The 230,138-nt window shown below is 38.6% G+C and overlaps 1 protein-coding gene across 2 annotated transcripts; it reads right to left on the bottom strand.

The window, feature by feature from the left end:
• Nucleotides 1–30,006: 30,006 nt before the first annotated feature.
• On the bottom strand, nucleotides 30,007–158,790 carry LOC145986408 (trehalose transporter 1-like protein). Of its 2 annotated transcripts, none has more exons than XM_083120390.1 (4): nucleotides 158,538–158,790; nucleotides 87,731–87,872; nucleotides 76,553–76,688; nucleotides 30,007–32,023 (listed from the first exon to the last, which is right to left on the bottom strand). In XM_083120390.1, exons 1-4 carry the CDS (start codon nucleotides 158,558–158,560, stop codon nucleotides 30,774–30,776), a joined length of 1,551 nt encoding a protein of 516 aa, XP_082976516.1. In that variant the 5' UTR covers nucleotides 158,561–158,790; the 3' UTR covers nucleotides 30,007–30,773. The 2 variants fall into 2 exon arrangements, with proteins under 2 accessions (XP_082976516.1, XP_082976515.1); XM_083120389.1 differs by lacking the exon at nucleotides 30,007–32,023 and adding an exon at nucleotides 39,398–42,452.
• Between the last annotated feature and the right edge of the window lie 71,348 nt (nucleotides 158,791–230,138).

The raw sequence follows: 230,138 nt of genomic DNA, 5'->3' as shown, positions 1-230,138 counted from the left end.
GATTTTTCGACAGAAAGAAGGGTTAGCGATGGGCAACCCGATATCGGGTTTTGCGGCAAACATTTTCTTGCATTACTTAGAAAAAGCGGTTATGGAAAGGGTGGGAGTAGACATAAAATATTACTGTAGGTATGTGGACGATATCCTTGTAGTTGGAAAAGAAAAAGATCTTAACACTGTTTTTGTGGAGTTAGGAAAACAAGAGGACAGAATAGGCTTCACTAGGGAGAATTCGGTGGAAGGTAAAATCAAATACCTGGACCTAAGTATTACCAAAACTGAAAAGGCTTTTGTACTTGATACAGAGTCTGAAGAAGACCTTGCTAGAAGGTTGAAACGTTACGTTTAGTTTATGTTTTTAATAAAATAAATTACTGCCTTGGTCAGCATATTTAGTTTTTCATTGCAGCACTATAATAGTTACAGTATCAGAAAGAGGTGAAGTTATAATCTATGATTTTATAGATGTTTGTCTTATTGTGATTCACATCTTAGTACAACAATAAAATAAATAATGTTTGAAAGATAACGGTAGTAGAATTTTACACTCTGAACATTAACTTGACTTACTTAAGGTACTCACGTTTTCCGTGAAGCTGTTTTACATTATTTTCTATTAATTTCGGTAGCCACTGCCACCATCCTCGGAAGTCGTCGTTTTGTTGCTTGGCACATTTGTTGTTTTTTCCTAAACCAACATATACGCAGACATACAGGCGACAGCAGCACACCTAGCGGTGGTTTAGAAAAAAACGACAAACGTGTCAAGCAACAACACAACGAATTCCAACGAGGATGGTGGCAGTGGCTACTGAAAATAATTTAAAACTGCTTTGCAGAAAACATGAGCACCTTAATTATCTATTACCGCATGTCTCATTCCCATACTAGAGGAAATTTTTGCATGTTTATGAAGATTGTGCATCATATGAACGTCTGTCGTAGTTTTTACATCACAGAGATGTGTTACAACTGAGAAATAAATTAGTGATTTTATGCAGTATCAGTGACGTCATTATTCAAATATGCACGTGTTTTGGGCACGTAGAACGAATTTATTTTTTAAAAACTGGTGCGAAATAAAAGGAATTAAATGTACGCTGGTCACACATTGTTGCTAATTAGTGTTGGGTTGCATGCTGATAGTAATCTGACATATTGTTAGGTTAGGAATGTTGGTTTGATGTTGATAGTAATTTTATGCTATTCAGATTTTTACGTATTTTTTGCATGTAGAATAAAATTATGCTGAAAAGTAGTGAAAATGGGCCCAAGTTCCTTTTGTTTTATTGCGATTTCATCATGCTACAAATGCAACTTTTACATGGTTCCAATTTACTTCTACATTCATTCCCACTTGTCTACGATACTTACTGTCACTTCTCAACGGAGAATACCTTGTAAGGTAATTTTTAAGCTTTTTTTGAACAAATAACTTTTATAGAATCCAAACAGTGCTCATTACTTTAAGGAAGGTTCAAATATCGTATGACAATGATTTCCAAAGTTCTACGATAATTAGTTTTCCTGATAGGAAAAAAAATCATAAAACAATCTGAACCGTTACCAAAAATGGGTTGGGATGCAGGAGTTTGGAGAAACGGTTCCCCCACTGTACCCCCTTGATAATTATGTTGATTTTTTTTAATCAACAGATTTCAATGTTTTACATAATATAAAATTGATTCCAGCACATGGAAATAATGGAGATATTTGATCCCAAAATATGACCCACGTATATAATTTTTTAGGGTGTATGGTCAGTTACCGGCCCCATTGAAGTTCTGAATTTCCGAAATATGTATTATTTTCAATAAATTAAAAAAACATATTCTCTTCCATTTCTCAGTTTCCTTCAAAATGGGAAAATGAACATTATTTAATCCAAAATGGTTGACAGACAAGGACATATCATGTTGGGCTGAAGAAATTGAGTGATAAATTTTCAGTGTATTGTCGTGTGTGCAACAAGACAGTTTCGTTAAGTAATAATGGTAAGCAGGCTCTCACAAGTCACATGAAAGGGACAAAGCACAGATCTGCTATGAAAAACAAAATGTGATCACTTGGTATTGTGATTTATTTGAAGAATTTTGAAGAACATGGTACTGGAGTTGAGAAGGAAGAAGGTGAAGTGCAACAGAAAGGAAGAAGAACAAACAATTTAGAGCAGCAACATGTTACAGCTCGTACCACTTCCCATGAGCTGGGTTGATCAACAACCTTTCATCATGAAGAATCCACTTCGAAAAACCAAATATTGAAGGGATGGAAAAATTACTAGTGAAGGATAATGTTACACGGGCAGAAATTGTGTGTTGCTTAAATGCAGTTTGGACACACGTCATTAAGTGTTGTGGGAAATAGTGCATTGCTAATTTAAAATAATGTTTTGTGATAGTGCCATTGCAAAAGAAGAAAGCTTATGTTATGATTTGGGTCCATATTTTCAAAGGGAGGTGGAGAAGGAAGTTTTAGAAAGTGAATGCCATACAATTGCTTTTGATGAATCTCTTAACAAGACTTCCCATGAAGAGCAAATGGATTGTGTGGTACGATATTGGAGTACATCTAAAATGGAAGTTGTATGTCAATATTTTGGATCAGCATTCTTGAAACATACCACATCAACATATATCTTGGGCACTTTCAAGCAAGATTTAAGCTTCCTATTGCACAAACTATTGATTCAAACATCTATGGATGAACCAAATGTGAACGTGAAGTTTTTACAAGATTTTAAAGAGTGTGTTGAAATTGATGAAAGTAGCCCTGTTTTAATTGACGTAGGACGTTGTGGTCTTCACACACACACAGCAATGCATTGAAAGGAGGAAGAACAGCAACTAAGGGGTGGTTTGTAGAATTTCTAAGAGCATTGTACAACTTATTCAAATATGTTTCAGCACACAGAGCTGATTGATTACATTTACTACTATGGATCATCAATATTTCAAAAAAAAAAAAAAAAAAATGTTCAGTAAGGTTGGAAAATTTGAACGTTGTACAGCATGCATTAGAAGTCCTTCCAAATTTGAAAAAGGACATCCATGGTGTTAAACAGCGAAGAAGGAACCCAGCTCTCATAGTTACAGGATTGTTGTAGCAGCCTTTCTTGAAGGAATTTCAATCTGATCAACCAATGGCACCTTTTCCGTACACTGAACTTATTTTCATGCTAACAATAGTTATGAATAAATTTGTGAAGAAAGCAGTAATTGACAGTACAGTTTTAACAAAAATAAATTTGTATGATGAACATAATACTGATAAAGTGTACTTGGGTTACTCAGTACGAGCATTACTTTGTAATGTTGATTTTACAGCAGCCGAAATTCTCCAGTTCAGACAAGAATGTTTATACTGTTTGAGGACACTTTGATCTAAAATCATGGAAAAATTCCTTTATGATATAAACTTTTAAAAGGAATCTCTTTTTGCGACCTATTTGTCATATCAAAGTCACAAGCAACAAGTTTTTCACGTTTCAAGGTAACTGAAATATTGGTTTAAAAGCGACAACTAACTGGAAATTCTGCTGATAAAAGTGAACAACATTTCAGACGTATATGCTGTAAGCCAGCTTTTATTCAACTCTTGAATAGTTCAGAACCGAAAAACCAAGTGTCTTGATAAATTTTGGTATGATCTTATAACAACCCACAATATAAGCTCGTGTGAAGTGATGAAGTTTTTACCAATGATTTTTATCTTATTTCATGGAAATGCATGTATAGAGAGAGGGTTTTCTGTGAATAAGGAATGCGTAGTTGAAAATCAACACAATAGGTCACTGGTTGCTCAAAGACATGTTTGGTATAAAGTCCATGCATCTGGAGGCATTGAAAATCTCATTGTAGATAAAGGTATGGTTCATGCTGCAAGAAATGCACGTTCCAATACATGGAAGGATTGGAACAGAAGAAGAAAAGTTGAGGAAACCGTGAAAGCAAAGGAGAATAAAAAAAAGGGTTGCAGATGCCATCAAGGAGTTGAGTGAAAGAAAAAGAAAACTTCTTCAAGAAACAAAGAATGAAATTGAGATGCTGGATGAGGAAATCCTTGCAATATCTAGGAAAAATTAATTTCATGTTGTAGTAATATGTAATGTGTTTTGTGCCAGTGTTATTTATGAAAGGTAAGATTTCAATTTTTATAATCATTAAACTTATTGCATATTTTCTAAAGGTACATGACCTAATTTTCTGTTGTTTCTCATTTGTATTGATATAATTGAGGTTGTGTACAGGTTACATTGTAAAGCTTTGATGTATGCCACAGTTTTTGATTGATTTATTTGCGCCACCTTAATTGTAATGGCTCAGTGAAAGTGGGGAAGTACAATAATTCTTTTTTCATTGAATAGCAATTACTTCGTAAATTTTCAGCTAATAACTGTGTATATTCATAATAATTAACATACCTGCATATTTAATTGAAAAACATGAGGTTCAAAAGCAAAAATCATGATGACAAACATGTCGGGAAAAATTTCATTTCTGGACTGGAAAACCTGGAAATGTCAGGGAATTTCATAATCAAAAAATTGTAAGCCCTGCGACAGGTTAAGTTTGCAGCAGGTTTTATGTATCAATCCACTCTAGAGCGGCACTCAGCATCCCCGTGCCAATCTTACCTTAACCGCTGAGCTGTTCATATCACAGACAGTGAGAAAATTCGCAGTATTGCAGCGGAACTATTTTCTCCGCGCACATTTGGGTCTATATATGCGAAAAGTTGCTGCAAGGTTAACCTGTCGCGGGGCTTAGTTACCCTGTCACGTCTTGCTGTCCTGTGAGCTTGTTTCAGCTGCAGCTTCTTACATGTTTTTTCCTTCGTAATACCCACTTCTCGCAATCGAGACACTACACTGACTGAGATCAATTCCAAGGTCCGTTTGCAGAACAGATGCAATTTGGTGGGAACTCTGTCCTCGATTCGTCAATGTTGTTGTTTTATTTTGTGATCTGCCCTAGGTGATGTTTTCTTCCTTCTGCCACAACATTGTTGGAGAGACGATTTGTGATGTTCATTCTGTTTTTTAATAACTCTGCCTGCCGTTGCAGCAGTATTGCAACAATCTGTCTCACGAATTTGCCTTCACTATGCAAAGCTGCAAAGCAAGGATTTGCCCTAGCTTAGAGGTGAAGTGTCACATTTCTTACACATTTTGGCTCATTCACACTTTCCAGACAGCAACAATACTATCACATGACACAGTTGAAACAATACGCAGTCACTGCACAAACAATAAAAAGTCACCACATGGTCAGTTAACGCCGATAAAAAAATCTCCTCGCACACTTCTTACGTTTTCACAGCAACTTCTATATTGGTTGTACGATTTCAGCACCACCTGGAGGGTGCGTTAACAATACAGAAACAAGTGACTAGCGCCGCTCATGGGCCAGCATTGCATACAACCCGTTGCCAGCGAAGGTGGAAGTCGTCGTATTTCTGTAGCAGAGTCTGTTCTGTTGATGGTTTGAATGGAGCGGTCTATTGCCTGAAGAATCTCTGGAACATTTCGAAAGCTTCATCTTAGGGATCAAATGAAAGTCACAGGGGCTGGTAGAGCATCTGCCAGCCCCATCGAGTTAACAAATCAGCCACAGGTTGCACTACATGCCCCTGAACATTGTCCTGTAAAATGATGGGAGGATTCAGCAGAAAGTGTATCCCCTTCTTTTGCAACGCAGGTAACAGGTTATGTTCCAAAAATGAACAATAATACTGGACATTGACGGTCTGTCCTGGAGGTATGGCATTTTGAACTACTATTACTAAGATATGTATACACAGTTGAACCCTGATTTTACTTTCCCAGATTGTGTATTTTCCCACATCATTCAATCTTGTTGTTCTCATGTGCAAAATGTTATAGGTTTTTTACCTAGGTTCCCTGAAAAAATGTGAGTTTGAGATTCCACTATAAAGAGTTAATATCTTGGAACTTGCAAGCAGAAATTGCTTTTATTAGCGATAGTTGTAAAATTTTAACAAGTATAACAGAAAAGTGCTATTTTTAGTGACAGTAAAGATTTTCTGTACTTTCTCTGCGTTCAAAACTTAATTCAGAAATTGTGAATTTAATAATTACTAGAGGCACATAATTTTGGTAAATAAAACAATATTTTGTTACAAAAAGAGTCTATTTCAGGTTCAAAAGGGGTAAATAAAATAAAATTTCGGTGTTATAGCAGTGAGAATTCGTATCGAAAGTGGTATAAAAAAAGACATTTGATTTTAGAATTGTGAACATAATCCTAAATTTGATTTAAGAACTACACTTGTTACACAAAATTAACATTTTACTTCTAATACCACATTTATGTAGTTATCATAGTATTAAGTTTATTTCTGTGTAAAGGAGTCCATTTTTTCTTCTCCAATATTTACAGCAGAATTAATCAATTTTCCGTGAATTGTATAACTCATATGATAATTCAGGCCTCGGAAGATGTCACGCAGGTAAATAAACCCTAAATTTCGTGTTTAAGAGTTTATTTTGCAGTTCATTTCACATTATTTCATGACAAAACATCATAGCGAAATGCATCTCTCACCTTTCAAAAACATGTTTTTTGATATTTCGATTTTTCATCAAAAACTAAATATGTATGCCCCTAATAATTACATTGGAACCCTGACTTTACATTCCCCAGTTTTACATTTTCTACATTATACATTCAATCTTGATGGTCCCAACATAGCAAAATGATGTAAAATTTTCCTAGATTTTACATTTTCCCACATTTTAAGTTTTTTCGCCCGGATCCCCTGAAATAACATAAAATCAAGGTTCCACTGTGTACCAATTCCCTAAATAAATCAAATTATAGTGCAGCATATGTGGAAAAACCAAATACATTTACATGTTGCAAGATATTTGTAGTGTTTCTATAATAATGAACCTTTTGAATTTTTAAATGTCAGAAAATAAGTTTTTCCTGAAATGAATTTACAGTTGTGCAAAGGACTCAAGCTCAAATTGGGAGTGACATCCATGAGAAGTGAACTAATTGAGGTGGTTTTTAAAAATTAGTTGCATGTATAGCAAATTGCGCATTGCTTTTTAAAAAATAATAGTTTAATCAGTGTAAGATAGCACTACAAGTATATTTTCTGAGTAGCATTTTCCCTGTTTTGTTCTACAGCTATATGCCATGTGCACCATAAGTAATATATCTGAAGGGAAGTGTGACCTTTGAGAAAAGGTTCAGGTAGGAATAAAGGATCAGAGTCCTTTCCTGATGGACAAAGAAGGTATTTATTATGTGTATTTGTAATAATGCCAAAAAAATCAAGTAACTCAGTAGTGTACAATGAGGTGAATTATTCATTGTAGTGTGTGTTTTACATTGGATGGAATGGCATGGGCTTGCACAGAAAGTACAATGTCGAAGATGCAATTAGAAGAAAAAAATGGGTAATTGACTCAACCATTTTCAAAAAGTTTGTGTGACTCCAACATTAAACTAAAGTGAATAGAAAAAAAATCAAAATGTAATACTGTTGTGGACCTAATATGCTAAGAATAGTTGAAAATTAACCCGTAATTTGTTAATTTCCCTACCATGTTTGAGTAAATACAGTGGAAGCACGATTTTATGTTCCCAGATTTTACATTTCCTGCATTTTAATTTTTTTAAGCTTGGTTGCCTGAAAAACTAAAAAAAAAACATTTCCCCCAAAATAACAATAGTTTAGTTGCAGTTTATTTTACAGGTTCAACTTTTTAAATGACAGTTAAGTAAATTCCTCAGCGGCAAACACATTGTCAATCTGTGGACAGAATCAACCAAAGGTGTTTGCTGCTGGGGTGGACCACTTTACTGATGTCATATTCAAAAAGTTAAACGTATAAGCTAAACTGCAAATACAGTTCTATCATGGTACTATTTTTCTTTTTACCTGCAAACTACTTTCTCACTAACATGGTTTGAAAACCATCACAGTACTCCTTTTTTTAAAAGAAAATCACCCAACCTCGTTTGATGCCTTTTTAGTAAAAAAAAAAAAAAAAATTGGACACACACAGCTACATAATGAAACAATGTTTATTGTACTTACTGCTCTTGCTTTTTTTGGTATTGCATAATGCCGTGAATTATTTTGTGACGAACTATTGAGAAATTACTAACACTACTTTGCACATTTGTAAGATCCTAACAGTTCTACAATTTTAGAATTTTTTTTTTTACTTCCGTCTATTGCAGGGCTCTCTGGGGCTAAGCTAAGAATGCCTGTATGACAGTGACACACTGTTGCCGCATTTACTATGTGGTCAAACAGACAGTTAGGCCTATTGCTGCTCTCCCTGTTGTTTGGGCAACAAGTGACAACCTTAGAATCTGTCCTCCCTGAAACAGCCTGCAGGAAAATAGGATTTTGTTAAAATAAGCATTGTGCGCTGTGAATGGGGGACGAGAAATAACATGGCCAGGGTATAAATTGGATTTTTGTGTAAAATTTAAATCATCATAGAAATGTGTTTTCATGGGAATGGGATACCAACCTTTCCCTTTACACAACAGTCTTGATTTTTTTTTAAAGGAAGGGGGGGGGGAATGTACAATAACTTCAAATATTTTGTGTGAATGGGTTTCCTTTGATATTATTTGTGCAGCACTGTACATTTGGGAACAGACAGGAAAGGGTATACGGAAGTACTTGGAGCAGATGGATGGGGACAGAGGAATGAGAAGGGAAGGAGGCTACTGGATTTTTGTAAGAAACTGACTGTAAGTAAGCAGTGGTGGATTACCAAATAGGCCCACTAGGCACGTGCCTGGGGGCGGCAAATCTTTTTTCCAGAATATCAAGAATAATAAAAAGTGTCTTACGTATACAGTGACAATTTAGACCTATGAAACCAATGTTTCAAATCAACGGTTTGCAACACTTTGGCTTCATACGAAAGAAACCTTGATGAAATCAAGAAATGTTTTGTCTGCTCTGCCTCCTTCAGGCGCCAATCAATTTGTTTTTAACCCTTGCTGTGGCTTTTATCGCTTACAATGACAATGCAAGCCGCCCAGCCTTGTTGGTTTGTTTTTGTAAATAAGTACGTACATACCCCTCGATCTTCCACTAAGCGTTTGTTAATGGCCAGGCAGGAAAGAAGACTGATTGTTTGAAACTCGCATCTGTAACAATGCCAATCTTAAAAAAAAATAAACACATAAACACTGCTGATAAGTGAGTGAGTGAGTGCAGCTTTCGCGTGGACCGCAACTAGTTTTTGTCTTACTGTATTCTCTGGCTGGTGCATTCAGTTTTATTTGTCGCTAGTGCGTTTGCGATTTGGTGTTTTTTTTGTTTTTTTTTTATGCAGCAGGCAGCATGAAGCAAACAAAGTTAAGTGGGGCGGCTTATCGTAAACTTGCAAACGAAAAGTGTGAAAGAGAAGCAACCTTACAGAGAAAGCTTGGTACAGTGGACACGTTTTTTAGGAGAAAGGAACAAGTGATTTCCGAAAGCAGTTAAAAAATTGAAGTGGAAGCGGCTACATCGAGTGAACTCTGGGAAATGCAAAATGTCGAAAATATTGTGCGTTTAGTAGAGGAAGAAAGTGCACCTGAGGCAGTGTCCCCTCAGTTCGTAGGAGTTCCTGATTGTGACAGTGAGAGTTCAAATTTCGTTAGTGACGATCCTGCCGAGTGATGTCTGAATGAGTCTACAATTGACATTTTTCTAAGACGTGGAATTAATCAGAATGCTGAAAACAATTTTTCTAAATCGCAAAGACTCATATCAGGTAAGACAAGATTTTTAAGTAATAGTGTTTTTTGTGTACTGCTGTAGCAAACTGTTCAGCTGAACGTTCGTTTTCTGCCCTAAAAAGACTGAAGACTTATCTCCGTTCAACCATGTGTAATAAAAGACTGAACGAGTTATCTATTCTCCACATCGAAGCAGACACCTTGACTGATGGACACATTAACTTTGAAGAACTTATACACGAGTTTGCAGCAACCAAAGTGAGGCGGAAGCGGCTTCATTTATGACTGGTGAATTTAATTTCTCAATACATTACATAATTTTAGGTATAGCACATACAGAAAATGAATAGCTTGTTATTGATTTTTATCCTTTGTTTTTTATTTCAGTATGTTCACTAATTTTTATATTAGCCTGTAAAATTACTGCAAATAAGTTACTACTTTTCTTTTGAGAAGGGCGCATATTAAGTTTGTGCCTAGGGGCGGAGAGGAAGCTTAATCCGCCACTGTAAGTAGGTAATAGCTGGTTTAAGAACAAATATGACAGCCATAAGGTTACAAGGTACATTTGGAATAATGAACAAAAGTCTGTAATCTATATTGGGTATATATATACGAGTATATAAAAATGGATGTATGTGTGTGTGTGTATGTATGTTTGTTCCCGCACGACTCTTGAACACCTGGAGCGATATCAACTAAACTTGGTACATATTAGGGATGGCCAGATCCGGATCCTAAAATTTTTCGGATCCGGATCCAGAACTTTCGGATCCGGATCCATTTTGCCATCCCACATGCGCTTTTTTGGAAAGTAAGAATGTGTTTATAACATATTGTTACCTGCTAATACACATATACAGGGTGATTGGTAATTCGACCTATTCCTGGAAAGGGGTAATACTAGAACACATTTGCAACAAATTTGACCCTATGCACCGAGGGTCGGAAATCAATGGGTTTCCAGTTATTGCAGTTTGTAGATTTTCGTGACATATTCCGACTTGCAACCAAAAAACTACTAATTCTGAAAAAAACTACTACACCCTGAGCATATAATCGACATGTTGCTAACAGCTGACGAATGAGTGACTACTGAGGAAAAAATTCATGCCCAAAATTCCCATACCCACAGAAAGAAACAGTCATTGGTGCACACGTTATGAAGAAATTTGGAAATTATCGTTTAAATCGAAGAGGATTACTCAAAAAAATGGTAACACACTTGGCGTAAAAATTACGGAAAAAAGTTCCTCGTTTCATAAGCTCTCCAAGAAGATAAAAATGTTCTCAACTGACACACGGGTTGGGGGAAAAATCTCAATAAAAAGCGGAGAAGGCACGTTGTAGACCTCTTTGTAAAGTGAAAAGAAGTTGTCGGCTGTGAGAAATAAAGGAACGAAAATGAGTGAAATAATAATATTATTTACCATTCACTTGATTCCAGGTTGTCAGAATTAACTGTTACAAAAACTACAAATCCTGCGGCGTACTTCAGACACAATCACTCGCGTTGACACACTGTCTCTTATGTTTCAATTCTCTCTCTCAACTCTTCTTGGGAATCCACTGGTGTACTGTAGACTAACTATTTCATGTCACAACAAATGTAAAAGTCGCATGCTATTGAGGAGGGAGATCCTGTCAGAAGGATGGATTTTTGTCGATTTTTACTACATACCGACACTGAAGACCCCCATCACCTGACAAGAATTCTGTGAACGGACGAATCCAAATTCGACCGCGATGGTATTACGAATTTTCATAATGCGCCTTTTTGGGCCCCTAAGGGTCTAAGAAAATCTAAAGAAAATGCTCACCAGAGAAAATTCTCACTAAATGTGTGGATGGGAATCATCCACAATCATGTGATCAGGTCATTTTTTCTGCCACAAAACCTAAACGGCATTACCTATGAAAACTTCCTAACGGAAGAATTGACGACGCTGCTGGAGGATGTGTCGCTCGCCACAAGAAGGGGTACCTATTATTAACCAACATGATGGCTGCCCAGCCCACTCTTTATGGGGTATGCGGCAGTGGCTGGACGACAATTATCCCATGCGATGGATTGGTCGGCGAGGGGTCCGGATTTGACACCATGCGACTTTTGCATTTGGGGTCACATGAAAGAGTTAGTCTACAGTACACCAGTGGATTCCCAAGAAGAGTTGAGAGAGAGAATTGAGACATAAGAGACAGAGTGTCAACGCGAGTAATTGTGTCTGAAGTACGCCGCAGGATTTGTAGTTTTTGTAACAGTTAATTCTGACAACCTGGAATCATGTGAATGGTAAATAACATTATTATTTCACTCATTTTCGTTCCTTTATTTCTCACAGCCGACAACTTCTTTTCACTTTACAAAGAGGTCTACAACGCGCCTTCTGCGCTTTTTATTCAGATTTTTCCCCCAACCCGTGTGTCAGTTGACAACATTTTTATCTTTTTGGGGAGCTTATGAAACGAGGAAGTTTTTTCTGTAATTTTTACGCCAAGTGTGTTACCAATTTTTTGAGTAATCCTCTTCGATTTAAACGATAATTTCCAAATTTCTTCACGACGTTTGCACCAATGACTGTTTCTTTCTGTGGGTATGGGAATTTTGGGCATGAATTTTTTCCCCAGTAGTCACTCATTCGTCAGCTGTTATAGTGCAGGAGGCCTTAGAAAGATCGCTTCGCGGGCTTGCAGCAGACGACAATATGGGGGTGTGTCTGCGAGAACCAATCAGGTCCGCGAATGAGCGAGCCCTGTTGCCACAGCTAGCTCGCTGCACCCTTCTGGAGGGGTGAATGACCTCTGCCTCTTGCTACCTCGGCCTGTTTGTTCAGCTGAGGAGCAGACAACACGAGAGTATCGGCAATAGTGTGCGAGCGACGTCTGCTGTTAGACCGCGAAACGCTCTTTCTAAGGCCTCCTGCACTATAGCAACATGTCGATTATATGCTCAGGGTGTAGTAGTTTTTTCAGAATTAGTAGTTTTTTGGTCGCAAGTCGGAATATGTCCCGAAAATCTACAAACTGCAGTAACTCGAAACCCATTGATTTCCGACTCCCCGGTGCATAGGGTCAAATTTGTTGCAAATGTGTTCTAGTATTACCCCTTTCCAGGAATAGGTCGAATTACCAATCACCCTGTATATATAATATACATATATACACACATATATATAGTGTGTGCGTGCGCGATTTGTAATTAATTAATACACTTACAAGAGAGGTCTAAGTCTCCCCCTCCGATTTCCATGAAACTTGGCAGGTGTATGAAGGGGCCCAAAGGAAGACATATGTGTTTTTGTGTTTCAGCTAAAAAAAAAAATGTTTTAGAGGGACCCCCCCCCCAAATGTCAAGATGAGGAGAAATTGAAGTGGGGATCCGACCCCGAAACCACGTAAATATGGCATAGGAAGAAGCATGGAAATCGGAGGGGAACACAGGGGTCAGATCCCCACGTCAATTTGTCCTCATATTGACATTTGAGGTGGGTTTTGCCTCCTAAAACATTTTTTTAGCCGAAACAAAAAAAACATGTATTTCTTCCTTTGGGCCCCTCTATACACCTGCGAAGTTTAATGAAAATCGGAGGGGGACACAGGAGCCAGATCCTTACTTCAATTTCTCCTCATCTTGACATTTGAGGGAATTTTGCCCCCTAAAACAGCTTTTAGCTGAAACAGAAAAACACGTATTTCTTCCTTTGGGCCCCTCTATACACCTGCCAAGTTTCATGGAAATCGGAGGGGGACACAGGGGTGAAATGCCCACTTAAATTTGTCCTCATATTGACATTTGAGGGGTGTTGCCCCCTAAAACAGTTTTTTAGCCGAAACAAAAAAAAAAAACACGTATTTCTTCCTTTGGGCCCGTTTATACACACACCTGTCAAGTTTCATGGAAATCGGAGGGGGACACTTAGATAACCTCACTTGTTAGTCTTACACTTTGTAATTATATAACACTGCATATATTATAATGTTTTATTTTAATTTGTAAAACTGTAACTGTAGAAAAATTGTATAATTTTTGTATAACATTTCTATCTTGTTATATGTGTTAAAGGTTTCATCCTGGAATGGAATGTCTCACATTTATGTGCGTTTTCATTTCCAATACATTCGAATGACTACATATTTGTGTCAATGGCATTTACAAAATCACCTCTGACATTTTATGTTAAACAAGTAAGATTATTTTTGTGCACGAGTGTGTTAGCCGATGCGTAGCAAAGTATTTTAGAAACAACACTTGAAAAAAAATTATTGTAGGACTAACTAATGAAAAATGTCTTTGTAATCGAAGATCATAATACCTTTTAAAGTGTGGTAATATTATAATGGGATTGAGATACAAAACTCTCGGATCCGGATATTCAGTTCCGGAACTTACGGTTCCGGATCCAGATCCGATACTTTCGAACCCGGATCCGGATCCAGAATTTTCGGATCCGGAACTTTCGAATCCGGATCCAGATCTGGAATTTTCGGATCCGGATCCAGTTCCGAAACTTTCAGATCCGGATCCAGATCCGTAACTTTTGGATCCGGATTTTTCGGATCCAGATCCGTTTGGCCATCCCTAGTACACATATCACTTGCAATCTCGAAAGAAATACTGTGGGGGTAAGACACCCCTGGGACCCCGAGGGGTGGGGTGGGAAGGGTTAACTTGTAAAAATAATCTAAAACTACCAATATTAAATTCCGCACAAACAGACATCCGTGATTCTAAATAATCCCGCACAATGATGATGTTTCTCGAGTTGTCTAACATTCAGGCTGATATGAGTTTGTCTTGTGAAAAGGACCGATATTAGGGTGGAATCCATAGTTTACAGGGTCGCTAAGATGAATAGTGACACTCTCAATAACGTTCAACTCCAAGACACCCCTGGAACCCCTAGGAGTGGGGGTGGGAAGGGGGTGACATGCCCAATGCTGTTCAACTCCAAGTTCATCACCTATCAGCATGGGGGGTGAGAATGACCTACATTAATTTTGAATCCATAGTTTCCGAAGCCGCTAAGCTAATTGGTGACATTCAGGATGAAATAAAATTACTTACATTTTACACTATAGTTAGAATTCATTATTTTTCTGTCTAATAGAAGATTGGGATAAATAAATACCCAGGCAATGCCGGGTAATCAGCTAGTAGATTATATATTGGTAAACAAGGAAGTAAAGAAGATAATGAACAACATTAAAGTAATACCCAGTGAGAACTTAGTGATCACAGGCTACTAGTAGGAGATGTGAGGAGATGGAAAATAAAAGATAGAAGGGACAAACAAGAGAGAATGATAAGAGTGGAAATTGAAGGGTAAGATGATAAAAGAGAAATATTACGAACAAAAGTGCCAAGAGATGAACCCAAAGGAGTAGAAACAGAATGGATAAGATTTAAAACAGGATTAGTAGAGGCAGCTGAAAAGGTATGTGGAAGGACAACACACCATGGTGGAATGAAAGAACTAGAGAGGCAGTAAAAAATAAAAATGATGCATTTAGAAAATGGTTCAAAGTTAAATCTTAAAAAGAACGAAAAGAGTATGTGGAAAAAAAGAAAGAGGCAAAAACAGTAGTAAAGGAGGAAAGAAGAAAGTGAATGGAAGAATGGACCAATGTGCTAGAAGAAGATGTAGATGGGAAGAAGAAAGTATTGAATGGATTAGTGACAGAAAGAGGAGATAGCCGTAAGCTAAGGGATGAAAGGGGAAAGGAAACATTGTAGAAGAGGATGAAGAAATAAGGAGAACGTGGGGACATCATTTCGAGAAGTTGCTGAACATGAAAAAAGGAAATGAACATCAAAAAGTGAAGGAAAAATAAAACAAGAAAGAAAAAGTGAATCACGCATGGAAAGAAGTGGAGGAAGCTCTGAAGAGAATGAAGAGAGATAGAGCACCTGGAGTAGGAAGTGCCAGTGGAAATGATACTAGGAGCAGGAGTCATTGGTGTGCAGTGGCTGTACAGTGGACTGAGAACAGTGTGGCAAAAGAGAGAAGTGCCAAGAGATTGAACAAAGGGACTAATAGTTCCCATATTCAAGAAGGGTGACAGAAAGGAATGTAAAAACTACAGAGGAATAACACATATGTACCACTCAGCAAAGGTGTATGAAACAACATTCGAGAAAAGAATAAGAGAAGTAACAGAGCTGAACATGAGAGAGGAGCAGTATGGATTTAGAAGAGAGAGATCAACAGTAGATCTGATATTCACCATAAGGCAAATGCAGGAAAGGCACTATGAGTATGGAAATGATTTGATTATGGCATTCCTAGATGTAGAAAAAGCATATGATAGCATGGAGAGAACAAAGATTTGGAAGGTTCTAAGAGAGAAAGGAGTCGAGGAAGAGATAGTATGTAGAGTGCAGAGCACATACAAGGCCAACCTGAGCTGTGTGAAGATGCCAGTGGGAAGAACGGAGTGGTTCAGTATAAGTAACGGACTAAAACAGGGAAGTGCTCTTTCCCCACTGGTCTTCATAATTACAATGGATGCAATTAACGAAGAGGTGAGGAAGAAGATAGGAGAGGAAGAGATGAAGGCCCTGTTGTTTGCTGATGACTTAGTAATATGGGGGAACAGGGAAGAAGAAGAGTACAGAGACAGCTTAATAGTTGAAATGAGAAAATCAGAAGAGCAGGAATGAAATTCAGTGCAGAAAAGAGCGAGACAAGAAGAGGCAGATACAGAAATAAACCAAGAATAAAGATGGATACGGATGTGTTGAGGGTAGTGGAGAGTCTCAAATATCTAGGAAGCATAATTGAGAGAAGTGGATGAAGAGGTAAACAGAAGAGGACAAATGGGTGGTGGACTATATCAAAGTTTTCTAAGATAAATATGGAACAGGGATGTACCTATGAAATGCAAGAAGATAATATATAACGCATACTATGTGCATGTAATTATGTATGGAGCAGAGACTTGGACAATGACAGAGAGAGACAAAAGAAAGATACAGGCAGTGGAGATGAAATGTTTAAGGAGTATATTGGGGAAGACTAGAAGGGATAGAATAAGGAATGAGGAGATCGGACAGACAGTGGGTGTGTTGAAGCTTCAGGGCAGGATGGATCAGGCACAGATGAGGTGGTTCGGAAACATGAAGAGGATGGTTGTAGAAATACTACCAGTAAGAGCTTACAATGCACAAGGAGTGGGAATAAGGCCAAGGGAGAGACCACAATGTCGATGGAAAGAGCCGATAGTGGAGAGTGTTAGGAGAAGAGGACAAGATTGGATCACCGTGAAAGAGAGGAGTGGTGGAACACAAAACAAATAAAAAATGGAGAGGCTTGACTTCTATGCCGACCCAGCCAGAGGCAGGATACGGCCAAAGGATGATGTACATTTGAAAAGTGTGTGCTTGAAACTTCCCATCCTGAGAGGCTTACGGGTGAGAGAGTACTTTCAAGGCTGTGTATCCTTTTGTATCGTGAATACATGTAAGTTTCTTTTCAACACTTGAAGGCCTGCATTTTCTGTTATTACCCACAGCAGCTATAAATTTTCTGATAAGTATTTTGATATTGTCTTTCAAATGAAGGTTGCATAACAGCATATACTCATTCTTCATAAAATATAGTACACAATTTCTATTGCACTATAAAATGCTAATAATAAAATAAAAATCAGTGGTTGTAACGGTCGGATTGACCATTACTGGTTTTGGTAATATGTTTATTAATTGCTTGCCAGCTACAAGGTGTAGGGTTAAGTAATATGTTTCCATGAGTGTACTTTTATGTTATTATTGCATGTAAGTGTATATGCTTATTGGATTGTGCTTTGCTGGATATTAGATTCCCCTGTTTTTTATCTCCCCGGTTGGGGGAGCTAGCTCTCTTACAAAAGACCATTGGCAGTGGAATTTTCCAACTCTACGGGGTCCACGTCCACGGACGTTTACCCCGACTATAAAAAAGGCCAGTGGGCTTTAGCAAACAAACAGTGTTTCCCCATTGATCGATGAAAGAGGAACGTCTCCTCAAGTTTAGTCCACTTATGGTGGCTAAACTGGATATAATAATGTAGCATCTGGTTATGCCTGCCCCTGTTGCTGTCCCAAGTCCCCTTTTAGAAAAAGCTTTGATTATGTGGATATTTCCGTATTGATTAATTGATGCCCAAAAGAAGGAGTGAAGGCATAAGGAAACACATTTGTAATGAACAGAATATGATTTAAGCTGAGGATATGCCCACAGAGATAGTTATGCTAACTCTGTGGTAAAGGAAGTGCCGATGGTTATGCCATAGGTGCGTAATTATATTGATTTAGAGATCTGTTAATTTGGTCTATGCAAGACACACATGGAAACACTATGTAAAATATGTATAAATATAACTACGTATAATAAACCAATATATCCTACTAGAATGTTATGATTTAAAGAACTACGGTACTGTTCATTTAACAAGTTGTATATTCACTTTCTGTACATGTGTAAACGAACCAGGGACATAAAAATATTAATAGTTATGTGAAACCCCCCTTTCGTAATTCCGGCGCAAATATAATCTGCTCGCTTGGCACCCAGGGTGAGGTGAAAGGAGAGATTAAGGGATTAAGGCAGGAAGCAATCCTGAGGGCCGGATAGAAACGAGGGATAGGGGGGCCGAATTTTCACATATGGGGCTCTATTGTCCAGGATATATCTTGTTGCATAATTTGTCGTCAGGTCTATAGGTTTGAAAGATAGACGGACTGACGGACAGATAGATTTTTAATTTTTACAACGAAGATCGTACAGAAGTGAATGTTATTACGAAGTGAAAAAAGTAAAGTAGAAAAAATGGCAGAAAATTCTCGATAAGTCAAATTTACCGATTCCAGTCTTCACAGACAAGATTTCGCCGCATGATTATTTGCAGGAGTTGTGGAATTATAAAGATGTCATGGATATTTCGGAGAAGTCATTGTTTGGGAAGATTCTTCCGTTTTCGCTAAGGAGGGCTGCAGGGGATTGGTTTAGATTTTCACGCCCGTTTGAAGATTTCAAGAGCTTTGAAAATGCTTTTTTAGAAGAATATTATTCTGTAGATTATAAGAATGAGATTGAGAGATTGATTCCGAATCTATTCCAGATTATTAATGAACCTTTAGTATTGTTTATTCGTCGAATGAGAAAACTGTTTTCTATGAAGCAAAAAGAGACAGATGAAGGTGCACACCCTAGTTTCTGAAGGCATTTGTATGGAATGCAATTTCATACTTTGAAGGAATTGGAATCTGAAGCAGCCATTGTTCAGAGGAGGTTGTATTCAGAAAGGCTTTATTTTTCACCGCTCGCTGGTGAGACGGAATTATCATTTTCTAATGTTTGCAACACTGAAGAGGACACCTCACGAAGAACAGGAGTAAAACATTTGACATTGTCCACGAGGACAAGCGAAAGTAGAACTGAGAGTGACCAGCTACCATTAACTTCCCTGAATCCAGGTTTACTAAGAAGGGGCATTGGCGGTGATGCGACTGTAGGGCAAAAGAGACCCTCTTTTGATGCAACTTTTGGACAAGCGGGGGCCAATAAAAATTCTACAAAGTTAATTTATTGGGGCTGCCGTTGTGAGGCCCATAAACTTCAGGAATGTAAACAGACCAATAAAAGGAACCAACCCCCTGGAAAGGGAGGTCAGCAGCGTCCCCAAATAAACCTTCTGTCACCCGTCGGGAGAAAATGCAGAAACAAAGGCCGTTTTTTGAATGGAGAAGGCTGTCTTCAGAAAGACCTCGAACCTCGCATTCAATGTAAGATTAACAACAAACGCTTTGTATTATTTGCAGATACGGGAGCTTCAGCCTCTACGCTAAGTTTGGAAACAGCCAAGTTGTTAGAGAGGGATGGAAATAAATTCATGAAGACAAGAAAATGGAACATTTCGTTAGCTGTGGGCAGCGTTACATCAGTTGGTGAGATGTATGCTACTGTTTGTATTAATAACATGAAATTTAAGCATAAATTGATCATCCTTGAGAATTGTATTCTTGACATAATAGTTGGAAGGGACTTTTTAAAGCAGAGTGGGATAATTTTTCACATTGAGGAGAAAGGATGGTCATTCAAAGATAACGACGTGATTTACACGTTCTCGAAGTGTGCATGTAAACGAGAATTCACTGTTACAGTTATGCAGAGAAATAACGTGGTACAGGAAAGGAATAACTCGTCAGATCACTCGCGCCTGGATGGATGCAACACACATGCACAAGAGAATAGCGTGAAGTCTACGAATGAGGATAGTCGATTCCCAAGGACTGGAGGTTCAGAAGACTGCAAACGCTGGTGCATTATGCTCTCTGAAAATCTCGAGAGAGGTGAAGAGAAAACGGAGGAAGGGAATTAAAAGGGAATGTAAATTTCCTCGAAAAAATTCCATTTCTACGGACGAGAAGAACCATTCTTTATCATTGTTGCATTTGCTTTAGAGGACAATGAAAAGGATGAATTACTGGTTTCTGAGGGGCTACAAAAAACTTCAACGCTTGTTTCAGAGCAAATGAGAGAGAGTCTGTTATCTCATATAATGAAGCAACTGAAGGGAAAGCATTTCTCTGGGAGTAGGAAGTATAAGGAGAAAGTTGCTAAGTTGGCCAATCAGTCGTTTTTGGATGAGGAGGGAGTTTTGTGCAGGAGGAGAGACTGCAAGCAAGATTCTAAGGGAACAGCCAAGATATGGGTCCCATTGAGTTTGAAATCTCAAATATTGACGTCACATCACGATTCTGAATTTGCAGGACACAATGGACAGCGGAAAACTTTGTCGAAAATCAAGGAGAAATATTCGTGGCTTGGAATGACACGAGATATCGCTCGCTACGTCAGAAGTTGCGTTCCCTGTACTGTTTCCAGCAAAAGGAAGACAGAAGAAGTGAGACTGAAATACAAGAAAATGAGCCCAGCCTTACATAAGGTGTTCCTGGATGAAGAGAATGAGATCAAACGTAAGCCATGTAAATTTCGCATTTCAGACAAGGTGTGGCTGAAAGAACACACTGTATCTGGCAGATTGCATGGCATTTATGGTGGACTTGCACCGAAATATTCAGATCCTTATTTAGCGTCTGAAAGGTTTGGGAAAAGTACCTTCAGAGCAAAGAATGGGAAGGATTGTCTGATTGTGGATTGTAAACCAGGCAGTTGTCCAGCCATAAACCACCAGCTTTTGCTGTGAGGTGGAGGGACAGCAAACGGTTGAGGGGAACCATGCAACAAGCTCCTAATGAGGGTTCGGGAGACTATGTCTAGCCAGCGATCCCAGCTGTCATAATAGGCGCTAACTGCCAATCTTCTTTTATTTGTTATTTTATTTTATTTTAGTTTTCATTTGTATATAACTTACCCCATTTTCTTCATTTTCACAACACTGTTTATTTATTTGCGTGTCTCCAAGTTGTAAACAGAAAGACAATTTTAGGATTTACATTCGAGAGTCGAACCAAGGACTCGGCCAGGAGTCAAACCAGGACTCGGATGAGAGTCGAACCAAGGACTCGATCAGGAGTCTAAGCCAAGGACTCGGTGAAGAGTCAAACCAGGGACTCAGATGGGAGTCAAACCAAGGACTCGATCGGGAGTTGAACCAGGGACTCGGTGGAGAGTCCAACCAGGAACCAGAGAAAACCAACTTCAGTGGCGGACTTCACAACAAAGAGGAAGCTTGGTGAATCTGTGAACATTGTGGACAATGTGATTTAGTGAATGAACTAGTGACTATTTCACTTTTCAGATACTCTGAGAATAGTTGAATATATTTAGTGTGTGTTGTGTAATTGTGTTGGATGATTTTGTAAATATGGTGATCTTGTTTTTGAGTGTATTGTTTTTTCTTGTTCCTCTTGAAGGTGGTGGTGGGGGGGAACTATGTAACGGTCGGATTGACCATTACTAGTTTTGGTAATATGTTTATTAATTGCTTGCCAGCTACGAGGTGTAGGGTTAAGTAATATGTTTCCATGAGTGTACTTTTATGTTATTATTGCATGTAAGTGTATATGCTTATTGGATTGTGCTTTGCTGGATATTAGATTCCCCTGTTTTTATCTCCCCGGTTGGGGGAGCTAGCTGTCTTACAAAAGACCATTGGCAGTGGAATTTTCCAACTCTACGGGGTCCACGTCTACGGACGTTTACCCCGACTATAAAAAAGGCCAGTGGGCTTTAGCAAACAAACAGTGTTTCCCCATTGATCGACGAAAGAGGAATGTCTCCTCAAGTTTAGTCCACTTATGGTGGCTAAACTGGATATAATAATGTAGCATCTGGTTATGCCTGCCCCTGTTGCTGTCCCAAGTCCCCTTTTAGAAAAAGCTTTGATTATGTGGATATTTCCGTATTGATTAATTGATGCCCAAAAGAAGGAGTGAAGGCATAAGGAAACACATTTGTAATGAACAGAATATGATTTAAGCTGAGGATATGCCCACAGAGATAGTTATGCTAACTCTGTGGTAAAGGAAGTGCCGATGGGTATGCCATAGGTGCGTAATTATATTGATTTAGAGATCTGTTAATTTGGTCTATGCAAGACACACATGGAAACACTATGTAAAATATGTATAAATATAACTACGTATAATAAACCAATATATCCTACTAGAATGTTATGATTTAAAGAACTACGGTACTGTTCATTTAACAAGTTGTATATTCACTTTCTGTACATGTGTCAACGAACCAGGGACATACAAATATTAATAGTTATGTGAAACCCCCCTTTCGTAATTCCGGCGCATATATAATCTGCTCGCTTGGCACCCAGGGTGAGGTGAAAGGAGAGATTAGAAGGATTAAAAAAGGAGGTAATCCAGAGGGCCGGATAGAAGCGAGGGATAGGGGGGGTCGAACCTTTCACATGGTTTAGAATGACTTAACACACTCCAGCCTCCTGACCTCGTACGATGCTTTATTACAGATGGTGATGTGTCAACTTATGAAGTATTAACTCACTTTTGCCAGCAAAGTTCTCTTGTCTTAGATTTCTCAACCTTTCTGCACCCTAATTCACACATCTTTTGGATGCTAGTATGCATCTAGTATGGTAGTTCTACTTACTGCAGGGTTCCCTCACACCTGGAAAAACCTATAAAACCTGGAATTCTCAGGGAATTTGAAGAAAAGTCAAAACTCAGGGAAAGTTATCTAATTATCATTGAGTCCCAATGAAGGACTAAAATATGCTGGTTCTTGTACTAATAATTCCAACTTCACTAACTTCCTTTACATAAACTATTTTGAAGATGTAGGCTTTAAATGTGTTTATTTTGCATCACAGATTAATTGATTAATAACAGGGTGTCTGTCTACCAGTCAAGAATGGCAAGAAATCAACAGATAGGTCATGAACTTTTGCTACTTTTTACAGTATAGTGACTTACATTGTTATATACCTGTACTGTGATATGAATATTTAGAAATCTAAAATTGTATTGAGTTGGGGTTAAGATTTGTTCACTTTATTTCTTAAGAATAATTTTTACATGCATTAAATTATAGCAAGTCTAAATCTCTTCTTAAAGTACAGCTCTTTCATTGTAACTGGCCTTGGGGGCAGGAGTTTTTTATTGAATGAAAATATATATTTTCTTCATTTCCAACTATACCTAAGTAGGGGACGATTAAATAAATGTTAAGAATAAAGAAAAGAAGGTCAAGAAAAGTCATGAAAAAGTCAAGAATTTTTGGATTTGTTATTTTGGTAGACACCCTGTAATCTTCTGTTTGCCAAAAGTCTTCAACATATACACACCCAGTCTTACCATATAAATATTTTAAAGCCCTGAATGAAATAACAGAAGATACTTTTAAGAAATTATATCTTATGCATTTGTGTTATGTGGATATGTTGTGCACCCAAAGCACAAAATGACCGCCTTTGACCTGAACATAGGACCTAAGTCTCTTGTGGCCACTCATCAATTGCATTTCGCCTATATCGAGGGGGAAATCTTCCACTGCCTTCACAAGATACTGGTTCAAAGTGGCAATACTTCTTGCAAATCATGTCTTGAAGTAATTGTCTTGAACATATAACTAAAATATCATGATTATCAATTTCCCTGATTACTATTTCTTTTTAATCCCTAACTCACCTCTAACCAATATAGCGTCATCTCACATCGAGTACCCTTATCGACCAACCTGTACGTATCTACCTTGAGTACACGGAGATCTGGCAACATGGCCCTTGGTTGCCATGGCATCGATCACCCCCCCCCCCACCTTCTCTGCCGCCATGTGCAACCTTTCTGCAGCAGAGATAGTCGGGACAGAGTATAAAATCTTCGACCAAAGGTAGAAAGTACTGTCATACAAAATGAAGTGTACAGTCAATGCAGCATTTGCTTCAAATGAATTCACACAATGTTTTCAATTATTTCAATTACTGTCCTCACTTGGCCCATTTCGTGTTTGAATTAACTACACTTATTATTGTATTTTTTCCTCTGCGTTCTAAATATTACAATAAATATTTAATATAAAATAACAGATTTCATATTAATTTTTCGACTATTACTACCTTCCACTAATGATATATTGCTTATTTCTAGTCCAGAGAGCTGAGGCCTGCACTGCCAGATGATCCATCTGAAGCGGAAGTGCAGTTGAGCACATTTGTCTCAAGCCACTGCTGGGTTGTTTGAGCTTTATGAGCTGGTGCACAAAAATATCATGTAAGTGTTTTAGATAAGGGGATCTTTCCCCATATAACCTGAAAATGGTCATGTGCCAATGAACCCATTAATTTTCATTCATTAATTTATTTAAAATGTATCAATTTTACAGAGATTTCATACAGCTTTAAGTAATTGTTACAATCTGAGAATTATACCCGAGCTGTGTTAATATGTTTTGCTTTAAGGAACAAGAAGAGTTGTTTCTGATATAATTAATTTATATGGATAATATTGTACATTATAAGCCATTTTAACAGCCTGCTTCACATAAACAACTTACAAAATATATAATGCTCACAACAATAATACTGCATAAGAATACACAATACAGACACTTCAATCTGGTATCACAGACTATATTTCATTAAGCAGTAAGTGCTACTATTTTCACAAACCTTACCTATGCAGACAGCAAAAAAATGGACAGGCTGTACACTGTATGACAAATTAGAATATTTATAATCCCTTGCTTTATGTACCAGTCAGGATCCATCTCTAATTACTTCCAAAAACATTGAATTTCAAAACATATTTAGTACATGCTTAAATATTCCGTTATTCAGGGTAAAAATTTGTTATCTACCTTTTGTGTGGTTTGTCCCTATTTTAGCTTCAAACTGTAATGCAGGGTGCGAAATCCTGGGGGGGGGGATGGGGAATTTCCCCCCACCAACAATCTTGGCCTCAAAAATCTCCACACTAAAAATTTCTGGGGGGGGGAGATTTTTTGTAAAAACAAACAAAGGATATACTTCACTAAGAATAATAACGAAAACACACACAAATTAGTGTGGTTGGGAGTGTTGAATGATCTTTCTCTCTCAAGAGATCATTAACAAATCTACATCAATATGCACAATAAAAGTAAAACAAGACTGCAAGACAATAATAACTATCAAATCTAACTGATTTATATTAACATAGAGCAAAAACTAAATAAAAACTTATTCATAATAGAAACACTTCAACTATTTCATAATTAATTTATTAACATCTTTAACTAACTAGTAAAGGAATTAGTTTGCTACTTTATAATATCTGATATATATAAAAGTAACACATTAATTTCTTTATGTGTAATTAATAATAATATATTTTAAATTTAGTGAATTATTTTTACTTTTATTAACATTATAAATATGTATATCTCATAATTTATATATATATGTTTGAAGGTGGAGGGAGGAGTTATAGATTAAGATCCTTCTCTCCCCCACCAGTCTTCAATGATTTCGCACCCTGCTGTAATGTAAATACTTCCGTAACACCCCTTCCGTAATCATTTCACTGATGAGTGCATCAAGTGATTTCTCACCATCTTGACTGTACATGGAAGTTACTAGGGTCCCTTAATCAGACTTATCTAATCATCATTCATCATCATCTTTAAGAGGCAGAAACACAACAAGAAAAGAAAATTAAAATATATAGTGTCTGTTCTTAGATTTGAACCTTGATGTAATCCAATCACAGCATCATATTAACCTTATAACCTTATCAAAATATTAGAAAGACTGAGTAAAATCAGTGTAGATACTCTCACTTTAGGACACTGAAATATAAATATAAACTTTACATTCTGGGTAAATATTCCTCCGACAACGGATATTAGGCATTATTCAATTATGATTTTTAACAATAAAAAAACTTACACTTATCTTAAAATATACTAATGACTTTGACTTTTCCAATTTTAGAGTTGTGATGAAATATACATAGGAGTTGCACTCTTCTTGCTATAAACTTCTCTCACATTCTGTGATAAAAAAATATGAATCCTTCTCTTACATTCTAAAATGGTAAAAGAGCACTTCTGTGAGTATATACATCTTGTAAGAAAAACGTATGAACCATTTTGTACTTTCAGTTTGATGATAAAATAATTTACAAGACTTTGTAATAATATGTACACTTATCCAAATGTTACTTGACCGCCCTGAAAGATTTCTAAGTCCAGAAATCGTTAATATGGCAACATAGCTCTGGAGAACCATCAGAGAGTAGCCAACTCTACTGCAGATCCCTCTACTAGGCGATAAACCCCGTGGTGAATGATGTACAGTCTTGTTTGTAACAAGAAGTCAGAAACTATATTCGCCCAACATATTAATAGAGAACAAAATGGAAAACTCAAGTATGAGGAATAATTTAAGAGAATACTTGTGATTCGGCATGTTAAAATTGGGATCAGAGAAACTGTTGTGAGGTTGGAAACACTGCACTCGCTTGTGGTCTACCTGGATGAAATCGCTGTCAAATTTGAACACAAAAGGTCATAATTACGAATAATTTATGCAAATAAAATATATCAACACCTTTGCAAATACTGTGCAATGAGCGAAAAGTAACAATTCTCGCAATTTCCAGTGAAAATGTGTTTGTCGGATAGAAAAGTGGTAGTTTGAACAGTCATCAACATGTTTCAAGGCATTTGCTACAAGCGAAGTTGTAGAGTATTGGTAAAGTACTCGCGTCTCAGATATCTTTCTTCATAGAAATTAAGGGTTCAAATCCAGAACCCTTCATATTTTTTCGAAACTTTTTTTTTGTAAGTATGGTGTTCAGATACATTGAGTATTTAGTTTAGTAATTAAGTTGAATAATTTAGTTTCAGAATGTTCACAAAATGTAATTCGGTATGGAATTTGACGAATGTTTCCAGCAGTTCATTGTATTTTTTTTTTTTTTTTTTGCAGTAAGGTATACAATTCAGAGAAGAGATTTATTTCAAAGCACTAAATTCCCACTCAATGTAGGCATGCTGCATGTGAAAAGCCTGAAATTACAAGGAAACTAATTTACACAACATATCATTGATTATTATTACCATTCATTCTAAGAAATTATTTTATTTTATTATTTGAAAAATAATAGGAACATTCACCAATTTGGATCGAAAAATACCTAAATTGTTGTCGTATTCCAACAGAAAGTATCTGGCAAAACAATGAATGTGCTGACTAGGGCTCGGAAGTTGGTGAAGAACATGACTATTATTTTCAAGTGAAATATTTGGCAATGCTTGAAATAATTAATTGTGGTAAATTTATTTTTCCTGCAACAAACTTAAAATGCTTTGTGTGAAGCCTACTTTAAGATTCCCTTGCTAGCTAGCCTCTGTTATTGTTTTAATCTGTGCTTTAAAATAAAATTAGGCACAATATTAAAAAATATATAATGTTATGTTCGCCAAACACAAATTTATTTTCAGTTGCTGGCTGTCTACTGTATTGTGGAAGATCCATTTTCAAAGGAGGTGAATGATTTATACAAAAAAGTTGCAGTGTATGTTATGTAACCTTGAAGTTAATATAAAGAAAACTAAATTAGCACTTGTCCTCCTCTGTGGCCATCCGGTCTAAGACGTTGTGCTTTGGGTTCCAACTGCAGGATGGCATAGGTTCGAGTCTGCCTGGGTTCAGTCTCTGGGTTCTCGGCTTGTGTATAGGGCAGGGTGGCAACCCACCACCGTGAGGAAATTGGAGAGCTACCAGTGAGTAATGTAACCCGGTCTCGGAAATCTTTTAAAACGGCTGGAGGTTCAACGTTTTAACCCCACATCACCCCATTGAAGAACTCAACACCTCTAGGTAGGATTGTGGGAGGGAGACTTGCAGCCGGGAGATAGGCCCAGGCTCTTTTGAGGGCTGTCGAGCCATGAGTTACTAGCACTTAACTGCTTTTATCCCTTTGCTTCAGTAGTTAGTAGTTTAAACCTCCAATCAGTGGGTTTTATCAAATTATTCAACGAATCTCTTTTAATTTATTAAAATAATCAAGCTTTCATTTTCAGTGCGAAAAATGTTTTAGGCAATTTTTTTAATCAATTTTAAGGTTATTCTACAATCATCAACTTCTGAACCCTAGCGATGACTAAGCTATCTTTTCTATCTGGGTTCTTCACCTGTCATGTGGTATCAGATTGTCTGCTTCAATGTAGATAGCTGTTTGGAATTAAAGGTTTCCAAGTCTTGGAATATATATTTCATCAAATGCTTCTCACCTTCTGAAAAATTATCTACTGTGGTTGGTTTGGTTTGAATTTGGTTTGAATTGCTGTTTTAAGTCCACTTTATGCACAGTAAGGCTAATCGGGACTGGACCTACATTTTAAAGTGGGATCCGAACCACTTGTGCCTCCAACGGGTATCGAACCCAGGACCCCTTGATTACAAGGCAATGACGCAACCACTGCACCATGGGTGAGGCCCTGCTGTGGTTGGGGATCAATCTTAAGACCCCTGTTACACACGTGGAGCACGATATCCACTACACTACAGGTGCCACTTTCTTCTTGTGCCACTAGTACTAAACATGTAGTTTAAGAAACGACAGTCCATTATTTAGGTCCTTTAATTTAACATCTCGTATCCTTATTTTTCAAATCTCACAAAATGAAATTGTAAATACTCAGCTGGGATAGTAAGGTGTCTTTCTCCCTCTTCCTCTCTCTCTCTCTCTCTCTCTCTCTCTCTCTCTCTCTCTCTCTCTCTCTCTCTCTCTCTCTCTCTCTCTCTCTCTCTCTCTCTCTCTCTCTCTCTCTCTCTCTCTCTCAATCAATATATGGACATAATTTCACTTTTGCCACTTGTGAGATAGAAAAGGCTTGTGCTTGGTAGTTCTTCTTTCTCCAACATTTATCAGTACTTCGAACTTCTGAACACACGAACGCAGTATTTGCACATGTATGAGTAACTCCCCGCACGTTTCACATAACTAATAGTGAATACAAATACAAAATTTTGTTAAACTAAATGACCTAAATAGTGGACTGTCACTTTTTAAACTGCATGTTTAGTACTAGTGGCACCTGTGGTTTAGCTGTATTGTGCTCAACGTGTGTGATGGGTCGTAAGACTTTTCACATGTTGCAGATATTACATATGTAGAATGCCTAGATTGAGTGGAAAGTTAGTGCTTTGAAATAAATTTCTTCTCTGAATTGGATACCTTACTAAAAAGGAAAAAAAAAAATACATTGAGCTCCTGGAAACATTCGTCAAATTCTAAACCGAATTACATTTTGTGAACATTCTGAAACTAAATTATTCAACTTAATTACTAAACTAAATACTCAATGTTTCTGAATGCCATACTTAAACAAAAAAAAAGTATTAAAAAAGTATGGAGGGTCCTGGATTTGAACCTGCGACCCTTAATTTATTGGAAAAAAGATAACTGAGACTTGAGTACTGTAGTAAATGCCTTGAAACGTGTTGACTGCGCAAACGATCACTTTGCTATCTGACAAACACATTTTCACTGGAAATTGCGAGAATTGTTACTTTTCGCTCATTGCACAGTATTTGCAAAGGTGGTGTTATATTTTATTTGCATAAACTATTCGTAATTATGACCTTTTGTGTTCAAATTTGACAGCGATTTCGTCCAGGTGGACCACGAGCGAGTGCAGTGTTTCCAACCTCACAACAGTTTCTCTGATCCCAATTTTAACATGCCGAATCACAAGTATTCTCTTAAATTATTCCTCATACTTGAGTTTTCCATTTTGTTCTGTATTAATATGTTGGGCGAATATAGTTTCTGACTTCTTGTTATAAACAAGACTGTAAATCATTCACCAGGGGGTTTCTCGCCTAGTAGAGAGATCTGCAGTAGAGTTGGCTACTCTCTACTGGTTCTCCAGAGCTATGTTGCCAAATTAACGATTTCTGGACTTAGAATCTTTCAGGGCGGTCAAGTAACATTTGGAGAAGTGTACATTCAGCTTTTAAGCTGCCAGGAAAGCTAGGAAATTTATTTACATTTGTTTTTAGTGTACGTTTTTCTGAAATATCAAATGACATTAACATTTAAAGTGACAGAATACAACTCACTTTTTAACAGCAAGTTTTGTTCTCAAGATTACAATTATATCACTGAAACATTAAAATGTTCAAGAACAAATATCGAATGTTCAATGTAGAACTTTCTTGAATATTTTCCTACTAGATACTATAAAAATATTTTTGTGGATAAAGTATTCTTAAAACTACAGAATTTATGCAAACTTAAGCTAAAAGTGGGAAAATATTCATGTTTAGCATTTCAATTTAAAAATTTGTTCCAAATCTGGACAAATTTTCAAGTTTGATATATCACAAAAATGATAACCATAATGTTTACATCATATCCCTTTGGAGCTAATACTCACTGGATGTTCCTTCATAGTATAACATCAAGGATACGACTAGAATACAATTCTTTCTGTACTTTACAGTCGTTAATTATAAGAAACAGAGAGAAATGTTCTTGTAAAAACACTAAATAACTTAAATTTACTTTCTTCCTGTATCTCATCTTCCGCTCTAGGAACTATATCCAATATTGTATATTGTCAAATATTAGCACTGTGCTACTTACATATCTTGTTCAGGTTTCTTTTTTCTGCTGATCCACATCACATTATCCTCGGCAAAGTAGTCCTCAATTTCTGCAAGTGTTTTTCCTTTAGTCTCTGGGACAAATAGGTAAATAAATATGGTTCCCACAATTGAAGCTACTCCAAAGAACCAAAACATACCATGACCATGAAGAGCTTCTACAAACTGAGGATACACTTTAGTCGTTATAAATAGGGCAATGTTTATGGCTGTGAAGGTCAGGCCACCAAGAACTCCTCTAGCTCTTGCTGGTAGCATTTCACTCAGCATGATCCCAGGAAGCACAAAGAAACCAAAAGTGTTTGTAAATATGTAGAAAAGAATGGCTATGATTGGCAGCCAAGCATCGATGGTTTCGTCACCATCTGGGCGGTAATACAGAAAAGTTCCCAAAATTAATGTTGAAATGGCAGTGAAGAACCCTGAAGTTAGTGCCAATGGCCTCCTTCCAACCCAGAATAGAAGGAAGCAGGTGAGAATTGTAGAAGCTGTTCTCGTGATAGCTGTCAAAACTGCAGCTAAAAAGTGATTCATGCCACTGCCTGCATGTGCCATGATGTTAACACCATATAATATCACCGTGAAAGTCCCAGAGATTATCTGTAGAAGAGAGAATGCGTTCACAATTAAGAATGGCTTCATTATTTGGGGATGGAAGTATTGTTTCCATGAGGTTTCTTTCTGTTTTACTGCATCTTCCTTTTCTTTTTCGAGTCGTGTTACCAGTTGGTGCAGTTCCTTCTTTGCGACACCTGGCCTGTATCCTCTCAGCCAGTCCAGCGTGATTTCAGCATCTCTGATGCGCCCCTTCCTAACCAGCCACACCGGGCTCTCTGGAAGAAACATGAATGCAATGAAAGATAGGACAGGTAGCGCGATTGCTAGTCCGGCCACTAGCTGCCAATGCAAGATAGAACCAAGACAGTACACTATGAGGATTCCAGTCGAGTAACTGACGAAGGGCGTGCCAATGAATATCCCTCGCAGTCGTGGCTCTGAGGATTCTCCAAGAATGACCTGTGAGGGTGCTGCTGCCAGGCCTACAGCAACACCTGCCCCAACTCTTCCAGCAAATATCATTAAATGACTGTTTGCACATGCCATTAGTATCCATCCAATCACAAATGGCAGAACAGCAGCTTGCAAGGTGAACTTTCTTCCCCAGTGGTCCATTATGGTTCCGCTGAGAAGAGATCCAATAATTGTGGCTGCTGAATGTATGCTAGCTGAAAAGATATTAAAATTATGAGTATACATGTAGAAATTTATATTAACGGTTGAGTTAGTAAGAGTTTCAGTCTGCATAATTATATATTATATATTTAGAGAACACAAAACAGAATGGTAATTTCTGTTGCATGATTGGAATGGTGAAATGGTCTTTCTGTTAGAAAGAATAACTTAATTAGCATAGGGGGAAGGGGCTCTGAAGATGGACCAACACATAGAACTTAATGGCTTTGTTTCTTCTTTCAATTTTCAATCTCACAACTTTTGCAACTATTTTATAACTGTTTCTTATTTTGTTCCAATTAATATTTCTCATTTGATTGATTATAAAATACTTGATAACTTTAATGAAGAGTATGTAACTCATTTCACAATATTAATGAATGTTACAGATACGAAAGTCAGTTCTATAGATTTATCTAGGTACATACAATTTTTTTCACTTTGAATTAACTTGCCGATTGTGTTTCAATGTATTATTTCTTCAATTTCCTTCAGCTACATACTAATAATTCATACCCTTGTCATGATTGGTCTAGAAAGTTAGAAGTAGGACCAGAGTGGACCGAAATGGATTGGAGTGAACTGAATCAGCGTTCCAGTTCTTGAATTCGTCAGGAAGCTTCCCTCCTGAGCCATCTTGTCAATGTCGTAATTGGACAAGAAACAACAACAAACAAACAAAAAAAAAACAACAGCATGTTAACAAAAGTAAAGCGTTCCCATTTCAAGCCCTGTAGAAGCCGTTCTTCAGAAGTGATTGATTGATTTGCTTTATTTTACTTCGCTTTTGTGCCACATTTGGCTAATTTGCAAAGATGGGAAAGACACTCACAAACATCCACGTCGGGATTCAAACCCGGACACCCACCTTCGTGGGGCGATGTGCTAACCACTCTGATACAGTAGTGAAACATTTGTTTGGGTTTGTTTGCGATTTGTTACAAGTAGAAGATACATTTAGGAAGGAGTTTAATGTTTTTTGCTTTAACTTCATTCTAGAATTAACTTATGAATTAAAAAGTAGGAAGGTTGTAACTTCAGTATTGCTGGCAGAGTGCATGTAATCGGTGTTACCGCAGGTAACAGCAAAATGTAAAGAATTAAAAAGTTGTTTAAATAAAATGACAACATTGTTAAATACGTTAATGAGCAGCATTGTCATCGAGTAGATATTGCATAAGACATTTTTTCTGCAGCCAGCAGAAGCGCAGAGAGAGGCTGTTCCACTACCCTGAAGAGGTAACAATGGGAGAGGGTGCCAATGCAAGGGAAGAGTGGGGAAGAGTTGGGGCAAAGTGTGCTAGAGGGTTATTCATATGCCTATTAAGGGGCCCAGTTACTGGCCAGGCCTGTCGGATCAGGCCAGTGTTGTCACATTTAATTGGTAGAACAGAGCTAAATCCCACCTAAAATGGGAGTACCATTTCTGTGAAGCAACTAGAGGTAGACTGCAAAGCCAAGGCTGTATTTAACTACAACTGAGACCAGTTAGGCAATAGACGAAAATATAGTTCCTTGGTGCGATTCGTGATTTGGACAAACCTTGCTCCAAAATACTAAGTTGGCAACAGTAGTATGTACAGCTGGGCTTCCCTTCCACAAAGGAGCGGAGTTCGGTCATCTGCTCACCACAGAAACGTCAAACTGACCCGAGAAAAGTGTGGTTCTTCTTCCCCTTTGCATCTCATTGCAAAGAAACAGACAGATGAAGAATTGGCAAGGGTCAACCACTGTTCATTGTATTTATACTGTAAATGTCTCATGAGTGGTAGTTCTTTGTAGGAATGTTTGTGGCTAAATCACTGTGCGGATTGCAAAAAAAGAACAAAATGAACAAAAATCTAGATATAAGATATATTTTTTTTCCGGGAGGGGGTGATAACGTCTAGCAGGCATAATTGTCATACTGATGACCGGCAACACTTTTGAATAAGTCACGCCATGCCACAGATTTTGCTGGATAAAGTAAATGGCCAGTTTTCGGGTAATGGTGAACAGTCATCAACCTTGTGTTTGTCATTATCCCACGCTGTTCAATGAAAGTTCTTCCACAATTGACTGACAATAATAATGATTTAAATATATTTAAATGTACAAAATGTGTTTGAATTACTTGAACTGTTAGTTTTATGTTTCATTGCCAGACAAAGTATATGTTTTGCCTTTTACTATAGTCCATATCATCTTCAAGGTTACAAAACTTGTTTTGAAATGGTATATAAATTTTCTTGGTCTTTAACTAAGTTAAATCAACCTCTTAGGAAGTAACCAAACTTCATACATAACATAATTTTGTGTGATATCAAATGTGTTCACATTACCCCACAACACTGGGCAATGGTGAACATTGCCACATTTCTTATATGTAATATTCCTAAACTAGAATTCAACGTAACACTGTCTGCGAGTGATGAAATTATTCATCACAAAATACTAAATAAGTGAACCATAATTCGAAACAATTTAGTTGTAACAAATAACCCAATCAGTTGTTGAACTACAAGCCTGGCAAAAATATATGTACAACTAATAATTAGGGATGTGATAAATTCACACACAAAAAAATGAAAGGTTGAGCACAAGTCTAAAAAAAAATCGCTAATAAATTTCGACATTAAAATTGTGCTTAAATCAAATAAACATTTTGTATAATAATTTTACATTGAAACTATTTGCATTATATTGGGTCTGGACTATGGTCCCAGAACATTGTTTGCTTGCAAAATGAGTGATTCAGTCCTGGAGGGAGTCCCATGACAAAAAGTTTAAGTCCACTTTATGCTCAGACAGGATAATTTGGATTGGATCTACAGTTTAACCTCGGAGAAGATAATTTCTTCTCTGTGGTTTAACGTTGGAGTGAACCACTGTACCTCCACTGGGAATTAAACCTAGGATCCCTTGATTACAAGGTGACAGCATTAGGCACTATGATATTAGGGAAGCTGAGGCAGAGATCCATCATTGGGAAAATTTGGGAAGCCTCCTTGAAAAGTATTTCAGATGTTGACCACAGAGTCCAGTAATTTAACAAAACAGAATTTTCATTCTTTTAATAATTTTTAATGACTACCCAAGTCAAATTAATGTTTTTTCCTTCCTACATTAATATTCTTTCTAAATTAGGGTATAATTTGGCGACCATGTTTAATGCATTAAAAGCCAAATTAATGCCTGAATGTCAAGGACAACTTTAAACACTGATGCGTCGAAGTTTGCTCGTTGAAGTTTGCTTGTGTAAATATAGTTCATACACATAATGCACAAAAAATACAATTTAATTTTCATATTTGAATGTATTGTGTAGAAAAGTATGTTTTAGCTTAGAAGATCAATATTTTCACATTGATATACCAAGTTACTTTTGGAAAGAAAATTCATTATAATGATTTACTCTTTTCATTGACTTGATCAACTGATCATACTTTTTGGAGCCGAAAGCTCATATCAAGCAGCAAAAGTATATGAGGTCACCAACTTCCCTAATCTAAAAAAAAATGTTGCATAATTATACTTCTTCCGGCAACTTAGAATTCAAATTCATGTACTTTTGTAACTGCAAACATTACATCTTATTCATTTCCAAATGATTTTTCATTCTCCTGTGCACCATGGAAAAAATCAGGGGTGCCCACAGGGAGAATTGTGGTGCAGATTGCGCCATCAAAATTTTTGGGTGGATTTTTTCTTTAATGTATTAGTGTAAAATTCAACACTTATATATTATTTCCAAAATAAATGTAAAGACCTTTTCACATTAGGTACACCATATTTAATCCATTAGATGAAGAAAATGAAGTATTTAGAGGTAGCGATGATGCCCACAGGTGGGTTTGTGAACTCACGTTATGTTCAAGCAACTTATTTTTTGTGGGGGGGGGGACGATTCTTTGTGATGGAAATTTGATGTGAAACAGTACAGCATTTGGCACAAGTTGAATTACATTATTAACTATCCATTGCTGTTACATAAATAGCAAATTCTAGACTGCCAAGGAAATTGTAACGGTTAATATTATTATTAAGGAAGTGGGGATATCCAACTCTTACACATTGGGTCTTAAATCGACACGTGGATTCTGGTGGGAGATTGAAGATTAAACGTTGGGGGAGGGGAGGATCATATATCCGACTATTGAATATCATTGTTAAATCTTAGCTTATCGTGAGAATTTTAGTTAAGGGGGGCTGATCATTAAATAACACTTGTGTATTAATATTACGTCTGAGATTGTAGCAGAAAATATGGTTTGGAGGTTTTTTCTTTTGGAGGGAGTAATATCTAGGTTGAAGGATTGAATATTACATTTGAGGTGAGGAGATATGGAGCTCTTAATAAAGTGTAAAATCTTAGATTGTCAATGGATTTCTTTAGGGTTCGAACATTATATTTGGGGACTATATTTAGCAATATGGTATGTGCAAGTTTCAGTGCCGAACATGGGAAAAGAGAAGGTGGAAAAGAGTAAATATCAAGGGATCCTATGAAAGTATTAAAGTCCCATTAAATTAATATTCTTGCAAGCCTGCAAAGAAATGGAAATTTTTCTTGCATTACAAAAATGTATGTCTAGCATTTTCATGAGACGATTGTGAAGAATTATACTGTAGCTGCATTACAAGACAAACAATATTCTTGATATTTATTAATAATATAATTTATTAAAATAGATTTAGCATCGGTATACTGCTTAATTTAAAGCAGTTGAGTCAGTTTGATGATATGGTTCTATTAGCAATATTATTCCATTATTGATTCCCTGTAGGCTATGCTGCAATAGTTGTACTAACTGTGTACTTCAGAGTAACACCTTGCACATTACTCGATAAAACAGGAAAATAAATAGTGTCAAATTCACATTTGTAACTTATTGTTGCAGGGTAATTTTGCTTTAGGAAGGAAATCTGCACTTAAGATGAAATCCATGTAATTATTACTATGGATTACTAAAAAAAAATGTAATTCTTTGAAGGGGGTACCTTATTATATTATATTCTCGTTCCGGCCTTAGGAATTTTTAGCTAGGTTCTGTAATTTTCGATCTTAAGTTGTATAAGACTTTGTGTTAAATAGCGAAATTGTGGGTTATTGAAATCTTGTTCTCCAAACACAGTTTAAATACATATTTATATAATTATGACACTTGAGATTGCTAACTTTCCGTTATTTCGAAAATTTGAACCATTAACAAATATGGACAGTTTAACAGGCTATTGCATAAAAAAGATTGAAATATTACGTATTCACCAAAATACGTGGGTGACACTAAAAGTTTTTAGATGTGGCAACACTGATTGCAGCAATACATTGTCTCTAGGATATGTTGAAGTTAGTAGTCTGTGAAGTGTGATAATGCTGCAGAATTTATAGTTGTTAATTGTTGTGTGCCAGAAATTAGTCAATTATTGTCGTGTGTGTACAGTAAAATGGATTTAACACGGGAGCACTTCAGAGCAATGATTTTTTACGATTTTCGAGCAGGTTTAACGCAGCAGCAATGTTATGAAAGGCTCCAAAATGCATTTCAGGAGGAAGCCCCATGCCGTGCGACTGTGTTTAATTGTTTTTTTAGAATTTCGACGTGGACGTCAGAAACTCAGTGATGAATTACGTGATGGTCGTCCTGTGACAGCAACTTCTCAAGAAAACGTCGACAGAGTGCGTCGCATGATAGAGGAGGATAACCGGGTGACATATGCAGTTATTAGTGCAACACTGGGTATTGGTATGAGTCAGGTTCAAACGATCCTGCATGACCGCCTTGGTGTCAGGAAGCTCTGTGCCAGATGGATCCCACACCATCTTAATCAGGAGCAAAAGCAGGCACGGGTCACATGGTGCATGAAAATGATGGACAAATTTAACCAAGGACAATCAAATGCAGTGTATGACATCGTAACAGGTGACGAAACTTGGGTGTACTGTTATGAACCCGAGAGCAAACGACAGTCGACGCAGTGGATCTTCCCGGATGAAGACCCACCAACAAAAGTCAGGAAGGGACGAAGTGTTGGCAAACATATGGTTGCCACTTTCTTCAGTCGGACGGGCAATATTGCAACAGTGCCGCTACAGGGACGTCGGACCGTTAATGCTGAATGATACACTACGGTTTGTTTACCGGAGATCGTACGGAAAGTTCGTGAAAAACGCCCACGAAGTCGCATTATTGTGCATCAAGACAATGCGCGCAGCCATACAGCAGTACGAACAATTGAATTCTTCAAAGCCTCCAACATCGAAGAAATGACTCATCCTCCTTACAGTCCCGACCTCGCCCATTGTGATTTCTTCCTGTTCCCTAAAATCAAGGATACATTACGAGGTTCTTCATTTCCTACTCCCGAAGACGCAGTCACCGCCTTCGTTCAGTGCATTCAAGAGGTGCCTGCAGATGTGTGGTCCCAGTGCTTTCACACTTGGTTTGAGCGGATGAACAAGTGTATCAACTGTCATGGAGAATACTTTGAAAAATTATAGCATTCATACTTTTGGTCTCCAGTGTTTTACTTGCGCGTGTCTAAAAACTTTTAGTGTGACCTATCGTATTTTGAGGTGTAATGCATCCACGGTCTAGCTGGGGGATGGAAACCTCTGTTTAAGGAAGACGAGGAGATCAAGTATCATGTTCAATGAAGCTTAAAAAAACGTTACTTTCAGTAGACACGCTATCGTAATTAAATACTTCATGTGGATTACCACATGATTTGGGGGGGACGCATGATGAGATTTGGGGGCATTGTGCCATTGGCCTTGGGGGGGGGGGGATGGGCACCCCTGGAAAAAAATAGAAATTATACTGAAGTCAGCCTTAGTATAACTGTTAAAATATGCTATGTAGGATGCAAGAAACTCTTGTTGCCAAAGTTTCTTGTTAAAGAAACCTGGCAACAGTGCATCACGACCAGAAAGGTAGGTACTTTGCTGAAGAAAGAGTAGCCTGTCTGTAATGTTATTAGCTTTTTGAAAAGCACTGCCCTTTTACACTGTATCTGAAGAAGTTTTAGTGTCTCCTTAATTACCTTTAAAACATTTTGTGTATGTCTTGTGCACACCCTTTTACAACCTTTTACTTTCAGCATTTTCAAGAGGCTTTTTACATCCTTTTTATAAATTTCAGGTAAGGGTTTTTAGTATGGGGATCTTTCCCCATATAGTCTGAAGCATGCAAAATGGCCATATGTGGGGATGCACCAATAAATTTTCATTCATTCATTTATTGAAATTTATCAATTGAACAGAGATTTCCATGCAGCGCTTTAAGTAATTGTTACAGCCTGAGAATTGTTAACCTGCGCTGTGTTAATATTTTTTGTTTGTATGTTATGTAGGTAATTTTAAGGAACACGAATAGTTGTTTGTGATATAATTAATTTATATATATAATATTGTACATTATAAGCCATTTTAAAAGCCTGCTTCACATAAACAACTTACAAAATATATAATGCTCACAAGAATAATACTGCATAAGAATACACAATATAGACACTTCAATCTGGTATCACAGACTATATTTCATTAAGCATTAAGTGCTACTATTTTCACAAACCTTAGCTATGCAGACAGCAAAACAATGGACAGGCTGTACACTGCATATTTATAATCCTTTGCTTTATGTGTCAGTCAAGATCCATCTCTAATTCCAAAAACATTGCATTTCAAAACCTATTTAGAACATGCCTAAATATTCCGTTATTCAGGGCAAAAATTTGTTATCTACCTTTTGTGTGGTTTTTACCTATTTTAGTTTCAAACTGTAATGTAAATACTTTAACAACACCCCTTCCGTAATTCTTTGACTGATGAGTGCACCAAGTGATTTCTCACCATTTTTCAACTGAAGGTTCTGCACAGTTGTGAACTGTGCATGAAAGTTACTAGTGTCCCTTAATCAGACTTATCTAATCATCATTCATCCTCATCTTAAAGAGGCAGAAACGCAACATAAAAAAAGAAAATTAAAATATATAGTGTTTGTTCTTAGATTTGAACCTTGATGTAATCCAATCACAGCATCATATTAACCTTATAACCTTATCAAAATATTAGAAAGACTGAGTAAAATCAGTGTAGATACTCTCACTTTAGGACACTGAAATATAAATATAAACTTTACATTCTGGGTAAATATCCCTCCGACAAGGGATATTAGGCATTATTCGATTATGATTTTTAACAATAAAAAAAAACTTACACTTATCTTAAAATATATTAATGACTTTGAGTTTTCTAATTTTAGAGTTGTAATGAAATTAACATGGAGTTGCAGTCTTCCTTCTATAAATATTTTAAATGATTGATAAAAAATATGAATCCTTGTCTCACATTCTGTGATAAAAAAAAAGGAATCCTTCTCTCACATTCTGTGATAACTAAATATGAATCTTTCTCCCACATTCTAAAATGGTGAAAGGGCACTTCTGTGAGTATGTACATCATGTAAGAAAAACTTATGAACCATTTTGTACTTTCAGTTTGATGATAAAATAATTTTCAAAATTTTTTAATGATATGTACATTCAGCTTTAAAGCTGCCAGGAAAGCTAGGAAATTTATTTACATTTGTTTTTAGTATATGTTTCTGTGAAATACCAAATATCACTAACATTTAAAGTGATAGAACATAACTTGCTTTTTAACAGCAACTTTTGTTGTCAAGATTACAATTATTTCGCTGAAACATTAAAATGTTCAAGAACAAATATCGAATGTTCAATGTAGAACTTTATCTGAACCTTTGCCTACTAGATACTATAAACATATTCTTTGTGGATAAAGTATTGTTAAAACTACAGTTTTTGCAAACTTATGCTCAAGGTGTGAAAATATTTATGTTAAGCATTTCAATTTGAAAATTTGATCCAAATCTGGACAAATTTTTAAGTTAGTTTAATATATCACAAAAATGACAACTTTAGTGTTCACAACATATTCCTTTGGAGCAAATACTCACTGGAACTTCCTTCATATTATAAGTTCAAAGACACGACTGGAATACAGTTCTTTCTGTACTTTATAGTCATTAGTTATTATAAAACAAAGAGAAATGTTCTTGTAAAAACACTACATAACTGAAATTTACTTTCTTCCTGTATCTCAACTTCTGTTCGTAGGAACTACATCCAGTGCATACACATATACTATTGTCAAATGTTAGCATTTTGCTAGTTTTATATCTTGTTCAGGTTTCTTTTCTCTGCTGATCCACATCACATTATCATCAGCAAAGTAGTCCTCAATTTCTGCAAGTGTTTTTCCTTTAGTCTCTGGGACAAATAGGTAAATAAATATGGTTCCCACAATTGAAGCTACTCCAAAGAACCAAAACATACCATGACCATGAAGAGCTTCTACAAACTGAGGATACACTTTAGCTGTTATGAATAGAGCAATGTTTATGACTGTGAAGGTAAGGCCACCAAGAACTCCTCTAGCTCTTGCTGGTAGCATTTCACTCAGCATGATCCCAGGAAGCACAAAGAAACCAAAAGTGTTTGTAAATATGTAGAAGAGAATGGCTATGATTGGCAGCCAAGCATCGATGGTTTCATCACCATCTGGGCGGTAATACAGAAAAGTTCCCAAAATTAATGTTGAAATGGCAGTGAAGAACCCTGAAGTTAGTGCCAATGGCCTCCTTCCAACCCAGAATAGAAGGAAGCAGGTGAGAATTGTAGAAGCTGTTCTTGTGATAGCTGTCAAAACTGCAGCTAAAAAGTGATTCATGCCACTGCCTGCATGTGCCATGATGTTAACACCGTAAAATATCACCGTGTAAGTTCCAGAGATTATCTGTAGAAGAGAGAATGCGTTCACAATTAAGAATGGCTTCATTATTTGGGGATGGAAGTATTGTTTCCATGAGGTTTCTTTCTGTTTTACTGCATCTTCCTTTTCTTTTTCGAGTCGTGTTACCAGTTGGTGCAGTTCCTTCTTTGCGACACCTGGCCTGTATCCTCTCAGCCAGTCCAGCGTGATTTCAGCATCTCTGATGCGCCCCTTCCTAACCAGCCACACCGGGCTCTCTGGAAGAAACATGAATGCAATGAAAGATAGGACAGGTAGCGCGATTGCCAGTCCAGCCACTAGCTGCCAATGCAAGATAGAACCAAGACAGTACACTATGAGGATTCCAGTCGAGTAACTGATGAAGGGCGTGCCAATGAATATCCCTCGCAGTCGTGGTTCTGACGATTCTCCAAGAATGACTTGCGAGGGTGCTGCTGCCAGGCCTACAGCAAGACCTGCCCCAACTCTTCCAGCAAATATCATAAAGTGACTGTTTGCACATGCCATTAGTATCCACCCAATCACAAATGGCAGAACAGCAGCTTGCAGAGTAAACTTTCTTCCCCAGTGGTCCATTAGGGTTCCGCTGAGAAGAGATCCAACCGGTGTGGCTGCTGAATGTATGCTAGCTGAAAAGAAATTAAAATTATCAGTATCCATGTATAATCCATGTACAAAATTTGAATTAAGGGCTAACTTAATAAGGGTTCCTGATTGTGGTTTCAGTCTGCATAATTACACATTTTTAGAAAACACAAAACAGGATGGTAAATTCTGTTGCATGGTTGGAATGGTGCAATTAGGGTGACCGCCAATCTGCTTGTTCTATATCTCAGGCCCAGTATGCTTAATCCTAGTTTTCTTCAACATGCTTTTTTGGAACTTCTAATGCATAATTCCAAATTGTAGTGAAAAGAATAAAAAATGTTGAGCAAGTTCAAGGCATGGTAGAAATCTGTCATTGAGAGAAAAGGGGTCCAATTTTGCCAAAATTAGTTTTGTCCATTTTCTGTTCATGTAGTTATGCAGCTATTTAACTGCATAACTGGCAAGTAGGAAGTATGTTGAATCTCACTGTAGTAGACTTCTCTGTGGCCATTGGCAGAAAAGGGGGCAAAATAAAATCAATTGGTAAAGAGGGTATAAATCCAGTTACATCCACTTTCTCAGAATAAAAAAAAACAACAATAATAATTAGTTGGGTAAAAGGGGACAAGTCCAAAATACTTTGGACTTATGTTGTTATGAGCATACTAACTTAGACAATTAACCCTTTCTCAATAACCCATTAACATCATCACAGGTCTGTCAACAGTACTTCAGACTGAAGCTTGTTGCAAGTTTCCAGTGCATGGTTAGCAACAAAGGCAGTATTGCAGTGGCGGCTCGTGGTTCAGAATGTTGGTGGCTGCAGTGAATATATATAGCATATTCCTTCATCAATATATAATATATTTATATAACTTTCATTTGCATATATTTATAATGTAATTATATGTATTTATAATGTTATGACACCTGACACTTTCAAGGAGTACAATTAATAACCATCATACAAGATTTGAAGTTTCTATTTATTCGACAGCAATATTATGCAGAATTGTGTTTTTTGTGATTATGTAAGAAGTACTTTAATGTTCTGATTCAATTGTTCAATATTTTGACGGAAACTCTGATGAATCGATGCTTGTAATTGGACTGGAATACTCATCCAATAATATTAATCAGTATATTGAACAGTTTTTAATTGTTACAAATGGAGGCACATGGCACAGTGGTTCGGATCCCACTTTAAACTGTAGGTCCAGTCCTAATTAGTCCTTCTGTGCATAAAGTGGATTTAAAAAAAAAACAAATAAAATCAAATTGTTACAAGTTTCAAGCATTGGTATTGGTATCACACATAATTTAAATTAGGTTAAGATTCTCCACAAAATAAAATATTTATCTTTGCCTAACGTGGACATTTTGTCTGTTTCTCAACGACACAGGACATTGAGAATTGAATCCCAGCATTTGCTGCTGGTCTGTCCTCTTCTTCCCTCACACGCCGAGGGATTCGAAACGGTGTGACCTTGGTGTTTTGTAAATCCATTGCAACGGCCAAGCCGACTGATGCAGGGGATAGGAAGAACAGCGCTCTAGACTTCTAGAGATCAGGCTGTTGCTCCGGCTTTGCAACGTGTACCTGTGCATCTACTCATGCACTGTGAAATCTCGTAGGTTGCCTCCTTTTTTTAATGGATCGTAATGGAATTTTCTTTATGAAGCAATGAAGGACAAAATTGTTTGTTTATGTTCAATATATTTAATAGGAAAACGAATGAAAAATATACTAACAAAAAGTATGAAATTTCATTGTAAAATATTCGGTCATTGTGCAACACTGCAACAATATCAGTAACCGCCCCTGCAGTATTGTATTGGGTCGAGTGAGAGTCTCATCCAGCTGCTAACATGTTGCAAAAATGGGCTGATAACAGCCCTAAACCTGGTTCTTAATCTAACAATGAATTGTAATTGTGAAAATAATACATGCAAGTTGGTTAGGAGCAAAAAGTTTGGTGCTATCAGCATGTTTGGAGAACCTGATTCTCACAAAGTGATAGGAGATGAACGTGCCCAGCACCAAATCAATATTGTATTTGAATTAATTAACAATGGGCCACATTCCCACTTCCTTTGTATGCAACTCAATTCGAGAGAACAGTTATTATCGAATTAATCTTAATTCGCAGATAAAGTGGGTTTGATTTGAAACATGACCATTAAACTGACACAGTCCAAGGCCCAAGAGGACCAGTGTAGGTGTGTTACTAAGTTACTCTGATCGGATTTCTCAGTGAGCTATTAGGGTAAACAAATTGCATGCCCTGACTGGTTACTGGTGTCGGATTTATACCTTTCTTAAGTTAGAAATGAAAGGTTATGGAACTTTCTTCCAATAAAGTCTGTTTTATTATCATTTATGCACAGTATACAATAATACTTATCCACTGGCAATCTTGGATTCAAGTTAACTGATGCAAATTTGAGTACAAATCTGTAACGGGTAACCCTTCCAAGATTATTCACAGTTGCATAGTATCGCAAGAACCCAGAGCATGAGCAGCAGGTTTATGAGAAACTAACTGAAGCAAAATGCAGTGTCCGACAAGGGACCGGTCAGTTCTTCCTATGAGGTAGACTTGTGATACCAGCAATCCCATAAGAAAGCCAAAATATACAGAATTGTGGTTCTCTTTTATACTAAAAGGTTGTTTACAAAATACCAAGGAAACTTAGCCGATATTTACACCTATCCATGGATTTCCATAATTACATCATGCAATTATTTACATAAAATAATCAAAGGTGTAAATAATATACCTTTCTAAAATATTATTCCAATGCCTAAAACATTTACATAATAAGTAATTTTGTCATCTTTAAGAAATGCAGATTAATTCCTGAACATTTTAATCTCGTGCAAGTCACAGATAATTTATGCAGGCGCAGATGTTGAGCACCTGCTCTATAAATGGAAACATGATCAGATTCGACAGGGGCGACATAAAACTTCTCAGAAGTGTGTCATGTAAAGTGTGATTTCATTATTGGAATTGGAAACTCGACTCGAATTCGTAGGACTGTACTCAGGTCTATGCAAAAGAAGTTTAGACATCAGTGTGTGCTTCAATGTCCACAGGAGCATGTGTTTAATTGTACAAACACTTTGACATCCTCTGTCATGGACATGACATGACAGTGAGCAATATTGCAAGTAGTCATCCTGTGTGTTGCATGTGGCACAAGGGTATCAGGATAAGAGGTTCGAAACAAATTGCCTCATGCCTGTTCATATTTCATTTGGATTTCCCCAATTCTGTTTCACACATTGTAGTGTATTCAGATACATGACTGGAGAGGGAGGACAAAAACTTCCATGACTTTGACTAAAATGGTGCATGCATTGATCATTTGGAGTGTGACAGCCACCAATAACTCATTGAAATAGGAAAGAAGAATCACCTTCACAAAAAGGAGACTAATCCTGCCAGGTGTGCCCATCTCCCCAAACCCCAAGGCATATGATGCACTCCCCCAAAAAGGCAGAACATATCCCCCCTTTTATGCCGAATTATTTAGTCAAAATATTTTGGTCAGACAAAATTTATGGAACAATGTAACACAGATATATTTATGCATATTTTGCTGTATGTTTTACTTTAGATATTGTTTAGAATGCAGACAATTACATGTATTGTATATTACTTTGCCATTGATTAAAATAACATTTTACAGAAATGATAACTTCTGACCTTGCAAATTTGTTGCAGCAAACTTATTGATAATTTCTTCCATTGGCTCCACTTTTAAAATATTGGACTCAGAGGTTGGAATTAAGTTAGACATTAATCACTCATCAGCCATACACAAACGCAGTCTGTTTTAAATGGTTCTAATGACACTCATTGTGCATTCTGCAGAGCAACTTGTTACTGGTATGGAGATCAGAATTGTATAAAATACCTGCAAATTTGGAAAGGTCGAAAAGTGGACAACATCACTGCATGGTTTAAGAAATCCATTCTTAACCTATTTCTGCTTATCCATAACTTATTCAGAACCCGTCATGTCACCTGTACCTGAGAATCTCCTAACTTTCTTTCTCAATCCCATCTTCTCCAACACGATTAAACACAAAGTAGAAAAGCGATGTTAAATAACTCAAGGTGAATAATGTTTTCCATTTCAAAGCTTCAGAAACACTTTACAATCAAATCATGTGAACAGGAAGGATAGCATAAAAAAGTTCTAAAATAATTACCTGTCATATGTTTCTCGTGGCTCATCTCATTAGGCTGATTTTGTTAACCTGGTCCTTGAACCTGAACTTGAAGCACTTTCATCATTGGTGTGATTTTGACAAGGCCCACTTCCAAATTTAACTTCCACAGTTTTAAACTTTATGGGAAGATTATTTTAAGTTTTATATACATGTTTAAGTTCAGTGTTCTTTCCACTTATCCTGGAGATGAATGGTATTACATGTACTCCATTCGCATGTATTTGAACTGGCTTGGAAGACTGCTTGGAATGAATGTTCCCCTTTCAACTTACATAGTCAACGAAAGTAAACTTTAGACAATGAAAAACCACATAGAAAACACCAGACATTGTTACCACTGGCTGAAATGCCAACAATCGAAAGGCACATAACATTCGAAACATTTCATTGCAGTTGAAATTAAAAGACTAAAGAAAGGAAAAGCACGCTCACTTTCATGTTTCCTTACATAAAACGTACAAAGCTGCCTAGGCTCACTGCCATTGTTAGTGTACTGAACCTTACTTTTAACATTTTGTCTGCATGACTAACCTTGTATACAGTGGCAATTGGGTTCCAAAACTAGGGAGGCAAGGTGCCAAAACTAGGGGGGCAAGGACAGTTTACTTTCCCTTGGTAGATAAAGTTTAATATAGGCTACTGGGCGAACAAAAGTTGCAAAAACTGAAAGGGGGGGGGGGGGGGGCAACTGTCCCTCGCCTGCCTAATCGTCGCCACTGCTTGCGAAAAGCACGTCTCCCGCTTTCCAAACCGATTCTAAAGGCATAAGCGGTGGTGTTTCATTTCAACCCCATCGTAGCGATCACCCAAAGGCAGGTAAAAAAAAAACAACAAAAAAACCTACACAATAACCATATCTAAAAATCAATGACAAGTCAAAATCTTGGAACACTAAGGACGCCTTGAAACTAGAAAGTTTGGGAACTCCTGCACTAAGCCATTGGGGAGGCCCTCCAGTAGATCTGATTTTTTCAGTTTGGAAATGGGAACTACTTGCTGAACTTGATGAACTGTGTTTCATAATGCAAATTTGTCTTCTACAGAAATGATCCCCCTTCAGATGTGTAATGGAACCAATGTAATCATGCCACTGGAACTTTTTTTTAACAGGAAATGCTCGTTGCTCATTTCCAGGATTGTAAATCTCGTATTCTAACCACTGTTTCTCACTGATATATTTTTCATGGATGTTCTTGCTGTGCCTCTTCGAATGCAGGATTCAGGTGTGCCCACAGGGGGATTCATGACTGGTCTGAGTTATTTTAAAACTTATTTATACTATCCTTCCTGTTCACATGATTTGATTGTAAAGTGTTTCTGAAGCTTTGCAACGGAAAACATTATTCACATTGAGTTATTTAACGTCGCTTTTCTACCTTGTGGTAAATCGTGATGTGGAAGATGGGATTGATTGATTTGATTTATTTTTACTTCGCTTTTTGTGAAACTTTTAGCTAATTTGCGAAGATGGGGATGAGTGATGATATGATGAAACTGATGAATGGACACTCACAAACATCCATGCCCAGGCCGGTATTCCAACCCGGGACCCTTGGCGTTGTAGCGCGATGTTCTAATCACTCCGCCACGCGGACCGGCAAGTTGGGATTGAGAAAGAAAGTTAGAAAATTCAGGTACAGACAACATGACGAGTTCTGACAGGAGCGTAACTAGGCTGGAGCAGCCGGGGCTGGGCCCCGAAATGCCGTAAGACTGTATTGGATTTTCCTGACTTATCTTTTTGTTAGACTGGCCCACTGAAGGCAGATTATATAGTGATGTGCGAGTTCCAATACTAGTGGTTTCGTGTAGGTGTAAGTCTCCAGTAATTATGCTAAGATTTCCCACTGTGCCTAGGAAAGAATGCTAGCGGGGTCAAATTATGCAAGGATTGCATTAAGCTAGGATTGCAACGTTAGCCGGGAAATCGATGAACGTACAAAAAGAACGCAACAACTTGCACCTCAAGTTCTAGGCCACGCAGGATTTTCTTCTGAGGGCTGAAATTCTAAAGGTGGATATTACATAGCTGCGTTGTAGAGAAAGCAGGATCTGCTATAAAATATTTCATAATTGATACTTTTTAACCTTCGCTTGGAAAGTTGCTCAAAACCAAAAATGGTAATCGGGTGTTTTTCCCCCAACTTGTAAACTGAAAATGATGATTTTCTTAAAATTTCTGGAGGGATTGTAGGCCATCAGCTTCCTCTGCCTATGCCAGTGTTTCAAGCTTATTGCGTAACTAGTCATAATTTAAAATTGTTTCTTATAGATGCTGTAGAAGGTAAGCTGGAAATAGCCCTGTTAAAAAAGAAGTTCAGAATGTGCTTAAGGATATTAAGAGTAAGTAAGAGTATTCTGCGATTGCAAGAGTCAAAAAATCTTGAATTAGGAATAAGCCAAACCTAGCTCTCAAAACGCTTGATCCTACACGATGAGCAGGAAGATAAGAAGCTGTGTATGATCCTAAAGAGTTTTGATAGCAACAACATTATTCTTTACCATGGGCTCCAAGGTGAAATATCAATAGAAATAACGGTGATATATTTTCTTTGAAATCTTGTCCGTACATATTGTCCATAAAATGCACATGGACTTCAACTTTTATAGAGAATAAATTGCATACTGCATCTACCTTCTGTTGTATATGCCTGTATCAAAATATACGTACTTTGAACTTCCTTAAGTATGGCTGGCACATCACAAGAGGAACTCATGAAAGTTTCATGGTGAATTTTCTAATTTGTGTGCAGATTCTCTTTCCTTAATTGTTTTGTGTATATCCCGCATGCATGGGGGGAGGTGATGTCGGGCTCTTGGGGGCTTAGCCCCACCCCTATCTAACTACGCACATGCCCCTGAGTTTCGATTATTAGCACCAACAATGTTCATTCCAACAACTGACTGCATCTCCTAATAAAGCTAATTACAGAGGAAGATAACGTAATCATACTTGAAAATGTTCACAGGAATACCAATATAATAAGAAAAAGAAAATTACTCTGGGGTGGTGCCCTGTTACCCTCGAAGGGTTAATGCAGTGATCATTTATGCGAGATAAGGATATATGTAATCCTAGGAAGGCATCGAAGTGCACCGAAGCTGCAGGTTCACACAATGATTATTCCAATTCTTCTCAGTCCGTATAGCAAGTGGCAAAGATCAAAGAATGTTATCAAGATTCAGCTCTTGAACTGAACATTAGCCGTCTCTTTTACCAACAGTTAAAAAGGAGTTGCTTTAGTTTAACGTGCACATGCACCCAGAATATGAATGGTTACAAGTAGTGATTAGTGTACGCAGGATTTCTTTCGGTTAGGGCCTCCGTCGAAGGTTAGGGATGGCAATGTCCCCTGCCCCCCCTGTGGTTGCGCCATTGGCTGCAAATAATTTCAGGGGCACCATGGCATTCTCTCTTTTACAACTTTTTTCATTTACATCGTTCGGCCAGTGACGGCGCCAGCCTGAAATAAGTGAGGGGGCTACAGATTTCGGGAGTCAAATTCTCGGGGGCTAAGTAATACCGGCTAAAAGTTATTTACTTAATACCAGTGGCGCAGGAACGTTTTTCATTTGGGGGGGTACAAAATTCAGCCTCCCATATATATATATATATATATATATATATATATCCATATATGTCCAATCAAGTGTCGCAATAATAATAATTAGAATAATTATATTTAATTTAATTAATATATTAATTAATTAAATATGTACATTAATTAGTATTGTTATTATTACATGAATAGGTAAAATATAGTAAAAGAATATAAATATAACACCAAGTATTCATTATCTAGCTTACGTGTAGTTAAGATCGCCAAGATTTGCACAAAAACAACTGCCCTGGCAAGAAATTTAATGTCAGATAGAAAAAGAATTGACTATATATTGAATAACAAAAAAAGGAGTTAGATCCAATTAACGAAAAGTAAAGTTCCTGATTAATATTTTATGGATATTATCATTAGTAGTGTGCATAAATCTTTGGAATCCTTGAAAGCCGTATGAGCCAAATTCCTTGCCTTCCAATAAGTTCAGCGGAGAAAACCATCGAGTATACAGGGTGCAGCAGAAATAACTCCCGGATTTAATTCGTGAATAACAAAGCAACGATAGATGTTATGCAAAATTGTATTTCACAGTTGGAAAGAACAAGGATTACCATTTTGTTTCCCATATGTACCGAGACAACTCCACGAACGCCCCTACTTTTTTGAGGAAGACGGCACGCAGTTAATGTAACGTCTGACCGTTATGTATGGATGTTACGCAACTTCCTGCAGCCGAAATCGAACGAACGTGGCAAATGTGGCTGTGTGGTTCCAACAGGATGGTGCCTCAGTACGCGTATCGATGAACGCGCTACGTGAAATGTTTCCAGGGCGTCTGATCTCACTTCGAAGTGACCTTCCATGGCCAACTCGTTCCCCCGAGCTCGCACCCTGCGACTTCTTTCTGTGGGAGTACCTGAAGTTTACCAAGGAAGGCCGAGGACAGCCAATGATCTGAAAGATGGTACCAGACAGGAAAAAACGGCAATACCGACCAGACATTACTAGGAGGGTAATGCAGAACTTCAGGGCGAGACTTCAGAAATGCGTACACTGTGCAGATCGGCATTTAGACGATATCATTTTAAAACAAAGTCAACTATGTCACACAAAATGGTGACTTGTGGCAATTTTGACAAAAAATAATTGGAACATTTTGTTCTTTGCAAATGTGCAATAAAATGGTAAACCTTGTTCTTTCCAACTGTGCAATAAAGTTTTGCATAACATCTATCGTTGCTTTGTTATTCACAAATGAAATCCGGGAGATATTTCTGCCGCACCCTAACTTGTAATTGTTACGCTGTTCAAGCATGGTATTGGCATTGATGGAAATTGAGTATAACAAATGCTAAACAATTATATTTTGATAAATTACTTTTACTACTTGGTAAGTCTTTCGGGGGGAAGGGGTCCGGACCACCTCGACCCCCACAAAAACGTCCTTGATACCTAGGTATAATGTGAAGCCATGAGAAATATTTTCTTTTAGAACGGCACACACGAATGTCCTGTTATTTAATGCAAAATATGCATAAATATTTTACATTGTTTTTGTTAGAATTTAAGTTTTCAAAAAAACAAACAAAAAAAAACAGATTTTAAAATCAGATAACAATTCTGAAACATATAAGGCTAAGCTCTGAACCTCATTCTGGGCTTATTTGGATTTCACGGAACGGAAAATTAGGAGTGAGGGGGATCTTGAGCCGCCCCAACCAGGAATAATCATCTCCCACCCACTGGATATAGAAACTACATTATATAGAGTTCCACTTCCGTTCCGTTCATTCTAATTTTAAAAGTCCCATAGCTACGCATAAAAATATCTTTAAACAATTTATGGCAGATGTGTACCACATCCAATGCCTTTTAGAAGCCATGTATTCGGTATTTTGTCAGACTTCTATAGGGCGTTGTATTAAAAAAGAAAAAAATGAGTTCAGATGGTTCCCAATCAACTCGTAAGAAGTCTAACTTTGAAATATTTGTGAAAAATTTGACAAATCATTTATTTGTAATATAATTAGCTGTACCTAATGCCGCTCTTCAATTACTGAAAGTAATATCATTCGGTACATTTACAAAACCGAAATCTTTCAGCTCTCAGAAGTAGCAAGGAAAGCCATACGCTCAAAAGTTTATTCTTTCTTTTCAATTTTTGGTGGACCTTCATGGCGTGGTGCTAAGCACAGGGGAACACTTTACCTTTTTTACTTTACAATGTGAAGAGCCGGCCAAGGTTTATTTTCGTATGTAGTGGTATTAAATGCAGATACATGCGTGTGTTTTAGGATGACATGTCAATTTCTCGTTTATGTGAAAAGGTAAACTTTAATGTAAGCAGAAGCATGTGCGCGTCACAGTTAAAGATTTTCGCATCTACAAAGAAAATCCAAAACACATTCCCACCTCGCCGGACTCCGTGGCGGAGGGGTTAGCATAGCGCGCTATGACGCCTGAGATCCCAGGTTCGAATCCTGGCCTGCCCATGGGTGTTATTTTTGAGTGTCCATCAATTTCATCATATCATCATCACTCATCCTCATCTTCGCGATTAGCCAAAAGTGGCAGAAATGCGAAGTAAAATAAACCAAATCAATCAATCAAATATTCCCATCGTACTCCCAGATACCTTGTAAATCCAATCCAAAATCTACCAATAGAACCTGCAGTGAGTCTCATTTATCTCGTGCATTTATCTGACTAATGTAATTTTCTTACAATTTGACTTTAGAGTTTAACATAAAATAGCGTTGTGTTTCTGTTGCATTCGATATCACAATTAGATTTTAAGCAATTAATGTCCAATTATAAGTATACCTAATACATAGGTAAATAATAGTCCCCCGTCTGATAAAATCGCAAATTGCACCCTGTTTAAATGTCTAGGAAAGATTTCATTTCACCTAGGAATGATATCGCGATGCGATGAGTCGAGAATTGTCACAGCCTCATCTCGTCTCCTGTGTGGTGAGGTCCTTCTCGTTCTTGTTTGTGCTTATTTTTCTTTCGGTTTCCACTCTGAAGTTATGAAAACTTATTCCAAATTCACCTCATTCTCAGATAGGCTAATCGGCACTCTATTTTTTTTAAAAAAATATATATATCTTAATATAGTTTAAGTATAGTTTTCCCAACACCCTCTTACAAATTTATGCAAAATATGGGTGAGGTACAGGAGTGCATTGTAATCACCTTCCCCTTCCAAGTTGGTCTGTCGTGTCTCGTCTCGTTCGTGTAAGTGTTCCGTTTCGGAAAATTCCATTATAAATATTCAAAAGAAAATGGGGTTAGTCATATACTCTTCTGATGAAGATTTGTATCTTGTCTTCGAATCGACGCGACCACTGCTTTAGAAATGTGTACCCCTCCCTTACGCAAAGCAGCAATCGTCTGCTGCAGCGTAATTGCCTGAGAGTGAATCTGATTCCATCGTTCCACACACATTTTAAACAATTTTCATCTCCTTAAAGAGGTTTCCAAGAACATAGGTCAATGAACTAACTACTAGCAAGCACAATGTAGTATAATAAGTTTACAATTAAACGTTTTGAATTTCTGTGGTAAGGACTATAATGCTTAAAATTTATAAACAATAATACTTTTTTTATTGGACGAATTGATAATTGGTAATTTTAACAGTAGCACCTTCCGTCTGCTGTCAAATTACCAAAGGGGGGTACGGGGGGTACAACTCGATTTACGGATTTAGGGGGTACAGTACCCCCCTTCAAAAATTTGCGGGGGTACCATGTACCCCTGTACCACCCCGTTCCTGCGCCACTGCTTAATACTATACTACGGAAAAATTGCACCAGTGACATATTTTACAGTCAGATCCAAAGATAAATTACTGAGATGTTGCCTTTGGTCCCATCATATACAAAAGTATTTTTAGGCACGAATCTTTGGTGTCAAATGAAATGCCTTAAATATATTGTTTTCTTTTCCTAAGCCATTATTTAGTGGAATAATATTGCAGACTTACTACTCATATGAACAGTACAAAATATACCATAAAAACTACACTCATTATCAACTCGCTGGATACTGCACGTAACACGATTTCTATGTAAAGACTGTGAATACCTTTTCACTAAAATGAGACAGAAGAGCAGTAGCGAAGCGTGGTCTTAAGAGGAAGGAAAGCAATGCAGTACTCCGAAAAATGGGGGGGGGGGGGGTATATAAATTATACAGTCCATTGCCCCAGTTTTTCTAGGAAAGAAAGGACATTTTAAATAATAATAATATATCCATGAACTCCTCTCTCAACGGCAAAGAGAACACTCACTTCAACCACTCGTTCTTCCCACATAAATGGAAAATATTCCGAAAAGCTCAGAAGCTAACAGAAAAGTGATGTCAACCTCGTTGTAAAAATTAATGTTCACGGGGGAGTAATAGAACTGACTTGAAGCTTAAAATTAATTAAGCTTTCGAATAATAGGCCATTACAATAGGAAGAACATGCGCTGTTTCTTCTTTTTAATAATGTATTATATTAATAAAAATAATATTTCGAGTTGGATAGCATTTATGACTTAACGTTTTTGCTATTTGCAGGTCTCAGAAGAGAGTTTCATTGCTTTTTTTTTTTTTACATACGTTTTATCGAAAAGAAACATCAGTTCATTGTTTGTATGAAAACTTACGATAAATATAGTGTAAATTATTTGGTAGTTGTCAACACTGGCGTGCGTTGTAATTTGAGACAAGAGAAGTGTGAAGCGGACAACAGCCAGCTGTTCTGCAGATTCCAGCGCTCCCCAGTGCCCTGAACGTCGACATTATTGACACGTTTTACAAATCTTAAAACTCAAAGTAATGCTTTAAAGTTTATCTACATGGAATTTGGAACAGTTATAATAATTTATTTCAATAATTCTGTGTTTATAATAAAGCAAATATACATCTTCGAGATCATGTTAACACTTATATGTTTTCTGATAGTAGTGTCTGCTTTCTGCTTGGCTCGGGTGTTTTCGAGAAGCCGAAAAGCTCCGAAAAGCAGAGCTTTTATTAGTGGTTTGGGGACCGTGCCTTCACCAGCCATATGATACTTGAGAAGCGTTGGTTTCCCGCACAGTGGCTGCAAGCAGAGAGGTTGCTGCTTGCCAACGGGCTGCGGAGAGAATTTGCGGCTGTAAAATTTCGCGAAATCGAGTGCGATAGAAAATAAATAATGCACTCAACGTTAAGTACATTAAATAATATTTTAATTGTGCAAGCAGTGCTTGCATTGCTTGTACTATATCTTCGCCACTGCAGAAGAGATAAGATACGTCTGGGTTTATGGGCAAATCGTACAACCTTATTTAAATCCAAAGATTTTGCAAGCTCTTTCTCAAAGGACAGAATAGATAGACCACTCAACCAATAGTTATGAATTCGATTACGAAGGTAACACTTAATTTGCCGCAAGCAGCCATTGCACATAAAGCTAATAAAGTTCGTAAAAGACAATTTTAAATGTTTTAACCATTGCAAGCAGCTTCTGAATGGTATTTCTGCCGATTGTATGAAAGATGCGCTCAGTGAAAATTTCGCTCAAATGGAATGTTGCGAAATTTGCGCTCAGCTTCCTGGATGAAAGAAGCACACCTGCGTATGACTCACCGCTGAGAGCAATGCACCCCTTCGCCACAAACTATTTATTTCATTTCATTTCAGGTGTGACTTTTGTGTGGTGCACTATGAAGATTCGTAGGAGACCACCATAGGAGTACATCACGAGGCGACCAGAAGGAACCGAAGACTTGGGAGGAAATCGTGTTTGACGAAGAATTGTTAAAAAAGACAGACGGAAGCAGTTTTCTTTTAAAATACGATACTTCAGGTGAAAGAATTACTATTCTGAGCGCAGAAAAAGGAAGAGAGAGCTTACAGATTTATGACAACTTTTCATGGACGGAACGTTTAAAAGTTCAAGCAAACAGTTCTGCCAAATTTACACAATTCACGCTGATTTTGGGAGCAGCAACGAAGAGACGAACATACATCCGATGATGTTTGCTTTGTTGCCGAACAAAAAGAAGGATACTTATGTAAGACTATTTCAGGACATCTTAGAAGCTGTGCCAGAATGGAGACCTAAGATAGTTATTGTAGATTTTGAAGCTGCGGCAATTTCGGCCCTCAAAGAAGTGTTTCCTTCCGTCGAAGTGAATGGCTGCTACTTCCATATGAAGAAATGCCTGTGGCGAAAGGTCCAAGAGCTTGGTTTAACAAAAGAATACCGAGAAAACGAGGAAATTCATCATATTCAAATGTGTCCATCGTTAGCATTCCTGAAACCTGAAGACATAATAGATGGTTGGTTAGAGATCCTATCAGACGCTCCCGTCCACGCAAAGTTATCGGAGTTTTTTTTATTATTTTGTCGAGAGATGGCTGGAAAATGAAGTTTGTACGTGCCACAAGAGGTAGCACCGAACTACGAATGCTGTTGAAGGATGGCATAATCGCCTAAACAACCTACTTGGACGATCAAATCCCAGGATCAGAGACGTGGTTCTTTGCTTGAAGAAAGAAGCGGAAAATTCAGGTTTTGTGTACAGTTAAATTTTGAGGGAATGAGAAGGAAAACTACATACCAAAAGCTGGATGTAAGAATCGAGAACACAGTAAAGAGGTACGAAGAAACAGGCAACATTAGATCTTGTCTCAGACCGATATCATTCTTACAAAAGCTGCAGTAAACTCGATGAACCGATGAAATGACAAAGCTTTCTTGCAACAAAATAATGACGAAATTTTTATAAACAGATTTTAAACACGCCTAAATAGTTGAAAGATATTTCAATTATTTAGCCAGTCCACAGCGTGGAAAAATTGCGATGGGAACCAAATATTAAATAAATATAATACATGAATATTTGAATTTTTTAGGGTGGGGGAGTCTCATTAATGGTTCTTGAAAGTGTGAGCGGATATTTCGCAGAGCGGAACTTTCGCGACACCATTTCTGCCTCATAGTGTGCTATAATTCTAAACTGTCCAAATCACAACAGTACGGAGCGGCGATAGACTGTAGCTTTCGTGCTTCAGAAAAGCGTCACTAACTTAATAAAGTAGATATCAAATATAGAATACCACACTTCAATAGAAGTGTGATACCAATTTCTCTGCCAAGAAACTTCTTACGTTTCGTTGTTATAACGACTGAAATTCAGAGTTTAGGGCTAAAAATGAGGAGGATGCGAGATAAACCGTCCGGATAGGAGGTGCCACTGTCAAGGAACAAATATATTTTCATTTCACTACAAATTCATTTCCACTAGGACACATACATACATTGGCATAAAAGCAACGAATATGGTTGCAACTCTTGCACTGGACATTTTGATTAGTGAAAATAACTACTGAAGATTATAATTTTATTTTCGTATAATGCATAAATACTGATCAGAATTGGATCAATAGTTGTAGATGTGTTTTAAAGATTAATTCTTCTACACGGATTTAAATTTGGCAACTATTAAGGTACTGCAGAAATTATTTATCTAACCTCCCATATGATAATTAACATGCAGGACTAGGAGTGCGAGCAAAAAATTGCTCAAGCGTGCTGATTTTCACACCGTATTGCAACGATTAGTTGATTGGATTTGTATTAAGGTTCACTGTATGCACAGAGGATAATCGGAACGAGGGCTAAAGCTTCTAGTGGAATCCAAATCACTTAATAATATGTTACCTCCACCGGAGATCGAACCCACGATATCAAGGTAGAAGTTTTATCGCTCGACTGTCAGAGATGGAAGCCCAATTTTAATCTTTCCAATCCTTGGTATTTAAGAATTAGGTAGTTTGTGTACTCTTGTTTCTTTAAAATTAATTTCTCTCTCTCGAATATTTGCAGCGATATGGATAGATATAAGTATGAACTCATTGAAAGAACATCGCTAACACTCATGCAATTGTCGGTACTCGAATGAGGAACTAACAAACAGAAAAGAAACATAACGCTTCTTTAACGTCCTACTTATAAAAAATAATTTGTCACACCTATTTGACCTATTCCGAAATATAGTGACACGATTTATAGAGGTTCATAACTGTACACATTTAGCTGAATATGTCAACAATCAAAGAACAATCTCATAGCCACTGAATACGTCCAGTTAGCAGATTTCGCAACAACTTTGGCGACTCATGATTGGCCAATTACTTAGTATTAAATGATGAGTGGCCACCAGGCATATGTGCAGCTGCCCTCCTCCATTGATTTTAGAACACATCATAATGAAGCAGGGGCGCCGACTTGTCAAAATTATTGGGGGGCTCCGATCACTGACATAAATGAATTAATGACTCACTCTTTTGGCCTCCGTGTTCGGAATCTCATAAAAGTCCATGAATTCCTCAAAAATATCAAAATTTTTATTCACAGTTCGAATGCAGAATATTAATTGTCCACGGACGGATATGCCACAATTCTTGTCAACCATAATAGCAAAATATTCCCGACTTTTAATATCTGCTACCATCAGAGCAAAACAGATCTCCTTAATATATCAATGATCTCGTTCTGAATGTCATGTGAGAGCTATTTGTAGCCCGAACGTCCCATCCACTACCCTAGTTCATGCACATCGTCTTTTGAAACTCTTTTTAGTAAAAATGTTAACAATACTCATAATTACATACTTAGTATATAGTAATAAGTCATGTGTTTTGCTGTCTCTGGTCATAGCCTCCCCCAAAGTTGATGGTTTAGCGGTCTTAGCCCCCCCCAAAGTTGATGATCTAGAACATTTCAAATTTGTATTTAAAGTTAAGTTCATGTGGCACAATTCAAAGTAAACTTTACAGGAGAAGCAAAATAATACATTAGATCCTCTAAGCAAAATTATTTGGGGGCTCTGCCACAAACATCGTTAACATTGGGGGATGGGGGGGCTCGAGCCCCCCCAAGCCCCATGGGGTCGGCGCCTATGTAATGAAGTAACCTTGCAACCTAACCGAACTAGAAAATTTACTTGAACATTGTACTTTCCCCAATAGAAGTTTTGTAAACTACTACATTTTAACTTTTTGCTCGAAATGCGCCTACCATACTACAAAAAATCTAGGGGGCTACAGGGGGCTTTATACCCCCCACCCTAGCCCCTCTGTAGCGCCGTCCCTGCGTTCGGCGCCCCCTAGTTACGGCTCGGTATTTAATAAGAGCAAGAAAAGGATGCGTTGCGAGCGAAGCTAGCAAGAAAATCTTACAAAATGTTTTTTTTTTCATAAAATTTGAAATCGAGGGGGCAATATTGTCTCTGTGCCCCCTGAAGGTGCCCTTGGCCGTCAATATTTCCCCCTTGCCCTCCCAGAATTTATTTTCTTCCAAGTTTGGGGCAATGCCCCTCCCTGTGGTTGCGCCACTGTTTGCATTTATAGCGGCTGCTCAGGAAAATGAGACACTTAGTAAGTACAACAGGTGTCTGCTGAATGGAAGATACAGGTCTTATATTAACCCAATTCGACCTTCTATATGAAACAACATTGCTATTTGTTGAAGTTCGTTTGTGAACCTTTGCCGTTGCCGACAGGAAACAACCAGGGTTCAATAACAATAATAGCCTTGTTTTCGCATGAACCACCAGATGTAATTTTTTTTCGCGGAGTCACGCGAACGAGTTACGCAACGTGGTCTGCACGGCAAAGGTTGTCCTTGGCATTGACTGGCATATTTGAACGACGCTAACGAAACGTCCGGCGAAATCCATCCGAGGGCACGTGTTTCGGTGACGCCGTTGTTTATTTCGTATTCGGTTCATTAAAATGCCAGTTGCCAGGCAGAACAGTTGACTGCGGTGCAGTAGTATTTATTTCCTGCGGTCAAAACCTGGTCACCCAACATCCACCAGCTCGTATGCTTCTTTTTGTTAATGGTGGCACATTTAGAAAAAGTTGTCGCAGTCGCAAGTACTGTATGTGCTACTAAATGCTTGGTTGATGATGGCGTTGCGAGCAAAGCGAAAATTCAAATATGAGAAATTTTAGGACTAAACCATATGCACAGCTCATTCCCACTTCAAGTTCTTAAGAGTAATTTATACTGCCTTTTCTGGAGGTGACGTCTAAATAATGTGTGCCAGAAAAGCTTCCCGTAGGCAGCAGTTACTAAAAATCAAGCACATCTGAAAGGGAAGAGAAAAAAATGGGGTGCGGAAGTACCCTTCATCCTCACAGCGTCTCTGCTCTCCGTTTCCATAGCGTATTGTCGCTTTTAGAATCTTATCCGATTGCAAAGATAAATGTTAGTGGCAACCACGATTATTTAAAGCAGTCACGTTGTACGGCGACACCCTGTGTGTTTATGTTCAAGGCATGTAAAAGCAGAAAAAAATTGCAATATAATAAATTCTGACAGACAGAATCTCGTACGATAATATTCTACTTGTTTATTTCTGTTCATATTACACTGTGATTTTTTTTTTAAAGTTAGGCGTTGTCTGTTAAGAATACTTCAGCCACAAATTATTACAATTTTTGATAATACATTTCAGCAAGTATTCTGCTGTGAAGTGGTTTCTTCTATTTTTAATATCATTAATCTTAAGCCATTTTTTGACAGGCAGATATCAAAACCAACTGCAGAAAAATTTGAGGCTGGGGAAAGAAGACGAATTTTTAAACGCTTCTGCTCAGTGGAGGTGATAAGCAGGGTGCGCAGTTTTGCATATTTGCCTTTTTCATTCCTTTGTAATGAAACGTAGGCTTTAATGTTTAAAGTTCGTTTCATGGTGTTTCTAGTTCGAAAATGCATTTTTAGTACCTATAAATGCCTCTTTTGAGGGTTAGCGCCTATTTTGCGTAATCGGGTCTAAAATGCCTATTCTGCAATTTTTGCTTACTTCAGCTATTTTAACGCGCTTTTCGGTTTCCCTACATCGAGAAAGAAAGCCTTCGCTTATGTTGAACTGAGTGAAATCTGGTATTCGCGAGATTTGAGAGTCTCAAGGGATGTCAGATCTTTCGAAATATCAAATGTTGAATCAGGGTAAGCAAACTGGACAACTGGTTTGCGACTCATACTTGGACAAAACTACTTCAACCCCCTTTCCTCCCCTCCTCCCCAGCTGAAAGCTTGTAGGAGTCAACCAGTACTAATTTGCTTTATTGTGTGTGAAAGGAAGTAGGTTGTTAGTTATCTGTAGAGATATGTTTCAAAATGCCAAAGCACAAGGTGGTCAGAAGTGTATCAATGAAAAAATTGATTTTTGCAGAAGCTTGTTTTACCACTGACGGAAAATTTAATTTTTGTTATTTAGCGTCGCTTTTCACCACGTTTGGCTAATCGCAACGACGAGGATGAGTGATGATGAAATTGATGAAGGCACACTCACAAAGAACACCTATACCTAGGCCGGGATTCGAATCCGTATCAGTGGCGGCGATTAGGGCGTGGCTTTCTGCCACTTTGCCCGTGCTCTGTGACCTGTTAATGCTAAGCTTTATCTACCGAGAGAAGCAAAATGTCATCACCCCTCCAAGTTTTATTTTTTAGTTTAGGGTGCTTTTTAAGTGCCTATTTCAATCATTTTTGGTGCCTATTTGCCTGCATATTTGAGATGTTTCTACTGCCTATAAATCCTCACTCTAGTGATAAGAGCCTCGCAGACTCAACGGTGGAGAAGGAGGGAGGTAAAAGGGAGGGATTAAATGGTTGGTTCCGTACCACGTTAATGTACTTAAGGAAATCATTCATTAGTAGACCTCGGATTTCAGGTTTTTGACCTATTTCTTCCTTTACACGTATGTAAGAAATAATAAGTTATGCCAACGTTTGATTAAAAACCGCAACAATTGATGAAGATTTATAGTGCCTAAAAAACCTATTTCGCTTGTAGGATTTTGCGCCTAAATCCAGGGCCGGCGGAAGGGGGTGGGGGGTCGAACCGTGCCACTGCCCAGAGCGGCAAATTTTCAGGGCGGCAAATTTCAAGAGAAGAAAAAGAAAATAAGCCTATTGAAATATTATATTGTATAACTTGAGAGTTAATATATGCCAATCCCCGTTCTGAATGAACATATCAGTAGTCTCACTTTAAAACCACCGAGTGCCACAAGGTGGGAAAGCAGATTCGATGTCTTAACTCCGGTGAGATATGATTAGCTCCTTCAAATAATTGGCGACAATAAAACTTTCTAAATGGTCGAACATGAGGCTCAGTGCATTTATTGCAAACCAGTTGTGTAGATTTACATTCCTTTGAGTTTGCTCACTTGTTATCTGGTATGACTTTTTACTCCGCGTAATGTAATGAGCAAATGTCTTCAAAACATTAATCTACAATGTGCTAGATGCTGTTAGATGATTTCTTGCAAACATATCAGCGCTTTGAAAAAAGCAGGAGTGATGAAAAATTTCAAAGTTTCTTAGACGCCGCTTGGCAGCCTGGCAGTGGTGCCTCGCTACCTCCACTCGTGGAGGCGACTGGGGGCGGCGACCTGTAAGTCCCGGTTGATGACAAAGAATTGGCATTGCATTTAGATATAGACGATCCAAAGATAGGCAACACTGTACAGGGCGAAAATCGAAAGAAGAAGCAGTTTCAGTATGATGAAACTGTTGAAGATCCACAAAAGTTACAAAGTTAATTTTTATTACCAGGTCCTACACAATTATTTTAGCTATAAGACAAAGATTTGAGCAGCTTATATCTAGTGAATTTTGAATTTCTTTTATGATATTAGTAAGCATGAAGATATGCTATTTGATCTTTTGTCTAAAAGTGTAGAAAACTTGCCGGAATGTTAACACAAGAAGGCTACTGAATTAAAAGATGAACCAAAAGTGCTTTCGGCTATAGTAAAACAATTACACCAAAGGAGACCTTAAACTGATAAAAGGTCATGGTTTTACACCTATTGTGAGTGTTACACTTCGAGTTTATGAACTTTGTCTGTAACCGTGGCAAGTGGCGAACGAAGTTTTTTTGGAAATTAAGACTAATGAAAATACTATCTTCGGTCAATCATGTCTGAAACACGCTTGTTTCCATTTTATGCAAGATAGCATTATACGAAATAGAATATTACATGCAAAGGTAAAGTTCCCTGTGCATATAGCACCATGTCATGAAGGCACACTTAGAGGATGTTGGGGTAGGGCAACACACATTATCGATCTATAGGCCATTTTGGAGGTAATGAAATCAGCACCACTCTCCGGCCGCCTTTAGCTCCCAAGGTTGCCCTCAGGTACACTCAAAATCGAATGAAACGTCCCCCCTTACGGTTATGCAACCCGGAATTTAATATCATCTAGTTTCGCCAGGAATAGCAGCTCGCGAGAAGCGTAGTGTTTCCAACTCTTGAATCTAGCCACAGATTCACGCAACCGGGTGGAGATCTTGCTTTCCTCTTGATTTGATTTTAACGGACAAGAAGTTTATTTTGAGAATGTCTCTGGTAATAATAACAAGTGTTATTAACATTTATGCTTGAGTTTTTTATTATTCTTTTACCACTTCCGAACGAATGTGTGAAGATTTTTTTTTTCATTTTGCAATAACGCTTTCGGCATTTTTCCTTCAGTTATTCTTTTTGTTTTTAAATTTTTGGCGACATCTGATTTGGAAAAAGTTCCACGAAGTTTGTTTTAAGTGTAAATGCATCTGGACATACAGTGTAGAGTGGGATTCGAACAACAAATATGAGCTTCCGTCGTGAATCGAACCAGCGCTCCTTTCATTATGTTTTCTTTCAACGTTTATTAAAATTTGCTTCCTTCAGCCTACTTCCGATTGTCGTATATTTCAATTCGTATTCCCGTTTTTTTTCATTTGCATTGTTCGAGCCGTGATAACTTTCTCTCTTTATCTGGTTATTCGAATACTTTTATACTTAATTTTTTTTTCCTTTTCTCGATTTTCCCTTCGCACTCATTACAGATTTCGGTATCGCGCTTTTCCATATTTTCAGTAATTTAATTCTTTGACTATTTTTAATTTGCCCTTAGTCCGAATCAAGAAAATATGTTAGGAAATGTTTCCCGTGTAAATCTTATTGTATGGTGTTGTAAAATTGATGCCAGCTTTTTCTTGCGATAAGGGTTTTGAAAGTGCAAGGGTCTCATTTATTAACCATGGTGGGAAGTGGGGGGACGGAGGGGTGCCAGAAACCTTCCAGTCGGAATATGCCTGAAACGAAAAGTATAGATCGACCACAACGAAAAAAATCCTTGGGACGAAAAGTACCCGCGCAGATCTACCTTCTTCCCTTCAGCTCGGGCCATAAGGAAGCATGGTCCACTCTCCCCCGCCCCTCCTCGCGGGAGTACGGTGCACAGGAGTCGTGGGTCTGCGCAGGTTGTTTTGCTTGTGGGTGCTGAGAAGGCTATGCTATCTGCGAGTGAGGGGGAGGGGGTGACGAGCAACACTGCCACAGCGAGTCGCTGTAAATGATTTCATTGTCTGTGCTGGGTGAAACCGGTTCTTGGTGCTCCTACACTTTTCCGATACATTTCTGCCAGCCTTTCTAGCGAAGCGAGGTCATATGTTCCAGATTCGAACTCTGGTCAGGCATGAATGTATCACTGAGTTTGTCCCGTCACAATTTTATAAATTGATAATTCATCCGTATTATCGCGATTAACTCAAGAGGCAGAAGAGTGATGTAAAATAACCGAAATAGAAATTGATGCATTTGTGTCTGGTGCTAGTGTAACGACGAAGTTAACTCTTTATAAATGATGAAATAGGTAGCCCTTGCGATAAAAAAAACACACACACAAAAAAAAATCCGACTTATCGCTGATCTCTTACTACATTTGGAATACAGCCAAGAGCGATGTAAAGCAATGCAATTACATTGTGAATGTTTCACATCCTATAGCGGGGGCGGGGGTTCATTCATTACAAATATCTAGGAATGGATTTAGCAGCAATCCGTGATATACTTAAATATCATAACATGCTGCGTAGCCAGGGTTCTTGGGTCCTAGCCTCTGATAATGAGTTTTTCTTTTTCGTTGTTTCTTCAATCTTCATCAATTTCCCTGAAGCATCATTCATCCTCTGTCGCCATTGGCTATATGTAAAAGTTGACATAAAATTAGTAAATTTTGAAAAGAAAACACAAGGATCTGCTTTTCTCATAGCTCGCCAAACATGCACATTTCTGTATTTTATGCTTTCAGCGCTATCATTATTCTTGGCAGGCAATGGAATTGAAGCAACTCTCACGACTAACGTAAACTACATATCACTCAGGCATGACAATTCTCGCGGGCAAAGTGGATTTTTTTGGCACATGGTAGCGCAATAACTATCTTCTGGCCTAGATTTAAATCCGTACTTTTTATTCCAGTTGAGTGATTGACTCACAATTTTGCCATTGAAGGTTTGGGTTGCATTTGGGTTATACGTATTGTGTTTTTGGTGCGCTAGGAAAAAGCAATCCAAAAGGTTCGCACTGAACAGAAAATTGTGTGTTTTTCCTCTCTCTCTCTCTCTCTCTCTTCCAACTCCGTCCCTCTCTCTCACCCCAAGTCCCCACTATTTAGGTAAACTGTTGTTAGAAACATATTTTCCGAAGAATATCCACATTGAAAATAATATTCCCCAATTGTTTTGATAGGGCATTTCTATTGCTCCGAACGAATTATCTCCGTAAGAGGACTAGGGCCTCCCCTATGGCGCAATCGTAGAGTCGTCACATTTCAATCAAGGGGTCCCGGGTTCGATACCCGGTGGAGGAACATAGTGGTTCGGAACCCACTATAAACTGTAGGTCCAGTCCCAATTAGCCTTTCTGTGCACTAGTGGACTTAAAAAACAACAATTCAATTCAATTCAATTGAATCATCTTATCAATATTTTTAAATCTGCATGCACCTGCTTAATTTAATAGATTACACATTTATATTCATTGCGGGCAGAAATGTGCGAGAAAACAATACATTTTTAATGGAATGCATGAGTCAATAATAATGTATATTTTACGGTATATACTCTTTTATATTGCATTGATTCAATAGTATCCTTATTTCCTAAAGCAAGCGTGAGTTTCTTTGCACACACCACACAGGCCCTGCTTGACGTAAATCTCAGATGCAGTAACTTCCACCACGCTTTGGCTTTATTCGAGCCCCGGTGGGTGCTTCATTCGAGATCCTGCAGCAGTTTTACTCGTATCTATGCCTTGAGCATGTCACTTGCAACGGAACCAATAAAATGAAACTTTCTGCACCGGAATGGGCGTGAAACTCTACATGCACCAATGATAAGCTGTTTTCAAGAGGCATGTGCCACGTGCAGCATGTCCCTTCGGTCCGAATGTTCCTTTACGATATCATTTCATCATGCCTTACACTTCGGAATTTCCAAGAGAGGAGATAGTCCGCATGTTCTTGTGCGGGGGATCTGCTTTCAAGAGTAGATTGGCCAGCGAAGTCTTCCAATCGAAAACATTTGGGCGTTGATGGTGAGAGAGTGGGAACCTAGACAACTGAGAACAACGGAAGCTCTACTGACTCACGTGTTTGATGTTTCGGAGAGTTTAAGGAGAAGACCAAACATCTGCTCGTGGAATCCTTGCCTCGTCGACTAGATGATGTGCTTGAATCCAACGGCGGGTGAACACAGTATTGAAACTCCGCACTGTTTAACCGATGTTCTTTGCTACATCCCAGAACAAAACTAATAATTACACACATCTCCATATGCAACTTATCTTTCCAATTCTTTCTTATTGATACCTTGGTGCTCTTGCTTACTTTTTCGCACACCTGAACCATTATATTATATTCTATAATATTAATATTCACATTATTGACAGATTTGATTCACATGAAATTCAAATGCGCAGCACACATGCACCCATTCCTAACACTTAACTGTTAGTTACATTACACCTATCACGTTGCCACAGTTCTAAATCAGGGGTGTCCAGGGGGAGGGGCATTATGGCGCAGACTGTGATGGAAATTTGACTGAGTAAACAGGGCACAAGTTGAATTACGTCATCAATTAGCCATTGCTGTTATACAAATAGTCATTTGTAGATTGTCAGGGGAATTGTTACGGGTAATAAGTAATATTGGTGGGGGGGGGCGATATCCAACTCTTACATATTAGGCCTTAGATTGATAGGGAAATTATGGTGGGCGATTAATGAAGTTAGTGAGATTTTAAGGTAGCGGGATTGATAATTATTTGGGGGGCAGGGAATCCCAAGTCTTGTGTATTACTATTACGTCTTAGATTGCTTTTTTGGAGGGAGCAATATCAGCAGGAAGTCTAAAATTGGCATGGAAATTTTGTTGGGAAGATTGAGTATTAAATTTGAGGTGGAGGGGAGGGGAATGAAGTTTTGATAAAATGGTATGTCTTAGATTGTGAAGGGATTTCTGACGATTAAGAAATTGACAAAGATCCGGGCGGGACTCGAACCCGGAACATTCGGTGTCTGGATCGTTAGTCCACCACTAACCGCGCTTGGCCGCAGAGCCGGTTCTCTTTGGTGGCCAAGCGCGTTAAGTGGTCCACTTCCGATACCACGAAATTTCCGGGTTTGAGCCACAGCTTCAGTATTGGTATCATGGCATCAATTTAATCTAATCGTCACTCATCCTCATTAGCCGAAAGTGGCAGAAGAGCGACTTAAAATAACAAAAGGTACAAAAACAACTTTAACACTCTAGTAATTTCTGATCTATAGATGCGTATTAGCTTTGATTGTTGACTCTTGAATGATAAGCTTACGATTATTATTGTTAATATAAATTGCCATCCATCAACAGAAGGACGGACCAATCGATCATTTAATTCATGTCGTTTTTTTGGTATTTGTTGTCCCTTCGGATCAGCTTCGAAACCTAACGAAATTATTAGATGTTTGTCTGAAGTTAGTGACAATGGTTCTTTAAATTCCTGTAGCTCTTTCAGCCGACGCGGGAACCACCTTTATGGCAGTGATCCTCTGTTGCCGCGTTTACCTACGAAGGAACTCGTGGTCAATCAACCAATTAGGCCTACCGCTTGTGCAAGAAACGATAACTTCACAAAGCCCTCTTCTCGGAAGTAGCCAGCAGGGAAACAGGATTTTGTCACAATAACCCTTTTGCTCTGTGAATGAACACCGGTTCTAACAACGTTTCTACTTAATTGGATATTATCCATTGTTTTTCCTTTTGATTGAACATATATTCTATCTATATATTTCGAGACATTTCAAGAGATCACCTCTTCTCTCATCTTCAGGCGAACAATTTTTGCTATGTCTGTAGTGTGATTGGAACTGTGACAGTCCATGATTTTGCTCCAAATCCGGTCCGCTAAGCAACCAGTCTTAGATGCCCATTCGAAATCGACAACTATAGAGCAAAATATGTTTGAAGTTAAGATCTTATTGAATGAAACATAGCTCGACTCACCCTCACATTTGCATTTTTTAGATAACTTGCATGCACTTCGTATAGAAGACTGAAAATTCACACTATTTGGCATGGCAAATAGACCTTATTCCAGCTTCGCTGAAAGTTCGATGTATGTAATAATTGTCAGTCATGACGTTCAACGCCCTCTGCGCGTGTGTTGTGATGGGTTACCGTGTTTTAATTCCATTTCATGCTCAGAAAGGCTACCCGAAGTGGGACCTACAGTTGAAAGTGAGATCCGAACCACTAGGCAGTTGTGTCTCCACCAGGAATCGAACCTGGGACTCCGTGATTATAGGGGTTTAACGAGTTCATGGCTTTACAGTTTCGTGAATTGAAGGAAGCCAAGGTGAAAAAAATGTGAAGAAATGTCTTCTAACTATGTGTGTGTGTGTATGTATGTATGTAAAACTTTCTAGCACATCCATTTTCCTACCTTCATTTTATCATCATTACGTTGAATTTTGCACCAGTGATTTTTCACTACGTTCTAGGTCACGTCACTTTGAGTCGTAAAGTATTGTCTGTAATTTTAGCCTCTCACCCAAGAATTTTTAAGGTGGGAGAAGGGAGGTGGGACTCAACTTCTGGAAAAAATAGTGCGAGTTCAATTGAGAATACGAAAATGGAGCGGAATGATTATATTGCTAAAATATCTTCAGGAAAGTAAAGCCTAAAATTGAATTCTGCCTCTGAGTGAGTCCATGATATTGTTTGTTTGAAGGTAGTATATTAAACATGACTATCAGCATAACCGAACGCATATAATGAGATGATTTATTAGTGTTACCAGGCTAAAGGTGTGGAGTGCGGCCTGTTGCCTCCTTCATTACGGAATTCCACATGTAAAAATTGATCAGCTCTTATTGCGAGTAACCATTATAGGCTTAGACCAAATTCTGGCGTTTATATTTCAATTCACTTCCTCAAAAAATCCTTTCTCGATTGACTAGATTTTAAGCGGAGCGTCATTCAGTTGTCTGTCAGTGTTCTTTTTTGCAGAAGCAACAGCAGCTCGCTCGCACTCACAGTGCCCCGCCCACTCGACGAGACGCGTTGTCTGTGCAGTGCAGAACAGTGACAGTGTTGCCTCTCTATTCGATCTTTGTATTCTCCTTTGCCTGCCACTACACACACATTTCAGACAATTCTTCCCATACAACAAATGGAAAAGCAATCAGGCAACTGTTAAATGGCTCTTTTCTAGATTTTGTATTAACACTTTCCACGGTCAAGATATGTTAACTTGGTTCTGTTTCGTATTCCCACAATTTGGCTTCGTGCAGCAGGGGTTTATATTGCAAGCTTTAAAAAAAAACGTAGGCAGGTATTTTAACATTTTAATTTTCATCCGTTTCATGATTGTATGAAATAATATGTTGGAAAAATACACTACTTGAGACAATATCACTAATAATAATTGGCCGCCGCTGTGCCCGAGCGTGGTAAGCCGTCGGCTTTTGATCTCGCTGCCGATCTCCCGGGTTGGAGTCCCGGCCTGGGTATGATTGTTTATGAGTGTTCCTTCATGCATTTTATCATACACTAATCCTCATCGTTGCGATTAGCCAAAAGTAAAGTAAAAAAAGAAAGATAATAATAATAATAATAATAATATGAATCTAGCCCCCATGGTTTCTTTATGACTGTCCTCTTATCAATTTCATCGAGTCATAATTCATCCTCATTGTTGCGATTAGCCAATAAATGGTAGAGAAGCTGCGAAAAATAAGATGTAAAATAATAACAGAATTTTCTCCGCAGAAGGAAAAATAAATGCTCCAGAACACATGCAATACAGGAAAAGAGTGTCCTGTAATGTGAGTCTGTAAACCAAATGTAACTCACGAATGAAGAAGTTTACGTGAAGGTTTCGTCTTCTACGAAGCAATACAGGCTTGGATGGCGCAATGGTATCGTCGTCGCCTTGTAATCAAGGAGTCCCGGTGGAGGCACAAAGGGGTTCGGATCCCACTTTAAACTGTAGGTCCAGTCCCGATTAGTCATACTGTGTATTGTGGACTTAAAACACCAAATCAACAACCAACCTACCAATACAGGGTTGGAAACACTACAGTTATAGGTTTGGAAACACTGCTCTTCTCGGGAACTACTCTACCAGGCGAAACTAGATGATATAAAATTACGGGTTGCATAACCGTAAGGGAGGGCGTTTCTTTCGAATTTGTGTGTACCATTAATTTGAGGCTGGATGAACCCCAGAGCCGCTTTATGCGGGGACAACGCAGGAAAGAATTCAGACTTCAGATCACCCACGCGGAAGATATGGGAATATTAACATGTAATTCTTTTAAAAATCGAATCATATATTACAGACCTACAACGGTAAAGCCTATTTTAGGAACCTAAAAGTACAATTTTTAGAACCTAAAAATCCGAAGTCTATTCATTAGTCAGGGGGTTCCTATTTGTCAAGCGTCAAACGTTTTTGGGTAGTTTATTGAAGGGTTCAACACAAGAAGAGCCTATCCATTCTCCGATGAAAAGCAATATTCGTACTGATGTTAGAAGCTGATACCATGTAGTATCTCGTGTGAAAATTACATAGTTGTGGGTAATGTCCAATAATGTTCATTCTGTAATCTGTGGGTCAGAGGTTGACAGATTTTATTTCTGAATGAATAAAGTAGCAGCATTCTTCTTGCGTTAACTCCTTCACACAATTTCTAGAATTAACACAATATTTTGGAAAATGATCTACGTAACCAGTACAATGCCCATAGTGCTTCAGAGTCTTTATTATTATTATTATTATTATAATATCACGTTACTTTTCGATTTTTCTTGCATATCAGTGGTGTTTCTGTATTTATGTAAAGACCTAGCGAAATGGAAACTATAGGAAAAAGTTACGATACTCGATTTAAATAGGGCTTCCTTGTTCAGTTCCGCAAGGAGCCCAAAAGCCGTGGAGTCATCATTGTCTGCTGGTGTGTATTAGCATTATTATCGTAGTAGTAAACGTTAACGACTTTTAATTAAGATGTCCCAGATTCAATTTTCATTCGTGCCACATTTTAATTTCAAATAGATTCTGTACCGATTATCCCATTTGTGGTACACTTGTTTTCTTTATTCTTTGGCAGTGGGATATTATTGATATTGCAAAAGGATATTGTTTCGTGTTAGTCGAACGTCTTTTGTTCGTTGGTTCATAATGTTATCATCACTTTTCATAATACTTAGTTATAGTTTTCTTCGAGCGGGTACGTGCCCTTGGGCCCCCCCGTTAAATCCATCAATAGTGATGGGGCTCGTGTCACTCATTGAAAAGTCAATTGGGAGGACATGACCCTCAAAAGGTTGTTGATACAGGGGTACAGAATTTACTTTTAATATTAGTGGACTTCGGTATTAATCATAATGTTAACGATGCGGTAATGGCAGATCCAACTTCATCTGGGTACATCGGCGTAAGGGGCCCATATGTGAGGCTACTTCCGGGACATGGCCGCGATCTTCGAAGTCCGCCATATTGGATCGAGGTCAAATTTTCCAAATAGCAAGGGGGCCATGTGGGGTATCAAAACACATTATCTGTTTCGCAAATCGATTTTTTTTCCACATCTGTTGAATCAATCCAGCAGCCAAATGGCTGTTGTACGTTCTGGGTTGTAAATGATCCCATTGGAAATCAATCGGATCGTTACAACCCAGAATTGTCTGTCACTATACGGTATAATACTTGTCTCCGTTCTAACACTAATTACACTAGGGTAAAATGCATACAGAATTTACTTCGATGTGAACACTCTCCTCTATTATCCTACATCATGTTTATTTTTAAAAAGCAACAGACTTTCACCGATTGATAATAGAGAGCTAAGAATACACACACTTGAGTTTACTTTTGAAAAATTGCAATTGTAATTACTAGCTCTGACAACAAAAATATACATATCTAGGTACATCGAACTTGATGAGCTGGACAAGCAAACATTTTGATTTTGATTACATAATTATGTAACATAATACTTTATATGTAACTTTTGACTTAGAATTTGATTATCATATTCTGTTTATATACTGTACATTTTCACAGAATCCTACACAAACGTATTTTTTAACTTTGGTTACGCATTTTATATATAGGCTATGCAATCCTAGTCACAGTAATGCAGTATGAATAGCACACACATGTTTACAGGTGTAATTTTAAAAAAAATCTAATCCTGCTTGCAATACAGAATATTTTCAACGTCTATTCGTCTTTTACGAAGGGAAACAACATTGAATGAAATATTTCATGGTCCATTTAGTATCAATATTATCCAGTTTTTCCTTATGTACTTGACACAGTGCCACAGAGTTAGACGCTTTTGGGTCATCGTACTTCGTAAACAGTTCTTGAAGCGATGCAAAGCACAAACTACTTTCAGCCTCGCAAGAAGAATACAGCTTCAAAATCAACAACTAGTTCTTAAATAGTTGTCCTAACTATGCACTACGGGTACTGATCGGAACATGAAATATGTATAGCATATAGGTTATAGTTTTTTTTACGAACTTACTAATGAGGATAATATCACAATAAATTTAAAAAAAAACTGATACATATTCCGTTATTCATTTTACCGTCCTAGTTCGATAATAGATCAATTTAGAAAATTATTGTTCCACCAAATTGTTATCTTATTGGTATTTCCACAAAGTACTTTTGGTTTTCTGAAATAAGGACAGGATTAGGCCACTTTAATGCCGTTTGAAGCAGGGAAACCATGCTCCTTGTCACGTGGGACAAGGGCAGCGTCTTTTTTATTGCAGTTATGCTTCCCATCCCAGGCACGTATGTAGAACTATATTTCGGGATGGGTCCGAGCCAAGTGTTTTACATGTAATAATAATTATAACAATAAAGTTTAATTAAAAGGTTGATAAGATGAATTAAGTTTTATGTAAGAGTTTGTTAATCAAGTTACTACTTACATTTTTGGATTTCCTCTTGAAATAATCAGTGTTCTCCGTTCTCCTTTTTCAACCCTGAGCTCAACAACATCCACCCACCACAATTCACTGCTATATAAATACTGAACAAAGAGGATCAATTCGTTTTCTCATTCCTTCCTTTTGCCTCTTTAGAATGCAAGTGATAGCCAAAAACATTCCAAATTTTGACGCATCAGAAGTTCATAAGGTAAGGTAACCAATACATCAACAACAGATGCCGACAATGGAAGTTTAAAGTAGCTTTACATTCATGTTGAAAATATAGGCACCTGCCTATTTTTCGGTGGACTGATTCACTATAGTATTCCCATGACTTTTCCTCCATTCTCGCACATAATCATAATTAACTGTGATTTGGAAAAAGAAATACTGAGATAGAGTAAAACATCCATATCAGAACAGAATCCTGTGCAATTTTCCACAGTGTCTTCAATTAATTTAGGAAATTTCCATCACACAAATAATGTTTTGTTACAGAATGAAATCGTGTTGAACGATTTACATTGGGCCCTTATAGGGATCCCAAATGGGGATCGGCGCCCCTGTGCACAGATAGGCTAATTAGGACTGGACCTACAGTTTAAAGTGGGATCCGAACCACTGTGCAATGTACCTCAACCTGGTATCAAACCTGGAACCCGTTGATTACAAGGCGACGACGTTACAACTATGCCATCTGGGAGGCCTATAACATAATAACAGTCAAAAGAAAGGTCAATGATAGAAAAAAATGAGTGAATTCTCTGTCTTGTCAGCATGCTAATCTATGAGGAAGACAAGATCAATATTTGAAACCGAACATGACGTGTGACTTTCTTATCCTGTGCTTCATCAGAATAAACGTAATAAACTTGACAAATGACTGTCAATGTGTTATCTTTGACCTTCGAGAATGAGTTGACAAATTTTGAATTTCTGATAAACCAAAAAGCAACCACGAATCTGATGCATGCTCCTTAGCATAATGAAACGCACATGGATCGAGATAGTGACCGTACGAGAGGAAGGAACAAGGAACATCTGGCAATTGAACGTTGAACTTTTGTTTCAGTATGCTCGATGGTATACTCAGAAAGAAACTAAGTATTTCACAAAGCTCACGTAGATTGCTGATCTTGCTTTATTTTTGTTGCGAGTTTATGAAGTTCTTAAGTGACAAGCACATGGTATCCATCTTCAAGGCCTGTAAAACTCTACACTGCTCTTTTACGGATCGACAAATCTATGTTACTTGCGTCCCATTTGAAAATACTATTCAGCTGCATTGTGCCGTGAAAGCCAACAATCATTTCCAATACCTGACTAAGGCAGGAAACCAATTAATATTAACGGCCGACACAGCACAGGGGAGGATTGGTAAATTGATTTAAAGTAAATCAAACGGGAAGCAAATGGTGAGAGCCTAGTTCAGATAAGTTTACGTCGCTTTAGCTCGGCACGTGAACGACCAGAGTGCCTACTCCAGAATTAAAACCGGTTCTAGGACCTTCTTCTCTACCCACCTAGTCCACTCTGGTGTAGATATTTTGTTTATTGTACACACTCTTGCCTTGTTGTGGAGAAAATGAGCAGGAAAAGCGAAGGGCGCTTTTATAGAAGTATCCATTTCTATTACGCCTCAGATCCAATTCGAAGTTCTTATTTTTTAAAGTGATGTCCATACTTAATGGATGAATGTCCTAAGGCGCAATACTGCAATCGTGAGGTTTGCAGTCTGGAAACACTTACAGTTAATGAAGAGAGAGAGAGAGAGAGAGAGAGAGAGAGAGAGAGAGAGAGAGAGAGAGAGAGAGAGAGAGAGAGAGGTACAAAATTAATGATTACGTTAAAGTATGCCGCGAGTTCCTTCGTAGGTAAACGCGGCAACAGAGGGTCACTGCCATAAAGGCGGTTTCCGCGCCGGCTGAAAGAGCGGCGGGACCTTAGGTGGGCAGGCCATGTGGCACGAATGGGAGAGGAAAAAAGAGTTTACAGGAATCTAGTTGGGAAACCTGATGGTAAGAGACCAGTAGGAAGGCCAAGGCGAAGATGGAAGGCTAACATTGAGATGGACCTAAAGGAAATCGGCAAGGATGGAAAATATTGGATTCATATTGCTCAGGATAGGAACAGATGGAAGGCTTGTGTTGCTGCAGCAATAAACCTTCGAGTTTAAGAAGGCTAGAGAGTTAAGTTAGTTTGAATCGAACTTTGGGCGCTCAGTCGAAAATTTTTCAACCCATAAATTCACTGGTACAATTGCGAAATCACAAATATTACTCTTCATTACTTTGCTCCTCATTATATCAGGAGGTTAACAAAAGTATCCTTCACTAGTAAATTTTAACCAACCTGAAAATTTGGGGGAGGGGGAGGGGCAACTTTTTGTCCGGAGTTAAAGTGATAACGCAACACGACAATTCTTGCCCCGGTATCATAGTTCGTTGATTTGGTATACGCTGAAAAAAAAAGCTAGACCAAATAAACGGGAAAATTATTACATCTCATGCATAAGGTTTCTGAGTCAAACAAACAAACTGACTAAACTGACTACCGAAAACCATGCCTCACTACCCACACACTCTTAGGGCTGAACGTGCAGCTCATTGAGATGACAAGCCAAAAGCACATGAAAATTGAGAAGCAAAGATGTTCGTGCCGCTATGAAAACAACGCGAAGAAAGTTGAAGGGATTATTAAAACGTATTCCCGACATTCTATCTTAGACGAAACTTCTATAGTGAACAGAAATTTAGACGATTTCCTTCTTATCCTGAATCCTCCACGATCTCCTTCTTATCCTGAATCCTTCATGATCTCCTTCTTATACTGAATCCTCCATGAACTTGCGTCTTTTGATTTGTTTAGTTATTGTTTGACATTTGTGGAGAGCAAGAAGAGAATAGAACAAGAGAAATAATATAAGAAATTTAAAGAAAGAAGAGAGAAAGGAAAATAAAAGAACAGAGAAATAAAAAAAGGGGAAAAAATGCATGTCCAAGATGAGCTCACCTATCCACGATCCAACGTCATCGTCCGTTGGCAAAGAACTGTTAGGATGTTGCAGCTGGGGCAGAAGAACAGCCGAATAACCAATGGGCATTCCGCAGCCTATGGTGATGAGAGACACGGCTCCAGCCATCAGACTCTGTAACGAATTTAGGGTATTCTTTTTAATCTGCCACACCTGTCTCCAAGACAAAATATCCGCCAATTCGTGTCCAATATCAGGAAGTGTGAGCACTGCTTGGTAGAACTATGTTAATTGTAATGATGAGATTGCAAAAATATTGCTACGTACTCAAGAAATTGAATTGCCTCCCCGATGGCGTATGGTAACTTCGTATCTTTGTAATGAAGTGACCCTGGGTTCGATACCGGGTTCAAGAATGGAGGCACATAGTGGTTGCAATCCAACTTTAAATTGTAGGTCCAATCCCAAATAGCCTATCTGTGCAAAATACTTAAAAACTCAAACATACAAGAAAGTGAAAAGCAAGGGGTCAGATAGCCGTTAAAATCGCTTGGTGTAATCATCTCAGTTCTTTTTAGAATGTCATGAATAGGGTGCGGATTTTTGCCTATTTGCCATTTTTATTCCTTTGTAGTAAAACATAGGTTTTAATGTTTAAAGTTCGTTTCATGGGGTTTCTAGTCCGAAAACGCATTTTATAGTGCCTATAAATGCCTATTTTGAGTGTTGGTACCTATTTCGCTTAATCGTGCCTAAAAGTGCCTATTCTTCAATTTTTTGTTACTTCAGCTTTCTTTACTCTACTTTGGCTCTCCATACACTGAAAAATGTAAGCCTTTGTTTATGCTGAACTGACTGAAATCTGGTATTCGCCAGATTTGAGGGTCTCAAGGAATGTAAAATCTTTGGAAATACCAAATGTCACTTAATCAGGATAAGCAAATTGGTCAACCTGTTGGTGACTTATACTTAAACGGCAAACCACCCTTTTCCTTTATTTTTCGCCTGAAAGCTTGCGGGAGTCAATCAGTACTAATTTGCTTTTGTGTGTGTGTGTGTAAGGTTCATGTGTTTTAAAATGCCAAATCACAAATCGGCTAGAAGTGTATTAATTAAAGAAATGTATTGCTGCAGAAGCTTGTTTTACCACCGATTTGATTTTGATTGTTGTTATTTATCGTCCCTTATCTCCTCTTTTGGCTAATCGCAACTATGAGAATAAGTGATATGATGAAATTGATGAAGGGACGGACACTCACAAAGAACACCCATGCCCTGCGGTCGTAGCCATGCTGTACTAACCATTCCGCCATAGAGGTCGGCCCCACTCACTGAAAAGCAATTTTCTGTCAATCTTGTATGAAGTAGACTGTTACGTTTAATTGTTAAATTGCTTTACAAAGAAATATTTCTTCCCCACATGGGATATTTATGCACAACCTTTGTCAGAAAAGTTCCAGGACTGATTTTTTTATTCTTTACCTATGATATTCAAACACAAGAAATGGGTGGTATTCAGTCACCTGATATGGGTTCCGAATAGAAATGTCCTCGGAAGTGTTTCCATGTAAACACACTAGGTGGCAGGGCTGTGCTTAGCAGCCTACTGTTTGGCTTGTTGGCGCATTTAGTTGGAAGTTACACAAGTGTCGTGATGGACGTGCATTCCGAGCAGAGAGTTAACATTAAGTTTTGTGTTAAGCTGGGAAACCCCTAGTTAAACATGGAATATGATACAGCAAGCATTTGGTGACAAGGCATTATCAAAAAGCCGTATCTTTGATTGGTTCAAAAGGATTCGGAAAGGCAGAGATTCAGTGCAAGATGATCCAAAGAAAATGTCGATCCCAATTTTTCATGCTAAAGGTTTGATGCACCACGAATATCTTTCTGAAGGACAAACAATAAACAAAAACATTTATATTGACTTCCTGAAACATTTGCGTCAAGCAATTCTGCGGCGCCGTCCTAATTAGTGCGCATCTGGGCAGTGGTTCTTATTGCACGACAATGCAAGGCCACAAACTGCTTTATCAGTCCAGGAATATCTGGCCAAGCATCGTATCTCTGCTCTATCACATCCCTCATATTTACCCGACCAGTTACTGTGTGATTTTTTTTTTTGCCTCCCCGTGTGCAAACACCGCTGAAAGGGAAGCGTCATGAATATATTGTTAGCAATCCAAACAGTTTTGTGACAGATGTGCTGAGAAGCATTCTAGATGAAGCTTTCCCTGCTTGCTTCCATGACCTCCAGAAACGGCGGCAGCTGTGTATAGATACCCGGGGGGACTATTTTGATAAAACCTAGGACCATTAGTTCCTAAGTCGAATAAGTTATTTTTTACGAGCTCAGTCCTGGAACTTTTCTGACAAAGGTTGTATATATATATATATAGTTTTTATATAAAACCCTTGTTCAAAACTCTCAGCTGATGACGTGATTTCAGACTCCTCTGAAAAATGATTTTCTTCCTATTGTGTTATTCGGAAACAAGGATGAATGGTGAACAATGCACATTGTGACGAGCCATCATCTTACGTTACCAGGGCCGTCCACCCCCCCCCCCCCGTCATTACGCAGCAACGGGAAATTTAAAATCAAAATCAATATATTCCTAAGTAAAACATCAAACTAAAAAATAATAAATAAAATAAATAATGTTACACTATTGAACAAACGCATGTCTCTACCACAGCAAAACTTGAAAAAATACGACACTAAATTACAATTTTATTATACGTATCTTAAATGTAACAAGTATTAGGAAAGAAATGCCTTGAAGACTTGGGCTCATATTTTTGCCATTGAAGGCCTATGATATGATTGGATGTTTTTAAAAAATACATGGAATGTTATTTCTCGTATGGTCTCCTTTGGTGCACTATTGTGTTTTATGACAGCCTAAAGTACTTTCAGTTCATCTCTTAAATCAGTAGGGTAAATATGTACGTATATTTGGAGCATTCATGTGTTAATATACAGGCAAGTTTTGTACACTTTTGAGACAAAAGATCAGATGCATGGGCGTCGCCAGAATTTTTTATAGGGGCGGTCAGGCAATTGATAAAATTGAATAGTAGAAATAACAACAATAATAATTAATATTATCATTGTCTTGATTATTATGATATAATAACTATTATAAACCAATGAAAATAAACCCACTTCTTTCCAAATTTATTATTATTATATCGTTGGGGAGATACTTCTAATCTATTCACCGAATTAGTGAATATCCACTTCATACAGTTAGTGTACTGAAAGATATAGCTATTTTATTGTTTTGTTAACTTCAGCATAACTTGTCCAAGAAAAATATAAATATTTGGGAAAATTTTAATAATAAAGTTCTGTTGTTTCGCCTCACCCCATAGAACTGATGTAACTCACTTTCCTTGAAAACTGCAGAACCATTTATTATTTTAGTTTAAATGGTAAAATATGAAAACATAACCTGGTTACTGTATTTTACACTAATTGTTTCGCTCTAACGCTGTTTTTACTTTGGTTATTCTGTTCGAATATTGACTGGTCGTTATTTATTCAATCTCTCTCTATATAGTAAAAATGTATGTATGTGTGTATGTTTGTACCGGCATAACTCTCGAACGCCTGGAGCGATTTCAACCAAACTTGGTACACGTATCACTTGCAATCTGGAAAGAAATACTGTGGGGGTAAGACACCCCTGGCATCTCTAGGGGTGGGGTGGGAAGGGGTGACATGTAATAATAATAAAAGACGACCGATATTAGTGTGGAATCTATAGTTTTTGGGGTCGCTAAGATGAATAGTGATACTTCTAATGGCGTTCAACTCCAAGACACCCTTGGCACCCCTAGGGGTTGGGGTGGGAAGAAGGTGACACGTAAAACGACCGATATTAGTGTTGAATCCGTGGTTTTCGGGGTCGCTGAGATGAATAGTGACACTCCCAATGCCGTTCAACACCAAGACACCCCTGGTACCCCTATGGGTGTGGGTGGGAAGGGGGTGATTTGTAAAACAACCGATATTAGTGTGAAGTCCATAATTTTCGGAGTCGCTAAGATGAATACTGACACTCCCAATTCCGTTCAACTCCAAGACACCTCTGGCACTCCAAGGGGTGGGGGTGGGAGGGGGGTGACATATAAAACGACCGATATTAATGTGGAATCCATAGTTTACGGGGTCGCTAAGATGAATAGTGACACTCCTAATGCCGTTCAACTCCAAGTTCATTTTACACTAGAGTTAGAATTTATTATTTTCCTGTCTAATAGAAGATTGGTATAAATAAATACCCGGGCAACGCCGGGCAATCAGCTAGTTAACAATTAAAGTAACGAGTTCCAGATGGCATATCTTTAAGCTTAGTAATATAAAGCAAGAAATCGAAAAATTCACTGCAATGTTCAACCTGCTCAAATCTCTTAGAGCTAAAATAATCACGTCTAGGATAGGGTAGGTTCCTGTAGAAGAGTACGCGGCCTTGAAAGAGTACGCAGTGCCAATTTCCAAAGTTGGCAGCATTGTGGGATGGTAGCTTCTAGACGTTAGCAAGCAGCAGTACGGAAGGTTATGTATTAGCATGAAGGAAGTAACAAGCGGCTGGAGGGGACTGAGTAATTAGCAGGTAAGTACTTTAATGCCATTTCAATGTAATATTACGCTTGTAGAATATAACGTCTTCCCTATAACGCTAAAACGGGAAGACAATGACCTGTATCTATAGTAAATATCTGTGCACGCCTTGAGGATACATAGGTGTGGATTTCACATGTCTAGTCTGATTGATTCCTCCATCTTGTGACCAAACATTAAATGTGGAGTTCTCCTCAAAGAGTACAAATTGAATAGTACCCAAAGAGTTTGCTTGCGTACTCTTGAGGGACAGGGCAGTTTCTACGTAGTAATATTCCTTATATCTGTGACATTTTTTAAAAGATGTCTGAGGTCACAATTTCTCAATAATTTTCTGTAAAATTAGAAGAATTTACATAGATTGAATCACAAATAAAATGATTGATTGAATTGTTGTTTTAAGTCCACTTCATGCACAGTGAGGCTAATTGGGACTGGCCCTACAGTTTAAAGTGGGATCCGAACCACTATGTGCCTCCACCGGGTATCGAACCCGACACAAATAAAATGAAAGTACAGTATCGTATGTGCATAAATTCATACGTAAAAGACAAACTTTGTCACAATAGTTATTATTTCATCTACAGGAAAGATATCAGGCTACAGAAGGAAAACAAACCGTAAATTAGTGTTAACGGAGGAAGTATTGAATGACTGCTACAGGCGATTACAACTGGGAGAAAGCATAAGGAAAATTGCCGCATCGCTGGGAGTAAATGAGTGCACACTCCGGAAAAGAATGAAGGCTGCAAGTCCTTTTTCCTACACGTTACAAAAAAATAACTAGCCTATTCCTTTCAAATCATGGAGGGCTATTTCATCTTTCCTTGTAGGCCTAGGCCATTAGTCTTGGGCGCTGCGACGCCAAGGATCCCGGGTTCGAATCCCGCTCGGGCTTGATTGTTTGTGAATGTCCATTCATCAATTTCATCATTTCATCACTCATGCTCATCTTCGCAAATTAGCCAAAACTCGAAGTAAAATAAACTAAATCAATCAATCAATCAATCAATCAACCATATGTCTTGATTAGTTTATGGGAATAAAATAGTCTCTCATCCGAAATAAGATTTAAACTTCGAATTTAATGAACGGAGCTTGTAGGTCTGCTATCAATCACACAGGCTAACTAGCACTAGCTACCAGGGTTGTTAAAGGTCCAGCAACCCATAAATTCTAATGGGTTCTAATGGGTTCCGCTGCAGGACGGGATCTTTTTTCTCGCACAATTTAAATTCGGTCCAAATTTCGTATTGTTTCATTGAAAATAATGTTCCCGGACCGCATTTTAATTGTTCCTGAAAAAAGGTTCCTGGACCGTATTTAAATTGATGTGGGAAAAATGGTTCTTGGACCCAATTTAAATTCTTCCGGAAAAAAGGTTCCTGGACCGAATTGAAATGCTTTAAATATGAAAAGGTTATACACTGTCTAGAACTCATTTACGTTTGCTGATTTTCTCTCCCAGTCAGGGATTGAATTTATTTACGATTCGTAGACCAGGATTGACCGATTGAAAGTTGCCTTCTAAAAATGTCCGCGAGTACGTTTACACTGGAATGTCACACTGCGGTTGTAGAAACCGTATCGCAGGAAATAAATCATAACGCTGTTGTTATCTCGTGGGCCACGTTCAAATACTCCCTTGTCGAAGAGTTACTGTACATTGTACATAACGCAATGGACTATATTAATGTGGCGTCACAGTGAGTTCAAACAAACCCGTCACGTGTTGCTCCGACATCCGATCCAGGAACCGCAGCCAATAGGAGCCGTCGATGAGGTAACGTGAGGCTGTTGTGTTCAAAGTGTTGCTACAACCAAGGGAAGGTACGCGCGCGATAGAATAAGACTACATGGAGACGGGTAACGTGGCTGCAGCGTTTGCGTTTCGCCCATTTCTACCCTGTACCTTAGATTCTCGAGACAACCAACACCTGGATTAGTCTTTCATGCTCACAAGTGGATAATTGTTTATCGTCAGGTCCGTATTCGACCCAAGTTGCGTATTGTTTCATTTCAATACGGAACTTCGACGCTATTTAAATTGGTTCGGAAAAAAGGTTCCCGGACCGTATTTAAATTAATTCAGAAAAAGGTTCCTGGGCCGTATTTAATTTGATCTGGAAAAAAGGTTCCTGGACCGAATTGAAATGCTTTACAGATAGAAAGGTTCTTTACGGTCGAGAACCCATTTACGCTTGCTGATTTTCTCTCCTGGACCGGAATTGAATTTATTTAAAATTCGTGAACCTTTGACAACCCTGCTAGCTAATTAGATACGCTCACAAATGTAGCTATTCACAGGACATTTATATCGTAACTAAAAATTTCGGTTCTTCTTTGCATTATTACAGGGGACAGTTCCAGTTTCCCTTGGCAGACTGAAACCTATCTTCACAGGAGACGAGGAAAAGCTGTTAGCACAACATGTGAGAGATTTGGATGCAAGATTTTACGGTCTTACTAGAAAGCAGCTGATGCGACTCCTGTGCACCGTACCCCCGTTGGAGGGGAGGGGGAGAGTGGACCACGCTTCCTTATGGCCCGAGCTGAACGGAAGAAGGGAAGCTGTGCGGGAGACTTTTCGTCCAAGGTTCTTTTCCTTGTGGTTGCTCTATAACATGTGGTATAAGTAAGAAGCCCCGGTTCCGTTTCATGGCGTATATACAGCAGTGTTGCCACTATTAAATTTCCAACCCACGTATTTCTGTAAAACATTCCTCCTACTTTTAGCTTCACATCGCATCCTGCAGAAGATACACTGCATAGAAGCTCGGCTCTTTGAGCGACCAAAGCATCTTGTCCTTCTCGCTTGTTTACGTAAGAGATGGCCCTCTGAGAATGCTGTCGTCATCAGTCATGGACCGGTAAACCTGGTTGGCACGAGTAATTTTTGCTGGTCAAGAAGGATTCCTACTCGCATCTCTGGCGTATTCTTAGCTGTGAGGTGGAGCCATGCACCTGTACGGTTGACTGTAAGTCATTTACTCAATAGGAAAGGGCGACGCTTATTTTCGTCTTGCCTAATTTTGGCAAGTCGAATTGTTGTGTCAAGAACAGGCTAAAGGGAAACTGCGATTTTGCGGATCTTACGTTATGTGGTGGCGTTGTCAGTACCAATCTTCCGTATTAGATTATGCACGGTGCTCAAATGAATGGGCTCGACCACATTACAAATTGTGTTTGAGTTGTGCATTTTTCTTTTTAATAATGCTGAATTATCTTAACAATTTATAAACCTACGAACTTGACTAAACAGAAATCAGGTTTCGAAGTCTTTGGGGAATTCTTTCTCATTGAACATAGAATGGAGTCTTCATGCACAGATAGACTGATCGGAACTAGACCTATAGTTTAATTTGGGATCCGAGCCACTATGTGTCTTCACTGGTTATTGAACCCGGAACCCCTTGTTACAAGGTGACGATAACACTCGTATCATTAGATGCAAAAACTCAGGAAGTAGCTATTTGTAGAACATAGCGGCGAGGCGTAGTTGCATCTTTTCTTCAAGAGGAGCAGCAGTGTTGCAATTTTGGTGTGTATATGCGGACAGAAAGTTTTTTCCTTTGTTGGAATTTGCCAAAAACGAGTCATAATGATGGTACAACGAAGTTTTCGTGCAACTTACCACTGAGAGGAATCTACAGACAACCCAGGAACTTCTCGCGGTTCGGTGGCCTGTGTGCTGCTAATCGACCAAGTCGACTGGGTCCGTTACAAGTGACCTTGTAAAAAGGAACATTCCCACTATGTCGGTCTACAAGGCACAACGGCAAATCCGATCTGCTTTGCCGAAATCGATGGACGCCAAACATCATTGCGCTGTGGGGACGTGCATTCGGTCCTTCCTGATGGCGTAGTGGAAGCGTCATGGCCTTTGAATTAAGCGGTCCCGGGTTCGATACCCAGTGGATGTACATTGCACAGCGGTTCGGATCTCACTTTAACTGTAGGTTCTATCCTGATAGCCTTTCTGTGCATAAAGTGGACCTAAAGACAAACTCAATCCACGCCTAGTGAACACACGTGAACTACTCTGTCAAAAATGTGTGACGAGAAAGATGAGCTTGTAGCATCAGCATCTGTAATTGTTACTTCTGGTGCTATCAAGCGTCCAGAGAGATTTTGGACTCGTCCAAGTCTGAAAAGACAAACTAAATGTAGCGGAAGTGATTTACTCATAATACTTGTAAATAAATAAATAAATAAATAAAACAAAAAAACTCGATATTAGACGATACAGACAGTTTAAATCTCAAGTGCAGATGTCACGCTAGGTTTAGAAACGTTTTCCTTGTGCAAAGTTGTGAATTTGAAATTCTACTGTCTAATATTGGAACTAAAATCATTGTTCGGCCTGTTCTTACTTCGCGCGTCGGCACGGTTTCCTTTGCAGCAGACCTCTACTAACCGATTTGGAATCGGAATCCCAAGGGTCAAGTAGGCACAGGCCGACGACATGTACCCATTTGTTCTTGTTTTGCCGATCGGTCACCCAGCTCACCAGACCTCACTCCACATGATTTTTTCGTGTGGTCTCGTGAACGTGACATACCAGAAATTTAAGAAAGGATCGTGGCTGCAATTGCTATCATTGAAAAACTCATGTTTCAAAACGCATGTCAGGAAGTAGCTGACAAGATTGACGTCTACAAGGGTGTGGGTATATCGAGCATCTGCACATAAAACTTAGTGAGTTTCAGTATGTAATGATTAGGAAACGAATTTTTAGGTGATAAAAAGAGGGATTTAGGACTTCATGAACTCCATTTTAGGAGTTAATTTTAATTTTATGAAATAACTGGTTTTAGATGAAATTTGCATACAAAAGTTACTATTTTCGTGCAATGAATGCTACTCTTTGATTATAAAAATTTACAATTTGTCCGTTGTAAAAGCTTTATATTTTGAAGTACTGCACCACCATATGCTTCATATGTTTTTCAATGTACTCCGTGGTGAAGTTCTTCCAGTTGTCCGTGAGTGGGCGCTTGTACAGTCACAGACACTTCTGGATTGTAACAATCCTATTAACTTTCAATGTGATCGTCACAACCCATCACTGTACGTGCGTAGAGCGAGACCTTCTCTCCAAGCCTCAGGAAGTTATTGGTGCAAACTTCATATATGCAACTGCTGCTGATTCCAAAGGCAGGTTTGGTTCGCCCCGTTACCACTGTAGTCGCCTTATAACGGAGAGGTCGTAGGTTCGAAATCCGTTGACGGTACATAGTGGATCGGATCCCACTTTAAACTGTAGGTCAAGTCCAGATTAGTAAATCTGTGCAAAAATTCGGCTCAAAGACACAACCTCAAAACACATCACAGACAAGTTCGCAGTTGTCTTTTCGCTTTGACGAACAGCCTCTATACTAGGGCAGTTGTAGTTCCGGAGCAAACCCTCCCCTTTCACCTAACTGTTGTGTCAATGGGGGGAAATAGACGACGTGATTGGTCACTTGCAGGGTTGCCTTTCCTACTCGTCACAGCAGGCACTTGAAACAGCCAATCAGACGGAGGTATTCTTGGAATCTTACCGCGCTTTTACACTGTTGGATGCCGGGAATAATGCCGGCGCTGTTCTGTTAAGTGAATGATTTTGTAGCTAGGATTCCGTCCCAAAACAGCCCGCATTTTTGTTTAATATGCTACACCTACGGTCCCTTTAATTGACTGGGAAGTAACAACGGAGAACGCCTCATCCAGACTGTTCGCTCCATTTTTTTAAAATTTCGTGATGCAGGTTGAAAGATGGTGGAAATTTGCACAGACGTTGACATCCCTTGCTGTTGCATTGCTTCTTTTGCCGCTCGGATTCGTTCAAGATCTCAAAGTTCAAGGGTCGTGGAAATTAAAGGTCGTTTTTAAAAGGCGTTTCTCAAGTCAGAATAAAGTTTTTAGGCATTTCTAGTTCATTTAGGTATTTATAGGAATTTATAGTTCATTGAGGCATTTTAGGCCCTATATAATTTCAGTAAAGGGGCGTTGTGTACATGAAACGCAAATATATCTAATTATCTTACGTCTAGGACGTAGCAAAAAAAAGGTTATGAACCTAGAAATCCGTTCCCTAGTAATGATATGCTTCTTTCTTTATGTATTTGTCTTGGTTACTTTTTTATTGAGTGTATTGAGGGAATTATGAATTACCCTGTACACACACACACAAAATATGTAACTATATAAACTATAATGTGTGTGTGGGGGGTGTATGTGTGTGTTTGTGTGTGTGTGTTTGTGTGTGTGTGTGCGTGGGTAGTGATTTTTCTTCTTATTTTTGCATCTTTACTCCCCTTAGGAGGAAATACAATAAATTAAAATTAAAGTATCTTCAATTTTTAGGATGATTTCTTCAATTCGGGTAATTAGTAGAAAACATTCAGGACAGCTTATATTTTTATAGAGTACTGTCTTCCTTACAATCAAAGATCTACTTAGCCACTGGTAGTATTAATAGGAAAGAGAATTATGAATTGTATTTGTTTATTTGAAATTTTGGGCGGACCTATAGATCCCTTGCCCATCTGCCGAAACCGCTGGCACCAAGTTTGCCTTAAACATGAACACAAACATAACATACCTGTGCAAACACAGCTCGGTTGTTTGATTTTTCGTTTTGAGCTGTAGTCGCTTCGCCAAGAGAAGATCCAGGGTTCAGTTTCATGACGACTTCTGCCGTGTCGAGGCCCACGTGGTACACGCGGCCATCATCCTCCGAGGGCCTGCAACGACATGGAAGGTGACAATTTAATATATGCCACAATTTTCCCAATTTTTCAAAAGTAGTAGATTTTAAATCATCAGGCCAGGATTTATACATCCTCTCATCAATTTCACATCACGCATTTTCATCTTCATCTTCACGATTAGCCAAAAGTGTCAGAAAAGCGAAGTAAAATAAAATAAATCAATCATTTATATATTTCTATATTACGCCGCTTTTCTATCTCTTGGGTTAAATGCGACGATGAGGACGAATGATGAGCCGAAGGAATGGCGATGGGACAGACATGATACAACCATAGCTGTCCAATGTCCGAACCTTGGACTTCTGGTTTCGTAGCGTGTTATACTCAGTGGAATTCTTAGGAAAAAAACTGTAAAAGTAGGGTGAATGAAGCAAAATGGTACGATGCATAAAAAGCCATGTTTAGTTCTTCTAAAACCTTCCAATTATCGAGTTCGTGTTTTAAGTCCACTGTATGCACAGTAAGGCTAATCGGGGATCCGAACTACTATGTGCCTCCACCGGGTATCGAACCCGGGACCCCTTGATTGCAAGGCGGCGATGTTACCACTGCGTCATTGAGGAGGCCGAGAAAAACTTACAATTAGTCAGTAAAATTAATATTCAGGGAGAAGGCCTGCGAAGAGTTCTTTCATTCGGTTGCGCGTGGTCATCACATCTACTCCCATAGTTTAGAGAGCAGAATTTGCTTCTATCGCTTTCAAGTACTTCCCAAATTGTCCTCACGAAGTTGGAACAGCACAGAAATTTTGGAACTAATACAAGCAGGCACATACCCAGGGAATGGGCTCGGGGGCTGCAGTCCTTTCCCGAAATCCTACAAATATCTGATTTTAATAATGTGTAGTAGTAATTAAATTTACTTCATCTTGTATGGTAAGTTTAAATATGCCATACATAAATTCATTTTCAGCGCATTTACTCCTCCCCCAACCTTTTCGTCTTTAGATGGCGGCTGCCGATAAGGGAAAAGCCCCTTCCGAAATCAAATTCTAGCTACCGTCCTGACCACCAGGGATCGAACCTTGCACCTTTCGATTGATTGATTAATTGAACTGGTGTTTTAAGTCCACTTTATGCACAGTAAGGCTAATCGGGACTGGACCTACAGTTTAAAGTGAGATCCGAACAACTATGTGCCTCCATCGGGAATCGAACCCGGGCAGGTTGTTGAACCTGCCGAACCAAAGACGAGAGCGTAATCATTTGAGCGTGTGGGAACTTTGTTTTATCCAGTGCGATCAAACATTCAGTTTTCCACGCACGAATAATATTAATTTTAAGAAATTAGACGTAAAATTTCTTATCGTCATCATTCTCCAAGTGAACAATCAGATGCCATAGAAGACTCGGGCCCGCCCTATAGAATAGTGCTTAACGCGGTCGCCTTGAACTAAGTGATACCGGATTCGATTCCGGTATGAACTGTATACTAATCGGGACTGGTTCTACAGTGTAAAGTGGGATCCGAACCACTATGAGCATGCAGCGGGTATCGGACCCAGAACCCCTTGATTACAAGGCGACGATGCTACCATCCGCCACCGAGGAAGCCCTTGCTCCTTTTCTTTCCAAGACTATATATGTATGTATGTATGTATGTATACACAGTGGCGTAGCAAGGAGTGGGCGAAGTGGGCGACCGCCCAGGGCCTCGCGCCTAAAGGGCCCTTGCGTCCCAAACGGTTGATACGAAAAATATAGGCCTAATAGCCTAAATGAAAGTGAGAAAAATATGGAAAAGGCTAATTTTTGTGCGTAATAAAATTAAAATATTCTGCTTTTCTCTGGTTATAAATTCTAGTTAAACGTTATAATTTGAATGAATACGTCAAATCATGGGCGTAACATGAATGGACTGTCCCGACTAAATGGGGATGTCTTTTAGCCTTGCATCAATGATTATAAAACAAAAATTACTCAATGTTGCAGACTGCAAACTTCTGGACCCTAACTCTCTCTCTCCAGAACAACCCATTCCTATATGCAAGGACGAAATCTAAATTCTTGCACAATCTGAAAAATCGTCAATGTTATTTTCGTACGTTTTTATATCTCCACATTATAATATTTCATAGTTCGAGGGGGGGGGGGTGGCCATGGCCCCCATGACGCTTCCGTTGAGTACGGGCATGCGCTACAGCTTCAGATTTTATCTTCCTCAAGTACACTTTCCGGGTGAGTGAAATTATTAAATATAATTTTCGTCAGCAATTTATTATGATTATTTCAATGATAAATTGCTGACGTATCCATGAACATTTAGTATCGATTTACATTGAGATTTCAAATTTAAAGAACGGATGGGGGCCTCGCAATCTGTTGCTACGCCACTGTATGTATGTGTGTCTATATATACACAGGGTGATTGATAATTCGACCTATTCCTGGAAAGGGGTAATACTAGAACATATTTGCAACAAATTTGACCCTATGCACCGGGGGTCGGAAATCAATGGGTTTCGAGTTATTGCAGTTTGTATATTTTCGTGACATATTCCGACTTGCGACCAAAAAACTACTAATTGTGAAAAAAACTACTACACCCTGGGCACTTAATCGACATGTTGCTATCAGCTGACGAATGAGTGACTACTAGGAAAAAAATGCATGCCCAAAATTTCCATACCCACAGAAAGAAACAGTCATTGGAGCACACGCCATGACGAAATTTGGAAATTTTCGTTTAAATCAAAGAGAATTACTCAAAAAAATGGTAACACACTTAGCGTAAAAATTACGGTAAAAACTTCCTCGTTTCATAAGCTCTCCAAAACGATACAAATGTTGTCAACTGGCACACGGGTTGGGGGGAAAAATCTGATTAAAAAGCGGAGAAGGCGCGTTGTAGACCTCTTCGTAAAGTGAAAAGAAGTTGTCAGTTGTGAGAAATAAAGGAACGAAAATGAGTGAAATAATAATGTTATTTACCATTCTCATGATTCCAGGTTGTCAGAATTAACTGTTACGAAAACTACAAATCCTGTTCAAATTGCCTCCCCTGTTACGTATGCAAGCACGCAGCCTGTGGGGTACTTCAGACACAGTCACTCGCGTCACTCAGTCTCTTATGTATTGGGCGGCTTAACAATCACCCTGTATATAATGTATGTATACAGTATAGGCCTAAAGGGTGTATAAATAGTTTGTTAATTTATAATAGTTTGAGCCCCACCCTGTGGCCGAGTGGTTAGCACATCGCGCTGCGACGCCAAGGGTCCCGGGTTCGAATCCCGGTCGGGCTTGGTTGTTTGTGAATGTCCATTCATCGATTTCATCATTTCATCACTCATCCCCATCTTCGCAAATTAGGCAAGAGGCACAAAACGCGAAGTAAAATAAACTAAATCAAATCAAATCAAAAATAATAGTAATGATAGAAAAAATCTTACGTTTGGGCGTCCGCAAGCTGATCAACCTAGCTACGTCCCTGCCTGCACTACACCGAGTGTCAAAGATTGCAGCGAACTAGACTGTCGCTTCCAGAAACAACAAAACCACAGATAAATGTATAATACGTTTATCTGTGCCAAAACAGTAAAACAAATAAGGTACGTGAGCCAAATGTGGTCATAGTTAAGCTTCTAAGGCAATTTGTAAATCTCCAATGAGAGATAAATTTGATGAAATTTTAAGAAATAACTCTTATAACTAATTAACAACATGCACCATATAAATATTTTGTAAAATTGCTTGAAACTGTTACATCTGTTTCCAAGGTGGCCCATGGGTACCAAAGGTAGCCAGCCCACTGCTTATAGTTTCGTAGAAAATGTTTCTTGTGCTCAAGAAAACATATTTATTCATGTTTATTCATTTTTTTATAATTTACTAGAGAAATTGTTAGTCTCAAAGTTTTAATTGCGGACATGCATTATGTACAGTAAAGACGCATAACCAACCTCCGTGGCGGAGTGGTTGACCGACCCTCGTATGCATAATGATTTCCCCAAGCTTCCATCTCTTGGCATTTTGGATTTGAGTCGTCCTAACATTGGGGAACATTCCTGGAAAACATATTCTCTGTAGTATTTAATTCTAGTTTCGAGCAAAATTTTAGATAATTCCACCCTACTAATTGTCTTCGAGATAAATAAAAGAAACACTTCCCCCCAAAAATTTATCACTGTAGAATTTAACATATAAAACCAACATATTAATAATATTTAGTGATTCATGAAAGTCTGTGCAAATTGAACGTTATTAGGTAATCTACGTATTTCAATGTGAAAAAAGTGTATATTCCAGAGGCGAGTGAAACCTGTTCCCAAGGAGAACCACCATGGACCACCTTAAGAACTCGCCTCTGGACTACGTCTTTCAACAAAAAATAGGTATAGTTCTTTTGACACAAAAACATTTTTACAATGTAACTATGTGGTCAAAAAGATAATTAAACGAGCTTTCAAAATATGTATATAAAATATCAACATTCGTTAATAACAACAACTATCTGCTCGATCCCTGACACAATAACTTACATAAAATGCTGCCAGCCCGAGGCAGTTCGTTTTCTGCATAGTCCACCAGAGGGGGACTGTAGTGACATTTGTTAACTTTGTTAAATACTAATATGATTTTCGTGATTTTCTAGGGAACTGTCGCCACCTTTGGCTCGCCTATCTTACAGTTCGAACTTACTTTCAAACCGTTTTAATATTTGTTTACGAAGATTATTTAAGTGTTAACGGAAGTGACCTTAAGAAAGTCAGATAAAGTTAAGTACGCGTGGCGCCTACAAATTTTACAACCTAAAAACCGTCAGATTGCTTCGGAACTTTGAAAACAAAATACAGGGACAACCTAAAATTAAGGACAGCATATTTTTTTAACGTGAAATCGGTCATTTTCTGAAAATCCACCAATGATATTATATAACGACGAATCTGAGAGTGGTGTAGTGAAAGTGGGTTCATTGTAATCTATTGATTGATTTATTTATTTTATTTAGCTTTTCTACTGATCACATCACCCCCACTCACGACCGGATCAAGAAAGTGTGGGGCGTTACCCCCACACCCCCTATACGCCTTCATGGCGTGGTGCTATGCACAGGGGAACACTTTACCTTTTTTACCACTTTGGGCTACTTACGAAGATGAGGATGAGTATTGATATGATGCAATTGATGAAGGAACAGTCACATGGAACATCCATGCCCAGGCTGGGATTCGAACCCGAGACCTCTGCATTGTAATCTAGTTCATATTTCTTTGTCCATAAAGCTTTGGACATGCATCAGATTACCCAAATATCACTAAGAGTGTTTATTTTAATATAATAGGAAGTTCTTCGCCTCTTTCTGAGGCGTTGTACGTACAATAGAAAATTGCAAAATGGCGTAATGGTATATGGGAGATGTGTAGGTTGGGTCCCATGCATTCATAATAGAGGCCATTTTGTGGAGGTGATGTGATCGTCACCACGCTCTGGTCGCCTTTCGCCCCTCCGAGGATTACCTATTTTTTAGAATTCGCTGAACCACAGGGCAGGTCAGTGCACGGACAGTATTGATATCTCCCACCCTGTGGAATCGAACCCAGGTCTCCACCTGGCAGTCCGACGCCTACCAACTGGACCACCGCTGCTCTATTCTATAATGGAAACAAAACCAAATACATGTTTCAAACTATTTTTAACAATGTATAAATTTAGGTCAGCAATCGTCCCATCCCCTTCACACGTCAGCAGTGAATCTCACAATGAAAAAGAACATGTCTAAATGTGTTCTATCAGGACATTTTCTGGTCCCGACTGCTATCAATTATAAAATTAAGACAGGCATTAAAAAGAAAGTGTTGTACCTACTTGTAGCCTTACTTTAAATGAAAATAAATAAAATGAGGTGATAAGAAGTAGTTTACATAAGTGTTGCTGCTCGAATACTGTCCTCTCAGTTTTAGTTGTTGACTTAAAGCTATACTACTTGGGTCTAGAGGTATACCCTCAATAGTATTTTACAGAGCATTTAGGCAGATTCTATTAATATTATAATCACTGCTGATTCAGCAGCATTGAAGTCAATTATCGAAAGAAAATTATGCACAGCATAGACAATACAGTACCAAAACTGTATGCACTTGTTTCTGTAGATGTGACCATAATCAATGCCACAATTACTGTCAAGCAAATTAACTGGAATTTTAAATTACTAAAACTAGCTGTAAGTGCATCCGAGGCAAAATACCTGTAGCACTATTCACTTAATTGAACTAATATTGAAGTTTATTCCCAAGTGTCTATGACTCATTACCTATGCATACATCATAGGGGTTCGCCAGGGGTGGGCAGTTGCCCCTCTCCTAATACTCTCACTTAGAAATTTAGTGTAGAGGAATCTTACCATCGTTAATAAACAATATTATGCTCTTTAAAATTGTAAGTATTTGCAAGCAGACGAAAGTTATAAGCATTAACTCCTGTGAAATTGAACTATTCAACTTTGATGTCTAGCAAATTTCTTGTTATTAATACTCCCACACACTTTACTGTTAGTTGTGCTACCTTTGCAGGATAAATTACCCACACATTGGTAATCATTAGCGGCGATTGGATAACAACAGTGGGGCCAAGGGTAGTTGACTTTTTCTTGGTAGACAAGGCTTAGCATTAAGAGGCCATAGTGCGGGGGCAAAAAGTGTGGGGAGCAACTGGTCCCACGCCCCGAAATCGCTGTCACTGTTGGAAATTAATACATTATGTGTAGTTGTTTTGAATCTGCTCTACGAAGATTACATGCAAAATAGCGTCTGAACCACAGAGAGGGGAAATAAAGGAAGGGGCAAAGAACATTGATGCCACGGACGTTTGAATTCTTGTAATACAGTGATTTTCGGCTGGTCCGGACACACTCTATGTACGCCTCTGTTCCATACCCACCAATACAATAAAACACTGAGATCAAATTTGGTTTTTCTTCCTCCGATCGAACTTTTATCAAGACTTTCGCCCCCCTCTCTAATCAGAGGGTCTGCGCACGTGTATGGCATACATGTGGGGTTGAAGTTGAATGGTGTGTGCTCATACTTCACGGAAAACCCCGCTCAATTGTGACATATTTTCGAACTTACTTCAGTATAAATTAAATAAGGCTTATGAAACCAGCAACTATAACTTTGAAGAATGATAGGTTGCACGAAAGTCGAGAACACGAAGAAATTATCTACTGTGTCCCGTCGGAACTCAAAATGCATTTTGTCGTGATAATTGCACCATTGCACTATTATAATTATTTTAACTTCTTGCGCTCAGAACCAGTATAACAAGCTTCTTGCCCATTTAAATCTTGACAATCATGACAAATTGCTTACGTAACATAATGTGCTGACCTGTACACTGTGTCCCGTGTCTCGTGGTGCATGCTGAGAACGTACCTTGGTCACTTCCGTCTCTTTTAAGCACGCAAGCAACTTTTGCCATGGATTTTTATGGCACGCTCTTTGAGAAGATTCCCTTCTAAATGCAGCTATAACGACATTATGCAAGCATCCCGTATAGATGCAAGGGGATGGGGGGATCACGAGACATGTAATTTACTTTATAGAAAACCTAAGGGGATGAACTGCACATTCAAAAAAACATAATTTATTTTCGCAAACCATCATCCAGGTCTACCCATTACCCAGAAATCACTGCGATGAAAACGGGCACAGTGCCATCAGGGCAGTCTTTATTTTTTTCCTTATGGCCTTCGTGGCCTTCAAACTCTGGATCAACGTTATTATTACTGGGTTCAGTGGAAAATTAAGGACAATTATACTTTAGAAAATTAAGGATATTGCGTCGATCACAATGCAATGCGCTGCAAAGATAGGGTCCTGGGTTCGAATGCAGAGTTTTATAATTTATAGTGATAATGAATTTATAGTGTAAATGCAATTAATTGAAGCAGTTTCTTTAACTGCAAAATGTTGTTTTGCTATGCATTAATTGTACATGAACTAGGCTCGATATCTATCTGCGAACTACAATGCTAGTTGCATAATTAAAAAGAGAACATTGCATAAAATCTCCTGTATGTTTCAGAGGTAATGTAAAAGAACATGTTAATGGAACAATGAAAAAGTCGCGGCACATACTGAAAGTATCATGTCACTATGTACAGGGTGGCTCAATAAGTCACTTAACACCCTAAGTACAAGGCCACTGCGGCATGGAATTTGAAATAGGCGATGACCAATCGTTATCTGGCCAAGGAAGAACCACATTGACGCCACCCACACGGTCGGCGGCCATCTTGATGTCCGCCATCTTGAATTCAACTTCAGAATTTTAAATGGGAAAGGGGTCGTGCGACGTATCAAAATGGGCTAGAATTTCACGAGAAATGCAATGGTTAAGGTTTTTGCGACGTATCTTTAACCAATAAAAAGTTATGACTGAATTCTTGTCACTGTGAAGGACTTTTAATTCAATGGAAGCGTCACACTGTAAATTGTTCGTGACAACCATTCATAATGCACATCTCTTCATGGATGTATCCGATTAAAATAATGTGCAATGGCATGCGAACGTCTCTCCATAGACGTCACTTTGATCTCGATGCATTACCGAAGCGCTAAACAAATTTTAAGGCATTTTTCTAACACCTCGAAAAGGAGCAAATTGGTACAAGAATTCAGTCATAACTTTTTACTGGTTAAAGATACGTCGAAAAAACCTTAACCATTGCATTTCTCGTGAAATTCTAGCCCATTTTAATATGTCGCACGACCCCCTTCCCATTTAAAATTCTGAAGTTGAATTCAAGATGGCGGACATCAAGATGGCCGCCGACCGTGTGGGTGGCGTCAATGTGGTTCCCCCTTGGCCTGATAACGATTGGTCATCACCATTTCCATGTTGCGCGCTGCAGTGGCCTTGTACTGGGGTGTTAAGTGACTTATTGAGCCACCCTGTAGAATTGTATGTTAATGTTCTTATTCTTATTACTGCTATCATCATCACTATTATTAACTTTTATATTTGCAGTTTCACAATTGCGTATCCATTTAATTTTGTGTATTACTTTCAGGTTTATATTGACTCGCACCCAACCGGCCTGTGTAAAGTTCCAATAATTTTGTTTCTTTTCTCAATCGGACTTCTCAGTTTCTGGCAGCAAAGAGAAGAGGAACACCGAATCACTCTACAGTGCTATTATGCGTGTGAGAAAACGTTCATCAGTTCAGTTGCTATAATTAATGTTCGGTATCCATCTAATGACTAATCACAGCAACGCAGTTTCCAAATAATAAACTCCAAATATGGATGATATTTTAATCTTCCACCTTCAGGAAAATCAACTCATTTGTATACAAGAAAGAAACAATATCTTCCAACTCCAATAATTGAAATATAAAAGACATGATTATCAATAAACTTACATTTCATAACATCTTCAATGTCCACCAATGCAAACATTCACCTTATTTCCTTTCCTTCTCACATAGGTTGGTCGTCAACCACCAGTTAAACATAAATGCGTCATACTTCTGAAATCACCGATCACTCACAAGGCCGTTACAGTATGTGTCATTTTACATGTAGCTTACTGCTCCATATGCAGTTCATCATATGTGTATCCGTATATTGACAAGGGTTAGGTGGCAGAACAGCCCTAGGCTGAACCTCGTACGAAATTTATTATTGGTTTTGTCGCTATTATATTGTACGTACTAAAAGTTCGTTGTTGTCAGAATTTTGTCAAAGTTTGTTTTATACTGAGATAAGCTAACCAGGACTGGACTTACAGTTTAAAGTTAAATACAAATCATTTGTGCAATGCGCCTCCATCGGGAAGCGAATCAGGAACCTCTTAGATTACAAAGCGCCAGCGTTACCACTACGCTATTGGGGAGAGAGCTTGTTGTAGGATAAACATTGTTTTGTGGGAGAGTTTCTGAGTCGAAAGAAATAATGTGAATATGTGCTGAGAGGTTGCATACGTAGGGGATAAATCTGAAGCTTTTCGACGGCTCGCACCGTTGAAACCAGACTTGAAAATTCATAAAATTATTTGATTAAAATATAAATTTGCCAACTAAATCACGGGGAGACTGATTAGATTTGTTGATGCGGACGAACCTCGTGAACTTCTTAATCGAGAGATACTGTAGCGTCCACTTTCCTCCATCATAATCGATCTGAGCATCTCCCTTCATCCATACTATGTACAGATCAATGGTTAGTCCTATTGATTCTTTTCACCCTTGGACCATTTGTCAAACTACATCCAAAACATCTACTTCATTTCGAATGACGTCAGAATCGATTGGCATGTCTAGCCCGATATCATCAACATGTGGAATGCATTATATAATTCTTGCTGTCTAGGGTATTCAAGGCCAGAGTTGATTACTGTTCATGGAGAAAAAACAAAGGAACAAGTCCGTGTAGCCGTGATATACTCCATGGGTACTAATCACAACCTGGCATATCACTCTTCTTACGGACAAAACTAAAGTTTCAGTTTTGTGCAAATTTGTGAAGGCTTCTTGAGAAGACTCCAGCCTGTAACACACGGAAATTCCAGACAGCAAAACTAAGTTTATATACAGAGAAGTAGAAACGCAATGCTTATGAGACTGAATTCTCAAATAGCCTACCGCATCAGGTTATTGATACTTTTACATTAACAACTTGTAATTCTAAGTTTTCAAATTTAAACAAGCATTTGTGTACAAACTTCTTTAAGGATTTAAGCGAGTTGAAAACACGTTGTTATTTTCTTTTAATTCACGAAAATTTTATCTTTCTATCTTTAGTAATTTCCGAACAATGATCTGATATTGAATCGTTTGATTGTTTATATTAATAAATGGACAGAGCATTCTAGAACAGTTTATAGAATTTAATTGGTACCTAATTAAGGGCCCGAGAATGGATGGTAGGGTTTCATGAGGTCTCTTTGATGTATGTACCTAGGTACGCCTATTATGTGTAATGGATTGAAAGTGCTTCTATTTAATTCAGCCACTGAAAAAGGTTCATGTGTTTTTATTTTCTGTCATTGTTGTTAAATTTATCATATTATCATATATGTTTGTTTCAGATGTTTACCGTACCAGAAAAAGGTGCGTTTTTGGCTGGCGGAACACCATCAACTCCACTGCGTACGGATTCATTGATTGATTATGTTTATTATACTTCGCGTTTTGTGCCTCTTGGCTAATTTGCGTAGATGGGGATGAGTGATGAAATGATGAAATTGATGAATGGACATTCACAAACAACCCAGCCGGAGCGGGATTCGAACCCGGGACCCTTGGCGTCGCAGCGCGATGTTCTAACCACTCCGCCACGGAGGTCGACATCCACTCGGCCACAGGGTCCGGCACACTGCGTACGGACAGCGAAGTTATAATAAGGTGTGTTTATGCAACGTATATTGATACACTTGTCGGTTTAATTGTATCTTCTACAAATATGCTGTATAAAGAAACAAACTGCCGGAGTACTAAGTGAGGTGTATGCACATGGACATATGCAGAACTTTGTGTGTCCTCAAAACGAGCAAATGGAAATGGTAGACGCCGAGTCAGATTCTCTTTCAACAAGATGGAGCACCGCCCCACTTTTCTAATCATGTGCGAGAAGAGTTAAATCGTAGATTTCCAGAACGGTGGATTGGCAGAATGGCCCGCAAAAGTCCTGATCTTACTCCAATAGACTTCTGCCTCTGGGGCTATGTCAAAAATGAGAACTTGACCACCTCAAGGAAAGATTCAGACAAGCGATTGCAAGCGTTACCCCAGACGTTCTTGCCAGAGTGCGGACCAAAATTGAATATCGCTATGACGTGTCGTGTTGTTAATGGTGCGCATATGTTGTTCGTAATATTTTGAGTGACTGAATAAAATAAAAGCACTTTAAATCCATTACTCATTACATACTTTACAGAGACCTCAGGAAACTCCACCATTTATTCTCGGAGACCCTGTATATATATCGGACACCAAACCACTTTGAAGTTTCAGATACTTATTATAAATCTAATATTAGTCACATCATGTTGACTTTCAATTTTTGACTGTCATCATATCATGCATGCCACATGTTCTGACGTCTGCGTATTTACTCAAAACCTATCCCCCTAAAATTCACGTGGAAGTATTGCATAATCCACATCTTTTTTTAAAAAGAGCACACTTCTTCCATGAGATTTCAAGATTCGTTTCCGACTTACGTCACGCTCAAGAAAACAGAATCAAATCAAATACTCCATAGCTACCGACTGGGGTTGGCCAGGCACAGCCAGTCAGGTCGACATCCTTACTCATTACCGCTCATTAAACGAAGGATTTTGTCGGAAGTAATTAGGGGGAAGCTGAATTTTAGTGTGTTGTTAGACCCCTGTAAGTGGTGTACTTTAAAGCTTCTTAGTCATAAAAAATTTAGTGGCGGCACCATTTTGATGTTGCTGTTTCTGAAAGAGCCCTGAAGGTTTTAAGTTCTCTGTAGTCCTCGATTATAAGATCTCCTATTTTTTTTTCTTTTTGCATAATACAGCAGCCGAATCGTGCCAGGTCTCAAATTGGTGGACTTTGTTTTGGGAACTTTTGTTTCTGTGTCAATCAGTCCCGTAGTTAGATATTTTGGTTTCCTAAACCCAGCACTACCAAGCACCGACTCTTTATATATATCATTCGATATTTTCTTCTTATGCCATGGTTTGTGATACTTACGTCCTGGTAACTTTGAAACGAGGAAACAAAGAGAAACTCATTAAAAATACAAGTAATATAGGTTATAATTAGAGATGGACGATATCTGAAATTTGATATCGCGATATATCAAGAAAATATCGTCACAGACTATACGATAAGATATTTTTTTCGTATCGTCATATCAACGATATATATCGCCAAATATCGTGACGATATATCATCTAGTTGATCTCGCTTGGACGATATTTTTTCAATAACGCGATATATCGGTCTGGACGACATATCGCCCAACAATAGTTATAATTACAGATTTGCAGTTTGCATTTCTGATTTTTTTAGAAAAGTGTAGCATATTTAGGAATATTTCAGTTAGTGTCTGATGAAGATTCGAAATCCCGAAAACATCGAACGAGTTCGGGTCTCTGGTTTGAGGAGTCATTCAAAAAATGATCTGTCCTTTTCAAGATACTGCATTTCATGCAGTCATGCCTGTCATGCTATTTTTCTATAATGCTTTTATATGTAGTACAGCATGAATTAAATTGACTTCGTTGCATGAAAGGGTTTTCTTTTTATTTGTAATTAAAAACCGTCAGGTTTCATTGCCGGACCCTGTACTAGGCGTGATTGCTGGAAAAACCACGGATTAATTTAAGGATAGCCAGCAGCTAAATTCGAACCCTCGATCTCCGTTTGCAACAACGAACTCAGCCAGCTGAGTCATATGCTATGGCGGTGCTGCTACTGTATTATGGAATGACTGTACGTTATGCTATTTCTTCTCTTTTGTTTTTTACACTCACGAAATTGAAACAGGCGCTAGGGAAACACACTGGAAACCAAACTGGGACCCGTGACTTATTAAATGTAACAATAGCCACTCCCCACAGAGACCATCTGAGCTCTAGGATAGAATCCTGTTAAGACATGGATGTCCCATCATATGTTTCATCAATTCATCCTCATCGTCTGAGAGAGGTACAAAATCTACATAACAAGGAAAAAATGAACTACGAAGTACTTGCTCTGAAATTAACCAACTTGTGAGGAAACAGGGGAGCTGTTATATCACTGCATGTGCTTAGGTTTGGCCCGATTAATGATTGAATGTATTATTTGATTCTTAGTGGAAATGCACTTCCTAGATTTAGCTATTCGAAGAAAAGCTGAAGAAAGAACGCCATGTTAGGGTCTATAAATCCTTGAGAAGACAGATTCCCGAATAGAAACGTAAACATTCCTGCCTAGCTGGCGAAAATCCGGAAAAAAGATTTTTCAGCAGTGTTTCAAAACGCATTCGCAAATTCGAAGGGTACATTTTTTTCGCAACTCCAGTGTTCAACATCCATGCATAGGTTTCGCCAGAAATTTTATAGGGGGAGGTCAGGCCATTGATGAAACGTAAATAATAGAAATAATAATAATGACAATGGTTGGGATTGTTATTATGATGAAAAACAGTTTTGCTATATATCCACTCATCTGTAATTATGCAGATGTAATTATGATGACAATAATAATAATAATAACAATAACAATAATAATAATAATAATTTTGAATAGCCTCCCCTATGGCGCAGTGGTATCGTCATTGCCTTGTAATCAAGGGGTCCCGGGTTCGATACCCGGTGGAGGCACAAGTGGTTCGGATCCCACTTTAAACTGTAGGTCCAGTCCCGATTAGCCTTACTGTGCATAAAGTGGACTTAAAACAACAACTCAAACAAACAAACAAAAAATTTGGAATAAATTGGTTTGTTTCTATGAGTTCATAATAGTCATTGCATAATAAAAATCATAACAATAATATTAATAGTTGTTATTATTTATACTGTTCAAGTTTTGTCAAAGGGCTGATTCCCGTACAAAAACATTTAACGACGACCAGTGTTACTACGATACAGCTTAGCATGTTTTTCTTCCAGGTGGCTCTTCCTTGACCAACCTTGCTACTCAAAAAAATTCAAAAAAATTCTAGCTTAACTATCTTTATGTGTTTTGACATTTCAAAAGCCTTCAATAACCATAAACTATACAATCCAGATTTAACATCCATGGAAAATGTATATATTTGCTACAGTAGATAAATACATGCACGAGAGCAGCGTGTTATCCTTTCGGATATACAAGTTGGAGCTTTCTACCCGTTTTTTCTGGAATGTCTAAAGTTAGCGCCTTACGACCACTTTTGTTCCCACAATTACCTATAGTACCAGTATGAATTTAACTTTAGATGACTACGCTACAGTGGATGCTTTTGGTGAAATGGATGATATCCGTCTTTTCTCCTTATACATGCACTACTGTTTTCCGATGACTAAATTATTCAAAGACATTTTAATTTTATGAGTACATCATTTATTAATCCTACGAGATGCTCTTGCAGAACTATGTGCATTGTGATGAAAAGGTTTTCTTGAGATATCAACCAGGTGATTTCCGAACAGGTTTCCGAGCTTTAGAGAGATAACGTGATCCCCATCTTCAGGAACTGAAGTGCAGAGAGTTCAAGAAGATCTTCAAGAATTATTTACGTGCAATGTGCTGACAATGAAATCTGTCGTGGAGTTGAGTCCTCAGAAATGTTCCCTCCTCACTATTACCTTAGAAAAGAATAATATGCCTTCCGTTTAAAATACTCTTGAAACAACCATATACAAGGGTCGTTCAAGGTTGACCGGGATTTTCGTACGTAAAAAATCGATGAATAGCCGGATCATGATGAAACGTGCGGGTGACGTAATGTACTCCTTCGCGAGTAACTAGCGCCCGGCATGACGTATTTCGCGCATGCGCAGCAGTTGCAGCGAACATGGCGGCAAGCAGTGTGTCTGTGGCTGTGGAGCAGCGGTGTGTAATCAATTTCTCGTGAAGGAGAAAGTAAAACCAGCTGAGATTTTCAGACGATTGCAAGCACAGTATGGTGAACAAACGATGTCGCGGACAAGAGTGTACGAATGATGTGAGCAGTTTCGCGAAGGACGGGAGCTGGTGACAAATGAAGCGCATGGACACATTCGCCCGACTGCAGTCACACCAGTGAATATCGCACGTGTTGAGCAAATGATTCTTGAGAACCGGCGAGTAACAGTGCGGGATATTGTGGCCGAGGTGAATATCAGTGTCGGGAGTGTTGAGACAATCATTCACGACCACTTACGCTTCCGCAAAATCTGTGCAAGGTGGGTTCCCCGCCAGCTGACATTCGATCAGAAGTGGACACGCAGGACGGTCTGTGAACAGCTTCTGAATCGGTTTCGAGTAGAAGGTGATAAATTGTTGCAATCTATCATCACGTGTGATGAAACATGGTTGCACAATTCAACCCCAGAGACCAAAAGACGCAGCATGGAGTGGCGGCATAAAGGTTCCCCGCCCCCCAAGAAAAGCAAAACGCAGCCGTCCGCTGGAAAGATCATGCAAGTGTCTTCTGGGACATGAAGGGCGTTATCCATGTGAATTTTCTGGACAAAGGGAGCACGATTAATGCCCAGTATTACTCCACATTATTGAGTGGTGATGTACGAAAGTCCATTCGCAAGAAAAGACGTGGGATGTTGTCTGCAAATGTCATTTTTCTCCATGAAAATGCTCGCCCTCACACGGACAATGTGACAACAAAAACTCTGGCCGACATGCGCTGGGAAGTTTGCCCCATCCCCCCTACTGTCCGGATTTAGCCCCCAGTGATTATCATTTGTTTGCACCCCTTAAAGATGTTACGACCTTACTTATTTTGTAACTTTGCAATGCCGTGTTAAAAAGAAAATTTGATATAGTGTTACCTCAAGTCATTGTTAATGTCCGTGATACTACATGTTGTGACGCAAATATGAACGCGCCAATCAAGGCGTTGTTGAACTAATGTATTCACCTTTCTGTAACTATCTAATGAAGACAGCTCGCTTAAGACAACGGGCATTTATTATGATGTAAATATAGATTTGCCAATCAAAGATTATCCATGTTTGATGAACTAACCTAATTGTAATTAAATAATGGCGGAACATTTAAATTTGTATATTTCCAAAATGTAAGATTTTATCAACGTTAAAGAAATAATTGTTAACTCAAATGAATATGTAAACTTTCTTTGTAAATTATTAATTGCCAAACTATGTATTTTTCAAATATTTTTCTGTTGTAATTTAGAGTATTGTAATAAGAAATTACCTAAAGACAGTTGTTCGAGGCTGGAACTTTGGGTATAAATACGAAGGAATTTGGTCCGTAAGGAGGTCTGTTCTGGTGTTAGTCTAGGTAGAAGTGAATAGGTGCAAGCCGCTCTTCTTTAAAGACGTAGACTGGCCAAATAGGAACGGTCTAATCTAGGAAGAAGTGAATAGGTGTATGCCGCTCTTCTGTAAAACCTAGGTTAGCCGAATGGGATATAAGTTCCAATTTAGGAAGAAGTGAATAGGTGCAAGCCGCTTTTCTGTAAAAACCTAAATTGGCAATCTCGGGTGATAACTCCAAGTCTAGGAAGAAGTGAATAGGTGTATGCCGCTCTTCTGTAAAACCTAGGTTTGGGCCACCCTAGTTTGACCTTTCTAGTAAGTTCGAAATTATCTATTAACAATTGACCTCCAAGTTCCAGTTACGAGTTACCTAACCACTGGCTGTAAATACTCAAGCAGTAAATAAACTTTTCATTAAAACTTCACGACGTTGGTTGGATTTGTTCTGCACCTACCCTGAAGATAGGTTTCAGTGTAGACCCTTAGAGACTCCATGCTCCCGACTATAGGAGTAAAGGGTGAGGAAAGTTGCTAGGAACGTAACAGATCCTTTTTGGCGCCCATCGTGATGGCCACGACAGTTTAGAACTTCAACCACCGACGTTGGATACTGGGTATACAACGTAGAGGCTCGACAATTGAAGAATCCAGCCAGACGACTATTACGGAAGAGGTCCTCGTTAGAAGCGAAGTTGCAGTAGCGCCGTAGAAGCTGAAGAATCCTGACCGCTGCAGTTGAAGAAGATGACCAACGACGAGTAGAAGATTACTATAAGAAGCAATAACTTAAAGACTTCATTAGTTTGGAAAATATTCTTCAAGAAAAAGGACTTACATTTTAAAAGTGTGAAAACTCAAATATCAGTATTTAGTCATGTCTAAAAGGTATTTAAGGGGGGAACAAAGAAAATTAAACATGGCGACCTTTAAGTGCTGCACTGATGACTCCAAGTCCGAAGAAGGAACTGTCAAATATCAAGAATGCGAGTGTTTGTTCCACTTGAGTTGTTTCAATATGGATGCCACGAATGAAGATGTTGATAGAACTAGTTTTAAATGCGAAGGTTGTCAAAACAAATCTGAATCTGCGAACCAAATGATAGATTTATTGAAAACGTGGAGACAAGAAGATGAAGAAAAGAGACAGAAAGAAAGACAAGAAGATGAAGAGAAAAGACAGAAAGATGAAGAGAAGAGACAGAAAGAAAGACAAGAAGATGAAGAGAAGAGACAAAAAGAAAAAGAAGAAGATAGTAAAAAAGATGAGAGAATTAATAGAGGAAGTAAGATTAGAGTGTAAGATCAATAAGAATGAGTTACAAAAAACTGTAGAAGAATGCCAAATGGGAATGAGGGCGGAAATGGAAGAATTTAAACAAGTAATGAGTCAAGAAGTGAAAGATCAGATGGAAGCAACCCAGAAAGCCTTATTGGAAGAAATAGATGAAGAAAAAAGTCAGAGGAAAACGAAAGAAACGGAATTAACAAGCTTATTTGAAAGTTTAAGGCTTGAAACTACCAAGAGCTTGATGGAAGAAAAACTGCAAAGAAGAAAGGAAATGGAAGACGAAATAAAGGAAGTACAATGGCAATTTCACAAAACTTCTAGTGAAATAGATTCTTTGGCCATGAAATTAGAACGTCTACCTTTGAGTGCTAATTCAGTAGACCAAAGTCAGAGGATTCACTCTGCCAATTTGGCCACTCTTATCGCTAGTGTATCTAAGAGGAGGTATACTGAAAGAAGTAACCTCTCATCCTCGAGTGCTACGTCCGACGAAGGTTCGGAGTTGAATAGAAGCCGACGCTCAAAGAAAGTGAAGAAGTCACAAGAATTCTTCAATCACCGTTCGGAAGAAGAGACTAACAACAGAGTTAGGAAATCCAAGTGTCAGAATTTTAGACTGGCTGATATAAAAGCCTTAGAGAAGTTTTCTGGAGAAATAAATTCAGTCTCGGCCGAACGATACATCGAAAGTTTAAAGACCTATCTAGATATAATGCAAGTTTCAGAATTTTACAGGTTGAAAATTTTACCTTCCTTAATGACAGGAAAGGCCAAATCCTGGTTTATAGCAAATGAAAGGAAGTGGAAGAGTTTTGATCTGTTCTGTTATGCATTTCGAAAGCAGTATGCTTCTTTAGAGGCTAAACAACGAGAAATGCAGCTGTTGAGGAATAAGAAATTTCAGAGGTCCCTTGGATTAACGTTAGAAGAATACTGCTGGGAAGTCTATGGAAACTACTGCAATCTGGTGGAAGTAGTAAATCAAGGTGAAGTCTTGCATTTGATAATCAGCCAACTTCCGGTGAAAGTTCGACAACTAGTATTGACTCGAGATCCAAAAACCATGGAACAACTAGCAAATTATCTTAGTCGATAGAAGCTTCCGAACAACTGGAGATAAGTAGGGGAGATAACCCCAAGGTGGAAGACAGAAGGCCGTTTCAACACAGAGTTAGGCAGACTAATATAGTCTCGCCTAGATTTAACAACGAAAGTGAAGGAGCGACCAGAACACCTCAGAATCCTAATAGGAACAATAATAGAAACCAGAGGGGTTACCAAGGGTGGAATTTCTATAGCAGCGGCAATAGAAGTCAACCTTATAGACGACCATGGAACCAATCCCGTTTCCCCAACAACCACTTCAATAGAAATTCTAATACAAAGGAAATCTCCTGCCAAACTGAAGAAGTCCCGACTGAGTTAAATCCTGTCGCTCCAGCTTGGGAAGGTTTAATGCTCCCAAATCAAAATTTAAACCAACCCTCGTTGTAAATGAAGCTCTCTCATTTACAACGGAAGGGAAAACTGCATCGGAGAAAAATGAGAGTACCGACAATTTCCTCACCGAAGATTTTTTAGAAGTATTGCATTTAGAATTAGAAATCGAAAATGAGGAATGGGAAAAAATAGAAGAACCTGAACATAGGGGAATATTGTTGTCCAAGAAACCAGAAATTATCGCCCAAATTTTAGGATTAAAAATTAAGTGCACTATAGATACAGGGAGTGAATGCACTATAATGAAATATAAAATTTGGCTTAAGTTACGGGACAGGTTACCCGGACTTAAACTTCAGAAATGTCCCGGAGTGAAACTACGAGATTTTACTGGAAAGGAAAGTTCTAGAATAGTAGGATGTAGAAGAATTCACTTTGCAATTGGGGGATGTGTATTTGAAGATTTGGTCTATGTAAGTCGGAATTTAGATGCTGACTTATTAATGGGCTACCCATTTTTGGAGAAATATCAAGCAAATTTAGATACAAACAACCAAAGACTGTATTTAATGAAAGAAGGACTGCTGGTGGAAGAAGAATTATTAGGAAGAAATACCTTGACGGGAAAAAATACGTCGGACTTTGAAAACTGTATTAGTCAAGTAATCATTGATGCCTGGATGGCCAATGAACAAGAAATAAGACAGAAAGCCTATTCTCCTGAGATACTCAGCTTTGAAAGGAGAGAAGAATTGATGTAGTTATTATTGGAATACCAGGAGATTTTTTCCTGCAAACCGGGACTAGCAAAAAATGCTAAATGTACAATACCTCTGACGTCCCAGGAACCAGTATATTCTAGTCCGTATCCCATTCCGATGGCAAAAAGAGAGAAGTTGGAAGAAGAATTGGAACTATGGAAGGAGTGGGGTGTAATTCGGCAATGTCAGTCTCCATATCTAAACCCTCTGCTGGTGGTCAATAAACCTGATGGTTCGGTGAGACCGTGTATTGATTTCCGAAAGTTGAACAAGTTGATAATAACTCCAAGAAACACGGTACCAGTTTTACAGGAAGCCTTACAAAAATTCAGAGGAAAAAAGTATTTTAGTTGCCTAGACTTAGCTTCCGGATATCTTCAAATCCCTATAGACGATAGACATCAAGAATATACAGCCTTCTCATATAAAGGACGTTCCTGGTGTTTTACGAGAATGCCTTTTGGTTTATCGAACGCTGTGGCTGTATTTATGCATGCCATGCAATCTTTGTTTGAACCTCACACTGAAGAGTTCCTAACCATCTACATAGATGACCTGCTGATCTTTGATGACACTCTGGAAAATCATTTCCAGCACATAAAGTGGGTTTTATCCAAGCTAAAGGCCGAAGGATTTACAGTAAAACTGAAAAAATGCCAATGGGTGAAATCAGAGATTAAGTATCTTGGCCATATTATATCTGGAAGTTGGGTTCGAGTCGACCCTAAAATGGATGAAGCTATCTTAAAATTTCCTAGACCTCGAAGTAAAAAGGATCTTCAACAGTTCTTAGGGTTATTAAACTGGAGAAGAAGGTTCGTAAAGGATCTGTCTCGGAAGACAGCAAACTTGGAGAAATTATTAGTAAAAAATGTCAAATGGGAATGGACTAACGAAAATGAAGCTAGTTTTCGAATTCTGAAGAAGGAGTTAGTCCGATTACCTGCCCTAGCGCAGCCTGATTTCACCAAGCCTTTCTGCCTGCTATGTGACGCGTCCCTGACTGGATTAGGAGCAGTGTTGTTCCAAGGGAAAGTAGAACAAACTCCGGACTTAGAAGACATCGCCATTGTGCAGTATGCCAGTCGGAAACTAAAGGGATATGAACGAAACTATACCGTGCAAGAATTAGAATGTTTAGCAGTACTTTTCGGAATAGACCATTTCAAAGTCTACTTGTATGGCACCAAGTTCTACGTTTATACTGACCATAAAAATTTGATATGGCTAGAGAATAGCCGTGACTGGAGTGCTAGGTTAACCCGTTGGGCCTTAAAACTTCAGCAATTTAACTTCTCCATTTTTCATATTAGTGGAAAGCAAAATGGGATAGCCGACGTCCTAAGTAGATATCCTCAAGCAGAAAATTTCCTGGATAACGATCCTGAAAATGAAGTCACTTACTCAGTGGGATTGACGAGAACACCCAGTTTAGCAGGAGAAGAACTGCAAGAGTGGCGGAACGCCCAACTTCAAGATGAATGGTGCCGTAACATCTCTGAAGACGTTCTATTGCAACCTGATTCCGGTTACCTGCTACATGAAGGCTTGTTGTTTTACAAGGATCAGAAGGGACGAGGAACTTACCGATTACTAGTTCCAGACATGTTAGTTCCTAAGGTAATGGTCGCCGAGCACGACGAAGCGGGACATTTCGGGTTCACCAAAACGTATAAAAGACTAAGACTTCATTTCATTTGGCCGAAAATGAAAGAGAAGATTGCGCAATATGTGCGGGAATGTTTGGTATGCTCCCGAAACAAACCGGACAGGAAAGGGATCTGCAGACAACAATTTAGCATTATGAACAAACTTCCCCATGAAGTATTGTCTATTGACATAGTGGGAAAGCTACCTAGATCCGGGACTTTTAACTTTATCCTCACCATGGTGGATGTAGGCAGTCGATACGCTATAGCTTACCCTTTAAGGACTGCTAAAACTGAAGAAATAAAAAATAAACTTGAACAAGGATATATGGCTCCTTATCCTAAACCCAAATATGTTTTATCAGACAGAGGGACTCAATTTACTTCCCATAAGTGGGCTAATTTCTTAAAGAAACATGGGATAATTCCGTGGTTCACCACTCCCTATCATCCTGCAAGTAATCCCGTAGAAAGGGTAAACCAAGAAATCGTAAGGTTGCTGAGGACTTTCTGCTCAAAACAACATGATTCTTGGCACAAATACGTAAATAAAGTATGCTGGCTGATTAATTATTCGGTATCCGAAGCTACAGGATACGCCCCAGCTGAACTATTTTATAACAAGCCAGTACCTTCTAATTTATTGAAGAATTTAGAATGGCCCGAAGGAGACGAAGGAAAGATCAAATGGGAAACCAAATTGTTCCTGGCCTCATATAAACCAAGAACTCAGAAAAAGAAAGGCGAGCAAAGCGGATATATTTTGAACATCGGAGATTTAGTGTTAAAAAGAAATCGTAAACTGAGTTCGGCACCAAACAAAGAAATCGCCAAATTTTTCGAATATTTCCTAGGTCCCTATGAAATAATAGAAATAGGGAATAATGTGGCTTTGCTAAGGGATCCCTGGACAAAGGAAGTTTTAGGAAAGGAGAATTTCCACAACCTTAAAAAAATTAATTGTTCAGCCGAACGTAGAAAGGAATTGCTGGAGAAGTGGAGCTCGAGCCGAGGAGGACTGGAACCTAGAAAAACAGAAATTTAATAATAGTGCAGAACCTGAATGAAAAGAAAGACCTTATAAACTGATCACAGGGAACCAAGGATGTTTCCATAAGCCGAGTAAGCGTTATTGCTTGGTAAGCCAAGGAAGGGCTACCAGGGGAAAAAGTTGATTCCCTTACTCTTCGAGGATAGAAGAGAAACTGCTGTAACAATTTAAAGGAAGAAATTGTTATTTTAAGAGGCTGAGTCCTCATAGCGTTAGCAAAAATGGCTTAAATTGTAAACGTTTATAAGAGAGGTCAAATAATAAGGAAGAGTGAGAAACTCTTGAATTAAAAAGCTTCTACTGAGAAAAAGAGAGATCAATAATTATTACATAAAGGTCTAGGTCTGGCTCGAAATTCTTTAAAAAGCGAGATTATGATAAACGGTCAAGCATTACGTATCAAGATTGTTAGAGAACTAACATGGCTGAACGACAGAGCTCTGCTATTCAGATACCCAAAGAGTTAAGCTTAGCAGAACAACAAATTGTGGAGGAGTTCGACAAGTCCTACAAACAGTGGTTTCAACAATCCAACGCTTGGATTTCTGACAATGAAAGATTAGAGGGATATTTAGAGGATCTTACCAAAAGTTTTACCTCAATATTGATCCAAACTAGGCGAAAGGAAAACGAACGACTACAGGATACCTTTAGGAAGATCGAAGCTGAGCAGAGGCAGCATAGGGCTGAACTAAGAGACATACTAAACAAATTTTCCTCTAGTATTGAGGCAGTCTCTAAGGAAGTTGGGAACGACAAAAACGTTAACAAACTAACCTGTGATGAGCTAGTGGACGACCTTCCTGTTGAAGCTTTGATAACCCTAGTGCGCAAGGAGTTAGTAAACGTCCCTGAACTAATTAATGACCATTTTTATGACGATCAACCTGCCCCGCTAGTTACTAGTCCCCTGAAGGAAGACAAGGTTCCTAAAAAGGATGTCCCTGATTGGCAAGGATGGTTCCTGGAGCTAAGCCCGGAAGTGAAAATGAACAAGAAGATTTTCCTCCACTCTTGGCAAAGAAACTAAAGTTAAGTCGGAATGGTGCCAAGCGAGAAATGAAGAAATTGTTTAGTTGGAACGGGATGCGGTTTATTTTAAAGAAAACCTAATTAAAGAAAAAATGGTGATTACTGAAATAGCTTATAACTGAACAGGAAATAATTAATCAAGCAACAAATTCTTGTTTAACTAAATGTGTGTAACCTTGATATGTTGTATTTGTTTGTTAATTCTTTAAAAAAACTGTTGTGTTGAATTCAAAAAAAAGAAAAAAAAAGAAAGCCGTTTAAAAAGTGGTGATCAAATATTATCGTTTGAGAATTGTATGATATGTTGATTTAACAGTTTAAAATTTGAATATAAAATTGTATTTAAGACATGTACTTAATTGAAATCTAACCATATAATTTCTAGTGTTGTGTTATAAATGTTGATAAAGCATTAATATTTGGGAAGCAATATGATTATTAGTTGTACTGAACTAATCATTTAATTTGAAATAATAAACGCAATTGGTGTATATATAAAAAAAATGTATAAGAAAGGCAAAGAGTTTAGAGAAAGAAAAATTTGTTTCACTTTCGTTTCTCAAATTTTCCTTTAAACTACAGAGGGGGGAACCTGTTACGAACTTACTTATTTTGTAACTTTGCAATGCCGTGTTAAAAAGAAAATTTGATATAGTGTTACCTCAAGTCATTGTTAATGTCCGTGATACTACATGTTGTGACGCAAATATGAACGCGCCAATCAAGGCGTTGTTGAACTAATGTATTCACCTTTCTGTAACTATCTAATGAAGACAGCTCGCTTAAGACAACGGGCATTTATTATGATGTAAATATAGATTTGCCAATCAAAGATTATCCATGTTTGATGAACTAACCTAATTGTAATTAAATAATGGCGGAACATTTAAATTTGTATATTTCCAAAATGTAAGATTTTATCAACGTTAAAGAAATAATTGTTAACTCAAATGAATATGTAAACTTTCTTTGTAAATTATTAATTGCCAAACTATGTATTTTTCAAATATCTTTCTGTTGTAATTTAGAGTATTGTAATAAGAAATTACCTAAAGACAAGTGTTCGAGGCTGGAACTTTGGGTATAAATACGAAGGAATTTGGTCCGTAAGGAGGTCTGTTCTGGTGTCAGTCTAGGTAGAAGTGAATAGGTGCAAGCCGCTCTTCTTTAAAGACGTAGACTGGCCAAATAGGAACGGTCTAATCTAGGAAGAAGTGAATAGGTGTATGCCGCTCTTCTGTAAAACCTAGGTTAGCCGAATGGGATATAAGTTCCAATTTAGGAAGAAGTGAATAGGTGCAAGCCGCTTTTCTGTAAAAACCTAAATTGGCAATCTCGGGTGATAACTCCAAGTCTAGGAAGAAGTGAATAGGTGTATGCCGCTCTTCTGTAAAACCTAGGTTTGGGCCACCCTAGTTTGACCTTTCTAGTAAGTTCGAAATTATCTATTAACAATTGACCTCCAAGTTCCAGTTACGAGTTACCTAACCACTGGCTGTAAATACTCAAGCAGTAAATAAACTTTTCATTAAAACTTCACGACGTTGGTTGGATTTGTTCTGCACCTACCCTGAAGATAGGTTTCAATGTAGACCCTTAGAGACTCCATACTCCCGACTATAGGAGTAAAGGGTGAGGAAAGTTACTAGGAACGTAACAAAGACCATCTGGGAGGGAAGAAATTCACGACAGACGAAGCACTGCGGAGCGATGTCCTCCAGTGGATACGACAACAACCAAGTTCTTTCTACACCAAAGGAATTCGGGAGCTGCCAGAACGATGGCAACGGTGCCTCGTCGCGCACGGAGAATACTTTGAAAAACTGACATAGTTTGGTGTTTCTTCTGCTACCTATTTCCTCTGCAGAAATAAAAGTCCCGGTCAACCTTGAACGACCCTTGTATAAAAACTTTCCTCTCAAAAAGATCATGATGTTATCATCGACAGAAAAATAAACTTCAATGAATACATAACCACTATTAAAAGAGCTAGGTGTCTCCTTGTTCTTCTGTAGTGTTACAGAAATCCAAAACCATTCATCCTTTAAGGTAAAGCTAAAGTTCCCCGTGCACATAGCACCGTACCATGAAGCCACATTTAGGGGATGTGAGGGTAGGGCCCCACATATTCTCGATCTAGGCCATCTTGGAGGTGATGTGATCAGCACCACGTTCCGGCCGCCTTTAACCCCTGGGATTGTCCCCAGGTACCCCATTGATTTGAGGTTGGGTGAGCTTTAGAGCCAAAGAATTCCGACCTTAGATCACACACCCCGGGAATACAACCCGGGTTTGCAATACTGACTGTACCACCGTTGCTCCTTTAGCATATATTTTTTCAAATATGTTCCTTATTCTTGAATACTGATTCCCCATTTGGACCATAGCTTCTAAAACTATGTTTTCCAGGATTGATTCTGTACTCATCTCTTTCTTTCGCCACCTCATCAAATATGTGTTTTGAATATCCAGTCACCACACGCTCACCGTGAACCAGCAGGCAAGAAATTTATGCATAAAATCATCAATGGGCAAATTAAAACCGTATTTCTAATTAATTAATTTTATTTTCGAATACCTACACGACCAACCTTCAACGTAAAACTCTTCCACAATCCCATTACAACGATTTCCCTTCTGAACGGCGCTCTTTCTACAAACTCCCGCACGTATACAATAACCTACCATAAAATGTTGACATTTTCTTATGAGAACAACAATCGTTAACAAAGTATGTTTTTCTTTCTGTGCCAGCTTGTGTTATTATTATTTTTTTTGTTGCTGTTACACAGTTTCAGTATAAAACAGTTGCTCAGTACTATATCTGAAACCTTAAGTAAGTACATTATTTGCCGGTGTATAAGACGCACTCTTCCCTTTTAAAAACAGGTCTGAAAAACAGGATACGCAGGGAAAGGGAAGAGTCCTAGCATTTTACCAGTTTATGAATGGGTCAAAGCTTCATGGGATGCTGCATCAGAGGATGGTACAGAGGACAATTTGTTGTGTGAAAACACAGATTCTGATTTTGATTGATTGATTGATTGATTTCGTTTATTTTACTTTGCCTTTTGTGTCACTTTTGGCTAATTTACGAAGATGGGGATGAGAGATAACACGATGAAATTGATGAATGGACACTCAAACATCCATTCCCAGGCCGGTATTCGAACCTGGGCCCCATGGCGTCGTAGCGCAATGTGCTAACCACTTTACCACGGGGGAAGGCAGGATTCTGATTTAGAAAAGGCTTTATTTTGCTCTGGAAGATAAAATGGATTCTTTCCTAGGTAGATTACGTAGGTTATTTCTTGAAAGTGAACATACATATAAATATATATTTGAAAAACTGTAAATTAATTATAATATTCAGTGATAAAGCATTTCCCTAAAAAATGTGTGCAAAAAAGGGCTATATGCTGGAAAATACGGAAAAATGATAAATATTTTTTCTCAACAAATTCTTCTCCCCCTCCAACATATCTGTAACAACCCGTAGCTTCAAGATAACCGCACTACAAGATGCTTAGTACAAAAGTTTCATCAGCCTTAAGCGATTAGATTAGAGATTCCAGGAAAATAACGAAACCGACACATTATCGAGGCATGAATTACAACGAGCTTGAGAACTCATGGACCTCGGACCTCATGAGCTCTGGAATAATAAGCACGTACCTCTCGCTCTTGCGTTTGATACTATTGACAAGAGTTGGTATGGAGACTTGACGGTCGCGGCGTCGAAGGACAAGTCTCCACCTCGTCACGAAATGTTTACAGTATAAACAATATTTACGTACAGCGTGTTGGTCCCCGGTTCGAATCCCGCTCCTGGGCATGGGTGCTCTTTGTGAGTGTCCGTTCACCAATTTTATAACATCACCACTCATTCTCATCGTCGCGATTAGCCAAAAGTGTCAGAAAAGCGAAGTAAAATAACCTAATTCAATCAATCAATTTACAGCGTTTCATCGCAAAAACTTTCACAGTGAGTGGAGGTAATTAAAACAAACGCTTTCTTAATAACTTTTTCTGTTTTGATGACGTGTTTCAAAGCCAAGAACCTTGGAAAGCGGAAATACAATATTTTGCTGAATATGTGTTACCACGCAGCACAAGTTCACAATTCTCACTATGGATTGACTTTGTAATTAATATAAACAAGATGACGTGTCTTTAAATGATTAGGCATGTATCACTTGGTATGTCTAGAGATATCGTACAGTGAAGTAAATTTTCCAAATATCCTACTTGTTTGTACAGTCACCGGCAATAAAACGGGACACCTAGATCCCGAAATTCTCGCTTCCCTGCAACTTGTTGTGTGTGTTGCCTAACTCTACGGTGATGAGAGGACTTCAATATCATGTTTGGCCATCGCCGTAGAGTTATACAACACACAACTCAATGCAGGGAAAGCAACAATTTTGAAAATCCGGGAATTCCGAATTGTGTTAGAAACCTTTCTATCTGAACCATACGAAAATTTCATCACGATCGGTCCACCCGTTTTTTATTAATAGAACTTTAAAAAGAGCGACCGCTTAGAAAACCTGACAAAAGAGGCACTCTTTGTTCTCACGACGATAAGAAATAGAAAAACAAATTGGTCAGAGTACATTAACGCAGAATTGAATAAGCTAAATTTTGATGTAAATCGTTTCTACGAGGGTCACTATTTATATTTTGAGCCTAACAATGAAAAAACAGGAATTTTGCATTGAAAACCGCTTTATTGTTTTTCGAAGTATTCTCCTTTATGGTCAATACACTTTTGCATTCGTTCGAACCATTTGTCTTCTTGAGACACCTCCATAATATGGTTTTTGAACACATCAACGGCATCTTCCGTCGACGAAAATCGTTGTCCACGCAATTTATTCTTGACATTCGGGAACAAGAAGAAGTCATTGGGTGCCAAATCAGGACTGTACGGCGGATGACCCATCAATTCGATTTTTTGACCGTTCATAAAGTCGGTTGTTAGACGAGATGTGTGACAGCTGGCATTGTCTGGATGAAGAATGATCCGACGGCGTTTGTTTGTTTTCCGTATTTGACGGAAGACCTCTGGCAAACAAATTGTTGTGTACCATTCAGAGTTGACCGTTCTATGTTCCTCTAAAGGCACAGTTGCCACATGACCAGTTTTCCCGAAAAAACAGGCGACCATCTGTTTCGATGTGCTTCGAGCGCGAACAACTTTTGTTGGATTGGGTTCATCTTGAAACACCCATACAGTCGACTGCTGTTTACGTTCCGGCTCATATGCATATATCCATGATTCGTCACCTGTTACAATTTTATATACGTCTTTTGAAGCACCACGATTGTATTTATTGAGCATTTGTTTGCACCAATTGACGCGAGCGTCTTTTTGAGTTTTTGTCAAATTGTGTGGGATCCAACGAGAACATACCTTTCTCACAGCTAAATGATCATGTAATATTTTATATATGCTGGTGGAACTAATGCCTATGGTTGCCTCAATCTCACAGTAATTCACATGACGATCTTGCAGTATTAGGTTTTGCACAGCATCAATGTTTTCTTGAACAACAACTGATTTTGGACGACCTTCGCGAATCTCGTCGGTGAGCGAATGGCGGCCACGATTAAATTCGTTATACCACCGTTTCACAGTGGCAAAGGATGGGGCTTCATCGCCAAATGTGGAAGTAAGTTGATCGATGCACTCTTGTCTTGATAATCCACATCGAAAATCGTAAAAAAATCATCGCACGAAAATGTTCACGAGTTAATTCCATTTTATTGTTGTCGCGCAATCTCCAAGGCAACATAAACAACACAAATGAAGCTATTGACAAAACATTTGAAGTACGCTATGGTCAATAATGCCAGACGATTCCGTGCAAACGTCAAATCGCGCCTAACTTCAATCAGTGTTGCCAAGGCTCAAAATATAAATAGTGACCCTCGTACGTAGGCCTAATAGGTAATTTTTAATTGCAGTCTAAACTCCAGTATCTATAATTTTTAATCCGATAGTAATTCTCGTTCATGTCTCGATTGTTAAAAGGCCGTCTCGGTTTCTGTACCATCCTCATTATTGACTAATCGGAGTTTATTGATTTCGCCTTGTTTGCTTATTTTATCCACAGGAAAACGCAACCGTTCATGTCAAATTTGTTACAGGTTTTTCTGATGTCTTCACTCCACTTCATGACGCTTATTTACAATTCTGAAGCATTAGTATTGATCATTTTTCTTCTTAGGACGTTTCTTGGGCTATTTTCTTCTGTCTTTATTGTAAGCCCTTCTCTTAGGGTTGTTAAAGGTCCAGGAATTGTAACTAAATTCAATTCCTGTCCGGAGAGAAGGCAGCAAGTGTAAATTGGTTCTGGACCGTAAAGTACCTTTTTATGTTCAAAGTATTTCAATTCGGATCAGGAACCTTTCTTCCGGATCAATTTAAATACGGTTTAATGAAACAATACGAACTTGGACCGAATTTAAATTGTGCGAGAAAAGAAGGTTCCGGTTCTGTTGCTGAACCCAAGAGACCCCATTAGAATTTATGAGTTCCTGGACCTTTAAGAATCCTGCCTTTTCTATATGTATATATATATATATATATATACACACACACACAGTATTTTCATGATTTTGAATGTATATGCTCTCAACGTTTTTAAATCCTTACTAAGAAGCAGACCTTAACAGTACAAGTAAATTAGGCTTTGGTTTGTCTATGGGATTATATACTGAATGTGGCTTGCTTCGACCATAAGGTCAAACTGCAGCCCAGGGTTGGAGGTCGAATGTTGATAGAATGAAATGTCCGTTAAGTTAACATGACACCCCATATTTGCAGTGGCAAAGCCTCATAAGAATCCCAGAGGCCGGGCCTATCGTAATATATATTTGTCTCTTACAGATGATTTTATTAATTATAATTTCATGAAAACACGTTTAATAAAAGAAAACTGAAATGCTAGGTCTTACGATAATTTGAGCAAATTTCCATCCCTGCCTGGAACTGATCTGCGCATTCAGCGAGACCCTTCTCAGAGGGCCTCAGCTGGTCCCATAACATCCTATGTAGTAGATGCGGGAGAGTATAATTTCAGGGGCAGGCTCGCCTGTAATGGACACATGGAGGCCGGCCTCCTCCTTCCGAAGAGTGCCGATCGTACACGAGCCCTTGACGAAACAGTGGAAGCACCATGAAACAGCATTTCCATGGAAGATTCAGAGAGGGTCGGGTGCGGGGAATATCCAGCTGCTAACACGTCAGGAAAATGGGTTTCTATTATTAAAGTTCTAACCGGAAATTGAAGTAACAAATTATTTTTACTTAGATGGGCAGACCATGTGGCACGAATGGGAGAGGAAAGAGGAGTTTACAGGATTCTTGTTGGGAAACTGGTAAGAGACCTGTACGAAGGCCAAGACGAAGATGGAGGGACAACGTTGAGATGGACCTAAAGGAAATCGGTAGGGATGGAAAAAAGTATATAGATCTTGCTCAAGATAGGGACAGATGGAAGGCCTGTGTTGCTGCAGCCATGAACCTTTGGGTTTAAGAAGGCTAGAGAGTTAGTTAGTTAGTTAATGATTTTTACAAGAAGCTTTAATAAAGATAAGTAATAATATTCCTAAAATATCGAGAATTACCCCTAGAAATATTTTAGGGCTACCCATAACCCTACACAGCACACAAATGTCCACTGGATATCTTTTGGATATTTGTGTCGGAAGTTCTGGATATCCAATAGATATCCAGGAATGTCCAAATGTCCAATATCCAGAAAGGATATGTTTTGGACATTTTCGGATCACTTTTGGACATGTTTTGGACATCAAGTGGGACGTAATCTGGACATTATGCTTTGATTTAGACTTTTTTGTACGTACTTTGGATATTGTATGGACACGAAAAGTACAATTTTTGATCTCATCTGGATATTATTTCGATATGAAAGGATGCATGTATGACGGTTGTGACAGTCAGATTTACCGTCATTATTATTATTATCATTATTATTCATGTATGTAGCGGTAAAAAGACGTGTTGATTCAAAGTGTTGAGTGTTTTAATTTGTAAGATTATATATTTGATTTTTGCCAAGCCGACGGGAGGAACGAGACGTTCGCGTGTGTTAAGGGTGAGCACCTGAAGGGTCACGCTATGCGTCTAAAGCTTAGGAAATTCGACCTTAATGACAAACATTTAAATATCTCGGTTTCCAACGTTCAGATTCATGTGAAACTTATACCAGCGCAGCGGCATGTGTGCAAGGACGGATGTGTGGAGTTTCGTCACGATCAAGCGACAATTACGGACGCCAGATCAAATCGGTTCTAATTGATCAGTTTGTGGACAGCGATTGCAATTGAGCTATGGGCGACAGCCAGGCGGAAGCTTAATCCGCACAAGTAAACTTCGGACACGGTCCGTCCTAGTTTGGAGACAATAGAGCGTGGTGGAATAACCTCTTCGGAAGCGTCACTCCAACGTGCGCCTAGCGTCCTTTTTCAAAATCCAAATAAAACGAAGGACATGGTTTTTCCATACACAGTCTTACCGCGATCCTTGTAGCGAGAGCAGCTCCGTGCTACCTCTCCATATACAGTTTTGCCGCGATTCTTGGAACGAGAGCACCTTCGTGCTACCTTTCGTGTACAGTGGACTTTGTTGTGTTGTGCGAACACCAGTGTGTGTGATAGGCAGTAAGTCTACACGAGTGCGCCTACCTCAACCGCTGGGGGGAAGTTAAAGCGAAACCGTGTTTCCGTGATTACCTTACGCCATTTATAATTTTTGAGAAACGAGGAACACCGGAAACTATGGCGGGCTAGAGGAAGAAGGGAGATGAGGGCGTTACGTCGATTCGCCAGATGTCAGACGAGACTACGCCGATGATGCCTACCCGCCACGGAGAGAGAGAGAGAGAAAGATGAGCCACGCCGACGATGCCTACCCGCCACGGAGAGAGAGAGAGAGAGAAATATGAGCCACGCCGACGATGCCTACCCGCCACGGAGAGAGAGAGGGACGACGAGCCACGCCGACGACGCCTACCAGCCGCGACAGAGAGACGTAGAGAGAGATGTTGACGCCCCGACGACGCCTACAACGACCGCTCAGATGCGACGTCCGAACCGCGCCATACCACGGAGATCCACCGATCCCGAGAGGAAGAGGAGCCGGCGAACTAGGTGTTTGAATCCTTTTTGCATCTCCATCGTCGCGACCAAGGAAACCTTCCGTGTGAATACTATGTGTTTTTCAATCGCCCATAAAGACGCCAGGATGCACCCCGGAAGCTGAGAGATTGTAAAGTATTCATCTGTGTGAACCTTAACACGTGACGACCCGATTGATTTAGAGAACGCCCTTGAAATTCGTCGACATTTTGAAAACGCCCACTCAACTCGAACTTCATACCAAACTCCCGTCGCGCTTGTCATTTGTAATCTATTCGTCTCAGGTCAATTTTCCTTATTCCTTGTGATATTTTTTATGGTCTTAAATTTATTGTTGTTTGCGCTCCTTTGTATTTGTTTAAAGTGCGTACTATTAGAGTAAAGCGCCGCCCGCTTAATTGCATATTCTACTTGAGGTTTGTTCATTTTTATGTGTCAGCGCTGTGTCGCTGCTAGCTATGTCAGGTTGCATATGTGATTATTTTTTAAAGTATTTGCCTGGTAATGTGAATTGCTCGTCGCGGCGAAGTGTTTAAGTCCCGCCTGCTAAAGAGTATATGTTTGCGCCACTCAACGGAGGTTACTTGTTATGTTTGGAACCACGTGAGGTCCTGTAAAAGGAAAACGTCCGCCCACGTGAATGTAATTGCCGTTGAGACGCCTTTGTTTATACTGGTCAAGTAATGTATTGTCACCGCGCCGACTAGTTTCTTTTTTAAAAACAAAAGGTGAATTTAAGTAAGGGCTGGCTAGGATTTAAGTAGCACTGGAGCAAAATCACAAATGACCTGATTAGACAAAAAGTAAGATAAAATTAATTGAGAATGCAATAATTAGGGCTTGTCGTCATAAAACCTGTACATGTCATGTATAATTTCTTGTGTCGATGACCCCATGAGGATTGAATCTGAGAGAGAATGTGAGAGTGCAAGTGTGGGGACCTGTAATAATTCCATTTTTGTTGGTTATGAATAGAATATACTTTTTATTTTCAAGTTAATTTTGGGCTATATCATTTTCGTATGCATGTCGCTACCCGTGATTTTCAGGTATGCAGCTAGCCGCTTCCCGGCTACAGGTAAAGAGGTGGTTATTTGAAAGTACATATGTCTTTGTTTTTATTCGATATGGCTTATCACTATGCACTGTCGGTCACCGGTTCCTACACACGAACTTAACCTGGACCGTAACGCTATTTCGCTTGTCCGAGGGAGATTTTGCCGCCTCTATCTAGGTAGTGGTAGCATTTGTTTTCCCGGGCAAGGGAGGGCGTAACATACACAATATTTCTCAAGGCTGTAACATTTGTAAAGTGATTTAAGGCCGATTGTGCCGAAACTGCCGATAGATGGCATTTAAGTGCTGAATTTACCTTGAACCGAACATTAGTACTAAGATTTGACAATAGATAGCCTCAAGGTACTTTATGTGAAAATTAACACGAATGTTTGTATAAGTGTTATAAATAAGATTGTATTGTGTATACTACAAAAAATAATATTTAAATTAGATTATGAACATTTAAAATATATCGCAATTAGTAACTTGCGTTTTGGTATTGCAACAAAAGAAAAACTTTCGTCAACGCCGGAAGACGGCGCAATAAAAGTGAACTGGTTCGAGGAACGGGTCATCGTACCCGTTACCTGTGCATAAGCGGTGGATTGGAAAGAGCAGGAATCGGAATCGAGGGAACTGTTCAGGACTCGTTCCGGGAGAGGAAAGAATCTTGTTGGATGTAAAAAGGGATTGGAGGAAGCATCAATGGATATCGAACATAATGGGAAGTGTTAAGTGAATCCATATGTCTTAAATTGTTGAGGAAGGACTGTTCGTCAAAAATCTCGATGAGTATGGATTTTCCATTGTGTATAAAGATGGATATTTTAAGTTAAACATAACGGAAATTTCCCCGATGGCATCTGATCCGTAAGTACTTTTTTGATGTCATCCCTTGCATCACAGTTACAAGGATGGGAAGAATTGTGATCTACACCCAAATTCTTTCACAAATATAATAATGCTAGCATCCGTGTGTCACAAATGGCCATAATTCGTGTGCTTTCTTTGTTTTAAGATTTGGCGGAAAACTTGGCGTCCGTGGCAGCCATATTGGAAAAAGTAAATAAGAACGTTGAGGAATTTTACTTACAGTCGTTAAAGAAGGTTAAAGGTCTCTGACGTGTGTCTTTACGACAAACTTTGATGAATGTTTCAGTTTTGTTTTGTTTGGATAATACAATGCCGGTATTTGAAACCGTTAAAATATTTCGGTAAGAAAAATAATAATTTGTACTTGGCACCTGACCTGTAAGAAAATATTCATTGTATAATACAAATTTGTTTGCATGCTATTGTAAATAAATAGTTGTAGTCAAAGCAGTATTTCTGACTCCAAATCAATATTTTGTATCCAGGCATGTTTAATGTAATTTAAATGGTATCATGTTAATAAGAATGTTTCTTTCAGGATGGAAAGGTTCATCTCGCTCTGGTCTCATAAGTCGATAAACTGAACTTCCATATCAGCAAGGGTTTTATGTTAAATTCTACTGTTCTGGGTTGGGGGTGTACGGAAAGCTAGCATACTCCCCCCCCCTTTTTCGGTTAAGCGAAATAGTTGAACTTCTTTGAGTTTACGAATTTCATCCATCAGTGTAGATTAATTGTTTTGTTTTTCTTTCTAAAAGCCTGCGGGAATTTAAGTTAAAGGTAAGGGCTAGGGGTGAGCTTAATTCATTCGCAGAGCCGTTCATTCTAACCGGTTGGTCACCATATGTGTTATTTTTGGACGTTGATTTTTTTTAACTTGGAGCTTTAAGGGTATGATCTCACGATAACAATCACAATGCTGCGTATCCGTGCGTTGCTTGACGGGTGAGTCCAAAGTGCGGTGGCTCTAAAATTTTAAGGAGAATATAGGTTTGGGAAATTTTGTAGTGCACTGCATGAGGATAAATAGGAACGGGAAAGTCTCGTCTACCTAGTCTCGTCACAGAAAGATTATGAGACTTAGGCATTGTTGAATTGTTCGTGCAGTTTATCTTTACAAAAAAAAAAAAGTAGATTTTTTTTTAGTAGATTGCGTAAATCTTTCATTATGGGTACTGAACATGAGCCAGTGACGCTCGATGCCCTGTTTGCGTTCATTAAGGAGAGTAAGGAAGCTGTCAAAGGTGAACTCAGAGAGAGTAATGAAGCTCTCAAAGGGGAACTTGGTGATAAACTCATGAGTACCACCAGGGAGCTTAAAGAGGAACTCAAGGAGAGTAATGAAACTCAAAAGTGAGCTCGCTTCAACTAAGGATATGGTTATCAACTTGGAGACCAAATTGTGTCAGTTCAAGGTTGAAACCGATAAAAGTATCCTTGAAGTCAGACAGGGGAATGAAGAAATTAAAAGATGCGTGGCTCAATACCGTATTGAGTGCATTACCAGAGCAGAGGGTGTGGAAAAGAAATATGACTCCTTGCTAAGCAAGTTGGAAGGGGAAGTACAGGGTGTTCGTGATAACATTGAGCAGCTCAAATTAGACAATGCTCTGGAAATCCAAACATTGAGGCAGGAGGTTATCCAAAAAATGTGTGTAGTCGCAGAAAACAAAGGTTTAACTAATTTTACCGATCACGACTATGTAGCAAAAAATGTTAATGGCATTCCAATGTTGGATAGCTGTGTAAAAAGGGAAAGGAATTTGGTTGACTTTGCAGTTGGGAATGACCAAAGATCTGATAAAGAGGAAGACTTGTCTAAAGAGGTTGCACTTCCTCTTGTCGTAAGATCTACTTTGAGGTCAATAGAAGGGACGATGAGTAAATTGAATGAAGTTGTTACCCGGTGGGACTACAGGTGTGTAGATAGTACAAATAAGGAATCGAATTACACTGCGGATAATAGATTGTTGGGAGGGGAAACTAGAGGTTTGAACAAGAAGTTTGCTAATAAGGCTACTGCTACAGATGACTCCGATTTAGAAAGCGTTTCACGTATTGGTGTCGGTAGTTATGTAAAGGTTAAAAATGGTTACGCGAGTTCTGGAACGTCGTGTAAGGAAGATGTCTACAAAGACTTTGACAGTAAAAGAAACAAGAAAAGTTACTTGAAAACGCGACACAAGAAATTGTTGTTGAACGAGGGTAATGTGATCTCTAAAGAGGAAACTGGTCTAGACCGACAGGGCAGTGTACCGGCTGAGGGTGGGGGAACACATCCAGTGTTGCGTCCGAACAGCGTACACATTAAACCGCAGGACTTATTAAAATTTCCGAAATTTAATGGGATAGTTTCTGATGTGACACCGCCTCAGTTCTTGGAGAAAACTGAGGAACTCTTAGATTTATATGGGATTCATGAGAACCAGTACCTCAACTATGTACCTAAGTTGTTGGTTGACAGCGCAAAAGTATGGTACGGGGAAAATAAGGGTAAGATTTGTTCTTATGTGGAATTCAAACAGGGGTTTCTTTCACATTATGAGAATTCTAGATGGCGCAGCTCTTGCCTTACTAGAATACTTAATTCGCCTTACAATAAGTCAGTAGAGGAAAGCGTCCTCCAATTTTTCTCAAAAAATTTCAAGCTGTTGAAATCTATACAACCCAACTTGGAAGAGTCTCATCTAGTAGCCCAGTTGGGTACTTTGTTGCCTTACAAACTAAAGGAACACTTCGTCATGCAGGATGTTTCCACTTTTTCAGAAGCACTTCTTGCCATTGAAAGCTATGAGTCTTTGAGGGATCTGGGAACTAAGAAGGAACAGGGTTACACTCAAAAGAGCAAAAATGGCCGTGAAACTTTGGGTAGAGTCTCTGTGGTATCTCAAGCGAAGGATACCACAGGTAGAATGAATCTGAAAGATGCTAATACATCTTCGTCTGGGAATGTGATGAAGCCTCAGGTCAGTCCGCGTAGTAAGAGACGAGTTCAGGCTACGTCGTTTTCAGCTAGAGAGTCTGTTTCGGGAAACGAGTCGGAACTCGCATCGCGGGAGGTGATGTGAGTGGGGTCAAGATAAATCCTCCTAATAATCGCTTCAATGGTTATACACCGCGGGCAGGTAATCAAAATATGGGTAGAAATATCCCCATCTTTGAAGGTAGACAGCTCGTAGGTGACAGTATGTTTGTGAGGGTTGCTCAAAATTTTGCAGGTTACCCAGTTTCATTTGATGCAGATGGCAATAGGCACATTGGTCTATCGGTGAGTGGGCAAACAATTGATCAGTTGAATGAAAGACTAAGGTCATGTCAAAGACTTGCTGATTCTGTTCTCGTTATGATTGGATCTAATGATTTACTTAGATATCGATCAGTGGAAGAAATAAAAAGGGGGTTGGTGGAAACAGTCAAAGAACTGTCTAGCAGGACGAAGGATATAAATCTGTTAACATTGCCACCTATTCCAAAACTGATGTCTTCAAAGGGTTCCACTGCGTGGCGGAATTGGGAAGAAGTCAATGACTTCATTATGTCATTACATAATGGTAATAATGTAAAAGTATTTAATATTTCTCCATTGTTTTTTGATGACAGTGATCGCATTAAACTTGAGTTGTTTGAAGAAAGAATTATGCTTTTGTTTTGTTCTGCGAGAACATAAAGTCCAGTATTGTGACCTAAGGACAGGTTCACATGCTCTTCCTTTAGGGGGTAGTTCCGATACATGATAGTAACATGGTGACTCGAGAAAGTGTCAAAGGGGGATAGCAAGCAAACCGAGGACAGGTTTCATCCCGACACAGAAAAGTCTCGGACTAACTAACCTTAAAGAGGTTTAATAGGAATAATTGAAAATTATATTCTTTATCTCAGATTGTATGGTGATGGTAGGGGGAGTAGTTCTTACACTCACACCCGATGGTAACCTGCATTCTAGGTGAAGTAGTGAAATTTTTGGAAAGGGGTTTTCGCATATTGTTAATTTGTTTCTGTTCGTTGTCAGCAGCCTGGTAATTCTGATGGAACATGTTAATAGCGACAAAGGTGCGGTAACTTGGGCACGCGTGCTATTAGAAACACATGTCAGCAGATAACTTTTAATGACGGTATTTCCATCTGACTTCGAAAGATTTTTCTAAAATAATCGAATTTGATTCGACATACATAATGAATCATTATTGTGTAATGCATTGAGACTTTACATTCATGACACCTTTGTGGTAGAGGTATATCACGAACAGCTTAATCGATTGATGAAAGGTTGCAGGAACTTGACTCACTCGTTCGTCATGTGAGTGAGCCTGCTTATACAAATCAAGAGTGAGGTGTACTGTTCAGAAATGACGCATATAGGTCAAGTAGATGATCACCTGCGGCGGGCTAATATGGCCAAGTAGGAGGGATTCAGCGGCGGACCGGAGTATGCTAGTTGGGAACTTCAATTACTAACGATAGTTAGAGTGGTGAAGATAGGAGAGTTAGACAAATTGCAGAGTAAGCTATTCATTTGTGGGTTTAGCAAGTATTATGGGAAAGTAAGGGAGTACTTAGAATGTTGATGCTCAGTTTTGTCTGGATTCGAAATTTCAGGTAATAAATGCCTTGTTAGTCCAAGTGGAATCTTGCCTGCGACGGGCTGTGGAGCCAAGTGAGCAAGGTTTTGCGGCGGGACAGCACGCGACTGATGGGTCATAGACTCACTCAATACCTGATGAAATTTGTAATCATGTGGTGACCAGGGCGACATGAGCATTCCCTTCCTGTGAAATTCATACAGTGTTCTTGTTGTAAATAGTATGATGTTGTAAATGGTGTAATTGATTTTTGTGATTATCAGAGTCTATGTTCTATGTTCAGTTGAATATTAATCTATTGTAAGAATTGTTTAGATGGGTTCGGCCTTTAGTTGGGCGCCAACTATGACAATATTTGTCATGGCTGTAACATTTGCAAAGTGATTTAAGGCCGATTGTGCCGAAACTGCCGATAGATGGCATTTAAGTGCTGAATTTACCTTGAACCGAACATTAGTACTAAGATTTGACAATAGATAGCCTCAAAGTACTTTTATGTGAAAATTAACACGAATGTTTGTATAAGTGTTATAAATAAGATTGTATTGTGTTTACTACAAAAAATAATATTTAAATTAGATTATGAACATTTAAAATATATCGCAATTAGTAACTTGCGTTTTGGTATTGCAACAAAAGAAAAACTTTCGTCAACGCCGGAAGACGGCGCAATAAAAGTGAACTGGTTCGAGGAACGGGTCATCGTACCCGTTACCTGTGCATAAGCGGTGGATTGGAAAGAGCAGGAATCGGAATCGAGGGAACTGTTCAGGACTCGTTCCGGGAGAGGAAAGAATCTTGTTGGATGTAAAAAGGGATTGGAGGAAGCATCAATGGATATCGAACATAATGGGAAGTGTTAAGTGAATCCATATGTCTTAAATTGTTGAGGAAGGACTGTTCGTCAAAAATCTCGATGAGTATGGATTTTCCATTGTGTATAAAGATGGATATTTTAAGTTAAACATAACGGAAATTTCCCCGATGGCATCTGATCCGTAAGTACTGTTTTGATGTCATCCCTTGCATCACAGTTACAAGGATGGGAAGAATTGTGATCTACACCCAAATTCTTTCACAAATATAATAATGCTAGCATCCGTGTGTCACAAATGGCCATAATTCGTGTGCTTTCTTTGTTTTAAGATTTGGCGGAAAACTTGGCGTCCGTGGCAGCCATATTGGAAAAAAGTAAATAAGAACGTTGAGGAATTTTACTTACAGTCGTTAAAGAAGGTTAAAGGTCTCTGACGTGTGTCTTTACGACAAACTTTGATGAATGTTTCAGTTTTGTTTTGTTTGGATAATACAATGCCGGTATTTGAAACCGTTAAAATATTTCGGTAAGAAAAATAATAATTTGTACTTGGCACCTGACCTGTAAGAAAATATTCATTGTATAATACAAATTTGTTTGCATGCTATTGTAAATAAATAGTTGTAGTCAAAGCAGTATTTCTGACTCCAAATCAATATTTTGTATCCAGGCATGTTTAATGTAATTTAAATGGTATCATGTTAATAAGAATGTTTCTTTCAGGATGGAAAGGTTCATCTCGCTCTGGTCTCATAAGTCGATAAACTGAACTTCCATATCAGCAAGGGTTTTATGTTAAATTCTACTGTTCTGGGTTGGGGGTGTACGGAAAGCTAGCATACTCCCCCCCCCCTTTTTCGGTTAAGCGAAATAGTTGAACTTCTTTGAGTTTACGAATTTCATCCATCAGTGTAGATTAATTGTTTTGTTTTTCTTTCTAAAAGCCTGCGGGAATTTAAGTTAAAGGTAAGGGCTAGGGATGAGCTTAATTCATTCGCAGAGCCGTTCATTCTAACCGGTTGGTCACCATATGTGTTATTTTTGGACGTTGATTTTTTTTTAACTTGGAGCTTTAAGGGTATGATCTCACGATAACAATCACAATGCTGCGTATCCGTGCGTTGCTTGACGGGTGAGTCCAAAGTGCGGTGGCTCTAAAATTTTAAGGAGAATATAGGTTTGGGAAATTTTGTAGTGCACTGCATGAGGAAAAATAGGAACGGGAAAGTCTCGTCTACCTAGTCTCGTCACACATGCAACAGTCAACCACCAATGTTTGTTGTTAATTTTCTTGCTCCCACTTAAAATAGGCACTAGTCAAGTTGGATAGTTCAATGAACTAACCGATCTGTAACTACGCACTGCTAATGAGCATGCTGGAAAGTTCATATGAACTAACCGAACTCTGAGTACTTGTGTCAGTTTTTCTCCACCACTTTTTTCCCCCGTTGAGAGGGTTATGCCCTCACTTCGGTAATAGATTTCATTGTAAGTGATGTCTTTCATCATTTTGGAGGGTCTAAGTGCTTTTTTATATTGCATGATACTTTTCTTATTAAGATTAGTGATTCGTATGTGTTAACATACTTTTGGGCGTGGTTGAGAAGAAAGTAAATATTAATTTCCATATTTGAAGTCGAAGTATTGTTGGCACTGCTTATGCTGCAGTGGTGGGATAAATATGGCATGATAACTGCGGTAGATGATATATATCGTACTCGTGTTTCTGTGGGTCTAGATCATCTGGATAATATGAATACATGGTTAGCAGGTGTTGTAAGGGCGTGTACAGTTATGGAAACAAGTTTTTCCCCATAAGGTTTTAATAGGGGCAAATAATGCAGGAGGGTAGGCAACACACATTGCATCCTTCGATGATTGGCTGATATTGCCTGTCTTAACACCGTAAAACGTCTTCAGCGCGAAGGTCAACATGACAGGAAGGAAGGAGGGTCATGTGACTATTGGTTACGTGGTATGTTGTGCTACTCCACGCCCCCAGTTCTTTATCCATATTGCAGAAAAAATAGAGCTGCATGCAATACGTATATGAAAGGAAGGTTGTTTTCAACTACACGCTTAATTATGATTATCTCAATAGTAAGTGTATCAGACGTGTCTGCCGATTTAGTCGGGACAGTCTTTCACTTTGAATTTCTGTTCGTTATAGGCGTAACTTGACGGGGGGGGAAAGGGCATTTGTAACCCCCCTCCAAATCAGGTTTCTTAAAGCTGATAAAACAGGAATTAAATACTACGGTTGGACGCGGCAAAAATGTATTATATTTGAAAGATGATTCCAAAGTAGATACCAATTTAATACTTCGAAAATGTGTCAGATTTGTTTATTACGTGACATCTGAATGTGACCAAGGTCTACTACAAAAGTTGGATTTCGTAACAGAAAAATTAACCCACTCCTTTTATTTCGTAGCCGATTTCATCTTGAAACTGAAATTAAGAATATTAGTTAACAATGCCATTGGTAACCAAAAAAAAAATGAATTATTGTGTCAGACCTTAGCACAATCTGGGACCCCTTGATTACAAGACCTTACCACTACGCCATCAGGGAGGCGCATACAATCTTTTTATTTCGTCCTTTTTAAATCTATATGTATCATAACAGGTTGTTTAACGTTGCTACGTCTCTATGGATTCGGGCACATAGCGTCAGGTTTCACAATATATAAACTTCTCTTCCATGTTCATGGTTTGCTGTCTGCAATAGAGAAACTAGCAGGTTCCCATAGCTTTTCTTTCAATAGCCTTACAATGGCTGCATATCATATCACCCAAAATTGATTCATTCGTTTCGAACACAATCCCCAATGGCGCAGTGGGAGCGTCCTCGCCTTGTAATTAAAGGATCCCGGGTTCGATACTCGGTTGAGGAAGATAGTGGTTCGGATCCCACTTTAAACTGTAGGTCCAGTTCCGATTAGCCTAACTGGGCATAAAGTGAACTTAAGACACCAAATCAATCAGCCAACACTGTGACAGTCAGATTTACCGTCATTATTATTATTCATGTATGTAGCGGTAAAGAGACGTCTTGATTCAAAGTGTTGAGTGTTTTAATTTGTAAGGTTACATATTTGATTTTTGCCAAGCCGACGGGAGGAACGAGACGTTCGCGTGTGTTAAGGGCGAGCACCTGAAGGGTCACGCTATGCGTCTAAAGCTTAGGAAATTCGACCGTAATGACAAACATTTAAATATCTCGGTTTCCAACGGTCAGATTCATGTGAAACTTATACCAGCGCAGCGGCATATGTGCAAGGACGGATGTGTGGAGTTTCGTCACGATCAAGCGACAATTACGGACGCCAGATCAAATCGGTTCTAATTGATCAGTTTGTGGACAGCGATTGCAATTGAGCTATGGGCGACAGCCAGGCGGAAGCTTAATCCGCGCAAGTAAACTTCGGACACGGCCCGTCCTAGTTTGGAGACAATAGAGCGTGGTGGAATAACCTCTTCGGAAGCGTCACTCCAACGTGCGCCTAGCGTCCTTTTTCAAAATCCAAATAAAACGAAGGACATGGTTTTTCGTTACACAGTCTTACCGCGATCCTTGTACCGAGAGCAGCTCCGGGCTACCTCTCCATATACAGTTTTGCCGCGATTCTTGGAACGAGGGCACCTTCGTGCTACCTTTCGTGTACAGTGGACTTTGTTGTGTTGTGCGAACACCAGTGTGTGTGATAAGCAGTAAGTCTACACGAGTGCGCCTACCTCAACCGCTGGGGGAAGTTGAAGCGAAACCGTGTTTCCGTGATTACCTTACGCCATTTATAATTTTTGAGAAACGAGGAACACCGGAACTAAGTTGGAAATGTAATATTTACGTCTTTTGTCATTTTCACATATTTAAACGTAATTGGAAAATAATTGTTTTCAGTCAATCCCCTCAAATTCCTACCTTGCCTCTGTAATAAATTATTCTGACGCTCGTATTTTTGATTCGTTTGGACTTATGCAAATAGTTACAAACCAACTCGAATCACAGAAAAAAAATAAAACACTACTTGACATAATAGCCGTTGACAACATCGAATTACTGCTCAAAACTGACGTCACTGTTCCGATTGGTAAATCAGATCACTGCTTTACGTATGCTGATTTCCTGTTACAGAAACCGGCACCTCCCATTAGCTATATACAGATTCCTTCCAGTGGGAAAGGTGACTAACAAGAAATGAAATACAAGACGTTGTGGACTGGTAGTTTACAATAACGTTTATTCAAAATAGACACCTTGTGAGTCAATACATGTACTGAAGCAGTTGTAGAACTTTGTGAAGTAGTCTTGGTACTCCTGTTTCAGAATTGCCTCCAAAATCGCGGTCGAAGCCTTTTGGATGTCTGGAATGGTGTTGAAACGCCTTCCTTTCAACGCCAATTTCAGTTTTGAATATAGCCAGATATATGTTGTGTGTGTTTATATTGTGTTATAGTTGTGATGTGTTTGTGTGTGTCTTGTGTAGTAGTTGTGATGTGTTTGTGTGTGTCTTGTGTAGTAGTTATGCTGTCTAATGTGTTTGTGTTCGTCTTGTGTAATAATTGTGCTGTCTAATATGTTTGTGTTTGTCTTGTGTAGTAGTTCCTCCATTCATATCGGGGGTTAGGCGTAGAGCTGACAACTCTGCACTGTAAAAAGACATGTCAAGAAACAGAAATATAAGGCCATGGATGTTCCCAAGGTAAAATATTCCGGAGGTAAAATAGTACCCCGTTCGGATCTCCGGGTGGGGACTACTTTGGGAGGTCCCTGGACTAAGGATAAGATCTACGTTAGGAATAAGGATATTAAATTAGGCACCTGGAATGTTCTGAGCCTTTACCGGCCTGGGGCATTTCAGTGTACAGTTAATGAGATAGTGAAGTATAAATTAGATGTAGTAGCTGTCCAGGAAGTTAGGTGGCCAGGAGAAGGGAATTGTAAAACTAAAAATTATACTTTTTTCTATGGTGGTACTGAAAATCATAATTTTGGAACAGGCTTTTTCATAAATAATAGAATTATCTCGGCTCTTAAAACAATAGAATTTATTAATGATAGGATATCATATGCAGTTTTACAGGGTAGGTGGTGTAAAATTATTTTAATAAACATACATGCACCAACGGAAGATAAAGATGATAATACTAAAGATGATTTTTATACAGAGTTAGAACAGGTCTTTGATAAATTTTCTCAGTATGATATGAAAATTCTGTTAGGTGACTGTAATGCACAGATTGGCAAAGAAGAGACATTTAAACCCACGATTGGTAAAGAAAGTCTTCATGAATTAAGTAATGATAATGGTATAAGATTGATTACTTTTGCAACCTCAAAGAATTTAATTGTGAAAAGTACCACTTTTAAACATAAAGATATCCATAAATATACCTGGTCTTCTCCAGATGGTAAAACTCATAATCAGATAGATCATATTCTCATTGATAAGAGAAGGCATACTAGTATAATTGACGTTCGTACACATAGAGGTGCTGACTGTGCCAGTGACCATTATTTAGTAATTGCTAAATTAAGAGAAAGACTCTCAGTGATAAATCATAAGCAACAAAATCTAAAAGTTATAAAATTTGATACAGGAAAGTTTGCTGATGAAAGAATTAAGAAAGATTACCAAATTAAACTGTCAAATAGATTTGATGTTTTGCAGGATTTAAATGATGATGAAAATATAAATGAAACAGACGTAAATAAGAATTGGGAGCACATACGTAATGCAATAGAATCAGCAGCTAAAGAAACTATAGGATACCATAAACCAAGAAAAAGTAAGCCATGGTTTGATAATGAATGTCATAATCTAATAGAAATAAGAAATCAGGCTAGACTTAGGTGGTTAAATAACTCGGATGATACAAATCTAAGCAATTATAATACAATAAAGCGAGAAGTTAACCGCACGTTTAGAAGTAAAAAAAGAGATTACTTGAAAAGCAAAATTAACGAAATTGAAACAAACAGCAAAAATAAAAATATCAGAGATTTATATAAAGGTGTAAATGAATTTAGAAAGGGGTGGCAACCTAAAGTAAACTTGATAAAAGATAAAGACGGTGATTTTCTAGCTGACCCAAGCGATATTCTAAATAGATGGAAGAACTACTTTAATGACCTTTTAAATGTCCATGTAGGAGATAAATCAGAAGTGAATGAAGTACACACAGCAGAACCCTTAGTTCCAGAACCTAACTTGACTGAAGTTAAAGATGCTATTAAAAGGCTTAAGAATAACAAAGCACCTGGCATTGATTTAATACCAGCTGAGTTAATTAAATATGGTGAAAATTCATTAATATGTCAAATTCATAAATTAATTTGTTTAATATGGAATAAAGAAGAAATCCCTCAACAGTGGAAAGAATCCATAATTGTTCCTGTGTTTAAAAAAGGTGATAAAATGAACTGCAATAATTACCGTGGAATTTCTCTACTCTCAACAACATACAAAATATTGTCTAACATTCTTTTAACAAGACTAACCCCATATGCTAATGAAATTATAGGTGATTATCAATGTGGATTTAAACGTAACAGATCAACTACAGATCAAATTTTTCACATCAGACAGACACTTGAAAAAAAGTGGGAATATAATCAAAATGTCCATCAGCTATTCATTGATTTCAAAAAAGCATATGATTCGGTCAAAAGAGATAAATTATATAATATATTAGTAGAGTTTGGAATACCTAAGAAGCTTGTTAGTATGATAAAAATATGCACCAGTGAAACAGAAAGTAAAATTCGTGTGGGTAATAATATGTCTGACAAATTTATAATTCACGATGGGTTAAAACAAGGAGATGCATTATCTCCATTGCTCTTTAATTTTGCCTTAGAATATGCTGTAAGGAAGGTAAAAGAAACTAAAGAAGGACTAAAATTAAATGGTGTGACTTAGTTGTTAGCATATGCAGATGATGTAGACTTACTGGGGGATGATATAAATACGATTAAGAATAATGCTAAAATATTTTTCAAAACTGCTAAAGAGATAGGTTTGGAAGTTAACAAAGAGAAAACTAAATATATGCTTACAGGCCGAAACCAAGTGTTAGGTAATAATGAAAATCTAATTATTGATAACAACTCGTTTGAACCAGTTTCCAAATTCAAATACTTAGGAGTAATATTAACAAATGAAAATTATATTAAAGAGGAAATAAAAAGTAGGCTTAATTCAGGAAATGCATGTTACTTCTCTCTTCATAAACTTTTGTCTTCTCGTTTAATATCTAAGAAACTAAAAGTTAAAATATACAAAACAGTAATTTTGCCTGTAGTATTATACGGGTGTGAAACTTGGTCCCTTACATTAAAAGAGGAACATAAATTGAGAGTATTTGAAAATAAGATTCTTAGGAAAATATTTGGACCTAAAAGGGATGAGGAGACAGGTGAGTGGAGAAGGTTACATAATTTAGAACTACATAATTTGTATTCATGTCCAGATATTATTAGAATAATTAAATCAAGAAGACTTAGGTGGGCAGGCCATGTGGCACGAATGGGAGAGGAAAGAGGAGTTTACAGGATTCTTGTTGGGAAACCAGATGGTAAGAGACCTGTAGGAAGGCCAAGACGAAGATGGAGGGACAACGTTGAGATGGACCTAAAGGAAATCGGTAGGGATGGAAAAGAGTATATAGATCTTGCTCAAGATAGGGACAGATGGAAGGCCTGTGTTGCTGCAGCCATGAACCTTCGGGTTTAAGAAGGCTAGAGAGTTAGTTAGTTAGTTAGAGGAACACCGGAAACTATGGCGGGCTAGAGGGAGAAGAGAGATGAGGGCGTTACGTCGATTCGCCCGATGTCAGAAGAAGCTACGCCGATGATGCCTATCCGCCGCCATGGAGAGAGAGAGAACGTCGAACGCCGCCCTATTGATACGCCGACGATGCCTACCATCCGCCACGTTGACGCCCCGACGACGCCGACGACGCCTACCCGCCATGGAGAGAGAGAGAACGTCGAACGCCGCCCTATTGACACGCCGACGATGCCTACCCGCCGCGACAGAGAGACGTAGAGAGAGATGTTGACGCCCCGACGACGCCTACCAGCCGCGACAGAGAGACGTAGAGAGAGAGATGTTGACGCCCCGACGACGCCTACAACGACCGCTCAGATGCGACGTCCGAACCGCGCCATACCACGGAGACCCACCGATCCCGAGAGGAAGAGGAGCCGGGGAACTAGGTGTTTGAACCCTTTTTGCATCTCCATCGTCGCGACCAAGGAAACCTTCCGTGTGAATACTATGTGTTTTTCAATCGCCCATAACGACGCCAGGATGCACCTCGGAAGCTGAGAGTTGGTAATGTATTCATCTGTGTGAACCTTAACACGTGACGGCCCGATTGATTTAGAGAACGCCCTTGAAATTCGTCGACATTTTGAAAACGCCCACTCAACTCGAACTTCATACCAAACTCCCGTCGCGCTTGTCATTTGTAATCTACTTGTCTCAGGTCAATTTTTCTTATTCCTTGTGATATTTTCTTTTATGATCTTAAATTCATTGTTTTTGTGCTCCTTTGTATTTGTTTAAAGTGCGTACTATTAGAGTAAAGCGCCGCCCGCTTAATTGCATATTCTACTTGAGGTTTGTTCATTTTTATGTGTCAGCGCTGTGTCGCTGCTAGCTATGTCCGGTCGCATATGTGATTATTTGTTAAAGTATTTGCCTGGTAATGTGAATTGCTCGTCGCGGCGAAGTGTTTAAGTCCCGCCTGCTAGAGAGTATATGTTTGCGCCACTCAACGGAGGTTATTTGTTATGTTTGGAACCACGTGAGGTCTTGTAAAAGGAAAACGTCCGCCCACGTGAATGTAATTGCCGTTGAGACGCCTTTGTTTATACTGGTCAAGTAATGTATTGTCACCGCGCCGACTAGTTTCTTTTTTAAAAAACAAAAGGTGAACTTAAGTAAGGGCTGGCTAGGATTTGAGTAGCACTGGAGCAAAATCACAAATAACCTGATTAGACAAAAAGTAAGATAAAATTAATTGAGAATGCAATAATTAGGGCTAGTCGTCATAAAACCTGTACATGTCATGTATAATTTCTTGTGTCGATGACCCCATGAGGATTGAATCTGAGAGAGAATGTGAGAGTGCAAGTGTGGGGACCTGTAATAATTCCAGTTTTGCTGGTTATGAATAGAATATACTTTTTATTTTCATGTTAATTTTGGGCTATATCATTTTCGTATGCATGTCGCTACCCGTGATTTTCAGGTATGCAGCTAGCCGCTTCCCGGCTACAGGTAAAGAGGTGGTAATTTGAAAGTACATATGTCTTTGTTTTTATTCGATATGGCTTATTACTATGCACTGTTGGTCACCGGTTCCTACACACGAACTTAACCTGGACCGTAACGCTATTTCGCTTGCCCGAAGGAGATTTTGCCGCCTCTATCTCGGTAGTGGTAGCATTTGTTTTCCCGGGCAAGGGAGGGCAGGAGCATACATTTTTGGCGCCGCGAACAGGGGACCGGTTTTTTCTTAAAATCGAAAGCATCATCAGTGCAGGAACATACATTTTTGGCGCCACGAACACAGGGACCGGTATATTTTAAATCGAAAGCACCCTCAGTGCAGGTGCATATGTCGTTTTTGTAAGGGCTACGTCAGGCGTATTTTGGTGTCATGTAACTGTGTTTCATTGTGAGATTTTATTGTTTTATTTTTGACGTGAGGCGGTAATTGAGATATTAGGCGTTTATTTTGTTAAGGCAATAGGGCAGCTACTTAAGGCGTTAGGAATTTTAAAATTTTTGTTTGGCATATGGCATTAGGCGTTAAGTTGAGTTCTGGCAAAAGGGGAATCGACCGCCCTTATCTTTTTTCGTTTGTGAATTGTTTATACATATATATATTGGTATATATTGTGAGCGCTCACGTTTACGCTTGTCAGCGAGCATTGAGAATCGACCGAGGGTTGAATATTTGATTTCATGAGATTGCGCAACCGCCGCATCGAGAACTTAAACATGAGTGACGTAAGGGTGATTTGCGATGTCTGCAGCGAGGAGTTCCCAGAAAGTGAAAACATCGGCACAGCTAGCCTCGTTTGTTCCCGGTGCGATGTTCCGTTAAGTCCACGTGAAGAAACCAGTCTACCGAACAGCGGGGGGCAAGCCAAGGAGACCAGCGCGCAACAGGTTTCTCCGGGAGGTGCAGAACGGGTCGACGAAGCAGCTAGTCTCAGTGGTACCAACTCCCAACAGATCATCGAGATGCTACTGCGGATGGGAGCCTCGCTCGAAGCCAAGATGGAGGCTACGCGAAGCGGAATTGAAGCCTCGCTCGAAGCCAAGATGGAGGCTACGCGAAGCGGAATTGAAGCCTCGCTCGAAGCCAAGATGGAGGCTACGCGAAGCGGAATTGAAGCCTCGCTCGAAGCCAAGATGGAGGCGACCCAAAGCAAGATAGAGGCCATCAGCACCCAGATGCGAGTGACGGAAGACCGCCTCCAGGAGACCATCCGTACTTCCGGTGAGGTGATAACGCAAGAACTCGTCACTCGGGTACAGGAATGCGAATCCCGTGTCGAAGCCAAAATCGCCGAAACCAACGTGCGGATCGACCGGCAAGAGAACCAGATGGCAACACTGTCTCAGAGCGTGCGCGACCAGGAGGAAGGTATGCAGCAGATGGCCCGACAATGCGTGCAGCTGGAAGCGACATGTGACCGTGGCATAGACACCCTGGGGCGACAAGTGAGAGAAATTTCAGTTCGAGCCGAAGGGAATTCCGAACGGATTGAGGACCTCGAGATGAAAGTGCGTCAACTGAGCATAACTAGCAGCGGCACTTCACAATCGTCGCGGGAGCCCAGATTGACGTCACCACCGGCAGCCGACGTCGCCACTTGTTCGAACGGGGAAAGCGACCAGCGAGCTCCAGGAACGCACCGCCCCCTTCGAAGAGAAGACACTGCGTCACCACGGTTGAGTCCGCGCCGCGAGCAGAGGGACGAGGATTTACAACCGTCCGCCAGGAGAGCTCTGTTTCCGCCCGAATACCGGAAGCACTTCAAAAAGTTTTCGGGTGCTGACAGAATTCTTCCTTCCACGTACCTCGAGGAATTTAATTCTACCGCCCGTGAGTTAGGTCTGACAGACGAGGATAGGCTTCTGATTCTGAAAGGTTTAATGCAGGACCGGGCCAAGAACTGGATGGACAGGAACGAGGGGAACTTCAATTCATATGAGGAGTTCAAAGAAGCGTTTCTCACTTATTTTCAACGCCCCCTGCAGGTCGAGAGGATGCTGATGCAGGTGCGAAACGAACGATACGACAGGGGCGGAGGACTCACGTATGCCCAGTACTTTTGGAAACGGTACAATGAGTTCAAGTCTCTGCAACCCCAAATGACTACGGCGGAGATAATAGCCGCTCTGGTGTACCATTTTCCACACGAAATTCGTCGTCACCTCAATGGAGCCTGCGTGTTTGACGCCGACGCGATGTCCCTCACACTGGAAAACCTGTTTCAGTGCGAGGAGGAGAGGCAGAAAACCAGGGGTGAGAAGTTTAGCAAGCGGCGCCGACCGGAAGATGATTCGTCGCACCGGAATAAACACCCGCGCGTTCATCTAGTCCAGCAGGGATGGAGAGGACAGCACCACGCTCCAGGGGCTGAAAGGAACCGCCAGCTGCAAGATCCACCTTCACCGCAACGAAGACGCCCGTTCAGAGGCAGGAGACGGCGTGGAGGTCCGACTCGTGCGTCGCCAAGGAGGAACGACAGCTTCTTTCAGAACGGCCAAGTCCGGGATGGATTTTAACAGCGCCACGCGGATAGCAGGTCAGTCAGCCCGGAGTCCGATCGGGGAGATACAGGACGCCGTGGAGCAAGAATGCAATGGAGCCCAGCGAGAGACCCGAACAGGCCAAATTCGAGACACGGTTCGCCCAGGTACGAAAGAGAGAGCGACGTAAGAATGCAAGCTGACACGTAAATGCTCACATCTTGTTCTGGTTTTGTATATATACACTCCATATTATGTTTATATTCAGGATGTTATTATATGTGTTATGTAACCGAAAGTTCACAGTGTCAGTGCCGTTCAGAGAGTAAATTTTTATATACAGGGTGTTCATGTATTTGCTTGTCAATTTTTATATACAGGGTGTTAATGTATTAGTTGGTCAATTTTATATACAGAGTGTTCGAGGATTTGTAACCGAAAAATTTCTGTCCCTGTGTAGAGCGAATTTTCTTCACGCTTACGAAATCCTTGGAAGAAGGAGAGGGGCGAGGTTGTGACAGTCAGATTTACCGTCATTATTATTATTCATGTATGTAGCGGTAAAGAGACGTCTTGATTCAAAGTGTTGAGTGTTTTAATTTGTAAGGTTACATATTTGATTTTTGCCAAGCCGACGGGAGGAACGAGAGGTTCGCGTGTGTTAAGGGCGAGCACCTGAAGGGTCACGCTATGCGTCTAAAGCTTAGGAAATTCGACCGTAATGACAAACATTTAAATATCTCGGTTTCCAACGGTCAGATTCATGTGAAACTTATACCAGCGCAGCGGCATATGTGCAAGGACGGATGTGTGGAGTTTCGTCACGATCAAGCGACAATTACGGACGCCAGATCAAATCGGTTCTAATTGATCAGTTTGTGGACAGCGATTGCAATTGAGCTATGGGCGACAGCCAGGCGGAAGCTTAATCCGCGCAAGTAAACTTCGGACACGGCCCGTCCTAGTTTGGAGACAATAGAGCGTGGTGGAATAACCTCTTCGGAAGCGTCACTCCAACGTGCGCCTAGCGTCCTTTTTCAAAATCCAAATAAAACGAAGGACATGGTTTTTCGTTACACAGTCTTACCGCGATCCTTGTACCGAGAGCAGCTCCGGGCTACCTCTCCATATACAGTTTTGCCGCGATTCTTGGAACGAGGGCACCTTCGTGCTACCTTTCGTGTACAGTGGACTTTGTTGTGTTGTGCGAACACCAGTGTGTGTGATAGGCAGTAAGTCTACACGAGTGCGCCTACCTCAACCGCTGGGGGAAGTTGAAGCGAAACCGTGTTTCCGTGATTACCTTACGCCATTTATAATTTTTGAGAAACGAGGAACACCGGAAACTATGGCGGGCTAGAGGGAGAAGAGAGATGAGGGCGTTACGTCGATTCGCCCGATGTCAGAAGAAGCTACGCCGATGATGCCTATCCGCCGCCATGGAGAGAGAGAGAACGTCGAACGCCGCCCTATTGATACGCCGACGATGCCTACCATCCGCCACGTTGACGCCCCGACGACGCCGACGACGCCTACCCGCCATGGAGAGAGAGAGAACGTCGAACGCCGCCCTATTGACACGCCGACGATGCCTACCCGCCGCGACAGAGAGACGTAGAGAGAGATGTTGACGCCCCGACGACGCCGACGACGCCTACCAGCCGCGACAGAGAGACGTAGAGAGAGAGATGTTGACGCCCCGACGACGCCTACAACGACCGCTCAGATGCGACGTCCGAACCGCGCCATACCACGGAGACCCACCGATCCCGAGAGGAAGAGGAGCCGGGGAACTAGGTGTTTGAACCCTTTTTGCATCTCCATCGTCGCGACCAAGGAAACCTTCCGTGTGAATACTATGTGTTTTTCAATCGCCCATAACGACGCCAGGATGCACCTCGGAAGCTGAGAGTTGGTAATGTATTCATCTGTGTGAACCTTAACACGTGACGGCCCGATTGATTTAGAGAACGCCCTTGAAATTCGTCGACATTTTGAAAACGCCCACTCAACTCGAACTTCATACCAAACTCCCGTCGCGCTTGTCATTTGTAATCTACTTGTCTCAGGTCAATTTTTCTTATTCCTTGTGATATTTTCTTTTATGATCTTAAATTCATTGTTTTTGTGCTCCTTTGTATTTGTTTAAAGTGCGTACTATTAGAGTAAAGCGCCGCCCGCTTAATTGCATATTCTACTTGAGGTTTGTTCATTTTTATGTGTCAGCGCTGTGTCGCTGCTAGCTATGTCCGGTCGCATATGTGATTATTTGTTAAAGTATTTGCCTGGTAATGTGAATTGCTCGTCGCGGCGAAGTGTTTAAGTCCCGCCTGCTAGAGAGTATATGTTTGCGCCACTCAACGGAGGTTATTTGTTATGTTTGGAACCACGTGAGGTCTTGTAAAAGGAAAACGTCCGCCCACGTGAATGTAATTGCCGTTGAGACGCCTTTGTTTATACTGGTCAAGTAATGTATTGTCACCGCGCCGACTAGTTTCTTTTTTAAAAAACAAAAGGTGAACTTAAGTAAGGGCTGGCTAGGATTTGAGTAGCACTGGAGCAAAATCACAAATAACCTGATTAGACAAAAAGTAAGATAAAATTAATTGAGAATGCAATAATTAGGGCTAGTCGTCATAAAACCTGTACATGTCATGTATAATTTCTTGTGTCGATGACCCCATGAGGATTGAATCTGAGAGAGAATGTGAGAGTGCAAGTGTGGGGACCTGTAATAATTCCAGTTTTGCTGGTTATGAATAGAATATACTTTTTATTTTCATGTTAATTTTGGGCTATATCATTTTCGTATGCATGTCGCTACCCGTGATTTTCAGGTATGCAGCTAGCCGCTTCCCGGCTACAGGTAAAGAGGTGGTAATTTGAAAGTACATATGTCTTTGTTTTTATTCGATATGGCTTATTACTATGCACTGTTGGTCACCGGTTCCTACACACGAACTTAACCTGGACCGTAACGCTATTTCGCTTGCCCGAGGGAGATTTTGCCGCCTCTATCTCGGTAGTGGTAGAATTTTTTTCCCGGGCAAGGAAGGGCAGGAGCATACAACACAATCGCCATATTATCGAATCCAGAACCTTCATCGCGAATTACATAAGCATGAAGACAATGTGAAATTACCGAATAGAAACAGATCCTGAAACCTGCAACGGATATATTGAATTATGTCGACGATACAGCACGCGTTCTGAAATGAACAAGAATACGAAAGTTGAAGGACCTCTATACGCACCCACTTTTCCTCCCCTCTCGATGGGGAAGATATCCTTCTTGCTGAGAAGCCTTTACATAGTAGTGCTCTGAGGGAACTTCAAGGCCACGACGAGAAAGTGTTCTACATGCAATAACGGGACCAAAACATACATCTAGTTTGATATGATAGCTGTGTCACGTGTTCCTCCTTATTTCGTACGCCATTGATAACAGGAACACATGACCTCGTCTTTAGTAGAGCAGACGCCTGCTTGCCACCCTTTAGTTCAGTGACCTTTGCCTGTAGTTAGCAAGATACTTGTTGTCTGTGAGGCTACGCAATAATAGATATTTCGTTAGTGACTGTAAGAATTCTTTCATGTGCATTTATATAGTTTCCTAATGGTTACGTTAGTGATAAACATGTAAATTAGTTCTCGAGAGTGAGTTTTTTATCTATTTGAACAGAGGAATTTTTATACAGCCTGCATGTATTATTTTTTCCCTGAAACAAGAAGACATTCGAAGACGCAAAAAGAGTTGTATGAGAGTAGTTAACAAAAATAAAGAAGAAGAAGGAAACGAAAATGTAAATGTTGAAATAAATTATTGTAGAGATCAAGTGAATAACATTTTGTCACTGAGCCTTCTCGATGGCGTAGTGATAATGTCTCGCCTTGTAATCAAGGAATCCAGGATTCGATACACGGTGAAGGCACGTAGTGGTTCGATTCCCACTTTAAACTGAAGGTCCAGTCCAGATTAGCATATTTGTGCACCAAAGAAAAACTAAGAAAGAAATTTTCACAGTGTAAGAAAATTTCATGTTCAACCACATACGAAACAAAAGGGAATAATTTCTTCCAGGCTGGGGTTCACACCTGTAGCATCTTACCAACACAATTATGGATCGCAACTTTTTTCTCAGATCCATTTTCATTATATATGTATGATAAAATAACAGAAGTAGAGGAAAGAGAAAACCAAGCGAAACACGGACCCCTTTTCCAGAATTTCAAATCTCGTTACATAAGGTTCTGGGTTGGAGTCCCAGACAGGCATGACTTTCTTGTTTTTGCCCTTATAGTATCTGCTTTATTTCATCATAAATCGTCGTTATGGTTTACCTACTGGGGAAGAATAATGACAATAATTGCCAATACAATGCCAATAACTAACGGAACAACTCGATTATGGAAATGTCAAGATGTTTGTGTCAGGTAATTCGTATTAACTCTCAATATCCCACATTCACTACGATTTGTTTCATAATTTATCTTGTTGTTGTGATACACCTGAAGTCGAAGACTTAGTTGAAAGGCAAAAATGCAAGATTGAATGTCTCTGATGTTACTTAGTGCCGAATAATATGACGTGATATTATGATATGAATTTATTAATCATATAATATGCCCAGTCATTCCATTGATTGATCCGAATTGAGCACACAAGATATGGTATAATGTCCACTCCATGGAGGAGTGGTTAGCACAGCGCGCTACGACGACGTGGGTCCCTGGTTCGAATCTCGGCTTGTTCATGGGTGTTCTTGGTGACTGTCCCTTCATCAATTTCATCATATCATCACTCATCTTCAACGTCGCTATTTGCCAAAAGTGAAAGAATAGCGACACTAAATAACAAACATACAATCAAATCGAACATCTCCACCGACTTAATTCTATACCGTACCAAATTTCCATTTTATTACTGCATGTTACGTCATTTTACAGCATCTCAATTGTTTTCCGATTCGAAAACAATTGGAATGTTGTTTTGTGCAGTTCATTGTGCATTGTCTCGTGCGCAGCAATTAGTTTCAGACCAATCGTAAAAAAAGCGAAAGGACAAAGGAAGGGAAAAAGACAAGGGAGAGACCACGGCTTTCTTTAAAGGTAGCATTACGCGAATACGACTGAAGTGACTGCAACATATTATGTATAAAGTTTGTTTCACTTTCTCTTTTGATTTGTTTGTTATTTTATTTCGCTTTTATTCTACCACTCGCATTAATCTTGTCGGTGAGGAAGAATTATAAATTCGTGAAATAAACGATGGTACAAAAAATATATGCCTCTCCCGCGGTTCGAACCTGTGAGAACAAAATATTGTCGGATTTACACCAAATATGGTTTGTCACGTAGCAATTTTCGCTCGTCTCTTTCTCAATGCGTTCCATTGCCTCTCTGATGCCGTAGTGGCAACGTCTTCGCCACGTAATCAAAGGCTTCCGAATTCAATACCAGATAGAGGAAAATTTGGTTCGGATCCCCCTTTAATCTGTAGGTCCAGTGAATAAACTAGACTTAAACAATTAACGTGTGGCATGTGGTCTGTGATGAGAACCATCATTTCTTGACAATGACTAATAATACTGAAAATAATATTTCCTTACGAGTAGCTCTTGTTAAGAGACCACGTAGCACCCTGCTGTTTGTTGTGGCTAGGGCATGAGTCATGTGACACGCTACGTGCCTGACGTTTAAAAATTTCCAGTTGGTCGAAGGAGGCAGAAGCGTCCATCCAAGCGATATACCCGTGAGTTATGGCTGGTCGCAAGAACATTTTGTAGGTGGTTAGGACTGTTGTCGGGTGTAATCCCCAAGATGTACCCACCAGTTTCCATAATAGGTTTAGACGGTTCTGAACCTTCTTCTTTATCCTTTCTAAGTGTGGACACCAGGTCAGTTTTTTATCTATGGTAACGCCAAGGCATGTCACGTGATTTGAAGGTATGATGCGTCTCCCCTCTATTATAATCTCCAAGAGTTTGGGGTTTCGGTGTACTTTAGAGCGACAGTGGGGAGGTAGGAAAACGACTGCCTGATTTTTTGCAGCGTTTATTGATAATTTCCATTGATTGCACCAGGGAATAAAAAGAGTCTACGGCCTTTTGGAGTGTTTTATTAATGGATTGAACTGTTTTTCCAAGAGTTAGGAAAGCAGTGTCATCTGCAAATTGAAATACGTGTGTGTTGTTATCCATGGTCGACATATCTGTTACATACATTAAATACAACAACGGCGACAAAACAGACCCCTGCGGGACTCCTGTGTGCAAGAAGATTGGATAGAATGTTGCCGAGTTCAGAGAGATGTATGCCATGCGGCCTGCCAGAAAAGAATGGATAAGGCGAATGTAGCATTGAGGAAGTTGGAATTTGTGGAGTTTATATATTAATCCCGAATGCCATACTTTGTCAAACGCCTTTTCCAGATCGAATAAAAGAAGACACGATGGCAAGGACTTGTTATAGTGATTTCTTATAGTTGTTATCAATCTCAGTATTTGGTCGTTGAGACTGATGGATGGTCGGAAGCCTGCTTGATGTGCAGGAAGGAGATTCTTGGATGAAATGTGTTGTGGCAATCTACGTACAAGTACTTTTTCAAAGATTTTGCTGAGTGTCGATGTCAGCTGTATTGGTCTGTAAGAAGATACTTCGTGAACAGGTTTCCCGGGTTTGGCGAAGAGCAGCATTTTAGATACTTTCAATTCTGCCGGGAAGTAGCCTGTTCGTAGTATATAGGTATATATGGTGGCTAGGATTAGAAGAAAGGTTCTTGGGGCCTCTTTGACGAGTCGGTAAGTTATCGAGTCGAAGCCTCGGGCAGTGTTCCTTTTGCGAATTATGGCGCATGCGATATGCGATATCTTCTGGGAAGTTAGAGGTTCGTTTTCATCCATAATATGGTTATTTGGGTTTGAGACGCGTTTTACTGTACGTGATAGGGTTGTTTTCTGTAGTGGTTCAGTTTGTGGTGTGAAGATATCTTTAAAGTGGTGTGCAAAGCTATTGGCTTTCTCTTGGTCGTCGTCTACGGATTTACCATCGACTATAATTGGATATGTACGTAGTTCTTGATTTTTTTCCTGTGAGTTTGTTAAATTGCTGCCAGTATTTGGATGGATGGGATGTTTCGGCCAATGTATTGCACGTTTTTATCCAATTCCTTCTTTTATATGCAAGGATATAGTTTCGTACCGTCCGGAGGAGTTGTCTATGATGTCGTAACGCTTCAGGATTTCTTGTTACAACATACTCTCGGAAGGCACGCCTGGAGGCTGAAATCAGTTTCAGATAGTTCGGCGGTAATTTTGCTTTATATACATTGATGGCTTGAAGTGAGATGGTACTTTTCGCAGCTTCAGTTAAGTCAGAAGTGAGTAATGGGACTACATCATCCAGATCACTAGCGTTTGTTGGCGTATCTGCGTTTTGTACAGCGTTTTCGATTGCATTACGATATTTTTACCAGTCTGCTTGATCGTAGGAGTACCTTGTTATGAGAAAGGGTTTGTGAGGAGTTGATGCAGGTGCGTCAACAGTAAAGATTATAGGTGCGTGATCGCTACCAACGGGTTCAAGTACATCCACGGTGCTATTTGTAAGGAGGGAAGTCGATGTAAGTACAACATCTGGAGAAGTACTGCTGATTGGTCTAGATGGTTTCGGAAGTTGGTGGAAATGGCAATTTCGGCAGTTGACTATAGTTTGATGAAATTGTCGCTTTTCGGCTTGTGGTCGACTATGGAGATTTATGTCTGCCATGATTATGTAATGCTTATAGCTGTTTTCTATGTAATTGATAAAGTTGTATGGTATAGGATGTCCAGGCCGAACGTAGATCGTTGCTAGGGTAATGCTTCTGTGCCTCAAATATATTGTTGCTATGTTGTATTCCGGTAGGTTAAAATACGGTGGTAATGTGTGTTCTCTGTGCGGATATGATTTTCGAAAGCCAATTGCAGTCCCTCCATTTGCACGTTGAGCTTCCGTTGGCCCATCATGTGGAATCATAGTATATCCGCTGATCTTGGGTTTGAGTTTTGGCGTTAAGAATGTTTCGTTGAGGGCGAAAGCTGATATATTCTTTTCCTGCAGGACAGTTTCAAATAAGCTTTTGTGTTTTGTTAATGAGCGGATATTTAAAAAGAGAAAAGAATAACCCATGATTGTTATGATGAGTCTGCAAGCTGTTTAGGATGTACTTGTGTTTTCAAGAGGGTTGATATTGAAATGGACATGTGGTCCCGTATAGGTAGCGTGTAACTGCAGTTTGAAAAGTGTTTTTGCAGCGAGTATGACTTGGTCCAGAATATGTGTGCGCAGAAATGGCTGGGTGTTTTGAGTTGTAATAGTAAAGAATCGTAGCAGATCCTCCACAGTGATTGGGTCCATAGTGAATTTGCTGGTTTGGTGGGGCTATCTAGAGTTCGGATGGGAACAACAAGCTCAGGGTGATTTGGTTCTGGGTTAGGTCTGGCTTGGCATTTATAGCTGTAAGTAGGATGTCCTTCAGAACATGTGTTGCATTTAGGCGGGTTCTGGATGTTTATACAAGTGTTGGTAGAATGTGGTACCATTTCTGGTACAAAAAAGAAACAATTTTCGATAAGTTCCAGACATGCAGAAAACTTCGAAAATTAACGACTTTTAAAAATGAGCATTGGATCCCGAAAAGTGGGGAATTAATTTCCCGAAGTCGGGATTGGGACGGGAAATTTTCGGGATCCCGCACACACCTACCATTTTCTAATATTCGAAACATATCCTATTTATGTTCACTGTTGGATAACAAGTTCTGGATCAGTTCTAGACATGTATTAGATATCCAGAATTGTTTGTATTTTGGATATCCAGTTTTGGACAAGATCTGGATACGTTTTGGATATCCAGAATTGTATGTGTTTTGGATATTTGGAAGAGATCTGGCGACGTATTGGATATTCGGAATTGGACAACACGTTTAGGCTGTGTATTACGATATCAAGAATTTGTCGAGTTTTAGATGTCCAGTTCTGGATATCCATAATATCCATGGATCTGATCTGGACATTGTGGATATCCCTGGGAGATTTGTGCTGTATGAGACCTTTACAGAAAATCTCTAGTGTCAATTAATTTAAAAAATTGAATTAAAATTAAGATAGTGTCCGAGGGCCAAGACCTGCCAGAGCTGCTTTTTCATTGGCCGAAGCGTGGTCAGCGTATCGAGTCCCATCGCCGCTGTTTTCTGGCTTTCGAGACCGGAGCGTCTCCATTTAGTTGAAAAAGGTTGTTTAAAGTCCACTTTATTCTCAGATATGCTAATCAGACTAGACTAAAGTGGAGCCCGAACCACTGTGAATGTGCCTTCACTGGGAATTGAACCTTCTACTCCTTGATTATAAGGCGAGAGATTTAAAATCACTACATTATCCTTTCTTTTGAATCTCTGGCCACACATTTTACGAACAGCAGTCGATTAGATTCAGGCAATATTGTATCTTTTATTTTCTAGGGGCTATATTTTGCATATTTTGTAACGACCCTGCGAGGTCTCCACATTTAACAGCCCTGCGAAGTCGCAGTATTGTGTTTGTTGGGAAGGTATGGATGAATAATGCATGCTAAATGTTTAAAATGTGTTAACGGATCCACCTCTACGGTTATTACTTTCGCTTATTTTTATTTGACCCTACGTGGTCGCTGTATTCTGTGAATGTTAACGGGTCCACCTCTACGTGGAGGAACTTCGCTCATGGTTAGACCTTGCGTGGTCGTGGTTTTTGGTAAATGTTATCAAATATTGTGACATGAGAATTAAAGGTTAAAAACCTGAAAAGTGGAATGTGAAATGAAGAAAAATTGAAAATTAGCTCAGCGAGAAGCACTCTTTGAAATCAGTAAGTACTAGGCAGAAAGGCCTGGAGTTCAAATTCTGAGTACAGTGTGAAGGTTTATGACATAAGATTGTTAGCCATTTTTATTGTCATTTATACTGTTCAATTTGTTGATGCAAGTGAGTGGTAAGGGTAAAGTTAAAGACACTTGAGTAAGTGTGCTAAAGGATATCTTTGTGATACGATTATAATAAACTGTTGCATATATATGTATAAACCTGGTTTAGTCTTTCTTTGCACCTAGCAAGCCCTGCGATATTTCTGAGTCCTTGTACTACGACTGAATCAGTTAGCACATATGGGTAACTTTTGCCGACCCTCCAACTGCAGTGTTTAGCGTGTTGAACGCAGCCAGTACCAGTACTCCTGCGCCTTGGTGCTGAGCACTGCGTGGGTGGACGTTGCATAAAGTTTTGGCGTCTTAACGTGGGGCCCGAGAGATTGTAAAGACTGAAACCAGCAAGACAGTGGGAGCCTTTTAGCTACAAGGACTAGAAAGGGCTCATAAGTGTCAGTGTTGGTGTTCTTCCAAAGAATTCACGAAGGTGAAGATATAGTGTCGGTAGTGGAAGAAACCATAGACGGTGTGCCAAAATGGAAAGGGATGCGTCAAGTATGAGCTTAAGAAGCAGAGGGAGGAAAACCGTAGATGAAGAAACTGGGTTCGGATGCTGTGAGGATACCGGAGGAGAGAGGGAGTCTTTCCAGTGTTGCCAATGTCTACAGAAGTTTCATTGGAAATGTGAGGGGCAAGAAGAGACCTCAGTCTCCACTGCAGAGTCCAGATGCAAGACTTGCTCATCGGTACCCTTGATGGTTTTAGGACAAGAACCAAGTGCTCCTAGTACGACCCCATCAGATCATTGGTTATTAGAATGGCTGATGAGAGATAAAGAAGAGAGAAAGAAAGAAAAAGCGGAGGAGGAGAAGCAGAGAAAGAAAGATATGGCTCAATTAGAGAAAGCTAGAAAGAAAGAGAAAGCAGAAGAAGAAGCTAAAAGAAAACTAGAGACACAAGAATTTAGGTCGCTAATAGAGTCTCTAGAAGAGAAGAGAGAAATGGAAAAACGAGAAGCAGAAGAGAAGAGAGAAAGAGAATTAGAGACTCTCCATGCCTTAGTTCAAGGTCAAGAAGAGAGGAGACAGCAAGAAGCTGAAAGAAGCCGAACAGAGATGCGAACACTGTTCTCCCAACATAAGACAGACCAGTTAGAAAGTCTTAGGGAGGAATTAGATAAAATTAGAATCTCTTGTCAGCTGGAAGTAGTGAAAGTAGTGGAAGAACAATTAGAACCTTTAGCTGTCTGGCGTGGTGAAATGGAGCAAGAGCAGGAACAAATGAAGAAAAATTTAGAGGTCTGTCTGCAATTGGTAGCTCAGTCTACGACGGAAAATGGAAGTGAAGAACCAGAGAGAGTTAAGCAGATAGAAGCATCTATAGAAACCATAAGTTCAGCAGTAAAGACTCTGAGTGAGCAGACTGTAGTTATGGAGAAGGCTGTCCAAGAACAGAAAGTAGCTGCAGAAACGATGGCTAAAGCAACCGGCGAAAAGGTGAACTCTCTTCGCGGAGAGACACAGAAATTGGAGGTATCTCTTCGGCAAGAAATACAGGAGCAGACTGGGTCTATGGTCAGAAGAGTAGGAGAACTGCAAGATAAAATTGAACGGTTGCAGCTACAACCGGGAGTGCCTTCTGATGTTCTCCCAGATTCCATTGAACGAAATAGAAGTCTGAATCCTGAAGCAGCCTCTTATGAACCTCCTAGAGTGGTGCAGAATCCTTTCTATATGGGAACCATTCAATCGGATAAGCGTAAGCGGCCTAGAGAAGCAGATAGTTCCGACGGGACATCTCCTCGGCGAAGAACCGAATTTAAGATGCCTAGAATGTCTGACATCGCACACATCCCCAAGTTCAAGGGTGATATCGAAGCTCAGTCAGCTGAGAAATATCTTCGTGAGCTCAATGTAAGCTTCGAGCTCATGCAAGTGCCTGACAATTACAGACTCGAATTGCTACCTAGAGTATTCACAGGTAAAGCTGAACATTGGCTGGCAGGTAACATAGACAGTTTTGTTAGCTATGCTGATTTCTGCATAAAGTTTAAAGAAGAGTTTGCCTCCGAGAAGGCTAAGCAGAGACAATTAACAGCTGTAAGAAATAGAAGATATTCCCGTCCAGTACATGAAAATATGGAGAGCTTCGCTTGGAGCATTTACGCCGCCTATAGGAATCTAAGTGACAACTTCAGCGAGAGCGAGGTGCTGAATTTAATCATAGGTCAGTTACCTTATAGAACTCGAAATCTCTGCCTTGCGCACTCTCCCCGAACAGTTGACGAATTGACCAGTTTCCTCAAGGACTTTGAAATATATGATGATCCCGACTACTGGAGAAATAAAGAGGACTTCAAAGGTAAAGAACTTCCCCATAAGAATTTCAAAGTGCGAAGCATTGAGACCAAGGGTGACACTAAACCTGAAAACTCTTGGAGCGCTCGGAATTTTAATAGATTTGGACGTAACAGAGGACTGAACCATAACCAGAATGGTCGATGGGAATCTTATCGACCAAATCGAGGGCCAGATCGCAGGTTTCCCGATTGGAGGAGGAACAATCAGGGACGCAGTAGTCCTAATTCTCCTAGGCGATCCTCACCTAGAGAATCGGGACCAAGGGGAAGACAGTCACCCTCCAGAGAAGTTATGACCTCTGAGCAGGAGGGAGCCCTAGAAACAACCCGGGACTTCTTGCATAATCAAAGGTCTCAATCCTGTCAAACAAACTAAATCCTTGTCTAGGTGCTTCGTTCCCATTTAGGCAAGGGGCCTCGGAGGAGCGACCTGATACAACTATCCAAGAACTAAAGGTTAACTTTCAACTAACTGAAACAGAAGAAGTAAAATTACAGAGTGAACTGAAATCCGCAAGGGAATCGAGGATTAGATATAAATCACCAGCAGTGGCTGCAAAGTTAATAGATATATCAGTGACTTGTGTAATAGATACTGGGAGCGAATGCTCTATTTTAAGTTATGAAGTTTGGACTAAGTTAAAGGAACAAATTCCAGGTATTCAAGTGCAGAAGGTTCCAGAGATAAGATTGGTGGATTTTTCTGGGAGCCATAGGAAGCGTGTCTTTGGCAGCAGACGTGTGGAACTGGAGATTGAAGGTATGGTGTTCAGTACTGAAGTTTTTATATTGAGAGGGTTTGTTACAGATCTTCTTTTGGGCATGCCATTCTTGAAGCAGCACGAGGCCGAGATAAATTTCAGAAGAAACTCGATAAAATTGTATTTTGGAAAAACTCCGGATCAAGATGTAGGGAATCCACTGGATATTGAAATTGTGCGGTACATCCAAAAGGTCCAAGAAAGAGACGAAGAGTGGATGTATAAACCGACAGACCTCAAGGAGAAGGTCGAAACTATAGACATTCTTAATGATTCCCAGAAACAGGAGTTGCTGCAAGTGCTGAATCAATATATAGCAGTGTTCTCAGAGAAGCCCGGTACCATGGAAAGTGCAGAATGTGAGATCCTTTTAAAAAGTAACGAACCAGTTCATCGCCCGCCATATCCAGTGCCGCTCTCGAAAAGGGCCGCTCTAGAAAAAGAACTCAGCTTGTGGAAAAGCTGGAACATTATTCAACCATCGGTATCACCATATCTAAATCCATTACTAGTGGTGGATAAGCCCGATGGTAGTGTAAGACCGTGCCTGGATTTTCGACTATTAAATGCTATTATGATTGTTCCTAAAAGCTCAGTGCCACCTATTGATGAGTCATTGCAGAGATTTAAACAAGCCCAGTATTTTTCGAGTTTAGATCTAGCTTCAGGCTATTTACAGATTCCTTTGAAACCAGAATGCCGAAAATACACTGCTTTTTCGTACAAAGGTCGCCAGTACGAATTCTTGAAGATGCCTTACGGCTTATCTAATGCTGTGTCTACCTTTGTGTCAGTTATGCATACAGTTTTTGGACCTGAAACTGAAAGTTATCTGACAGTGTACATAGACGATATTCTGATTTTTGATGTGGATTTCGATAGCCATATCCAACATATAGAAGAGGTGCTCCATACCGACGACCAAGAACCCAGTCGACAGAGTCAACTTCGACAACCTTCCCCTTTACAGATGTTCTCAGGAGCGAAGAAGAGAAGTAGTAGGGGAAGAAGAGGACCAAGTGACTTTAGTGTAGAAGAGACAGAGACTCTTACCTGGTTGATCTTTAATATTTCCAGTAAAAATTTTTTCAGAAATTGTAAGTTTTAAATTTCTACCAAAATTTTTGCCCGAGGAAGGGGCGTATGTAACGACCCTGCGAGGTCGCCACATTTAACAGCCCTGCGAAGTCGCAGTATTGTGTTTGTTGGGAAGGTATGAATGAATAATGCATGCTAAATGTTTAAAATGTGTTAACGGATCCACCTCTACGGTTATTACTTTCGCTTATTTTTATTTGACCCTACGTGGTCGCTGTATTCTGTGAATGTTAACGGGTCCACCTCTACGTGGAGGAACTTCGCTCATGGTTAGACCTTGCGTGGTCGTGGTTTTTGGTAAATGTTATCAAATATTGTGACATGAGAATTAAAGGTTAAAAACCTGAAAAGTGGAATGTGAAATGAAGAAAAATTGAAAATTAGCTCAGCGAGAAGCACTCTTTGAAATCAGTAAGTACTAGGCAGAAAGGCCTGGAGTTCAAATTCTGAGTACAGTGTGAAGGTTTATGACATGAGATTGTTAGCCATTTTTATTGTCATTTATACTGTTCAATTTGTTGATGCAAGTGAGTGGTAAGGGTAAAGTTAAAGACACTTGAGTAAGTGTGCTAAAGGATATCTTTGTGATACGATTATAATAAACTGTTGCATATATATGTATAAACCTGGTTTAGTCTTTCTTTGCACCTAGCAAGCCCTGCGATATTTCTGAGTCCTTGTACTACGACTGAATCAGTTAGCACATATGGGTAACTTTTGCCGACCCTCCAACTGCAGTGTTTAGCGTGTTGAACGCAGCCAGTACCAGTACTCCTGCGCCTTGGTGCTGAGCACTGCGTGGGTGGACGTTGCAATTTTAACACATAAAAAAAATACTGCTTCAAAAAAAAATCGTGGCCCCTCCTCCATTCCCTCCCTCCAGACGCCTGTGCCTATCCTTCCAGCAACACCACGCTTCGCCACTGCATATTTGACCCTTAGTGCCGGAAGAAGGCCGCGGAAAAGTACAGTCTGAACGTTATCACCTCCACTTCCCAACGCAAGAATAAGTCATGCAATAATCTGTCACAGAAGCAACAAGTCACTTGAAAAGATTCTCCGAGAGAATATTTTCATCATTCGTCGCCAGGAATGCTTCAAGTCTTACTTTAACAGTTTTGTTTTTCATGGATTTTGCCTCAAATGCTGCAAATTAATTTTCTTTGGTTCTTTCACGGCAAACCTAGATCTGAGCTATAATGTTTTCTTGCCCATCTGTTGGGAGATATAAGAGAGGTAGGTTGGCACATTCCTTTCTGACCTTTCTAGGGGAAAAAAAAATACCCGGACTTTGTATGGCTTCATCGAACATCGATAAGCAAAGGTAAGTGAAGGGTGTGAATATGTTTGGGAAGGGAGGCATGTTTCCGCTAAATAACGCGAATTTGTCTGTTTTGTATCAGAATACACCCAGCAATGTGCAAGGTTCAAGAAAACCGGGCGCGCAGCCCTCGGGAAACCTGAGATTTCGGGTTCCGGAGGCGGGGGGGGGGGGAGTATGGTTGCAAAGCTGAAACTTCCAAGTTTTACATATTAACACAAAATTGAAGACATGTAAGTCTCTCAAACTTAGACTCTCCAAAAGTTTGCTTACAGAACAGTGAACAAATTTTCCCCCCAGAGAAAATCGGAAGGCACCATCAATATTGTAATTTATGATGTTAAATGACGACGTGACTTTAGAAATGTTGACGAAATGAATATTATCAACCCTTTAACCACTAAACGATCGGGTGGAAAAATTTGAACTTTATCGTTGCAAACCTGACAAGTGATTTCCAAAAAGCAACCATTGTTATTTTTGTAAGTGAAAAGTGTGAATATTTGTAAATACAAATGTTAAAACAGTTGTACAGTATTGCTAATATTTAATGTTTAGTGTGCGATGAAGTACATATCTAAATCACAATATTTTCATTTCTCCATATAAGTAGACATAATATTATAATATTGTTATAAAATTTATGAGGTATCTTAACTTTACAACACTTTATTCAATGAACACTTGTATATACACTTAGAAGTAATTTAAAAATAACAAGAAAATAATACTCATGCGAAAGAGAAGACCTAATTGCAAAATAACAGATTTGGGGGGGGGGAATAGAAAGACAAGTTTACGTGCGTAGCAATAGGATATCGTGAGGTGAAAGTTTGCGCTCAAATTAGATTTGTGGGAGTGTGGCATACCTAATCGTATTCCAACATAATAAATAACAATAATAATAATAAATGAGCACACATAATGAATGGCTACATATGTATCAATATATTTCCAAGATAAAATGTATAAAACTGTTTGTAAAACTGTACATTTTCGTCGAATTGATGGATGTATCGAGACGGAGTAAAAATAAAAGTACGAAGGTAGGGAGGGACATGAGAAAAGCCGCAAGCAATTATCTCCATCTCACTGGGTGCTTTGCTGCCTAGGTAACGGCTCATAGGATTGTCTAGGTCCCTGCCACGATGCAGACGCGCATACAACTTTTGATTCTCATTACCTATTGAAGAGAGCAGTGGAATGTTTCTTATTTTGTGGGTGGGGTACAAAGATCAATCTCAGTGTCTGTGTGCGTAGTATGAGCTTATCCAAACAGCACACATAGCTTACTTTTTAACTAAAATTTTCAGACCATTTCATTTTAACTATTTATTCTAATTTGTAGCCATTTTCAACATGTGACTTTGGGTAAGATTTTAACTTTATTGGAATAGATTAGATAATGAGCTCAGAAGCTTTCTATACTTATTTTACAGTTCCAAGCAAAATACATGTTTCCATTTTTATGTTCAGAATAGCAATTTTGGAGATTTGATCACGAACTTTGGATATGTTCCATAATGTTTATATTTACTTTCAGAAAAGTTCATTTAATTATATTTTGATCTGTTACTTGTATAGTAGAGTGTAAACCCCTTAAACACAGTAATTTACAATGTCACTTTCTCAACTAAATTTTATGTTATTTGCTTAATTGCCATGCACTCGTAAGTGCACCCACGAATTTTCTATGGGGGCTTCAACTTAATGAAAAATGTGAAAAGTAAAGAAAGAAGGAAAAAAAAACTGGTGTGGTTCTTATTCTCAAGCAACAACTTTGGTATAGGATGAATTTAAAGTTACACAAAAAAAGTAAAAAAAAAAAGTAAAGTGTTCTCCTGTGCTTAGCACCACGCCATGAAGGCGTATAGGGGGTGTGGGGGTAACGCCCCACACTTTCTTGATCCGGTCGTGAGTGGGTTGACGTGATCAGCATCACGCCCCTGATCGCCTTTACCCCCTAGGGTTTCCCCCAGGTACCCATGTGATTCGACGCTGGGTGGGCGCCGGAGCGTCAACTTTGTGTAAAAAGTTACACAAAACGATTGATAAACGCTGCTGTGCCATTCCAAACAGTGATTCTGTTATTTGAAAAAAATGACAATGATGGGAAATTTTCCTTTATAAAATTGTGGATAAAAGTAATTTTATATAACAAGATGGCCCGAGAAGGGGATTCTGACCCCCATAACACCCCTCTGGTGCGCCCATACATGCACTCATTTAAAATAGTTTCTCACAACCTTTAAAACTTTTCCGAGAGAATTAACCAATACGGGAATGCCTTGTAATAAGTTTACAGAGTTTTGTTAGTTTGAGAACTTAAACAATGTAGAAAAATAAAACTTTTTGTGCTTGGGTACAAAAATGAGATTCTTTGAACAGCAACCCCTTTCTGTCAAGTTATTTGAGGTAAAAGAAGTATAATTTTGATCCAAAGTTTTAAGGGGAGGAGGGGTTACTGAACGTTTAAAAAGAAAAAGAAACTGAGGGGATCCTTACAACCCATAAGTGTCCTGTTCGCCGCTTGTACGCCACTGGTAGCGAACTGACTATTTATTACGTTCTGTAGCGAGCCATGCTTCATTCCCAGCGATAATGACAAGTTAATTATAACTTGTTGATATTTTCCTGTCAACGAAAATTTATCCACTCTTGTTAAGGAAAAGGTACGCAAAAAAATATGCATATATTACCGTTAATCTACTAGAAATGCATGCATATCGGCCAAGCAGAACTATGCTATAAGGAAAGAGCTGTCAAAAGCCTTACCGGTTATTTTCGTCAAGAGCCATATCGCCTGACTGCGTCCTCTCGACCAGCTGATGTCTGGAGTACCACACACACTCTCACCGTTTCCCTCCTAACTTGGTTAGCAGTTCACGAAAAACTGAATTAGATTCTAGGATACATGTTCCACAGTGTAACGTGACGCCGAGTGCAGGAAAGTGACTGAGGTAACGTGGACTACGTTCCATTCGCCAGCTGACGCCAGCTGATACAAACAAGACCTACACCACACCTCACTTTTCATCCACAGATTTTTAGTTCCGCGAGTCGCCGCTGCCTGGCAGAGCCATCGTTCGTTGCTAGGCAACGGCATTTGTGTTTACTCGGATAACCTTGTTTCTTTTTTTTCAGTCTCGAAATCGACGGGAACGGTAAAGTTGACGCATTCAAGGCCAAAGCAGCTCGTTATCAATTTACCGTCACCTGTTTTCGTAATATGTGAAATAAATGAGGCATGGGGCGAAAACTTGAAATGTAACACCGGTTGATTTATTGATTTATTTGTTATTTTACTTAGCTTGTTTGCCATTTTTGGCTAATCGCGTACATGAGCACGAGTGATGACATGAACTGATGAAGAGACACCCACAAAGAACACATGCCCAGGCCGGGTTCGCAGCGTCGCAGCGAGCTGTGCTAACTCCTCCGCCACGAAGATCGGCAAATGTAACAACGGGAAATGTGTTAGTACTGAGATACATTGGTGACGGCAGAGGCTTATCGAGAATTTTCAATCTGGAGACGTAACTTTGTATTTGGGGGAATATGCAATGGTAAATGTACAGCCAGAATCGGGTCTTTGTGGCAAATGTTTGGGGTGTTGGGGGGGGGGGGTAGGGGTGAGTCGGCTTGGTGGCAGAATCTCGTCACATAGAATCCCTGCTTGGGCATGTGTGTTCTTTGTAAGGGTCCCTTCATCAATTTCATCATCACCCACCCTCACCGTCGCGATTAGGCAAAAGTGGAAGAAAACCGACGATAAGTAACAAAACTCAAATATAATATAAGAGCGCGGAGCTTACTAACGGAATATTTTCTGGGAGGGCACTAAATCCGTGCAAGAATGCATTTTTGGGCTAAAAGAGCACTTCTCTATTTTTATGGAATTGACGAAAGGACAGACACAGCACAACCAATGCCCAGGCCAGGATTCGAACCCGGGACCTCTGGCGTCGTTGCGCGGTATGATAACCATTCCGCCACGGAGGCCGGCTTTCTTGTTTGGTGCGGGGCGGTAAAGGAGGGCGAACGAGTCAACCGGGGGGCGCCCACCCCTTTGCCACCCTCTACTAAAAGGCCCTAAAGCCAAAGGAAGAAGTATTCGTCGGCTCTATGCGATGCTCAACAGATCAATTCATGCATTCGTCTAGGGGATAGCCACAAAGTGCTGTATATTTTTTGTGCAGGGTAACAAATTGATGGCCATTGTAGAGTGACATGTTTTCACCAGACTTGAATGCATACAATTCCTCGCAAAGGAGACTTGTTTACATCACAGTGACGTCAAAGCTAAATGCGTGCGTGAGACGGGATTATTTACTCATTCAGCTGTGAGCAGTGTTGTCAACTGTGGTCAGATTTCTCTAGATGACGGCAGTGAATTAGCATTTTGATCAACAATGCAATGATGACAATAGGATTTATATTCTGTGATTTGATTATAGTACAAGTTTCGTTTTTACCGATATTTGAAATCCTACATTAGATCCTGCATGGACGTGTCCATTGGCGACCGTCACCCCGGGGGTGGGTGGGGACTGGGAGAGGGCTACTTATTATTCTCACCTCCCCTTTTCTATGTAACTCTTTTCTGTTTTTCTCAGCTTTCGATCTTCCTTTTTCTCAGTTTTATTACATATTTGTCTGTGCTTATTTCCTCTCTTCTTAATCATCCCTTCTTTTTTATTTTCTCTCTCGTTCTCTGTCTATTTTCTTCTTTAATCAACCACTTTCTCGCTCTTTCTGTTTGTCTCACTTCTTCTTTCTTTTTACTTTCTGTCTGTCTGTCTCTCTCTCTATTTCTTTCTAGTTTCTTTCCTTTTTTCTCTACAATTCTCTTTCTTCCTCTCTCTCTTTATTGTTTCTTTTATACGGCTCTTCCTTTCTCTCACACTAAAGACGTTTTTGAGGACGCCACGTAAACATGACGTCAATATATTGACCCTCTTGGGAAATTTTCTGCCGCCGCCTGACAATGTGTTGTTGTGCTTGTCTCAACAGCTCATCTTTCATTTTGGTGATCGCAATTAATCCAAATGGTAAAAATGGGACGTAGGAACCAAAATAGAATATCGAAAGACGTGAACCGATTTCGAACCCAGAACGTCGTTATTTTGCAAACCTTGTAAAATCGATGGAGGCTGGAACCTTAATTTTCCTTAGTATCGAAGAATAAATTGTAGCAGATAAGAAATGCTGCTGATAAATGACTATATGGTAACAGTACAACGCGAGCGAAAATATACTCTCAGATATGTTTCGTACTTCCTTAGTTGCGACTTACTCTGTATAATCTTAAGTTTTGATTGATTCGTTGACTTGGTTTATTTTACTGAGCTTGTCTGCAACATTTGGCTAATTGCGAAGATGAGAACGAGTGCTGATATGATGAAACTGATGAAGGGACGCTCACAAAGAACAATCATGCCAGGCCGGAACCTCTGGAGTCGTAGAGCTCTCTTTGTCGGCCTCCGTGGCGTAGTGGTTAGCACATCGCGCTACGATGCCAGCGGTCCCGGGTTCGAATCCTGGCCTGGGCATGGATGTTTGTGAATGTCCATTCATCAATTTCATGATATCATCACTCATCCCCATCTTCGCAAATTAGCCAAAAGTGGCGAAGTAAAATAAATCAAATAAAAAAGATAATCGTAGAGCACTTTGCTAACCACTCCATCACGGAGGTTGGCTCTTAAGTTTTGCAGGACACTAAGTTCTAAATACCATCGCAGTTAAGTGTAAGTTTAAGTGTAAGATGAGTTTGCGTTATAAATTACTCTTATATAAAGAGATTACATTAAAATTTCTTGATCATGGCGAACTTTTTTGGTTCTCGCTTTTTCTACACTGAATATTAAGGAATCTACTGGAAGTAAAATACAGGCAAGGAAATCACAGCCATATCGAATACAGGATATGGCTAGCATGGGAACAGATGTAACTTCCGGTAGTCACTGGCCCGAACAGGAACTTCCTGCAAAATATCAATCTACATAGGGACCGTAGTAGAATATATTCTGGTTTATTTGTTAAGAGATATCAGCCCGAGCGCGTCTAGTTGAGTGATTAAGGCCAGGGATGCCCACAGGGGGAACTATGGTGCAGACTGCGCCATCATTTTTGGGGGGATTTTTTTGCCTTCAAATAATATAAAATTCAACATTTATATATTTTTCTAAAGTATTTGTAATACCTACACCTTAAATGCACCATATTTAATCCTTTAGATGAAGAAAAGGAATGGAGTGCCCACAGGTGGGTTTGTAGACGCACGTTGCTGGTTGATTGATTTGGTGTTTTAAGTCCGTTTTATGCACAGTAAGGCTAATTGGGACTGGACCTACGGTTTAAAGTCGGATCCGAACCACTATGTGCCTCCACCGGGTATCGAACCCGGGTCTCGTTGTTTACAAGGCGACGACGCTACCCGTGCGCCATCGGGGAGGCCCTAGATGCACGTTGCGTCCACCCGATTTGATGGGGGGGGGGACGAGGAATTTTATGATTGAAATTTGACGTGAACAATATAACATTGGATACAAGTTGAGTTATGTTATCAATTAACCATTCTTATATAATTAGCAATTTGTAGACTTCCAAGGGAATTGTAACTGATAATATGTATTATCGGAGCTGGGGGAGGCAATATCCAACTCTTAGATATTAGACCATTTATTGAGAATAAAATGTTTGGGGGGACAATATGACACTCTTGAATATCAGCGTTAAGTCTTAGATTATGCGGTTATTTTAAATAGGGGAGTTTGAGTATAAAATTTGAGGAGGGAGATATGAAGCTCTTCATAAAGCATTAAATCTTAGATTGGCAAGGAGTATCTGTAGTGAGGGGTGGGAGAGTTCGAATAATATATTTTGATGACTATATTTATGAAATGGTATCCACATGTTTTCCGCCCCAATCGTGCGAAAAGAGATGCTGGAAAATAGTAAATATCGCGAGATCCTAAGAAAGTATTTACACCTCATTAAATTAATGTTCTTGAAAGCCTGCAACGATATGAACGTAAAAATTTTCATGCTCGCCTTGCTCGCAATATTGTGTTACGGAAATATGTGTTTGGCGTTTCACTCAGGTGGATGTGACATTTTATACCGTAGCTGCATTACAAGGCATGAACGATATTCTCGATATTGACTAATGACATCACTTCATAGAATGTAATGCTTAATTTATAGCAGGTGCATCACTTGGATGATGTACTTCTATTAACAATATTATTGCATTATTGATTCCCCGTATGCTGTAATAGTTGAACTAAGTGTACTTCACATGGTAACATCTTGACTGTTATCCAATAAAGTATAAAAATAAATAATGTCAAATTCACATTTCTAACTTCTTGTCACAGGACAATCTTACTTTAACATGTGAAATTTGCACTGAAGATAAAATCCACGTAATTATTGCTATGAATTACTAAATTAATTACCACGTATTCATCCAAACTATTGACATGGTTTGAGAGGACGAATGACATGATTTGGGGGGGGGGGGGTGCGCCTTTGGCCTTGGGAGAATGAACACCCCTGTTAAGGCGACACGTGTTCGGTAGATTCCAGTTTGATATAACTTAGCCAAGTTATTATGTGGGTTTCCTTAGACACGCAAGTCCTGGGAGGGTACCTTCAATGAAGGCCGCGGAGGCTTCGTCATATTGTACGGCGTTGATCAATCAATCAATCAATCGTGGGAGCTTGAACAGAGATATTGCTCATATAACAGTAGATTCTTTAGCTCATTTTTAAATTTGTTAGCATTGGGGAGGAAGGGTATGGAGTTCATTCCATGTTTTGCCGCTGAAAGTGTAAAAGACGAATTGAAAATTTTCAATTTCCCTAGCGTCGTAGTGCGCTGTGCTATTTTACAACTGGATTCGTCCAGCCAAGGCATGCGATGGTTGCAACCGACTATACTGTACTTGCATTGTTCTTTCGTTTCGTCTTCATACTTCCTCTTAGCGATTAATCTGCATACAAAGATTGATTTTAATTAAATCGAAGGAAGCATAGGAGAATATTTAATGCGTCTTCTTAGTTTAAGCTGGCAGAAGATCGCCATAAAATAAACTATATCAACCAATCTTCCTCTTTTTTACATATTTTTTCTTAGTGGTGTTCCCAAGTGGAGTTGGTAGGGAGCATAACCCTGTATTCTTAAAAAAAGAATGCACGTTAAATGCAGGAAAAAATGGCAACATACAGGACTGGCTATTACAAAAAGTCCTAAGCCCCCTTATAGTCACATCCCTCTTTACAAAATCCCTGAGAACGTCACGGTTTTTGCTACATTGACAAATTCAAATGCAACACTTTAATAATGGAATTTTCATGAAAGCCAGCTGGGAGGTCAACCTCGTTATTAGAAATTCTGTATTCATCGACGAAGTTCAGTCGTAAGAGGTTCTGTCCAGGAGTGTTCCTTTAAGTTCATCTAACCGTTGTTCGAGTAAATTGGCTCTCATGTTGAATGGTTGCCTGTGCTATCAGTGATTGAATATTGTTGAAAAAAAAAAGCACAAATCTCGACAATCGCGCCTTGATATTGTCTTTGCATAATAAATTCTTCTGCACAGATCAAGGTACGCTAGTGTGAAAAGCACGTGTCATAATACGTACATTTGACGTTGTACTCGTACTTACGAAATGAGATAAGATTATCAAGCTAGAAAATTTTATTTTGCTTGCTAAACTTAACTTTCACTTCGAGTGACATGGAAAATCCTTATCGTTCAAACGTGGTTGGAAGTAGAAAAATCAAGAGAGAGTGTGTCCTCTTAGAAATATTCGCAAATACTTTTAAGAAATAGAAAAAATGTTTTATTTTATCTTTAGGAACACTAATGTAGGGTTTACAATGTATTTTCTTTTTGCAATTAAATTTAAATTATTTTGCAAACGCCAATTTATCCAAGTAAAAGTCTGGGATAAAGTTTTACGTGAAACAAAATTACAGATCTTCTCTCACTTCATATGTGCTTACATTATATGATTTTTCATGAAGTTGCTAAATATTGGCAATTAATGTTGATTCGTAAGATCCGATCCACATTTTATTTCCCAACAGATTTTCACAATGTAAACTACAGATTTCTGCCTGTGTGTGCCAAGGGACACAGGTTCTCAATGTGCTTACATCTCTAAACTCAGCAGCAGATGTCTTGCATCTAAGTCTGTAATACTTTGAAGATTATCTACTTTTCATATCCATAATACAATTTTTATTTGTCACATCTCAGTGTAGCATGATTGGTCGTGATATATCGAATCAGAAAAGTGTTAAGATTCTTATATGCCTCAAATGTCCTTTTAATTACAAATTAATTATATTTTGTCTAACTCTCTAAATATTCACCCTACAGCAGATGGCCTCACTCTGTTTTTCGAAATGTGAGGACCAAAATATTAAATTACTCTAGTTGCACAACTATTGGGCAAAATGCATAACTGTACGGGCTTCCCGTCAGTCCGTGCTGTCGCCGATACACTCACGCCATCTGCTTCACTGCAGGAGCAAACGATAAATTCCTGGAGCTCGTTCAACATTGCAAGAATTCTTCGCGCGGTGAATTTTCTATTTGCTTTTGCACATTCACCAATCTTCTCGTTCGTAGCCGAAAGTAAAGCTGTTGCATTCCGGAAACCTCGTAGAAGCATTACAACACTAACACCACAACGAACAAACCTTACATGTTGCAGAAGTATTCTCCTTTGAGCTACAAAGCGTCAGTAAGGGAAGAAAAGTCATAACATGAAGAGACCATTGACCCTATCGAAAGGCGTGCGGCAAATTTGGCAATGATTCGCGGAATTGATTGATTTTCGCTAACTCAGTACAGACCCGCACTGTTTTCTGCGTGTTTGGCGTGAAGCCAATACAGTTACGCATCTTGTCCTACAGTTAAAAAAATGTCTTAAGTATTGTCATCAAATTTTCGATATCAGGTAGACAATCATATCAATAACCTTATTTCTTTCATATTACATACAGTGGCGGCGATTGAGTTCCAAAACCGGGATGCAAGGATAGTTTACTTTCTCTTGGTAGATAACGTTTAATATAGTGCGGGAGCAAAAGTGGCAAAAAATGAAGGGAGTAACTGCCCCCCTCGCCCTCCCCTAATCGCCGCCATTGGTTCACTATATTATATTCCTGCATTGATTATGTTCCCATGTCAATGAACATGGGTCAACAGATATCATAATTACTTTTTATTGTAATTATTATTATTATATGATTACCGATTTCGATTTATAAAATGGGAGAACAATTGGATAATGTCATTTCACATTAAAAATCAGAAAACATGAACGAGGAAGAGCCCCCTCCATTTTATTTTTCAGTTTCAACACAGCAGTATTGTGAGATAACTCAGATCTTGTACCCAGCATGCGTCAGTCATAGGTGCGTGTGGGTGTATCATATTGCTAACGAGCTGATACAGCCGTATCACATCATGCTCTCTTTATTACTATTGCTTATTCTTTCTCTGTCTTTTTATCTCTTCGAATCTTGATATGAATGAATATTGCTCTGTTCTTAAGAATTCGTCAGTGTTTAGATGCTTCATGACTTACGGGTAAAAGGCAAAGTTCCCACTGCCTATAGCACCGTGCCATGAAGGCACATTTAGGGGATGTGGCAGCAGGGCTCCACACATTCACGATCTCGGTCATTTTGAAGGCGATGTGATCAGCAACACGCTCCGGCCGCCTTTACCCCCTAGGATTGCCCCCAGGTAGCCATTGATTTCACGCTGGGTGAACCCCAGAACCGCTTTATGCGGGGACAAGGCCGGTAAAATTCCAACCTTAGATCACTCACGCCTGGAATCGAACCCGGGTCTCCCGCGTGGCACTCAGACACCCTACCGACCTTTCCTTTTAAAGGAAGGCCCCTAAGCGGAAGCCTTCCTCACACACCAAACTCATATCGATTAATCTCAAATCTCTATCTCCGAACCGGGATTAGACCCAGGACCCCAGGCGACGTAGCGCGTTGTGCTAACCACTCTGCCACGAAGGTCGACACTATACCACCGCTGCTGATCGTGATTTATCGTAGGCGCAAAACATAAGGCCAGTTTAAGACCTCCCAAAGAGATGCTTGTGAAACTGTAGCTCAAAGTCGGGAAGTGACAACACTTGCCAGGGTCGCAAGAAACATTTGAATGACAACAGGTGTTGAAGACTATTCTCGACACTGAAAAGGCGTCCATAATTATAACAGCAGCAGGGTCACGACAGACATTTATTATGCCACACGACTTGCAGAACGAGTTAGGTGAGTGAATTACGTGACAGAACCGCACCAGGGAGATCGCAGGTTGAATCCCTGCGGTTTCCTATCTTTGCTAGTTTTCCCCTCGTGGTTTCCGCTACTCTCTCAAGGTTAATCCTGGTATGTGTAAAGAGAGAATTGACCTTTCCTGGTCTACATTATCTAAATAACAGCTTATCGGCAACTAGGTATAAAGGTTGACTAATATGTTTTATGAGTTTATGCAATTATATGTATGCATTTTCTTATTTGATCACACTTTCCTCAAAGTTAGATTTCCCTATGCTAAGTTAGCTACCAAGTTGGGGAAGCTCTCGTTTGAAATCAGCCGTTGCAATAGAAAATTCAGATCTACGAGGGCAGGCACGTATTCGGAAGAGGTCCGAACCAAGTGTCTCAGGAGTAATAACAACAATAATAATAATATTTTATTTATTTCAAGTACTAAGAACAGTAAAAAATAAAACCTTATACAGCACTCTGTCACAAAGAGTAATATCATAATGGTTTTTGCATTAAACTTCACTTTAAACCTAAAGATAATATTTTAAGGGAAGTCATAGTTAAAATCATCGATCAATATTTTTATAAATTCACCACCATTCTTCAAATTTACTCATAATAATGATTTTTTTCTTGTTTTGAATTTTGAAACGTTATATACTATTGTATTTATAAAGTATTCACTATCAATCCTATTTGACAAAATGTTATGTATCAATAGATTAATTTTATATTTCCTTCTTGAGCTCAAGGTTGTTAAGTATCTCCAATTCCACTCCATATAATGTAGTGATATATAACTTTTCTTCATTTTCATCAAATCAACCTAATAAATAATTTCTGAATTGATTAAATTTTCTCGGTGTGACCTTTTGCTGCTACGTTCCATAATTCACCTCGATATTCCACTAATGGACGGACCAAAACTATAAATAGAAATTTAAAAGTTTCCATTCTGTTAAATGAAGTCCAGCTTTTTTACAAACTTCAATTATATGTTCATCATATAATAATAATAATAATGATGTTTTGTTTAAATGTAAAATTATATTAAGGTCATATTAAATTAAATCAATTCTAACTAAAATATATAAATTAATGAATATTATATTATTGTTACATGAATAGGTAAAATGACCGAATGACGCCGAAGTATGGATGAATCCCAGCATGTTAGGTAAGAGCACCACGGATACCATTTCTTTAGCATTGGAGCGTTGGACCCTGAACACCCTGCTTTTGTGGAAGAGGGGTATATTTAAAGTAGTGTATGGTAGCACACACTGACTGTCTGCAATTTCTCTCTCTGAGGGTACCTCAAGAGCCTTAGAAACCCTGAAGATAACAATTAGGGACAAAGTCCAGCCAATTCCACTCGCAATGCTGGTGTCTGTAATGGATAATTTTGTTCGACTTCGTGAGTGTACAACACGGAATGATGGCAATAACCTGATGTGATTTTCAAAGAGTAAGACGAAGTGAACAGTGTTGTGTTATTGTCTTAAATGGCATTATGTTATTAATTACTATAGGAAATATATTAAAATTGTAGATATATGTATGCCGGACCCTATACAATAAATGCTAAACCAATATAATTTCATTATTTAATTATAGCACTTGGCAAATTTTCAGGGGGGGGTTACGGACTCCCTAGACTCTCCCCTAAATACGTCCTTGTCTAAGGGACAATTTCCTTTGCCAAATGGGGTCCTGTAAGAGTTTGAGGTAGCCGAGGACCAGATCAGAGCAGATTTCACGAGGGCAGAGATTTTCTTTTAAATTCGGTCTTTAGATCGTAAATGGCTGACTGAACTAATGGATATGACAAGTAAAAGTACCTTAGGTGTAAGCCAACTCTTTGTGAAATTTCTGATTTCCCATGAGAAAAGTTTTGCATTCAATAAATATTTCGAGAACACATCGTATTGTCTATAGTAAGACGATGCTGCGTAAGGATAAGCTACCTCCTAGTTATTTCTGCTAGCCGGTTACTGTTGTATTCGGAATACAGTGAGACTGCTTTATACGTAACTCAGTTCTACGTAATTCTGTTTTATACGTAAATTGCCGTAGGTCCGGACAAAATATAATTTTAAAACGGGTTCAATAAACCTTTTTTTGTACGTAATGCATTTATACGTAATTCGGTGTTATATGTACAAATTTTCATAAAATATTTTTCATTTATACATAACAAACCTTCAACAATGCCACAGGAGTGACAGTTTTCAGTTGCTACTGGTCAGCCATGGAGAACGGAAAGAGGAAAAATTACATGCTTGACCAGAAAGTAAAATTTATGCGTGAAGTAGATGCTAATCCACATAAAACTAAAACTGAAATAGCTGGAGATTTAGGCATCGCTTATATCACACTTTTCACAGTCATCAGTAAAAGAAATGCTATTTTAGACGATTTGTTTTTAAAATTGGGTAGCAAAACTACAAAACTATAGTGTCTACTGTAGTATTTCAGTATCAAAGTTTTCACTAATAAATTGACAAATGTTTTAAGAATCAAACTTTTAGATTCGTTAATTTACCACTCTATGACAGAAATAACCTGTAGCCTATTACATATATCTTGTTCCTCAAAATAGATACAATTACAGTATTTTAATAAATCTGATTTTTAAGTAATTCTCAGTTATACGTATTATTTTCTCTTCACCTTGGCATACGTATAACTCAGGTTCAACTATACAGGGTGATTGGTAATTCGACCTATTCCTGGAAAGGGGTAATACTAGAGCACATTTGCAATAAATTTGACCCTATGCACCGGGGGTCGGAAATCAATGGGTTTCGAGTTATTGCAGTTTGTAGATTTTCGTGACATATTCCGACTTGCGACAAAAACTCTACTAATTGTGAAAAAACTACTACACCCTGGGCACATAATTGACACATTGCGAACAGCTGACGAATGAGTGACTACCGAAAAAAAAATTCATGCCCAAAATTCCCATACTCACAGAAAGAAACAGTCATTGGAGCACACATCATGAAGAAATTTGGAAATTATTCTTTAAATCGAAGAGGATTACTCAAAAAAATGGTAACACACTTAGCGTAAAAATTACGGAAAAAACTTCCTCGTTTCATAAGCTCTCCAAAAAGATACAAATGTTGTCAACTGGCACAAGGGTTGGGGGAAAAATCTGAATAAAAAGCGAAGAAGGCGCATTGTAGACGTCTTTGTAAAGTGAAAAGAAGTTGTCGGTTGTGAGAAATAAGGACGCCATGCGACTTTTACATTTGGGGTCACATGAAAGAGTTAGTCTACAGTACACCAGTGGACTCCCAAGAAGAGTTGAGAGAGAAAATTGTGGCAGCCGCCCAAGACATAAGACACAGAGTGTCAACGCTAGTGACTGTGTCTGAAGTACGCCGCAGGCTGCGTGCTTGCATAAGTAACCAGGGGAGGCAATTTGAACAGGATTTGTAGTTTTTGTAACAGATAATTCTGACAACCTGAAACCATGAGAATGGTAAATAACATTATTACTTCATTCATTTTCGTTCCTTTATCTCTCACAACCGACAACTTCTTTTCACTTTACAAAGAGGTCTACAAGGTACCTTCTCAGCTTTTTATTCAGATTTTTTCCCCCAACCCGTGTGCCAGTTGACAACGTTTGTATCTTTTTGGAGAGCTTAAGAAACGAGGAAGTTTTTTCCGTAATTTTTACGCTAAGTGTGTTACCATTGAATTGCTGTATTTAATAAAGGTACTTGTATTGGATTGAATGGTGTAATTATTTTTGGTGGTCATAATATTCCCAGTTCAATTGTTGGGGATAAACTTCTGTGGAAAAATGCTCAAAAGAATGATACAAAAAATAGTACTTCTGAAATAATAAATAGAATTATCCCCCATCGTAGGCCTACAAGAGAAGAAAGAATATATATATTTAAATCCTCAAATTACGGCGGTATACAAACTGATATTTTACAATAATAGGTCAAATAAAACGTAGAATATCGATTACGAAACAGGTTCCTCTAAATAGCGTTATTGCATGGCTCATATATTATTCTTAGCTAAAAGCAGTAATCCTCTTCGATTTAAACGATAATTTCCAAATTTCTTCATGACGTGTGCTCCAATGACTGTTTCTTTCTGTGAATATGGGAATTTCGGGCATGATTTTTTTTCAGTAGTCACTCATTCGTCAGCTGTTAGCAGGGTGTAGTAGTTTTTTCACAATTAGTAGTGTTTTTGTCGCAAGTCGGAATATGTCACGAAAATCTACAAACTGCAATAACTCGAAACCCATTGATTTCCGACCCCCGGTGCATAGGGTCAAATTTATTGCAAATGTGCTCTAGTATTACCCCTTTCCAGGAATAGGTCGAATTACCAATCACCCTGTATAATAATAAATACATGGTAGGCCCGCGGAGAATGCTACTTTATTTGTATGTTAATGAAAGTGCCAATGTGGTGTAAGTCATAGGTGTCATTTGATAAATGTAAAGTCACCTACAATTAAAATGGGACACCTATATCCTAAAGTACTACTTTCCCCATGTGTTGCCTAACAGAACTTACTATCGGTATGTTTCATCACGTCACAAACTATTGAATTGTGGCTTCGAGCAGCTAGTATTTGCAAGCATACGGAGTTCAAGCGGGAAGGGGGGGAGATACTAAATAGGCATTCGAGATGTGCAGTTTGTGCAGATGTGACGCACGCTACATGGTGGATATTTCATTGTAAACGACAAATAAAAGTGGCCCCGAACATGGCCCGCTGTTCGTATCCTGACGTCACATGAAACTAGGGTGGGTAAAAATCATGATTTTTATTACAAAAAATATTTTTATTGTTTTAAAGTTTAAGTCGGACTTTTTTATGTAATCGATTCTTTTAAAAAACACTCTTAAAATTGCTTGTGTTTTTAGATCCATACATAAAGATATATGTTATTATAGAAAGGCATTTTTCTAGTAAAAGTCTCTGTAAAATGTTTGAATAGTTCGATTAAGGCAAACAAAAAATTATATGTAAATATACATTTTTCTATTTCTGATACTGTACCAACCATGGAGATATTTGTTGAGTGTTTAAACGAAACGATAATAATTTCAGTAACTTTTCCTTCACTAAATTTTCTAGGTGTACTCTGTAATTGTAACATGAAATATTAACTTAAATATTTTTATAGACTTTGTAGCTGAATTTTTGAGATTTTTTTAATGGTAGTTTGAAAAATATTAACTCTCATGTTCATTTACAGTTTAATGATAATGACACTATCATGGTATAACATGATTAGTATTTTATATACTACACAAAATGTTTGCAATTTTTGCCTATAAAAATTATTGAAGTTTAAATCGAGACAAATATGTGTTTACATTTCCCTTCGTATGAGCTTCACACCATCAGAACATGTATTTTATTTCCTTCATTTTCCATCCCTAGAGCCTAATAAACATTATTAAATGATTGCAAGATTAATGCACTTTCACCAAAAGTGATTCTGATATCTACAAAATCCTTACGCACATTATTCTATAAATTATTTATGAAAAGTTTTTTTTTTTTTAAAAAAAAATTACCTGATTTATTCTTGATTTAAATCGCGATTTAAATCAACCTGATCAATCCACCTACTAGCATGAAACCCACCTATTGAAAAAGTTGCTATTAAAGTTGGTTCATTGCCGTAAAGTTAGGCAACACACATAACACATTGCAAGGAAGGCAGTATAAACATGTAAATTGAAGCAGTGTTTACATATATACAGGGTTAATCAAAAGTATCGGGACAGGCCAAAAATAACGAGACGCGTGGACGGAGGAAAATCACATGTTGCAAATGGGTATTAGTGCGGAAACTGCATTGAATGGGGGTGTGGCCATCATGGCAGCCATCTTTTATTCCGCCATATTGGATATCACACAATATTTACAAATGGAAAGGGGTATGTATGACACATCAATTTAGGCTAGAATTGTCCCACAAACGACAATCCGAACTCATTTTGGACCTATCGCCATTCGTGGAAGAGATAGGAGGTACTACGTTTGACTGCAAGAAATGAGATTTGTCTGAAAAAAAATTGTTTACTGTATTCCTGTGGGTAACTGTACACTGCAAATTACAGAGGGCATGAACAAGAAAACATGACATTGACTTACGGAATGCCTCAAAGCAAGTGCTCAAACTTCTTCCCGTCGACTGTCTGACAATATGCCAACCGATCGTAAATACTGCAAAGTTCACGTTGTAGCATATCCAGAGAAAGTAACCTTGTTTCGTCCACAATGCGATTCCGTAGACCATTCAGGGAGTGTGGTTTGGTGCGATACACTTTGTCCTTTAAGTGCCCGAATAAAGTAATCCAGGGGTGATAGATCGGGAGATCTTGTAGGCCATTCGATCATACCTCGTCTTTCAATCCATCGTTGTGGATAGGTTTCATGTAAGTATTGTCGAACATCCCGTCCATAGTGTGGCGGCGGTCCGTCCTGTTGGAACCAAAAAAGTCCTGTGTGGACACTTGGATGGCAGGGACAATCTGTTCACGAAGCATTGTCAAATATTTCTCACCTGTCAGATTGCCGTCAATGAAGAAAGGGCCAAGAATGATGTCTCCCACCATTCCTACCTAAACATTTAGTTTCTGTGGATACTAGATATGATGTTCAATCATCAAATGCGGGTTTTCATCGCTCCAATAGTGTCAGTTATGTCGGTTCACCTGCCCGTTTAACATAAATGTCGCTTCATCAGAGAATACAATGTCATTGAGGTGAATACTATCGTATCTTCCGTCAGTTCGTGCACTAAACTCACTTTGTAGGGTTTAAACTTACTGCGGACTAAAATTAGTTGCACTGAACTCTGGGAAATGTTCAGCGTGTTGGCAACGCTGGTTGTCGATGCATGCGGATTTTCCACAAAAGATTGTATCACATCCAAAGAAACTGCTTCGTTGCTACACGATTTCGGCCTTCCTGATCGCACACGGCCTTTAACACTTCCACTTGCTGCAAAACGTCGAATGGTTCTTTCGACGGTTGACTACGAAATTGGGTTACGTTCAGGGAATGTAACATTAAATAACTGTTGCACCTCGGTATACGATCGCATGCGATCTCCATAGCCACGCATCATTAATAACTAATACGTTCTCGTTCACTGAGCTCCATTTTGACCACTGACACGGACACAAATCTTCTTCTTTTGGCACAACACTCACCAACATGAGCGACATGCAGAACGTTCGCAAGGACGATAACAAATGCAACTGACCTTCGAGGAAGTTGACTACAATCTACAAGAGATGTGTAGTAGAGTCCATATCCAGACGAACACTATTATTGCTGTCCGTGGAAGGGAAATTTAAACAAATACGTACCTGATGCTATTCATTCGTCGAATAGGATTGTTAGCTACAGAAGAGTATGTTACTCTGTTGTAACGAAGGATTGTTTAGACTGGCATTCTTTAATTCGGTAATTTGCGATATTTTGTTGTTTTGAACAAACTATCAAAACAACCCGGGGAAAGGAAGAAACGAAGAGAAGTAGTAGTCACGGCCTCGAAGTAAGGTACCATCCCGGCATTTACATGGGGGAACTGAGAAAACCGATCTCCCGATCTATCACCCCTGGATTACTTTATGGGGTCACATGAAGGACAAAGTGTATCGCACCAAACCACACCCCCTGAATGGTCTACGGAATCGCATTGTGGACGAAACAAGATTACTTTCTCTGGATATGCTACAACGTGAACTTTGCAGTATTTACGATCGGTTGGCATATTGTCAGACAGTCGACGGGAAGAAGTTTGAGCACTTGCTTTGAGGCATTCCGTAAGTCAATGTCATGTTTTCTTGTTCATGCCCTCTGTAATTTGCAGTGTACAGTTACCCACAGGAATACAGTAAACAATTCTTTCAGACAAATCTCATTTCTTGCAGTCAAACGTAGTACCTCCTATCTCTTCCACGAATGGCGATAGGTCCAAAATGAGTTTGGATTGTCGTTTGTGGGACAATTCTAGCCTAAATTGATGTGTCATACATACCCCTTTCCATTTGTAAATATTGTGTGATATCCAATATGGCGGAATAAAAGATGGCTGCCATGATGGCCACACCCCCATTCAATGCAGTTTCCGCACTAATACCCACTTGCAACATGTGATTTTCCTCCGTCCACGCGTCTCGTTATTACTGGCCTGTCCCGATACTTTTGACTAACCCTATATATATAAATGGTATTAAAATCACCTCTAGAAATTATGTTTTAAATTAACAATATACTCTCTAATCAAAAAAATTGCTAATTCAATTTTCCATTCAGATTCTGTTCTTCTTTGTCTGCGTTGTTGTTCAACCTAGGGATGGGAAAAAATATCTTGTATGACTCCTTTATAAAGTTCCGGAAATATTAATCTCTCAAAGAACCGTGAGAAGGGGCGTAAAAGGAGGTAGATTAAAGGTAAAGGCCGGAGAGAAGGCACCGTGTTGCCCTTTTAAGTTAAGCAATTGGTTTTTCGTTACATTTCCCTGCCCGTTCCCTTTCATTCTTCTTCATTCTCTTTTCCTCCCCATCATGGTTAATTTAAGTATAACAATATAATCAATATCGAAGAACTCAATACCAATAAGAGATGAAAATACATTCGTGATAGCGTTGAGAAATGACAAGGGTGGCTCAAAAAGTCACTTAACACACTCGGTACAAGGCCACTGCAGCGCGCATCATGGAAATGGTGATGACCAATCGATATCAGACCAAGGGGAACCACATTGACGCCACCACGCGGTCGGCGGCCATCTTGATGTACGCCATCTTGAATTCAACTTCAGAATTGTAAATGGGAAGGGGGTGATATGATATATCAAATCAGGCTAGAATTTTACAAGAAATGCAATGGTGAAGGCTTTTTTGACTTATCTTTAACCAGTAAAACGTTATGACTGAATTCTTGTACCAATTTTCTCCTTTTCGAGTTGTTAGAAAAATGCCTTAAAATTTGTTTAGCGCATGGGTAATGCATCGAGATCAAAGTGATGTCTAGGGAGAGAAGTTCGCATGCCATTGCACACGATTTTAATCGGATACATGCACGAAGAGCTGTGCATTATGAATGGTTGTCGCGAACAATTTACAGTGTGACGCTTCCATTGAATTAAAAGTCCTTCACACTGATAAGGCTAATGTTTATGTTCATAATTAAGTTCGTAAACAGAATATGCGACTCTTGTCATCTGATAAGTAACTTTGGATAGAAACTGCTTCACAACGTTCCCATAGTGTTCTGGTGTTCCTCCCTATTGAGAAAAACTCTGTAAGCAAGGATGAAAAAACCCGTTTATTTAACAAATCCAAGTAGCCCTAAGCATTTAATGTTCCGTTGATGGAAAATTGACTAACCAATCGTGTTCCACACAGCACACCACACCATCAACTTACCAGCACTAACCATTCAGCTTTGATCTGTCGAAAATAAGTTATCAGATGAAATGCATCGAATAATCTGTTTACGAACTTCCTTATGAACATAAACATTAGCCTTGTCACTGTGAAGGACTTTTCATTTAATGGAAGCGTCACACTGCAATTGTTCGCGACAACCATTCATAATGCACATCTCTTCATGGATGTATCCGATTAAAATCTTGTGCAATGGCATGCGAACTTCTTCCGTAGACGTCACTTTGATCTCGATGTGTTGCCGATGCGCTAAACAAATTTTAAGGCATTTTTCTAACACCTTGAAAAGGAGCAAATTGGTACAAGAATTCAGTCATAACTTTTTACTGGTTAAATATACATCAACAGAACCTTCACCATTGCATTTCTCGTGAAATTCTAGCCTGATTTGATGTATCATATCACCCCCTTCCCATTTACAATTCTGAAGTTGAATTCAAGATGGCGGACATCAAGATGGCCGCCAACCGTGCGGATGGCGTCAATGTGGTTCCCCCTTGGCCTGGCAACGATTGGTCATCACCATTTCCACGTTGCGCGCTGCAGTGTCCTTGTACCGAGGATGTTAAGTGACTTTTTGAGCCACCCTGTACATCCATTTTTGCCCTTTACTCTTATTTATTAAAAGTTTTGTTGGCCTCTATTCATTTTTCGTTCATAGTAACTTTTAACTACATGTTCAATCCCCGTCCCTCACTGCTACATAATATATTATTTTCATTTGGAATGTGGAAAATATTTTATTGACGCAACTTTAAATTACCAAATGTAGCTATAATTGCCTATCTTCAGTATTACGAAATTAGGTACAATGTTATCACTGAATATCCTTCTGTTATCGGTAAACTTGGCTGCTGTTAATTCCAAAAATCCATTGATTCAGTTGTGCGTAAATCAAAGGTTGCATTCGGATTTCCCCGCTGTCGCATTCCAACCAAGGCATCTTCCCATTTGTTCCCGGTGGAGGCAAGTGCAGTTCTTTTGCATCCATTTAAAACTCTGCACCTCCTATTCCGAGGAATATGTGTGTGTCATGCTATCTTTTCCAAAAGATGATGAATCAAAATTTAAACTTGGGAAATTATGTCTTCTGGATGTCGCAACACTGCCTGACGTTTTCTTCGACATCTGTGTACTTCGGAAGCACGATAACCCAGTCAGTTCTGAGGGTTTCAGGGGCGTTGGTGAGAGGGGGCAGAGGGAGCAAACAATTCCCGCCGTCCCCTCTACTGTCACCTAGTTAACAAGGAAAACTATAGATAAACAAATGATCTTTTAGTCAAAATATATATTTTAATGCTATTTAGGTGGATACTAAAAGTCTTCTAGTGGTGGTACCACACGCCACTGGTTTGTAGAATACAATTCATTATACTACACCGGAATGTTAAGACTCATGTGGCTGTTGTGATTTTTCCAGCTCTTTTTATTGGCCTTAAGAATTTATTTTTTTGGAATGGGACAGATGTATGATAACTCCCTTTCACAATTTACACGAACGAAAATTCTAGCAAACACTTGGGGTTTTGTTGTGTAAGATGCCTAGCATATCAAAATATAGAAACTATATTCTGAAAGTATTCCTTTCTCAATAGACAACATTTTCTAATCTTGCACTTGAAACATCTCCATTCATTCTCAGAATTTATTTAATCACTTTCAAGTATACGCAGAAATAACTATCGTTGTACTAATTAAACGTTTACGTTATATAATATCTAGTAGGTACAGCATGTTCTTTCATCTCTAGAACAGTTTAAGACAATGTTTTTCTTCTATAAATCTTCATTTTCTGTATAATAAATATTTTCCAATACATTATTTTAAATATATTAGGTTAATCAAAAAGTAAATGCAATGTTTTTCTTTTCTTCCGTAGGTTGGCTGTACAGCTTTCTGCGCTCGCAAGCCGATAGATAGTATCGTTGTCTTCGCCTGTGGCAGGTTACAGCGTCATCACTTCAGTTCGCTCTGCAGTGTTGCCAAGTAAACATGGCTGCGCCACTGCCCGTGTGCACCACAGAAGAACAGCGTACTGTAATCCGTTTTTGTGGTCTGAAGGCGTATCAGGAGCTGAAATCCATAGAAGACTTTCAGCACAATACGGTGACATTGATTTACCGCTGCGAAGTGTTTGCCAGTGGATTGAAAAGTTCAAAAGCGGTCGAACAAGTGTGAAGGACGAGGAAAGACCAGGTCGTCCAGCCAGATCCACTACTGATGAGAACATTGAGCAAGTTCGTGAGCTGGTTCTGAATAACCGACGAGTGACTGTTGATGAAGTGGCAAACCATATGCACGTTAGTCATAGTTCTGCATGAGAAATTACCCATAACAGGCTCAACTTTCATAAAGTCTGTGCGAGATGGGTCCCTAAAGAACTCACTGACGAGAACAAGCGAAATCATGTGAGAATCTGTCAGCAATTATTGGACAGACATTCTAACGAAGGTGAAGCCTTTTTGAAACGAATCATCACTGGAGATGAAACATGGATCCATCACTTCGAACCTGAGAGAAAACGCCAGAGCATGGAATGAAAGCACCCTGAATCTCCAGTGAAAAAAAGTCAAGCGTCAACACTCTGCAGGAAAAGTGATGCTCACACTTTTTTGGGACTCAGAAGGGGTAATTATGAAACATTATGTGGAAAAGGGGACAAGAATAAACAGTGAACGATACAGTGATATGCTTTCGAACAAGTTGAAGCCTGCAATTCGAAGCAAACGACGAGGTCGATTGTTGGAAGGCATTCTTTTGTTGCATGACAACGAGCGTCCCCATACCGCCGCCAACACCGCTCAAACTCTTCAGAATCTGGGCTTCGAGGTGTTAGAGCATCCTGCATACAGTCCCGATCTCGCCCCGTCGGATTGCCATGTGTTCGGTCCACTTAAAGATGCTTTAAGAGGCCGTCGATTCGACACAGATCAACAGGTGAAGGAAGCGGTGTATACGTGACTTGCTGCTCAACCGAAAAACTTTTTTTCTCAGGGTATCGGAAAGCTTGTGGAACGTTTGACCAAGTGTATTGAAGTGCAGGGGGACTATGTTGGAAAATTATATCATTGTAAGTTTTCTATTGTTGCTGTGAAAAATAAAAAAAATGATTGCATTTACTTTTTGACAGACCTAATACAAATATGGACCCAACATTACAAAAAAATTTAAATAAGTGATTCTCTTTTCCATGTATTGTCATTTTGTATATGTTTTCACCATCCCATAACGATGATGATTACTTTAGAAGTTTCAAAATCTTGTGTTGACATTATGGTTAGATTTATGGAAGTAATAGACAGTAGCGTAACTAACACGCTCTGCGCCCTCCACCCCGCAACTTTCAGTTGTGTGCCCCTACTCATTAAAAAGAAAGCGTCATGGTGTGAGCTGGAATTTCAATGGGATATCGCACCGAGCTGCACATCTTTAAAGGCGGTTCTGTGACAGCTGCGCCGTTTTGGGATGAAGTCCTAGACACCATTGTGAGAATATACGCTGCAGCAGTTGGTCCTGATTTCCTTCTTATGGACGATAAGGCTCGTCCCCATCGAGCCAACATCGTTGACGAGTACCTGGAAAGTGAGAGCATTTCTCGTATGGAGTGGCCGGCGTATTCGCCCGACCTTAATCCCATTGAAAACCTTTGGGATGCCCTCGGGCGTGCTGTCTCTGCACGTTTACCTCCTCCAGTCAGTCTCAGAGAGTTGTAAACTGCCCTAATGGAGGAATGGCCATTGCTCGCATCTGCCATGGTTGATCATCTCATTGAAAGCATGGAAAATCGTTGTAAAGTTAGTGTGAAGGTCCGGCGTTGTCACATACCATATTAATGTAGGTTTTGTTTTGGTCACATACCATATTACTGTAAGTTTTGTTTAATTTGTTTGCCTTTAAACATCATTATGTTAATGACCCAAATGTGACGTCATCATATGACTTACGAAAAGTAAATATTTTTTTCATCTTTGTACACAATTCTAGTTTTGTTTAATGCATAAACACATTTGCTACCTTCATGTGCAATTTTTTGTTAATCTAAGCTTTACTTTTACATTTTTTTTTATTTTACCATCCCGTGCTTAACTTTGGAAGCGTGTTTATTAGGTATATACAAATATGAAAATACTATATCTCACGCTATCTCAATCTTGTCATTGCGCTTCTCAAGCATTTTTTTATCAAATTTAGCTTGGAAAACGACCTCTTAGCTAATGAAGACGTCACAGGTTGGGTCAAGTACAGCATACGCGTATAAACAGTAACAGTGCATACGTCAGGAATGATACTAGCCAGAATTTTGTTTTCTATGAAGAGGAATTATTCAACTTCACTGATGTTCGACATGTTTCTTCATTTGAACTACATTCTGAAAACAAACAATTTCTGTATCTATAGAGAAAGGTACATCTTCATATTTCTCTCAGAAATTAGTTTACATTGTTGTAATTCCATTACAACAATTACAATATGAACTTAACAACATCCGGGGCAGCACAGTTTCACCAAACCTTGCTGAAACGCGAGCAGTACGTAGAGGCGGGGAGAGGGTGAAAGTAAACTTTTCCAGCACATTTTCTTGCCTGTCGTCTGTTCTTCGGCGACGTAATCAATGACGAACTATTCAGCTAATGATTTTCTTCTAATCTGGTAATTCATTTTCTCCTTTTATAATAATTAACATTTTCTGTTTGCAGTTGTAGGAAGTTAAAAGTATAATATGTTTGGTTGAAAATATATTTTAACGCCGAAAGAAAAACTTTTGGGAACCATCGATCTTACATAATTTATCATTCTTACTGCGCCCCCAAAGCTCGGGGTTGCGGGGGTGTTATTTACGCCACTGGTAATAGAGTTTACAAAACATTTCAGAGAAGAATTAAATATTTAAGCTTCCTTCTTCGGGAGGAGCTAACTATAGAGAATAAAATTCCGGAAGATTTCTTTGCAGATTTCGCGTCGTCTTATAATCAAGGGGTCTCGGGTTCGATATCCGGTGGAAGCACATAGTGGTTCGGATTCCACTTTAAACTGTAGGTCCAGTTCCGATTAGCCTTACTGTGCACAAAGTGGACTTACAACACCAACTCAAACCAACTCAACTCTTTGCAGGTTTCAAATCCTTTGTATTAAAATGTTCTGGAAGATTAATGTCATGAATATCGGATGTTATCTGTTTGAGGTCTTCATCCTGTGAATACAAAGTTGAATCAACTCCATCAGAACAACCTAGCAACCACATTTGGTAAATAAACAAAACAAAACATATACACCGACTTTTCTGAAGCCGTAATAATATAACATTTTTCTTTTCAAAATTAAACACTGTAAATTCATAAATAAAAAGTGAAGTAAAGTGTTCCCCTGTGCTTAGCACCACGCCATGAAGGCGTATCGGGGTTGTGGGTACCAAAAACTAAATTTAAAACTTAGCATTTTCCATAATATCTGAACACGAACACCCTCAATCCCACTGTAACATATTACGAACTAAAACTACACAATGAAGCAAAATTGCGTGGGAGGAAATATAAGAGTTTCTAAACTTTGATGCAACAATGTCTTTGTTTTTGTTTTCTGCAGCTCTTATGTAGACACTTTAGCGTCCCACCTCCAACTTCCTTAAGGAATTACTCTCCTTCATGAGTCTTCAAAAGCAAAGTTCAATTACTTGGTTTCTTGTAACAGTTTAAAGAGCCGCGGTAGCTCAGTCGCTGTCGACTTCCGTGGCGGAGTGGTTAGCACCAGTGGCGTAGCAACATATCGGGAGGCCATGGGCGAGATTAGTATATGAGGCCCCCATCTGTTCTAACCCTTCAGTACACTGGTGAAATTGTTACGTGACTGAACGGGTTGTGCCTGTCAGGCACCAAAAAATTTAATTGAATTAAAAACATATAAGAACTTTTGTAAATAAAATAGCTATTTGTTTGAACAAATACGTGTATTACTAATTGATACATACTTAATTATACATAATCATGGAAACATGAAAATCATTAGTAGAAGTTGAACGCGCCAAGCTCGGTCGCTATTTAATATTCGCAATTAATTTGCAAGTACTTAGAACTAATTTGCACGGGTTTTAATTAATTTGCACGTACTTAGAACAAATTTGCATGTCCTTAGAATACTTTACATTTATGTATTTGCATGTTTATAACTTTTATGAATATATAATTATTTATTTTATGAAAAATATGTATATAGAAGGTAATTAGAAGTACTAAACGCTATGCATATGGTTTTATATTCATTACTGCAAAGTATGTAATGTATGAATCGATAATAATTAATGTTTATAATATTGAAAATAAGTTTTTTATGGTTTATGAACCGCTATGAACGGTGGTAATGGTACGAAAGACGACGGTCCCGGTACTCGAACCGCGATATGCAACGTTATTAATTAGTACTATACAATAATTTCATTATGTTATGAAAGACGGTGGTTTCACACGCTAGACAGAATACTGTCTTTGAATCTGAACTCCGCGCAGGTAGAGGAGAAAGGAATTTGGGAGATGTGCGGTCAAGGTCAAATGACGTCAGAACGTCAGAACAAAGAAGGAACCTGATTCACCAATCAGAGATCGCGTCGGTAGGTTTTCAGAACCGGTTTTTTCCAGGTTAACCAGTACGCAAGAACAGGGGAAAGCTATGCAATACTGTAGGGCAGGGGAGGGATTGAACCAGACAACAAAGGATGTCTGGAATGCGCAGCAACGTTCAAATTTCTGATGCTATGCGTTGCTTGTAGAACCTGTTTCCGCCGCCAATTAATATTCAGCTCAGGGTTGCCCCAAGGCACAGGACGCTTTAGCGCGTCGTTTTAGGCTAGAACGCTTGCATGTCAGAACAGGTTTCTGTCTAAGTAAGCCAAGTTTGCCCAGAACACAAGAAAAAAAAGGATTTTTGGATACCCAATTAGATTGGAGCGAGAACTTTAACTTGAACAAGGAGAACGAAGCGTAAGGGTTTTTTATCTGTACTAGGAAGAAGGGAGAGCTATCAGGGACTGGCCCTACAGTTTTCACTATTTGCTTTTATCACGGGGTATCGAACCTAGGACCTATTGATTATTGTCTTAGGTAGAAAATTTATGTTACTGTGTGCTATTTAACATAATATTGAGTTTATTTTTTTTACCAAACTCTGACTTTATGTCAAACATTTTCCCAGCTTATTTTTATTTTTACCAAAATAACACAATTTAAACGATTCTACCAAGAGTTTTAGTTATATTTTCGACACACAAAGTGTGTGTTCTCAACTTCTATCTGTTTATTTCACAAGTTTAGCCTAATATTTACTCAAATAACACAATTTCAGCTGTTCAGGCAACATTTCTTATTATATTTTGGACTCGCAAAGACATTTTTTCAATTTTTAACATTATTTTACAACTTTATGTTAATTTTTTTACGAAAATAACACTATTTGTACTATTAAAGCAACATTTTTTATTAAATTTTGGACTCACAAACATTTTTCAACTTTTAACTTATTATTTTACAACTTTATGTTAATTTTTTACCAAAATAACACTATTTGTACTATTCAAGCAACATTTTTTTATTAAATTTTGCACTCACAAAAACATTTTTCAACTTTTAACTTATTATTTTACAACTTTATGTTAATTTTTTACCAAAATAACACTATTTGTACTATTCAGGAAAGATTTTTAGTTACATTTTCGACACACAAAGACATTTTTTACAACTTTTATCTGTTTATTTCACAAGTTTAGCCTAATATTTACTCAAATAACACAATTCAATCTGTTCAGGAAAGACTTTTAGTTACATTTTCGACACACTAAGTGTGTGTTCTCAACTTCTATCTGTTTATTAGGCTTATTATTACTCAAATAACATTATTTATACTATTCAGGCAACATTTTTTATTAAATTTTGGACTCAGAAAGATATTTTTACAACATTTTAACTTATTATTTTACAATTTTATACCTATTTTTAACCTAAATAACACTATTTATACTATTCAGGAAAGACTTTTAGTTACATTTTCGGCACACAAAGTTTGTGTTCTCAACTTTTAATTGTTTATTTATCAAGTTTAGCCTAATATTTACTCAAATAGCACGATTTGATCGTGTCTTTTATTACATTTTGGACATACACACACACACACACACAGAGAGAGAGAGAGAGAGAGAGAGAGAGAGAGAGAGAGAGAGAGAGAGAGAGAGAGATTTTTTTCTAAGTTTACAGGATTATGCTCTAAGTTTACTCGAATAACACAATTTAGATGTGTTTTGAATTATATTTTGTACACATGAAGTGTGTTTTGTCAAGTTTTACCCTTTTAATTTACAAGTTTAGGCTTAATATTACTCAAATAACACAATGTAATCCAGTCAGGAAGGATTTGTTATTATATTTTGCATGCACAAAGAGATGTTTTCAACTTTTTACTGATTTTTTGCAGGGTATGTATTAATTTTTATTTATTTTGTTTTGTATCATATATACATTTACAAATTTTTAACTTAGAGTTTAGTATTTATTTAAATCTTTTCAAAAACACTAAAAAAAGTACTTTTAGCTAAAATGTAAGCCACAGAATATATTATTATTATTATTATTATTATTATTATTATTATTAGGGTTTACAGATTTCCACTATGCTATTTTTGGTTCTGTATTTCTATATGTATTTATTTAGGTCAGGTTACGCCTGCTACGTAGGAAAGTTTGTTTATTTTAGAGTTTGCTGATTATTTTGTTACTCTTATACTAAGTTTCCTAAATATATCAGGTAGGGCTCCATCCATATACTTTTGTTTTTGCTGTTTGGAGATGATGCGATCAGCATCACTCTCCATCTGCTTTTTATTTGATGTACCCAATATTATTTTGAGGCTTGGTGAATTCTAGAGCCTATTTATGCAGGAGAGAGGGCTTGAAAATTTTGATCTCAGATAACCCACAACTATTTGTCAGAGTATTTTAAAGGATATTTTATATTTATTATGTGCCACTAGAATGTCAAAGCTTGCTTAATTTTTATGTCTGTAACGCTGTTATTGTATTTCTAGCTAAGGCTTACTGGATAAAGTACACGAAATGTTTATCATTTCGACTATTTACCTTTATACGAGGCCAAATTTTTAGTGTAACGAAAATTATTGTGTGTCTATAAAGACTGAAATTCTTTTACCGATGGGTCCATAACTGGACGCTTACCAACATTGTTCCTTTTTTTTAAAAAAAAAAAAAAATAACCATTTATCAATATATTGACAATTCACAGGACAAGACGAAGTTCACAGACGACTGACTATATGGACCATAGGTCCACTTGCTAAACTTTTTTCTATGCTAGAAGAATAATTTAGACTTATAGCCTTTTTCAAAGTATTTTTGAAGTATTACTGGTTTTTTGGGTGCATCAACACTTGGGTTATTTCCATTTGGTTTATTATACGAGGCTACAATCACTATCTGAACACTGAAATTCTCTGATTGAAACTAAAAGCTTAGGCTGTAACTAGGGACTTAGTATGTATAGCGACAATTTATAGGACAACACGAACCTTACAAAGGATTATAGGTGACGTAGGACCACACGCCAGAGCTTTGTTAATCTGCAAGAAGCACTTACAGCTAATATTACGAGGAAATGAGCTTGATTTTTACTGTTTCACGAGAATGCTATCTTTTATACACCCAATATTTGCTTTTTCAAGTAACTACTTGTACCAGAAGCACTCACAGGCCAACTCTAACTAGACTTCGACTTATTCTATATCAGGTGTTAAATTTATAAAGAACTATGATTGTGTATATTTCTGAGGAAGTACGCAAAAGCAGATTACCCGATTAAAGTATCTGAAAAACAGATTTTTCTATGCAACTATATTTTCATTGATTGGATTATTTAACAGATCAAACAGGAAGACTGCAAAATTTATTAAATGTAGTTCTATAGTATAGGTGGTTTCAGAGATATAAAAAGAACAAATATAAGATTTTGCTGTTTTTGCTTCTGAGGCTAATCGCGACGCTAAGGGTAAATGGCGAGGAAATGTAACGGAGGAGAAACAGTCCCAAAAGTTATGGGCTGCATGTAAGTTAATACCACAGAGATATTACACTAGGTGTAGTTTCTACCACCAGAATTTTTCTATCATAATAATACTGGTTATGCTGTACTGTTAGCTAAAGATGCTGATATTTGAGAAACTCAAAAGCTTTTTTGCAAAATTTTAAGATAAATAATAATCTGTTAGACTGTAAACATATTTTATATCCATTCTGCACAAGATCCGATGACAACATTTAAAAATTGTAATCGCCCAGACAGGGACTCTAACCCTGGACAGATAGGTTAAAAGCCTAACGCTATACCAACTAAGCTATCTGGGCACAAGGTATTCTTTTCTTGAAAAGTTAGTTATGTTGAGAAATATATTGAAACATTTGAGAACACTCTTGGTCTGGTTCGACAGAGAAGGAGACAACATTTCCAAATTTTTACAGACTGGGTGTATTTTTCCACTATAGAGGCCTTCACTATATGTAATTCGAAACGCTAAAGTTCAGCTAGCTTCCAAAATGGAGGTAAAGATTTTGTTTGGCGAGATTAACAAGTTACAATTATATCCAATTACGGACAAATAAAGCTAAAACTCTCAGATTTACTGTACTAGCCAAGTTTTAGTAACATTTTCTTCTCTTTAGTACAAATACCAAAGAAATAGGTATATTTTATTTATAATTTGACAAAATGTACTAGTATTTAATTCACAAAGTTAGGTAAAAAACAGTATTTTTTAAAAATATTGTTACTGCCTTCAAATGTTATGTTATTTAGCCACTAACAACTGGTTTACACTGTTTGGCATCCTTTAAATAGGAAAAGAAGGAAATATTTGTTTAGTATTTTTATATTTATTTAAGAAAACAATTCTACAGTTTAACTTAATTTTAACAAATTGTTACTAATTTATATATCAAAGTTATGTTATTTAGAGTGTATGAAGGCGTATAAAGTTAATATTTGTACTTATCAGTTCAACTTACAATTATATTTTACACACAAAAGATAATGTTTACAGTTAAATTACTTGAATCAGAGAATAATATTTTACAGTAATTGATTCATTCAGCAGTAGTCAGTACTTTTATGCATCAGAAAGTTTTCTTAATTTTCTATTACGCACGCTATTTTGGGCTATTCTTAAAATGTATTTCTAGGGCAAACTGGTTTAATTTTCTGCTTATAATGCAAAGTTGACAGTTTTCGCAAAATGCATTGTACATTTGTTATATTCTCTACTTACAATCCAAATATTATGCTTATTTAATGTATAACTAACTAACTCTCTAGCCTTCTTAAACCCGAATGTTCATGGCTGCAGCAACACATGCCTTTCATCTGTCCCTGTCCTGAGCAAGATCCATATACTCCTTTCCTTCCCTACCAATTTCCTTTAGGTCCATCTCTACATTATCCCTCCATCTTTGTTTTGGTCTTCCTATTGATCTTTTACCATCAGGTTTCCCAACAAGAATCCTGTATACTCTTCTTTCCTCTCCCATTCGTACCACATGATCTACACACCTAAGTCTTCTTGATTTAATCATTCTAATACTATCTGGACATGAATACAAATTATGTACTTCTAAATTATGTAACCTTTTTGAATTTTAATTACTTTAATTTTACATTAACTAACAAATTTTACTTTAACAACAAAAGAATTTACTCTAATATAAAAACTTCTACTAACAAAAATGTACTATTATAACTTTTAATTTTAGAAAATTGTATTTTTAAAACTTTAAATTTGAAAAATTGATTTTTAATTACTTTAATTTTACATTAACAACAAAATAATTTGCCCTACTATAAAAACTTCTACTAACAAAAATATACTATTATAATTTTTAATTTTAGAAAATTGTATTTTTAAAACTTTAACTTTGAAAAATTGAATTTTAACACACTTTGACTTTAACAATGTACTTTGAATTTTTTTATGTAAAGAAATAATAAAAATATAAAAAATACTGAACAAATAAACAAATAAAGATCTAAGAAAAAAGCAAACAACCTAAGTCAAATTCAAGCAGCAAGAGGATTACACAGAAACCAACATGGCATCCAGAAAGAGAAATCAATAGTCACACCCATAGCACAGTTTAAAAAACTACATAGCTGAAACTTTAGAGAAACATAAAACTGCAAACACAATATATCTAGATTCTTCCAAGGCATAGGATAGAGTAAAAACATGGCTTGCTTATGGACAAACTCAACAGCATAGGAATAAAATAGACAAGCAATCCTTTTTTCAGTAGAAAATTCCAATTACTCAAGTAAGCTACATCATACGTAGTACATAAGAAGAGCAAATTAACATCATCAGTAGTAAACCATCATGCAACTTCTACCTGCTGAAACAACTAAGTGAGTATAATGTATCAGAAAAATGCCTACATTTCAGCCTAATTTACCTCTACATTAATAATACTACCAGAATACTAAGGCTTCAAAAGTGAACACTAAGAATAATGTTCAGACTAAAGTATAGAGCATCTTGCAAAGGATTATTACTCCCTACATCTACAAGTCAATAACAATTATTCTAAATACTACGAACTTGGACAAAATATAGTCAAATACACAACACAAGAAGGAAAATAATTACAAGTAAAACAGCAGACACTCAATATCTCAAAACAATCATGTAAAAATATTCTACAACAAACTGCCTCATAACATAAAACTGCTAAGTCCCAAAAACATATACAAATACAATCAATAAAAACTACTTGAAAAGGGAAAATTGATTACAGTCTCACAGACTTGATGTAAAATAACAGCAAAACTTAGAAGCATGCACAGTCAATAGTGCTCAATTTGCTTACAGTTCACATGCAAACTATCATGAAAAGGTTCAAAACAGTCTCCCAGCTCAGTTCTCATCTATACTTGGACAACAAAATCCTGCAACAAATTCTCAGAAATCCTACCTTTCCTACCCTTGCTTAAAAAGCTAAAGTGCAATCTTCATACTAAAATATTGAAAAAAGCCATATCTATTTACATAAACGTGTGTACACATGTGTTTGTCTGCGTGTACTCTTAGATAAATTGATAAAAAAAGCAATATAGTTATAAATCAAAGACTATACCTAATAATATTAATTTCAAAATAAGCTGATAGAAATAGATATAATAACTACAGTATAAGCTTTTAATTTTTGTTAATTACAAAAAAATAAAAGTTAAATACAGTAAATAAACTTGGTCCCTTACATTGAAAAAGGAACATAAATTGAAAGTATTTGAAAATAAGATCCTTATCAAAATATTTGGGCCTAAAACAGATGAGGAGACAGATGAGTGGAGAAGGTTACATAATTTAGAAGTAAATAATTTGTATTCATGTCCAGATAGTATTAGAATGATTAAATCAAGAAGACTTAGGTGTGTAGATCATGTGGTACGAATGGGTGAGGAAAGAAGAGTATACAGGATTCTTGTTGGGAAACCTGATGGTAAAAGATCAATAGGAAGACCAAAACAAAGATGGAGGGATAATGTAGAGATGGACCTAAAGGAAATTGGTAGGGAAGGAAAGGAGTATATAGATCTTGCTCAGGACAGGGACAGATGAAAGGCATGTGTTGCTGCAGCCATGAACATTCGGGTTTAAGAAGGCTAGAGAGTTAGTTAGTTATACATTAAATAAGCATAATATTTGGATTGTAAGTAGAGAATATAACAAATGTACAATGCATTTTGCGAAAACTGTCAACTTTGCATTATAAGCAGAAAATTAAACCAGTTTGCCCTAGAAATATATTTTAAGAATAGCCCAAAATAGCATGCGTAATAAAAAATTAAGAAAACTTTCTGATGCATAAAAGTACTGACTACTGCTGAATGAATCAATTACTGTAAAATATTATTCTCTGATTCAAGTAATTTAACTGTAAACATTATCTTTTGTGTGTAAAATATAATTGTAAGTTGAACTGATAAGTACAAATATTAACTTTATACGCCTTCATTCATTCTAAATAACATAACTTTGATATATAAATTAGTAACAATTTGTTAAAATTAAGTTAAACTGTAGAATTGTTTTCTTAAATAAATATAAAAATACTAAACAAATATTTCCTTCTTTTCCTATTTAAAGGATGCCAAACAGTGTAAACCAGTTGTTAGTGGCTAAATAACATAACATTTGAAGGCAGTAACAATATTTTTAAAAAATACTGTTTTTTACCTAACTTTGTGAATTAAATACTAGTACATTTTGTCAAATTATAAATAAAATATACCTATTTCTTTGGTATTTGTACTAAAGAGAAGAAAATGTTACTAAAACTTGGCTAGTACAGTAAATCTGAGAGTTTTAGCTTTATTTGTCCGTAATTGGATATAATTGTAACTTGTTAATCTCGCCAAACAAAATCTTTACCTCCATTTTGGAAGCTAGCTGAACTTTAGCGTTTCGAATTACATATAGTGAAGGCCTCTATAGTGGAAAAATACACCCAGTCTGTAAAAATTTGGAAATGTTGTCTCCTTCTCTGTCGAACCAGACCAAGAGTGTTCTCAAATGTTTCAATATATTTCTTAACATAACTAACTTTTCAAGAAAAGAATACCTTGTGCCCAGATAGCTTAGTTGCCAGTCTCGCGGAAGCAGCCGTACGAGCAACATCGTCTCGCGTGGCGCTTGCAGCTTGGTTCGAACGAGGCCGTGTCCTGGTGAGTAGGAAGGAATACTAGTTACGAGTCAAATAGAAGTAATTCGGACTATTGTATAATGGAAACACGTCGTGTTAACACGTTAAAATTGTCTTTTTCGAGTGCTCAAAAGAGACCCACGTCAGTGAAGTTACACCGTTGGATTAGTGAAACGCTGGCTCTCACCGAAGACCAGGTTCTAAGCATTGAAATTGGCCATTTTCGTAAGTGTGTATACATTAAACTGGTATCACACCTATTAGGTGAGCAAATAATACGGACGTGTGGACGAATGTTGGTGTTTCGTGATGAGGATGGTGATCATGATGTACGATTGGAATGGGCGGACAGAATATCAACAATGGTGCGACTACATGTCATCCCGATGGAAGTTACGGATGAGGCATTATCTGCGGTACTCATAAAATATGCCGAAATACAGTCTATTGACGACGAGACTTACTCGCAGGAACATATCTATCGTACCCGCACGGGCATAAAAGTGTTGAGATGGTAATTGAAGCAGTCAATACCGTCTTACGTCACGATCCAAGGTGCGAGATATTGGGTCACATATTATGGGCAGCAGCCGTCTTGCAAGATCTGTGACGAATTGACACACGCAGCAGCCACGTGTCCCCAAAGACGACGACGCACTAATCCTAACGTAGCAAGTTCAACCGCAGTCCAAGCGGGCACATCTACGAACAACCAGGAACCCAGCACCTATGCCCAACGTGTCAATCGACCACCAACGCAACTCACTGTCAAAGAAACACAATTGGACTCTCGACCCACAGTGTTGCCAATACCCACCAGAACGAAATTGAGTCAGAAGACAGAGGGTGATGTCCCAACAGCGTCAACTGAGAAAGCACCGAAAGACGATCCTGCAGTGGTAACAATTTCGGGGAACAACGCGACGGACGAAACCATGGAAACTTCACTGTTATGGGCTGATGAAGTGGAACGGGAAGAAACTGTACAAATGGAACTACATGAAGATCTACCAGAGGGTGCCCACCAAATTAAGTGTGAAGACCAGATGAATGTGCATGACAATTCTGATATCCAGCTGACTCCAGATGAAGTCCCAAGTTATGTGAAGCCTGTTGCTGTTTCAAGGTCCCCGTTGAAGGATGCCACCAGAAGGAAGCTACCCATGGAAGGACAGCAGAAGCAGCTGAAGTAGTATGATTTGTGATATTACTGGGTCGATAAAGTATGAACCCCCCTCAGGCAGATTTGGCTACACTTAAAACTAGCTCAACATGCCCATATGAGCTTTTTGCTCAAGTGTGGAACTCTGTCTAATCCAAGATTTTTGTAAAAATGCCCTCGGGAATTTCCCGGGAAAGTATGACCCCCCTCAGATTGATTTGCCTACACTTATAAAAGGCACTTCTGTGAGATTGTTGTCCATAAATTTGTTAAAAATATGCCCCTCTTGATATATTTTTTTGGCTACACTTAAAACTAGGCCAAACGTATTAACACACACACACACACACACACACACACACACACACACACACACACACACACACATATATTTACTTCCGGTTTAAGTTTAATTATACACCAGGCTCAACTTGTGTAATAAGCAGAGCTTTTCTAGAATTGTTCTGTGACTCTCTCATTTCTTATATCATAAATATATGATTTTTCACCTATGAGAATAACACTACATATGGTGTCATCAGGGAGTGTATCGTGGAATTCACAGATAATTTTAATGTTTGTCCTGTCATTAACCACAACTTGTTTCCTTTTTGAAGTGTTGATGACAAACATGGGTCTCTGTGCTTTGAATTCATCTGGTGTGTAATACATGTCAGTATTGCCAGTAGTGACCCTTTTGTATGCTGTAAATGCTTCATATAATTTGAGGAAATCATCCTTGGACATGTCTAAATTATAATTTTCTCTAGGGAATACCTCATTTCTGCCATTTTTAAGATATATGTTCTTGATGTTGCAGTTATCAAATCTACTTGAATTTTTTTCCTGATTATTGTGTCTTCCAGTCTGAAACAGTACCACCACAAAATCCGGCATGTCATATTGTATACTGGAGAATGAATTTGTAGCATCAAACTCATAATAAGTACCAGCGGCAGGCTTCTGTACACATTGATATGTATAAAATTGTAAAGGTACTTGTGGATTTTTTTATTATATCTGCTTTGTATTTAAGAGCATAACTGGCTTCATATTCAATAACTGGGATTCTTAGCTCCATAGTCTGAATAATGCACTTGCCCTCATCAGGTAGGGTATTAGGCAAAGCTTCCCCTGTAGAGTTTAATGTGCTGTACCTCATCAAAGCATTATTATCATTGGCAGCTCTTCTAAATGTGATTCTTAAACCACCCTTCCACATAATATCTTTGTAATCTGAGAAGAATCCTGGCAACAGGCGCATTGGAAACAGCACTGTGTGGCTCTTAGATATAATTTTATCACCAGCCTCAAATCCACCTATTTTGTAGTAAGAAGCCTCGGTTTTGGATAATTTTAGTGTGGCCAAAGCTGTGGAGGTAATGCCGGGATAATCTACTCTGTTTATAACAACACCATGTTTTCTGATCTCAATTTCAGAGAACAGATGCGGCACAAAATTGTCCACCAATCTTATATTTGAATTTGCCGGATAATCTGTACCATCGAGCTTTACAACATCAAACTTGATGTATAGATCTGCTCTGTGGGGGTGTATAAAGCCATCCCCTACATCAAGATCAACCTCAATCTCTGTGTTGGGTTGATTTAAATTTGCAAATGTCCTCCTGTTTGGGGGGAATGATTGTAGCTCATAACTCTCAATATTTTCCATTTTTTTTGTATGTATTTTTATTTAAATATTAATCTCTATGATTGCAGTTGTTGTGGCTCCAGCAAAATCAACTAATTCTTCGTTTTCATTAGTGACCATCAACTCAATGTTATCTATTCTATTATGGAACACAGGAAAATATAATGTTGGGGATGGGGTGTAGATGATTGGCTCCATAAATTCAGAGTTAGGTTTGAATGTTGCAATGATGCCAGTTTGTTTGTGAGTGCCTATGCCATTTGATTTGGTGATCATACCCTCAGCCACATTACAGTGAATATTCAGAGTCTCTATGGCTAAGAATTTAGGTATATTAATAGCAGTGTGTTTGATGGCCGGTTCAAGTTTTGTGTTGTTCTCAAAGCCTAACAGCTCTCCTATAGTACCCAGATCCACTGTTTCTGTAGCAGATACAATCTCTACTCTGTGAGTGACAGAATTTTGAGTTAATACTATACCTCTGGGTAATTGAGCATTTAGAGTGGACAGATTATATTGCCCTGGAGTGATGACAATTTTTTGATCCCCTACTGCAATTGTGTTGTTGTGGTGTGTAATATTAGGGATCAAGTACATGCCATAAAATGCTCTGAGAGCTATTGTTTTGGGATACACTATATCATCATGTAATCTAAGTTTCAATATTGAATTTTGGCTGGTGAGATGGAATACCCCCATGATGTTTTAAATACCACAAGGCTTTTTGAAAATCTTCAATTGATGGTTTATTTATTTGAGACATATATCTAAGAACAGATAAACACAAATGTCCACAATTAACATCTTTGAAATTTTGAACACGGGCATTATTGTAATAAAAATTAGTTGATTTTAGATATTTTATTAAATTTTCAGGTGGAACACCTCCAAATGAATCAAACACAAATGCCTCATTGTTTAAATATTTAAGATAACAAATCCAGTGGGTGCCCTGATTTTTGTACTTATCCAAATTAACAATGCCACACTCTTTGTTGAGTGGTTGTTCTGGTAAAGAATCAGACATGTACACACCTCTAAAATTTTTGATGCCCAGTGGCTTGATTAAAGCTTCAATATCTTGGTTTGTAAGCGGATCTTGTTTTTTTAAAACTTATTCATGGCTCTCTTAACACCTTTGCCTTGTTTCTCCATGGCCAGGTTATGGCGCTTCAATTCATCTAATTCTGCCCTATTCTTCTTGGCATCTATTACTGTTTTTGCTATGGCAGCTGATCCCCCAGCCAAGCTCCCAACAGCCCCAAGTGCTGCTAAGATGGCTGGGATAGTAAATATGAAACTCCCCACATGTGATTTTTTTCTAGATTGTTGTAATTTTTTTAATTGGGGGGTACTAAGCAACAATTTCATACCATGGCCCTTGGCAAGACAAGAATTTTTTTTCTTGCGCTGCTTTTTGGTTAAAAGACTATCAATAGTTTTAAGAGATTTAAGACCTGCATAAGGTATTTGATACATAACACCCTTGGCCTTCATCCTAGGTTTATTATATATATATATTCGCAGCCCCCACCCCAGTTTTTGTTTGGTGTTCATAGCTATGGTGGTTCCCAATGCTGCTATTCTTTCACTCAAAGAAGCATCTTTGCTTACAAATCTACCAAATGCAGCCTCTTCTAATTTTTTGTCTGCAACATGTCTCTTGTCTAGATCAGAATGTGTGTTGTATGCTATGTCATGGTCTCTACAAGCAGCATCTAGGGGATTAACACCAGGGTCCCCTCTGTTTAATCTATGGTCCAATTTTGTGCCTGGACCACAATACTGATAGCCTGGAATATGTAGTTCAAATGGCAGCTTGTTTATAATGTCATTAACCAACCCCCGGCCCTCAGAAATATTCCAAAATTTAGGTGTTAGAGTATTAATAATTTTTATAAGATATCCAATCCCCTTAGTGTCATTCACTATAAAATTAGACAATTTTGTGCTTATCATGTCCATAATTCCAACCTTTTCATTGTAAAAATTGTGGTTGCCAGCATTTTCCTCCCCAGCTATCACCAATAACCTATCTACAAGTTTCCTGACATCATCAACCCACACAAATTCTTTAGGCAGGGTGTTGTATTGTTTGATTCCACTGCCAGTTTTGATCTGTGACCATATGGGCTTGATTAAATTGTTATATTTTGCTCCACTGCTAGACTTGACTCTTTTTTGTGTGGGATCATTGTTCTGGTATAGAGCATCTGATTTTATTAATATTTCTTTGTAATGCTCATAATCTTGATCTGTATAGCTGCCAGGCCTTTTCCTAGTCATCGGTTCCCACAATCCAGGTGTTCCGGGATATTTAACAAAACCACCTTTTTCTCCAAGATGAGATTCTGAATATACAATGAGAGCATCTCCCATAAATGTTACTCTGAAATTGCCAATTCTATGTATGATGCTACCATCACGCTCTGTGTCAGCATATAGGCCAAAGACCTCATCTTTGTTGTCTTTAGGTGTGCTTAAATATTTTTGAGCAAGAAGACCCAATTCAATAGGATCCTGAGTAGCTTCAATTCTTCGAGGAGCAACAGGACTAGGTGTATGAATACTGGAAAGTGGGGTGATTGAATAATCTAATATGTTTCTTGCAGCTACAGGTACAAGCTCTGTGATCAAATTTTGATTTTGCTCTGTAACAGTTTTGATATTTTTACCTAATTCACTAATAGCATCAATAATAGGCTGTTCTGTTTGTTTGTGTTGTTCATAAATTCCTCGGTTCTGTGATTTCCATCCCTTAAATCTTTTTACAAGATAATCTCTTAATTTAAGATCATCAATGATTGGCCTTTTCATGGTTATTTATATATGTTTCAATGTCTAGAAAATTGTTAATTTTATTTCTATATTTACCACTATTGGGTTTTCTTGTCATATCAATTGTGACAAACCCATAACTGTCCTGGTTCCAGCAAACACTGCAAAACTTGGAAAAATCATTGTAGCTCAAGTCCCCACCTACATATTCATCATGTATGTGTTTGAGGTTGGTATGATCTTGATGAAACACACATATAAAATTGCTGTTGTCTCGGATCAGCTGCTTCGGTATTTTTGAAAAAGTCTGTGCCAGGTAGAAGCAATCAATGTTTTTGTGTCGGCCCTGTGTAAAGAAATTTCTAACCTTGTTTTGATTATCCAGTATAATGTCATCAAACACAACAACAGAATTATCGAGACATTCATGAAGTGGCTTAACATCTGGTTCAAAAGTGGTTATATCCAATCCATCATATAGCTTCATCAGCTGCTGATATTTTAATTGTTCCAAGCTCTTAGAGAAGACATACAAGTGCCTGTTTTTCCAGTCTAACCAGTTGGGTGCCAATAAAAAATTATCAATCATTAGTGTAGTTTTGCCACAAGCCGATGGCCCAACAATAAGACATCTAATATTTTCAGGCAGCAATTTGCCATTTCTCTTAATCTGCTGTTCAGGTTCTGGCAGCCTTTTTATAACATCCCAGGTGCTCATATTATCACTTTGTCTGCATCGATCCAGCTGTGTTCTGGAAGTCCAAGCCATTTGACAAATAACTTGTTGCCTTTTCTGCGGATGATTTTTTCTATGAGATATGTGTCAGGCTGTTTAATTTTGTTGAGTTCTTCTTCATAGAACCGGCCTTTGAGAATTTCTCCTCGGTGGTCTTTTATTGTATATGTGTTAAGGGTCCCAGGTTTAACTTGAACCACTGTAAATAATTCAGTGCTCCAGTTTCTTGTAAAGCCTCTTTTGAATAAGTGCTTATATTTGCTGATTCTTACTTGATCACCCACCTTGTATTTGGCTTTTCTTGTTGTTGGCTGGTATCTAGGATAATAAACAGTCCTGATCAATTTTTGCTCATCAGATGAAGTTACTTCAGAGGGTTTCATGTTGATTGTGGAATGGACCGAGTTGTTATATTTATGTAGAAGTTCTGGAAGAATATTAAGCCATTTATAATTACCTTGAAGTGTAAATTGTTTATACATAAGATTTTTTAGGGTTTTGTTGAATCTCTCTACAATTGAGGCCTTGAGATCACTGTAACTCGAATAATGTTGTATTGACTGGCTTTTAATAAATTGTTGGAACACAGAATTATAAAATTCTTTGCCATTATCTGTTTGCAAATAGCGCGGTGATCTTCCACTCTGATTGATGATTGTCCTGAAGGCTTCTGTAACACATTTTCCAGTCTTGGATTTGAGTGGCACAGCCCAGGCAAATTTTGAAAATGTGTCTATTACAGTGAGTAGATACTTGTAGCCCTTGTTGATTTTGTCTAAGTTTTTTAGCTGTCCACTTGCCATCTCAATCAAGTCGCTCTGCCATAAATCATCTATGCCTTTTGTAACCACTGGCAGTCTCTTATAATTATGTCTGGCTTGTCTGTGTAATTCATCAACAATAATTTATCTAGACATAATATGAAAACAAGAATATTGCAACTATGGGGTGTTCAGCAGCTGATACTACAGGATTTTCTAAATATAATTTGTCTCCTATTTGTATATGAAATTCCAGAGATCCATCATCTTCAGCATAAGATGTTTCTAATGTATTGGGATCTGTAAAATCCTCTAACTCTACACTGGTGATTTTTGGTTTGTTGTCAGCATTTGTTATTGATAAGGTGGGGTAGTGGTGTGCCTGTGGTTGTAGCCAATATTTGATCTTGATTGGTCTCAGTGTGCCCCCAACAAAAAACTGGTAATAAAATTGTGCAGGGGACAGCATATATATTTTGCCACCTGGTGTAAATGGTGAATCATATTCTTTGTTGGGGATGCTGTACAATTCAAGAATTACTGTATGTTTTGGATTCTCGATTATGATGGTTATTTCTTTTTCTGCTGTAAGCAATCTGCTTGTTACAGATTCAAGGTGCTCATTGATAGTCCTAACTACATCATCATGGCCTGGCTTGATCTTTATGTCCACAACAAGTTTCTTGTAATGTTGCACAATCTCTTGAAGCTGGGTGGCAAAAACAGACAGAGCATTTGCTTGATTGGATTCCATGGTCCCTAGCTGTTGCTTGATATTAGCTACAATTTGTTGCAAATTTTCAATAACTGCCAATTTTGAATTTTGAGCAGTAAGATCATGGACCTGTCTTCTGATATCCTCAAACAGGGCATGCAGTTCATTAATATGTTGATTAGTTGGTAGAGTGGCCACTGTCTGAGTAAGTTGTTTGATCTCTGTCTGGATATTCTTGATATCTTCTTATTTCAATATGCGATTCACTGCTCTCTTAATATTTTTAAGTTCCTGTGATGTAGGCAGATTTGTTACAGTATTTTGCAAAGATTCAAGTACCAATTTCACATTATTTAATTCAGAAGCATCAGCCACATTTTGCATAGCATTTTGGAGCAGGGCTATATCTGCCTGAGTGGGTGTTGATTGTTGTAAAATTTCAAGTTTTGTTTGGATATCATCGATCAAGTGATGAAAATGAGATAGCTCAGATTCAGTGTTGAGGTTTTCAAGCTTTGTGATCTGTTGCTGGACACTGACAAGTGTGTCTACAATACCAGGCAGGCGGGATTCTAGAGATTCTTGTACATTTGTCAAATCACTTTGCACTGCTGCTATTGTACCCTCAACATGGGTTATGGTACTTTGAATTTTTCCAAAATCTTCATATGTTTCAAGTTGCAGCTTAATGTTGGCAACACTCCGAGTTATTGCACTCAAAGCATCAGAATATGGCAAGTTGTTCATAAAATTTTCAAGTGTCTCAATTTTTTCTTTAACCTCGGCTATGGCATTGTTCAAGGGGTCCAGATTAGGTATCTGGAGTGATTGAATCTGTTCCTTTAGAGTGGAAATCACTAGATCAAAATCTTCTTGTGATTTTATGCTTTTGACAATTGTTTGGAGCTGTGTCTGGACATTATTTATCTGCTCTTCCAATTGCTGTTTCAATTGCTCAGAGTTGGTGGCCTGGGTCTTAAATTTGGCTTGAAGAGCTGCTACAGCTTCTTCTAAACTTTGAAAATTATCCAATGTGGCCAAATCAGTATATTTCTGAAGCAATAATTTGAGTTCTGAGTCAATTTTAAGAAGAGGGTCCATGCATTGTGTTTGTAAATTTGTAATTTCTAGTTGAAGACTGGCATTGAGTGTGGTTTGTAAAGCTTGTAAATCACTTCTTAATTTCTTGACTCTGACATCAAGCATCAGAATCTCATCACTGTGATCTTCATGCCTTGTATGGCCAAATATATCATTAGGCATTTTTGTTTTAGTGGTTACTTATTATTGAATATCTGATTCTTAATTCTATAAAAAAGGTATAAGCTTGTCATATGATCCCGGGACCTCAATATATAAGCAGTCACCAGCAGAAACAGTATATACAGTGCCAGAAATCATGTTTGAGTGCTTAATTCTATAAATATTTCTCCCCACTGAAATCTTGACATTACCCTCAGGGGTTGTAATAAATTGCAATTGACCACCTACAGGTAATTGGTAATGATTTAAATTATTGTTAAATATGTACAATGTTTTACCTGTTTCATCATCAACATCTGTAAGTATGCTGTTCAGATGAATAATTAACAAAGCACTTAGTTTAGATATTATATCTAATATCTAATAGTGGTGTTGGCAGGTCCACGATAGCCTGTTTTTTGAACCCAAATAAGTTCATAGCCATGTTTATTTATTTATTTCAAATCATGCTCTGTAATTGGGCATTGATTACCACTTTTCAAATCACAATGACCCCATGGTAGAGTATGTATGCCACATGATAAAATGCATCTCTTATCATCATGTGGGTCCAGAGCCACTTTTCTTACAATATTTGTAGTCAACAAGTGATCCACACTCTGAATTCTATTTTCTGATGTTCTGATTGTGCTACATGATTTGAGGCAATTTTTGTAATCTTTAAATTCAAGCTCTTTGTCAACAATTACTCTGCCAATGCCCTTGGCTTTTTTTGCAACAGCGCCACTACATGTTTCAAAACTGTACATCTTGGCCCTTAACCCAGCAAATGCCACCATAACATCACCAAGTGTCTCATCTTTTAACTTGCCAGGCACTTTTTTGTTGTGGTGTTTAATTTTTGAATGTTCAGTGGTATCAAAATATTTAAACAATTCAGGCTGTGCCATATCTTGATAAACATCTTCTGTTTGAATATCAAGAACAAAACTATCTGTGTCCATGTACATCAGTTTTACACGATCCTTATAAAAAGACTTCAACACATTATAAAACAATTTTAACATGTGTAATTTGGCCAAATCCAATATCACAGCTAGTACATAAATAGGCTTATCAAACTTAATCTTTGTTTTTTTTCATGTTGAAAAGTGCCATATTCTCATCATAAATTCTTCTGTAATTGAAGTTGGGCTTTGCAATCAATTTTTTGCTCCGGCTGGGGTCAGTAATTATTTTAACATCAATATGTTTTCTGACATTTTCTATTGTTTTGCCATACACAGAATTGACCATCAATTTAAACAAGGTCTTATCAAATTGGCTCATTGCAGATGTTCGAAGCTCTGTGTTTGTATCAATATATGGCTTCAACCATCTTGAGTGCCTGAACCTTAAGACTTTGCCAATTTTGGTCATTGAACACCATGATGCATCAGGAACTGGAGGTTTTTGTAATATAAGACATAATTCTGTTTCGGCTCTAGAGTCATCATCAATTTCTTCTGTTTAGAGCCAGGTGAACACTTAACCTCAGGAATTGGGGGCAGATCAGAAAATATGTTGTGTAAATTATCAGGAATTGTCAGATCAACCTCTAAGAACAGGCCATAGTTACTGTCATCAAAATCCTTAAGATCTTCAATATTGAAATCTTCAACCCACTCAAGCCCTGCATATGGCAGTTTTTTCATCATAGCATAACCATAGAGGCTGTTTGCATCTACATACAGTATATAATTTGATGGCAGTGCTGGATCATAATCAGGAATATATTTGTTATTTGCTCTGGCATATCTCTGAGAACATTGCACCATGCCTCCTCTTATACATTGTTCCATAAACAGATACATATCTTGATCCTGGATCAGATCCAATTGCATTTTAGTGTTTAAAAACATTGCAGACCATGCTAGGCCCGGAGCACTGTAAAAATACATTGGATCCAGCTTATAATTTTCCATGGAAGATTTTCTGAATGCCTGCAGTATATCAGCTAAGAGGGTCACATCAAGTTTTAAATAAGCCTTGTGATAATCACCAAATGTCTGGCATTTTAAATTGTTCCACATCAACTGGGCATCATCTTCATCAGTGATTCCAGATCCTCTGATTTTGCTGTAAAACTCTTGTTGTGGTGGCAGAGAACACTCATCAGATTTAGAAAAATCTGTAACATAATCATATGGATATACACCCTTCCGCCTAATTAATTTCAGCTCCTGATTTGGAAACAAAGCACATGTGATTTTGAATTGATCATCAGATAATTGAGTGGCCAGTGTAGCCAGGCTAGCAGTCAGAATTCTGTATGAATCAAGAAATCTTAAGTGAATAGGAACACCATTAACTTTAATTATTTTGCTAATGGCAATATATTTCTCATTATTTTCAGCTAAAATATTTAAATTCTGTTTGTCAAACCCCTCGTACCTGATCAAATGATGAAAATCATAATTGGATGCACCATGGCAAAATATAGGGATAAATTTTGGTCTCTGGATCTTTATATTACAGCTATTACACAGGGCCATTAAGAATTTACCATCTGTATGAGAATGGTGATGTACCTTGATATTTGCATCTGAAAATTCAGAATCACATACCGGGCATTTTTCTGCATTGTTGAAATCTTCAATCTGTTTCTCTGTTAAAGGCAACATAGGTTTTGATTTTAATAAGACATTAGATGCTATGTTATGGCACTCATTTTCTATTCCATGTGCAAATTTTTTGATGGCATCTCCTCCCATGTATAAATTTTCTTTACTAACAACACCATCCTGTACAACAACATAATAAAAACTAGAAGGTTCATGTAACTGGTATGATGTACTTGAAGATTCCTCAGGATCTGGGCTACAGAATGCAAGAGGTTTGAGATTTGATTCAAAATCACAGACTATATATGCTGGGTGTTCCAACAAGGCTTCAAATTTTTTGAATTTGGCATTTTCACTTGGATTAGGCATCACCATATGAACAGGTTTATGGTTGCCACAGTATTTCAGATGCTCAATTAACTTGTTTTTAGCAATTTCTGCATTCTGTTCACAAACACCATTCACCATTTTTCTACCATCAAATACAATTAAACATCTTCTACACAACTTGAATATTGTATTGGATTTGTCTAGTTGTTTTCTGACTAAAGCTTCAAGATTATGTATCAGAGTATAATGGTGTGTATCATCCCCTTCAATTAAGAGCAGATCAATCGGAACAGCAGAATCATCATCAAATGTGCTGATTCTGAGAGGTGCTATCAAGCAATTGCCATGGCCAGTAGAACAAATAAATACATTAATAGGTAATTGTTTACCATTGATATTCCTGGCCTTTTTTCAAATTTATCAATATTCTGAACAGACATTGGATATTCTAAACCCTTCATTGCTTCATCAAAATCATTTTCATGCTGTTTATAATAACTTATTCTCTTTGGATTATCTGAAACTGGATACAAAGCAGCTAAAATACACCAAAAAAAGCATTTCTGATCATTATTTTCTATGTTAAGCACAGCTTTTTTGTTTTTAATATTAGCAGGTAAAGGCACATATGTGGAACCTTGTAATGGGCTGAATTCAGAAATATTAACATAGAGCTTGTGTGGAGATCCGCATAGGCTCCATCCAGACTCTTTTCCAGCAAATTCAGAGTGTTTAATATTCAATTGATCTATCAAACTGCTTATTATTTTGTCTAAATTTGCATTTGAATATACAGCTACAGTTTCTGTTATGTGGGGCTGTGTAAATTTTGTGCCATTTGGCTTCTTATATTGTGTAAACAATTTGAGGGACAGCTTATAAGAGCCATTTTGTGCATTTAGAATTGCCTGCACATCAGAATTTATACTGTTCAAAAAATTCTTAATGTCACATTTTGGCTCTGATACAAACCGGTGATCCCTAAGTTGGCCATTAAAACTGCTATGGATAGGTGGTGCATAGCGTGGCTGCTTTGCCGGTCCAGCATTAACAGGTGTTTCATGCTTCCTTTTCAGACCAGATGTAGATGGTTGTGGGGGCAATGTTGATGACTGTGCAGAACAAGTATCTATATGTTTATATGTGAAATATTCCATGCTATATTTTCTATGGCATTTAGGGCATATTTTTGTGGGAGTTCTGCATTTGTCTGGATTACAATTCTTTTGATGCTTAGCCCAATTGGGGCTGGATATATTCTTTTTGCATTGATTACAATATTTTTGATTTGGCATTTTTATTATTGGTTTATTATATATATTTCTTGGGATTCAAATCAAAATTCTATGCTTAATAAAAAAATATCAGTTGGGTTCAGCAGTGTGCTTTGTATATTTTGTGTGTGTATATGTGTATGTGTGTATGTGTGTTAATATTTTTGGCTTTGGTATTTATATAAAATTTCTTGGGGTTCAAATCAAAACTCTATACTTAATAAACCTATGACAGGTTGTCAAAAATTCTGTCTATTAAATCAAATAGATTTGTAATTCAATTTATATAAATTTGCAATATTTTTGTGTTTAAAAAAATATGAGCAGCACTGCAACAACACACCCTTACTCTTCAACAACTCTCACAATACTGGCTGATATGCAATGCAAAATCTCTTTATATAGCCTAAGCACAGACCGCATTGAAAGCATCTGAAACAATAAGCCAATCAGAATATAACACATCATCACATTATGTCATAACCAACCAATCAGAAAACAACACATGTCTAATAATTTATTGCATAATATTGGGTAATAATTTGTTGCAAAACATGATGCAATATAAATAAACCAGAAATAGGCCACAAGTGGACCGGAAGTAGGCAAACCGGAAGTGGACCGGAAGTAAATATGTGTGTGTGTGTGTGTGTGTGTGTTAATACGTTTGGCCTAGTTTTAAGTGTAGCCAAAAAAAATATATCAAGAGGGGCATATTTTTAACAAATTTATGGACAACAATCTCACAGAAGTGCCTTTTATAAGTGTAGGCAAATCAATCTGAGGGGGGTCATACTTTCCCGGGAAATTCCCGAGGGCATTTTTACAAAAATCTTGGATTAGACAGAGTTCCACACTTGAGCAAAAAGCTCATATGGGCATGTTGAGCTAGTTTTAAGTGTAGCCAAATCTGCCTGAGGGGGGTTCATACTTTATCGACCCAGTAATATCACAAATCATACTACTAGTTGAAGAATCAGAAGCGCAAGAAAAGTTCTCAAAGGGATGCGGAAATCAACCCACCGACCAAGAAGATTGATGACCAACGCCCCCTCTCTCCCTCCCCAGTGCGAATTACCCGGTCCCAAAGTGTTAATAATCTAGGTGCTAGTGTTAGTGCTAGTGAAAAGATAATTCTTCATGAAAATTAATGATGCGTGTGATAGTGTTACTGTTTTTTTGTGTTAATGTTTGGTATAATGCATACAACGCGCTTCTTGCAAGTAAGGGGGCTAAAGCGTCCCTGATCAGGTTTAGAAATACCCACTTAACTATGTTTACCTCACTCAGAATAGCCACGATTAACATTAATAAATTGCAAAACCGTAATAAACAAGAGGCGCTGGGTGACTTTTTCATCCAGTCGTCTCTCGATATAGCCTTCCTCCAGGAGGTACAAGTGACCAATTTTGACTTACCCCCATCAATAGTAGTCTATAACAATGCAAATTGTCAGGCAACGGGGACGGCTATTCTAGCGAGAAATACTGTGCCGATCACAAATGTTTCGTGTCATCCAAACGGACGAATTATATGTGCGAAAGTGGCAAATGTTTGGATTTGCAATATATATGCCCCGTCAGGTACTCAACAGAGACAACAGAGAAATATTTTTTTTGCGACAGACGTGGCGGCTGAATTGCAGGGTGCAAAGGAACATATCATATGTGGCGGGGACTTTAATTGCGTATTGCGACCACAAGATCAACGTCCTGGTTTTTACACATCAAATTCTCTTCAAAAATTGGTGTCGGGTTTTAAATTTGTAGACGTTTGGACAGATAAACATTTCGGTAAGAGGGGATATACATACATTAGAGACAATTGTGCGTCCCGTTTGGACCGGTTCTATGTTACCCCGTTACTGCGTCAGAAAGTAACTTCGATTTACCTCACACCTACATGTTTTTCGGACCATCTGGCGGTGGTAATGGCAATTAACATTGATCTTCCCTTAGTGCCTCGGGGATATGGGTATTGGAAATTGAATACGTCAATCTTTTCTGATGACGATTTCAAACGAGCATTTCATGAGCAATGGAGTCTTTGGGAGGCGCACCGCCTTAGACATACTGACATCCTTCGTTGGTGGGAAGAGTTCTTAAAACCGGCAATTAAACGATTCTGTTTAGCATACTGTAAAGAGAGGTCTCGTGATTGGAATAATAAATATCAGTTTTATTATCGGGTTTTGTGCGAATTAATAGACGAAGCATCGGCAGGGAGACCGGTCAACACTGATATAAAACGTGTACAGGCTATTCTCTTACGCATGACAGCGCACAAACGTATGGGTGCTAAAATTCGAAGTAGACTTCCTCAGGTTGACCATGAAGAAGCTCTCTCGATTAGTCACGTGATCCAAGAACGACATAATGCACAACGGAAAATCATCACTGAACTCTCAGATGGTGCGGGTAATAAAATCACAGCACCTAAGGATATACAAGGTAAAATATATGAGCACTTTAGTTTGATGTTTTCGAAGAAGCACCCGGACAACTCAAATTATGGTACAGTGGTGGATGCCGTGTCGGAGGTACTCTCAGATGAAGATAGAACTAAGTTGGACGCGGATTTCACAATCGAAGAAGTGTATAAAGCGGTGAAAGCGGCGAAGCCATTCTCCGCCCCTGGTGTTGATGGGCTTCCTACAAGTTTATTTCACACTTTTTGGACGCTAATGGGACAGACCTTAACTGAGTGGGTCAATGCTGTCTTTCAGCAACAGAAAATGGGTAAAACTTCCCAGACCGGAATTATAGTATTAGTACCGAAATGCGCAAAGCCGACAGAAATTACTCATTATCGCCCCATTACTCTCTTGTGCGCAGACTATAAAATTTTCTCACGATGTATGCTTGCACGTTTAATGCCATACTCCACCAACTTGGTGGGTGATATGCAATATGTATATGGTGGAAACAAAAACATTTATGCCGTGCTGCAAACGCTGCGTGAGGTAGTTACTAATCATCACAATACAAAAAGTTCACAAGATGAAGCGATTTTAGCTCTGGATTTCGAACGTGCTTTTGACTCTCTGACCCATAACTATATGTTTCATGTTTTCCAAAAACTTGGAATACGCGGGACATTTCTCGCAGCGTTGCAGGGGCTTTATCACAATGCTGAATCGCGAATACAGATTAATGTTTTTTTGACAAAATCGCTTCGCATAATGACAGGTGTCCGACAGGGAGATCCCCTATCAATGCTAGCGTTCTGTATTTCCCTAAGTCCCCTGCTTACTTCTTTGGAAGCACAGCTAAAAGGCATTACTATACTGTCGAAGTCTCTAAAAGTGTTAGCTTATGCGGACGATGTCAGCATCTTAGTTCAGTCACCTGTGGATGTCGATATGGTTCATAAATTAACGACGGCATTTGGCGTGCATTCAGGCCTCCACATTAATGTAAAAAAATCTTGTCTGATGTATTTAAATACCGACCCATCCAACACACCTGTACAACACTACCCTGTTGTTAACACCTTAAAAATTCTTGGGGTAGTCTTTACGCCTTCTCTGCAACAAATGATACACGTAAATTATGATAGAGTGATTGGGAGCGTTAAAGCAGTGTTGCAAATTAATAAGTTTCGAACTATTAGTTTGCAAGCACGTGTCACGTTTGTCAATGTATATGCACTGTCGAAAGTCTGGTTTGTAGCAAAAATAATTCCAATGCGTATGCTAGATGTAGCAAAACTGAAAAGTGCGGTGAACTGGTTTGTGTGGAATGGGCAGTTGTTACGAGTTAAGCACGAGACCTTGTGTTTACATAATACAGGAGGAGGCTTGAATCTTGCACACGTGCAACATAAGAGCCAGGCGCTCCGCATTCAAGCGGACATCGAGACGATGATTCAGAGGCCGGATAGCATTACCAGTTACGTCCTTCGATACTGCTTGGCTCGTATACCGTTGGAGTCTCCCATAAACGTGACCTCAATTCCCCCCAACCTTAGGTACCTCCGTGATACCTTAGTAGAGATCTGCTATGGCTTGTTACAAACTCCTACCCTGCCTGTTCCAGTGGTGTCGCAAATGTACAGAAGAATGCGTGTAGCGTCTCAACAGGCTGTTAAGATAGTTGCAAGACACCCGGAAGTTCGTTGGCCTGTGGTGTGGAAAAATATACACGCGAGGCACCTCCCAACAAGAATACGATCGGCGTGGTTCGTTATAGTGCATCAAATACTGCTGACTCGAGTGAAACTCTATGATCTGCACATGGCAGATTCGTCATTATGTTTAATATGTAACGTGCCTGATAGTTTAGTGCATAAGCTCAGTGAATGCTTAATAACCGCTACGTCATGGAAATATGTTGCGAAACTCGTGTCATTTGTCGAACCAATGAGAAGAATATTACAATTGATCATCTTCTGTTTCCCAATTTTAAATATTTCCCTCACAAGAAACAGAACAGTGTATTGTGGTTACTGGGGCACTATGCTTGGTTTGCCTCTACTTATCAGCAACTTGACTTTCATGAACAATTTGTGCATTATTTAAGGCACACATTTCAAAATATGTCGGCAAACAAAAAGAACAATGTCTATGCAAATTTTCTCAATGTAATATATCCTAGTTTGTAAAACCTGTATTGTAATCATGAAAAGTTTGTTATAATCAGATGTAAATAGTAAAGGAAATAAAAAAAAGTTGGTATAGCGTTAGGCTTTTAACCTATCTGTCCAGGGTTCGAGTCCCTGTCTGGGCGATTACAATTTTTAAATGTTGTCATCGGATCTTGTGCAGAATGGATATAAAATATGTTTACAGTCTAACAGATTATTATTTATCTTAAAATTTTGCAAAAAAGCTTTTGAGTTTCTCAAATATCAGCATCTTTAGCTAACAGTACAGCATAACCAGTATTATTATGATAGAAAAATTCTGGTGGTAGAAACTACACCTAGTGTAATATCTCTGTGGTATTAACTTACATGCAGCCCATAACTTTTGGGACTGTTTCTCCTCCGTTACATTTCCTCGCCATTTACCCTTAGCGTCGCGATTAGCCTCAGAAGCAAAAACAGCAAAATCTTATATTTGTTCTTTTTATATCTCTGAAACCACCTATACTATAGAACTACATTTAATAAATTTTGCAGTCTTCCTGTTTGATCTGTTAAATAATCCAATCAATGAAAATATAGTTGCATAGAAAAATCTGTTTTTCAGATACTTTAATCGGGTAATCTGCTTTTGCGTACTTCCTCAGAAATATACACAATCATAGTTCTTTATAAATTTAGCACCTGATATAGAATAAGTCGAAGTCTAGTTAGAGTTGGCCTGTGAGTGCTTCTGGTACAAGTAGTTACTTGAAAAAGCAAATATTGGGTGTATAAAAGATAGCATTCTCGTGAAACAGTAAAAATCAAGCTCATTTCCTCGTAATATTAGCTGTAAGTGCTTCTTGCAGATTAACAAAGCTCTGGCGTGTGGTCCTACGTCACCTATAATCCTTTGTAAGGTTCGTGTTGTCCTATAAATTGTCGCTATACATACTAAGTCCCTAGTTACAGCCTAAGCTTTTAGTTTCAATCAGAGAATTTCAGTGTTCAGATAGTGATTGTAGCCTCGTATAATAAACCAAATGGAAATAACCCAAGTGTTGATGCACCCAAAAAACCAGTAATACTTCAAAAATACTTTGAAAAAGGCTATAAGTCTAAATTATTCTTCTAGCATAGAAAAAAGTTTAGCAAGTGGACCTATGGTCCATATAGTCAGTCGTCTGTGAACTTCGTCTTGTCCTGTGAATTGTCAATATATTGATAAATGGTTATATTTTTTTTTTTAAAAAAAGGAACAATGTTGGTAAGCGTCCAGTTATGGACCCATCGGTAAAAGAATTTCAGTCTTTATAGACACACAATAATTTTCGTTACACTAAAAATTTGGCCTCGTATAAAGGTAAATAGTCGAAATGATAAACATTTCGTGTACTTTATCCAGTAAGCCTTAGCTAGAAATACAATAACAGCGTTACAGACATAAAAATTAAGCAAGCTTTGATATTCTAGTGGCACATAATAAATATAAAATATCCTTTAAAATACTCTGACAAATAGTTGTGGGTTATCTGAGATCAAAATTTTCAAGCCCTCTCTCCTGCATAAATAGGCTCTAGAATTCACTAAGGCTCAAAATAATATTGGGTACATAAAATAAAAAGCAGATGGAGAGTGATGCTGATCACATCATCTCCAAACAGCAAAAACAAAAGTATATGGATGGAGCCCTACCTGATATATTTAGAAAACTTTACCTAGTATAAAAGTAACAAAATACTCAGCAAACTCTAAAATAAACAAACTTTCCTACGTAGCAGGCGTAACCTGACCTAAATAAATACATATAGAAATACAGAACCAAAAATAGCATAGTGGAAATCAGTAAACCCTAATAATAATAATAATAATAATAATAATAATAATAATAATATATTCTGTGGCTTACATTTTAGCTAAAAGTACTTTTTTTAGTGTTTTTGAAAAGATTTAAATAAATACTAAACTCTAAGTTAAAAATTTGTAAATGTATATATGATACAAAACAAAATAAATAAAAATTAATACATACCCTGCAAAAAATCAGTAAAAAGTTGAAAACATCTCTTTGTGCATGCAAAATATAATAACAAATCCTTCCTGACTGGATTACATTGTGTTATTTGAGTAATATTAAGCCTAAACTTGTAAATTAAAAGGGTAAAACTTGACAAAACACACTTCATGTGTACAAAATATAATTCAAAACACATCTAAATTGTGTTATTCGAGTAAACTTAGAGCATAATCCTGTAAACTTAGAAAAAAATCTCTCTCTCTCTCTCTCTCTCTCTCTCTCTCTCTGTGTGTGTGTGTGTGTGTATGTCCAAAATGTAATAAAAGACACGATCAAATCGTGCTGTTTGAGTAAATATTAGGCTAAACTTGAGAAATAAACAAATAAAAGTTGAGAACACAAACTTTGTGTGCCGAAAATGTAACTAAAAGTCTTTCCTGAATAGTATAAATAGTGTTATTTAGGTTAAAAATAGGTATAAAATTGTAAAATAATAAGTTAAAAAGTTGTAAAAATATCTTTCTGAGTCCAAAATTTAATAAAAAATGTTGCCTGAATAGTATAAATAATGTTATTTGAGTAATAATAAGCCTAATAAACAGATAGAAGTTGAGAACACACACTTAGTGTGTCGAAAATGTAACTAAAAGTCTTTCCTGAACAGATTGAATTGTGTTATTTGAGTAAATATTAGGCTAAACTTGTGAAATAAACAGATAAAAGTTGTAAAAAATGTCTTTGTGTGTCGAAAATGTAACTAAAAATCTTTCCTGAATAGTACAAATAGTGTTATTTTGGTAAAAAATTAACATAAAGTTGTAAAATAATAAGTTAAAAGTTGAAAAATGTTTTTGTGAGTGCAAAATTTAATAAAAAATGTTGCTTGAATAGTACAAATAGTGTTATTTTGGTAAAAAATTAACATAAAGTTGTAAAATAATAAGTTAAAAGTTGAAAAATGTTTGTGAGTCCAAAATTTAATAAAAAATGTTGCTTTAATAGTACAAATAGTGTTATTTTCGTAAAAAATTAACATAAAGTTGTAAAATAATAAGTTAAAAATTGAAAAAATGTCTTTGCGAGTCCAAAATATAATAAGAAATGTTGCCTGAACAGCTGAAATTGTGTTATTTGAGTAAATATTAGGCTAAACTTGTGAAATAAACAGATAGAAGTTGAGAACACACACTTTGTGTGTCGAAAATATAACTTAAACTCTTGCTAGAATCGTTGAAATTGTGTTATTTTGGTAAAAATAAAAATAAGCTGGGAAAATGTTTGACATAAAGTCAAAGTTTGGTAAAAAAATAAACTCAATATTATGTTAAATAGCACACAGTAACATAAATTTACTACCTAAGTCAATAATCAATAGGTCCTAGGTTCGATACCCCGTGATAAAAGCAAATAGTGAAAACTGTAGGGCCAGTCCCTGATAGCTCTCCCTTCTTCCTAGTACAGATAAAAAACCCTTACGCTTCGTTCTCCTTGTTCAAATTAAAGTTCTCGCTCCAATCTAATTGGGTATCCAAAAATCCTTTTTTTTCTTGTGTTCTGGGCAAACTTGGCTTACTTAGACAGAAACCTGTTCTGACATGCAAGCGTTCTAGCCTAAAACGACGCGCTAAAGCGTCCTGTGCCTTGGGGCAACCATGAGCTGAATATTAATTGGCGGCGGAAACCGGTTCTACAAGCAACGCATAGCTTCAGAAATTTGACCGTTGCTGCGCATTCCAGACATCCTTTGTTGTCTGGTTCAATCCCTCCCCTGCCCTACAGTATTGCATAGCTTTCCCCTGTTCTTGCGTACTGGTTAACCTGGGAAAAACCGGTTCTGAAAACCTACCGACGCGATCTCTGATTGGTGAATCAGGTTCCTTCTTTGTTCTGACGTTCTGACGTCATTTGACCTTGACCGCACATCTCCCAAATTCCTTTCTCCTCTACCTGCGCGGAGTTCAGATTCAAAGACAGTATTCTGTCTAGCGTGTGAAACCACCGTCTTTCATAACATAATGAAATTATTGTATAGTACTAATTAATAACGTTGCATATCGCGGTTCGAGTACCGGGACCGTCGTCTTTCGTACAATTACCACCGTTCATAGCGGTTCATAAACCATAAAAAACTTATTTTCAATATTATAAACATTAATTATTATCGATTCATACATTACATACTTTGCAGTAATGAATATAAAACCATATGCATAGAGTTTAGTACCTCTAATTACCTTCTATATACATATTTTTCATAAAATAAATAATTATATATTCATAAAAGTTATAAACATGCAAATACATAAATGTAAAGTATTCTAAGGACATGCAAATTTGTTCTAAGTACGTGCAAATTAATTAAAACCCGTGCAAATTAGTTCTAAGTACTTGCAAATTAATTGCGAATATTAAATAGCGACCGAGCTTGGCGCGTTCAACTTCTACTATCATTATTTTTAAGTTATTTAACACTATAGTGTTAACCTTTCAGTACACGGGTGAAATTGTTGTTACGTTACTTGACGGGTTGCGTCCCTTTTCTACCTCATTGGGTTAATTTTGACGATGGAAGTGAGTGACGATCACGTGAAATTGAGGGCTTCCCCGATGGCGCAGTGGTAGCGTCGTCTCCTTGTAATGAAGAGGTCCCGGGTTCGATACCCGGTGGAGGCACAAGTGGTTCGGATCCCACTCTAAACTGTAGGTCCAGTCTCGATTAGCCTTACTGTGCATAAAGTGGACTTAAAACAACATATCAATCAATCAAAACGTGAAATTGATGAGGAGAAGACACAAACGAACACCATCTCTTGAAAGTTTGCCGCAGTATGTTATAATTAAACCTCGGATTTTTAGGTTCTAAAAAGTATTCTTTTAGGTTCCTAAAATAGGCTCTAAAAATCCAAAAAATAGGTTGTAAACATTCTGAAATTGGTTCTAAAATTATGAAATTAGATTCGAAAAATCCTGAAGTAGGTTCCAAAAAACTTATATGGTACAAAATTCCTCAAAAAATACAAATCGTTAGAAAAAATGACAAGGACCATACGTTAGTAGGTATTGTAACGAACCTGAATGTTTGCTTTATATTTGTTGAGATATTAAGATTTTTAAATGTTTATTATTCAAATTATGTGCAAGATGTCATAGACAACTTTAGTTAGATTGCTACAGTTGTGGTTGGAACTTGTATATATGTTTAGAAATACGTCATAATCTGTTCGCATTGACGTCACCTTCCCATCTCAACTGAGGAAGCCTGAGTGTTTTCTCCTGACGACGGACTGAATTGATTGATTGATTGATTGAATTGGTGTTTCAAGTCCACTTTATGCACAGTAAGGCTAATTGGGACTGGACCTACAGTTTAAAGTGGGATCCGAACCACTATGTGCCTCCAGCGGGTATCGAACCCGGGACCCCTTGATTACAAGGCGACGACGCTACCACTGCGCTATCAGGGAGGCCCGACGGACTGAATTGAAAAACAGATGAAGGTGAAGAATCAATAAGCATGTGGTAACGGGAAAATGGAATGCCAGAATTGGTTTGCATTAATTATGTTTCTTTAGGCGATACGCTGAAATAATAATTACGTGCAGAAACCTTCGTGTATTTTGGTTTGTTTTATCTTACGTTGTGTGTAAGTGACTGGGATTTGAAATGCTGTAAGAATGTTTCTTTTCGCATCATCAGGCATCAAATGATATGCTATAGCATTGTTCTTTACGTCTCTTCAGAAAAGCAAAGAAACATAAGTAAATCTGTACATTGCTTGTAAGTTCACATACGATAGTAAATCTACGTGATTATGAAATATGCGTGATTATAAAACTGCGGTTAACTTTGAAAACCATGTTGTGTTTCTTTCTACCCAGCAAGCCTTGATGATTTGCAAAGATTCTCATGTTCCCGACACAAGGAGCAGCGGAGGACGTTGCAGTATATATATATATCAACCACATGTTAACTTTCTAACCAAATTTTCATTTGTATACATCATTTTCAAAATTATCCACAAATTATTGTAATGCTGTAATTGTGCTGTTAGCAAGTTACTTCTTGATACGAAAATTGAATTACCCTATGTATAATTTGCTGCACAATATCAGGGTGGCTACTAACTTAAAATTCTTTTGATTTCCGGGAATTATGCGTGGATTACCGACTTTGGGAATTATGCATAAATTTTGGTAAAACATGAAAAGAGGTACAGGCAGATGTTTTATTTTACCTTTATCTTTTAATTATCTTTCAACGGAAACGTAGTCAGTGGTGCAAATTCGAATGCTGAAACGTTACTTCGCAAGGAATGAATGCCACAAAAGGACCGAACTGACGCGAAAGTGGGTAAAACCACAAGTATCAGAAGTTTGCACTTTGGACTGCGCAGGCAGTAGAGACGATTGAGTGGCAAAATTGGGAAGGGAGGAAGGAGGGGAGGGGGCAAGGACATTTTACTTTCTCTTAGAAGAGTGCTGGGGCAAAATGTAGAGGGAAACTGCCATCTCTAACCGCTGCCACTGTGTGCAGGTAACGGTGCCATCAGACATTTTGTTTTGCTTAGAGCTTTGAGAAATATCATAGACTTGGAAAGGGGGAGGGGGGAGGGGGGAGGGGGAAGAATCAACAGAAAACATGTTTGAAACACGACAGCCATTGAATTGTTTCGTCACCTAACCGAGTAAATACCTCTGTAAGACACAGAAATCATGTAAAACCTAAAAAAAATATATAAAAACCTTAAAAAAGGTTTAATTTAGGCACATAAACATAAAATGGGCTCTAACAAGCAAAATAGGTTATTTTAGGCACTATAAAACTTCGTCAGTTGTTGCGTTTCTTAATGAAACTCTGACGTAACTTGTTATTTCTTATTTACCTGCAAAGGAAGAAAATATGTTAAAAATCTAAAATCTAGTCTAGTTATAAGTCCGCTCTATGCTCTGATAAGCTAATCTGAACTGGGCCTATAGCTAAACCCAGGATCTTTTGATTGCAAGGCCACAGCTTTACCAATTACCCATCTGGAGACTCAACACACATTTGCAGGCCAGAATCCGAATCCTGAATTTTAGTTGGGGAAATCGTGGGACGAGGAACTAATGTAGTTTTTAATTGATCATTTCATCAGCAGCATTAGAGTTTTACATGAATTGTATACCTCCTTATTAACTAAACACACTTTGGTTGGTGGTGGTATTTTCTTTTCCTTTTTTATGTCTGGAAGCAGAAAGCAGATATAGAGGTCAAGGGATCAAGAGGAAGCACTGAGAACATTTTCCTTGATTACGACCAATCAGCTTTACTCATGAAAATCTGTTTCATCAGCCTTTGCATACAGCATGCACATTAAAAGTTAAATTAAATTACAGCCCAGAATATATATACGAGGGCCATACTGAAAGTAAAGAGCAAGAATTTTTCATGAGCCAAGTTTTGGTTTTATTAAAGAAAAACATGCTACATCATAATCTACAGACTTTTCTTTACTTTTCAACAAAGTCTCCATTTCCTTGCACACATTTTCCCAACCTTTCTGGAAGCTTGAAAATACCCTTACAGTAGAACTCCGTTCCAGCTTTTCGCAGACACTGACACACTGCTTTCTGTATGTCCTCCGTCATCTGGTAACGTTGACCTCATAACTATGCCTTCTTCATCTTCTAACACTGCTAGCACCCATGCATACATCTCCATACGCACGCTGAAGCCTATTGTGAATTTCAGCAGCAGGAATTTCCTCTTTAACAAGGAATTCAATCACAACACGTTGTCGAAACGAAACATCACTGTCAGCAATTTTTAAACCACTGACTGCGGTCACGCGATCGAAGCTAATGACGTCACAGTACCTCGACGCGTTCAGTAAATTTTTAATTTTGCGACGATTTACTTTGTTTGCGTGTATTGGTGGATTCTGGATTCTAAAAAATTGTTGTTCATTACTTTTAGTATGTCCTTCGTACATATACATACGTATAAGTATAAATTTTAATGTGTGCATATTATATTTATATAAAATATGCAAATCCAAGTTCTCAATTTTCCAATTGAATTTGAGGTTAGAGGGTTATTTCTGCTATATTCATTGTAGCCCAATTACATTAAATACGTCATACAGACGTTTTTCACTCATTTTGTATTGAACAGAAGATAATTATTAAGAAAGAAGTCTTGATTTTTTTGTTAATTAGGTTAATCATATTTAATAGTCAACCTCTGTAATTTTATGAGTTAAAGGATGAAATGTCTGTCGGTGCAGGTATGAGTCTTGCAACTCAAAGGTGATGAGAAGGAAATTTTAGTGGTAGATGTCCGGTCACTACCAGGGTGAGTGAGGTGTAATTGAGAAATACGGACAAAACAAAAGAGACGGCAGTGATCGGAAAGGGGTCAGATTAGAATACAGCAGAGTAGTAACGCACCGGCGTTGACGAAGAAAACTTCGTATAAATTTCGTTAGAACCGGAAGTAGATAAGATAAGAGAGATAAGGAAGTAGATAAGAGGGGTGGGTGGTTTTGAGTGTTAATTGGTCTGGGCGGAAATGATAAGTGGATCGAGAGGAGAATAATTGTGTGTGAATTGTGATCAGTGTTGCGAAATGTGAATAAAAAGAGTAGTGTTTCCAACTGGTATGTATTTGCTCTAAATTTGTATAGATTTGAATAGGTGAGCGTTAGTGTTTAAAGTGAATGGTTTCGATTCCGAGTTCGGGGTATATGTTGTTATTTTTTGTGAAAGATGTGAAAATGGAATGTGTATATATTGATTTCCGAAAAAATGGATTGAGAGGAGCAGAATAGAGTGTGAACAGTGTTGCCAATTGGGAAGAGCAGTGTTGCCAACTCAGAAGAATATCGGTGATTTCCGAATTAGGTCACGTGATTCAATGATTGATTTATTGATGATGACGTCATGGGTTTGGGAGTAGATTTCACAAACGTGTCACGTGATTAAATTCTTGAATGTTTTTATTGAGAAATTGTGTGAAAGATGTGAAAATGTGTATTGATTTCCGATATACTGTTATTGGAATAGGGTGTTGAGGTGATTGATGGGAGTTGGTTATTTGTAATTTCGATGGTTGGCACAATTTTCCGAGCAGAACATGCTGGAACATGCTCGAACATGCTTATGAATGGAGGACAGGAATGTTCTGTTCCGGTTGGGGGGCGTAAATGACTGTTGAAGTTGATAAGAGTCGACGGATGAGAAGATAAAGGAGTTGGAAAGGAAATGTGTTGGGATGTTGAAGTGATATGGAGAGATTTGTGGAACACGTGTTGGGACATGTCGGATGTTTCTTGGAATGGGCGTGTAGAAGTTTGTGGGCACGTTGATAAGGTATGACTGTGTGCAGGATACGTTAGTAGGCGGCGGAATGGAGAGCGGGCAAAAAGGAAAAGAGCGGATGTGTCTATTTGGTTTTTTTAGGGGCGTTGGTTATCAGTTTAGTTGAGATAAATGCTATTTGTGTAGGAACATGTGCTGATTGCGGTTGGGACTGTAAATTCAAAGATAGAGAAAATGTGATACTGTTTTTTTTTTTGCTGGATGGAGAACGGAAGAAAAGAAAAGAAAAAAGTACGTTTCTCCGAAGAGGTGGATGTGTATGCGATACCGGGGGAGGAGGATCGACGAGGTACGTGGGCACTCGACGCTCTGCGCGAGAGGATGCGCAAGGAACTTCAGGGAGAAGTTATCAGCGAGGAAGAGGAGGGGTAGGTAGGTATATAAAAAGTTCAGGTGTGTTTGAATTTCACTATTCACCAGACATCTTTAGCTGTGTACATCATTGGAGATAGTTGTTACCGGAGGAAGCGATAGAACTGTTATTCGAAGGTAAGTATGATGGGTTTGGTGTCAACGGTGAGAAAGCATATTGTTTTTCTGTATTCCGGAGTAGGGTATAATTTCCGAAACTGAGGGTAAAATAAAAAAAGATCGATATTTAAAAATAGTAATAAACGTGTACATATATATTTAAAATGAGCTATGAATACAAAGTTAGAAGCGATAGAATATAAAAAAACAGAAAACTCACCGGAGATTCGGTACTTATACCTGTTGAGCTTCTTCTTCTTCTTCTCCGGAAAGTATCTCCACTATCTCCGGTTGGAGGTTATTTCCACCCGAAGATAGTGAATTAGTAGACTTACCAGCATTCGGTATCAGGGGGGAGGACAGGCGTGCGAAAAATAGAGCAGAACTCGGAGGGGGAATTTGTGGAAGAGCTGCAGGTTCGAGAGGCACGGGTTCTGTAGCAAATAGAGCAGAACTCGGAGGGGGAATTTGTGGAAGAGCTGCAGGTTCGAGAGGCACGGGTTCTGTAGCAAGAGTGTGAGTAGTAGAGGTAGAAGGTTTGGAACGGTCGAAAGGTGACGGAGACGTAGGCATTCGGGACAGAGGGGGTGGGGGGTTTACTGTTGTGGAAGATGAAGAAGTTTGTTTTCGTCTTAATCTCTTCCCTGATTCTAGATGCTGGTAACGTCTTACATGTCTTTTTCGGAGAGTATCGAACCTGTAAATAGATAGAAATATTTTGTGAGAAGATGCATATAAATATATAGAACGAATTAGTAATGATTAAAATGTTTAAATTTAGAAGAACGTTTGTAAGTATAGGACAGTATGTTTCTATGTGTGAATCAGGAATTATGAGATACTTTAATCGAAAAATTGTAAATATGCGTGTATAAGAAATTATAATTTGAGAATTCCAGAAAAAATGTATTCCAATATAATAGACGTGTCAAAAAATATTGTATTATAAAATATGGTATTTACCCTGTTTGATGGGTACGGCACTCGTCCAGAATCTCGTTCTGCATATCATGAGTACCGAATCTCCGGTCCAGCTCCTCTTCCATCTGGTCCAACTGCCCCCTCATGGCGTCTATTTTTTGCTTGAAGAAATTTCTGTTTTGCTGATTTATCCTGTGATATTTCGCCAATATATTCCTTATCTTTCTGAGAAACGTCTCTTCCGTACCCGTCATCACACCGAATATCTGCATTAATATGAACTGTGTTTGCATCATGTTGCCTATGGTGAAAAACTTTTGCTGAAAACAAAAAAAAAACATATGTCTTACTTTTTGTTTTTTATTTCCAGATGGCATCCCTACCGTTCGAATTTGACCTTCTACACGCGAATGTGAAAAATGAAGCTGAACGTGGAGGTGAAAGAAGGAATCTATGGAGCAAGACCCATGCGAAGCAGGCTGAGAAGCAGATTGCGTGCTTTGTAGATTTTTGCGAGGAGAATGGTTTAGCTGGAGAGTTGTTGGAAAATCTGGAAGAGGTGTGCAAGGATATGGAGGTTAGGCTCGACAACCTCGTCAAGCTGTTCACGTACATATTCGAGAAGAAAGAAACAAGTCAGGTGTTCGAGGGTTTTATTGAAAATATAAGAAAAGCTACCTATGTACCATCCCACTTCAGCATGAAAGTGTGTTTTGAACTGATGGAAGTTTTCAAAGGTGTGCGGAAGCAGAGAGGTATAGATAAAATGGGGGGTACAGAAGGTGAAATGGAGAAGAGGATGCAAGAGATTTTGAAAAAACGAAAACTGGATAACTAAAAACTAACAATGCTAACACACTAATCATCTTATTCAATTTTCGTTATTTCTATATATGTAATGTATATAACTTGACATGTGTGCAGAGTAACACTGTTTTTCTGATCCATATATGTATTTTGAATAAATGGAAATAATAAACATATATTGCATATATATAAAAAATGATTATGTTAATTATTTACTTGGAATACTTACAAAGTTCTCTCTCTCCATATTCTTGATGGCTTCTATAAGATGTCAGAACAAACACTGTCAGTGTATTCGACAAGATTCATTTTCCATTCGCAATATCAAAAGGAAATGGGTGGATGTTGATATCTCTGTAAGGAAATGGGTGGATGTTGATATCTCTGTACGGAAGTGGGTGGATAGCGGTATCATATTCTGCTAACGAGAATGACAAACCATTCGCAGTATGTCACAGAACCCGCTAACACACATAACTCATGGTTAGTGTAAAACCGTATACCTTTGTAACCGTAAGTTAATGACCACTAATAACAGTACATATATATCACACACACACACATATATGTCAGAGTATATATATATATTATACATATACACCTTGACCTTGACCTTGACCTTGACCTTGAGATGACCTTGACCTTGACCTGGCCTTGACCTTGACCTTGAGATGACCTTGACCTTGACCTTGAGATGACCTTGACCTTGAGATGACCTTGACCTTGACCTTGACCTTGAGATGACCTTGACCTTGAGATGACCTTGACCTTGACCTTGAGATGACCTTGACCTTGACCTTAAGATGACCTTGACCTTGACCTTGAGATGACCTTGACCTTGAGATGACCTTGACCTTGAGATGACCTTGACATGACCTTGACCTTGAAATGACCTTGAAACTTCAAACCCGGATATCTCGGTAACCGGAAGTGCTAGACCGGAAATGACACCATATTCGGATTCTACGCCTCGAGATCTATCGATTGGAAACTTGACCTTGAAATGACCTTCAAACTTCAAATCCGGATATCTCGGTAACCGAAAATGCTAGACCGCAAATGACACCATATTCGTATTCTACGCCTCAAGCACAATAAATAGATAGACTCAATTATTTCGAGGTAGTTCACAAATCGACCGGAAGAATGCGTGATTGTGTTATCGTGCCTAGTTAGAAGATTGCGAATTATCTCGAGGAAGTGCAAAACCAACCGGAAGCGAATGTGCTATCGTGTCTACATATAAAACCACATTGTCCCCTCCACTAAACAGTCTCAGTGATACGATCGTGGTGGAACCATGTACTGGCAGTTATCCGGTGACGAGTTGCTTGCGCTATTTCGTGATGGGTATTTCAAAACACCCAAACAGCTCCAGGAAGTTTTGTTACATATTGCGCAAAAGATCATCTTGGGAGAGACGATCACCTTAGTAGAGGAGTATGATCGGATGCTGCAAACTGTGACAACGACCGTACCAGAGCTCTCTGGGGAAGAATGGACGTCTTCGAAGGGGACTGCATCTTCCGAATCGCATCAAGGCGCATCCAACCCTCTTTCACCACCAGAAATGGCAGGGGATGGTGCTCCCACACCGGGGATGGAGCCTCGACCAGGACCGTCTTGGAGACCCGATCCCGGACTTTTTGGAGCAGGAGGTGGTGTACCCCCAAATGCACCGGAACCTGTACCAGGACCTTCATGGAGGCCTGATCCGACGCCTTCGATCGAGAATGTGCCTGACCCTACATCTGAGTCTTCTGGAGGTAAGAAGAGTAGGAAAAGGAAGCATGTGCCTTGGGTGGACCAAGCTATTGGTAACATTATATTCCACAATATACAAGAACGTAGTTATCCAAAATTCCGTGCTAAAGGACAACGTGTAGAATTTAGTTTTTCCAAGCAACCCGAAAATGTAGACCCCCAGACCTGGATACGTGAGGGTGTGGAAAATTTACTGCTTTATGTGAAAAAAGGTGCCAAGGATAGTGATCAGATCGGTCTCACACTTTCTAATGTATCCGATGTGACAGTGAAAGATATTTATGTGGGATGGCATAGATGTGATCAGTTGAAACCTGATATGGTTTGGGATATTCTGTCTAAAATACTTCAGAGTGCTAAGACCTTTCACTTTACAGACCGTTTAATGTTAAAAGCTGACCACGTTAACATACCGGTTGGTGGTGGTGGTGGTAAACGTGTGTATTGTCTCCCGAATCACATGGCTTCAACAGTGAAAAGAAGTGTTGTACGTGTGCGAAATAGAGATAAGCCTTTGTGTTTGGTTGAAGCTCTGATTATAGGGAAGGCACATGCAGATCGAGATCCTGCCTATAATTCCTACAGAGCCGGTTTCAAACTGCAAAAACCTGTGTTTGACCTGATGATTAAAGCTGGTGTGAATCTGACAGCCGATGCATGTATCGGAAGTGGGATACCTGAACTCAGAAAATTCCAACAATACCTTAGCGATTATAAGATAATTGTGTACAACAGTCTTCGAGATCCTAAAGACATACTCTTTGAGGGGCAAGTACAAAATGTGTCTAAATGCATCTACCTCTTGTATAATGACGTTCAGCAACATTTTGATGTTATTGTTAATCGTGTTGGGGCATTTGCAGCAACGCAGGAATGTCGCGGGTGTAATGAGTTGATATTTGGTAAACCACACAGTCACGCTTGTAAACAGATATGCTCTATGTGCCGTGCCACACCACCATGTGTACCCCAATCTAACACCTCCATCACGTGTAAGGTGTGCCATAGAATATTCAAAGATCGTGGATGTTTCACTAGGCATATGTCTACATCGTTTCGAAATGGTACAGTGTGTAGTGAAATTCAGCAGTGTCCAAAATGTTACAGAATCGTATTCACAAGTAACAGACATGAAAAGAAACATGACTGCAATGCAAAATACTGTAAAACGTGCAAAAAGGTAAAACCGATCAACCATCACTGTTACATACCAATTCCGAACCCCCAACAAAGGTCCAAATTTTTGTTGATATTTTACGATTTTGAATGTTACACTGATGTCCCTTATACAGAAAAAAACAATTCTTTTCTTCATGTTCCAAATCTGATCGTGATCCAAACAGCCTGTCATGCATGTTATTTACAAGAAGATTTATCAATACCTTGTCGAGTTTGCGGAATACGTCAATATGTATTTTGGGATGACCCAGTCGATACATTTTTATCGTACCTGGAACTGCAACACAAATTCAATAACGTCACTATTTGTGCACACAATGCACGTGGATATGACTCAACATTTCTGTTACGCAGAATGTTGGAAAGAGGAATGGCAGCTAGAATTGTTTTGAATGGAACGAAAATCATGAGCATGAAGTATCAGAATCTACATTTCATCGATAGTTTAAACTACGTTCAATCAAACCTTGCTGGATTTTCCAAACTCTTCGGCTTACCGATGCAGAAAGGATATTATCCACATTTGTGGAATACCTACGAACATCGAAATTACGTAGGAGAAATGCCACCGCCTTCAGCATACGGATATGATCACATGAAATCTGTGGAAGATCAAACTAAATTTATGCTATGGTACGAAAACGAACGCAAGAACAATGTTCCTTTCAACAACAAAGAACAGCTGTTGGAATATTGCATTAAGGACGTGACACTATTGAGGCAGGGTTGTTTAAAATTAAGACAGAATTTTATGGATATTAGCAAAATAGACATCTTCCAAAAGTGTATTACAATAGCATCCGTATGTTCATTAATCTACAGACAGCAGTTCATGCCTAGTGAGAGCATTGGTATAATCCCCCAAGGAGGTTACCACCATGCCGACATAATGTCGAAGGCTGCATTGAAATGGTTAACATATGTCGAGGAGCAAAACAATTTCGCAATCATCCACGGTGGGAGAACCCGTGAGAGATATGTGTTGGGTGCACGCTTCAAAGTAGACGGTTTCCGTGAAGAGACACAAACCTGTTACGAGTTTTTCGGGTGCTGGTTTCATGGCTGTCCACGATGTATATCCACAAACCGGTGTGTATATCCGGAGTTTGACAGAGAAGCGGGAGAAGAGGATGGTAGCAACCAGCAGGAGAAAACCCAAAACAACAATTATGTCGACCGTGTGAACACGGCAGCATTTCGATATGAAACAACATGTCGTAAAATCAGTGCTCTTCAGTCTGAAGGATATAATGTGGTAACTATGTGGGAGTGTGACTTTAAGAAAATATTGGACGCTGACCCACAACTTGATAAATACTTGTCATCACATCCAGTTGTGCAGTGTACACCTCTAAACCCTCGTGATGCATTATATGGTGGTAGAGTGGAGACTGTGAGAACTTATTATAAAATCAAGGAGGGTGAACAGCTGAAATACTATGATTTCACCAGTCTCTACCCCTATGTTAACAAATACTGTGTATACCCAATAGGACACCCTACCATATTCTTTGAAGATTCCATGCCTTCTGTACCGGAGATATTAGCCATGGAAGGTTTTATAAAATGTAAAGTCCTCCCACCTCAAACACTTCTTCACCCTGTATTACCCACAAAAATGAACAAGAAACTCATGTTTGTTTTGTGCAAGGAATGTGGATTACAATTAAAATGTGAAGGTACCTGTCAACATTCTGTAGAACAACGTGCACTTTCAGGAACGTGGGTGATAGCGGAAATGCGTAAAGCATGTTCTCTTGGTTATACCATACTATCGGTATCTGAAGTATGGAAATATGAAACAGCTGTGTATGACCCTGCCACAAAAACGGGGGGCTGTTTACGGGGTATGTGAACACCTTCCTGAAAATAAAACAGGAAGCAAGTGGATGGCCGATGTGGTGTAAGACGCAAAAGAATAAAGAAACCTATATTCAGCAATATTTTGAGAGGGAGGGGATTTTGCTGGATGAAAATAACATTGAGGTGAACCCCGGTAAACGCACTCTCGCAAAACTGTGCCTGAATTCTTTGTGGGGAAAGTTCAGCCAACGGGAAAACCTCTCACAAACTACAATCATCACTGAATCTAAGGATTTCCTTGATAAGATAACCGATCCGAACATTATTATTGGTGGAGTTATATTTATCAACCAGGACACGGTAGTGGTAAACTGGAAATATGTCACCGAGGCTGCTCCACAAAATGACAAGGTGAGTGTTCCCATCGGTGCATTCACAACCTGCCATGCACGTCTTAAATTATACGAACTTCTGGAAAAGTTAGGCGATAGAGTGTGCTACTGTGACACAGATTCTGTAATCTACATTGATAACCCTTCGATGGAATACCACCCACAATTAGGTGATGCGCTTGGTGAACTGACTGATGAACTAACGGAGTTTGGTTCGGATGCGGTGTGTGAACAATTTGTCTCAACAGGGCCAAAATCTTACAGTTTGAAAATATGTAAACCTTTTTCTGAACCTGAATATATTTGCAAAGTAAAAGGTATCACGCTGAACGTGTCAAGTTTGACATTGGTGAATTTTCAAACAATGTGTGATATGGTTAAAGATGGAAAAGATGAAGTTGTTGTGGAGAATATTTTCCGAATTAGACGAACAAAAGAATTCCAGGTCATCAGTTCATTGGAAACACGTCTGTATCAACCTGTCTTGGTGAAACGATGTTTTGATGATAAATACCTCTCGTATCCTTTTGGATTCTGTATGAAGTAAATATATTTCTTGTACATACAATTATTGTAAATCTGATTTTGTATAAAATGCCTGTGTTCATTGTGTATAAAGTAAAGTCTTGAACATATATTATAAATGTGCTTATTTGATTCTGAATAAAATATATATTATGTTAACAGAATGAATACCTATCATTCTCCCACAGAACTCTCAGAGCACAAAACCCGTAAAGTAATTTGTGTAACATAATGTTTCCGAAACTCGTTCATCCTTTTACAATGATGGTCTGTGGAGCATCAGGAAGTGGTAAAACCACCTTCGTAACAAACCTTGTCGTTTCTATTGTTCATCTTGTTGAAGAGCCTATTAAAAAAATAGTATGGTGTTACGATCAGGAAAATAGTATTCCGAAAAAAATGTATGACGTAGATTTTCATAAGGGTATTGTTAATTGGGAATCGTGGAATGGTAAAACTCCGACTCTTATAATTCTGGATGATCTTATGATGGTTGCTCAAGGAGAAAAAGTTGCTGATCTTTTCACAAAGGGTAGTCACCACAAAAATATATCGGTGGTCTTCATAACGCAAAATCTTTTTCATCAGGGTAAAAATTGCCGGGATATTTCTCTGAACGTGAAACATTTTGTTATATTTAAAAATCCACGTGATATGAACCAATTTACTGTTTTTGCACGGCAACTCCACCCACATCGTATGAAGGAACTCGAAAAAGTATATATAGATGCAACAAAAGAACCTTTCAGTTATTTGTATATTGATCTCTCCCAGTCAACACCGGATCCTCTACGTTATCAGACAGATATTTTTAACGAGAATTACTCGACAGCATATCTTCCTCAGGAATGCTTGAAACATCGAGATGAAGAAAACGAGGAAGAGACGTACCAGTTCACATTCTAAACATAATATTTCCTTCAAGAAACATTCACCCTTTTTACACGTGCTGAAAAATTCTCCATCGAAAGTTCGTAAATCGTTATTGAAGACCGCACCTAAAAAGACAATTCGTTTCATCAGTGAATGCTGTCTCAATGTTTTAAAAGGTAACGTAAAACTTAAACCGTCTGCAAAACGCCGTCTGGCACCTTACAAGACAGTTTTACGTAATCTTGTAAAACCTAAAGTGAATATCGAAAAACGGAGAAACATTCTAGTTCAGAAAGGAGGATTTTTACCTTTGCTTCTGGGTTCATTGCTATCGGGTCTTCTAGGAACCCTTATTCCACATTAAAATGTCATCCGTTTATAAGAAAATGGTTGTTCTGTCGCCAGAACAGCTAGAACGCATTCGAAACACCGAATCGTCTGCGAGTCTGAAATTATCTATTCTGGATAAAAGAATGAACGATATTATGAAAATGAAGGATATATCTGACGATCAAAAATGGCGTCTGTACAGAAAGGAACTGGACGAGTATTTATGGTTGAGTAGAAAATCAAAGGAACCATTACGAATTCCCATCGTTCAAGATAACAACGATTCAACTGTTTCGCCAGATTCATCGTATTTCCCTCCAAACCTGGCAGAAACATTGCCGCACAATACGCGACAGGAATTACGGGATATCATCGACGAATATCAATCCACAGCGCAACGTCTAATAGACAGGCGTCGGGAAACAGAACTTCCGAAACCTAGGACGTTGACATATTCGACATCATCGTCAACTGAAATTCCTGGGCCCTCTCACAGCCAGCAGCAACTCAAGAAAAAGAAGAAGAAGAAGAAGGCGGGTGTTCGCGTTTCCAGAAAAACTAAACCCTTCCTGAGAACACCCGATGCATACAAACTCGTTCCTTTAAGGAGAAGTCGAAGACGCAGAGATCTATCATGGGAGTCCCTAAATTGAAGCACAATAAAATTCTCTCGAAAATATATTACGATCCTAAACATGGTGCGTCATTTTCATCCGTGGATCGTTTATGGAAAGCGGTAAGAGATAAAAATATATCACGTGATGAGGTGAAAAAATGGTTGATGCATCAGGAAACATATACACTCCACAAAGGTGCCCGAAAAAGGTTCCCGCGAAATCACTATAATGTGTGGAACATTGACATGCTCTGGGAAGCCGATCTTAACGATATGACATCAATACAGAAACACAACGACGGCTTCAAATACCTTCTGACGGTTATCGACGTATTTTCAAAGTATGCCTTTGCATTACCTCTGAAAAATAAAACTAGCAATTCGGTAACCGAAGCTTTCAAGAACATTTTCGAGCAGAGTGAAAGGAAGCCTGTCACGCTGCAAACTGATCAGGGAACAGAATTCACAAATTCCACATTTCAGACGTTTCTAAAGAAAGAACAGATACAATTCTCTACTGCCTCTAATCACCCCGTCAAAGCTAGTGTAGTGGAACGTTTTAACAGAACGTTAAAGGAGCGAATGTGGAAATATTTCACCTCGAAACAGACAAGACGTTACATAGATATTCTACCACAACTTCTCGATGGCTACAATAACACTATCCATAGTTCTATAGGAATGGCTCCTCGAGACGTAAACGAGACAAACGTATATGCAGTGTGGAAACATCTTAACAGATATAACGATCATATTTCACACCCAGCTTCAGATTTGAATGTGGGGAGTAGTGCAGGTTGGGGAGTTGAACGTCCTCTTGTGGTGAGCTGAAGTGGTGAGCTTGCCTTAATGGATTTTTCTCGTAAGGCATGAGCTCTATTTGATGGTGCAGTGTTGCTAGCTCCTTACTTGAAAAAATCACCAAGGTTTTCGGGGTAACCTAACCTAAAACAAGGAGCTGGCAACCTTTTTCTACAGTGTTACCAACTTCTCACTCGAAAAAATCACCAAGGTTTTTGTCTTGGCCTAACCTAACCTAAAGCAAGGAGCAGGCAACCTTGCTTGAGGCTTGCCTTACAGTGCATAAAGCAAGGTTGCCAACCTACTGGTACTTTTGCCATAGCCTTTTACAAAAAAGAGAGAGAAGAGAGGGAGGGAAGAGTTAAACGGCCGACAGCCTACCTACAGCTTTTTTTGTCTAACTTAACCTCAAGCAAGGGGCTGGCAATTTTGCTTGAGGTTTGCTTTACAGTGCATAAAGCAATGTTGCCAACCTACATATACAGGGCAAGGAGAGCCGGCACTGCCGTAAAAGAGAAAGATGGATGGATGGGAACACTGCACGGGTTCAACGTCATCAAATAAAAATTGCCTTAATGGTTTTTTCTTGTAAGGTACGATCTCTATTTTCTCGCGGTGTTACCAACTCCTACCTACACTTTTTTTTTTAGTTGGCAAGGGCTAGAGAGAGAGAAAAACTTATAGCTGGGAACAGTAATGAGCGAATGCGCCATATCGTAATTTTCCAACTCCCCGGGGGCCAATGTTTGTATATCGCGACCTTTGTAAACCTCTCTCTCTCGGGGGAACGATGTGCCTCGCACACACACACACACACACACACGCACACACATACACACGCGCGCGCGCGGGGACCAAAATTTTTGAATTTACGGCTGGAAAAATGTTTTTCTATGACATGTTTTCGTTCGAGGCAAATTCGTAGGTAGATATTGTTAAATAAATATTAATATTGTAAATATATATATTGTATTTAGTTTTTCGGTATCGAAAAGCGACTGTCATATTGTATTTGAAAAAATATTATGCTTTTGCCTGTGGATATCTAGAAAAACGACAATTTCGTTCTCTTTCCCTCTCTGTATTTTATACGGAAAGTATCTCCCGTCAACTAGAAAGAGTTGCCAATACACCCGCTATTGTAAGAGAGATGGATGACTGGGAGGGGCAGCATTTCTGGCTATTCACAGTGGCGGATGTACTTCCTGTTTTTTTAAAA

Source organism: Lepisma saccharinum, chromosome 4, assembly GCF_977018435.1.
Source record: "Lepisma saccharinum chromosome 4, izLepSacc3.1, whole genome shotgun sequence".
Taxonomy (NCBI): Eukaryota; Metazoa; Arthropoda; class Insecta; order Zygentoma; family Lepismatidae; genus Lepisma; species Lepisma saccharinum.
The sequence above is the reverse complement of the archived record's forward strand: the minus strand, read 5'-3'. Positions and strand labels throughout refer to the sequence as shown.

Coding starts and splice junctions, on each gene's coding strand:
- LOC145986408 (XM_083120389.1), bottom strand. CDS start 158,560: ATGGCTCTTGACGAAAATAACCG. Junction 87,873..158,537: donor GCTCTTGACGAAAATAACCG/GTAAGGCTTTTG, acceptor ATGTCGTTGCAG/GCCCTCGGAGGATGATGGCC. Junction 76,689..87,730: donor ACCGAGCTGTGTTTGCACAG/GTATGTTATGTT, acceptor AATTCGTTACAG/AGTCTGATGGCTGGAGCCGT.